Below are 228,757 nucleotides of genomic sequence, written 5' to 3' on the forward strand. Positions count from 1 at the left end.
CCACTTGAATTTACACATCAGTTAATGTTGACCAATTATCCAAATTGATATTGACCAGAGAAAAAAAAAGATAAACTGAATGAAATTGTAATTACCTGGAACCATATTGGATAAGATATTTAGAGAAATATATCAGATGAAAAGTATCCCTCAGGCTCAGTGAAATGAACATCAAATCCTGCGTATTGAACGAGACCTTGTGCATTTTTGTATTACTTTATCGACATAAATCAGATTTATGCTTGAATCAACTCGCTACCTGAAACCAGCTATGTGGAAAATTGTATGACATCAACAAACTGGAGGTCTTTCACTGTTTCTGACGTCTCTTGCTCAATCAGCAAAATGACAAGCAATGTCGTCGCCATGGCTACCAACAGCTTTACTATTTTGTTTTCGGTCGTCATGACAATCAGAGTTGTGCAAAAAATCGTTTGGCATAAAAGCAAGGGTTGCTGTTCTGCTTTTGTGTGTACTTTTCTAATAAAGCCCAAATCAGAGAAATATGGCGCAGTGGTGAGACTTTCGCCTCGCAGCAAGAAGGTTGCCGGTTTGATCCCCACATGGGGGCTTTTTTATGTGAAGTTTGCATGTTTTCCCTGTGACTGTATAGGTTTCCTCCCATAATCCAAAACATGCAGTAGGTTTATTCGAGACTCTCAATAAGAGGGCGCTGCCGCTTTTTGCTCATGCACTTCTTCAAACTTGTTGATTGGGAGGCTTGCTATTCGAGTGAACTCATAAATACATGAATGCGTTTCCAACCGTTGCCTAGCACCCGTCAAGATAGAGGCATATTCTTGTTAGAAATTAATCCAAATTAGAGGACACAAAGGAAAATATAATTTGGTATGCTGATATAAGTCAGTACTGAAAGTTATTGACACATCTGTCACTTAAAAAAAAAAAAAAAAGACATCACATTTAAGATCCCTAAAATGAATTCATTAATTTGTACTCAAATTGCGACTGTAAAATCTCTCGTATGGTTGCAATGTCCGTTTAAACAATAAAATCAGCATAGAGAGAGAAGTACGTTATAAACCATTCAAGATTGATATAATCAGTTTGTATTTAACTGATTTTGGTCAGTTATGGCTGCCCTTGATTGGAAAGTGATTTAATGTTTCTGGCATTATTGCAGAAAGAACCGACATCCCGTCATCTCAAACTCAAAAGTCCCAGAGCGAGTTGCACAACATGCGATTTAGCAGCACCGTGTGGTCGAATAGTCCTTTTTGAGCTGATATCTGCAGTGACTGTTTAATGAATAAACAGCTTGTTGGCATTTCCTTTTTTCAAGTCATGTTTTGCAGTAAGAGGCTCATTCTGAGATGAAGCCAGGATTGTTCCAGCCCTGGTTTTCAGCATTTATTATCTTGAATGACGGGGTTGTTTCTGTCCAGGGGTTGTTGGGGGCATCTTTAGTTTGTCTGGGTTCCGTGCTGCTCAGACTCTGCCATACGTATTGGTATCTGAGAAATATTAGTCCGCTGATAAGCATCAAGATGGAGGCCATGAAGCCTACAACGATGGCGGAGCCTACCTGCTGCCTGGCCGGCGCTGCGGGGAGGTGGAACTTGGGAGGAAAGTCTATGGTGCGGTTGTGGAGCACAGAATTCATGTTCCACACGAGCGGCACCAAGGTACACGTCCCCGTGAGTATGTACAGGGCCCCTGCCAGCGAGAACACGAGTCGGATGTTCCTACGATCCAGCACGGAAAAGTAGGCCATCCTCATAGCGATGGAGCCACTGATATTTCCCACCAGGCCGCCGATGACCGCCAGCACCATCAGCACCTGAGCTGAAGCAATGTCCATCGGAACAAAATCATCCCATATGTTGATGCTCTGACAGTTTTCCATTTTGGGAAGGACATGGCTGTAGAAACACGCCCTCCAGATGCCCACCCAGGCCACGCCTGAATTAACAACGGAAACGTCGGCCACATGCCACAGCCTCCACTCGTTGATGCCCGCTGTGGTCATGGTGAGAATCCATGCCAGGCATCCAGCGAGCAGGCCCAGAAACTGCCAGTGAGCGGTGTGAGCCAGGAACATCATTGCGCCTCTGTGAGAACTAATCCCCTGAGACAGACGGCTGAGACCATGCAGCTTTCCTGACACCCGTCTCCTCTGGTGAAAAACCAAAATATCCATAAGAGTTAAAAGGGCTCAGAAACTCTTACTCACAATTGTAATTCTAAATACACACTTCACTATTTACACACAACTGTGATAGTGATACGAACCTGAAAGGAAAGAGGTCACTGCTTTACATCATGTAAAAAGAATTTTTCATTATGTAAAATGATGACATTCGATAACAGTTGTTAAAAAACCCCTATGAAATAAGGCACTTTTGTCTCTTAGGTAAAGATATACTCTGTTTCATTTGACTGCTAAGCAAGAACAAATAACTTAAAAAAAAAAAAATTGTTCCAGGAAAATATATCTAGAATATTAAATGAAGCTCTGGAATAAAATCAATTCATAATATCAGAAACTTACATTATAACTCACTTATGAACTAAACTATTGCGCAAATTGAAACATCAAATGGGAAGAATTGAACATTAGAAAGAGTTGCATTAAAATATAATTAGCTAATTTTTCATTATATGCCAATTTGAGTCTTTTTGATATAGTAACATTTCCAATAACTCCTCATCTAAGCCACATGAATAATCGAAGTAAAATTAGTTTTACTTTAGTCAGGTTATTGTTGTCTTTGAAATCAAGACCAGTGGCATACTGTATCTTTTTATGTTCCAACTAGCCACAATTTATGTTGCAATGTTTTCTTTTTTTTTCAAACCTTTGCTATGCATATTACTTTATTTCAAAGTGCATTGTTACACCCTTAGAAAAGACACTGGGCAAGCTGACATAGCAAATTATACATATATATGTACATATATATGAATAATATCTAATTCATGGAGGGTTAGACTCCTTTTCACACTATTGCACTGCTTCATTCTCAGGGGCTTGGTTTTGCTCCTCTGGCATTCGCCTTGTACTTTACATGAACGTTATAAAAACACAAGTTAAAAACCTACTATAAAAGGGCAAGAACATGATTTCAACCATGGTTGCATGTCAAGAGAAAAAAAATGGAAGCTATGATTATGCTCATGGTCTCATCTTCACTAGAAACAAGTTAAATATATTTTTATTTGTGTTACTGCACCAAAAATCAAACAGTCAATTGCCAGCAGTTTATGGCAAATGAAGAGGCTATAGATGCTATTATTTATTAACACGCAATACATTTACTGTAGTAATGTCAGTTACAGTAAAATTGTTATGTAGATACAAGCGCTTTATCTTCATTTATTCCCGTCGTCTTTTGTTCCGAGTTTAGAATGATATGTAATTTCAACAAGCGTTTGTAAAAGTTAACACCGTGAATCATTAACATATCTCTATGTGGGGATAATGTAATGCACTCTGAAAATGGAAAACACCGACTCCATCCAGGACAAATGTTGTGACATAAAGAATGTTGGAAAATAGACTATAAAAATCCTTTTCACTCACCTTGAGGACTCATATTGAGTATTTTCACAGATGCGGCGCCATCAGGCAGTTCATTGTGCGACGGGATTGTTGAGCTGAGATGAACTTAGTTCTAGTCACGTTTAAGTCTTCAGGCATGTACATTATCAGCAAAGAGGAGGAACCGGTTATGTTAATCAATGACACTGCAGAATGAGTTTAGAACAGGTTAAGACACCAATCAGAAGTTGGCTTCAGCAGTCTCTTTTATTTGTTATAAAGCAGCGTCGCTGATGAAGTGTTAAGAGTAGAACTGTTGCAGTGCGTGAACCGTGTGAAACGGTCGAAAGGAGTGAAGCGAACAAAATTACAACAGCATGAAGTTACAGACTTAATGTCCAAGCTGATATAAGTTGAATGATGTATCTCCTTTTCTTGACGAAAAGAATGATTCATCTGAACAGTTATTAGTTTTGAAATTAAACTAGACATCAAGTAATAACTGTGGTAACTTTAAAGCAAAATATTTGCTGTGGGGGAACTATACACAGCAAATTAACAAGACCCTCTAAAAAAACAAATAACAAACAAAAAAAAAAACAAAACAACAATGGTCCACTTATTCGTGGCTGTATGAAAAACTAAACAAAAATTTCCTGACTCCAACTGAGGCAAAACCGCACTCATAGGCAAAACATGTAGTGGCATGTAGTAGCATGGTAAAGCCCGCACAGTGACAGCAGTGACATGGTGAGTTTCAGGCACATCAAATGCAGATGGGATCGAGCGACAGTCTGAATGTGAAGTGCATCTTCTCTTTAGTGACGGTGAACAAGTGCTTTTTAAAATGATCTGCCAGTTTCACTGTCCCCCCAAACTAATTGCAGCCGTTGTGGACTTAATGCTTTGTCAGCATAGAAAATGGGGGCACAAAAGGCTTTGTAAAAGGACTATAGTTTATATCGTTCAGGAAAATCCTTACATTTACACAAATATGTGCCAAATTAAATTACGTGAAATATGACAAAAGTTTCAGGATTTGAAACTGCTCCAAACATGATAAATACTAGTTTCTATGCCTGTTAAAATATCATGTGAGATGGCAGCTCAGATCTGGATACAATGTAATCCTCTCCTGCACAGATTTAAAAAGCTACAATAAATTACTAAAAAAAAAAAACAAACATCAAAATGAAAAACAAACGGTGTTAAGGACACAATTGAAAAAGTGTCTATTTAATGCCATGAAAAGCAGCATCTACTGAAAAGTTATTTGTCGATGCTGTCAGTCCAAATGGTGTCGTGGATATTCTGAGACCCTGAGGAGAAAGAAAAAAAAAAAAAAAAAAAAAAAAGAAAAGAAAAAAAAACAGTCCTCAAAAGTCAAAACAGGCTGCAGGTCTCTGTCACCCCCTGCTGGACATGATCTTCAACTGCACTTGGCAGCGACATTTCCAGTCTTTTTGTTAAGAGGTTCCAGTTACTTCCAACAGTATTCCATTTTTTTTTTCAAAAAGACAGCCTCTGCTCAAGGGGCAAGCTGTCCATCAGACACTTGAGTTGCTCCTCACCTAGTTTGATTTTGTCCTCCAGCTTTCGCTGCTCGATGATGAGCGCCGACTTCATCTTGACAAAGTGCTCGTAGTCTGTAAGGCTATCCTCTGGAAGGTAGCTGGCCAGGATGTCATAAACCACGCGTTTTCGGCGATCCAGATTCTCCTTCAGCTCCTTTGCATCCTCGTGCTGTCGGATTAACAGTTTCCTCTTCTCTATCAATGTGCGCTGAACAAGGGAAAAGAAAATCGGGATTTGACAGCGGTGGAGGGTTCAACAACATTTTTCTGGTATCTGCAAATTACTTGACTATCTAATTTCCCCCCCTTTTTTGTAACCTCTCACTATAGGATATCCATATAACTGAAACACAATCTGTTTTACAGTGATGAGAATAAATGGGACTTTTGGAATATTCAATTTCATTTACCGCTTGGACTGCATATTCAGAACTTTAATCCTTTTCGGAACATTCAATCATTATTTATATCAAGAGTAACACAGGCAGACTACTATACTATCATCAGTCAGCTCAACAAATCACTGTTGAGACCATATCAATAATTTGTAGTGCCTATGTGTGAGTGTTTTTTACCAACATGGATTTGTGCGTCTGTGATTTATTTCCCTTATTGAGGAAATTACAGTGTACTCACTTTCTCCTCTGGAGTGACATCCTCCTCAAGACTGTTGAGAGCGTTCTCTACTCGGGCCAGGCGGCCAGACAGTGACAGCAGCAGGCTCACCACCTTGTCCAGGTCGCCGACAAACATTCTGAACTTGTCCAGCTCGTTGGGTTTGCAGACCTGCTGGACCCTGGCCTCCACCTCTTCTCCTAGAGCGTTGTTGTCAAGAACATCCTCCTGCAGACTCTCCCTGGCGTCTCGCAATACCTGGAGCTTCTTGCTGAGGCTGTCGATCAGCTCTTGCTGCAGAAGAGAAAAACAAAGGGCATTTTTTTTTCCATTTCTAGCAGAACCAAATCAAAGCAAAATGTACTTCTTGTGTATTTTAAGTGTGAACTACCTTCTTGTTGGCTAGATCAATGTCCAGTTCATCCTCAGAGTCTTCCTCATCCTGCTGCATGTCCTTCATCTTGATAAGGAGCTCAGCTTTGGGTGCAGACGTGCTGTAATATGTAGAGCTGGTCATCATGGTGACAGCAGCGGCCATGTCATCTTCCTTTTCTCTGTGTAATAAATAACAGTGTTTTTAATGATACAAGGTTACGTAACCTGAGGACTTTGTTTGCAATTCACTCATGTGAAAAGACGTCCTCTCACGTGTTCGTAACAGCCGATCACATAGTTGAAGTTTAATACAGGAGAATTATAATAGCCTCGTCTGAATTACTGTAATTCCGACTTTCAATAACCTACCGAAGTCACTGTATGTTTGGCTGAATAAGGAAAAAAAGTAACCTGCAACACGAGTCGCTGTAAATCCTTTCATTAATTCATTCATTTGTTCATTCTCCACACTGCTTATCCAGCACTCAGGATAACAGGGGGCTGGAGTTAATCCCTGCTCTCATTGGAGGAGAGGCAGGGCTCACCTTGGACTGCTTGCCAGTCGATCACATAGCCACATACAGAGACATACAGCCAATCACTTCCTCATTTACATGTCTGGGGGAAGAACTCGAAGAACCCGGAGGGAACCCAGGCAAACACAGAAAGAACATGGAAATGCTTCTCAGAAAGGCCCCCGTCGGGATTCCAACTGGGAACCCACTTGCTGTGAGACAGAAGCTCTAACCACTGCACCACCGTGCTGATTTATGCTGCATATCCAGTGTAAATCCACTGTAAATTATTATCTTTAAAGGTTTCACATTGAGACCTGACTGATTTTCTTTTGTATGTTTTTGTTAAAAAGCATCTTTAATAAATAGTAAATTAAAACAATAAATTTTGTCTCAACCAAATAGTTAAAACTTAGAACAATGCTGATGTCCAGCTGTGCGTCATTTGTGTGTGTAGAAAGTTATTCCATGTATATTGATCGTGGATCTTTCAATCAGCCAACAATATACCGTATTTTCCTGACTATTGAGCACACATGAATGTAAGCTGCACTGGCTAAAAATAAACAAATAAATATATGTGTACATATATAGGCTGGACTTGTTTGTAAGCCGCACGTTGTAAAATGAGGTATTTACACAGAAACATTTTAGTTTTAATTAAATACATACTGGTGACATCCACAAATCATACTAGAAATGCTTGTTTTCTGAACAGTCCCTAAAACATGGCTGATGAAAAAGACTAATGATAAATAACACAAGGAAAAGTCCATCCATTTTCTATCCCTGCTTTGTCCTACTTCAGCTCATCGCTATCTTCATCTTCCTCCCGCAGACTAAAACCATTAAAGTCATCTTCTTTAGTGTTGGAATTGAACAGCCTCAGAATTTCACGGTAATTTTATTGGTCCAATGTGAGGCTAAATGTTTTGGTGGCATTAAGCTCTTTAACACGCAAAAACACCCCATAAATTAGCCATATCATTGTTTAAGCCGCTGCGTTCAAAGGGTGTGAAAAAAGTATCAGTTTATAGTCCGGAAATTACGGTACACAATACAAAGGCCAATGTTGCCCAATAAAATCGTCTGCCCAGTTCAGTTGTCGGGCTTTTCCTCTTCCTCCCTCACAACCATCATGTCACACTGACCGCCTCCCCCTGACTTCATGGACAACTTCCTTTAGCGTTCTACTTTTTCAGTCTCTAGTAAAACGGTAGTCTGCGAGTGTTACTCCTGAGCAGTGCTCCAATAAACCACTGCCAGCCGATTTAAATATTTACTATCAGTTTCTGATATATCCTGATACCACCATTGACATTGCTGAGCTTGCTTTAAATGCTGTCTCCAGAAAAGAGGAGATGAAGCTCTACTGCATCAAGGTCTTCTTTACACATTCAAGTGACACCACACGCATACACGCATACACACACACACACACACACACACACGAGTGACAATGTAGTCTAAGAAAATGATTTATGTGTCAAAAACTTTAACAAGAATGACAAACATTGAATCATGAGAGAGTAAATCTACACCTTGGCTTCTCTTATGATAATCCAAGTGCATCATATTTTTAGGAAAAGCAGGTAAACTGAAAAGTTAGTCTATAAGCACAAGCTAGAGTGCTGAAAGCTTTTCTTAAGATTATCAAACAGACTCAGATAAAATAATTTGTGTTAATTTTGTTTGTGCATTTCTGAACTCAACAAATTTGGCTACAAATTTACATGGCACATTTTGAGAGATTATAAAGGACTAGCCTGCGGTTAGTTGTGACACATATGGATGAAAACTACTTCCAAATAGAGGAAATAGCATTTTGATTTGGTGAAAATAAATCCTGCTCCAAATGCAGTGACTTGCTGCAGAGAACGCAGAGGTAATGATATTAGCTGAAGTTGACCTGGCAGCAGTACACAGGAAAGCCTGGCAGGAAAATAGAAAAAAACAAACAAAAAACTCAATAAACCGGTAATGTGTAAAAAAGGGCTGACCCAGAAGACACAAACGATTAGAATATAAAACAGCCTCTGTGTTGTCACACACTTATAATCGCAACCGGATTCTCTCTGCAAAACAGGCACTTCGATTAGAGACTTGGAAAAACTGCCACCAAAAATCATGTGCCCTGATAACCCTTTATATCAAGGGAGATGAGATATGGGATTTGAAAAGCACTGGTATGATCATTTGAGAACTAATAAGCACTTACAATTACTGAGCAACTTAAAAAGAAGCAGCTGACCTGTCCTCAGGAGGCCGGGGGACGCTCTGTTTCAAAGACATTTTCTTTCGCTGATGTGCCTCGTCCAGCAGCTGCTCCCCCTGAGGGAAGATGCCCTCCATCAAATCCATAGTGGTCTTCATCTTGCTCTGGTCAAGAATATCAGCTAGCGACTTGTCCTTTCCCATGATATCTCGAGCCAGTAGTTCCTCCCTCTTCTGGTCTTCAGACAGTCTTGCGGTGAAAGTCAGGTCGCCACCGTTTGACTCGTCCGTTGGCTGCTGTGGTTGCTGGCTGCTGCATTTGACTTGATCTACAGCAGTGGGTTTGTGGGACAGCGGGTCCACCTGAGTAGCTGGCATACTGTCGGGCTCTCTCAGACGAGTAAAAGTGCAGAAGACAGAGTCGTGCCCTGCGGCTCCCAGGCTGCCAATCTTGGTTATATCAGGGCCCTCAGCTTCTGCAAGGGGCATTTCATTATGCTGCAAAACTAGGCGGCTGTCCTTTTCTGCGATTCCCTCTGTGTGCACGATCCTGATAGGTACTTTCTTCACTGCTGTATTTTTGTTTTCTATCACCCGTTCCATCCTGAAATATGAGAGAACGAGAGAAATTAGCTTATTTTAGAACTCTCCCTGTATATTTCTGGGAAAGGAGGAGGAGGAGAAAAAAAAACTTGCTGCAACCATATGCTGATTTTAAGTTTCATTGCATGATGGCAACAGAGATTTTTTCCATGCCCAGTGAGCTGGAATATCCAAGACATCTAGACTCCTCCTACTGCTCTGCTTTCTTCTAACTGTAATAATCAAACTGTGCAGGCATACTACAGATAATACCAATTAGCATTGAATAAAGAAGATGAATAAACAACCTCATAATAGCAGCCTCTGTCAACATTTCACGTCTTCTGAATTTGGCTGAATTAAGTCTGAAGCTCTGGTGGCTTTTATAGAAATGCAGAGAATCCCTCTCATATACTGCTGCTTGATAACACTCACATGTTAACTCTCAATAAGCTTCTTTGTATATGCAGAGCAAAGGCACAATGAGTACGACTAAGCTGTGCAAAGACTTCGCTGTTGCAACATTGGCACTTGTGTGGCTACTGGTTAGAATTCTCGCTTACCTCTTTGAGTCTTCATCTTGAACAGAGACAGGAGGCTTATCACTGAGTTGCTGCGGGGAAAACTGCGGCGATGGAGAGCGCTGCCCCTCCATAGTAGCCGTGCCTGAAGGTCTGCAGGAGGAAGTCAGGGGAGAGGAGTCAAACTGAGGATTGGAGGTGGATAGCTGATGCAGTGGCTCTTGTCCTTTGTCCAAAAGTCCTTTGGCCTGCTCAGAATCTCCCTTTGGAGAGTGGGTGGGGACAAAGGCGGAGTTAGGCGCACTGTTAGAGGAGCAGTTGGTAAAGACTTCACTCTGGGAACCAGTGAAGCACTTCTCAGAGTCAGTCTCTGAACATCGGAGTGGGGGAAGCTTCTGCTGAACACTGGGATTCCTCCTGGCTTCAGACGGCAGCTCGTTGTGGTCCTCAGACTGCAGGAGGATAGGCTCTGTAGGACTGGGAGAGATGGATTTGTGGTTCACAGTTGTATTAGTAGCTCTGATTCTTGAGTCAGGGTTGGCTGCAGTCAATGGTAGAGGGGGAGGCGCTGAGTAAAATTCAAACTCCACAGGCTGTTCTCTCACTTTGCAGTCATCAAACCCTCTGTCTGAGAACCTGACAATCAGAGAAAAAAATCTTTTAATTACACAGACAAGCATGGACTATCATCTGCAGCTCAATCAAATAACATACTGTGGCATTTCTCCAGCAGCCACTATGATTAGACAGTGCCAGCATGACAAGACACAATTCTCCCTCTTTTTCTGCTTGTCTCCTTCCTGGTAGCTATTCTGCTGGCAGCCTGACGATGAATATTTCAGCTCCCGCAAGTCTGCTTAGAGGAATAAATAATCCTCCAGCCCAAAGAAGCAAGACTAGATCACTTTTTCCTGCCTGAATCCCATTTGGAGTTCGGAGATTTAACTCTTTATAGGTAAAGAGGGGCACTGACAGGGAACTAAAGGAATGATTGTAAACAGATTTGTGTGGGATATCAGTTGCAGTGGAATGCATTAACTAAGCTATCCTGACTAAAAACATACAAACCGTCCCCTGCCCGATTTCATGCATGCAGATGACATTTCCATACACGGGAACACTCCAATACAAACTTAGTCAGACCTCAGAGAAGAAGAAAAGTTACATTGATCTTTCAGTCAGAAGATACATTGCGAAGACTGTGGGACCAAAGATCGCAATCATTCAAAACTCCCTGAGGGAATTCTTCTAAGCATTTAAAAGTCACTTATTGCAGCTGACACCATCACACATGGTTTGGCCCCTTCCCTGATGATGTGTGGTAAAGTTACCTTGCACCAACATTATACATGACACTGGTGATATTAGTACGAAAATGTGATCAGATAATCAATGATTCTTGCATTCTGATAATATTAAAAGTAGGTTTAAGGTCAGGGAAAAACATTATTTTTTTACTGTGAGGGTTGCATTAATTAGGTTGAAGTAAGATTAACCAAATAAAACACTCACCTGAGTAACTTTTTAACCCTGAGCAGCAAATGTGAAAAGAAGATGCATTGGGCATCCATAGGGTCTCTGAACCATCGGTTAGTTTCCCTTTATGCTTGACTCAATAACACTCTTTGGGTGGAGTCTGACTCAATGACTGGTTGGTCATCTTCCAGAATGCCAGCGACAATTACTTCCCCCATACTGTTATTGTAAGGGAAATCCTGAGTGTCATTGGCCAATACAATGAGGTTGCCAAAGACAAGATACTCTACACCACTCAATGAGTTTCACTTGAGTTTAGAAAAAGACGCCTGAACTACTGGTTACAAGCCTATGACGTCATCTTCACAACGTGATCAGACAGCAAAGAAATGCACTGCTCACTACACAATTTTTTAAATAACCACACAGAAGATAATTCAGGTTGATGTCAATCATTGTTTTTCTAGTGGACAAGTCAACCTGTTTCAAACGTCAAACAGACCTAAGACATACTGTATACCAACCAAAATAATGGATCTAATGTTTCTAGTCATGCAGCTTTGACAACACAAATTGGGGCATGCAAGTGTTTGAACAGAGTGGTGTTCTTAATGTTGTGTAAATTTATCTTCTTCTAAAACATGTCACTGTAATAAAAGTAAGTAAATAAAGTATGACAGAATGCCACTCATTTTGTCAGTCATTTCTACATAATTTAAGAGCATTTAAGGATGGCTTTGAATCAATCCACATATAATGTAAACATTAAAAAGGGGGGAAAACTGGTCCAACAGGTGGATCCAGGTTAACATAAAACAATAACTTTTTACTGTTACTGTACGGTGCTAATACAGGATTCAACAAATGAATCACCCTTCCTACAAAACAAACAGCAACTAAAAACACATTATTTACAGATTGTGACAAAACCTAACCTCTGCGAACCTCCTTTAATAACTTCCACTGGTGTCCTCCTCATCTGTAGTTACACTTGCACATATACAAGCATATTCTCATACTGTTATTGTAAATTGTTTCATAGCGACTCCACTTGTTTGCAAATATCAGTTCTGCATCAAAAACAGTTGCTTTTAGAGAATCAAAACATTGAGGAAAGTGATTAAGTTCTGAGAGAAATTAGTGTAGTTCATTACTTACAAATATACATAATTTAAGGATTTAAGGGAAAGAAACATACACTGAAAGACAACTCTAAATAATGTATTTTGGTTGTTTACACACAAAGCTATTAATTCTGTTAATTAGGTATTTTTTTAATATCATGCTTGAAATCTTTTAAATAAGAATCTTGTGTGAATGACACCTTAAACCTATTTTACCATCAACAGAAAAAATATGTAGAATTGTAGAAAACAATAAGTGTTCTTGGAGCTCTGTAGAGGTTTATCTGCACACAATATAGCATTAAGAAATCAATATGATTTTGTATGCCAGCATGCTAAAACTGATGAAACAGATGGATACAACCTCCACCATAATATAGTTGCAAAAAGAGACAAAATTATTATAACTCATTATTTACATTGCAATTAGTATAGTATATGTAGATAAATTTTAGTATAGTGTTTGGATATCAAAAGGATTCATCCTTCATGACCCTTGACTATTAAATTCAAGGAAATACATCTGAGTGCTGATTAGGCTTTTAATCAATTGTAACAAATATCATTTGGTGATAATTTCATTGAGCAAGCCCCTCTAATTGTATAGTCTTCTTGAAGAATATAATAAAACAAAACAAAACAAAAACACTACCTCACAGTCACATATATGCTCAGACTCCTTGCCTACAGAAAACACCTCCACTTTCGCAAAGCTCACCCAGTGAGAGGCCTTATGTTGTCGCAGCTGTGCCAAAGGCATTGCTATTTGTACGCCTTGACCGATTACAGAATTTACTTTTATCATTGAAAACTAATTCCCTCAGAAACACACAGATATCCAATAAAAATGCTGACAGCTCAACGCAGTCAAGTAGAATCCTGCATTTAAGAGTATTTTGTTTTCATATTACCCCATAGACTGTTGAAAGATAATCAATACCAACCTTGATAATATATGACAAAAACAACTGATGGCAGTGACAAAGAGTGTTCTCATTCGAAAAACATGTAAGTAGTATCCAAGTGGATTTACTCACCCTGTATTAACGGTGAGAAGTTCAGCAGGTTTTCGCTTTGTTTGGCTGTATTCTGTCTCAGACATTACAGGCATGGGAATTTTCTGCCGAAAAAAGTGAGCATGCGCACAAACATACACACACACACACACACACACACACACACACACACACACACACACACACACATCTGAGATTGTGCAAAATGATCAAAAAATCTACATCTCTCATTCAAAAAGCCACATGCTTGTCTTTGTTTCTTGTATCTAACCAACTCACGTTAAACACTTCCGTGCTTCCCTCTGTACCTTGTGCTGAGGGTGTGCCATTGTGAACAAACATGAAAGTACTATTTGACTAAGCTTTTTCCTTGTTTTCCCTATATCCTAGGGTTTGTCTTGATGAAATGTAAAATAAACCTTCAAACTAGAATCAAGTTAAAATAAGAACTTTCGCTGAAATATATTGTTCAATAGAAGCTTTTATCTATGCAAGAACGATTTGATAATCCATGAATCAGTCTGTGTACTCACCTGCCCATACATGTCAGCTGAAGGAGATGATCGAGATCTCTCATGGAGACAGGAAGGTTTGCTACTTTCATCTGGTCCTGTATCCAGGATATTGTCAGCTGACCAGTATCGTCCAGATGTTCTTGTCTCTAGAGGTTTCTTCTGAATATTCCACCTTGCTTCATACTCAGCGAAGGTACCTAGTCTTTGCTGTTCTAATACAGACTGCTTGTGTGCTGAAAATGAACCACCCTCAAGCTCTTCAGTGTCGTCTCTGGTCCTGCTCCCTTTTGGTATGTGTTTTGTTTCCCCAGAGGATCCAAGTTCTTGGGCCTTGTTCTCAGTGGGGTTCTCTGGATAGGTAGGACATGGTAAGTGATCGGGGAATACTGTTTTTCCACTTTCTTTTTTCTGCTGTTCTATTGAGGAGTTTGTATTTTCATTGCCAGAGCAATCTTCTTGCACACCAACTTCATGGATTTTGTCAGGTTCAGAGAAGGACTTTATCTTCTTTTCCGTTGGAAAGCGTTTTCTCCCACCAATGCGAGTTACTTGACCACCTAAAGGTCCTGATTTCCTCATTGTGGATTCTGACACAGTTGGTAGAGGAGTGATATCTCGCCTTGTTATAGCAGAAGCCTCGGCTTGTTCTAATAGAACTGGCTCCAAATCTTTCCTTCTGAAAGAGGTAGCCTTAAGCACCCGTGCCTGCGCTTCCTTCAGATTATCCTTGTAGGTGATGGTAAAGGGACTATCGGCAAAGGATGGGGCTGTGCAATCAGAGGACTTCCAGACATCCTGATCTTCAGTTTCACCCTCTGTACCAGGGAGGGTAGCAGCACTTTTACTTTTTTGCAGCTTGGCCCTACTCATCTGGATTTCACTTCGCAATGTTGTGGCAAAACGGTCACTCCGTCTCATCTGCTTGTTCTCAAGGGTCTCATTGGAGTTTGTGTCTCTCGATTTATCATCTTGACTTGTGGCATCCTTGGATAGAGAATGAAGCATGGGGGTAACCTGAGGGCAGATCTTGTTACTCACAGGCCAGTGCTTTTTTGTGTCTTGGGTTAGTTCTCTGTGCTGCAGAGGAAGAGACCTCCGTTGTTCAGTCTGTTTGCTGGAAGGACAACCAGAGTACTGAGCCTCTGCATTGTGTGAGTTGAATCCTCTCTGGTTTCCTCTGTCATCGTAATTCAAATTTGGTACAGAGAATTCTTTAAAGGATGGAACTTGCTGTTTGCTGTATCCATTACTGTCTCTGCAGTGTGAAGAGTATTGTTGTTGTGGGGGTACATGATACTTCACTTTCGTGACTGTTTGGGGGCTGAGAGTTCTTTGCTCATTTCCAGACTGTGTCAACTCTATGTCTGTGGGGCTTTTTTTGTCCTCAGCTTTTCCTGACATGGGCAGTGGGTTAGGCTGTGTGGGATGGGCTGAGGTGACACAGTAACTGCGGCCATGTCCACTCCCATTTATGTTTTGGTCAGCTACTCCAGTTGCCTGGGAGGTGCTTGAGTTTCTCCTTGAGTTCTGGGTTAAGTGCTGTGCAGAACTATTTGTAGGTTGTTCCTGCATACCACAAAAGTAGCCACTTAAACTCTGTGGTTTTGGACTAGGTGTCGTCCGGGGCTGTGAATAAAAAGTGCTTTTATCACTATGATGCCTGTGATGATAAGGGTGATTTACATTGGATGGCGGGCCTTGCCGAACATCCGTGCTGGACAAGGAGTAATGCTTACTGCATTGGGTTTGGTTTGATTTATCAGATGAAGAGTAAAAACTGCCCCTTTCACTTTTTGGAGATATATTGTGACTACTGGGATTTTCAGGGGATGCCTTACAAGGACCATGTGAATTAGCTCCTTCAGGATGAGATATGATGAGCCCTCTTTCATGTACCTTTGTAGCAGCAAAACTGTCACTGCGTGCTGGTGGGGGTGGTGGGGGAGGAGACGGGGAAGTGGTCTTCTTTTTTTCAGGAACATGCCAAACAGGCCCAAAACTAGTTCTACTTGAAGTGGAATGGCGAGAGCCTGCCTGATCTTCGGTTTGTGGACCATCGCAGCCTCCTGGTATTTGGGGGTATGTGAGTCTATCATCCGGTTTGACTCCTTCGGTCAGGATTTGGCTGTTTCTGCCACTGCTGCTTTTTCCTCCGACATCCCACTGATTGATTTTATACAGCATATTCTCTGTTGAGGCAGCATTGCTTTTTGAGAGTGTATAGTCTGGGGTGCCTGAACTGGTGGAGAAGGAGCTGTAGGCAGAATCTCGTTTTCCTCCTCCTCCTAGGTGCTCCATACTGTTGTTTGACTTTGCAGGTGACAGTTGACCACCAGGATAAGGATGTGAGACATGTTCTAGACTATCCATACTGCCATGAGAGCTGAACTGGTCGGACACTCTGCAAAGGTTTGTTTGCTCCCATCCATAAGTGAGATCAGTTGAGGAAGAGCTGCATCTCAAAACAAAGAAAAAATATGTAAAACTCAAGCTAAATCATATTTGTCTTCAGCTAGACATTTTTTTTTCGTGATTGTTGTTTATGACATGGTTAAAGGTAAAATTATGCCCGCTTTCAAATGTCATACCCATTAGTCAAAAAAAAAAATCATCATATGAACCAATTCAATCAGATGGAACATAAAATGAGGATACATTATGCTTGGTGTTGTCATCTCAATGTTTTTAGCTTTCAAAATATAAAAACCATGGGACTTGTTATGACAATTTAAATTCAAACTTCCTTACAAAATCCCTTTAACCATAATCAGATACTAAAAATTATGAGGTCAAACGTCATAGTTACCTTGCATCATATGTGGTGTGCCAGGCTGGTGTGGGTGGAGACTGTGTTTTAGCGGTCTCTGATTGGCTTTCGTTGAACTTGGTAGAATGCCAGGAGTGAGGCCTGCTTATGGGTTCATTCCGCCTGTAGAGAGAACAAAAGTACTGAGTGGATTAGCTACCAAACCTTTATGGAAAACAATACACGCCTCCAAATTCACCCACCAGCCAATTTAATAGGTACACCTGTCCATTTCAAATATCTTATTAACCGATTATACGATGATAACGTCGATTAAATTTTAAAACCAGCTCAGGGTGTAGAAGCCTGTGGATTGAACAAGTCATGATTCTTGTGCAAAGGTGTTGTGTTGTTGTACATGGTTTGCTATACATGGTTTGCAAAAGACCTGTGCTATACTGCAACAGAATCTTCAGATACTGGAGTCTATCCCAGATGCCATCAGACAGAGGCGGGGTACGCCCAGGACTGGTTTCCAGTCAATCGAAGGGCAACATATACAGCCAGCCAGCCATTCACTGTGTCAGTCGCACATCTGGGTAATTTTCCCAATTAACCTGCTGCATGTTTTTGGACTGGGGGAGGAAACTGGAGAAACCTTTCGCAGACACGAGGGCAACTTGCAAACTAGACACAGAAAAGTTTGCTGTTGGAATTGAACCAGGGGCCGAAGTGCTTACCACTGCGCCAGTTAAAGTTACGATGAAACTTTGAGGAATTAGATACAGGGTTATTTTGGCTGAAAACACACTGCTATCATTAAAACGGGAAAACATTTTTGATTTAACCCAAAAAAAAAAAAAAACTAGAATAAAAGTATCAAATTTGAAGAATAGGAAAGACCTTCTACAGGCTTGGTTTCCATCTTTATTCTTTTTCCTGTAGAGGAATAGTTGAGCAAATGTACCCATATCATAGCCATCAATGTTCAAAATATTGTGTAAACTTGTCAAATAGCAATTCGCTACAACCCTGGTATGCACAACGTTGTCACGTTGATACTTGACATAGGCAAGTTGGAGCAAAAAGAAGAAAAAAAAAGGGCCTTTTTTTAATCAATTTGAACATTTTGGGACTAACTGACCATGTTCATCCCCTTAAGAGCACAGCTGAACAATTCTGATCATTGTTTATTTCATGCATTAAAAAAGTATAACTTCACATGTGACACATGGCCTTGACATACACAAGTTTTGAGTCAAAGTAGGCTAAATATAGGCTGTAGTGGAATGAGAAATTCATATTAAGAAGTTGCTGCTTTGGTACTATAGCAACTGATATGGATATTGAACATATATTAGAAGCAAATAAATAGCTATGGATGCAGTTGGGGGTTTAGACGGATTCAGCACGGTGTACCTGGTAAAGTGGCTTGTGAGTATAAATCTTTGTATATGCAAGTTCATAATAGTGATTGCTCTACAACGTACTGTGTCTGTCAAAGCAACTGACTTCTTTTTCAACATTCAATTCATCCCATACATATGAAAAATTGTACATGAAACATACCCTTTAAAGCAGTTCTTTCTGTTATGCATGTCAGGAGAGAGTAGAATGCTTCAACATATCAGTATAGAAAGAAATCAACTTTAAAATTACATGAGTATAGACAGAAAGTATATGTAGATATCACAGGAAGACACTGTGTTGCATGCAACACACATGGAATGAATATTATTGGATGAATAACACACACAAGACAAATGGGCATGCCACTGGGGTAGGAAATAAACAAAAGCAGGGGGCTATTTTCATGAGAATATGGATGTATATCTTTACAAAACAAATGATTTATTAAATCATGGGCACATACTGCAACAATGAGGAGGAGATGTAAAACCAGGTTAGGTAATTCTAACTATGATGAATTCACAGAACTGTACCTCATGGAACTTCGCAAAATCTTCGTAAGAAAGCTTCTGGCCACATGCACGTCATTCTCTGAGGGCATTTTTTGAGCAACAATATCCACCATTTTCACATTCCTGGGCAGCAGGGGGAGGAACACACACACTAAGAGCTCAGCAACACGTGAGTGGTCACATAGTTGATAACGAAAAGACGTTTGCCGACTGCGGTATTTACATAAACAAAGTTGGTAGTCCTTGCCGGCTTATGGAAAGTTGCTCTCACCATAGCACAGAATTTATTGACCTAGAAAGCCAAACTAAGTTTCACGAAAGTATCATCAAACACACTGCTTTTAATTTAGCAGACAGTGTCCATGGCCTTGGATATCTGGTGTTAGGGTACCCTCTACTGGTCTAACTGAAGCCCATGTCAAACAGAAGAGATGTTCATGCAGGAATGTGATAGCCATGGATGTGATGTACATATATCATAGAAGACAATTCTGCTGACACATAGTTTGATTCATTTGTCATAAGCTCATTATCCGAACATGATTTAGGTGAAGAGAGGTAGTTGGGCTCAGACTCTGCCATATGGTCTCAAGGGGAACACACGTCCAGCATGGGGTAGGGGGGGCTTAGAGAATTGAGAATCTGTTATACAATCAGATCAGCAACCTCAACCCGTAATCCAAGCTGTCGTCTGCCTCCCAGACAGCATTTCTGTTCTCCATGAGTGTAAAACTCTTTTCATTTGACAAAAGTAAGGGGCTGCGGTATTCCATTGTAGTTCTCCCTATGATGATATTGTGATATTTGTGGTCTTGGAAGCACAATTTGGAAAATAAAAGTATTTTGGGAGCCCAATTTGGAAGAACAAAAGTCATATGGGGACATTTATACAGCAAAACTATGTACAATTCCATGAATACTTGAAGTTAACAAGCAAATTAGGCAAACACATTATACATATAATGTTGCCATTCAGACAGACTTAGTAGCTATGTGACTGTATGATTGGTAATATAGAAGTATGATGAGATTAACTATTGTATTCTATATTGTAGAATACAATATGGAATATTTCATACCTCAAATATGCTAAATAATGTTAAAGAATATTTTGAGTTAATTTTATGAGCAAAAAAATGCCTGATAACACATGAAAGGTAAGTCTGATGTAATCCAAATGAAAGGAACTTTCTCTTCTCTGTTGTTGATACTGAGTGATCTAAAATGTTGCTGTTTAACAGTTTTGCAACATTTTCATATATTGCTACATTGAAATTTTTCTGAGATTTTTAGTAAGCATGAAAGCACCACATAAATTCAACATCCTTGAAAAACTCCTTTTCCCAGGGTCATAAAGTACTTGTACTTATTCCTCTGATGTAGTAATGTTATTTTTTTCCTAAAGAGGTGACAGCGAGTCTTGAGGGATTAGCTCAATGCCACTTTTTCTCTAAGTTTAGTCATCCATTACTTGGGAAAAATGGCAGTTTCTGAAAGCTGCACTTAAATTTCTTTCAGATAATCATTTCAGACAATGGTGCTAGCAGCATTGGCAGCGTTTGTCTCTTGCTCATAAAAAAAAAGATCTAATGACAATCTCTTATTTTTTAGTTACTGGTGAAACTGGTAAACTGATAATTTCATTGTCTTCTTGTGCTGGAGCACATGGGATTTCCTTGTACTTTAAAAGGTTAAGCAGGTGTCTATACTTTCTGGTATATTATACCCCAGTTTTTGATTTGGGATGTAAAAATCTAGCTTGGTAAGACTGGCCAAAAATTTGTACATATGCAACCTATTCAATTCAAGAGTTTATTTTCATCCGATGTTTTATGCTGGGTGTTAATCTTTTAACTGTTCTCCCAAGTGGTTGCTAGGAAACACTGATGTTATTATGGTCAAGAATTTTAGACAAAGCCTTCGTTTGTTTTTGCTGTCATTGGACCCTGGACGGCTGTACAAAGCCATGGGGTCAAGAGGTCCAAACCCCTCAGTCACCTTGTCTTTAGTGATCTGATGACAAGGTCTAAACAACAGTGTCCTTCAGATAGCGACTTTTTTCCGACTAAATAAATTGCTGGGAAAAATTAACAAACATGTTTTTTTCAGTTGAATTGTAGACTGTATTTCCATTAACAAATTGAGACACAAAATGTAATTATTGTAAAAATTTGGGACAATCCCTCAAAATAAATAGTGGATTAGAGTTAAAACCTATTTAAAGGACAAAAAAAAATCCAACATGGATCTTAGTCTTCCTTGTCTGCTTAGAGCCTGTGTTTCTGGGGCACTTGGAGGTAGCCACACATGGCGCCAGCTATTGGTATGCAAATGAGCCGTGTTTTATTAGGCCTATCGTCAGGGCTACAGCTGGGCCACCACAGATATGTTAGGAAAGAGATTCAGTTGGCTGGAATGGGGGCAGGGGCTTTATCTCACTTCAAATGTGTCTAACAACTCCCTATTTAGTGAACAGCTCAAATATCCATACAACATCAGATTTAACACATGTTCATATTCTAAACAAACTAAGGACCCACTGATTGTGTAAACCTCACAATCTAGAAGTGGTAAAAATCACAGACAAATGTATTGACAGAATAAGCTCAAAGATTAATTTGCATTTAGGTTTCAATGTTAAGTCTAGTTGATCATGGCTTAACCCAAATGATATATGACATCTAGAGTGATAAGGTAAAAACAATGAGAAGAAGAGGGTATTAGGGTCAGAAACCAATGCAAAAGTACCCCAATGTGTTCAACCCCCCCCCCTTTTATATATCTAAACATAACAGGGCAATAGCTGTAGGTGAATTGGACTTTTAATAAAAAAGGATTAAAAGCAAATGTGGACTCACCCTGCATCTGCGTTGAGAAATGCAAATTGACCCCGAGCAGAAAATACCTACACAATCGCAATAAGAGTGAAGTTGAAGTTGGACAACAAAGTGAAACTGGCTGAACCCGTGGGCTGGTCAGGCACCACATGCTATAAACTCTTCAAGGTCCTTTTGCATCATTCCTAAACTCTACCTTTGACCAACAACAGGCAACCACATACATCAATCGCCTACTCTTAATCGCAACATTAAACAAAAAAAATGTCCATTTCTAAAAATGGGTTTCTCCTAACAGAATTAGGTTAAACAGAGTACAGATTTCCTCCAGGATTACAGGAGGTTTTACCCTAGAAAGGGACTGGAGAGTGTATGGAGAACGAGGGCTATTGTTACAGCCTGTCCCCTCCCAGAATTCCCAAACTTTGCCTTGTTTCATTGGCTCTAAGCAGCTAATATGCTAATGATGGGATGGAATACTGGACTCTTCTCTTACCATCTCCCCTGTTGTGAGACTGACATGCATTTCTCCTATAACCATGGCAACAGGTTGATCTCTAGGCGGCAAGGGCACCTTATATCCCCAAAGCATAGTAATGAGCTTTGCAACTCCTTATTCCACTTTTATCAGGCTAATTTAAGCTGTTTTTTCCTCTTGACTTTCAGCTGTGATTTGTGTTTATAAGAAAAAGGCAACATGAACATTTTTGTTAGTTTTCCATATTGTAAAATGTTATATGTTCTTTCTGAATTTAATTAAACAGAGCTGGAAACATCAAAACTAAGTACAATTGAAAATGAATTGTAGCCGGTCACCACATATTTTGAGAGCAAAATTTGAGTTTGTTGTTCACCACATTTTGATGAGAGCTGCTTGTGAGGCATTCTGGAAAAATGGACAACACTGAGATGTCCTTTTGTCACAGAACAGAATTGTAGTTTTGATAACAGGACAGAGTTTGTGCATGTCTCTGCTGTACTACCATCTGTGCGGATGACGAGAGGAAAAAGCACTTTGCTCTCTTTGCACACAAATAAAACGATGACAGACTTGATCATATTGTGAATGACCTGCAGTTCTTTGGTCATGCTATTACAATGTTTTGATTACATTAGTTTTATACCTAAACAAAGTAGCATCAGACTAATTCTATAGTGCACTTAAAAAAACCTTATAACTGATAGTATGTATGCAGGCACTCTCCCTGCAAAAAGGAATCAGGTGATAGAATTGTCATCTTTTAGCGATACTCTGGTATAACTAAAAGCTGGACAAAAGATACATGACATTAGTGACATTATGAATAAGACTGAGTGGGTTGTCCACTTTGTTCCTTTGCTGTCAGTAATGATCAAACGGATGATTAAATTAAAATATTCTCTTAAGTAATTTGTTGTTGGAACTAGCCACCCTGTCCTTGAAACAAAAGCAACCAAGGGACCTACACAAGTAGTTAAGTTTTAAGATTATGGCCAACTGCCATCCAAGTAGGTGTACTCAGAAGGCATTCAAAATTACAATTAGTATGGTGTCATGCGCAAAAGTACCAAGATATAATGAGGATGCACATGCCCAAACTGCACTTGCAGGTGAGTGGTTGAATTCCATTGTTGCTTTGGATCCCACAAAGGCTTTCTTCAGCAGACCCCCACAATCAAACCAGTCAGATTTCAGGCCGGATAATCGGACCATGATCACTATGTAATGACCAGCACATTCCTGGGCTGAGTAGCATACCAGCTGTCAAATCAGTGGGTACCTGCTTAACATCCATAGCCCACAAACACCTTATTAATGTTTGCCTGAATTTGAGGGTACTGACAGCATCAAGTTCATCATGTGTACTGTCCTTTAATACAAAATAAACCAAATAACCGCAGATGCACACTCAGTAACTCCAGCAAATGATTCATAGCAAGCATCCGTGGCATTCAAAGAAAACTCAGCATTTCATAAGTATGCAAGAATAAACTCCACCCATTTGAACTTTTATAAATGTGCTTAATGAGCAACAGTTTTCATTTTTCTCTATCAAAATTTAAACAAAAACTGAATTACTTTCTGATCAGGGCATCATAAGATTTTATTGGAACTGAAAAACTGAATAATAGGCAAAGTGCCTCAAAGACTTATTTAAACTCACCTTGCCATGGGAAAAAAAAAAAAAAACAAAGGTAAAGAAATGTGCAAACTCAGGACTATGCTACATTGCAATGTCTTAACTCTGATTTCCTCAGCTGGGACCAGCAATTTTAAGAAATCTGCTTACAACAACAATTCGGCTCACAGCATTCCAAACATACTATATGGGTTTATTTAGCAAAACAATAACCAGTTAATGTAACCCACTCCACTGTGAACCCTCATGAATGTGTACACTGTAAATTAGCTCAATAAGCTTTTGGGATTATAAGATTTAACATCAAATTGTGATAGCCAAACTCACCTAAAATAGGCAAAAACCATAGAGAAATATTGGAACTTTAACACAAATTATTAGAATTGACTGGTGCTGCAGATGTCATGTCCCCCAGAGCAATGAAACAGACTAGTCCTGTGATTTTAGCTTGGCTGTGAAAAGGACCACAATGCTATCACCAACTTCACGCTTCAGTTGTTAAGTTAATGATTGGATATAGTGTAAGCACCTCAAGGGAAGGGGGAGAGGGAGGCTAGTCCAGACTGGAGGAGTCCTCATTGAGTTCACAGTCTTCTCCAATCTACCTCAAAGTACAGTGCAACGAAAACCTTAGTCAACATTGAACTGATACACTGATGCTTTCAAGGAAACACCAGACAGTTAAAGCGACCCAAATAATCTGATTTGAGTCTTCTAAAGTCAAGTGTGAAAATAAATCACATGACATTTTTGACTACTCAACTGCAGATAAAGCAGTTGTGAGCACGAGGCAAAACATTGACATATCACCTTTAAAGCTGATTGTGGCAGAACTTGTTAGCAAATGGCTGCATATTTACACTGTCAGCAGTTATGGATTAACATCGTTTGGACTTGTGTCTGTCCACCTGGTGAATGCAAGTGTAATATTCAATCTCCTTTAGCCTTTGCCAACAGCCGAAGAAACGATCTTGCTCTTTAGCTGCTAAATGCTCCCATTGTTCACCAGCCACTGTAGTTGCTAGCCCTCTCCCATTTGGTGCTGAGCAGGTAGCAAATATTTAATGGTTGCTCAGAGACTATTCCCTCCTTTGCAATGAATGGATCCAGTGAAGATCTCAGACCATTAAGGCAGTTTACATACTGTGTGGAAATCAATAGAATAATCTGACTTACTGTAGAGTTAGAAGTAGAGGGCTTATAGCAGTGACTGACGATTAAAAATGTAAAAATGAAATTATAACAGTGTATATAGTTTCCAACAAATAAATCAAAATTAGCTCTAGCATTACACAATAAAAATGTGTCTATCCTCTGCTTTTGTCTGAATTTTTTTTAATCCATATACCCTCATCTGCTTCAAAAAGCAGAGGTTTTTAACACAAAATAAGTACATGCCATACAAGTGCCATGAGCAATGTCTATCGATGTGATTTATTAAAAAATTTGCAAAAGATACATACACTCCACCTAACACGAATAAATGAATAAATAAAATGAGATTGACAGTAATATTCAGTGGTTATTATGAAACTATACTTTTCTCATCTGATCCACTGAAGCTGATGCACAGTTATGTATGCTCAGTAGTTTTACCTGTGTGTTCAATCTGATGTGAGACAAGCCTTTTTCAGTCACTCCCCTCCCCCAAACGGCAAAGGCAACCTGATAATAGTCACTGCATGCAAAATAAGTGGCTGAATAGAGCTCCTCCCTTATGCAGTTTGCTGGGAGAGCGCACCTGTAGACTGGAGCAGGTTCTGACAGCTTCCGGGTCCTCTAAACTTTCCAGCATGTTCCCAAAGATAAAAAGAAGGTGCTTCCAAGCTGATACTTACATATGCTGGCCGATTAGGACACACTCAAACACAAATTTAGAGTAAAAGTAATGACATGGAATTCTATAAATTAAAATAAATAAATAAATAAATGGCGACGTGTATATACTATGTATTATGCTAAATGCAGATGCAGAATACATGTTTGTTCTTGAGGCCTTATAAAGCATCAAAGTCAGTTCTGTATCAAAGATGAGAAGTAGGAAGGAACATGGGAATCCCAAGGGACTTCAAGTCTGTCCCTAATACAATGTGAACAATAGGACCTGTCCATAACGGAAACATCTTTTGCCATTTCCAGCAAACAAAAATGGCAAAAGTCAGAGTCTATAGCAATCCTGTTCTTCAGTTTGAGCTCCTTTTTCAAACAATACCCTCACTTTTCACAACAGAAAATGTTACTTGTAACTGTATCATGCACAGACATGCTAGCTGGATCGCATGCCACGACAACCTTAACCCTTTTTCAATCTGATAGTGCTTAGTGTCATAAATATCAAATGAGCACAACTGAATGTGTACAAATCTGATTGAATTTCAGGAAAATATTATCTTTGATTGCCTTTTATTAAGTTTGAAGTGTGCTGAATCAGATCAGAGTGGATGTCAGTTCCACTCTGGTCACATAGAGAGCACATTCATTCAATTTCAAATGTTGACTGAATAGAAATTTGCTGTATGTAAGAGCACATCCTGGAAACAAAACACGGACATGTCTCACAGAATTAAATTGACAAAGAGCATTACAATTTCTTTTGAACCAAGCTTAAGATACAAAACAAGCTCATTAAGACCATGTATTGTAAAAGTATGCATTTTTCTAAGTTCTCTATTTCAACAGCTTCATTATCAAAATAATCACAGATTGTTTGATGCAGTAATGCACTGTTGTTTTCAGACCCCGAATTAGACATTTTCTTTTAAAAACACTATGAGACTGGATGCCATGCCCTTGTGAAGAGCTAAATGGTGAGTGGACTTCCTTCTACCATAGCATTTGTTTGAGGATTACATTATGATGTGACAAAATACAAGAAGAAACACAGAAGGTAAATAGCGACAATGAGACCAGTGTTCCACGTAAGGTCATTTCTAAGGCAGGCCTCCCGGACTGACTTGACAAATGATTAAGCAGTTCAGCACGACATGCATACTAAACATTGCAACACAGTCAATACTTCACAAGACGTGATCTATCACAAAAAGATGACAATCATGAGGTCACATTAAAATTGTGACCTTATTATTCATCAACAGCAGACTCTTCCATTATTACAACATATGCCTTGAGAGGGGAAACAAAATGGAAATGCCTTGCACAAACACATAAAGCAGCATTGTGAAATGATTTTAAAAAAAACAAATAAAAATCCAAAACGCACCATTTGCCCAATTTCCACGAGCTTAATGATTCCAAACCTGACGGCTAGTGACCTCACGCCTCGCAATGTCATCTATAACCCATTTTCCATCTTTCAACTTGATTGTCATGTGAAACTTTCACAGACAATGAACTCTAGTTAACTGCAACTCAGTGCAACCTAGCAAAACAGGATTCACCAGCTGCTTAGAAATAAATGTGACAAGTAGAAATCCCAGATACTGTGGGCTTTTGAGCAGATTATATAAAGAGTGCCGAGAACAAGGACAGCTCTTCCCCTCTGTCACCTCAGTTTGTTGGGAATGTTACCATGGTCACTTGCAACGCTAAGGGGGGCAGGCACTTGTGACAGCAGCAGATGCAAGAAGGGAGGGCCTGTGAGGAAACCCGGGAATTGGTTACCTACCTTTTCACCACCAGAGTGAGAGTCTTATGAGAGCCTTTAACAAGGCAGATTGCTTCTTGTCTGTAGCCACTCAAGGGAATGTCATTGATGATAACAAGCTCATCTCCCACCTGGAGACCTACAACTGCTGCCTTGCTGGCATCTTCAACCTGTAAGAGAAACAGAAAATGGGTAACTCATAAATGAATATGCAATATCACAAAGATTTCATAGGCATTCTAGCTGGCCAGCAAGTCCATAGCCACAATTCAGGACACTTGTATTCATAACATATCAGTCCTCTGAGATATAGCTCAACATAGGAGTCCAAACCAATAATAAGCATAAACATTCCAGAACAAGAATTACTCAAACATTAAGCTGACTGAGCGGCTTAAGCTACTGTTGGCAGGGTACTCTCAGTTTTTTATACGAAATATATTATTTCATATATATAGTGCTTTTTCACAATTTTCGTGCAAAAAAACAATTATTCTGTCAGAGCTACATTCAACAAACCAACTATATTTTACCAATGAAATGATAAAAATTACAGGTTTGGTGTGATCAACAAATACTTAATGTCTTAGAAGTTCCCAGTAAAGTGTTACAAGAGATAAAATAATCTAATAACCTTGGTGGTACATAGTATCTCACAGTAGTTTACTCAAGATAGACAAAACCTAATTTCTTTTGTTTGCTCTTTTTTCAAACCTAGTGCAGGTTCTGTTAATGCAATGATTCACAGTCATGTGATCCATTTCACCAAGAATTTCAGATATTTAAAATCAAAAAAATTTCACTATCACAAAGTACAATGATGTTACTTTTATTTTACAACAGCAACAGATGTTTGAAGCAATGTAAAATGCTAAGAAAGCATCCAATTCAAGTCTCCTAAGTGCTTGTTTTGGATAAGCTGAATCTTGAGAATGTTTGGCATCTCTGCTTGAGAAATTACTGAAACGACAAAGTGATTACACAAAATAGCAGAAAATTAACAATTAAATGCACTAATCATTTCAGCTTTAAAATCAACAGTTGAGCTACTTCTGAACACTGATTAGGAATTACATTCTTATGTTTAGCCAGTTTTTTTGTGCACGTGACAAAAAAACAAAAATAATAAAACTATATTCAGTCCACTACAAGGTCGGGAAAAATAACCATTTGCACATATTTATTTATGGTCAACCAAAAGCACAGTGCATAAAAATACATCTAAAAATAATTATGTTTCTGAAGACTAACACTTTGATTTGCCGATTAAAGCTGTAGTAAAAATGTACTAAAGAATGGATAACTTAGCTATCAATTTCAAGAGAAGTGAAAGTAGATGTACAAATATTCCACCATAACACAGAAATAAAGCCTTGACCAACAAAAACATTATTTATGAAAGATAACTGCAGGCAGATCGATTTTAGATTTGAAGGCTATAGAAATACTTCAAAAGGCTCATATCCACACCAGACAAACCCTGTACTGTTTGTCTGACAGCAGACACCTGTAATAACACATCCGTCAAAGGGAGGTTACCATGAACTCAGTACAGCAGATTTAAGTTGGAACAGCTAACATTGGGAGTAAGTCTAAGGCCACTGACAAGAGGGTTTACAGAGGGGTTTAAATTGACAGAGCCCTGGCAAACAAGTGAGTGGAATCTTTCAAGTGTTAAATATATTAACGCAGTCCTCACATTGCACTAGATAATCAGACATGAGTAGTGCAAGGTAACAGGGGTCCCCGTGGAAAAAAGTGCAGCAAGAACTTGCTTGCCAATTGTCACATTAACATAGAAAGGGCAAGTAATGTAGCTGATAATCAGTAGTCCAGTCAGCCTGTGAGAGGCTGATATATGACTCAACTACTGAAGTATGTGTTCATTTGTGGAAGGTTTATGTCTTATGTGGCCTTTACCCTCATAGCCCAGATAACATTGATAACATTCACAGCGCCTGCCAATTCTTTAATAATGCTAGCTTTAAGAAGGGTTTAGGTAGGGGAGGCAGAGGGTTTTTATGATGGCTGGCTCCGATCCTGACATGGTCCTGATATGGTAATGACTTTTGTTAAGAAACTGATTCACTGGCTGACATATTCCTTGGATGTTAAGAAAACAAACTTCTATAAGGGACTTTAAAATCCCCGACTTGTACGGGACAACAAAACCATTTTAACTCTATATTGGATACATTTTCTGTGGCGCAGAAGCACTACATTTACATGACACAAAGCTGTTTTTTACAAAGGTTTCACTTGGTGGTTGCAAGTTATGTTGGCCCAGGGAAGGATTTTGAAAATGTTTACAACCATTGAAAGCAGCCTTGACACATGCTGACACACACAGATGGAAATTTAAACAGTGCATCAGCCTGCAAAAGGCATTCTCTAAAGGCTAGACACGTATTTTCTGCAGCAGAAGATTCAGTTCGAATGACTATTCCTTGGCCAGTACAACTTCTTACCCTTTTACCAAACAGGTCAAACAGTGTTTTGGATGGATATTAGCCTTTTGCCAACAGACATTTTCTAAATATCTCTTAAAAGCACAAATGTGCCAAAGTTCTGGGAGATTGATCTGGTGTTTTTCTATACAATAATAATCTTTTCATACCGGCCTTAATAGTTGTGATCTTGGCCTTGTTTATGTAGCTACACACACCCTGTGTATAACAAGTCAGTTTATGTTGATTCTACAGCATTCCTTGTCTGGTGCATCTTTCTGGGTGAATTATACTATTAAAAAGCTGGGCCACCATGGGCCACTCAGGTATTTGTTTGTTATTTGAAGCACTTTGTGAATCTAATCACACTTCGCTTGAAGACTGGACATTGAGCTCCAAAATTCAATGTTCCGAGAGAAGGCATATATTTTAAAAACATCTTGCAAATGTTTCCATTTGTTTAGAAGGCTAGGTTTTGTTCAAAAACAATTTGGACTTTAGGTTTTTAGTAAAAGTAACTCAAATATGAGGAAAAATTGTCTATTATCAATTGTGCTTTGAACACAAAGTTGATGACTCCTTTGCCTCAGTCTATAGTCAGAGGAGACTGAATTCTTGATTTAACATAAAGTTCTGTTTTGAACAACGAATTCAGCTACATTGCATGAAATATTTGCATGAACCTCGCAGGCCACTTTTGGCCGTCTCGGGCTACTTTCTCTCCTCCCTTGTTAGATCTTACATCCCACCTGCTATTAAATCCCAGACGTTGTTTTCAGAATTAATAGCAGGTGAGAAGTGATCCAATGTTAAGAGATGGTTTTGGTGTAGTTCAAATTGAACCTTGGTGCTGGTCATTTACAGCGGTTAAGTATGATGTGAGATCATAACAAACAAAATCAGTGCAAGGTGAAAAAATATGAGTTGTGCGTTAATGATGAAAATGCCCTTCAAAGTAGATGACATTTTCTTTGTGCGTCAGAATACACCCAAAGATGTAAGCAGGATTGCAAGTAAGAGTACATTAATTTGCTTTTCCTTTTTTTGTCCAGCATCCCAACTATTTACTTCTTTTGCACTGTTAAAAAAAATCTACCTGTTCTGTAATGGGTGTCACAAGTTGACGTACATGGTGATATGCGGATTATGTGATCAACTACAGATCTAGTGCATTGAATATAAAATATATACTCCAATGTTTTAATTACCTGATGTTTAAAGACCTGATGAGACTGATGCATATTTCTTTTGTTAAAAATGACTTTGTAAAAAAAGATAAAAAGTGGCCTCTTTAAAAATTACAATTTCTTTCAACATCTGTTGGACTGACAAGGGCTACACAGTAATCTGGTTTATATTCACAACGTAACAATTCCTTGTTATGTTGAAATAATAGAGATTGTAACGAATAATATCCAAGAGACTCAGGCACCTGCATCAAGTTAAAGAAAAAATGTCAAATAAAGGCAGATACACAACCTTAGTGAAGTACATTTGCACTGCTTCTCTAAACATTTTCAGCAAACAAGCACAATCAGCATGAACCATACCATGTCCTTTGTTTACCATCTTCCTGCAGGCTATAATCAGTCAAACTCCAGCCATCCTGGATGGCCAAGACTTCTCAAAAATAGCCTTGTGGCTCTCTGCAGGACGTAAAGGGAAGGATGTGGTGGAGATGAGGGCACAGACTATGTCATTACTTTTGACAGATGTCCTGACCATGTGCTGACAGGGCACTGAACTCCCTACTTGTAGGGTTAGATACTACTTAACACATCATTGAGTGTGTTCACTCCAATTTTGACAAGCCAACAGCAACCAATAAAACAAAGTCACCCACATCTGACCTCTGCACCTGGCTTGAACTTTTTAGTTAGTTTGGTTTACTAATATCAGTCTCTGAAAGACAGACAGGCGTTTTAAGCATTTGTCTCATGCAAAATTCTTGCATAAATAGAATACATCTCTGTAGGCACTTTTTACTGGTATAATTCGTTAGTGGCATCCGTTTAGACCCAGCAAAATTCTAAAGAGGCAGGAATAAATGATTTTCATTCTTAGCCAGGAGCTCACGACTCATGGTATTATGGAAGCCAAAGTCATTGTTAAATTTTTGTTAATGAACTTTGACAATTGAACATTTAAAAAGGTGATTATAAACCTGATTTGTGTCTGTACTGATATTTGAGAAAATTTTCTGAGCCAAGATGAGGAACACAGGAACACAAGAATCATGCTGGATAAACCTCGTCACTGTCACTGCATTCTTTATTATGCCAGCAAAGCATTTACCTAGAAGCGCTACTACTAGCATAACACTGGCTTCTTATTATTAGCCACACAAGAACGACAAAGTGGTTGAAAAAGATATTCAAAAGAACCATTAAATCTTATGAGTTAGTGTAACAAACCTTAAAATGTGTTTATGGAACTAGTTTCATTTTATTGAGTCTGTGTCTCCAATTTCATAGAGGACCATATGGAAGCATGCTCCTTAGTGGGAGCGTTGCGCAGACGGTATCCACTTAAAGTTTAATCTGACAGATTATGGTAAAGATAGTCATACTGTCATATCACCACATTTAACAAGTCCATCATAGAAAACATTCACCAAATAATTTCTTAAGAGGCCAAAAGTTTTTCCAGGTTTCCATATCCTAACTTATAAAACTAGAGACTCGATCTTTTAAGCAATGAACCATTATCATATCCGTTGCAAATTATTTTTTGTGCAATCCTGAGGCAGTTAAATCTAGTCTCCAAAGCTATATTTCAAAGGATTTTGTTAGAACTAAGATATGTTTACTTTACATTGCCTTATCACAGCATGTAAGAACAGACATATTTGTGTGTCTGGTAACGGTTCTTTGGGAGGCAGCAATATTTTCCTCCTATAAAATGTCATCTTGGCAAACAAAACATACGTATGAGGTTTATGCCCAGCTGTGTTGTGTAAAACAGGATTATTTAAGTTTATTGCGAGTAAGGACTTTTAAGTCCATGAAGACCTTGAGCATAACTTGAGCTATGAGAGGAATGTTGAGAATTTTAATTAGATCCAGGATATTTTTTTTACCAATACTCTAACCTCTTCAAACTGCAGACCCCTTTCTTTCTAATCACTCTCTATTGCATCAACCCAATTAAACAACCATGAAAAAGTCCTTTTGGCCAGTAAACTTGTGTTCTTTTCTCAACTCTAGCATAAACATATTTGTTTATGTTAGAGTGTAACACAAATACACCTTATATACAAAAAAGTGTTAACCAAAGAAAGGTTCACAAATTAAAAGTCAGTCACGAACTCTGATTGGTATAAATACTCTAAATAATAGGGTTTGCTGGTTGTGGAATTTATAATCAAATCTTGAGATAGAGGTTTGAAACCTCTAATATACATGTGAGAATTTCAATGTATAATTTCAGAAAATAAACGTATGACAAATAGTATTTTTCTTTCTTTTGATCATGCAGAAACAATGTTCTCCTTTGCAAGTTGGTGTCTTCAAACTGCTCGCTATGCTAAAACATGTTAGTACATATGATGAAGTATCATAAACAGTGTTATCCAATTATGTCAATACTGACAAATGTGATAATGTGTAGGGAAAAATAGTTGTTCTTTCACAAAATAGTTTGCACCATGATTTCTAAAATGTATGAAATATATTTATGAAAATTATAGTTTTATGGCAAATCAATCAATCAATGTATTTGAATAAATTGACAGTGACACAATTAATTATTTGATAACTTTAGTAAATAATACAAATGTAATGTTATTTTTGAGGTGATCAGTAGTAAATACTAGGCAACATGATGACAAATAACTGTGCAGCTGTAGCAAAGCTAGGCATATCTTGGCACATCTTACAAATAATAAATTGAACTTTTTATCATTTATGACTCATTTATTGTGTAATACTTGTGAAGAATAAATTTTCATATAAGGATCACTGCTGTCATGATTTTGAAAATGACTTGTAGATGTTTGATAATGGACTGGTGTAATATCAAAGCATTTTATGGTCAGACCTTCAGATTGGAATGTATCATTGTAATACAGCTAACACAGTAATGATGAAAATGCTGTCCAAGAACAAATATCTTGCATAGCAGACAAAGGTGTGTTATGTTACCAATGGAAAATTGATGTCCTCTTTTGTTTGACACCATGATCACAGAGACAAATGAAGGCCTTTTTTGCGCTCATATTCTTTGAACATCTGGCCAAGATGCAAAGATTAACCTTTATCAATTGTTACACAAATTATCTAGAAATAACTCTCCTTATCTCGTAAATATAAATATCTCAGACACATACCCTCTGAAATCAGTGGATTTGGTCTGAACGCTGCTCCAAAAGAGAATAATCACTAATCCTGACTTAATTCATCCCATCATGCCATTCCAACGAGCTCCAGCCTGTCACGCATAATTCACGAAATTCAGAAAATCAAACAACGCTCCAACATTCCTTCCTTGCTCCTGGTACCACGCACTTCCCTCTGAAGTCAAGCTTAACCTAGGAGAAAATAGGACAGAAAAAATGTCCAGGTGGGATCTACTAGCACACACCATAGCCCGAGCGACAGCAAAATAAACACAGTGGCATTTCAAGTCTGTTTTACAAGCATGCCGAATCTAGTTTGCAACTAATTTTACATCCTGGGTTTATTGAAAAGAAGGCAACATTCAGGAGGAATCTCGTAAAAGCAATTTAATACACTTTAAGTGTTCCGATTAAACAGATGAAAACTCGAGAGGAATTAACATCTCACCATCCAAAGGAAACAAGTCCACCTTTGCTGGTCCTTGGAGAAGATGTGGTTTAGAACAATAATATACTGTCAATATAAAACCAGAAAGCAGCAGCACAGCCAGACAACAGTTCAGCCCACAGCCCACACAATTCAGCAGCATGAGATCACTGTATAATCATGTAGCTTAAAACTTGAACTGGTCTGAATTCTGTTCTCTAAAATCACATGCTACTCTGACTTAAGAAGCTGGTATGAATGTGGTCATGAACGTATCGCTCCCTGAGTTTCAGCCCCCCTGACATGAACTTTGGACCCAACTGGGTCAATACAGAGTTAACAACTTAAAAAAAGGACAAAGCTTAAGGCAAACAGGTGCTGTTATTCTACCATGCCAAATTAACTTGCAAGGTCCTTTGTGGTAAATCATTACACAGCCAACAGAGTGTAGTGTCAGTCCTGATTGGGCTGCATTGTGACTAGCTATTCCTCTCTAGGGCTTTGGAGTCCCTCCAATCATCCATTTTGCAAGATCGTGGCACTTGGGAATTAAACTAAGCAAAGAGAACAATTTAGAGCAAACTCAGTGAGCCACACGTTTATCCAAAAAGACCACGCCTTTAAAGAGACACTGTTCAGTACAGTGATGTGTACTCACCTTTTATTTTCTATTGTAAATCTGACTGAACAAGTTTAATGACAGTGCCATTGAAATCCAACATTAGAGTTACATTTAGTTTTGTTGTGATGCACTTGTCTTAACATCAAATGCCAGAAGGTGAGCCTGTGGCTAACAATAAAGACAATACCAGTTCAGCTTTTTGATAAAACTTGAGTGGGTTGGATGAGGGACAGAAAACCTGTAACGTTGTTTCCAAATCACCCAGTTATCATTTTAACATGTTAGATACATGGTAGAAATACTGAATCAAGAGAATCACAATCCTTATTATTGCAATCAAGCTCCACAAATAAGTGTTGCATTGCTGCAATTACATTAAGTTTCTTCTGCTAAGAATTTCACAACATTTTAGTCATATAAAATGCAGTGAAATAAAGCTGCCCAGAGCAAAGAAAGGCAAAATGTTAGTGCTAGAATCAGAGGAAGTTGGAAAAATGCAGCTTTGGGTTGTCCATTCAAGACATGGAACAATGGACTGAAGGAGATATAATGTGATTAATGAGAGGCTTTTAAAAGATCCATCAAAGTATTATAGTCTTGCAGCGGAATCCCTGTGTTTAAACTAGGCAACATAAACAGATCATCTCATCTGTGAGGTCCTTATAGACAATAACTGTTCAAACTATTTACCTTGGTTATGAGCAGCGGTTCTCGATGCTCCACTCCCCCTCTGAGAGTAAATCCCCAGGGTGCTCCTCCTGAAAGAAATATGTCCACCAGCTTCCAGCCTTCCCCGTCTCGGGTCCTCGGTTCCAGATCCCCTGTTGTTTGCATTACATGCCAAAGACTCTCTCCCCTTATAGTGTGTGGATCATTTTTATATTTCTCAGCATCCATGGCACTAAGAGAAAGGTAAAAGCATAAAAATACAGCATTAACATACTCTTGTAGCACATAATAACAACAACAAATTTTTGGAGCCAATCAGTATCAACAATTCACAGATAGATCACTGCAGTGAGTAGTAGTAGAAGAAGTAGAATAAATGTGACAACTATGTATGTTGGCCAATATATCAAAAACATTTGTCACTACAACTCTTCATGCCCCGAGTCACAGGGGTGCCAGAGCATATTGGGGTAGAGGCAGAGTACAACTGGACTGGTTGCTACATATAGAAACATAAAATCTCACACTCATTCACACCTATAGACATTTTAGAATTTTAATTAACACTCGTCTTCTTTTTCCTTCAGCCATTTCCTTCGGGGGTCGCTCCGGCAAATGATCTGCCTTTATCTTACCCTATCCTCGCCATCATCTTCACTCACACTAATCAACCTTCAAAGTTCTCATTGACTTAACACACGGTATATTTTTGGAATGTGGAATAAAACAATGTTTTTTTGATGTTGCCATTTGATTAAATGTTAGTTGCACTGTATCAGGACATCTAATTTCAAGATAATGATGACAGCTGATTTGTATTGCAAATGCAAAATACTATCATTCACACAATGTGATATTTAAATATCACATGTCATGTGTTTTTTAAATGTTACATGGGTTTGGATGTTCAATTTTCTATTGCTAAAAGGTATTTTTTCTGAATTAAAAATTGATCTTTTCGGCACCAGAGTGATGTTTTTCTGAGTAAAATTTGCATTGAACTATTCATTGAACATCAGGATACATTGAAATCAGCACTGCAATGATATATAAAGTCAGAAGAAATGATAAAACACTAACCCTGTCATTCAGCATAATATTTACTTTTTCTTTTGATATCTTAATGCATGTAACTGACACTTTTTTTTTAGATAGTATTCATTTTTCCCACGTGAAATCTCCAAAAATACAGCAACAGAAGAAGACTGCTGCTATTTGTTAACCATCGATTGTGATGCCAACTGAATGGAACACTGTTTGTGAATGGTCAACTACAGTCATATTCATATTGTCTGCTGATTCAGCTGTATGGCAGGTGGCCACTGCTTGGAATTTTTTTCATGGGCAATGAAGAATAAGATAATATGATTTCTATTTCAGCCAGTATTAGAAATGACACATATTACTGATCACTTTCACAGCACCGTCTGCCCTTACGCTTGAACAGCTGATCTTTTAAGCCTTTCTGAACCTGGGCATGACCTGAAAAGAAGACCAACTGTTCTACTAAACAGACTCAGGAATAAAGAAACTGGCCATTTCCCTGTGGCTGGAGAACACAAAAATATATACAGTTATATTGGATATAAATTCCATTTTATAAGTTCAGTTGACTTTTCTTGACGTGTTACTTTCATCTAGAACAGACGTGGCAATTTTACAGCCAGCAGGCCACATCCGGCTCACAAAACTATTTTCTTTGAATATTTTCAAAGAACTATTTTCAATGAATATTGAATTTAGGAACTCCTAATTTTTTCCTTTTTTTTAAATTATGTATGGATGATTACATACAAAAAAATGTTGGTACATTTATATGATCATTAACAATTTTAAAGTTGAAATGAAATGCCACCACAATTTAAATATTAAAATGGCAATTTTCATTTCATTCAATTTATATAATACCTTGTTGTCCCACGCATAAAAATTAAATAAGAAATATGGCCCACCACCCAAAATAATTGCCCACTCCTGAGAACAATAAAAACGAAGTGAAAAATATATCCCTTTGGAGGCAAAACAAGGTTGTAATTAAACTTTTGCAGAATATTCTGTCATAAATGTATGTTTGAAAATCTATAAACAATAATGATTGTGTTTCTGGGGTAAAATGTGAAGAAAAGCACTCACAGCAAGCCAGAACAGGGAAGGAAGCTGTAAAAACGCTGAACGAGAATGCATACCTTAATTTCGGCAAGCATGGACATACCCGTGAAGTTGTCGTCTCCTAAGAATACTAGCAATATTTAAGTCGGTTTACTCACGGTGAATTCATGCATTATTTGTGTTTTCTCTATCAGGACGAATATTAATGCTCTCGGGAAAAATGTATACTTCCATTCAAAATGATTAGTTATTTTCCTGAGATACGGATGCCTCGTCTCAAGGGACCACTTTAAAAGGTTTTGATGTGTACCTGCAGTTCTTTTTGTGCCAAACGTGGCCTGATTTGCACTCAAACATGGTATTGAGCTCAAAATATAATCACTAAAGTTTGAAACGTGTAGTTTGTGAAAAGGAAAAAAAAATAATAATCGTTTTACACGTGCTCTTAATTTGAAAGGAACTACGCTTCGAAGCACAAAATCAATGCTCGAACTCACATTCTTGAATAACTTTAGCCGTCAAAATGGAAACAAAAAAAGCTGTTTTACGACGTATGGAGTAAGTGAAAGTTGTCTTCGTTATCAATGAATCTGTAACACCGCGTAAACACCTGTTGTCACACTTCTGACGGACTAATTTGAAATTAATGCTCTTATGTTTGAGATTTGGACACAACATTGTCGAGAAACACAATGGAAACCATCTTCCCGGCAGATAAAAAGCCAGCAAGACCTTTTTAAACAAAATAAAAAATAAAAAAAAATCTAAGTTTGTGTGGGGGAAAAAGCCTTATGCTGTTACATGAAATAGTAGACCGGGTGATATAATCAAAATTATTATTTAAAAATACACTTTAAGGGATGATCTTACCTGCGAATTCAACTTCAGGATCGCAGTCGTTTTGTCCCGTCGGGGCGGCACACAGTTCTTTCCAAGGTTTCTCTTACAGACACATCATCTTTCCAATTCTCACAAACATCTCCTTTTTATGAATCCAACAACGTCGGGTAGGTTTTTTTAGACTCGAAATTAGTTTTTGGAGCGGACTTGAACGCAGCAGTTCCTCTCCGTATCCTACTTCATCATATAAACCGACGACACACTGACACACACCGGAGAGTGGAATTAGCTAAGCTAACACCTAGCACCGTTCTCGGACAACGGGACATCAGCAATGCATTGCAATGGTGCCATCTGCTGTCATTCAACAAACAGTTACACCGAGTTTTAAGACGACAGAACTTAAAACACAAATGTTACATTTACACAGAATGTTCAAGACAGTGTAAACACCACTTTGTGCGCATTAAATTGGTATTCTGCGGACATTTCTTATTAACGGCTAAACTCATTGGCGTGTGTTTCTATGACAACGCGTAACGGATACACGTCACGACCAAACCGAACGAATTCGCGGAAGTGTTCGAGCTAAAACGTCAGCAGTTGGGGTTGATACTTTGAAATTACCGTCAAGTCGACTTTTCACTTTATTTTTTAAAAGAGCATGTCGACCGACTTGAAGTAAAACCAAAAAAAAAATCTACTCTTTGAATATGCTTGGAAATTGGGGTGCCTGGCTCGGAATAGGAAACAAAGATGAGCAAGTAAGTGAGTGTGAAGTTGAGTGCGATAAAGACACAAATCATGAAGAAGTAAACAAACCGAATGATGTTGCTAAAGACGATGATGGTGCTCAGACACACCAACTGCTTCAGAAAGCCAAGGGTTTCAGTGGTAAGTTTGATCAAATTGACCAAATTCAGATATGACACTGGTCGGAGAGGTAATATTTCTTCAAACTTCCCCCATAGGACTGGTTTATAATATAGCCAGTAACGCCTCAAAGAAGCTCTCAGAGTCGGTCGTTGGAACAGCACAAACAATAAAGCAGGGTGTGGAGGAGGGGAGGATCAATGGCATTATTGATCAGGTCAGTTGGTCTTCCTTTCTGACTCCATTTAAGTTAAACTTGCCTTCTTTGTATCACCAAAAAAGCCTTTTATTCCTGTTTTATCCCCACAGACCATCTTTGGTGATTTCCAGAAGGAGCAGGAAAAGTTTGTTCAGGAAAAAAAAGCAAAAGAGTTTGGTAAGTACCTTGTATGCCTACATCTAATTCCAAGCATTAATAATGTGATTATATCTCGATTCATTTAGGATTTGGAAAATGAAATGTCCGATTTATGTCTGTGAAGATTCTCGGTCATCAAGGTCATGATATAGGTCATGATATACCGGTATTTGGTTTGTGATCGGGGGTAACTCAGTGCATCTAGTGGCTCCAAAAGCATAAAGTACTAGTAACTATCAGATACACAAAACAAACACATTGATAAAGTGTTAATCTCCTTAAAACTTAAATTTTACCCGATTTTTTTTACATTTATTTTTGTTAATTCGTCATGATATATTTGGTTTGTGATAGGGGGTTACTCAGTGCGTTTAGTGGCTCCAAAAGCATAAAGTAGTCGTAACTATCAGATATACGAAACAAATACATTGATTAAGTGTTAATCCCCTTAAAACTAAAATTTTACTCAACTTTTTAAAATTTATTTTTGTTAATTCGATAACTTTTTATTTTTTAAAATGTTGAACAAAGCGCAAAAAAGATTGTCAACAGAAGTAATGCAACCTCGGGAGTTTTATTAAATTTTGATTTATGGCTGGATTGGTGACAGTAAAACTATGTGATGTAATGTTTTAAATAAAAAAGAAAACCATTGTAAAGTATCATTGATTGAATTTGACTGAATTGATTAAAAAAATGTTTCACTCATATCAATAGATTACCCAGCCTTAGGTTGAAAATCTATGGTTCTGTGTATTTAGAGTTAATCTTTATTTCAGATCAGATCCGATAATTTTTTATTGTCCCTGTTCAGAACCTGTTCTTGGATCATTAATTTTTTTCAGACACCCAACTTAGATACGTAAAATAAGTATTTGCTGAGCACGTCTGCAAATCTTTTAAATTTTTATTGGAGGCTTATAAATGTCTTTGTTTGCAGGCGTTGCTGAAGCTGCTGAGCCCCCATGGGTTGGTTTCAATGAGGAGGATGCCATACAGCAACAGATCTTAGCGCTCTCTGTTGTAATTACCATGATTTTCATTCCCTAACATTTCTAGTTTTAAAAGTTACATGACTCATTTTCAACCAAAGCACTTTAAATATTGGTTTGATCTGTTAACAGGACAAAAGAAACTTTTTGCGAGCCCCCCCCGCTGGGGTGCAGTTTCACTTTGACTTTCAGCAAATGTATCCAGTCGCCATGGTAATGTTAGAAGAAGATGAGTTTCTTCAGAGGATGCGCTTCCACTTGGTCCCCAAACAGTGAGAATTCTATAATACTGTGTGTCCTGCAAAGAGAAGACACGTGTATACACAAATGATTTTTAAGGTTGCCTGTGTCTAAGTGCTGTGATATGAACATCTGCTTTCCCCTTGACATTCTTGCCAGGGTGAAGGAAGAAGTGTTCTGGAAGAATTACTTCTACCGCGTGTCCTTGATAAAGCAGTCGGCCAGGCTCACAGCTCTTGTAGCACAACAGTCTGAGGAGCAGACAGATGTCAGGGACTTTGGGTCCAGCCCTGAGGATGTTCATGACACGGGTAAATGTTGCAAACTTTTAGAATTTTTCAACCACATTGTTTATGTCAGGGTTTAAAATGGCACAAAATCATTCATAATCAAATTCTGTTTACTAAACATTGAACCAGAAAACAACAAAAAGCATACCTTTTTTATTAAGTCTGTGGTTTGATATAATTTTAAGATGATTTAATTTATAGCGGTAGATACACCACCACAAAATTTATACTAGCATGCAGTATGCATTATCTTAGTTTTAGTGTTTTTTATGTTGGCGTATTGCTTTACTTTTTTGGGGCATATTAAACTGAATGCTTATTGCTTCAGACTGACCGAATACTGATATGATCTTGAAATATATTTTTACAAATCATTTCAAAATGAGCATGTGTTACCTGTTCATTTTCTTAACCCTCGTGCGATCTTAAGATTGTGTTTACTCCCCTTGTCCTACGGGTCAAAAATGACCCATAACACAATCTTTGTACCCTAGTGGTGTACAGCCCACATGGAAACATAAACAAAAAAGAAATATCACTTTTTCTAATTATGGGGTCTCTTTCGGAAAAGTCATAAAATTTCAAGTTGAAAAAAAAAAAGGTTAAGGTGTTTTTTCTACAGCTAAACATGGTAGTGGGTCACTTTTGACCCGCAAGACAACACAAGGGTTAAAACAGCTTTTATGTTTCTTGATTTTCTTTGATGTTAACTGTTTAACTATTAATTAGTGTGTCTTCTTCTTCTTCTTCTTCTTTTGGCTTTAATTAGTGTGTAAATAGGTGAAATTGAAATTGAATTTTCCAAAAATCCAAGATATTGATCTAAGTCTTGAGCCTCTAAAATTCTGTATCACAATGTGTAATCATTTAAGAACACATTTCAAAGTTAGACTAGGATTGATGTCTAGACCACATATTTTTTTCTTTTCTAAAGAGATAATGTCAAAATATTTCGCAGAGGGAATGAAACTGAGCACTCCATCTAACATCAGCAGACCAAATACAACTGAGGTAAGAGACCTGCTTCCTAATTTCATTTGATGATGCATGAAAGAAAATATTGAACAAATTATTTACATTTATGTTTTGTTCACAAAAAAAGGAAGAGATCTCTACCAGTCTGGAAGGGTCTGAATTTGTGAGTGATGCTTTTGACTCTTGCAAGATACACGCAGATGATCTTCGTAAAGAAATGGAACAACTGGTTCTGGACAAAAGGGAACGTCCATACACACATGAAGGTAGGCCTCCATCTTTTTGTTTAATCTGGATAATGATGAAATAAGTGCAGGAGGTTATCGCAGTATCTGTGCCTGATGGGCCGTTTCAGAGGTCACTGCCGACTGGGAGCGGGAGCTGCAGGAGGAACTGCAGGAGTACGATGTGCTAGCTGATAATGACGACAACGGCGAGAACTGGGACAAAGAGATTGAGGAGATGCTTAAGAAGGACGGTTAATGCACAAATGTCCTCTGTACTTAACTTCTGGAAGGACACATTAAAAGTCAGAAACATGCTTTTAGTGTTAAGCTGTATCTCCAAATTGCCGTAATGCTTCAGGACCCTTTGAGATCAAGAAATGCCAGTGAACACGATCATCAACATATAAGTGTTATTCAATAACCAGAAATGAAATGTTCCTTAGGAGGATGGAAACTATCAAACATATTCTCTGCAGATAAATCTACATAAACCTTGAAAACTGAGAACAAGAGAAAGAAGCAGGACATTATACTGTAAAGGACAAATGCTGTTTGAACAATTGTTGATGATAAATTGTATTTTCCTTCTTTGTGTGACCTACAAAACATGGTCAACTTATTTCTTTATTTTCTTCAGTCTGAGCCAACTTAAAAAAACATTTATATATTTATATGGCTTTTTAGGTCAATTACTGTCAATACTTGATTACATAGAACAAATATTAATGGATCAAGGTGTCTTTAGCTGTCTATTTTAGCAAAATGATCAAATGCATAATTTTGCCTTATTTACTTGTAGACACTCATGATATGTGAGAATTAATACTTTTTTTGTTTCAAAGCAAATATTGTTTTTTGTTTATGGAAGCTAAAATGTCAAATTATATTCATAAACTGGTTCAAAAATCCATTAACTTTTGTTTATTATGTGGCAATAGACAGGGGTGTATTGCGATATTGTATTAAATATTTATGGTGTTACATAAAATGTATTGGTTTGTGAAATCATTGAAAAACAATTCCAAAATCCATTTGAAAATATCATTAAAATGTACAGATACGTACAAACATGTATAGATGTTTTTTAAATTAGATAAGCAATATGCAAGAAATTACTAACTAAAATTTACAGTAAAATGCAAGAAAAGTGGTTTAAAAAATTACCTGGAAATTTGTAACCCTCAATATAGTACTTGAGAGTATACATTTTATATCTGGTAACAGCTACAAACACCACCTGTTAGTGAAAATAACCTTAATAACTCAGATCAAATCAGAATATACCTTGTATATACATTGCATAACCGCTAATAATTACTCGGGAAGTTTTAGACGTTATTCCAGGCGTATCAGTGATGTACTAAAGCAAACAATGTATTATTACAGTACAGACTATTTGCCTTGGGATAATCTTTATTGCTCAACATCACATTAAAACACATTTCTTGCTCTATATTTCACTACATCATCAGCCCTCCGAGAAAACTCAAGCCAGTTATTTGATAAATAGTTTCATTCCATTCATGCTGAAGTTACTGTGTATTCATGAGTGTAGAAGAGCATACAGTAAAACACATTCAGTATGAACCAAGAAAGTTATTCAAAGGAGGATAAAAATATATATTCAAAAATAATGCCACTTTTTTAAGAGTACATGTGCAAAGGAGCAATAGAATATAAATTTCATAAAGTAATGTAACCAGAGGATTTTACATGTTGTCATGCCGACATTAAGTGTTATCTCAAGAGGCTTAATTATCTGTGTTATTATTTTTCAACTTTAATAGCAGTACCATGCTGTACAGAGTAATGTATGGCCACCAGTAGCAAAATCAGTTGTTTTTTTGTGCCAAATTTAAGCACATCCTAATTACAGAAATTGTTAATTCAACAGTCCAAGCACTCGCGGTTCTGGTCAGATATGTGTTTATGGAAAAGGGAAATACTGTTCAACTAAAACTTCATGGGTATTATACTAATATTACCTATTACTACATAATACTGACTTGGACCAGAGCAGTGATATGTCTCCTTTTTATCCATATACAAAAAATAAAGAAAAAGTAATCTTTCTCTCAAGTGGTCACAGTTAAAGCTGCTGTAATTAAAAAAAAAAAAGAATAAATCAATTGAAATTCTTTGACAGTGGAGGATCTGGAAAATAAGATTGAAAAGATGGGTGGGATGTGATAAGCAGCACTGGTATGCATAAACCAGTGCAACTCTGTTGAGTTATCTGTATTTCTTCAGCTGCCATGCAAATATAGTTGTATTCAATATAATAATTATGGGCTACATTTTTTTAGTGTCAGTCACTCAAAGGCTCCTTTGTCACACCAATGGAGGAAAGTTTGAATCAATTTAATTTATTGTACCATAGGCCGTCATGTCTGTCTGATAGCGAGGAAATTGGGCCTCTTCCCAAAGTCATTGATCACAGTAAAAGGTAAATACCACTGCAGATAAATTATATAAATAGCAAGGAAATTGGGCCTTTTCCCTGAATCATTTATCACAATAAAGGTACATATCACTGCAGATAAATTATATAAATAGCAAGGAAATTGGGCCTTTTCCCAAAATTATTGATCACAATAAAGGTAAATATCACTGCCGATAAATTATATAAATAGCTATTCAATTCAGTTCTTGCCTGTAATACATTAAAAAAACAAATGTATTATCCAACTACATTAGAGCTGCACACATCTGTATAATGGTGCAGTAACAGTCATATTTTACTAAATGAACTATACATCAGGGATTAGGGTTCCACAGCAATCAAGACTATGAAAAACCTGATTTGTCTTTTCATATTGAGAGCTCTTATAATAAAAAAATATGTTTTCAGTTTTCAGTTCATTGACAGTGTTTGGTGGTAGAGGTAATACAGCAGATTCAGATTTTTGACAATCACAATACAATAACCACAGGCAAAATGGAACTTACAGTAACTCTTTGGTTCCCTTAATGTAATACTTCCCTCTTTTTTTATACATGTTACAGTAGTCCAGTTGAATTCAACAGTTATCGCATTAGCTTTGGTGAAACTGAATCAAGGGCAGCACCTTCATGTGGACTGTAGCGCTTAGGGCATCAACTTGAACACAACAATAGAAATAAATATGCTGTATATTCAGTTTGAAACAGGTAGTCTTCACACTAAGTGCATAAATAACACAGTGCGACATCTTCCCATTATAATAAAGGCATGTTGTGGAAAGTTGTGTGTGTTTGTGTGTGTGTGTGAATCAGCTACAAACAGCAAGGAAATTGGCAAATTAAAGTGTGTATGTGGTGTGTGGACCACGACGAGGAACATTTTATGTCAGTCCAATCTCCTCCAGGATACTGCACGAGGTCTCTGTGTCCTGTGAAGGAGATGAACCACAGGACGTGTCAAATACTCAAACGCCGTGACAAAACTACTCACATCATCAATAAGCCAAACACATTAAATCCTCCTGTCGGATGCAAATATTACAGTTAACATTCCAAATTTTAAAAATGAGCCATTGTTTGTTGTTAAAGCTCTCAACCCTGTAGCGAAACAGATAAAGACCAAAAATCCAAAAGCACAATACAATGTGAAACCATTAATCCAACTCAATCAACTCCACCAACTCCACGTAACCAGACTGGGTAATAGAGACTTAAACTTAACCCTGTAAACTTCTGTTTCTATTATTTAACTTGAAAAATGACTTAAATAGATAAACTCAATCTGTTATTTTAAAAATGCTTCTTATATTTACATAAAACTAAAAAAATACACTAAAGAGGGCGCGAAAGCATGTTGTAGCCTATATTAGTTATCGTTCATCAGGAGTTTTAAGCTGGTTTATTGATGCAGGTTTATTCAAAGGAAGAACATTTGGGCTGTCCACTTGTGGCAAAAAGGAGGATAACTTACTTTTGCATCCTAAAACATGGTTTTGCAGAGAGAAAGAACATTAAGACATAAATCATACATCATGCTGAAATAAAACATTCACTTTCACGGCAAACTCATCAGAACACGATAATACCGATGGTGTAGCACTCATGAAAACTTTTCAGTCCCAGAAAATATAATGCTGAATCCCTGATCTCACTTCCATAAAAGCAAGATGATACCTGAGTAAGCCAACCTTTTTGTTATGAAAGACAGACACTGGTGTCCTTAATAATCATAAACACTTTATTAACCTTTTGAACACATTGAAAAAATTACCTCAATTGAGCATTCAGTTCATCTTTTTTCTGATTGATTGGTGAAAGAAGGATTGTATAAATATTTTAGTTGCTTATTCAGTCAGTGCATATGGAAGATAAATAATTTAGAAATGATTAGAGGTCTATAAAAATATTAATTATGTTGATACAAAAGCCCTTATTTAATTGGAGCAAAGAGGAAACATTTCTTTAGCATAAATATTTAATGAAGATCATGAAAGAACATGTATAACATGACTGTGTCATTTAATAAGCTATTCACACAAGTTGGGATCATACTCTGGAACAGAAAACTGTTAGATATCCCATTGCTAGAAGTAACCTGATCATATTGCAGTATTTTTTTTTAACCGTCACTTAATGTAGGCCCAAAGGATGTGTGGTGCATTTGTATACAACCAAAGCGATAGGGGGTGCACTTTTCCCACATACTGAGAGTGACAGATGCGGAAAAGAGTGATGCAAAAGTGGTTTCAACATTATTTAGACTATTTTATCTTTACCTGTCTCATCATAGAAAAAACAGAAAAATGTGATGCCACGCAGCTTGTCTTACAACAGGAACATAAATTTCAGTGGGTTAAAGTAAATGAAGCAAATTACTTGGTGAAATTGTCACATTGTACCAATGGGCTCTAGTTTCATTCTTGAACAAATGAATTCAATGCCAAAATAACAAAATTATTTTGCATTATTTCTTCCATAATACCATCATAGTTTTGCTTCCCCTTTGCATTGTAGAATGTCTTCTAGAAATCAGAGAAGACAAAAAGATGACCAGGTGGCAATTTTGCTAGAGCATAAGTTTAAAAAGACAAGGAACTTCAATTGACATTTTTGCTAAATTGTTATATAACTGACAAGTTCAAGTCAGCACCATATTCTAAAATATATCTAAAATACGTCTGAAAACCTTAATCGTACAACAGTCAGGATGGCTACCTTTCCACAAGTAGTTTTTCATCAGTTTTAACAAGTTTCAAAATATTCAGTTTGGTTGTTTGGGGAAGCTGCAATGCTCCAGGGAGACTCCAACAGCATCTTGTGGAATATGCATATTTCACTTCACCTTCTATAAGTATGGAGGTAAGGTATATAGTGTCTATATTTTCATTAATGGGTGACCTGTTTCCCTAAGAACGGCATAAGTCATAAACTATATGGCCAAAAGTATCTTTACAAACATTTGTGAAAGAATGGGTCGCTCTCAGGATGTCAGTGAATTCCGGCATGGAACTGTGATAGGATGCACCTGTGCAACAAATACAGTTGTGAAATTTCCTCGCTCCTAAATATTCCACAGTAAACTGTCGGCTGTATCATAACAGCCGTGTTTGGAAATGACAGCCACTCAGCCACAAAGTGATAGGCCATGTAAACTGACGGAGTGGGGTCGGAGGATGCTGAGGCCCATAGTGCAAAGAGATCACCCACTTTCTGCAGACAATCACTACAGACCTCCAAACATCACGTGGCCTTCAGATTAGCTCAAGAACAGTGCGCAGAGAGCTTCATAGAATGGGTTTCCATGGCCGAGCAGCTGCATCAAAGCCACACATCACCAAGTGCAATGCAAAGCGTCGGATGCAGTATTGTAAAGCACGCCGCCACTGGACTCTAGAGCAGTGGAGACACGTTTTCGAGAGTGATGACTCGTGCTTCTCCATCTGGCAATCTGATGAACTAGTCTAGGTTTGGCAGTTGCAAGGAGAACGGTACTTGTCTGGCTTGCATTGTGCCAAGTGTGAAGTTTGATGGAGGGGGCATTATGAGTTATTTTTCAGGAGCTGGGATTGGCCCTTTAGTTCCAGTGAAAGGAACTCTGAAAGCTTCAGCGTACCAAGACATTTTGGAAAATTAGATGCTCCCAACTTTGTGGGAATAGTTTGGAGCTGGCCCCTTCCTTTTCCATCATGACTGTGCACAAGTGCACAAAGTAAGGTCCCATGATGACATGGATGATGGAGTCTGATGTGGATGAACTTGACTGGCCTGCACAGAGTCGTGACCTCAACCTGATAGAACACCTTTTGGATGAATTAGAGAGCCAGGCCTTCTCGTCCAACATCAGTGTGTTACCTCACAAAGGCGCTACAGGAAGAATGGTCAACAATTCCCATAAACACACTCCTGAGCCTTGTGGACAGCCTACCCAGAGGGTGGACCAACGTCATACTGCACCCTGTGTATTAGGAATGGGATGTCACTTAAGTTCATATGTGAGTCAAGGCAGGTGAGCGAATACTTTTGGCCATGTAGTGTATATTTGCCATGAGTCATTTTGATATTGATTAATGAACTCAGCCTACATTTGGCCAGTTAAATTGGTATCAAGCTGTGTCTTTGCTGGCAATTCAACAAACCAATGATGCATTTTATGTACAAAGTAGGAGTAGATACAATATGGCTATCAAGGACCTGTACCGGCCACTAAAATCACACCGGTATATCTTTTGGGCTCCAGTTAACATGCAACGCTTCATTTAATATTTTGACAATGTTCATTGATGGCTGTCATGTATGAATCAACCTGCCAGCTGAGAATAGTGCCATGAACTCCGAACAGTGGCAATGACAACCATGAGAGGATAGAGGAAAAAGTGGCAGACACGGGGGAGCTCAGCATGCATGGTGGATAGCAGCAGCAGTAGGAGCAGCAGCAGCAGCAGCAGCGGTGGCAGCCATTCAATACACAGGCACATTAAAGTACTCATGACGGGGCTGAGGGAGAGAAATGCACACAGCTTAGAAAATACACCTCTTATGCGACAACCACATTACTTGATCATCTCTAGAGGACATACAGGAGTGCAGGAGACAGAGGGGTGTGCTAAAGGCATTGCTCAATGAAAAAGACAATTAAAAAAGAACAAATTTTGATACAGTATTTAACTTTCAGGGTTAAAAAAAAAAGCTTTCATGACAAGCGTTCCCAAATACCATCAAATTCTTATGTCTGCTGTTAAAGACAATAAAACAAGTTATTAGTCTATCACTAAGACATGAGAGCTGGCTTGGCTCTAAAATTTGCTTGTTGTCCACTGTTTTGTGATTTAAATAATAAAACATAAACAAAATGTGATGTGTAGATTAGACACATTTGGTAAACACCTTTCAAAGGTATCCCATAATTATGAATACATCCCAAACTATTTTTTTCTCTCTGATTTTTTTTTGGTATTTATTTTCTATCCCATTATTGCTGCAAAGTAATATGTATTAACCAATCACTTTTTTAAAGATACTGTCCATCTGTGTACTTTCTCATTGAAGCAAATATCTAATATGTCAGTCAAATAGTAGCAATCTAATGCTACTGGCATCCTATTGGCATGAAAACAAGATCAAGATGGTCTGAAAAATAAAAATAAGTGAGTGAGATTTGGACAGTAAGGTAAGCCTCCTGTCTTCTTTCAGCCATTCAGTTGTGGTTATACAGCCAGTGCATCTGAAATAGCTGCATGATGCTTTCATGTCAATATGGACCAAAATCTTTAGGGAATATTGCCAATACCTTGTCAAATCTTTGTCAGTCCAGATGGAAGAATGCGTCAAAAACTAGCCCAAACAAGGAGTACCTTATAAAGGTTCTGGAGAAATATTTTGTCTCTCTTGAGGAATGTGTTATGCAGGACAATGGTTATTACAATTAATTAGGTTGCATCTACTTGCATGAGGATCAAAATAAAGCACTTTCAGTGATTTCTCCAGAAAGTGTGGTTTAAAGACACATTGTCACGTAAAGTTCAAATGTTGGGGTTTTAAGTGACTTACATTATTAATTCCTGATTAATTCTGTCTTTGCATATTGCTCTTCTACCAACGTTTGCAAAGTGCAAACTCATTTAAAATCTCATTTCACTCATCTCAGAATCATAGTATTTTCATCTGATATATGAGTTTCATTGTACTGTATATCATTATTACTTTCAATCCAATTTCATTTGTCCAAAATTATTTGAGAGATTCGGCTCTACTGATAGTGGCACGGTAATATTTTGAGAACCACTGTGCTGATCACCTGCTACTGTTGGCATCAGAATGGTCCTGATATTCTAATCTCAGGAGGACAAATCCTATATATTCAATTTTGAAGATAACTATTCTTGGAAAATTCAAGGTTTCCTATATTCAATCAAAACCACAGATTATAGATGTGTTCAGGTTAGCTCGACTCATACAACAATAAACGGCTTCTGTCACATGTCAGATAAGAACATAGTCACATACTTTCAATAAGACTAAAAGGGTGATTATGAAAATACAATTAGAAACCAACATTGAAGACTAAATCTACTTTTTCATAACTGTATCCAACTGTACACAAATAGCTACACTGTGGCCTTTCAAAAAAGTAGAAACTATATCATAACAGTTCGGATGAATGTTTGGAGTTGAGGAACGAAGACAGGGTGATGAAGACAGACACTGTTTTCAATAAAAATATGGCTAATGATGGTGGACATTATACTGGGAACTGTAATGTGCTGAGCTAGAACTGAGCGATAGACACACAGACAACAATGAAGACTGAGACAAGTTCTAATGAGAGGGCTCTAGTTGTACAGATAACTAAAATCCACAGACACACAGTATTCACCTCAGTGAGCCTAATTCTGGAAAAGACCAGAGGACTCTGAGGCCAAATTAGGGACCATCATACCTGTGAGTCAAACATTTTATAGACAAAAGTAAAAGGAGAGAAGCACTGCTCTTCAGCTCATATTTAGTCAACACCAATATTTTCTGCTCAGGGACAAGAAGACTGTCTACAATAACACTTCCTTATTCAGGGGAGCTTTGCTGTTTAATCCATCCTGGATGTCTCAATGCTGAGTTGAGCTGAGCTAGAAGCCTTCTGTGGCATCATTATTCCAAAAGCAGATCTGCTCACTGGCACCAAAGTAATGACCATCTCTTGAGACATGTTTCATTAAAGGCTTATCTCCAAAAAAAATACCAAATCTGCTGTGGTGTGTTTTCTATGTAATTACCACATTATGACATAATTGTTGCTTTGAAACTAAGGCATTGACTCAAGATCACCTCAGCTCAACTCTGCATTTATAAACCACCTTGGAGCGGTGCTTCTAATCAGTGAGATAAGAGGGTATGAATCATCTTACGTTGGGGTCATGAAATGAGTGTATCTAGACTTTCAGCTTAAAAGAATTATTGGACCTTAATAAGCAATGATGATACATTTTCATTAAAATAATAAGAAATAATTAAAAGGTGTAGGGTTAGAAAAAAGAGCAATCAATTAAACTTGATGATCTAGGAAAAAAAAATACCATCAGTAAAACTGAACAGTTCAGTTTAATATTTCAGCAGACCTATACTGCAGCAGCAGGCTGACACTGATGAGGTTGGATTTGAGATTTCATCATTCACTGCAGACAATTATGTTGAAATTATCTTGTCTATGGCACACGCACTTGATAAATCGGGACAATTTGTTGGATCTTCAGGTTAGTAAAACATTATTGTCTTTTCCACCCTCCAGAAAAATAGAAATTAGGGCCTGTAAAGTATTCATGTTTTCATCTATCAGATGAAAATCTTATACACCACTTGTTGAAGATGATGTACCTTAACATTGAACCCCCATTATTCTTAATTCATTCAACAACATTGATATGCCATCAGCTAATCGCATCTTTTATAAAAAGTAGTTTTTATGAATTATGCATGACTCTAGAAATTACTACTTTGCTGGTCCTGACATGAAAAAATAAATTTAACCATGTAACAATGTGAGAGCATATCAAATCAAATGGCAGAATTTACAAGGACAATTAATCTTATCAGGTATTTGGCCCGCTGTATTTTAATGGCCTCAATATTTACTTTTTCAATTATCTATCATTAACTTTTTGCAAAGATCCTGGGAACAAATAATAACAGGAAGAATCTGGTAAAAACATAGATGTTTGTCAAGAAATTTATCAATTAGGAGCCTATAACCAAATTCACTCTAAGAGATAACGTAGCTTTCACTATGGTTCTAGGTTTCATTTCTTTTGAGGTGTCACAAGGTATTGAGTGTCATGTTCCTCACATTTAAGTACATTAACATAGAATCAAAATTCATTATAGTGTGTTACAATTGGATTTTTATATTAAGATAAAATGAGATAAGCAGTGAGATCATTTACATATCTCTGAGTGAAAAACAATATCTTCAAATACACACACCTCTTTCTCAAAACCAATCCATACCATGCTACCATGTTTTGAATTTTGAAATAATTTAAATCTTCTCATTCATTGAGTCAGTCATTTACAAAAAAGTTATGTATGATATTCAATATAATTCTATAGAATACCCAGGCTGTCTTTCAATGCAGAATACACAACTGTGCTATCTGATATTTTTGGAAATCACTTGGCTTTAGTAAAAGGAAGAAACATGCACATGTGACCCTTTAAAATTTCATGACCTGAGCAACAACAAACATAGTCGAGGCAGACACATTCAGGAGGGTAACAGAATACTGAAACAGCAAATATTTTGTAATATGTGCTTCCATGAGATGTGTAAAGAATATAACAAAATATTTTTTTACATTATGGTATAATATAGAACATAACTTGTGGAAAATTCCTACTATAGCATCCAAAATTATGTCCAACGTGAAATAAGTTGTACAAGTTAATAAATGTGTTACTGTTCCACTTTCTGTCAATAAAAAGCTTAATCATTAATCTAAGCATTTCGGTTTAATGTTGTTAGTAAAAAAAAAATTCGGGCAGCAAAGCTCATTCACTTCAAGTTCCAATTCCAACTTGATTACTCTAAACAGTCCACAAATTTCTTTCATGGAATATATACCTTATCATTGATTTAGATTCGTGTCAAAACGATCCAGGATCATCAGCCCCAATCAAATAATAATAAGTTGGATAATGCCACCTGTAAGTGAAACTGAGTGTATTCAGACATGGCTTAAACATTCACGTTTGAGTTCATGTCTGTTATGACTTGCACAAAGTCAGTTGTTTTTTTTTTTCCACTCAGCAGTATAAGACAGTCAGAAGTACATGCAAGTTCACAGCACACAGTACTGGAAATCCATGCAGACTGGCTGACTATACCAGTCTAGTAGTTACCAAAAGGGATGGAGGCCCTTTACAAGATCTCCTCATTGGGCAAACTTCCCCAGTCTTCACTCTGGCTCTATAAATATAAAATTGAGCCAGTCAGAGACCCAGTTTTTCTCACTGCATTGGGATTCAATTGACAAATGTAAGGTTTGGATCCAATTTCTTCCAAAGAACACAACAATTACTCACTTCATTAACATCAAAGTGAAAGGCCTATATTTGTTTGCAAAAAGGTAACTGCTGAAAAGATTTTTAGGATTTTGCTTCGATCCCTGGCTCGTCAAAGTGTTGTTGAGCAAGACACTGAATCCCTGGCGCTGGTCGACGGCAGCCTACTGCTCATGGTTCATCCATGATGGGTTAATTGCAGAGAATGAATTTCCCCAAGGGGATTAATATATTATTATTTTGCGAATTAATTGACAAAGCTGTTTTATGTCGGTTGTTTAATTACAGTTCAGTAGATCATGTTACCTTCCCCCCCTGGCTACTAATGGATTTGCAGCAGTGGCCTGATTTTTCTTCCAAGAACTCATTAGCAGTAAACTTTTGGCTTGCCAATATTTTGCGAACAAATGCAGCAAACTCCCTTCCCTGCTGACACAGATAGGTAACTTCCAGAGTCTGTTCAGAATGAAGTTTACTTTTATTCTTTCCTTACATTCAGTTTAACACTTCATTCTGAATTCATCATTCTGAAATACAATTTCACAGGGTGTTTTTCATTGTTCATTTGCCCCCATTTCCTTCACAGTCTTACTTAAAGGATCCACCCTTTCATTTCTCTGTTGCTGCCAAGGAAGAAATTGTTATTCCTTTTTCATTTTGTGAGTTGTTTCATTGTTTGTGCTTCCTAAACACTAATGCTTTTGTAGCTATTCTTCCCATGCAAGGGGACCATAAGACTTTGAGGGGTCTTCACATTGTGGACAATAAGGCTTTGTTTTTGTGCTGCAACCTGATCTCTGAACAATTCAGTTGACAGATAACGCCAAAAAGACTGAGAAAAAGGTGCAAATTCTTAACCAGAAAGCAACACTCTTCTATGCAACCTTTTCAGTGAGCTTATAATGCATTATAGAATGCAACTTTTTATTTTTAGTACCAAATATTTCATGCCAAGACACTAGTTTATGTGTATAAAAACATCACAAAAATGCCCCTGTCTATGATTTGTTTTAACCACTTACAATATTGCTGTTGCTGTTGTTTTGAGGGGGTGAATCTTCTATCCGTCTACTTCTAAAGGCTACTGATCTAACGCTAAAGGATGGGTGTAGGATTTTACAAACAGTACCTGCAAACAGGCGTGTCTGAGAGTCTATATTCTGGAAATCACAGTAATAAAAAATAAACAGGCAAAGAGATAATCAATCAGCCACTTAAGATTAAGGTAAAGGTTTAAGGCAGAAGGTAGAAGGTAAAAGGATTAAGGTAAAACAATGATGCACATTGGAGACTGGAAAGCAATGTGAGGCCGATGACCGGACGATCAGAAATAAAAAAAAATGTTAGCAATTTAAAGCTGAAATCAAAAGGTACATACATGCAGCACAGAAAATTACCATTTTACAAAGAAATCGTCTGATATTTATTACTGATAATGTTAATCGATATTATCAGTCTATGAGGAATTATAATCCTCAACTGAATTCCCTTACATTTAGGAAGCGGGTGTGCAAATACCTACTTACTCACTGAAAATTACATATAGTTATATATAGACATTTTTTTAAGCATGTGCAAGCAAATTTTTCAATGACAAACTATTAGGTCCTTTGTTAACCTGATTATCTTTATAAGGAATAAATTGTAAATAGGTTCACCCTTCTGCTGTGACGTACTCTAAAAGACATAGAGTCTATTTCTGAGAGAATTTGGGGTTCCTTGAATAATTACAGGGTTCACATGACCAAATGATATTCGGGTTTCAGTAACAAATGGAATTTGCCTACTTGTGCCCAAACATTGACAATAGGTTTAAGATATCATGTAGATTAAAAAGAAATGTAATGATTATTTTTCACAGCTTATCTATTGTGGAGGTACAAAGCTATCTTATCTCTTTTGCTTTTCTTTTTTTCAAGGTAAATGAAATCAGTTACTTTCTTTCATAATAAAAGGCCAGTGCAATAAATGACCAAAACATTTTCAATATCAAAAAAAAGATCTTACATTTTAAATCAAATTAAATAAATCCACTAGACTGTTTTGGGGTGCATGATCTTAAATGTTTGAGAACCCCTAAATAAAATGACTGAGGAGAATTATTCCAAAGCACATGGCAAAAAGACAGAAATGTTTGGTCAAAGGTCATTTATATCATATTAGATTCTGTTTTGACCTAATATATTGCGATAACAAGCACAGAAATTCCTCAATAAACTAAACCAGTCACTTTGATTCAAGAGTCAGAGGTGCAGCGGAATATTGAAGCTATAAAGAAAATACTGTCATTGACTTGATGCCTTTGCTGGCTAACTCACCTCCTGCAGCAGATCAGCCTGCTCAATAGCCTTCAACACATTCTTTTTGGATGTTTCCTGGGCTTCCCCACCCAGCAAGAATTCATCCAGAATAAAGTAGGCCTTCTCAAAGTTGAATATAATGTCCAATTCGCAAACCTAGTGAGAAAAAACATAACAGGGCTTATCATGATTAGAACATTGTGTCAACAAGTAGCAAAGATCACAAATAACTCCAAACGCACACTGCCAAAATATTTATCCAGCAGCTCCACATATCTGTGGATTATTTCCAATGTGATGAGTTCATTGTCCTGGTCTTCGATGGCACAGCAGAAGTACAGACTGGCATATCTGTAACAGAACAGTAGGTTACATAACTGAAAATTGCAAGATCGATTTGTCAAATGAACAAATAGCTGACTTAACACAATGCTCATTCTAAGAGAAGATCTCCAAGTCATATAAAACCTCAGTGTAAAACGCAGAGATAACACTTCTTTGTTATTGGGGACAGTTGTTTCTTGTGGAAAGAGTATTCATTTAAAAAACAGAAGCCGGATGGAGAAGGCTGTATAAGTTAAGCCTCATTCTCCAAGGGTTTTTTTTTTTTTATCCTTGTTAATCCCCCAGGTGCTCTTTAAGCATGTGATGATTGGCTGGAAAAGAAGGCGGTCAGTTGATCCCACCAGTTGGGTAGGAAGGCACAATGTACTAAGCTACTAAGCTGCTGATTTTAAAACGCAATCCTGAAATACCAGAACAGGTCTTATACTTGATAGGATTCCAATGCAGTGGCAATTCGTTCTAAAATATATAGAATTGCCACTGCATTGGCATTGGCTTGTTTAATTCTGAAAATATTCTCTCCACCCTATCCAAGCCTGATGGTATTGCAAGTGAATTCCATGCTCAGGAAACAAAAGATTTCAATTTAGTTGATCAGCTCTCTGCAGAAAAAAGGACAGAAAGAGCAAACCTGTCTTCTTCAATATGATTCTTGATGTAATGCTTTTATAGTATACAACAACAACAACCTTTATGGACTACACAACCTGAGAAGGGTCCTGTATTTCAGGTTTGCAAGCCAACAAGCACTGACCACTAAGTGATTTATCAGGGTTTGCATGAACTCTTTGTTTTTAACTCAGTGCTAAATTACTTTAGTTTTTTTTGACATGATAAATGGACTAAACATGGGCTTTAGCACATACTTGCAAATCATTAAAACTGTGCAATTCTTTTTTCAAATTTCTCTATAGGCAATACCTATACCTATGCCTTCCTAAATTCTGGATGACTCAATAAATGAGTTCATAAAAACACAAAATAATTACTATTCCTGAAACATTTCACAGTCCTTGCTGGAGGTAGCCCTGCCCTTTGGCGCAAATTAATATGTCAGTTTGCGGTTGTTAAGAGAATTGTGAATAACGACAGGACCTGATACGGCAAATTTCTTTTTATTTGTCATCTGTGAGCTAAGACCTGATCTCTTGGCCCACTGATATTACTAAATCTTTCAAATCCCTTCTGTACCTATATCTATGGATGATGGGTAAATGATGTGTGAGGAGTCTGACTCTTAAAACCTGTGGATATTACAGAGTTTATTAGAGTGCAACTATATTATCAAAATTGAATGATTCATGGTAACCAAAAAATACAGATAAAAGAGGCGATCAAATTAATCAGAAAACAGTTAATTCTGTTAAGACAGTCAGTTAAGGCAATTTCTGAAGACATACTGTGAGGATCAAGATTCAATTTTGTTGAACAAAAAAAAAAAACAACGAGCAGCGTTGGTTGGTTGTCAGTGTAACCCATCCATATATGTTTCAGCCATCTGCGCTACATAACAGGATTACGCAGAAGCCCTCATATATGAAAATGGTGAATTTCAACTTGTCGCTGAACGGTGTGTGACAAAATGTTTTGCTGCTATTAGCCCAGGGAGGAATATTGGACTAATGGTCTTTCTTTTTCACGGTATAAAAATCCTATGATTAGGTCACACAAGCTAATGTGGAGGATGTGGCATCTTCTCCATTTGTTGCAATGAGTCATTATTACATTAGTTCATCATTCACTGTGCAAAAGAGCACCCAACACTTGTCTGAGACTTCTTTTATTTTTCTCAACCACACAACTCGAAATATACAACTGACGTAAGTCAGAACAAAAGTCCAACTTCCTTCACCTGTTGAATTAGCTCCATGTATCTTATGAATGGTTGAGCTGTGTATATTTAACAACATTTTTTTACACAGACATATAAAAACTACATGTGAGGCAGTTCTGCCAAGATTATACACACAGCGGCTCAGGGGGTGAACAAATGCATGCATTAGACAGCCAACTGGTCATAACTGAATGAAACATCGCCATTGTCTCTAGAAGATGTGGAAAAAGAGACAACATGAATGAGCGAAGACAGATGAGGGAACAACACAAAGGGTCTTGGGTTGAACTTGTATCGGAGCTTTCAATGGGTTTTTGTGATCTTTAAGTTGACATAGATGGTCAAATTCTTTTTCCTTAATGAATGCAACAGAGTTGCAACACTCTTGTCTGCTCACAAGATTAGGAAACTTGGATTACCATATTCTTTTGATGGAGAAATATTCACTAATGACAACATTGGAAAATTACTGGAGCTTAGATTTCCAATTCTAATACACACGGAAAAATCACCACATACCTTTTATACACAATCTTGAGATCTCTCCACTCAAGAAAGCTGCACATTTTTGGTTTTCGTGCCAGGACTGTCTGCACCAATTCTCTGGTGATTTTCTTTTTCTCTTTATCAGACAATGGCATATACCATTTTTGAAGCCTCAGCTTGCCTTGTCTACTGAACAGAAGCATAAACTGCATCTGAAATGAAGATACAGGTGACACAAACATTGTTATAAGAGCCAATACCACGTTTAGAGTATTACAGATACAATGATTAAGAGTCATAGCGACGGAAGTCAGAAAAACGGATTAATATTAAACAAGCACAAAACGAGACAAACTGCACAGTGTTTTAAGACAGCCCCCAGCAGGACTCAAATACAAATTACAACTAAGTTTCTTGCGTACGTCTACCATGTGTTTGGGAAAACAGCGCACCATTTCGTTTCAGAAGTAGATTCCAGCGGAATAATTCACGGGCAGCGGCTGTGTTCTTCTCGTTCGAAGAAATACAACGAAACGCCATTTATTAAAAGTCTATTCAAAAGCCGTATAACAATATTTATGGCAAGTGTTTGGACTGGAATCCTTAACAACACAGCTGAACGGAAGTAGCACAGGCACCGTTATTCAGCGGTTATTAAACGCCTATTTTGAACCTAATATTTGAGAGCCGACAGTTATCTAAACTTAACACAAAAATATAATTGAACCGTAAAATGTTAAAAACTGCATAATGTCTTTAAATACTTACCGTGAAATATTTACACTGTTCTCCCTTATCGAAGAAATAAGCCACTCAATTCCACAGTGAAACGCAGCAGTTGTCAGTAAATTTCTGATTGGCCAACGAACAGCTGATCTCACTACTCATTGGCTAATATTCATCCAAATAGTCCCCGCCTTTTCCACCCTTAGAATGTGTCCAGTTTGTGTGATTGGCTTTCGCATACGTCAATCAGGCTAGAAGGACCCAAAAGCTTCCGCCCATTTACTCTTTTGATAAGATGAAATGTTCAAAATCCAGAGCTCAAGAGTGCTTAATAATAGAGATGATAAAGTAATTTAAAATTGTACATTTATCATGGTCAGATTAAGATATTGACCTCTACTTTATGCAAATTCCCAGGGGGACTTGAAAAAAGTTATTATTTTGTCAAGGTATGACAGCATTGCATTATGTCAGAGATTGTATTTTGATTTATATTTTGATCCTCAGACTCCCACGTGAGGTCTATTAGGCGGTGCTGGCGAGGAGGATCCGCTTGGTTTTTGAACCTCGGATCCAGGAGGAGCAGTGTGGTTTTCGCCCTGGTCGTGGAACAGTGGATCAGCTCTATACCCTCAGCAGGGTCCTCGAGGGGGCATGGCAGTTTGCACAACCAGTCTACATGTGTTTTGTGGATCTGGAGAAGGCATTCGAACGTGTCCCGTGGGCAATCCTGTGTGGGCTTGTCCTAGATATGGGGTACCAAACCCTGTTAGACAGGCCTTCCGGTCCCTGTATGACCGGTATCGGAGCTTGGTCTGCGTTACCGGTTTTAAGTCGGATTCGGATTTGAGAGTTGGCCAGGGCTGCCCTTTGTCACCAATTCTGTGCATAACTTTTATGGACAGAATTTTTAGGCGCAACCAAGGCGTCGAGGGGATCCGGTTTGGTGATCGAGTCTCTGCTTTTTGCAGATGATGTGGTTCTGTTGGCTTCATCAGTCCATGATCTCCAGCTCTCAGTGGAACAGTTCGCAGCCGAATATGAAGCGGCCGAGATGAGGATCAGCTCCTCCTAATTTGAGATTTTGGTGCTCACCCGGAAACGGGTGGAATGCCCACTCCGGGTCGTGGAAGAGGTCCTAATTCGAGTATCTCAGGGTCTTGTTCATGAGTGACGGAAAGATAGAGCGGGAGATCGACAAGCGGATCAGTGCGGCGTCTGCAGCGATGCGGACTCCGAATAATCAGTCGGAATAACTCTCAGAATCTGAATTTGTGTCTCTCGTTATAAAAGATACATTATTTTATACGAGGAATATTACTGAATTTTTTTATCCATACAGAGTGGGCATACTTTAAACATATCCGAGTTTTCAGGCATCTTTGAATGAACTTGGAATATTTAAGGGGCAGAGTGTCCTCATTTGTAAAAATAATAACATGGTCAACCTACTGCACCCTCATTTCTCATGTAGCAGTTAGGGACTTTGCGATCATATTGTGCATATGGGTGATAAAACTGAATGGTCTATAAAGATTTACTTCTGTAATCTCATTTGCTAATACTGTTATTGAATAGATGATAAAATACAGTATTTGTTTAATCATCCCACATTGGGAAAATTTGAGTAAAATATCAGAAAAAAGTGGAAATAAAAAACAATAATAAACAAGAAATAAAAATAAAGACCCCTTGCACAAATATCAATTTGTGTTGTCAAGCAACAGTAAAATGAAGAGAAGAGAGAAGAACATGACACACTCTCCTTTTCGCTCTTCATTCAGGAAATTAAAGCATAAATGATTGTCAATACACATTTTAAGGGAAAATGCAATGCTATGAAATGATGCAAAAAAGTGCCACGAAAATAATTGAATTGAATAATGAATAATTAATTATCTTCATATGTCAGTATGATTTGATGCATAAATTCTTTCAGTATGACAGTGTATGTCCAGATCAAATTATGACTATAACATATATACAATGTACAAAGTGTCTGTCCTTGTAATGCTGGGAGCAGTGTGAGCCAACCTGAGACCTGGGTTCTCTCCAATGGTGAGAGGCCAAGGTCCAAAGGTCTCAGGTTTCACCCTGCAAAGTGGACCTATAGGTGGGTCAAGCGCTATTCGATGTACCCTACCAAGACACAGCAGAGCAGCTCAACAGGAACATACTCCTGGAACCACTGAGCTCCTGGTGGTCTGGCCTTGGTGCAAGAGGTCAGGCGCAACCCATACAAAAAATGCCTCCTAAACAAAGAGGCTTCACCACCGGCAAGGAAAATCTTTGGCTTTTGATGTAATGTATTTTGGGATGGAATTCATAGATGGAGACGTGAGCGTGCCAATGCCTTGCATAACAAATAAGTTCTTGGAATGTGAAATGTGACCCCTCTGTTCGGGAAGCTGGTGTGAGAAGTGAAGCAGTAACAACTAGATAATAGCTCGACTATCTTCCAGGCATAGCGGTGGTTCTGAAACCAAGCTTCTGGAAATGAGTTTGGACTTTGCTCTTTACTAAAATGGCTCAAGATGATGGTATCAGGAGGGTATTCAGATATTCACAAGTCCATGGCTGACCTCCGATGTGCTGATGTTTTTCCTGTTGAACAAGAGGGTGACCTCCTTGTGACTGTGCAGAGAGGGGAAAAGAACTCAGTTTTTGGTGTTTCTACACTAAACAGTTTGGCGTAGCTTTATAGAGTCATTGGATTGTGAACTTGACGGGTTCTCACCGGGTTACCCCAAACTGCTTGTAGACTTTAATACTTGTAATGATAGGGAAATCTCGAGGTGGCAGTGGTTTGGTGGAACACCCTACCCTAGTTAAGCCACACCTGTGTCCCTCTCTTGAATAGCTTTTTAAGGCATGGGTTTGCCTTGAGAAACACCTTATGTGAGCATACAGTTGTTCACAAGTGGAAAAGGGAAAAGAACACCTTGAGCCAAAGATCAATGACTGACTTTGCCAACGTCAACAACATGTCTAATGGCTTTTCGGCAACACAAAATCTCCGCGCAACTTGAGTGGACTTCTTGCTGCCTGTCCATTAGCGATAGCACCTGTTACCTGGTACTTCTTTTAGGAACAACTCCAAGCCAAGTCAATTTTAAAACACAACATCGACAGATTGCTGCTCTGCCACTGATCATGGCATTCGACACAAGAATCAAACACGCCATTTAAAAGAAAAAGAATACACAAGAGCACTAAATGTTAGCATGGCTGCTGCTACGTCTCCCCACTTGTAGCCCCTTTTAGCTTCTTTGACTCCTTTCTTTTCCCCGAATGCCCCTTGGGGACAAATTACTTTTTTTTCTGATTCTTGCTTTCTAGTCCGAGACTGAGAAGCAACTATACCATCGCCTAAATGTCCTCCGTTGTTTGCGCATTTAGTCTCAAATGAACTTGCCACTATTGTTCTTTGTGCCACTGCTCATGGAAAAATACTTTCTCTTGCCTTAAAAACACTTTGTACCCCTTACGTGTATTTTGTCACTTCTTTTTTGGGAATCAAACCTGAGTCTGGTTACTATAATGTCTGACATGGCATCATTAATATAATCCGTATTGCTTCCACCACGGATGACTCTGCTGTTGGGAGCAACTCCATTGACATTATTAATTCAGGATGTAGCACAGATGTCTTACAAAAGACGAGGCAAACTGAGGTGTCTGGTGCCAATAGAGAGAATTAGATAAAGCCATCATAGGCTTGTGGATTACAGTAATCCAGCAGCATTGGGTATCACTCACGCTGCATTTCAACACAGATGAAGAGGAAGATGGAGGTCACTGCTCGTTCTGCTGCTGTTCTAGTCCTCCTTCTTCTGTTTCAGGGTAAGGCGCCAGTGTGAGGGATCATTCATTATATTTTATGCCGCCTTTTTGATTAAAGCAGTATTCAGTCCTTCTCAAGATTAAATTGTAATAGTGATCATCCCATTTAATGTAGACAGATTCAATTAAGTAACTTGTATTTGTAGGGTAACAGTTATATATTTCATGTTTGCATGTATTTCACAAAAGGGGTTTCACCTTCACAGCCTGATTAATAATTTATTTGCAGGCAATTTGAATCTTTAATCTCTTTTTCTTTAATTCCCATATATTCGTGAATGTGGTACAGCCCTGATTGTTCACTCACAAGAGGTAATTTTCAATAAAAAGAACTACTTCAATTTTCTGAAATTTATCTGGAACGTAAAAGCAAAACCTGGATTAACTTCTTGTGTGTCGTTCAGGAGGAGGAGGAGGAGGAGGAGGTTGTGCAGGAGGAGGAGCTGCAGGAGGAAGAACAGCAGGTCATTGAAACATGGACACGAAACCTCCAAGCCTGTACCTGCGACTGTGAGTCTGCCAGTTCCACCGCTCCTACAGTCTTTCCACAATCGTCTCTGCCGCAACCGTCACCTCAGGATCACCCACTGAACTGTATGCCAGGTGAGGTGTTTGACTGTCCAACTCACCTGCGGTGATCTTTCCAGTAAGACAAAGTCAAGGACAAACTATCCTTCTCTGTGCGAAGCAGATCTGCCCTATGCTGGGTTGCTTTGCACAATAAAGCCTTTTCAAACGACAAAAAGCCCTGTCAAGTTTTGTTGATATGTGCACAAAGCACAGTAAGTGTCACCTCAGGCTAGCTTTTTTAAAATTAAATAGCAATAAATAATAATTGAATCTAATTTTTGCAGCTGAACTGCTCACAGATTGTTGGGAGAATGTATTCTAAAATACATTTCATATTATCATTTATTCCTACACAATGTTTTGAGTGCATGAGTAATATTATGTACTTAAGAGTAGTTCAGAGTTGTCAGGATGTTTATTTGATGACTTTAAACAGAGAGAGGTTAACTACCGTTCAATTTATCATGTTAAGTCATAAATAAAGCTGGGAATGTAGTCTCTACCTAAGTACAGCGCAGCACACACTCTGAAGAGAAGGGCATATATCTTTTGTTTTACTACAGGAATTGTGGCAGCAATTTCATTATGCTACCAGTTTAATGTTCTTACAAATATGGATGAAAATAGGTATTCTTCTCTGTTGGTTGAAGTTTTCTGGCCAAACTATAAATTGTTCTCCCCAGTCAAAATAGTAGGCCTCTAGATCTCTCAGTACCAATTAGTTTTTACTTAAAATCGATGATAGATGTTGGTGAGGCGTATACAAAACAGAGCAAATGTCAATGGAAACAACTTTTTTTTTTCCTGAAATGTAATTATATCTTTCATTAAAACCAAAGCACACATTAATTATACTGTAGAGCCGACAAATCATTAACCTTTCATAACTTACATTTTAATGATTGATTCAGATTTATGTTCATACCTATGGATGTGATTTAATGGACTGTCCAAAGTCTCGAACCGGAATCACCGAGTAACAAGATAGCAGTGATGACAGAGTGTTCAGGACAAGAGATATTCACAAAGAAATTCGGGAATAAGCGAGAAGGGGTGTATTCCTTTGTCTTGCAATTGCTTTGTGGCACATGGACAGATATAGTAAAAGCTTTTTTGAATAAATGCTGTAGATTTGGGTCAAATCTTTCAGCTTTGCAGGGATTTTAAAAAACATGCAAATTCATCAAATTGTGGAATTAAGGACTTGCTTTGAAAAACAAAAAGTCTTTAGTGTAACTCTCCAGAAGTTAGGTGTATGTGTATGTTCAGTTGGAAATCTTCTTTTTATACATGCATTACTTGTGAACTTCATTGCTGTGCACTATATCCATCAATTGAAACAGGATGCTGGTGCTTTGCAAACATTATTGGTTGTCGGATACAACATACGAAGAAGTACATTTGTAATTCAACACATAAAATAAAAATCAAAGGACAAATATTTTAGTGATTATTAGGCTGTTATCAAGGTCGTATCTAGTTTACTTAAATAATGAAAACTGAAAAAATTACTACTGTGTCATGGATTGATTTTGATTTTATTTCTTTGTCGATGTCTGACTCGGTCATTTGAAATAACCAAGTTAAATATTTTAAATGTTTTTTTTAATTCCTGTAAATGAAATAAAAAAAAAAAATCACTGTTTTTATTCTTTATAAAAAAAGGATGATAATATGCACTATTAGGGTACATATTTTGAGATTTGCAATTGCAAGCGAGCTATCTTTATTTTCTTTTTATGTTCCTGGAAAACTCACAGAAAGACCTCCAGATGAAATTAGAAAAGTGACTGTAAAAGGCTTTGTCCTTGAATTGCCCTCGCCCAGCTTTGGCTGTGCTCCACATGGTGCAGTGCTGCAACATCCCCGCCCACAGATATGTTAGGATGTTTTTATTAATGTCTAAACTTGAAAAATGGCAAGAGGTTGCACCATAGCTTGGGATCGACAAATTGGTCACTGCAGGAAGGATGCCTGAGATGGCATACAGCAAATGCTATTCAGGTAATCCCATTACCTGTGCAAGAATGTGTCGAGTAGATTACGGGGACCAAAATAAGGTTTGCCCTTCATCTGCCAGGTAAAGAAGCGCTCATCAGAAGATGCCCGTTTCATATTCCTCTTGCCGTGCAAACACTTGAAATGTATCAATGTGAAAAACCAAACTCGAGCAATGTTTTTAATTGTTTATATCAAGCCACATCCGCTCGGTCCGTCGGTGGGATCGTTCTTTTTGTTCTGCAGAGTAAAGTTCTGTTGTACCAGTAATCCATGTGTCCGTCCTCCCCAGAGTGCCCTTACCACAGAGCCCTGGGATTTGAATCTGGATCTGTTTCATCTGACCAGATCAGCTGCTCCAATCAGGAGCAATACACTGGCTGGTATATCTCCTGGATCCCCAACAAAGCTCGCCTCAACAACCAAGGGTTTGGGTAAGTTGTCTCTCCGCTATCTTCATTTTATAATCATTTGCACTTCCAAAAAATTGCATTATATTTTCCATTCTTGTTAGTTGCGCATGGCTCTCCAAATTTAACGACCAGTACCAGTGGATTCAGATCGACCTGAAGGAAGTTGGCGTGGTGTCTGGCATCTTGACCCAGGGCCGATGCGACGCGGATGAGTGGATTACGAAATACAGCATTCAATACCGAACAGTGGAAACCCTCAACTGGATCTATTACAAAGACCAGACGGGAAACAACAGGGTAAGTATTGAGTGTGAATCAATGGCCATACAAATTCAAACTTGCATTAGTTTTCATATTTACTCAAGAATTCAGACATCATCCAGAATGATTAACAGCTGTAGACAAAATACTAGGTTTGTATATACAATTATGTTTATGCACTGAAAACCAAATGTAATACATGCATAATGGACTTTAGCTTTAAATGAGCTCTGACTTGGTTTTAATATTCAGGTAGTTTGTCTGAAATTAGCTGGGCTTAAGTTAGTTATAAATTTGACCGAGAGTGAACAAAGAACATGAGACTTTATTTTTCTCACAGCGTGCAACAGGGTGCAGGAGGTAAACACTGAAAGCTCTCTGAAGTTGAAACTTGCAATGCTACTTCTGTTTGAAAGTACAGCCATGTTACTCGATTAAAATCTCAAGTTACACCGCAGATGTTCAAAATTAAATCCGCCTTCATTTTCCACTCTGAGGGAAATACAAGGACATGTTAAAGTTACTTTAAGTTATGGTTTGTTATTGATATGTGGCTTTGAGAAGCGCCAAAGTGAATAATTAATAAGCACATTTTCTTGTAATAACAAGACCCTGATACTTAAATCAAAACATCTTGAACCTATATACATGTGAAATTGTATTTTGTATATTTCCATTTTGATCATAATTTAATTTCAATTTTATGATTCTGTTATAATGGCATTATATATTGCATTATCACAAACTCATATTGGTCCGAGGGCCACATACGGCCTAATTTGATGTCGAGGGGGCCGGACCAAATCATTACCTAGAAATAACACTAAGTCCAAATTTGTATTTTTGTAAATTTGTAAAGGAGGTAAAGAGGTAAATTATAAAAATCTTTATATATAATGAACTGTTCCTCTAAAAAAAATACATGATGGATTAATATTAAAAATGATCATTAAAAAAGAATTGATGAAATTACACCCTAAAAATACTGTTGAGATAAAAGAAAATCTTGTTACTGTGGGAAAAATTTGCCTTTAGAATTTATCAGAAAATTTATTGGTAGCATGTTTAAGACATGGTATAATGCTTACAAGGCTAATGGTGGCTACTCTGGTTATTGAATCAATCCTGTTAATTTTGCCTGTTTTTTCACTATAGATTTTGTGTTTTTTTTTTTAATAGAAATAAGAAAAGATTGTTTTAACAATGTCATGAGATGGTTTTTCATCAAAAATCATCTTTCAAAAAATACATTTTTTTGAAACCCACTGTATATGTCACGGGACGGACTCGGGCAGGGAACCACACCACAAGGGCTGAAATCAGGTCGGAACTTTTTATTTAGGCAGGGCAAGACGAGGGGGACATGGTGGGCCGAGCAACAGGGTTAGGTCAAGGGTCACTCACCAGGCAGGGCCACAAGGCAGAGTCACAGGAAGGGTCCCACAATTCTCCGGCCCTGGAACCTCCTGTCACTTCTTCCTCCTCTCGACCTCCTCTCGAGCCCTCTCGAATTCCCCGGCCCCGGCCAGAGCGCTGCTCTTTATGGAGCTGGGTGATTAGCGGCAGCTGGCCGCTGCTTCAGCTGGCGCTGATTCTCAATTGGACCCAGCCGTGTCTCCTCTCGGCTGCCGAGAGGAGATCCTGACAGTATAAAACCCCCAGATGCATGTGAGAAAAAAAGCTGCCTTAACAGAAAGATTTGATTTTAGGCAGGGCGCCACAAAATATTGTTTCAAGGGCCGCAATTGGCCCGCGGGCCCCATAAAAGATGGATGAATTTCAATTACAGCGCACATCTTCGCTCCTGTGTTGCCTGTCTGAGGCCTCACTGAAGAGAATAAATGCACTAGGATTTCCCAGAGAATCACGAATGTTCAAATTGCGATTTGGGCAGAACTAAAAGTGGAAGACAGTGTTCCATTTGGGAAGTTGCGGGACGGACAAGTCCCATGCAGCATGAGAGAGCTGGGTCTTAACTCCTGACATATTGACCTTTCTTGGCACAAAGCAACACCTGCCCAAACAACAGAGATGAGACTCTAGTTGTAGTTTGAAAGCACAAGGAGGAAAGGCAATACATAAATACAAATAAAAAATAAATAATAAAAATACAAAAAAATTAAACAGGTTTGAAAAATAAATAAATAGATACAATCGCACACTGAAACCATAATGCTGAGGGCTTTCTTTGAGATATAATATGATATGGGCTATTTTACATGGGAACACAGGTTGGCTATCTTAGTAGGAATAAAAACTAATAAAACCATCCCAACCTGCAGAATAACTCCACATTATCATTACTATCCTTCTGTTAGGTACCCTGACCTGTTGGAAACAGATTCAGACTGAGAAAAGAGCTCTGAGGGCAGAAAACATCACCATTGAAAAAACATAAAATCAGAGGAATTGTGAAATTGTCAAGCCTCCAAAACGGTTCACTGTATTTAATGAAAACAAAAGGCAGCAACAATCCAGAAATGTATCAAACCATTATTTATTTTAGCTTATATGTCAAGTGTTTATATGAAATAATTAGTTATACAGTAAATGTTATAATAATAGTGTCATAAAAAGTAAATTCAAATGTAACCTACTATGATTATACTCAATATTAAGTTTATGTTTTTATAATACGTTTCTTTCAGTTTCTCAGGGTCACATTAGTCATTTGCGCGAGTGCACATTTATATTTTCATAATTCTCTCTAAAGTGCCTCATAAGAATTCATTGCGAACACGGAAAAAATTCGCTGCTTTGCATGCAACAAGAAGACAGGGAGACTTTTGTATGCGGATGCACACAGATGACTAACCTGATGGATTAAGAGAACATATTCATGGACAGTGCCTGAAGAGTTGCATCTGCTCAGGGGAGAGGAGTTGAATCTGTGATGTCTGGCTGTCCTGGCTGAGTGGCCTGAGAGTTAATACAAATTTATATTTCCTCTTGTATATTCTATCTATATCAAATGGTAAAAATAACAATTTCCTTATCACTACACGTCAATTAATGTTATAATTTTGCTGCAAAACTACTAAAACTGTTACCAAAACCCCCAATTACAATGCCTGTCGATGTAAATATAGAACTATATTTTTGTTAATAAACCATGCACTTAACATATACCAACAAGCTTTCATGATCGCTTTTCATAGTGTAATTGTAATGTTATTAATGTTATTGAATTATTAAAAGTGCCTGGGAAGAAGTAAGTTCTGAGCTGATTGACTGAACAGTTTGGAAAAGCGGTAAAATGTGAAAAATAAGTACAAAAATAAATTTCACTTATATCCCTGCCAATGTATGTGTGTGTGTGTGTGTGTGTGTTCATATTTAATGGCAGTTAGGTCGGATGATACGAACATCATTCTTGGAATTGAAAGTTCCGGGTCTGACACCTGAGCTCCTGTCAAAGCCCATCAATGTGTTCTTGAGCAAGACAGTGATATATACACTGTACTATATATATTGGGCATATATAGTTATATCTATAGATATATATACACAAACACACACATATATATGTACTGTAGACATCGATATGCACACACACATTTCTATCCATATATATATCATATATATGTGATAGACTTACATAATCAACAACAAATCAACAAATTATAAAATAAAGATTACATTTTGTTGTTAATCAATCATCAGTCATTTGTCTGGTACTTAATGGACTGTCTACAGTGATGTTACCCTATGAAATAGATTGCTAGAAGCGTATTATCATAAAAATGTCCTAATCGTCTCTAATGATCTCTACATATCATACCGCTTTTAGCCATGTTTCTCTTTCATACTTTTTTTTTAATAATGCTGCTTACTTTTCGTCACCTCAGGTCTTCTACGGGAACTCGGATCGCTCGTCCACAGTGCAGAACCTGCTGCGCCCGCCCATCGTGGCCCGTTACATCCGCCTGCTGCCTCTGGGATGGCACACCCGCATCGCCATGCGAATGGAGCTGCTGATGTGCATGAACAAGTGCACGTGAAGGAAAAACCGAGCCCGTTTAATCTGCCCTTACCCGCCTGGGGTGTGACAGAATTCTCTAGCAGGGTTCCAGGTCCTCAAGATCCATCGTGCTACTTTGTAATGACTTTACAGAAAACTAAGTGTGTGCATGATGATGTGTTTTGATGTATCTTTAAGAAGGTCCTTAAATTTCCCTTTTTTTTTTGAATATTTAAATTAGTTTGTCTGTCTGGGATATTAAGACCTGACATTTCCTCAGGGGTCCTCCGAGGGTTTTTCAGCAAAATTAGGACTTGTTTAATATCACGTTATCCTTCAAAAATGCGCTTTTGAAGGCTTTCGGACACAGTAAGTGTGACACGCCAATAACAATTTGATATAAGTCAGCAGGAATATACTGTAGCTGTCTTACGTTTTTAGGCACTTTGTTCCTGATAATCTCATTCAATTTTTGTTTTTGTTTATTTTTTCACTTACAGAATTTCCTAGTAATTTTCGTGTTGTGAAATCTTGCAGTCATTCAAGTGGTTTCTCTGTGATTTTAAATGAGATTTAGTTTATTGTTTTTCAGTTTCCTTTTTCCAATAATTTTTCATGTGATTCTAGCTCAGTTTTGCCTGACAGGCATTTCTAGATTCTAAATTCTTGGGAACTACTTGCCAATGTCCACAAACATTGTGTTTTCTGCCTAATTTGTTTGTTTTAAACATTATCAGGCTAACCACTGTTTTGTAGATGGTTTCTTGCAAATTCTAAAGACGTGTTGTTGTCAGTAACTGGGTCATTTACTCAAATCTATAAAAGAGAGTGAGTGCAATGCAAAATGCATTTCAATGTCCTTCAAAACAATTCTACAAGAAATGATTGAGTGTGCAAAAGAGGCTGTTTAAAAGTTAATTTGCAGACCGGCTGACAAATGCACAGAAGAACAAGATCAAAACTATTGCCAGAAAACTGTCTTTCCATCAAAATTGTGTTGTCTTTAATTAAAATCACAGGAGTCAGAAAATACAGAAAAAAAGATTTGGCAAGCTGATGGTCAAATCAGATGAATTGGTTTTATTTAATATTTACTGTTACATATGTAAACATGAATATTCTGAAAACTGTTGAGCATTCATTTGTTGGTTTATGTTCTTATGCTGGAAAAGCAGATAAACACTGACTATGCTACTAATTTGTGTCTGTAATAAAAGCACAAACTTAATACTCGATTTCATTTAAACTGGTGATAGATGTCTGTTATAAACTTTACCAAACAAGCAGTCACATATCAGTATTAATATAATACAAGGTGTTCCTTCAGCCCAACAATACTCAGAATGGAGAACCATTTTGTGTCGAGTACAAGTGCGCCCAGTCCTTACAGATACATGACACACAATACGATACAGTGGTGTTTGGACCCGGTGTTTTCTGCGATCCAAGTCAGTCTTCACACACTGCACACAATGAATGTGAGAGCAGGAGGAATTTACAGAGTCATAGCAATATTGCTGAGTCACACTTTCAAACCAAAGTGCAACATTAAAAATTTTCCGTCCTGTCGACTGGATCCCGGACAGAAAACAACTTCAGAGAGCAGCTCCTGCCTGTGCAGTGTTTCCATGTCCAGATTTCCTCAAAGTGGATCCAAAGTGGTTTGACATATAAGAGTATTTATGAAGTACACTATGTTCTTCTGAGAGTAAAAAAAAAACAACGGTTTTTTTAGCCTAATAGTCAACAAACTATTAGGAAAAAAAAAATCTAATTAAGTAGTGTACATTTACATACAAATATACTGAAACCACTTGGGTTCAGTATATTTGAGAGCGCTTAATAATACTTGTGGATATAGAAAGAGTGATTTTCATTATTACAAATAACAGCTTTGTAAAATGTATGCCTACATGATTCGTTATTAAGGTTCCCTTCTGGTGTATTATGACTGTATTGCTGCAATTTTGTTCATTTTATATATGTTTATAATATTCATAAAAATTATAGTTAGCATTAAAAGTCAGTGCCTTAATGTTGGAACGCTATAGTCTCTTTCAAAAATATTTGAATGCAGTGCTTCATTTGATTCTATAGAGGGCGACGTAGGTTAATTTTGTCTTTTTGTGACACTACGGAGACTAAAATGGCTGCATCTCAAAAAGACAAAAAATCCCAAGTACCTTTAAAACAATGACAACATTTAAATGTAAGCATTATAGATTGTCATTACCAACTCATATGATTTGCTCTGCAGTGAAATTTGGAAGAATAATTGTTCAGATATGAGTCACACAACGACAGGATTTCATGGAAGTGGAATGTCGATCCTATATGAGATGAAGACAATGTTACTTACATTACTTCACCGATCTATGATGACACCTGATAGAACTCGATCTGTCTAAAATCCTTGAAACCATCTAAAATGTTTGAGATGGTCTTAAGGAAAATGTACTGCTTAAAATTTACTATATTTCTACATTGAATAGAAACAAAAATACTTACACTTAAAATCTGCACATTATCGAAACATTATGTGTGTGTATCTATGTATATATATATATATATATGTGTATGTATATATATACACATACACACATAGATATAATTTGTAATATTTACCATATAATACAAATCATAGTCTGAATTACAGAAATAGTAATATAAATTCTATCAAACATGGATGATTAAAAAAAACATTAAGACACAGAAAGGCTTTTGGCCTGTTTGCAAGCAAAACTGAAGGTTTGGTTTAAGTGTGGTCGTTTCCGTGAGTACGTATGTTTGCAACGAGGGACAGGTGATGCAACAAGTGAGAGAGAGAGAGCTGAGTCTAAAGCGACAGACTTCAAATCACAGAGCAGTCTCTTTTAGGTCATTTAAGTTTGGCATCCGGGACCTGGAGGGACGTCCAAAACTGTGGCCGTTTTGGTTCCCTTTGATGCTCATTTGCTCGGGGTAGGGGTTGCCCTCGGGGCGCCCCAGGGCCGACGCGTGCCAACCGGAATCGAGTTGCCCCGGCAGCGGGTAGGCTGTTTGTCTGCTCTTCAGCTGGGGTGTACTGACCCCTGAGTGACTCCGACTTTCGGTGAAACCCCCCTGAGCCGCAGCTGGAGTCGGCAGCGGCTGGTAGCGCATATCGGAGGCCGGGGTCTGGTTGGAGGACGAGGATGACAGGTGCAGCAGCTTGCGCAGCGACTTGAGGGGCTGGCTCTGAAATATGTCAAGAGAGGAACATGTTTTATCGTTTCGAGGCCGATCTCCGAAAAGGACGTACACTTCGTCGGGACGTACGGGTGAGTGTGAATCGGGGAGTTTCTCGGGCGGCCACTCTTTCTCGCGGTCTCTCTCTTGGTCCCGATCTCTGCTTTTTTCACGGGTCCTGTGACGGCTGCTCTGGTGACCTGATGACCTGGACGACTTTTGTATCACTGTATCCACCCCTTCCGAGGGAACCTGCCACATAATGCATATGGGTCTGATGCCGCTTATAGGTACAGGGAATAAACATGACATTTTAGCTAAAGGTTTCACAAGCATTTTAGAGTAAAAATACAATATACAGTGTCAGTGTCTCACAATGGTGTTTCTTAAGCACATTTCGAGTGGACTTATTTGTCACTGGTCTGCTGATAAGCAAGAGTTGGTCGACAGTGTGAGGGAAGGTGCCAATTAAAACCCCCACACTCTATTCCAAAGTCATTTGTATTCCCAATCTGAGGAAGACAGGTAGAAACCCATCGAGTCTGTTGAAACAATAAAGCATTTCGGCTCATTTTTAATCCAGTTTATGAGGAATCCGAAGACAATCTTCAAGTACACAGTAATGTTTCCCGCATTGTGAATCTGATTGCCTGATCCCTCCCAGCCAGCCTGCTTTTATTTGTGCTCTGTCTTTAGCAGTAAACCTCATCTCAGAATCTCAACCAACTGCCACACATATATATATATATATATATATAAACAGGAAAGAAAGAGTCTCACATATCTGATTCAAACTCAACTGCCACCGCCATTTTGCAGTAATGAGACTTTCGCTTGTTAAAATGACTTTATATTTAGTAAATTTACAGTTCTGTCAGGTGTTTCCCCTTCTCTCCGGCCCCATCCAGTACAATAAAATCATGAGCTTGAATCAAATGTGCTTTTGAAACACTTTTAACAGAGCAGTCCGTGATGTTGGCAAGCATTAAAGCGCTATCCGAGTGTAAGCACACACACACACACAAACTCATGAAACTTAATGTGCTCCTGATCATCCTCAGCTCATCAATTCAGACATGCTGCTACGACTCTTAATAATGATTTTAAACCAGCCAGATCCATACTTGGCTGATTTCCCGATCATTTTAGCATTTCACTTCTAATGTCACTGACTCTTAAATCATTTTATCCATCAGACTCTGTGATAGGATCTTACTGGTTTATGTTGGATTATGTGTATGTATGTGAGTAAACCATTTTCCCCATACAGATCTAAATAAATCTCGACAGAGGAGCCATAAAAAAAAAAAAATTAAAAAAAAAAATAATACAGATGAGTTGATAGCGTTTGTTAGGACATGCAATGTCAGATGGTTGGTGAGGAGGGAGGAGGTTAGTGGGAGAGTGTAAAAGTATGTACCATGGTGGATGACACTACAGGGAGGACTCTCACAGTGGAACTATGCTTTATGTTATTCTTTGGGATAAAGAGTGGGAAAAGACATTTCTTGATGACAGGGGGTCTTCCATTTGGAACATCCATCTGTAATATAGAGGCGGATGGGTGGGTGGGTGGCACAAAGAGACATAATGCAAGAAAAAAACTATCCAGTTGAGGTGTTAATACGGGGAATCGCATTAAACATTTCATGTCAAGTTGTAAACGTGATACCTTGACAGACAGGGTATTTCATCAAAATTTCATTCAAAAATCTGTGAATTTGGCATTTCACTCACCATTTGAGTTTTTTTCTTTTTCTTCTTTATGGCTCTGAAGAAACCCTGCTTTTCTTTTTCCTTGGATGGCTCAGAGGAATTCAGCACGACAGTGTCTGGGCCAGTCCTCGTGGAAAAAACAGATCATATTTCCATCTCCAACAATGCATCGTAACCTTCAAGCGACAATTAGACTCAGAAGTTTGTATCAAAAAGCATCTATGATAGATTAGCGGTTATAATCTAATCAGAAAGTCAATTTTTGCCATGTTGCAATTATCGTCAATTTTAACAAAACACGTTTATGGTAACAAGAGAAATAATAGACCTCACAAAAAAAAGACCTCATAAAATATATATCCCTGTTAATAATGATGGCTTATCATGCAATTGGATGTATACTTTGCTACAGTACCAAATCAACTACACATTATAGGAATACTTTTCTTTATATTTGTGTTACTGAAACTGCAAGTTGGTTTCGCTCACTCAATATTTTACTGGGTGTAGTGTTGCTTTTGATCTTCTTCTGGAGGTAAGTTAGAATGTCAGGCGGCATTGTAGAATTTAAAGGGCAGGGAAATCCATATGGTACTGGGAATAATGTGCCATATTGCTGCATCAGAAATATTTGAACAAATTTAGGGAAAACTCTACAGTTAGGGCGAGATAAGGGAATTTTACCAGGGGTCAAAGCCTGGTTGGCGCTTTGAGTGGTTGGTCAAGTCCCCGGCCAGGCCAGGGCCTCTACTCTGACCCCTGCTGTCATGGAAGGAGTTGTCTGGTCGTGGAGAAGGTACTATCCAAAAACACAGTGCAGACATTTTATCACCTTTTCATACACAAGAATACAATCTCCGATTCTGGATAGCTTTGTTTTGTTTTTTTACATTGCAAAGGCAATTTTTTTGCCATTTCAACCAGGCGGAAGAGAAATACGCTAAATAACTATTAGACATGATAGTTTAAATGTAATAACTTAAATATTTCCTAGTGACAGACAAGAAATAAAGGCAGAGACCAGAGTGTGTGACTAAACCAACCTCTGTAGAAGCTGCCCACCCTCCTAGGCATGGATTCACTGTAGATGTTGCGATTCTCTTTGGATGAGCCCCCATCATCTACTTGCTGGTCGTGATATAAGCCAACCTGAGTCACAACATTAATCACAAAAAGAAATCTCTGACTGGGCTGACCTTCTTATTTCCCTGACAAGACATAAAGGTGAAGCTCACTGATTTGAACGTGTTCAATAAAAATATAAACCACAGAAACAACGACTGGTAATGTATTCCAGGATCAAACTGAAATCTGCTGCCGTGACAAGCTTTGCTATCCTAAGTAGGTACATTAAAGGGAAGCAAAGCACACAGAGAAAATGAGGAGGCATCTGATGCGCAGAGACAGAGAGAGAGCAGTTCATGACAGTAGTATCCACCCACATCCGCACTCTTGGAAGACTGGGTGTGGGTGGGGAATGGTAGGTGCAGGCAGAATGTCGGACCTCGCTTTTTTGCCTCTGTGTGTGAAAAGATGCGGTGTTGTCCCTTGTGGAATCCCTTATTGGGGCTCTGCTGTGGCTGACCTCATTGGGTGCCTGTTCGCTCTGTTAATGGAGACATGTTGAAGCATGGAGTGAGCCCAGCATTGCATCACACGTATACAAAACACAGCACAGCTCTGTTGTTTTTAACCCGGCCACTTCTACAAATCTGTTGAACTTACCCACTATGATCCATTTATAAAACTGAAAACAGAATACAGCCTCGCAACAACGCATTTGATTTGATTAGGATTGGGAATTCCTCAAGAACGGAGAGGTTAATGGCTTTCTAATAACTGACCCTGCTTAAGTCCTCCTCTCTCGACGAGCTGCCGGAATGGCGCGGCAGTGTGCGGTGCTGCAGCTGCGGGGACAGGAGCTGCAGGCTACTGGCTCTGGTGGGCATGCCTTGTCCCACTAACAGCCCTTCGTCCGCCCCGTGCGTCCTCTGGTGGTCCCTCCGTACGTACATGGAATGGCGATGGGGACGTTGCTGTGAGGAAAAAGGGCTGGTGTAACCCTGACTATAGGACAGGGGGTCATGCGGGTTGGACAAAGAGTGAGAATGACTCCGTTCAACACCGCTCTCCCCGGGGTCCAAGGTATCCTGCGACTTGGCCTCATCTGAAGCCTTGTGGCGGGTTGAGGAGCGTCTGTAGGATGAATCCAGGGTGTTACTCTCTCTATCAGAACGCATGCTTCCTCTGCCAGACATGCCTGGTCCGAGCCTGTCGACCCGCCGCACTGCCGGGCTGCTTGGGGCCGTGAGGTCGAGGCAACTGGAAGGGAAATACCGAGATGTGGGTTCATCGGCGTAGAGATGCATGTCGTTCAAGTTCCCCACTGACTTCGCATCGCTGAGCGTGCCATAACTCTTAGACAAGTTCAGGTAGGAGAACTTGGAAGAGGAATGGGCGGAGCCATGAGTATCCATGTAGCTATGTCGACTGTGTTTATCCCCTGACTGAAGTGTGTTGGTCTTTCCCTCCACAAACGAATGCCTGTTCTGCTGGGAGCGGAAGTTGGATTTGAGGTACTTGGCTCCGGGGCCGTCGGACACCATGGACCCCATGTTGATCTCAAAGTCGCCCTTGCTCTTGGCCTCATTGGGACTGAGCAGGTGAGGCAAGTTGCTGCTAGCCAGGTCCATGCTGCATGAGGTGGAGTGGTTGAAGATCTGTGGCTGGTAGCTCTTGGGATGCAGGGTTGGACTGAGGTTAATCGCTGCGGGCATGTTGCCGTTGAGAAAGCTGTCGTTATTTGGGTGGAGGTCTTCATGCCGCGGCAGGCTGGAGCACTCTCTGCTGCTGGAGCGGTGGCTTCCTGAGCTCTTTCCTCCATGACTTCTGAATGTGAGCGAAAATACATACATTAGACACATAAGAGAGAACTTCTAACCAAAAAGTCCAAAGTGTAAAAACGTTTTTGAGAAACATACAATGTGTGACGCTGACAAACACACTACATAGGAAAAAAAAAAAATCCACAAACATGTCATAAACTATAGAGTGTCCTGCTGACCTGCTGGGGGTGGTGTTGTCTCCATGGTGAGGTTTTCTCTTGGAGGAGCGTACAGGTGTAGGTGTGGGTGGGCCAGGCCGTTCTACCAGCCGCAAGGTCTGAAAGGCGTGGTGGTTTAAGCTCTGTTCGGTGAGAAATCGCTCTGTCGGATTCAGCAACAGCAGGCTCTAAAGTACAAAAGAGGGAGCCAGTGAGTCCTTGAGACATGCTGAACATCCACACCTCGCAAACAAACTGGACAGTCATGCTACTATGAGTCACTGCTATTATCATAGAAGTCAGGCTGCTGCATTTGAATGTCTTAGATTCACCAAAGAAGCCAAACAACACAGCAAAATAAGATTTTAGATATTTTTCTTACATATCAATCCATGGCTTAACCTATTGCGATGTTAATTAATGACAGCTGAAACCTATATGTGTGTACTCCTCATAAAACCACTAATCTGCAAATAACAACCGAAAAACGCAGCTCTGTCATTGCTGACTTTAATATTGGCAGAAACGTTTTGTACGGCCTTATGTCCGAAACAGACTTGCACGCTTTCCAAGGCATGCATCTTCACATCAGCAAACATTCTCTCTTAAGTGAGCTCAAGACAGCACACAGAATGATTTGGTTGTAAGAGATGAAGCCTATCCTTGTAGAAGTCAGTCCTGAGATGACATTATGTTTGCAGTGAGTCATTTTCTGCTGGGAGAAACACAAGTGCACAAGTGCAGCCCACATTCCTGACATAGAACTGTTTACATTGCAGACACAGCAATAATAGCAGTGCAAGGACCAGAATATGAGCCTGAGAGATGTTAAGCGAGCTAAGGCACTGCAAAGTGGTGATAAAAAACACAACGATTCTCAATTTCTTTGACACAGATAGATGGGGGTGACTAAAAGTGATTAAAAAACAGGATGGAGAAAAACTCATCAGTAGATTAGCTTGTTCAAACCTATTGTCCCTACCTTCAGCAGGTCCAGCAGTCCTCCGCTAATGATTCCCAGGTATCTTCGCTCCAAGGTTTGGGGATGGTTCACAGCAGGGAACTATGAAAGGCAACAGGAAGAGTTCAGTCAGTAGTGAATGAAAAAAAAATGTCAGGGAAAAATGATCTTGTAATCGATTTTTGTTTTATATTTGCGTCAATTTTATGCCAGTATGGGAGTTTTCCTTCAGACACTTCAAACTCTACAAACTCTAATTCTAATAGGAAATACAATTTTGTCTGGTTGTAGTTTGCATACAAAAACCTAAAGCTGCGTTGTATATCCCTATTCGGAAAGAGCTATTGAGAGTAGATGGCCAGTATGACAACCGTGAAACGTCCCTCAATCATAAATGTCGGGCTTATTTTCTCTATGATGCTGCACTTCCATTTGAAAGAAATTTGAATTTTCCTTTTAAATTTGGACACAGTTCACTCTGTTCTTACTCAGAGAATGTGACAGCTACTGGACGAGTGAGATGTCCACTATTTGGGGAGTTTAGTTGACAGAAATGCTCTCTAATCGTGTGAATGACAGCGGGGGGGAGAAATTCAGAATGATGACAGGTGTCTAATGTTTATTCATGAAAGTTCTGAAAAGGAATACTTTTTTTTGAATTTTAATAAATGTGTTTTTTGAGCTAAGCACATTCACATGAAGGGATTTACATTTTAAATTAATAATATCCCAAAGTGTGGGCAGCTAGGTTAAGGAGGTCCCGGGTCTGTTGCCGACACAGAGGAGATCAGAGCCTTGCTTCAGATTATATAGGATACATGATACACGATGAGTCATTGTGATCCCATCAGTCACGGTACAACAAACTCAGCCAGGAAAAAAAAAATCATGCAGTGAGTGAGGAGACATAGCAGGGAAGGAAAATATAACTAAGTGAAAAATAAATGAAGGAGAAGAGAGGATGAGACAAAGAGACATGACAAGGGGGACTGAATAAAGAGGAATGAAAGGGAGTTCATTGGAGGGGCATTAAGAGGAGCAAAATGGAGGGCTTAGCGGGGTGATCTGGAGTGACGATAGAGAGGCTTGGCGTTACCCGCAGCCCATGGAAGCGAGGGTTGTTATAGAAAAGCTTCATCTGCTCAGGTGGCAGGGGTCCCAAAACCTTCTGGATGGTAAAGAGCTGGTCAATCTCACTCTCCCCTGGGAACAGAGGCTGCCCATCACTCAGCTCACCTAAGATGCAGCCCACTGACCACATGTCCACTGCTTTACCATAAGGAGCACTGGGAACACAAGAGTTAAAAGTTTGCTGGTGGTGGAGGCCAGTCAGAAGCCACTGACACAGTGCTAGTGTACCAACTGAGTTTACCATCTGCAATGGGTAAAAAGGACAGAGGACATACCCCAGTAGGAGTTCTGGAGAGCGGTACCATCTAGTGGCCACATACTCGGTGTAATTGGCATCTGTCCCCTCAGAGAGATTACGTGCAAAGCCTTGCAAGAGAAAAAAGAGGAAGCATCATAGTATAATAAGGAGCTTCTTCTTATGACTTATGTGCTGGGGGGCCTAAAATATCTGATATCACGCTGTCTTTGCACTCACTATCATTTTTGGGCTTAAGTCATACATTGGTTAAGCAAGGTAAGCAGCACTCGCACAAGGGGAAGCCCCCTGAGAATATGCTGAAAAAGTCAAATAGGGACTACTAATCCCATGTTTATTTTCATTCAATTATGCACACATTCAAATTCCGATTATTTAAGTAAAACCAGAATTACTTTCTATACCCTGAAGCATGAATACAGATTTAGTACACCATCCTGATGTAACAGACTTTTCTTGCTTTGAGTTACTTGAGGAAATTTATAACACTTTCTTTTTGGCCTGGAGGCTTTCAACTCAGTTTAGCATAAAGCCCCAATTCAAAACCAAATAGCTGGCCAGGCTTTGGCTAAAATAACACCTTCCAGCAACTCTCAATTCACACACTTAAAAATGCAGTTGCTCATTGGTTCTGTATCTCCAAAAAATGATTTGCAGAAAATCCCATACATGATCCAGTAGATTAAACTGCAACAGCTTGTTTTAGAATATCCAACTTTGCATGGACTTCAGAGAAAGGACTTACTAGAAGCACAAGGACACACAGTAGCAACAGCAGATTATTGCAATTCTGAATACACTGCCAAATTTTGGTTTTATTTACAATTTTCAACTAAAAATGTTGTCTCTAAAAAAAGTTTCCAGTTCAATTTTATTGCTTCTACAGGTAGTTTTGAGGAAGATTTACGAACCAACACTTTTACAAAGATGATACATTTCATACATGACTGCTACTAACAATTATAATGTGTATTAACATTTAACACACTGGGGCCAACGGTTTCCCCTTTCATCAGGTCAAGGTAAGTCTGCCAGTTTCCGACTAAAGATACATGGTAAATTTAACAGCGCTTTCAGTTTTGTCATTTAATTTCTGGTTAGCAAGAAACCCTGAATTGTGTCTGACATGTGAATAAAAATCATTGACAGCTCCTTGAAGTGTATTCCAAAATCAAAAAAGAAAAATGTATGTATTGCTCCTGAACGTAAACCCTAACAGTGGAGCGTATTTGGCCTATGTCTCTCGAAGGCTTTTGGCTGGCACAGAGCAAACAGCAGGTCTTTCCGTTTCACACCAGATTGCATACATGATGCTTTCTGTTTCCCCCCTGTTTTGCTGTGACTCTACGAGATTGAATCAAAGAACGATTAGCTATTTTGTTCCAACATATTTCATTGATTCAGATGACGAAAGAATACCCAGCAGTAGCTTGAGAATCCGGAGAGTGGGTTGCATACAGAGCTTTAGATAACGGGATGGGGCTGCATCCAGTGCTCCTGGAGCACTGGTTAAATCCAAATATAGTCACTGTTGAAAATACTCCTTTTACATCACAGCTTAGACTGTTGACTGGCCACCTTTCTTATAGCTTTGCAGTGTGATGATTTGACAAAAGGTGCTCACCAAAGTCGCATAGCTTGAGGATGTCATTCGAGCTGATGAGAAGGTTTTCAGGCTTGATGTCTACGAAAGAGAGAGAGTACAGCTGAGGAATTTGGGAGCACATAATCTTGAGAGGTTTCTCATCATTATATCATAATTTATGCCAGTACTTCTTCATTAGCCTAAGTGAGATGACCGATATATCTTCATAAACACAAGTTCATAAAAAAAAAAAAAATCCCAAAATGAAAAAACTATAATTTATACATCTCAATTCAAAGTAATTCAGTCATTTTTTTTATTCAGCTCGAGGCTGTTTGATTGCCCGCTCTGCTGCTAAATGTGAGCCAAATGTTCACAGAGGCCATCTGGTTTCCTGCCCTGATGCTACCGAACCACCAAAAGCTCATGCCTTTCGAACCACAGCATGTTGGAGTAAATCATGTCCAAAAAACGCTTATTGCAATATAAGAAAAAAATACTGCAAATTGTTTTTTTTGACACTGCTTTACTCATTTAAAAAAGATGTGAGCAAGACATTTCTGTTTTTTTTTTTCGTCAATATCCACTGACGTGAAAAACACAAGAGCAATGATGCCAACTGAGGCGCATTTGGAAATCCTGATGGATTTGGACCTGCTTCTGCCTCTCTTCTGTTCTCTACTTCACCTTCTCTGTGTATTTTATTATGTCTCTGTTGGCAAGAGAAATGGCCAGATCCATTAGATTTTAGGGTTGTCCATCCATCCTTCTGTCTGATTCTCCATTAACTGATTATGACGACCCAAAAATATCTAATGGTATGATAAATTTGATATATTTGATATACAAAGTGTCAAAGATCAGGTTCAATGTGACATCTTACTGTGTGAAAACAATTTTCTAGTCTATACTGTGCCATCAAATCCTGAAAGCGGTCTGTTAAGACCTGGATGTAAACTGAATTTGATTATGACGCAACACACAATGCAGTATATTTTTTCTTTAAATAAAAAATGGGTTTCACCTCGGTGAACGATGTCATGCTTATGGCACCAGTGAATTGCTTTGATTAGCTGGTAGATGTAACTGCGTGCCTTCTCTGTTGGCACACCATTTGGCAACTCCTCAAGCAACTCAAGCATGTTCTAAAAAAAGAGAAAGAAAAAAAGATGCTTAAATAGACCTGTACAGCTCTCCAAAGGGACAAGTGTATTGAAGAAACTCACCTTCTCAACATATTCAAAGACAAGATATAGTTTCCCTCTCCTGCGAAAGGCCTCCTTCAACTCGACAATGTTCTCCTGCTTGAGGGTGCGGAGCATCTTAAGCTCTCGCAGTGTTGTTTCTTTAACCTCCTCATTTTCTGTAAAGGACAGAGTAAGGAAATGAGGACAGTGCAAATATAACTGAGAATGGTAATATCTTCGCACATATTACAATAAATGACATTTGGAGACTGTTTTAGAGTAAAAACTAGTTGCTTGCCCTTTTACCTTCACTGTCTTTGAATTTCTTAATGGCCACAATTTCATTGGTGTCCTGAAATGATGGGAAAAAGATAACACAGTGAGAAAATAATTCTGATTTTTATACAACTGCGTTTAGACATTGAGAAGCAGCAGAGAACGGATAAAAAATACATGGCAATATAAGGGGAAAAAAATTGAAATTCAAGACTTCAGATCTCTTTTTCTGTGTAAGAGTGAAAGTGGCCTCATCACTAGCCCCATTTCTTGACATGTCCTAGTTAGGCCTGCTGGTATTTATGCCGACGGCTTAGAGCTTTACTCTTGTCTCCCCCACCCTTTAAGAAAGCCACAGGCGAAGCATCGCAGCACTCTGACATGGATCAGAATGAACAGTGAGCCCACCACCCATCACGGAGTATACAGTATGTAAGATACTGTAATTCACAACACGGTCAACCTCACGGGCATGATGATGTGCAACAGATTGAAAGAACCACGTATGCTTATATTTTGTGGCTACGGAGCATTTAAACAGAACAAAATAAGAAATACAAGCTCAAATTAAATGACTGGATTCTGTTCACAACACTGATCAATGATATGAATGTGCTGAGATGAAAGTATGTGACAGTAAACATGAGTGATCAGAAAATCATAATATTTTGTTTGTTAAGTTTTCACACATTGATTGATTCACTTATTATTTATTCTCTACACAGGGTTGCCTGCCATTGGGCAAAAGGCAGGGTACACCCTGGACCAGTCCCCAGTCGGTCACAAGCACTCATATTAACACATACAACCATTCATAACTAAAGACTAGACCGGATATTTTTGGTTTATGGGAAAAAACAGAGAACCTTGGAAGTGACCCACGCAAGCACTCTATACAAGCTCCACTCAACAGCCAGAATCAAACCTAAAACCTTCTGTAACGTCAGAGTATTAACCATTGCCCCCCTCCTCCATGACAATGTACGGAACACTGCAGTATACATAAACATAACATAAAAAGTAAAGGAAAAAAATTTACCCCTCCTGAAAAACAAATGCAGAACACCACCTAAATCACTCAGTCTTTATCGACTCAAGAGAACCTGTTAGTAGTCTTTGCTCCATTTCCCAACACATTACACGAGTCAAATTACATCATCCATGAAGGCAGTCAGGCTATTAGTGTGGCAGATACAAGCTGTAAAATGCAGTGAAGTTAAAGCAGAGCATGAAAAGTCAGTTCAGGGCCAATACCTGTGTTCAGTGATGCCCTACTTGTAAACAGTCGTTTAAGGAAGTGGCTTTTAACACTAATAATTTTGTAATCTATTATTGTAGTATAAGTGTTCACATTGTTGGGATCAGTGTAGTGCACAAGCCGTTTTGAAGTTTTTTGATGTTACAATTTATTTTTAAGCCCTTGAAGAATTCCCATGTGGCATTTCAACTGCAAGGGCTCATTTGTGTGGGAGAGAAACCAAGCTGAGAAAATAATTATTTACTATGAGCAGGATGTCCCCCTCATAGCCTGAAAATTACGAATGTAAATTGCGGATTTGTGTCTAACCAGACAATGCACGCTATTCATTCAGCCCTTCGGTATAGTCACAATTACAGAGTGAGGTAGCTTGATCAAAAGGTTGTGCAAAAGCACTGCTGTTTGTAAAGCATTCAGATGTGAACGTAAAGTAGCTACACTAATTATCACTTTGGAGATCTAAAGTAACAAGGTTATTTTACACAAGCTGTGTTCTTCAAACTCTACATTTTCTGTATCTCAGTAAGAAGTTTTAAACTTACATACATTTGAATATTGTGTGGATTGAATTATCTAATTTGTTCTGTAATTTGTGTCAAAAACACAATGAAAATTGTTTGAAACAGCATGCAACATCAAGCTGTTGCATGGAGTTGTCAATAGTAAAAACAAAATATAAAGGTATGATACTATTTTTGATACATTAAAGATGTTTTGGTAGAAAAAAATGTACACTTCACATAAATAGTATTTTCAGCACAAGACAGATTAGATATGTATGCCTACTTGACCTACCACATCTTCACAGACTGCAGTGGCAGCAGGTGTTCTGGCAGCTGCTGGAAAACAGTGATCTATCTTTTCCACTGAGCTGTCATTATATTTACTGATCTATCTTATTTTCAATTTTGCATTCATTCGAAGCTTGGCATTACTTAGACATTGTGATGGAGTAAAGCATCTTTTTACACCAACACATCATTTCGTCATGAGGAAGAAATCAAAAGGAAGATTGTTCCAATAGTCTTACATGTTTTATTTAAAGTAAATACTAGTAAGTATGTGATTGTTTAGCTCATACATATATATTCGGTGTGTGTGTGTGTGTATATCTATACATACATATGTAAATATGTATGTAAATACATATATATTTACATACATAAATATAGATATATAGCATGATGTAGGATAAGGACGGAAAATTCTCAATAACACCCGCATCCTATTATCCTATTAATCTTTTATTTTAAGTCACTCACAGATAAGAGTTGTGTTGACTGAGCAACAGTCAACATATGATGTAATCATTATTTCCACTCAATAGTGCTTTCAGGGAAACACAAACTGATTTGCTCGGTAAAAATTCATGACAATATACTGAATCCCTGGCTATGCAAACAAATGTTCAGTTAGGTAGCCGAGACACTACTTCAGATAAACTAATACAAGCAATAAATGTATCTTTTTTTGTTATTCAAATTTTGACAAACATTAACAGAATCCAAGCAAGGGCTCAGTTTTTGTATTTGATGTATCTTCTAACATCAAGTGGTTGAAGCAGCACATTTGAAGGCTGTGGATATTCAGAATAATTACAACACAAAAGACATTGCAACATGGACTTTGCAGTTATTTAGCAGCCAGTGATCAAAACCTGTTTGGTCGCTGCTTTTGAAATCAAGTTTAATTGATTTCATATTGCTATGATGTTATGGCAATGTGTTTATAACAATCAGTAAAAACAGTAATGACAGGAAAAAAGGAGACCGGGAGAGAGAGTCTCATTAGCTGCCCTCCTCTATCTTGCATGTTACATATGATAATCTCCATCAGCAATAAATGTCCTGCAGCAGCTCGTCACTGCTCCATAACCCTGTGCACTTTAATAGCACTTTACACGCACTTCACCATGTTACACAGCAAATGCAGGTCTGTCAGCACAAACGATCTGCAGACACACTACATTTTCTTCAACGGCATCAGATAGCATTGTGTATTAGAATAGCTGGGTAATGTTCTGAGTTTTCAGAAGTCTGGTCAGTCAAAATGCAGATTATCGATGCAATTAAGTGCCATCTAATTTTTTAGATAGACAACTAATGCTGCTATCATGTTGTTTTCATGTTAAATTGATCACTAACTGAAATGTCCTCAAAACTATCAAATGTTAACATCAGCATAATATCAAATTATGTTTGATTTGACTCAAACTTTGGATTTCAACATCAGGGCTATGCCAATATGATATATAGTATCTATATCATATATTCAATTATAATATAATGTAGTAATTTCCAACAAAAAAGGAATAGCTTTTAGGGTGTTTTTTATGGCGCTTCCGAAGTTGATCTGATACGAGGAGCAGGTGTTTTGTATGGGGTATTCACCGTTATCATGTATTATTAGCACTGAAAATATTCTGCCTGTTTTTCAGCCAACTTGTCCTTACAAAGTACTTTTCTTATAAATGTAAATTTCAGATCTCCGAAATCCAGTGCTGATAAGTTCTATAGAATGTATTTTCCCCTGAAAATAGATAATTTAACACTCAGTGCTAGATATCACTACGTCCATGTGACTTTGCCGAGACTTTGCCCAGAATGTTGGACTCTATTCATAAAGTGTACAGAATCAACAGGTGGACTTGAATTGACAGCCTTGGTTATGCTTCAAAACTTTAAATGAGCCGTCAGGGAACAACAGACACGTGAACATTTGGGCAGGAAATGTTTGTCTCCTCCAAAATTTCCTGTCTCTCATAGGACGACACAAAAGTGCTCCAATCAAGGTGACCTATATAATGCTGGATATGAACGTCCTTTTTTCCTCCTGTGTCCCAGTTTCTACTTACTGGGTGCAAAAATAACTGTTCCCTTCAAAGAGGGCGGGTAGACTTATTTTTTCACAAAATAAATCTAGATGTTACTGAGAGTCACTCAGCCTTTTTGGAAAGAATCAAAATGCGAGCCTGCTCCATCAATTCTATTATCTTTGGACAAATGCTATCGCTTACGCAACCAAGAAAATGCTAAATTAAAACCTCACAAAAAGGGGGAATATAATAATCAAGATAGGACAAACAACAGCTGATGGCTCTGCACATGGTGACTCACTGGTGCTGTATGGCAGCTTCCAAAACTGTGATGGGTTTAATAGAATTGGTAAGTATGATGATAACTGATTACTTCATTGTGTGATATATTTTTGAATGCCACAAAGTCATTGGCAGAAGCAATTGTGGTTGAGTTGACAGGTAAGAAAAGAAAGGTTTAGAATGTATGTGGAGTTGACATCAAGCGAGGACAAAGACACAAGTGTGAGCCAGCTTTTGTACTTTGAATATGAGCTCAGTCCTCTGATGATCCTCCGTCGCACACACACGTTGGAAAAAGGCTGCTAACATCTGGCTTTTGCCCACAGTGTGAAAGAACACAATTCATTACAATCAGTCCAGTGGAGTGTTGCCAAAGTACCAGAGGCTTCAAATCATTGTATTTTTAGGAAAATTGCTCTGAATGAGTCACTCCACACACCTGTATGAATTGGCATGATGAAGGAAACTACAGGATGCATGGTTACTGCTGCTGTTATAAAGTCTAAAGAATATACAATAACAGGAACAGGATACACCCCTGGGGGGAGCCTGTACATGTGCTTCTGGGACAGAGGACTATTAGTCCAGACAGCCTGGAATCAATATGTTAAAAGTCCAGACCCAGTTTCACCATCCAAGCAAGGGAAAAGTTGACAGCGTTTCTTTAAATTTTATTGTGTCTGTTTTTTGGCACAACATGTGGGGCAACTTATGCATCAATGCATCTGACTCCTTTGTATTGAAAAATTGATTAAAAATGAATAATGGCAATTTCTACCTCTTAATTGACTCAATATGCAACTACATTAGCAACAAATCTGGATTGGGTTTATTTCTTAAGAAAAGGACTGTTACTGAATGAACATGTCAGATGACAGGAAAACAGTCCAACTGTTCGTCATGGCACTTTGAGTAGAACATATTAAAACGAATTTGGGACAAGTTAATGTGTATGTGAATGGTTATGTACATTCATTGTGAAAAACATTTCCTTGTCAAACAATACTACAGAAACTCCAACTGTAATTAACTTTGGTAAAAATATTTTCACCTCAGATATGTGTTCATCTTTCAAATTCAATGCATAACAATAATAGCCCAGTTTTCAACTGGCTTAAACTAAAGATAGTTTTGGTGACATCTCTCTTTATGTAATTATAAAACTATTTATAAAATTATCTTGTGTTTTCTCAGCAAATTGTTTGATTTCCTACGATTTCAGGTCGTGGAAGCTTTGCAACTTCATGACAAAAAAAATGACCAAAAATTAGAAACCAACCAGGAAAACCAAATAACACAGAAAACGTACAATAATGGTTTGTTAATTAATATCAATGGCTAAACATTTGCCCATTTTTCAATAGTTTTCATATTCTGTATACTGCTACATTACTTCCAAAGAGCTCTGGGTGTGCTTGTGAAATACGGTTTTGAGCAGTTTTAAGCATGCTATGGTACAACTGTTATCAACATTTTATATATGTGCAGTAAATTGTCCATGCGAAATATTACTTGAAATAGTTTTAATCCTGCTATATTGCAACCGTCATCAACATTTCATACATTTGCAGTAGTAAGTGCATAAACCTCGCCAGGTGCTCGAGCATGTGAGGAATATTTTCATGATTAAGAAAAATACCAATGACTGGATTGTATCACCTGCTTCCTGATTGGCCAGACAAGAATGCTGCCATCTATATTTGGATATGGGAGGGTCATGTGACCCAAAAAAACGAGGACAAAAATTTATAACTGAACACCATTGTGGAGCTGCTAGAAGCGTTCAGCATCAGAAGTACTGTGACTCCTCTTGGCATGTGCCACATGTGTTCCTGCTCACTTGCTAATAAGCGGATGAGTCACAGGATCAAGTGGTGCTTTCTGTTTCTCAGGAAAACACTTGCCATGTTCTTTGCAGTAACCTGCTAATTTGCTTGTTCACATTTAATGGAGGGATTTGAGATGGAGTGCAACGTGACCACGGTGCTTTAAAACCAAAGTGATGCTCCGTATTGCTATATGACAGGTGACTTTATTTAGTTGTCTTTTCACATGTCATCTAACGAATGGACATCTTTGTCAAGAGCTATTTATATCTACAGTTCATTAAAGCGTGTGCCTTTGACTTAAATATGACACTGATAGGAGATCAGCCTCTCTTCTCATCAAGTAATTGGTATGCTAAAGCAAAAAGTACAAAAATGAAAATCGGATCGTCACATGTCAGAGCGGGGGTCACTTCATTTCAAAATCCCAAACCATAGCAATTCACAGATGCTTGCAAATTGTAACAGTAAATACACAGTAACATGTGTGGGTATCATTAGAATATATTTGCAGCATTCATGAATTTACACCTGCTATTCCCATGCTCTCACATCAATCTGTTCACACCATAATGGGATTTTATTCTTTCCATTGCCAAGAAGGTAATTAGTTACAAGCCCGTATACATAAACAAACACAAACATGGCACAGGTTGCATTTTATTTCATATGTCAATGGAAAGAGTCATACTGTCAAAATTTTAAACACATGGAAATTATTTTGAAACTAGGGCAATATTCATGACACTGAAATAATATAAAGTATATGACTTTGCTCATGATTCAACACATATACACCTAAGAAGGGGTGTTCATCCTTTTTGTGTCCAAAAGCTGATGACAACTTGGTCTTCAGCCAATGTCTTGACACGGGTGCAACGATACAGTGAATTCAAGATGAAATTTAGTATACTATACAAAGCCTTTGGTCTTATATATGATAAATAACTTAACAGACAATAAATGCACATAAAATCAATCCGGCATTTTTATTTTAGTTTGTTGGTGTGTGTAACCGAGAACCCTCTGTTTCAGTAAATTCCAAACACATGTTTTTACAAATTTTAAAGTTGCATTAAACAAAAGGTCATGTGACTTTGAACAATAATTTGGTGACTGAGGTTAAATAAAATTACAGTACAGTATATACTTCCCCTCTTTCTATGCAGAGAATTGGTTGCAATTTTCAAAATGGCTGAGAGCAGATTTGTCAGCTGCACAACGAATATTGTCAGACCTCTGCTGTGCTACAACTGTAATTTTTCAATAACCCAAATTCATTCATGTGCACCAATTACACGTGTCTGTAAAAAAATGGCTAAGATTGAATCATGAAGTTTGCCAGAACATCTCTTTAGTCCAATCCACAAATGTCAAAAAGAAGCTTAGTTTCAATATCTTATAAAATTCCAGTTTAAACAACCATTATTAGTGTTTTTTCAAATTTTCTTGGGTTGATGATTTAAGAGATATTCTGAGGAGAAAGAACCCTGATGATGTCAATGATTTACCCCTCTGTAGACACCCTGGCGTGGGAAACCACACCACAGGATGATAAACACATGCACAGTTCTGTTGTGTTTTGCGTGCATTCCTGAGAGGTGTCCCAAGCTTAAATAAATACTCACCCCAGCTATGTTTACCCTCACATGTCTACATCTCACATATTGCTGGATGCTAGAAAGTCACCACTGGCAATGTAAAACCCTTATCTCGGATTTGGATAAGCTGGGTAACAAAGGAGAAGCCAGTGTGCTTGGTCACACACAAAGCTGACTTTGGCTAAGAGGTCAAACATAGCTTTCTTGAAATCTACACACACAGATATACTTGGAAATTGCAAGCCACAAAGTGGAGTGAGACCTCTTGTAACACAAGTCCACCCAAGAAATAAGAGATAAACTTAAAAGTGTGGAAGCGCTTCAGAAAGGGGAAACTTCCTGTAATGTCTTGCCATCTTTTTTCTGCTCTCTAAAATACAGCAAAGCAAGTCTGCCTAATAGAACAGAGCTCAATTACATACTCCTGTTTACTTTTGAAATATAAAGAAAACTTTCCAATTTAAATGAAAAGGACAAGAATACTTTGCAGATGAACTATGAAACACATCGAAAGATATTTGCTCTGAGCAAACATACCTTAAATCACTGAACTACAGGTCATGCTGCAAAAATAAGGGTTGGTCATATCCCCTGTTTCACTGTCACGGTGAACAAAGACATGAAAATCACCTGACAGGAGCAGGTTTGTGATTTAAATTATCATGGAGCACAGTGAAAAAGCAGAGAAAGTGTTGAGTATGAGTCAATCGTAGTGGGCCAGACATTTTATGATGGCACTATTCAGTTCATTGTGAATGACAATACATGTGCTTTAAAATGAAAAAAGGAACATTTAGAAAAACTGACTGTTAAGTCACAGGGAAAAGTAGAATGGGTAATCCAGTGGGAATTGATTGATAGAATCACAGTATGCAAAATTTGTTATTCTATCAATCAATATTTCAAAACATTTTAATTTAATTCTAATTCTAATTTTATTAATTTCTTGAATACAGATAGAACAGATATGTTGCTCCGCATTTAAAATTACAACTTTCAAAAAAGTCTATCGATTACCAAGCAAAAAATTATCATGTTTAATGTTGCAATCAGACAGGAAGATCTGCAGTAACTTTCTGGCTCAGCTGACAAATAGCTGATGCATCACCAGAGCTGGTCTTGCTTATTTCCTGTCATTATACCGCAATGCAATACTTGCAATACTACAATAATACACAGAATCAAATGATGATAGTGGTGGTGGGGCAGTGGCAAAAATATATACATGTGCTGTTGTTACCTATGCACGTTGATTGGCAATTAATAAAAGATGCAGCCTTCAAAACAAAGTTTCTCTCTCATACCTCATATCTAGGACTATTCTCTCTTTGAAAAAGCCAAATCATCTGAAATATAAACATTCTCCTTTTCCAATTTAGCTACTAGGTGCAATTAGCTTCATACTTGTGTTGATGCTGGCAGGAAGAAGCCTGAAAACTAATTTATGAATAATGAATCTGAAATTCAAAATTTTAAAACAGTCTTCTCCTTTCTGACTATAAAAGAAATGTAAAACAACACTACTGGTCTGATCATTTAAAGATAATTTCAATAAAATATTCTCCTCTTTTTTGGCCTTTATATAAAACTATATATTGGAGCACCTGCAGACAGTGCCAAGGAACGTGGATCCAGCCGTGGTGGTTGGAATGACCGTTCAGAGACGACGCTGGACTGGCCTCTGCTTTTTCCACCAGCAGATTGGCGGTACGCCGCAGCGCGGCTCCACGGGCCCGGCGTGCTCCTTCAAGGTGCAGAAGAGATCCAAGTCCAGCACTCGAGTTGCATCTTTGGATACCGGCAGACACACAGAGCTGCTCTTCTTCGGGTAAGGAAGACAGTTCCTGGTGGATTCTGGCTCGCAGAGGAGCCTGCTCCCTTTGACGCGAGTGGACATGCAAGCCAGCGGCAGCCGCCTGCTACTTAGTGCGGCTAGCGGTTCGTCCGTTGCAACATCGGGCTCAAGGTTGGTGTTGTTTTCTTTTTCTTTCACAGCCGCCACTTTGAGTGGGATTTTGTGATTGTCTCCATCACAGTTCGCATCTTCAGTACGGACTTCCTTTGCACAAATGGTCTGATCGTGGGCATGATGAACGACTGTTCAACTGACGCTGTGTCTTTTAATACTTTCCTTTGTGTGACAGGGGGAGCTGGGCCGCTAGCACATGCTAACTTTTTAGCATCAGGGGATGTGTACAATCATTTGTTGGCAGATTTTCTGTTGCTCACTACATCCGCTTTTTCAACCACACCTACTAAACACAGTGTGGAGAACTTCATCCCCACCGTGGGACCACCTGTTTTCATGTGAAAGTTGCACCTTGACGTGGTTAAACTGGCCACGGCTAAGGAGGAGTTCACCACCATGGAGTATCTGGGGTGAGATGGTCCAACAGCCCATTGGCTTCCCTGCTCCACATGGTGCCCAAGGCCGCTGGGTCATGGTGTCCCTGCGGCAACTTTCCCCGTTTGAACAACATCACCACAAGCGCTACTCCATTCCCCACATTCAGGACTTCTCTGTGAGTCTGTTGGGTTCCACTGTCTTCTCCAAGGTGGACCTGGTGGGTGGTTACCAAAAGCCAGAGACCACTGTGACCACCCCATTTGGGCTTTTCGAGTTCCTGTGCATGCCTTTTGGCTGGAAGAGTGACGCTTAAACCTTTCAGAGGCCCATGGACTCAGAACTGCGTGACCTTGCTTTCTGTTCGTCTATCTTGACAATATACTGATGACCAGCCTGTTGGCTGATTAGTACCTGAAGCACTTGACACAGGTTTTCCGTCAGTTGGACGAATGTGGCCTCATAGTCAACCCCCAAGGCTAAGTGTCAGTTTGGACTACCGGTGACTAACTGCTTGGGTCATCACATTTCGCAGCAAGGCGCAGTCCCATTGCCTTTGAAAGTGCAAGCAGTAGCGGAATTTTCCTGCCCGACCTCTGTCAAGCCATTGCCGGAGTTCTTGAGCATGTTAAATTTCTGCAACTGCTTCATCCCTCAGGCTGCCCACCTCCTACAGCCATTTGACAGGGTTTTGCTGCTCAAGAAGGTAGGTGACATGATTGACTGGAGTCCTGAATGGGTCCAGGCTTTTGACGGGGCTGAGCATGCCCTGGGTAACGCAGCCTTCCTCGCCCATCCCACACCCACAGCGTCCATAGCGTTGACAACTAATGCAACTGACATTGCCATTGGGGCTGTGACCGAACAACGTGTGGCGAATGCATGGCAGTGTCATGTGTTCTTTAGCCGCAAACTATTGGATAGCGAGTGGAAGTACCGGTAGTGTTTTTGACATGGAGTTGTTGGCTCTGCATCTGGAAACGTGTCATTTCCTGTTCCTGCGGGAAGGCCGATCCTTCACCGCTTATGAGGATCACAGGCCACTGAACTTTGCCAGTGACTTAGTGACTTAGTGTCTGCTCACCAGCAGCCCCATCTCGCTGAATGTACACAATGGACATTCAGCATGTAGCTGGGAAGTCCAATCCTGTCGCTGATTGCCAGTCATGGGTGCTCGTGTGCCTGTGCACATTGGGGTGGACTTCTCAACTACTGCCGCTGACCAGCCCAGCGACCCAGATGTCCTTGCCCTGCGATCAATGCGCAAGAGCCTCAAACTGAAGGATGCGATTGTACAAGAAGGTAGCCCTGCCCTCCTCTGTGACGTCTCCACGGGCTGTCCCTGCCCAGTGGTTCCAGTGACCTGGCGTTGTCGTGTGCCCGGCGAAGATGATATGTTCAAAGTTTGTCTGGCCCGGCATCTGTAACGACGTCAAAGAGTGGGCAGCCGGATGTGTGGTCATTGGGGCGGAGGTACACCGTACGACGGCATACCACACACAGGCTAACAGCATATACAAATGCTGTCACCAGTCCCTCATGGCAGCGCTGCGTGCTGTGCTCTCAGATGGCAACTGGGTAGACTTTTTACCATGGATTATGCTGGGGCAGCGTTTATCCCCTAAAGACGACCTAAATGCATCACCTGCCAAGCTGGTTCTCAGTCACCCGCTGCGAATTCCAGGGAAATTTTTGCTCGATCTCCTCTTCCACCCAGTTTTGGCTACAGAACCTTCTGTGCCCAACAGCTCTCAGGTTCCCCCCATGAGACACTAGTTTGTTTTCCGGAGTCCATTCTGGTTGTTCGGGGGAAGGCTGTGTGGCAGACGCTAAGGGGTGTCGCCTCTCATCCCCCGGGACTACAGGCTGGGGGTATGGTTTAGATCGGCGGCATTATGGTCCTGGGAAGTTGGGTGTCAATTTTGTCAATTTTCCTTTGGAGTTAAAGGAATAAATTTAGAACTCACCTTCGTCTCCGCAACTCTTCCTTCTCCCATCCCAATAAATTTCTTAATAGACAATTTTTCTGATTGTTTTTTGAACAATTTTTGGCTGGATTCTTGATGAATTAAGGGTAATTCCTAGGCTATTTTTAAGAGGTCTAAATATTGATTCAGCTGTGCCATAGTTTCAGTTTTGAAAAACAATCAAATTAATTTTCGGAGGATACAATTCATTATGGAATAATCAGAAAAAAGCAGACCATAAAGGTGGAAAAAACAAAACTTTGACTGAACAATTATTTGTGTCTGAAATGTAAAGAATAAAAATGTCATACCAAAACAACAATATACTGGCATACAATGTGTTTTATACTGTCATAAAAAATTCCAATTAGGTCTATTATGAAATCACAGAAGGAATTGTTTTAGGGTAACATAATGCTGATCAAAACTACTAAGATACTAAGGCAAAAGAAAAGACTTACTGCATCTATTCAACCACCACCTAATTTAACCAAAACATGTCTTTAGCGTCATCCTATAAAGTGTCTCTTTTCCCTCCCCCATTCAGCCCTGCCTACTGCTAAGCCTTTCCGATTATAGTGTGGAAATGACTAAATACATTTGTCTATTTTTATCGTATCTATATCTGGTCCAAGATCTTCGTTGGATCTAATTATTCCTGCAAATAGATGTACTGTACTGTAAATATGAGGGGTGGGATCTTTGAGCACCAGCAGCTGCAACTCAACAGCAGCTCTTACATACAAATGCTGCCATTTCCCAAAGCAGCAACAAACCTTTTGTGAGTTTATGTGGCCTTATTCTGCCTTTGGTAATATCAACACACAAAATTTTGTGCATCTGTGTAAACGAGTTTTGGGTTAGCCTGGTGCCTATGTTTACATACACAAAGTTATCCGGCTCAGGTCTGTGAGTTAGCACCAGAAAAAAATGTTCAGTTCATTCAATCTGACAATAAAATATTTTCCTGATGGCACAGCTCCATATTGATCTACAGCCACAGAATCCAATTGTCTGTGGTTGCACTTGTCAAACTATACAGTACAGTTACCAACACATACTGTATCAAAGTATTGAATTTCCACTATTCATTCCACTGCCACTGCCAAGAGAGCATGCTGAAAAATATCAGACTTCCAGTGAAACATTGCACTGCCCAGATGAATGAAGTGGTGCTGATCTAATTAAAATGACCTTCGAAAATAACATAATACACAAATGTGGAATCAGTAAATAAGGACTGAGGGGCTAATTTGTCTGTCGTAGACAGTTAGCCCCCAATAAGCAAATATGGATGGTCTAGAAAAAACACATAAAATCCATATGTTTTATTACATCATATCCATTCTACAAAGTACAAGTTCTTGAAGATTTGAAATTAAACATTAAAAACTGGAATAGAAATTCAACAGTTTTTCATATAATACACATTATATAGCAATGGTCATGCCAAGTGCAATAGTTTCTTAAGTTATGCTGCATTGAAACTAAAGTATGTAATTCACTCAGTTTGAAACATTGTAACATTATTGATCAGTGCAACTTAATGACCATGCATCAACACTTGTTGCACAACAGGACAAACTATAAATTATAAAAATTTTTGGTCATATATTTGCATCAATTGTGTTATGCTGAAATTTTAATATTGCTAGGGGGCTATCCATAGAATTATTTTAGCAAATGAATCCCATTATTCATATATAAATTTGTGAAACTATAAAGACCCCCGTCTACTTTTTACCAAGTTGGAAATTCAATTCTAATCTTTTTAGATTAAAATTCAAGCAATGAATAGAAACGTAAAAGTTACTGTGTCCTTAAGCATGTTGAAGATGACAGTGTCACAAACAAAGAAACAATCTCCACCTTTTATGTGAAACCAAAAACTGTCTACTGATGTACATTCTGTCATATAAAATGGAGACATTGGCTTTTATGGCTGCCTGATTCTGTGATCAGTCTCAATAATGAAGGCCAGTAAATACAGCCTGTGACCCTGGATTCTGGCAGACCACTTCTAATTTTCCTTGTTCCTCAATGCTTGGTCAACATCTGTTGCTGCTGTCTTTCTACAGTTAGTTCAAATTAATGAATGTACTGTGTAAAGTCCCTTCAGCATTGAACCATTCTTATAAAGGCAGTGTTGCAGTGCAACTGCAAAATAGGAGAAACATTAAGAATTTTGAAGGCTCAGAATGTGTTTTGTCTATTTTCCGCAGACCCTGAGTAAGTAGGAGGCAGTTAGTCCCTCTTATTCATTCTGGATTGCTGTCAATTCCGGGCACAGCCTATTCCTTAAATGGATGGAAATGACAAAGCTGCAGTGTGGGCTCAGCTTTTTTAAAGTTATGGCTTTTTGTTTTTTTTTTCTTTTAATTATCTTTCATGGGATCCTTACCACGGAGCAATAATTGTATACCAGAGCACTGCTGACAAAAAACGAGATAGCAGATAGCAACTGCACTAAGAACACAGCTTTCAGTAATACTTTTATAATAAAGCAGTCACATCTGCAAAGAGTTAATTTGTAAGACGATGAATGGGGAGATTTTATATTTTTGTCGATTGGAATAAATCCCATGAAAGGAAAAATGTTAATTAGGTGAATATGAGACTCATTCAATTTAAGTAATCATTTGCCATCAGATACGTTCCCAGGGATTCTAAGAAAGCCTGAGCAAATCTTGTACTCAATTTTGGGAGCTGAAGGTGATAAAAAAAATCTTAAAAGTCTTAGTTATATACTGTGTCCTTGAGTACTGAAGTAGAAATAGGCATTTTTTTAAGCTAATAGAGCTTCTGCCAAGTAAAACTTATGTAAAAGAGTAGTTGCTTGTAATGGAGGAGTTAATGGGCATATGACTAACACAAATAAAATGCTAATAATACCATTCCCAACTTTAATGTGGCTTTTTATGGCTGTGACAAACCATACAAATCCCACTTTTGTGCTCTTAACCTCATTATTGATTTACTGAAAATATTTTTTATGTAAATCCTGCTTACACACATTACATATATAATATAACAGAATTATTCAAACCATATTCCAAGAAGCTGAAGTGATTGAAATCTTACCTTGTGTCGGCACTTCAAAACAACACCATAGGCACCTATAAAAAAGAAAGATGAACTCCATTAACCATGGGCAGCCCTTACTTGTAAATATTCAACAACCCATATGAATTATGTATCACAAATTGAAAACTGCCAATAGCATATATACTCTATTATCCTATATAATTTTTGCCATCTGACTTTAATAAAAGTCTATCATCTTAGACATTGGCAAATAATGAAACAACATATTTGACCTTTTTATGATGAAATCCAAACTCATATTGAGTGTTATGTACAGTTTTATTTGATATTTATGTTTTGCACACTCATTATAATCCAAAAATCAGCCTTCGATAAAATAAAGTAACCTTTTATGCTAAAAACTATAAAAAATAAGGTCGTTGGCTTAGATGTTTTATGAATTACAGAGTTAAATAAAGAAATCAGACAATATCTTGTCTCTAAAAGCCCCACTTTACTTTAAAAGAGACCATCTTTAGCAAATTACAAGTTTGTACAGAATTGCTGTTTCCTATTTCTATTCTCAAGTTTAGTATTGGGTGATCCCATTTCATTTCAGCATATGAAATGATCCCATTTCATTTCAGCATATCCCTACAAAGTGCAAAAGGTGTTTAATTGTTCTTTCAATACTTTAATACTTGGTCATATGTTCACATAAATTAATGAAAAATATCCCTCTCTATAAAGGGGACAGGTGGTTCAGAAAGTGGGACACAAGTGTTGGCAGGCTACTGTAGTTCTGATGTTATGGACCCTGGCAGTCACTCAAACACACACACACGCACGCACGCACACATGCACACACGCACACAAACACACGCACACACACTCTTGGACTAAGCAGGCATATGACGAAGTGGTCCTTCCCAAGCACACCACAGCTACTAGACACAAAGACCATCTATCAAAACTCCTCAAGGAGCTTGTTACCCTTCAGAAAAGACTTCCAGTCTGAGGTGAACATTTGAACTCCAACAACACAATTCTAAGACCAGAATGCAATAACCCACAGCATGTTAGGAAAACTGCAGATTTAAAACACAAAAATTCTACACATTGATTCAATTTCTTTAATTATTGAACATTTTTGTAGATATTTGTCAAGATTTTTCATTTTGATTCTTCTAAGTCTCCATGGTGTGAAGTTAAATATGAATGTAAATTATTATTTCTGTCACGTCATTATTGCATTATTGCATTACCATTTCTTGCTTATTTGCCAAAGGTGACTCATGAATATATAAAAAATTGAAAATAGAATGCGGCCAATGAAAGACTTTGCATACAAGAGCCATGTAAAATACTGAGCAACTAAACACAAGAACTCGATGGAATTTAAGTTCTATTTTTCATAAAAAGATCTTTGTTTGGGTCTAGATAATTAATTACGACACATATCAAGAAACTTTCAAGGATAAAACACTAATAAAATAGAATATCATGACTGTGACAGAAAATATAAATCTGGAAATTATGTGCTCAATAATTCAGAGTCAGACATGTTGGTGTTTCTTTCCTCACATTATGACACCAAGAAACAAAAACATGAGATTCTCTGTATTTATAATTGCTGGAAAAACAGCCTATACACAGAATTCTGGCATAAATGATTAATAAAATTGACCGACCTCAAGATCAGCGAGGGAAAATCTATTACACTCGATCAAGTGAAGCACACTGTGCCATTTGACATATTAGAGTTGAACAGAAAACGTTGTGCTTTATAGTTTAATGGGGTCTTAAAAGGGTGGACTACTTTAGCAAAGCACTCATCATTGACCAGCTATTTTTCTAGTATTCCAAGTTTCTTTCTAGTTATGCATTATACACACTCATAAAACTTGCAGGATTTGGAAGCTGGAGAAAATCTGGGACAAGTGGGTGGCCTCACCTCAGGGCTTCAACCATTTTCTCCCAGGAAGTAAAACCTAAAAGTATTTGGGGGAATTTGAAAATATGAAAACTAACTACTTTCCAAACTTACACTGGATCAATATCTAGCAAGGAACAAAATCGGATTTCAATTAATGGGCAGACCCGCATTTTAAGAATTTTCAGAATATGCTTCCTTTTATATCATAATTTCTTATTCTTCCTCCTTTCCACTATTGTCTATTACTGTTATGTTTTTACTTGAAACTCTGGCACAACAATTTCCTTCGGGATTAATAAAGTTGTTCTCATCTCATCTCATCTCATAATGTGCAAGACGTTTAATATGTTCTAGTGTAAAATGTAAAATCATCAAAATATCAACACGAGAAAAAAAAAACAAAATGTTGCATAGTGTGGAAGTTAATATTTTGTAATTTTAAGAAAATACCGCATAATGCTTTGGCTTTTATTTCATATGCTATATACAGTGATAATCAATCAAAAAAATATGAATTGGGTCAAGTCCCGGTGAAATTTACTTGGGAAAAGATTCATTTCTGATATAAAAGTATGGATTCAGGTCATTGTTACATCGGCTTTTGTACATGAGGTAAGAAGATTTCTCAAATATAAATATTTCAAAAGTATTACTGGGTTGCGTGGAAACAAACAATCTGCTTTAAAATAGCATTATTCCATTGGCAAATGAGATAAAAATACAAAATGATTAATGTATGAGTGTACTACCTGACATAAAAAGTTGTTTGCCAGATATCAGGCCGCACTGATTGTGCATAAATATGTCTTAAATTTCACACACAGATATTTTAAATAAATTAACAAACTCACCTTCACCCACAATCCCAAGGACTTCAAATTTATTCATCACATCACCAATGTCAGGGATCTTCATGAAGTCAAAGGGTGCGTAGCATGAGGGACATGGAGCACAGACAGAATAGCTCAGCTAGAGGATGGAGCAAGGAGCCCAGCTGTTGGCTCGCATGAGATGTATGCCAGGTGTGAGCCATAACACTTGCCACAGGACTTCAGCAGCGGCTCACTTTGAGCTGCACAGAAATGTTGCATAAGACAAAAACTGGTATCATTGAACTGCAGCATGTGAACAAGCTTCATTTTTGAGAGCCACTGATACTAAAAATGGGGGATTTTAAGACAGAGCTGTCAATTTATTCTAAAATGGATTCATCACTGTTTTGCCCACACTGTCTACAGATAAATTAATGAATAGATGATGTGACAATCAGGCTTAAATCATTGTGATGAAAAATCAGGCAGAAATAAAACGTCATCGAGATAATCATTCTTCAAAAATGTACTTACAGGAATTATGCTCTATAATCATGATTTTTTTTTATACTTAATGATAATTCTTCACCAATAAACAGATGAAAAATACAGTCCCCCATCCAATACAACACAAGAAAGACCATGTTAATAAAATAACAAGTAAACCATCACCTTCTTCATTCATCTTACAAAGGAGTCGCTACAGTCCTTATAAAAAAAATAATTGTCACCAAATGCAATATCCAACAACACTGATATTTAAAATGGTAATCTTGTGTTCAGAGAAAAGAGTTTCCCTACAGAAAAAAAAATGCCCTCATATTTCAAACTCCATGGCCCAGTTTAAAATAGAATACCAGATTTGGGTTAAATATGGTGTTATTTTAAGCTTTTGGAATGATGATTCAGATAAAAGCATGCATGTCATTGTTTTCCATATACACTTATTTCTCCATGACAGATTTTAAAACTACTTTAAAAAATGATACAGCCTACTTAGAAAACAAATTTACATAGGTTTGATATTCCACAGCAAGTACATGAAGAGTTTACTGTATCTCATGAGACAAGTAGATCATTTCTAAATGTCTTGTTAAACTCGTAAAATTTTCAGACTGAATCAATCACTTAATTTGATCAATGTGCCTCCTCGGGTGTTCAAGCATTTTTTACTCTTATTGAACCAGAAGCGTCTCCAGATACCGCTTACTCCATTTCGTCTTCTCCTTGCTGGAAAGCTCAAGGACTCACAGAGCCTACTCACATTCCCAGTCTCCTACGATGCCGTGGGCACAGGATCTGCTCATCAGCATGCAATACTTGGACACCAAAATAAACTGTGTCCGAGAGCAATAAACATTGCTGTATGGTCTTTTTGTTGTGCTATCTTTTTCAGCCGCAGATCATCAACACAGGTAAAGTGATAACGCTTTAGGGAGGACCAGGCTGCAGTCACACGTTGACCTCTTTGGGAGGAAATCCTTGAGAGGCTTTGTGCCCCTCCCCACCCCCTTCTCCCACTCATCAAGTCCAAATCTACAGTACATGTGTTGGCTCACAGCCTTTTCCAAAACACATTTTAGCAAATTCCTCAAAGGCTAACATGATCAGGGATGTTCTGGGCATTGCTTTGGGTCATATATTCTGCTTCTATCAACAGAATGACTCATGCGTGGTAATAAGATGAGCCTGTGGAATTCAAAATACACTCATTTTAACCCACTCATTTCAAACAAGAAGAGCCACTATACTAATGCTAAATACAGTACATATTTGTGGAAACGTTTATACACATATTCGGATGTGTTTGGAAACAGCATCAGAATGATCTAAACTGGGAAGATATAAAAGAAGAGATAAGGTGTGATATTTCCCAACTGTCCTGTTGCTTCTTTCTAAATGAGACGCTGCCCCGAAATCACTGCGTGTGTGTGTGTCCGTCTGCGTATATGAGTGTGTGTGCGTACGTGCGTGAGTGTGTTTGCGCGCGTCTGTGCGAGCGGTTGTGAGTGAAACCATCAAATGAATTTTAACTTCCAATATTTTAAATTAAGGGCAGCAAAAATTCAGACAAGTCACAGACTGCCGCTAACTTGGAATGAATTGACCAACATTAGCAACTAGTTAATTATGCTAGCGTTTTATGTTTTCACCCGATTTACAAAACACACCAAACCAAGTATGAGCGAAAACTAGGTAAGGTTTCCTGCCGGGAGAGCATATTAAACATTTTAGTACTTTATCTAAATACTCACTCAGTCAGCATCTGCGAACAAATGATGGAGTTGGGCCCATATATCCACCCACCAAAAGAGATATTTTCTTTGCAGCAGGCAGCTACAGATCGTGCGTTTGACGGGCTGCAAGGGAATCACCAGGCAACAGTTTAAGTGACGTGGCGCTGACCAATGAAATCGCCAGATGCAGTTGTTTATCCCAACACCCCCTTCTTTTAAACCAATCACAGAAGAGAACGGCTGCAAGGGTGGGAAAACTGTGCTGCGGTCTGAGGGTGTTTTGTATGTGGTGGGATATTATCGTTCTAATTTCTCAATTACATAATTCAGATAATCAGACCCATGCATTCTGTATTTTTGCACAATATCGCTCCTTGCTTGTACAAAATACATATATCCTTTGTATTTATCCATAAATACGTTATAATCACGCCGGTAACAAAATGAAAAGCAATGGATCACAAAAGGTGTACTTCAATAACAAGTGTTTTTTTTTTCTTCATATGTGTATATATTTGTAGTCATTCTTCGTTATATATTTGGGACGTCTCATATAGACACATGTTAATTTGGATAAATTGTCTGGCTTAAAAAAACCTTTCACCTTAAACAAGGCTTGAGGTATAAAATACATAACCGTATGTACTGTATGTGAATGCATGTAAAACCACTGCGTATGTTTATTGTGTGTGTGTGTGTGTGTGTGTGTGTGTGTGTGTGTGTGTGTGTGTGTGTGTGTCACGAATGTTAACACCGTACGTATCTTTTCCAGATTAGTATGTACTGAAAACGAAATCAACCATAAAGCTCCCTCCTGAAGGCATTAAATATATTGGAAAGGCGGGAGGGGGAAACCAGCTCTGTCGGTAATGTAGATTTCCCACCACCACCACTACATTTGGTTCAAATTCGAGAAATTGATATTCAAAAACTGGAGAAAATATACAACTTTCTCCACATTTGAGTCCTTACATTCAGCAATGCTGCCATCTGCAGGAAAAATTGAAACCAAAAAGGACACGTTTCAGTACTTCCTATTTGGTAAAAAGGATTTGGGTAAACAAATCTTTTGATATGGGATAAAATCAATGTATTATAATCTTCAGATCAATATTATAAAAACTTTGACTCAGTTCAAGTGCTCATTTGGTTCAAATTACCTTATTTTAGCACTAAAACCACATTTTATTCAATCAAGAAAATATATACTGGATATCCATCCATCTCGCCCGATGACAGTTGGGAAAGGCTCCAGCACAACCCTGAGCGTAGGCTACGCAGAAGATGTTGGATGGATGAACAATAGTCAAAAATTAAACCATTTGTCAATCGTTGCATTGGAAAAAGTGCACTTCTTTAAGTGCAACACTCTAGCTATTATATAATTATGTAACATTTTTCAAACTAGTTGATCACTTTGGTTTTGATTTCTAGTACATATGCTAATGTTCAAGAACTTGGCATTATCACTTTTGAAGCGTTTTCTTTGTGTTCTTAAGTTACACAAGAATATAAAGTTTTTTTTTTTTCTTAACTAGTGAACATTTAACACTTTGAACAAATAACATCTGCCTCAATGATAACCAGCCAACAGTGATACCGTTTATCTGTAGCCCCTTTATGGGGACCACAAATTCAAGAAGGATAATCAAATGTGGAGCAAGAATGGCTTAACTCTTCAGAACACTTGAACACGTTTCAAAGTCTTTAAATGACAATCTAAACTTTGTTCATCTTTTTGACAATGAGGACTGATTGAACTGAACAAGAAGTCCATGACTGTCATGACCAATGCCATCAAGTCAATCATTATATCAAAATCAAAATATGCATCATCCCCAATATGTAGAACTAACATGTCTATAAAACTAACACGTGCTAATATAAATCATCCATTTGTTAGGCTTCCTATTCATTTGTCATCCACATGGGATCCACTATAATAGACAGTCTCTTCAGATGTTGGTTTTTAGACAAAGCACCGGCAGGCTTTACCGTGTGCAATTATACAGAGTTCCTCTCCACTCCTAATATCTGGAAGGGTGAGGAAGAACATATACGAATCCCATTATTTATTTTTTATGATACTGTAAAGGTCTAGTTATAACAAAAATATCTAATAAACTAGCAGCCCACTCTGAATGTCTCCTAAGATGTCTAACCATGAGCCACTGTGGGTGTTTTGTCATGGTACATATATGCAATGAACGGGTGAGATCATCCTAAATGAAGTATAAGTATCTATGAACAAGTGGTTTCAAAGAGTTTGAGAGTAAATTTCACAAACATATGTGAGATCAAATGCAAGTTTAATAACATACGAAAAAAGCCTCACGTTCATCGTAAAATTATCTTTTTTCAGTCTGTGTGATCTTTTTGATATTCTGCTCCCACCCTAATGTTGTAACAGCAAGTAAATTGTCTGGTTCCCTCAAAAATCAGCCTTGCCTCTAATGCAAAAACATGATGAATGGAGGGATGCTGTTATCTTTAATAAAGAGGAAACTCCAATGATGGGATGTGGAATGACCCATTTTAGAGGGATAATGTTTTTCCATTGGAAGCTGGATCACAATAGATCAAAATACCAAGGGTGAATGTCTACGGGATATTTTAGTCCTGTCACACAACTCAATGAAACTGTTAATTCCTATGTGCATACTACATTTACTACTACTCTTCTTTATTTTATTTTATTTTAGTTTAGTTTATTTTAGTTTAATTTATTGGCATGTATCAATCAGCCATTAGTATCGTGTAATTTGGGAAGAAATAGTCTTATGTTTGAAAATAATCCAAAAATGGCATAGAAAGAAACCCACCACTTCTTTAACTGAATGCTACTTCATAGTTAAATTTGGTAGTTAGTTGTGATACAGCTGAATCTTCATATTCTTGCTCTTCTATTAAACCTTAATTCATTTCAGATAAGTGAAATGAATTTGTAATGAAGTTACTGTTTGCCAGATAAATATAAAGTAATGAATACGGAGATGAAGAAAGAGGAGAAGGGGGAGGAGGAGACGAGGAAGAATTAAAAAAAAAGTGAAGTGTAGGATATTATGCTGCACAACATTCTGCTGAAAAAATAGTTTAGTGTGTTTTGGAAAGTTTTCCACATTGCCCCAATGTGACAATTAAAAGCCACCAATGGCAAATTTCAGTGATTTGCCAGAAAACAAAGAACAGCAGCGTTTTTCTTCATCAATGCCACACGCCGTTCCTCGGTGTTTATTGCTTTTGGCTCCTTGTGTAGTTTTCATTCGGGAACTGTAGATTTTATTTTGTTTCAGGAATCGTGACTTTTATCTTTTATGGGGTTTTCATTCGGGAACTTGTAGATTTGATTTTGTTTCAGGAATCGTGACTTACCTTTTAAGTCCAAATAGAATAATAACATTGTGCAGCGAAAATCGTTAGTCGTTCGGACACGGGACAGATTTTACTTGACAACGTTCTAAAAGCCATTTGACTATTTTCTTACCTTTTGAAATATTTCACATTTCTTTTTTCTTTTCATCGGGTGACATGATTCGATGGAGGCAATATTTCTTAGGGCTACCAGAGAGAGAGAGTTCCAGTAATTGTACTACAATTCAATTTCTATATTCCTGAGACATCACTGACTATTTTTATCTGAATTGAGTCACAACAGGAGATGAGAAGTACCTTGTAAAGATGAGACAAAACGAAGATGGGTAACGTGTTTTGTGGAGTACTAAATTATACGCGGAGTGGCCCTGAAGATGATTGGATACATTGAATAAGACGCTTTCTGATTGGCTAAAGGTGTCACTATGCCAAGAATTTATTGGCCTACTAAACTGCGCATCCAGTCTCGCTTCTTTGCTCTTCTTTGCTCGCAGTACTATACTATCTTTGGCATATATTACAAGCGTGTAAGCATACATTACATTGGTGAAAAAATGGCAGCTGACGAATAGAGAAAAGTGTTTGGATCTTCACTCGATTTATCCAGAAAAAGGGGAAAACTGTAAGTTTTTTGTTCGGACTAAATCATATTTAGTTCAGGAAGAATGTCAGTCGAAGCCACACTACACGGGTTATGTGTAATGTTAACGTTAACAGAAATTATTCCTGATTATGAGGAAGGCGCTGCTTTCGTAGGTCAACGTTAACGCTAGCCAACCCAGTTATTAGCCAGCATCAGTTACTAGCAAATCAAGCAGTCCCAGTTGTCAACATTGGGCCCAGGCTATTACCTGGAACACTATTACGTTAACGTTACACGTCATACAGAGTCCGGGAGCAAATAAGCAATAAGTACTCTTACAGATGAGATTTTAAGTATCTACTGGAAGTTAATTAAATGTATATTGACCACTAGCTAAGTCAATTTTAGCCGTAAAGCGGAATAGTATCAGCCAACGTTGAGTCAACATTAAGGCTAGATAGCTGATGTGAAGTGACATAACCAGCCAGCTAACAGTTAACACTGATATGCAGAGTTGTATGGAAATAAACTGGAAAGTGGGCAGCGAATTTGTTTGATGTTTGACGACACGGATTTCCAAGTAAGTCACAAGTAATTCTTTGTTGTAACGTTGAATTCAATTGAAAGATTGATTACGTATAAGCATCATTGTGGTGAATCTAAATAGCTATTAAGCCTTAACTTTAATGAGTGGGTTATTACCGTAATCGTCGTTGTTCGATGGAAAGACATAAATCGTGATTTTAGATATATTTTATTTCTAGTCTAATGTAATCGTTTTTAAAACACACACCAAATCGCAATTCTTGCTCTGTAATTTTGAATTATATCATGGGATCTGATATGTTTCAATCGTACTTCAGTCTTGATTCAATATCTGTCTCTCACAAATGACGTATAGCTGTTTCCCCCTGATAAAGAGGGAATGTACATAGGCTTGGGCATATTGTCAGATGAGTTGTTACTGTAAGACAAATCATGTCTGTAGTGGGGGGAAAAACAAACTGACTAATGCAAAGAAAACGTCCGCTTTGTGCTTCAGTATTCATTTGTGAAATACTCGTCGTATTTTGTTATTTTTATTTTTATTTTTATTTTTACTTTCTCTTTCTTTTTTTCTACCACTCAAATCCGATACTAAACGCCAGCAATGTATTTTTTAAATCAAATAGACAGTTGTCCAAAAAAATGTAAATATGTATACTTTATAGATATTTATGTGTTTGTGTGTGTTTGTGTGTGTTCGCGCATGTGTGTGCGTGCGTATGTGTGCGTGTGTCACAACAGTCTGGACACAAATTTACTAGACTGAGTTGAACTTAACTTTTACCTGATCCAGGAAGACGGAAATCCCAAAGAGGGGGTAAACACAATAGGAAATTTTCATTAATTACATACAATAAAATGGAAGAAGGGAAACCCATAATTCAGCACCAGTTTAAATAGTAAATATAAAATAGGTATTACTGAAAACAGCAAACAATAACAAAAAAAATCTAGTCAAGATGCATTAAACTGGGTCAAAAGTCACCCAAAGTGTGAAATGTGCAGGGAGGAATGGTGTTATGAGTCTCTAATGCAATAGTCTAAACTAAGGCCGGAGCATCTTGAAAAATTGCATCAAGGCAATGGCATCCGCCTGTTTTCAAAGTAGATCAAGAGAAAATTTGGATCGATTTGTAATTTAGCTGAAAGAAATGATGTAGCACTTTATCCTGAATTAGTTAGATGATTGCTCATTATGTACGTAAACGTATTAAGTACTGAAAAAATGGATGTGGGATGATTTGGTTAATTATATCAATTAAATGGGTACATTATGCTGTGAAAATTAATAGCATGATGTAAAAAATATTAATTATAATGATATTCCTTTCATTTTGACCCCCTCTTGCCCCCTTTCAGCTGGCCATGTTAACATTGAAGGTGTATTTTATTGAGCATTTGATGATAGTGATCACTTGTTTATACTATTACATGCTTTATTGTTCATAGCCAGTGCATGTTGTTGTTCCAGGGTTCTATCTGTGTATACTGACCACATGAGGAAATTTTCCTCTATATGTTTGTCATCATTTGGCATCTACAAGCACATACAACTAGCCAGCCAGTTTTACTATTTCCTTTACTTCCAACTACCAAGTTGTAGCAATAGTTATATAACAGAACAGGATTCAGATAAAGTATTGTTAAATTATCTGCTTGTTAACACATCAGAAAGAGTCTTCAGAGGAACGAGCAAAGCTAGGTGGCAAAAAACATTATTTCATATAATCTAATCAAAGCAAAATTTGCCTCCCTTGTTTAATTAAAGGCATAACTTGATAGGTTACTGAAGGAAAGTTGCTTTTCTTCTGGATTAGTTTTCAATTAAGAAAAATCACTCTATTACTTTACAGTGGCTTGCAGTAGAATATTTTTGATAGATTGGACCAACAGTATTTTTGGGATTGCAGCTCAGAAAGAAAAAGGGAAAGAGACATTGGAATGTTTCTGGTTTTTGAGTGATCTGGAAAGTGAATTAATAATGCCATATTTAGAAGCCCTTTCTTGGATACAGAATGTATCACAATATGGGAAACAGTTCAGAGATTCACTGACAAGTATTGTCAATGCCAAAATTATATCACAGTTGGATGATATTTCATGGATATATTTGCCCCAATCTACTATCTTGATGTATATGAATTTATATGAATTCTCATCTGCATTAGAATGTCAATTAGTACCAGTGCCTCTTATGGCTATACCATTGTAATGTCATTGTTAATCTAATGGTTATAATGGGGTCAGAGTTTGAGGACCCAACTTTGACCAAAGTTTGGTGTTCTTTGTTGCAAGACACCAGGTGGAAACTACATCAGTACTCATTAAGACAGTTTTCTCTGTTACATGTTATTTAGATTTTGAAGTAGGTGAGATATTTATATTGTACTTATGTAGGTGTAACCTGGTATTTTTTTCCGTCAGCCGCCAGGACTGATGACGAGGTGTATTTAACTGTTGACCTCTTAGACCACTGACTATTAAATGCATTGTACAGAAACTACCCGTATCCCATTTTTTGAAGGTGGGATACACCCTGCACTGGTTGCCAGTCAATCGCAGGTCATACACAAAGACACACAATATTCACTCACTTACTCATTCGTGGCAATTTTCCCAATTTTTTCCAATTAACCTGCTACATGTTTTTGGAATGTGGGTAGGAAACCAGAGAACCTGAAGGAAACTCACACAGACACGGGGAGAACATGCACACTCCACACAGAAAGTCTGTGAAGCCGAGCCACTAACCACTATGCCACTGTGCCGCCAGCTTTTGTTGCAAACTAAATATTTGTATACTTAATGAATGTGTTAACACTTGTTAGATGCAGATGTAGCAGAAATGACTGTTTTTAATGAGTTTCAGTCAGTTTTTCCCTTTTCTCTTTTTCATGTAGCACTAATAACCCTTGTCAAAATGACAAAAGGGAGAACTTTTATCTATTAATTGAATAGATGTCAAAAACCATAATTTCAGTGCTGACATAATTCAGTTTAGGAATATGTTGTATGGCAATATATAACTAATAGAGCTGCAAGGGGGTGTAGCGGTTTAGGCTTCTGGCTGACAGCAAAACAGACCCTGGTTTGATTCCTACAAGGGGGCCTTATGTGTGGAGTTTTCATATTTTCCCCATGTCTTTTTATCCCACAGTCCAAAAACACGCAATAGGTTAATGAAGAAACTAAATTGCCCCCATGTGAATGAGAGACAATAGTTGTATGACTTTAAATGGGGCTCCGTGATCGATAAGTGTCCAGGGAGAACCCTGCCTCAAGCCGAATAATAGCTGGGATAGACTCCAGCATCCTCACAACCTTGTGTGCTGGACAAGTGAAACAAATAATGAATGAATGATTAATATATAACAAATTATAGTAAGGTCATTATGCTGTCATTATGTTGATAGCTATCTTTTAATTCCCTCCCTTACAGTAATGGTTATTTGATATAAAGATAGTTTTTTTGAAAGACACTTCATTACAGTTGAGAGATAGATGAGTGAAACAAGGAGGAAACCTTGAAAACCTAGAAGAACCTTATCATTGATTTTTTTCCTCTTGATGCAGTCCCTCTCATATGTGGATGCATGCACGGACGCATGCATGGAGGCACGGAAGCGCGTGCGCGCACACACACACACACACACACACACACACACACACACTACCACTACTACCACTTTTACTCTCTTGAAATATTTCCACTTTTTAATTTCTTTAAGGACAAAACTACAAAAGGCATCCTGGGCAACATCCTGAACACTGACTGACATCCAAGTGCCACCATGGGAAAAACCCCACTCAAAGGCAAGGAGATTTCATTTAGCCCTGCTTTGGCTTGAAAATATAGCTTTCACTGATTGTATTTTAATTCATTGTTCATTGCTTGTTGGCTTAGTCTTAAAGAAACCAAAAGCAGGCTTATTCTTTGTTATAGATCCTTGGCAGTTCACTCTTTAGTATGGGAAGTCGCCATGCTTAGACCACCTGCCAGTTTAAACATTAGAGGCAGAATTGTAATGTTTATGATTTAAAATTTGTCATAGTAAAAGATGCAAATTCGATGTTACATTGAGAGATAAGATACATGTTTTTTTTTTGTTTATCTGCCTGCTGTTAATGTTCAGAACTGGAATATTGACGTATCTGCATAAAAAAATGTTGAGATGCAACATTGTGTGGATATTTACGTTCTAACATTTGGAAATTGGTCATTTTACAATGTAGCTTTGAAACAACACATCAACATCAGCTGTCATCAGTATTAAAATAAATCGACACTGAACTATGTTGGAGAACTATATTGCAAAGAACTTTCTAGTTGTGCAACAAAGGGATCAGAGACTTGATGTATAAACTATTGATCGTTAAAGCCAGCTGATATTGATCCTTCTGTGAACGGTTAATATCAGAAGACAGAATCATCTGAGTAAGGCATCAGGGAGGCTGTACTGACGTTAGAAGAAAAGACTTTCTGTACTTCTATTATAAGTGCTGGCTCCTTGGGCTATTTTAGTAGAAAAGCCCGTGTGGCCAATCATAGAGAACATCAATAGATATTCAGAGTCTGAGTAACATCTTAATTTTTTCTTTCAAGAAATTAGAGATGAATTTGTCTTAATAGTTAATGATTTAGAAGGATTAATGAATTTAAACATTTTTCATCTTCATATATAGAGCAAAAAGATGGCAGAAAAGAGAAACCAGGAAGAACAGTTCCTTCAGGTACATCTCCAGCAACATCTAAAGGTGAACTTTCTGATGATAATATTTTCTGCATTAAAATGAAAAACATCATCCACGCTTAACTCTGCTGCTTGTAGAGAGGCTGCTTTTAGAAACAGTTGAGTTGTTTGGATCAAGCAGAAGAGTTCTCTGGCATGAATAATGATATTATTATTGTATAAACTGCATTTGTTTATCTGTAACAAAAATGTTTTGCAACATCCTGTAATTAGAATATGTATTGATTGCTCTCTAGAATCGTTCTCCTGGGAAGAATATCTAAAAGAGACATCATCTATCCCGGCTCCACCTAGTTCTTTTCGTCAGGTATCTTCAAGATTCTTTCTGTCTTTACTGCTTTAGACTGAGAGTTGGACACAAGCCGTCCACAATTTCCAATACATGTTTGTTGATAAGTCTCTTTTTTGCAACACGTGTAATGGAATTGTGTGTTTAGTCATTAAACCTAATCAATCTAATGACAATTTGCCATAGAAAATAATTACGTTTGCATTGTCGAGCTTTCATTAAGCCTGAATGTAGGCTGAGATTTTGACAATGTCATTTATTATGTATCTATAAAAAAGGCTGTTGGTTTTTTTTTTTTTTTTTACATTTTCCTCCTTTATTTTATTTCTCTCCTCTGTTGTTTCATTTCTTTTTTTATTTTAGGGGCAGGCTAATCCTTTGGTATTTGTTTCTTGATGTTTCAAAAGTGAAATCCTTTAAACCACACCTAAATCAAAAACAAATGTAACTACAGTTCTGTAAAGAGCCGAAAGCAGTAATTTGTACCTTGAGTTAAAGGTCTGTTCGGAACTGCCAGCACATTAATTGTATAAAAACACACAAAACATGTATGCTGCTGTTTTTTCCCTTGCATACACAAACAGCAAACACACAAATGCCAAATATCACAACACATTTAGCCTTTATGTGCTGGTTTTTGAATTTGTCCTGAGGGTTTTTGAAAAATGATGTACCAGCGGCAGTCGGATTTACAACAACTTCTGTGTTTAGGCCAGAATCCCACCCTCCAATGACTTCAAAGTTGGGATGAAACTAGAAGCCCACGACCCACGCAACTCCACCTCAGTTTGTATCGCCACAGTGATGGGCTTGACCGGGGTTCGTCTGCGCCTCCGTCTGGATGGGAGTGATAACAGTAATGACTTCTGGAGACTGGTAGACTCCTCTGATATCCAGCCTATTGGCACTTGTGAGAAGAATGGGGACATGCTGCAGCCACCTCTGGGTGAGTAAGACTGGTATAGTGGGTCAGAGGTGTATTACGATCGTTGCAGTAAGATAAAGAATGGTCTTCCTGTCCACTAGAGTGTTGCTATTGCTTTGGTAGATTTTGACTGCAGCTTATGTCAAACATATGTCAAATCCATACTGATGTCAATTAGTTCAGGCTCATTTGTGGAAGTTAAGAGGGATATCTACGAAATGCGGATGTCTACATTTTTGTACTCACATTAGTCAAAGAATTTAAAACCCTGGATGCTATAGGATGAGGAACAATGCTTGAAAATTGGGCAAGAGTTGCCGTTGAGTCTCTATTCAATATCATCATCATCTGGTTTTTAGTTTTTGATCCATCAAGTCAATCAACAACTTTACCTGAGTGTGAAAAGAATGATTCAATTTCAACATAATGGTATTTAATAATTTACCAAACAGGGCATTAAAGTAAGCCAGAGGTAAACTAAAAATACTTAGTACGTACTAGGTACCACAGATTTGTAGTGCATATAGATACGTAAATTATTTGTATCTGACAAATGATTTTCTATCCCTAAGCAGAGCTCCAGATATCTAATGATACTGAAAAGGGGGGATCTTAATGTCTGTATGTTTTTTTTTCCACACAGCCTTGCTGTGACTTCAAGTATGAGGTAGTTTTTAATGTTTCAATGTTTTCCAGGTTTTCGGATGAATGCCTCGTCTTGGCCCATGTTTCTGCTACGAACATTGAATGGCGCAGAGATGGCCCCGTCATCTGCCTTTAAAAAGGTCCATTTACTATTTCAGTCTTTATTTTCCCCCACCAAAAGTCCATTGTTTTGTTTTGTTTCTTGGGTAAAGGCTGTACAAAATATTTTTTTTGCAATGAGGATACGCATCTACCCTCAGGAACCTCTGAGGCCATCCCAGAACAGCTTTAAGCCAGGCATGAAGCTGGAGGCTGTGGACAAAAAGAACCCGTACCTTATCTGCCCTGCCACCATCGGAGAAGTCAAGGGGGATGAAGTTTTCATTATGTTTGATGGATGGCGTGGTGCCTTTGATTACTGGTGCAAGTACGACTCCAGGGATATCTTTCCTGTAGGCTGGTGCTCCCTCACCAAGCACAGCCTGCAGCCACCAGGCAACAGTGGTAAGTGTCCCTTGCAGAAGGCAGCAAATATCAGTGAGCTTTGACATGGATGCCATTGTTTGTTATCTTTCCGAATCTCAAAGTGTTGGTTTTGCTATGGAAAGTGAGTGTTCTGTGGGAGCACATGTTTAAGGACTTGGTGTGGGTTTTCCCAATATCACCCCCTCATGTGTGAGAAGTGTGCTTTTTTTCACAGAATTTTCAACCCCCCCCCAATATACGGCAATGTAACTATTGAAACCCACTATGTAGAAAATTGATAATGATATCTTTTATGTAAATTCTGAAGTAACTGCTGAGACCTGAGAGCCACTTTGGTTTCTCAAGCACATTCGAGAGGAAGGTGTCCGGGCTCTTTAGTTGGCTGCAATCTGCAGCCTCACCACTAGATGCCACTTGGCCCTCAATACTCATTCTTTCTATAGTCAAAGAAGACATATGGTGCATTGAACGGGGAACTCTGCTGAGTGTTTCTTTGTTGGCTTGTGGGATAAAAGGGTTAGAATTACAGGAGGAGGGGTGAAGTGTGTGATTAATGTTCCTCAAGGTATACTTGTGTACGAGGGAAAATTGTCTACACAGAAACCGCTCAGGCTTGTCTGTCACCATGTCTCTGACTTCAGATATGGAGTATATTTACAATACATGGCAATGGATGGAGAAATAATACACATATATGTGGCTAAACCCTCTTACATTACGTACTAGTACTTGGCCAAGCGGGAGCATTAATATAACACTTCCAATGCTAGAGCACTGCTGGGGGGGTTAATTCCACTCCATCCTTGAAGCTTGTACCTCTGCTTATCTGTCAGTATCGGTTGCAGTTTGGAGAGTCTCCCTGATCTCATGAAGGACTTGTCTCTGTATTTGCAAGTTTTGTGAGGATGTGGTTAGAATTTAACACAACAGAGAAATAGTATATGTCTTTTGAAAGATCAATTGCGGATAATATAAGACAGATTTTGAGCTTTACTATCAGGATACATCATGTCTTGCGCCTTAAAGTTGCACTATGGCTGAAATATAGCCACATACTTGTTGAATGACAGAAATTGTAGCTTGACCTTTCAATGATGGGATTGTGTAAACCCAGACACCAGTTCTTTGCTTTGACTGTAATCTCAACCTGAGGCTGTGACACACTGCGCCGAGTGGCTTCGTTTCCCGAACAAAGCCCAGCAAGATGTTTTTTCACTATCCTCTACCTAATTGTTTTCTGTGAAACCAGGACTTGACTGGTCATTAGTGAAGTCTTATATAATTTTAATTACGTCTGTGTTTTTCTTTTTAACACAGAAGCCATAAAAGACTCATTTAAGTTTACTGCAGCCTATATCACCACCATATCCAGAGCACAGCTGACACTGGATTAATGAAATGGGAAATTCCCATATGGATAAATTAAGTAGTAATGTACTTATATATAAATGTTGCCATATTAAAGCAAATTGGATTTGGATGTTTAAACCAAAAAAAATCAGCGATCTGTTTGCTGCCTGCTGTGTGTAAATTTAAAACATTGAATTGGCAATTTTACATACTGTACATTTTTTTGCTAAAATATAGACTGATAGGACACCAATGTGGTGCAGTGGTTTTAGCTTCCAGCTCACAGCAAGATGGACCTTGGTTTGATTCCAGCAGGGGGCCTCTCTGTGTGGAGTTTGCATGTCATCCGCATGGCTGTGTGGCTTTCGTACGGGTTCTCTGGTTTCCTTCCACAGTCCAAAAACATTGATGTTGTCAAGCCTATCCCACTATTGACTGGGATAGGCTCTACTACCCCCTCTCCACCCAGCCCGTCGGTGACCCTGAGTGCAGGATAAGCAGTATGGATAGTGAATGAATGTATACTGATAATGATGTATTGTGAAATGCATGCACCAGGCTAATAAATCGTTCAACTGATCCGTGTGACTGGATCTACTTTCAACTTCTTGTTAGTAGGATTTTTTTCTGGATTTCTTGTTGCAGAACCCACTTTATCTAAACAACTTATTATTTAATGCATTACAGTCAACCTGCCAAAGAGCCTGCCAGTGATCTCTGCATCACCTTCCAAGCCCAGCAGGCGGTCCATACATGCCCCCTACAGGCTGCCCAACCCTCTGCCCCAGCTGCCTGTCAGGAAGGGTGTACGCGGTCGCAGGCCTAAAAGTGAGACCATTGCTCTACTCAAAGCTGTGGCAGAAGCTGCTGCTGCGCAAAATGGAGCTGAACCCGAAAATACTCCGCTTGCACTGCAGCCACACAAAAAGAGAGGCCCTAAACCAGGGAGCAGGGTGAGATGCCACAGGTCTCCCGTAAGATCCCATGTATTTCTTGAACTCCCACTGACATATATTGCCCTTTCAGAAGAAGCCCAAGATTCTCCAGACCGCATCACATCTGCCCAGCATCCAGGTGCCACAAGAAAGCCTCGCCAGCCTCAACTCAGTGGTATCTACAGGTAATGATTCTAGTCCTTTCCAAAGTAAAGCTGTCTTGATGATACCTAACGTGTTCACTTATTTCCTTCTTGTGTCCTTCTAGTTTGTGTTTATGTGAATAAACATGGAAACTGTGGACTGCATTTGGACAGGAAGCAGATGCAGCATCTGCCAGACCACTTTGGCCCAGGGCCAGTCAATGCTGTGCTCCAGCAGGTGGTCCAGTCCTGTATAGACTGTGCATACCAGCCAAAAGTCCTGCTCAGCGCTCTGCAGACTCATTCAGGAGGGGGCGAGGTTGTCAGAGGTAATGCAGAGAAAATGAATGGCTGTATTCTATACGCTAAAATCAGACTTTTGTTTGAAAGATTGGCCATTTTGAGGCTAATGTTTGAAACATGTTGTGTGTCATCCCAGTGAGAACAGATGGTGGGGTTCGTGTAGTCAAACTCCCATCAGCCTCCAGTGCTTCCTTCGTGCTGCGGTTCCTAGAAATGATGTGCCGTCACCTGCAATGTGACAACTTATTCAGCAGCCAACCATTCAGCCACCACACAGCATATGACCGGAGCAAGTCAGGTAAACTTCTAGCCATCAGCACAAAAGAGTAGTTTTTTGGCAAAGCCAACAAATAATCCTCGAAACTGCCTGATTTTGAATGGGAAAGATGTAAAATAAAACAATCAAATGTCAATAGATTATGGGTAAACAGGCTAATTCTTCTTGGTATATTGGGTAAATAGCACTATCATCAAAGGTATTGAAGGTGTCAAAGACGTAAGACTTTGTATGCTAAACATATACATACATACATACATACATACATACATACAGTACATACACACACACACACACACACACACACAAACAGTAACCTTGTTTCATGGAAGTAGTATTTATTATATAGATGCAATGGATAACAAGCTTTACATGAATATAGATTTGAAATCCATGTAACGCTTGTTATCCATCAGGTCACTTTGACAAGCTGCTTCTGCTGCTGCTGACTAAACTAGTCATAAACATGTCTTCCTTTCCTTCCAATCTTCCTTCCAGTCCAGTTCAATATAACCAGATAGGGTTTGTTTTTGTTTTTTTTGTCTTGGCTTAAAGCGCCAAAGGGCATCATTACATTCTTTGAACCACCACCCCCCAAAAAAAACAGATGAAAAAAATGGTAATATAAGGTAAAGCGCTGCCTTTATTAATAAAAATGTCATATTGACTTATTGGGGTCTACTTGAGTCGAGAGGAAATGATGCCTCATAAAGCAGCTTACAGTAAATTGTGTTACAAAGTTATGAACTTCTCCTCAATTGGTTGTCATGAGGGTTGCGTTTTCGGTGAAGCATATTTCCATAACAGTATATATGGCAATTTAATCTGTAAAATTATCTTTATTTTTTTTCTGTCCTGTGGAGGTAATTCCCTTAGCTTGATTTGAACTCATTGTTGCAGTGAAAGAAGAAGCACTGGATGCTCCCTCACTGGGTCGTGGCAGCAAACGAAGTCTCTCCAGCATCTCTCCCTCATATGCTGCCCCTCTGTCACCCAAACATTTACGCACTGAAGCCCACCCATCAGAAGGTACAGCTCACCTTTTCACTTTATTTGAACTTTAGATAAATAAGGACTAAAATTGCTTCCAAGATCCCGTCTCATGGATCAGTCAGGAGCATTCTTAATGCTATATGCTTTGTCTGATTGTTGGTATTTTACAGGGATGTTATAAAATTTCATTATTTGTGTCTTTCGCATTTATATTTACAACCCTGAAATGAATGCATTAATTTATCCTCCAGCTGTCAAGCAGCCTGTCTGTAGCCTATGTAAGATAGAAACTTTGTATTTTACCTACTTTGTTCTTTGAAAGGTAAATTGATGAAATGTGTTTGTATGCCTTTTCTTACCATATACGGTGTAGTTCTGCATTATATTTAGCAAAAAATATCACAACGGTGATCTCTCTCAAACACACCCACAAACGCAGACAGATGCGCACACACAATAAATGTACTGCCGTGCTCTTTGAACAGAACAGCACAAACCAAAACAAATGATTTCACTAACCAGAAGACTGTCTGCTCAATTGGGACCATGTTATGAATAGTATTTTTTAAACTCAGTTAATCATGTTGAAATATACCACATGGCTAATGTCTTCTTTTTTCAATTTAAATATTTACCGGCCAAATTTTAGCATCCGGCAACGACACCTGTGCATCAAAATTAAAGTCAACAGATTGTTCATGCCATTATTCATTGTATCTCCAGCAGAGACTCTGCCCCATGAGGAGAACAGCCTTATGAAGGAGCAACGCTATATGGACTCCGCCTCCAACTCCATGACCCCCCGATCCCAGACAGTGCGGAGTTCGTCAGAGTACCACTCCCAGGCCAGCAGCCTCTGCCATCCTGCCAGCGGCACACCCGTGCGCCGAATTTCCTCCAACCCTGCCGAGCTCAGCTCCGCGCAGCCGCTCCGACGAGCCGAAGGTATGGTGAGAATTAGCGGAAGTAGGTCAGGACCAGTTGGCACTGGATGTTAAGATACACACTTGTCTTCAAGTGAAAATTCTCTGAAAAGACCCTGCAAAGAAATACTGTTTGAACATCCTGCACTGTTTGGTGGTTTTAACATTGAGGTGAAGTGATGCAAAAGCCACAAGTCATTTCACAAAAAGGATTTAGGGACAAAACTTGTACCGCCAGTGAGATCTTTTATTGCAAGGAAAAATTATTTTGTGACCAAATATTTAGTCCAAATATTTCCGATCAGAATCACAGGGTTGAAAGAGGAGAGAGAGAGAGAGAGTGTATATTGATAGAACAATGTAGATCCAGGCAGGAGGACAAAAAAAAAAGACCAAAGTTGAGATTTTTGGATCTGGTGAAGGGGGAACATGCAGAGGACGAGGCAAGATGGAAAACAGTCTGCTGTGGCGACCCTAATTAGAGAGAAGCCGATAGAAGAAAAGGATTTCCTTTTCCTTATGGATGTAAAGGTTGGCAATTACAAAGAGAATACTTTGGGAATTGGGGCGCACAGTGGCTCGGCTCTTAGTGCTTCCGCCACAGAGAAAAGTCTGTGGTTCAGTTCCAACAGGGGGCCTTTCTGAGTGGAGTTCTCCCCTTCGTCTGTGTGGGTTTCCTCCTACGGTCCAAAAACAGCAATAGGATACCGGGAGACCCTAAATTGCCCAGATGTGTAAATGATAGAGTGAATGGTTATAAGTCTCTATATGTGGCCCTGTGATTAACACGAGTCCAGGATGGACCCGCCTCTCAACAAATGACAACTGGGATAGGCTTCAGCCCCCTGACGACCCTAAGTACAGGATAAGTTGTGTAAATGATAAATGAATGAATACTTTGCGAATACAAAAGCTTTTTCCTACTGTTGAAGTCTCATGGGAGCGAGGTTGCTGAATGATGTGAAACATTCATCGCAGTCTTGGTTTGGTGATTTCAATTTCATTTTTATGCGTGAAACTGGTAAAAACAAAAATTGATTTAAAGTTAGAATAAAACACATTTTAATTAAAAAATGATGCAGACTTACTACAGCTTAACTCCAAATGCAGTAAACAGTAAGTTGGTTTGGTGACTTTGCCTGCAGCCAGCTCCACCACTGGCCCAGAGGCTGCAGCATCAGATCGCCAGGGTCTTCCCAGTAAAACCCCTTCGTCCTGGTCCATTGAAGAGGTGATGCAGTTTGTGAGGGATGCGGACCCAACAGCACTGGCTCCACATGCTGATCTTTTCAGAAAACATGTAAGTTTACTACATTTATTAATCAGTAACTCTTAAGGTAACCAGGTAACTAGCTTGAGAATCTCTGGTCTAACCCTCCCTCCAACGCTCTGCTGGCCACTTGAAACAATCTTTTTTAAAGACCATCATCTTGTCTCAAGCCTCTTCTATGCATGCAAACGTTTAAACGTGTCCTTCATCATCCCATTTCGTTTTTTGTGAAGTCGTTCTTGATTTTCCGTTCGAGGGTCCGCCGAGGCGTCTCCAGACTAACTTGCCTGGAGGTGTGGGAGCCCTGGATTAACTCTGGCTCCTGTTTGTCTCCCTCAACATGTTTGCTTTACATAATGGATCCTATTTTGTGTTTCCACAGGAAATTGATGGAAAAGCCCTCATGCTGCTGCGGAGCGACATGATAATGAAGTACATGGGTCTAAAGCTGGGGCCGGCGCTGAAGCTCTGCCACCACATAGAGCGACTGAAACAGGTCAAACCGTGAGCAGAGCTTGAAGGTCCGCCTCTGCCGACCCACAGCAATAAGCACTGAGTGTTCCAGTGTTTGATGCCGCATGACTCACAAGGGTGCGGGCAGGGGCCCCCGGGATCCACCAGACTCCACCTGCTGGTAGATGTTACAACTGGCCCGTGACTTGTAGAGCGGAGATGTGTGCTGTGCAGTGCCGACACGTTACCTCATCCCGTCATCAGTGAACAAAACGCTGGTCAAGTCGAAACAGACTTAATGAAATCCCAAAGGAATAGAATCCCTGTAGTGTTTACATTGCATAGCACACGTGCACACGTGGACACATTTTTTACGGAGATGAAATCTTTTGATCCAGGTTTTGGATCCCCAAAGATGGAGAATGTTTCTTCTTATAATGTTTGTATGACTGTTGTATTTCCATTTAATAAGGAAGGGTCGGTAAGCTAAAAAGATGACCCCCCCTCTCTCCCCCCCATGCCCTGTAGGAGAGTACGGACACTCTCATCTGTAAAGCTGTCTTCACTTCTTGTTTATTCACGTTTGCCTCCAGTATGGCTCTTATCTGCCTGCCCGAAGAATGTCTACCAGTGCATTCCATCTTTGTCGCACCTCCCCACCCCCACCCACCATTGTCTCAGTTACAAATGCTTCATCAATAAGACATCATAGGGCTGGGTGATACAGAAAAAAAAAAATGATAATCAGAGGCCAGTGTTTATAATTTCATATCAGTATCTGCCACTATGACATGCCTGAAACACATAAAGTTATACTGAGCGAGTCCAGAGCCAAATCAGAAGTTGTTCGTATTTAAATGCTCGCAAAAAAACATAGTGTTAATTATCTGTCCTTATAAATATTTCATTTTGATACTTGTACATTTAAAAAAAAAATCTGCCTATATCACAGTCATTTCTTGCAGTTGTCTAATCATTTCTGAATTTTTATATTATTCTGTGTGGACATAATGTAAATGATTGGTAATTAATTTGTAGGCAATTATATCTAGATTTCCATGTTAATCTGTGCTCATTCTTCACATAATTTCTTTCCGATTTTTCAGTCATTTGAAACCTTTTTTAGACGCAGTCATTTTTGTCTAGTTTTTTAGTTAGACAGTCACACTGATGTTTAGTTCGATTTCAGTTATTATATCGGTCATTTCCCTTTTGCTGGTTTCTCAAAAAGATGGCTCAGTTCCAATGTTCCTGTGGCATTTTCCACCAACGATTTATAAAATGATCTGCATGTAGACAGTGACAGAAAGTACTTCTATCATTCGTTCAGTCGTTCATTATCTATCCTGTTTATCCTGCAGACAGGGTTGTTGGGAGCCTATCCCGGCTGTTTTTGGGTGAGAGGCGGGGTTCACCCCGCACTCCTGTCAATCACAGGGCCACATAAAGAGATTTAAAACCATTCCCCCTGTCATTCATATGTCTGGGCAATTTAGGGTCTCCAATTAACCCACTGCATGTTTTTGAACTGTGGGAGGAAACCCACATAGATGTGGGAAAACACCCAAATTTTTAAAAGAAAATCCGAGAATTTTAGATGATATTTCATTCATATCGATATATTGCCCAGCCCTAAGGAATCATTTTTGTTTTCTCGCAAGACATGCGGACACCACAGTGGCCTCCTGCTGCTCTCTCTAAGCACGGTGTGGAAACGTTTGCATCTCCATTTCAGATCAACGCACAGATCGTTCAGGAAGCACGAACGAGACATTTCTAAGGGCTTTCTTTGAGTTTCCATGTAATATTTGTATCAGTCAGTTTGGGTCTGCCTGCGACCTCGGTGTCAACACTTTTGACCGTTACAATCACTGTTAGCAATGAAAACAGATATGTACAGTTTTATGGGTTTAACCATGAATAGCGAGAGAATGTACATTTTGTATAAACTTAATATTTTAAGGAAACCATGTGTTAGAAATGTGAAGCGGAGATGTGGTTCTTTCATTCTGCTTTCGATACTTAATAATGCATCGCTTTTTAGTTCCGATACTCCCAGTAATAGACTGCCTTGCTTTTACCTATGACATTTCTCAGGTTTCTGTGGTCTTTGTTAGTACAAGCTTTTGTAGCAAACTCTTTATTATATACTTAACAGAATTTTCCTGTTATTCTCTTCCTGATTTTAAAAATGACTTGTGCCATAAGATAATTCAGCGCAGGATCGGAGTTTCTGTCGACTTCCCGCATCTTCTCGAGTACTTGAAACTTTTGTGTCACAAAAAGTCCCATGTCTTTTCTGTCACGCCAGATAAACAACGTGTGTTTATGTTGTGTATTTTCCTCGTCTTTTTTTTTTTTTTTTTTTTACATAAACATGCCACATCAAAAGGACATGTATGTGTTGTTAGTGTTCATTACACATTTCTACTTTCACATCAGATTTTTCAGTTCAGAAAGTTTCCTTTTAATTCTTGTATAATTACCTCTGCACTTATGAAATAACGTCAGAGTAAAACACATTTTAAGAAAACATGATTAAGAAGGAAAGCAATCTAAAATTGTCTTGCCAAATATCCTTGAAATTAGTTTGGGCCAAAAGAATTGCCAAGTAATGCTGGAATCGTGATTGGAGATCAAGTTACTAAAAGTTCTAAATCACCAATACCCTTTTAAATATGAAAGAAGTAATTGCTTGTAACCAACTCTCAATTTGCACTAAACACTATTTCACTTTGTGTTTGTGTGAATACCTGTGGTTGTCTGTGTCTGTGTGTGTGCGGATGCGTGTGTGCATGCGCACTCTGAGACTTTTTGTCAAGTAAGAGCAGACCTTGTTCTCATTGGACATAAAAGTGTCAGAGGCCTAAACAGGAATTCAAATGGTATTTTGTTGAACATTGTACTAACAGTTAATGTACTTGACATGGTGAAAATACTTGGGGAAACAAAAGGAAAACTTCTCTTTGATTGTATATAGGTTTTATCAGGATGAAAGAGACTATTGTCAAAGAAAAAATGCAAGAGAGACAACTGTTAATGGTGGGATTTTAGTTCACTTCCATAAAAAAAGCTCATTAACTGTACAGCTAAACAAACAGCAGTTTCTTCAATGATATCTTTATTTAAACAACAGATTTCAGAAGCAAAAAATGCTTTATATGACCGACAGTTACAAAGGAAGCATGTTCTTAATATCAAGCCACGTCATTAATTATATATACAAACTGTATAAATACCACTTGTACAAAGAATAAATTAGCCAATTTGTTTAGTTCAGACAACTTCACCGTGGGAACAAAGAGAAGAGCTCTCTGTTGATGGACTGCAGACAAACACCAATATAAATAAAGCAGCTTTCCTCCTCTGCACGTCCAGTCTGCATCTGGCTGTTAGTTCTTGGCCTGTAAATCAAGCATTTCATAACGGCAGTAATCACACAAGGGCAACATGTAGGTAGGTAGGAGACCCTGTTTTCAACTAAACTATGACAAAGTGCACTCCAGAAGATAAATACACACACACACACACACACACACACACACACCCACACACACACACATACGATACTCCCACATACTCACTGTGATCATGGGTGCAAAAAGGCTTCACAAGAAAAGAAACAAAACCAAAACACCAAAACCACTTGGGAGACAAACTGGTGAGGGGAGAGAGTGTGTGTCTGCCCATCTGCACACTGCAGTTTCAGGGACGCTGCAAATTTTGGTCATCACAATGCAACTTGTTGTACCAGAGTTTTATACCTAAATACTCAATCTAAGTAGTAATTGTTTGGAATAAATACTTCAAAATTAAGTGTAACGACAGAAAAACTGTATAGCAGAATAACTTTAGCAAAAGCAGTGGAGCTATTTCATTGGTCAATATCTTTTTCAGATATTTCTGATAAACTGACATCTACAGCTGGTTGTTACAAACTTTGGAGAACTGTTGTGTTGAAATTGGCTCTCATAAAGCAACATTTGAACGGAGCTCTAGTGTCATTGGAATCAGTTATTTATACTCAGTGACACAGTGAAAGGGATCTTTTGAATAATGTACACTCAAACCTTTTTTACCCTTAAGGAATTCTCTGCTGAGAGTACTTATATTCTTAATAAATCAAAGCTCCATGCAGTTAATCAATACTGTAATTTTTCTTGCACATATCTGTATCAGCCGTAAAATCAGTCAGGTTCTGGATGAAACCTTAACAGCTATAAACACTGGCTAGTGTTTGCGACAGAGAGTTTGGGTTTAATGAGACTTTTACATGATAAGTAGATGAGAATAAAGTAGCAATTAAAAATGAAACTTGTTTGTTTATATGTTGCATGCCTGAACTGCAGCCTGTGGGTCCACACACACATGGCACTAGAGGAGTGAGGGGTGGAGAACAAACACTACTAATACTGATTCTAATAACAGTATAATAACACACAAAACAAATATACCCACAGTATTTTCTCTCACCGAAGAAAGCGTTTCTTCTTTTAACGGGCTGCCAGCCTCTCCCCCCAGCCCTAAACACTCCCCACCCCTAGTACATTGATTTATCTGTGGAATTGCACATCCTCACTTTCCACTAGATTAACTGGTATTTTAATGGAAACAGCAAGGTGTCTCGCTCTTGCTGTTGGCTGTTTCCTCTCGTTTTGAATGTTGAAGCGGAGCTTGAATTAAAACAGCTCTTTCCTTTCCTGGTATTTGGACAAACGGATACAGTAGAAAGCCCTGTTTCAATATGAAGACAATTAAGACCGTCTCATTTTTCATTGTTGATAAAATAAATATGAGTATTTTGTTGCAGGCCTACCGCCGTTGCCAACAATCATTTCGATGAAATTGCATCTCTGGCCTTGCTAAATCATTATTAACCTGTCATGCTTCACGTCCACCAATCAAAAAGTGAGCTGCTGATGACTACAGTAATTTCCAGGGATGGGACACAGTCTAACAGTTACGTCCAGAGGTCATGTCCAGAGGAACCTCAACTATCAGGTCTTAAGTGCATTTAAATGATTTTTTAAAGCCTGAGGCCTTTTTATTTCATTTTTTCCAATCTGAATAGGGATGAAAATGATTGAAGTTGGTTCAATATTGAGTAAAAACACTAGAAATGACTGTACTGTGGCGAATGCCTGTCTAAGTAAAAGTGCTAATAGGCTCGGATTGTTATACAAACACGGTCTAGGCTACAGTCTCACAGCAGGGGAAAAATGGTCCAGATCGGATCTGATTTTTGTCTGAACAGCAGAAGCAACTGCCCATCAGCATGACAAGTGTCAATCACTGCATCGTCTGGTTATTCAGAGTGATGTCACAACCCGGTTCTGTTAAGAGTGTGAGGATGGTATGGGCGTGAATGCCAATAAAAAGTAAAGACTATCAACCTGAAAGATTCAAAAATCTCCACAAGGCCAAATGTTAAAACCGTAATCTCAGTTCAAGCTCTTGAGATCGTTCATGTACAAGGTGCGGCTGGCCAAACCCACCTTTGGTCAATCATTCATGATTTCCGTCAATTAATTCCTCTGTTGCCTTAAAAATTGGCTTTTGGCTTTGTGTTTATAATAACCAAAGTTTCATACTAAGACCTGCTTGAGGCACCTGGCTCTGGAATGGCATTTATTAACTCAGAAATAGAAGAGCAGCAGTTTAAGCGCTTCTGTTAACAGACAGAGAAGCAAAAAAAAAAAAAAAAAAGGGCTGTCACCAAAGTGTCAGTTAAATAGCCTTGGGCTAAAACTGTGTAGACATGAAAACATGAAATGAATAACGCATCGGTGGTGGGATCGCCTCGGTGATCATGCTATTGTTGCAACCTATTGCATTGGAATTGGATACTACTACACTATAGAGCTTTGAGTGTCACGTTGGGAAGGTAGTTCAATATTCAGGAGGATATCCATAAGTGAACCCACACCAGGGAAAGTGTTAACAAAAAAGAAGAGAGAAAAGCTGTTCCCGGACCAACCGTTGTTTGTTTTTCCATCTTGTAGGCAGACGATTACAGCTTTGGCATTATATCGATCCGTTCACTGTTAATAAATACTTGACTGGGGCCGAGTTTTCCAGAGGCGAATTGTCTACAAACTGTGGTGCTGCGTTACAGCACTGCTGCAAGTGGCTTGTCTGGAAAGTAGTTCAGGTTAAATGGTTTCTTAAATGACAATATCGGGTAATTTCACATTATCATGCCCAAACTGGTGGATAAGCGAGTAACGACATGCACATATGAAGTTGTTGGAAATGTACAGTTGATGATTTGATGGAGGCTGAAAATTGATAGACTCGCATTCAAGTACTTGCATTAAACTAAGCAGTGGAAAGATGCAGATCCCCACTGAACGCTAAGAGACGGACATCTATTTTATCATCTAGGAATAGGACTCATGGTTGAACAGTTACTTTCCAAAAAGAAGTCGATGCATTCCTTTAAGTGAAGTTGGCCTGGTATTGGGATACATAAAATGGAGGGATAAGGAAAATGCCAATCACTCTATAAGACAGTAGGGAGACCAAGAAAGTACATGTTCTGCAGAGACCCTCGCTAACAACAAACAAGCATTTTTAGTGGATACCTCGGAGGGTTTTGATGGTTGTCTGTTTTAACATTCTGGCTCAAAATTGGATTCCCCTCATTTTGTCTCCATTAATCATTGAGACCCCAAAAGATGGAACATGGGGCCCGGGTTTAAGACTACAGGAAATATCCGTTGAGTAAAAATTACGTGTGGAAACAAACCAAGAATCAACTTGGAAAAAATGGAACCCATGTGTCTCTGCTGTAATTATAAAGTCAAAAATCGTCTTCAGCATATCAGATTTATAAAAACAATCTCCAAAGCCACAGAAAGAGCCCATTGAGCTGCCGTACACAAAACATCTCTTCTGAAACGGACCGAGTGTAACACTGTTTCATAGTGTTTGTACTAAGAAACACCGCCATTCAGAAAAGTCACATGGATTCTGAAGTCTGTTACTACTGTGTCACACTGTCAAGACATTCACAAGCCTCACTTTATGCAACATTTGGAGCCAATCTCTGCACTTTGATTTGACACACCAGTGTATGATTTTGATTTCTGAGTGTCCCCACATATGTTTTATGTTACACTCTCCAGACGGATTACTAGACAGCGGTCCAGCAATTAATCCCCATCCGCAGAGCACTTTCACTTCCTGGGGAGCAGAGCTGCTAGTCTCTGCTTCTTAATGGGAAGGAAATGGATCTCCTGTGAGCTGACCTTCTTCAGTTTGATAGCTCTGTTTTTGGGGACCTTTTTAAGTGGGTCATTGGGGTCGTTCTGCTCCCCCTGGGACACAGACGGCACTCCATATAGCTGCTGCAGAGACGCCTCCTGGCTGCCGTCCCGTTTGATGGAAAAGTTCTTGGTTGACACTCCTGAAAGGCCTTTAATTTTTCCACAGAGGATGGCAGGGATGGCGTCCTTCACCGAGACAATGACCTTGGCTGTCTGGGAGGTGCTGACTATCTCTAGATTTCCTGTCCTGCTGAGAGTCCCGTCCTGACCCAGAGAAGTCGACCCTCCGGCACTGCTGTCAACCATCCATTTATGCTGGCGGCTGAACTCCAGTGAGGCCAGACTGCCCAGGAGCTTAGAATCTAAACTCTGAGTGCATTCGACAGACAGTTCTCTGTCTCGCTGTGGCGACCTGCTGGATGACTGGACACACTTTTTCCTCGCACCAGGCACTGACAGGTCCAGCACGCTGTCCTGTTGCGGGCTGGGGTATTCCTGTTTGGGTTTGATCGGACATGATCGCACGGACAGATCCAGAGCCTGTCCTTCGATGAGGGGGGGTGAGGACGAGTATGCGTTTTGTGGCACGCATCTGTTTGAAGATGAAGAAGGAGAGGTAGCGTCTTTTGAGTATGTCTGAGTGCTTTTACTCACAGTGCAAACAGGTTTTGGCATGTTCCCCTTTGAGTCCTCAGTCTGAGGAACCGGGATGGGGATCGGGAGTGGAATGGGCAGAGGCACCGGCAGGGGGATGACCACGGGGTATGGAACTAGGAGAGTGGCAGGGGGGACCAGTGGGGCCAAAGGAGACGTATAAGGGGGTGTGAGGGAAGGAAGGGAGAAGAAGGTGGAACCCGGTGACTGGCAGGCGGATGAGCCGCCCTGGGATGGGAACAGATCCTGCAGGATGGCGGCAAATGCTGGGTTCTGAAGGAGGGACAGCAGGTTCGCGTCCTGCACTTGTCCTACTGCCTTCTGGTCCAAACCGAACGTCAAGGGATTCTGGCATAGAGCGTTGTTTTGGAATGGCAACGAGGGACAGTTTGTGCTCTGAGGAAGTACAGACGGGTTCATATGTTGAATGACCTGTTGGTCCAAAACCAGGGGAAGTGACACTGGACTTTGGCTTGTTATCAGGTAAGGGGCTGTCCCCATTTGACCTAGCTGAGGCCCAGCGGCTCCAGGCATCTGGAGGTGAATGGGCAACATTAGAGGATTGTCACCCAGGCAGACAGGATGCAGTACAGTGGTGGCCACTTTGAGCGCCACGCCTCCTGGAGATTCCGATGACGGACTCACAACTGCCGCTGCAGGAGTCTCGGCCAGGTTTGATAGGGCCCCTTTGTTCAGTCCAGTGTCTCTTCCATCACACAGATCAGTAGACACAGTGGGACTGACTCCATCGCTAACTTTACCTGTGATTTCAATTCCACCAGCCTCAGTGGAGCATACATCAGTTTGAGGTGGTGCCATATTTGCATTGTCAGAAACCTCCATAATTCCGCTCGAAGAGTTTGTCTTCATTAAGGGCCACCTCTAGTTCTCATCCATCATTCTTCAAGACAACCCTGAAAACAAGCAAACACAGTGTGTGACATTTGAACTATTTTTATTAGGTAAAACAGCACAAATGATGACAGAATGCACAGCAAATCAAGGCGGCAAGATGGGAGTCGTGGTTAGCGCTCAAAGAAAAAAAGGCCCTGGTTTTTCCAGGCCAACTTTGTGCAGTTTGCATGTTCTCCATGAGCCTGCATGGGGTGTCTACTGGTTCACTGGATTTCAGCCAGAGACCATTTACTGTAAAATACTGTAGATTAGTCTCCTTTTCCTTTCAGCTGCTCTCTTCAGGGGTTGCAACATCTGCCTCCAAAATAGTATAGATTAGTAAAGGACCCTAAATAGTGCGTAGGTGTCAGTGTGAACGGTTACCTGGCAATACTTGCAGGGTAAACCCCGCCATTAGAGTACGAATTATGGCTCGATAGGTATAATTTGATTAAGAGAAATGGATGAAATCGATCCACCTACCTACCTACCTACCTACCTACCTACCTAAATCTATATTGAAAATGTGTAATACACTGTGACACTTGATTTTGAACAAAGAATAGCTTCACAATATCATCATTGGTTGTTTTCATTTTAATCAAACGCATGTGCCCCGACATTGATGTCACAACCATCAAATTATCCATCAAATGATCTTTCTCTTATTAGCTAGTTGTGTTTTTGCTGTGTCTCTCATTACATGACACCTCCACGATACGCATATCCTGATTGAACTGTCTGTCAGACCCCTTCATCCCCCACTTGTTAAAATAACCGTCAGGTGCTTGACGGCACAATGCATCCAATGTCATGGAAGTCAATTATTCATACTGATGGAAACACTAAAGGATAATTTACTGAAGTTGGGAGATGGGGGACTTTAAATAAGTGAAAATGAAGTTGATGGGCCTTTTAAGTGACAAGCTTTGTCAAATGCACACATCCATTTTCAATTTCCTGGCAGATGTGTGACAAGTTTTTTTTTTTTTCATTCTAAGCAGCCTTCATGTGGTGTTAGGTTGCCCAACCGAGCAGTAAGGAGGATCCCTCCATCCCCCCAGGCTGGTTTTATATTGTTCTGTAGCATAGATGAGACATTGTAACAGCGCTCTGATGGATTACACAGAGGATTCTCCAGCCAGACGATAACCTTGTCACCATTTCACACATGGGAAAGCACTGGGAAGTGTGTACCTTGGGAATACAAAACACGGTGAAAGCTTGAGTGTATTTATAGCTGGAGGCATCTGCCATTACAGTCTAGTGGTACTTAAAGCATTTTAAAAAGGAGATGTTTTCTTCTCTTTAAGGATGAGGCAGCGCCACATGGTTAACTATTGAGATGTAAAATATGTATGGAATACACATGTGACTGTGACAGGAAAGCTTCATCCAGTGGAAAAACAGTTTCTTGAGCCACCGCACCAGATATGATGTTCTAATAACTTTTCTGTCTGGGCCAAACATCTGAAATTTGAATGCTGTGAAACTGATATCTTACTGGGATTTTTAAAACTCCTATTTAAACTATGGTGTAAAAATGATCTTTGTGGATTATCATCAGATGAAAATCAAACATTTTTTGAAAAAAATTTCTTGCAAGTTTTAGCCTTAATTAAAAGTAAACCTACCCAAACACTTGAAGATACTTTAAAAAGATATCTTATACACAAAAAATGTGATGTGATTGCCACAGATCATTTAGAGATTGTTTTTAAAAAGCATACATTTAGCTAATTATTAGGAAGAATAGACCCAGATATGCGCTGATGCTTTCTTGAGTCTTTCAATGTATCAAAAGGGTTCAGAATCATGTCAATAAAATCAAGTCCTAAATATACTAGCAACTCTTCATGTATCTTTTATGTGCATCAGATGTGATTTTTAGCAGCTATTACAATGTCAATATCCCCTCTGACAGGAGGCATTGTCAGTTTTTTACACGGTAACCTATATTTCAAGGTCAGCCCCGCGCCCCAAAAACAAGTCAGATATTCTGCATATAGCTATAAATTCAATGTCTATGATTAGTCTCGGGCAGGAACAACCTAATTTAATGCTGTGCTCTTTCTTGCATTCCCGGAAGTTTGAGGCACGACATTTCCCATTTGATAATATGGTCATGAGATTTGTGACAGGGTAAAACCTCACTGACCAATATGAAAGAAGTCTTTCTTGGCCATGACTCCCTTCCTGTCACAGGCTGTAATGGTTTGACCCATCTGAGCACAAAATGAGCAAAATAAACCAGATTTTTCCTGAAGCCTAGATAATACACTGTGAACTTTCTACCTCCATTAGGCTTTAGTAAGCAAGAGCCCTCAGATCAGGTGACCTGATGGTCAGCAGTAATCACCACCAGGGTGACATATTGTCAGCAACCCCCACCTCCAGGGCTTAATGCTCCACCTCCTCTTTGCTGGGATCATGTGAGTAAAATATCAAACTGTCTGAAGTGAGCCGTATTTAACTTTTTTTTCCCTTCCATTTACAGGCACTGTATCTTTGCTTTGTCTCATTGTTATCACAGATGGGAAGGTCAAACCAAGATGTCACATAACGTGAGAAGAAATTTCTACAGATTCCTATTTATGTGCCACAAGTGAGCTGAGTGAATGTTCAAGGTTGGATGTCCTTAAACCCAAACACTGCGGAACTATACACAATAGTTGAAGTTTCATTCATTCACCATCTCTTATCCCAGCATGTTACTACAGTTTTAAATGTCCACATAACGACAGGATTCATGGATCAAATTGGCAGGAATGGCTCCAGTTTGATGTTGTTTCCATTAAAAATGAGCTCATATGAGAAACATGCAAACAAAACACTGTCATTGCTGTGTGAACATGCAGAATCTCCAGCACTGACACAAGCAGCAACACATATACTGGTGTTTGTGAGTCCCTCGTCATCTGTAAGAGGTTTGTGCTCAATAGCCAGTAACAGTTAATTGAGTAAATAGGCAAGAAGAGACCTAACAGAGAGCCAAACAAAATCCCTCCCCTGTCCCCGTTACTGTAATGATTTCCACATTTCCTTTTTTTTTTCCTTGCCTCATTGCAGGAATGTATGGCATACAAGCAGAGAGAAAAACAACAACGCCTTAACTTTAACTGCATTAAGCTGCACTGAAGTCTCAGCACTTTAAAGTGGCATCTCTCTCATTCGCTGCATTGTTTGTTATGATCCTTCTAACTTATGGATTGGATGTGGAGTTAAGAGACACAAAGGCGCAGGGCTGACGACCTAAAGGTCATCGCCCTTGACGCCCCTTCGCTCCAATAGGCAATTACGTCTCATTAGAGAGACACCCGGAACCTCATCATGCAGACTGCTCTCACGTCACTCTGGATTTGCCTTTATGTGGCCCGCAATCCCTCCAGCTGGTCACACGTTCATCAAATACCATTAACGGTGCAATCTGTCCTCGGATTTACTGATCGTTAAAGCTCAATCATTTTGGGTCATCAATAGTTTGTAAAAGTAATCCGCAAAAGTTATTTCTAGATGTTTTATATATACACGAGACAAATGACACACTTGACGATGCACATTTGTGATTAACTCGTCATTAGACTAGAACGATTAATACTACTGAAGACAAAGGGTTTGATATGTACATGGAAACATTTTGATTTTGGATACAATTTTGGCTCTGTGGATGATGCAAGAACCAGAACATTTAACTACTTGTTTCTTTCTTGAACACATTTAACTCAGAGGATGAGAAGTGTGTTGTTTTTATGGCCTATTTATTGCTAATAACGAATAACGGTTTCAGTAGCTCTGTCTGCTTTTTGACAGTTCGGTCTGCATCCCTCGGCTTGATTTTGGATTTACAACATGCCTCATCGCAATGGCTGATAACATGTTAAAATGCTTTAAGTGTTCAATCACAACAGGCCCTCGTCGTGTTACAGTGAGTTTGACCCAGGAAGTGGGAGTCAATGGGTGTTGTTCATGTGACATGTGATGTCAAATAACTAGGAATGAACCCATGCTGCATTCTGCTGGGCTAGTATTGGCATTTCATATAAAATTATTCCAACGGTCATTGCTCATACTGATCGTTGATCTTCTTTCATCATTTTGCAACAGGAACCTTAAGGAAATTGAACCAAAGAATGGCAAATGATGTTGTATTTGAAAAGGGTGACGCGATGCTTACGTGCACTGTGTTCAGTCATAGACATAAGTGTTCAATAAACCACTTTGATGTAGCATAGATTAATTTGTTTTTGGCTGAAGCAAAAATGTAATGCACTCCAATTTGAGGTAGTGCTTGTGTACACTATGCCTGCTTCGATGTGTTTTAGTTGTGAGCTATTCTCCTTTTCTCACAGTGGTGCCCAACCATTTTTGTACCAGGGACCAGTTTTACGCATGAAAATGTTTCCGCGGACTGGTTAGAGGCGCGGGAGTTCCAATAATGAAAACTTTTGTCAGTTCACAGTATTTAATCTGAATACAACGATTCCACTTCATATTAGGCAATTACAATATTAAGTGCAGCAGTAAGGTGAAGGCGTAAACTATAGTTTTTCAAATTAAGGTTGGGAAGGTCTAATGAAAAGACTGTCATTTGTACCAACAAAGATTGTCTTTGCAGACCAGTACCGTTCTGGGGACCATAGAATAAACACATCACTCTCAGAGAAAGAGACTGACTTCTTAGTCTTTTTAAAGTGCGAAAGATAAGTTGGGATTTATCTTTCATTCTCATCACTAGATGCAGCCTGTTTAAATGTTATTGTGGGCTATTATTGGCCCACAACAATGCAGAGTCGACCTATCCGTGCATAAACAGATGAGTACTAACTGTGTTTACATTCAATGCAATACGAAGATTTATTTATTGAGTCATTAGTGTATTTATATGAAATATAAGAGACGTACCTCTCAGCAGGCTAGCTGTGACAAGTCCATGGAGCATTACAAGCGGATACTATACATCATGTCACTCCAGGCCGCGAGTGTGACGCCGCTGGTTCGGTTCATCCGAGGTTTTGTTCCCCGGCTTCATATCGAACTGTCTCAAAAAACAAACGGTTCGGCGGACCGGTCCCAGGTTTTTCACGTCCGTTTTATCCCCCTCAGAGCCAGCCAGCCAGCCGGCCGACGGTTCTCGCCATGACACGCCAGGGTGGTGGGTAGCGGGGGAGGCTTTGCGCCTTGTCTGCGCTCGTATCCGCACACTGGCAGGAACAGCGCCGCGCGCGAGCCCCCCCGTTGCCATAAGAACAGCGCTATACGGCTGACACGAGTGTCCTCGTGCCAAATCATTAGCGCCAAAGTTCCGCATTGGGCGGCTGCGATTGGACAAAAAAAAAAAAAAAACAGCTCGAGCCTGACGGACGGTAAACGTTGCGCGTTTAACCGCTTAAGCTAGCGGCGCAAACACTCTGAAATTCAGGGCAAAAAAGGGGACGAAACCGTGACATTCGCTAAATAACTCAAATGCGACGTTGCTCAGGACGAATTACACCTTCTTGTATTAATATATGCAAGAAAAAAAAAAAAAGAGCCGAGCTTGACTCACGCCGTTTCATTTAATGTATTACATCAATACAATTCCCGTTTGCGTCAAACGGCAACATGTACTCACCTTTCGCGCAGAGGGGTGCGTTTACAGCTTCCGACGCCGAGGAGACTCGGAGATTCACCGAGGAAAGAGGTGAATTTTGAAATAAATAGATAAGCCTTAATATCTCCTCATTGCGGTCCCGTTGTAGCGACTGGAGACTGGAGCTGCGCACGCAGCCTCGTCACCGGGTCCTCCCTGACTCTCTCCCCCACCACCACCACTACCACCACCACCACCCCACCCCGCGCAGGAAAAATTTCCACCGTATCAACAGTAGGTGTAATTCTATTTACCAATATTTAACAACAGTGTTTATATAATGGCTCAAAATATCGGGGGTAAACTTGCATCTACACGGTAGAACAAGTGCTTTGGAAAAGTCACAATTAAGGTAATTGGTGACCAGAGCGTCGAGGCGGCCTAATTATCAATTCAAGTTATAATCCCTACTGTTAGCCCGAAGAAAGTTAAAAACTACATTCTGAGCGAACAACATATATCACGGAAGACACTATGAAAAGCAGTAAATGATTTCTGTTTGTCTTCATTTGAAGCAGCGATGCAGACAGTAGCAGTGTGATGAAAGGGGGTTTGAGGGTGAGGCAGCTGTGGGTGGGGGTCTGGTGCTGACAGGCCCGGGTGAGCAGGATCCCCCTTGGGTCTTCCTATCAGTCGGAGCCAGCCTGGGGCTCTGCTCCGGGGCCTCTCTTTGTTCCGCAGGGAGGTCGTTTAATGCACTATAATGAGCCTCACAACAAACCCCGGTGGCACGGTGGTGACTTCAGTGTGGTTACCTCTTCTGCATCCCTCCCCCCATCTCGTCGTCAGCCTCACATGTGGAAATTCAGATGTTCAATCAAATCAGGGGCATATGTGGGGGAAAAAAAACACAACAGCGGCAGGAAGTACCTGGCAGGTAATATATTCCTAACTGTGTTTTACAAAGGTTTACTATACATTTGGACACATATGTATACTTCCACTAGATTGTGGTGTGCACTTTGTACAACACATTCTTCTTTCAAGCGCTGATCATCAGTCTATTATGATCAAGCTCAATAGATTACAGTAGTATTTGTATATCAGTCAATCTACTGCAGAGTATTTAAATGCTCTTTCCACCAGGTGATGGTCCCTCTAGCACAGAGAGAGAGATTTTTATGTGCCTTTGAACATGGCTCAGTTATTTGAACATGAGATCTGACGCTTTGAACGTGTTGAAACATGTTATCAGTAATGCTTATCATTACGGTTTGTTTTATTTGTGCTGATTTCCTGACCCTTTTCCTGTGGTTGTTTACTAATTGCAGACATGTTTCTTATATGCAATTTAGCTTACGTTCTCCAATTGACATGGACATTTTACATTTTAGGATATTTCTGTTTTTTTTTTCGTGATAATTTTCAGGTTGTGTTTTGCTGGCAAGCTGACAAGCTTGTCTTCTTTGCTACTTTGATTTTCTGTTTTCAGATTTGTAGTTTTCATTGTAGTTCAATTTCCTATGGGTACTTTACACTTTACAACCACCTACACATCTATTAAAAAAAACAAGAAATAATTTGAAGATCCTTTTGTTTTTGTCCATCATGTGAGCGACGCTTTTAACTGCTCACCATATTTGCAGCAACTGTTTCTTGAGAGTCTTTGTGTATTGTTTTGTCATCGTTCAGAATAATATATCTAAAAAAAAAAACATATCAGACTGACATTTGCTCTTAAGTCTGAAATAATAAAGTACATTGTCTTCAGAGCCAGGGGTCTGATAATGATCTGTTAAACACTGAAGAAAATGAATGTGAATGAGATTAATATGACACACTTTTCCATCTGGGCCTCAATATACATCCCATTTGTCGTCTGGATGATTTTTACATGTCTGCACTCTAGACTGCTTTGAGTGTCTCATCGGGGCTCCAGTTTGAGTGGGGGTCAGGGTTCGTAGTGAGGATGCCCTTTGATGGGTGCCCACTGAGGATGCCAAACAGTCCATGGCTTTGTTTTTTTCTCCTTTTCTTCTGCCTTCACCCACGATCTCCACTCCATGACATCCACTGAGAACAAGGTGTTTTTGTCTGTTGCAGGACCCTTCTGACATGAGCCAGAGCAATGTGGAGAGTTCAGACTGTCTGTGCAGCTGGACCCTGACCATGAAACTGACACAGAGCTGAGTCTGGAGTCTGTTACGCAGAGAAATGCAATGGCTTTAAAAAACAGGTGTATTATGACTGCTTGCAGCACACAGAGAGGCCTCGTTTAAATTTACAGCCAATTCACAATGAATTATCCAGAAGAAATTTTCCTGTGGATTCTGATGAAGTACACCATCTAGTGTTTGTTTTAGATCACTGGAAGCAGCAGCCATTTTCTTGTAGACGTCCACACTCCCCCCTCCCTTTCCATAGGACCCCTGCAGACTCACACTGGTTTGAGATTGGGTCAGTCATCATAACCTGACAACATACAAAGATCAGTTGCTGTTATCCTGCAGGGAGATTTTATAAATGCTATTTTAGTTGAGAAAAAGCCATGAAATAAAAATAGAAAATAAAAAAAGACATAATAACAAACAAACCCTAAGCGTGGATGTTTGTTGTCAGGGCAGTGGAAGCTAATTATAGTTATGATCATAATATTTGAAATTCGCCTGTTTGCCAAAGTCCCTTCAAATTCATATCTAATGATCTATTACATAAGAGCAACACAAATGCACATTTATTTTTTTATTGTCTTGTGATTTTCTGCCAGACCGAAAAGCCCCGAGGCAAATTCTTACAGTAATTTTGTTTCTATGTCGTGGGAACTGTCGCCACCTACTGATGCCAAAATAAGACTGGATGATTCGTGTTTGCCGATCTGTGTTTGCCGAGCTCTAGCCCAGACATGAGCAGGGGCAAGTTGGTATTGAATCTGTGTTTATGTTTTTTTATAGCCATCGTCTCTTTCAGCACATCACCGTTTGATCATTTGTTACTAGTCCCTCACTTCTTTCTACTACGAGGTTTTATTTGCCGCTTGAATGTATTTTTTTCCCCCATGTATCTTGATCATTTTAATCTTGTCTCTGGCAATTCCTAAATCGTGGCAGCATTTGATTGTTTTGCGTTTCCAGTGGTGTGTGTCATTGGGTGTGCAAGTGTTTGTGTTGGGTTGAGACGGTCGGTGATGGATTGGAGGATGAGTATGAGTGTGAGGCAAGGTGCGTTTCAGTATTATTATATTACATAAAGACCTTTGTGTAACATCTTGTCTGGTTCAAACAAAGCTTGAAAGGGCTTCAGTCACCATTACCTGTATCCGCTTTAAGCCACTGTATCAATTGCAACATATCTTAAGAAATGCAGAGCTTACTAACACGATTGTTTGACCATTGTATGATATAGGAGAAGAAAAGGATGTCTATTCTATTATATACACATTCAAGAGTAAGCAGGGCCATGTTATTTCAAGACTTTCAAAGGTTATAGCATAGACTTTTTGATTAATATATTTGAATTGCGATGAGACTAGGATAAGGGACTTTAAGAGTAATGTTTGCAGCGAAAACGTCTTTGTTTAGCAGGAAAAAGGTTTTGGTGTCAGCTCTCCCTGGCAGCGAAGTGTTTGAAATACCTTTTGTCCCCCAATTTCACAACTAGGGAATCCCTATACATAGTGTGTAATTCATGTGAAGACATAAGGAAAGTCAGTGTACTTTTATGTTTGTCAGATTACACTTACATGTCACATGACTGGAAACCCAGAGGAACTAAGTGTTTCATTTCTGAACAACCACAATGGAGTCATTTCAAAGCAGTCACATTTATTTGTCTTTTTCATCACGTATGTTGAGCAGCCTGTTTTGCTACCATTGCACAGGCTTTGATAGGATTTACTATGGGTTTTTCCACAATGTTTACTAAAAAATAAATACAAGACAGTTTTCCACAGCTCAAAAAATATACAAAGGGCTGAAATTAATGTAAACTTTCTTTACATAGGAGACATTTCAACAACCTTTGAGACATTTCCAAAAGTTATTGTATTTACAGGTTTGTACAAAAACAAACAAAACAATCAAACATGTTACCTACAGTAAAGGTTGGTTTGAAGTGAAAATAAAATACTATCAAGTACCATGAATACACTAAATTTTCTTTAGTATTGGTTTTATGTTTTCAAAAACATTTCAGTCAAGTAAACAAGGAGGAAAACTGTTGATAGCCATTAACATGTCCATATTCTGCATATTCTGGCCTTTGGCAGAAGAATTTCCACTCTTGAAGTGTCCTTAGAGTGTGAATATTGTACACGTAAAGGTCTATAAATATCTCCAGATACAGCAAGAGACACATTAAACTTCACTAAAATTACATATCAGTGCAAAAAAAAAAAGAAAAAAGAAAACAAAAACTGGAATGAAGGCTCACAGGTATAATCCACTAGGTACCCTGTTATGTCTCTGCAGTAATATCATATTTGAGTCTCAAAATACATAATCTGTGTTATCTATCAAGGCCAATATCAAGCTGATATTTACAGTGCACCTACAAAAGGGACAACATGACTAAATAACTGCCATAAACACATTTTTCTTTTTACTATGTACTTTTTTCCATTGTTGCCTGTGTGGGATTTGAACTTGTAGCTTATGACTGTTTGTGCCATCATCTAATGACAACCATAAGTTCTTGTACCACTCATCTCTTTAACCAGTGTTTCAAATAATGTTTTAAAATGTGTCTCTTATAAACAAATCTGAATAAAATATATAATTTTTAAAAATACCAGCAATTAATTGTATAACTTTTGATAGGTTTTAGGCATACACCTATTCTGTATCAACTTTGCAAAAATAAATATATATGTCTTTAGATTGCTTGTGGCACAGACAATACCAGAGCCTGCTGAGTTGTATTTTAATAGAGCATTTGGTACAAAATAGCAGCAAATGCCGTGTCTCTAAAACTACAAGTTTGTTTTTGTTATTTTCTTTATTTTAGTACATCCCACTAAATCTGGAATATCACACAGAAACACTGAACTTGCAGAGGTTCGAGCTGTTTTGCCACTTATTTATTCCTGCTGAGTAAAATAAGGCATATTTGATCCTTCTGAACACATTCTGTCCACCTCTCTCAACAATTCGCAAACACACCAAGTCAGCAAACCTGAAATAACCATAATTTTTCAGATTTCTTTAAAAACGTATGACCTCCTTATTCTTCAACAGCTTTCACAACCTCCAACTGCATGATCACTCCTACTCCTGCATAAACACCTGCTAGTCTCCCGAGATTGTCAAGTTAGTGCTTGGCTTTGTTTTGTCTCGCTGCTAATTATTTGTTATTGCATGGCACTTTTCACAGGAGTTATATGCTGTTTTTGATAACGTTTAAAAAACACATTTTTTAAAAAGGACTGAATAGATTATATAAAGGCATATCATCAGCAACATGAATTGATGCAATGAAGCTTCACATTTTGTGTCTCTCATGCAGAACAGTCCTGATATCCACTCCGGGGGAATCAAAATTAGCTCTTTGAAAATACAGAAGTCTTGTCTAATTGCATAGGTATTCACAGAATACATACAGCTAATGCAATTCATTTCTTTCCATTTGAAAAAGATAACTCATAAAATGTGTTGTCGGATCATTAAGACTTTTGGGAACAAATTTGACAGTAGAAAGATCAAACATCAATGTGCCTACCGTGACTTGAGTGAAATTAAATCATAGATATTTGAACCAAATTATGCATACTCACAAACACATTAAAAGGACAATAGCGTGAAAGAAAATGTATTACGACAAACCTAAATTGATTTCCGTATCTTCTGGAAGCCAAATGAATGCCCTGATTACATATCATATCGAATTTTATCGTGGCTCCTTTATATTGAACAGTAAACTTGTGACATCTTTTCATACCTTTAGATTTTTCTCCAGCTGGACTGGACCGGTGGCTCTGATTTCTATTCTGATCCCTGCGAGGAGCGGTCATCATGGGGGCTTCCATCGGAGTTCTCTGTCTCTCCCTCTGAGATGGCCTGCATGGGAGCAGAGTACAGTCTGCCGCGCACACCATAGCGGCTGCTGTTGGCAGGTGGGGGGATTCTGGAGCGTCCCTGCCTGGAGGAAGCGGAGGAGAAAGATTTTGGAGAGAAGCCTTCGACATTGGCTTTTGGGTAAGGGCTTGAGGTCACATCTGGTCCCGACTGATTCTGCTTCTGCAGGGGTGATGCAAGCTCCTCTTGGTTTGGCTCTGAGAGGGAGTCTCCAGAGGATTTTGGAGTGATGGGGCTCTTGAGGATTTCTATAGCGGACATGCGATAACTTGAGTCTGAGCGACTCCCCTTTTTAAGCAGCAGCAATTTGAACTCCTCGTTGGAGGTGCTGGACTTCTTTGCGTTCCTATAGATGGGCCCAGGGACTTTCTGCAGGCCTGGTGGAGTCCCAGCAGAGACCACCGATACGTTGGGGCTTGCGGGACTGCTGGGCGGTGTGTTCACCGAGGAAGCACCAAGGCAGTTCCTCAAAGCCAACTCTGTGGAGTCCTTCCTTCCCAATACTTTCCTTTTGGACCTGAGAAAGAGGAAATGGACTAAAAAAAAATTGTGGAAAACGGGCAGAGACCATAAAGTATTTTCCATTTGGGCTGCTCACCTGTGTATCATCGCAAACAGGTCTTCGGTGGTCCGAGTTTTTGTGGGAGACAGAAACACGTCATCGTCTGGCTTTATTTCATCACTCAGTGGCAATGATGAATTCTCACTGGGTGTTGAGTCTGTTGACAAACATGAATATTCTCAACAAAATGTTCAAAAATAGTCACCGACACTTTGGCAGCCAAGAACCATTTCAAAATATTGCCAGGCTCCTTGTACTTTAGGAAGAGCATGCATCAAATTTCTTCACATCCATGTTATGGAGTTAAAAATTCTGAAAAGGCTGATGATGGAGCTAATATCAATATGATGCTTTGATAACAACCACTCATTGATTGTCTATACCGATAACCCTGCATGCGTGGCCATGTGGGGTGAAGGTAAGGTCAATCTCAGCCGTCAGTGGGCGAGATATGCTGTAAATCACAAGGCCACATAGAGAGACTTACAACTATAAATCTTCACGTTCTAAAGATTCACAAAGGCCAAAGAGAGAGCAACTCAGGCACATGGAGAATACATGAACTCTAGAGGAAACCCTTTTTAGAAAAATGCTGTTAGATGAGATCCCTTCAGTTGCAACTTAATTTAAAATAGATATTGGGACACCTAACATGAATATTTTATCCTAGCTGGGACATTGACATCAAGATGGCATTAAAGTCCAGCTGTAAACTTAGAATCAACATCTATCAAAGCTGCATAATCATTGCCTGTCTTGTGGAAATAGGGATAATGCTGGATTTTGCAAACTTAATATTTCAATCTAAAACCTACTAAAATGTCAAGGTAAGAAGCCATCTTATCGATTTTTTTTTTTAACTTGTGATACAAATCTTGACAAACTTAGTGTCCAGCTACCTGCATGCTAGATGTAACAAGCTGGTCGATATTTTTGAATAAGAAATTGAGAAAAATGATTGATCAGTTGAACTTTTCATTGATTTATTGGAGAGATTCTAATTTTTGCCTAACTTCCATGAATAGCTTTATAAAAAAAGAATTTTGTTGAAATACCAAAGTAAAATCCCAGTAGCAGGATGAAATGCAAAGACATTCAATTGGTCTTAAAAAAAAAAAAAAGGGCAAAAAATAACTACTAGATCATCAGCATAGTTTTGATAGGAGATGGAGAAAGTCTACTCTGTGTGAAATACAATAGAACTAAACTGAACATGAAGTGGAAAAGACAAAATAAGCAACTGGGTTGTCTTTTTTGGTACCTTGAGCAACAGAGGAGTGTATACTTCTCACTGTTAGAGAGCTCCAAGGCCAACACAAAATAATGTAGACATAGGAATGAAATCAGTCAATTACCAAATAAATCAATTGATTGATTTAGCACCGTTTCTACCACTGCCATCTCATAACAACAGGATTCGATTTGAACTGAAGCCTTTTGGTGTGGAATTCAAATATCCTCATTGTGCCTGAATGTGTTTCCGGCAATCTCTGGTGTCCTCCCACAATTCCAAAACACGCAGAAGGTAAACTGAAGACTCTAAATCGTTCAAAAATATAAATGAGTTGAGATGAATGGTTGATTATCTCTATATGTGGCCCTGGGATCAACTTGTGACTGGTCTATCAAGGTGTACCCTGCTTTTTGCCCATCATCACTCGGAATTAGCTTCATCACCCCATAACCGAGGGCAGCACAAGTGGTAAACACATTGAATGAATTTGTCCATTTTAAAGTAATGGTTCAAATCAAACCTGGACTTAAATTCTCTAACTTATTTACCAACAGCATAAAATTAGCGACACGTGGGTAAGGTAGCTCAAAGCATTGAACATTGAATAATCCAGGTTTCCACAACATTTTGTTACTAATACTTAATGGAACAGCTGCAGAAGACATTATTTATTGCGTATTAACCAGCTATTTCCCTCTCTTCCCCCATAAACATTATCATGAAAAACTTATTAAAAAAAAAGGATTAAACAGGGATTAGCTACCTTTGCTTAAGATTTCATCAGTTTTGGACTCCTTTTTGCCATCCTGATAGGCACTTTCTGCTGAAACACTTGACTTGGATAACACAAATTCTTGGGTATCTTCATTACTTTCTTGCAAAATATGGAAATGACTGTCAGCAGTAACTCTATAATCTTCATTGACTTTCTCAGCGGAACTGTGCTCAGCAGTGAGTAGACTTGTCGTTTCTGGAAAAATTTCTTCTATACATGGTTGTAAAGACTCTGACTCCGTGCAAGCTGGTGTTTGTCCAGGCTCAATGCCTTCCTCTGCCTCATGAGCCTCGGTGGTCACAGTGCTTGATGGGATATCACACTCTAGCTTTGCCACGGTGATGTTCTCTGACAGAGCTTTAGCCTCACGGATCTGGCTTTTCCACATTTCACTCTGACTTTGGGCATCTCCATGTGGAAGCTCTTCATGTGTAGTAAACAATTGTTCAAAGGACTCATTTGGGGGGGTGTGGTTTTGCTGAGAGTTGTACAAGTATGGACTGGCAAGCTCAAGTGGTTTGCTACTGGAAAGTGGGCCATCTAAGATGAGCCTTGAAGGTGTTTCATTATCACAAATTCCTTCATGCTCCTTGAAGATAGGTCGGAGCTGAACGGCATGCAGCACTGTTGGTGTGATGGACATTTGAGGGGGGTTAAACCCTTCTGAGTTGGAAGGTGTCACAGGTTTCGGTGAACCTTGATTATTGTGGTGAAGGAATTGTATTGAAGTCCTGAGAGCTGAAGCTTTGTTATTTACACCGTTAAGGGAGCTCAAGTCGAGGTGAGAGGGAGGAATTATCGGCAACTCCAGGTCTCTTTTTGATGTGGCTCCATCCCTGCAAGACACGGACGAAAGAGAGGACTTCCTCTCTGGGACTTTCGGTTTCCTCTTGCCACCAGATGGCGACAGCGGCCCAGGAAAGAAAGCTGAGGGGAACGAGGAGGTGGGAGTTTCTGACTGACTGGAGTAGCCACTAGATGGGCTAGCCAGACCAGCTAGCTTCTCTGGGGATGTTAGTTTGAAGTCCCCCTCCACTGATGGAAGAGAGGGGGTGGTTGCCCTGGAGCCAGACTGGGACGTCTGCGACTCTGAGCTTTCCTGTGACTTGATGCATTCAATAACAGTTGTCCCCGTGGCTGTGCTCGAGTTTGACAAAGATCTGTAAGGGTCACTGGATTTCAAATCATTCATGAGCCAAAGATCGGCGTAGTCTGACTGTACAACCCCCTCATCTTTGAAGGAATGTCCATCGGTTGAGCTAAAAACACCCAAGTCTGGGAGATCGACTGACCCCTCAACCCCCCACACCCTGTCGGGCTCTCTGTCCAGTGAAGAGTTTTCTGTATGACCAGGAGAGCCAGACAGAACAAGCTGCAGGTTCCTCTCCTTGGAAGATAGTGGAAGTTGTTGACCGCAGGTTATCTTTGGTTCTTTCTTTAAAGGGATGTTTCCCTCACTGCATATTTTCCTTAAGGACGAACTCCTTTTAGGGGGAGATGGCTTTGCCTTTGGTTTCCTTAGAGAGAGGCAGCGTCTCCCAAGACTCATGTGATGACTTGAGTCTAATAGGCCACAATCTGAGCCAGAGGCCGTATAGTTATAGGTGAAGCTTTTGCTACCTTTCAGACCACAGTCAAAGTGCATGGAGGTGTAGTAACCTTCAGTGTCCACGGAGTAGTGAGAAACTGTGTCTGCCTTCTCCGATATTGGCTTGTCAGAGTAACTGCTCTCACAGGTGGCCATGCTTGTGAAGCTGGGGCAACCCAAGCTGCTCTCTGCCTCTCTGATGGGCTCGGGGCTGAAATCCTGGGCGCGTGGCGTGTCGGAATTCGGGTAGCTCCACTCCCCCTCAATGGGAGTGCCGATTCCGACTTCCTCTAATATGTCCATAGCCGTGGAGGAGAAGGAGCCAGTTCGCTGACTCCTGATGCCCGGGTAGTGGTCCAGCATGAAGCCTGTCGGCTCATCGCTCGGGTGAGTAGCGGCATTGAGGGAGAGCTCCGAGTCACAGTGTGAGGAGCCGGTGAGCGGGGGAGAGGCTGCGGGTGGAATGGTTTCTGAGGTCTGGGAGGGACAAGTGGAACTGCTCCCACTCCAGTTCCCACTTGAGGACTGGTGGTCTTCTTTATGGTCCATCTGGCTTCCCAGTACTCCTGCAGCTGTGACAGAGTGTACGGGGCTGCTGAACGTGTCTGAACTGGATGACATGTCACAGCTGCCCATGTCAGCTTTCCTGGGCAGTTGAGATCTGGTCCTCTGCATCCATCTGTGCTCCGGAGTCTCTGCCAGCTGCTTGTACTTCAGGCTCCCCAGCTGTCCCCCTGACATGGTCTGGTCATCTGCACTCTCTTCCTCATCCTTCATAATTAGCTCCACAGGGGCAGGTAGGAAATCCTCAGTGTCCTCCTCATCGTCGCTGTGGTTGTGGCCTTCCATAACGCTACCATCTCGGGGGAGACTGCGGGATCGCAGACGGGCCACTGAAGCGGTGAACATGGCGTCAGAGCTGTCCTGCAGGGAGGAGATGTTGCCTGCAGACTGAGAAAGGCAAAATGGGGTACCCTGGCTGTGTTGGGCCCTGATCCTCCGGCGAGATGGCGCTCCTGAGATTAAAAAGTCTTCTGTCTGGCAACCTGAGTCTCTGGTATTGAGATGACCTGTTAGTTCCTCGCTTGAAGGAGTGATATCTAAACTGGCATGAACGATCACGGTCCGTTCTCGGGAGCTGGGAGAGTCATCAGAATCTATGTGAATGTGAGAGAAAGAGCCAGAATATTTAGAACATACAGCAAACCCCTCTGAGGAACGGTGCCATTTAACCACTTTCACTGTTTACCTAGTCAAAATCACACATAAAAACCTAAAGCCTTAAAATGTTGATAATGCTTCTCGACATCCCTGGCTCAGTCCCTCGACTCTTGTCCGTCTTTAAATACCTTATAGTGTGCTTAAAATACGCCCGCAATCCCTTCTCAGCTACGTACAATGGAGTCTTCACGTATTAAAAGCACAACGGACCTGTCGCTACGATGACAGGATGAGATTCCATCTCTAGTCATTTCGGTTTTGTTCAAATGACAACATGTATTGGTCAATATCCACTCATTTTGCTACAGTTAAACAATTTAATCAAAATTTCTTTCACACAGAAGACAAACAAGTGGGAAAAGCTACGATAACGGACATACCTAAGTCTTGTTGCACCTGTCTAGGAACACCAGCCACAGTCCTCCGTCTCCTCAACTTCCTCCTCCTCTGAAGCAGGGACTGCGAGTGAACGAGTGAGCAGCGCACACTAGCATCTCTGTCAAAGCCAACCCCTGCAATAAAGACGGGACATGTGAGGAATCTTTGTTTTCCTGTCGGCAGCAGTGATTCTCATGCCGTCTTGTAAAAAGAAAAGAACCCACAACACGCTGAACTAAATTAGATATTTGACAAAAATATCTGTTGCAAGTGGGTGACTTGTGATGAAGCCACAGTTGCTGGAGTTAGATTATAGTAATATACTTCTACCGGAATTTGTACACTGTAACCTAATGAAGTGGTACGCTACAAAAATATTACTTGAAGCCAAAACATGCAGAAAATGTCAATGAGACAAACCATAAAGTCAGCGTCTTGATGGATTTAAAACAAAACGACAAAACCTTGCAGTGAAGTGTTCTGCTTCAGCTGAGCCGCGTATCCTCCCGGTTTCCTACCCAACATACGTTATGACTATCATGTGATCGCAGGCTTTTCAGCACCATAGCAATCACTGGACTTTGCTTACAATGTGGATTTTTTCTCCTCTTAACTGTATTTCAGTCAGCAGGAGTTGTCCTATTGCTCACCCTCTGAGTCAATGCGAGGGGGGAAAAAAACATGGGAGCCTTTCAAACAATTTGGACAAAACTAATTGACATTCATGTCACAGCATCACATCTCTTTATTTAAATGCAGGAGCAATGTGTTGAAGCTCGCCATACAAAGTTAACATGCACACAAAGCATGACTTGCACATTAAGAAAGACTCCCTGCTGTAATGTTGTAGTTTTTCAATTAACTCTGCAATTTTCAAATATTTTTGCAAACAAGTCATTGCCGTCTCTTATGCAGGGAGAGTCAACTCTGAGTGACCTCGATCATGTGAGTGTTAGCTTCCCCACACTGACACAGGCTAATGTTGAGGGTCTGGGGAATGTTTAATGCAGCCAGATAAAAAAAAAACCACAGCAACATACAGCGCTTTATCAGTTTCATCTGTCTGCTTTATGGGAGGCCACAACTTGCAGACGGGGATGTTAACAAAGAAAAAAGTTTTTAAGAACAAGATAGGTCTTGAGGATTTTTGCTTAGGCAGAGTGAAATGTCTACCAGCTATAGCCTCACATTCAGTAGATGTCAACAAATCTAACCCTTTGTTCGCAAGAAGAGGAATAAACTTTTGAAGTGAAAGAAAGGACATTGTTCAAGAGCAAAAACTGATAAGAAAAAAAAAAAGAGATGTAGAAATTTACCAGTCACATTAATTGGGATGACACATGAGGTGACCACTTGGGAATTGCTTTTCATTCTTTCCTCTGGGGTGGGCAATGGCAGGGCTTTAGACCAGTTAGTCTGCTTGTCCAGGGTGGAGGGGATGTTAGGAATGGGAAACTTAGATCTGTGACCTAGAGCCACCCCATCAGTGTCAGGGTCAGAGGGTGAGGCCTGCAACAGATGGATATTTGCATGTTTAGATTGTTAAAGTTAGGTGACATTACATGAGATTCTAAAATGTGCTTGTGGAATTGCAATGAGGTGTGCGTGGAAAGCAGACGCTTATCTTTGAATTGATACATACAGTTAAGTGTTATAGTAAGCTGCTTTTTGTCCAAGAAAATATAGATGATTACACAAATGTATAAGCCTTTTCCCAGGATGAAGTTGAAATGAAAATGATCTATGAAATAATGGAAAAGTGCATGCCTGAGAGAAAATAGAAGGAGGAACAAACAATCCAGATCACTTAGTCAGCCAATTCCGTGCAAAAAAAAAAAAAAAAAGGTGGTAAAATCAAGAATTATGAGTTTGAAAAATGTTTTTGAATACTAGCTACTACAAGAGCTATTTGACCACATTGGTAACAATATCAGACCAAGTGCTGTAAGATGTAAATGAGAGAAATCATCTGTGTTAACAACACCGGTATAAGACAGACGTGACAAACTACAAAGAAAAATTTCACAACATGCCACTTTGGAAACTCTTGGTCATGCTCAGACAATCACTGGCACCAATCGGAATCATATAAGAGTCTCCGCAAATATTTGGAAGGAAATGCAACCTCAGCATCAGCTACCACACAGTCCCACCCTCTGAACAAAACACAAGTCCAGAGCAATTCTTTGTGAAGCTCCTCACACACCCAAAATGTTAATATTATGGCTTTTAGATCATCTGTAAAGGAATTTAGTCCACCAAGTTCTTACCTTGAAATCCCTGCAGAAAGGCACATGTGGAACTGGGAGTTATTCTCCGGCCTAACTGGTTCCCACCTCCCACCCCCCATTTAAAGGCAGCTTTCTAGCCTTTGTGCGCTCAGTTCCCAGCAGACCAATGAAACCCTTACAAAACATCGGCCACAAAAGACACTGGTTTCCTTGGAAACTTCTCTGAAGGAGTAGGAGATCAAATCAAAGAGAGAGTGTTTACAGCTGGTGTGCTTTGAGTACAGGAGGGTGTTTGATGGGTGTCTGATGGGTCGGTGAGTGAAGCAGAGGAAGAGATGATGAAGGACAGGGAAGTGGAGACGAAGTTCTTTTCTCCACTGTGCCCATCAGAGTGTGATATATTTGATGAATAAAGTGCAGCTTTTCGAGTAACAGGAGGCTTTTAGCTCTTTCAAGAGTAGGTGCAGCTAAGAAAATCGTAGCACAGAGGAATTATGGGTAATCACAGGCACAAGCTCAGGGAAGCCAACCCTATTATTAAAGAAACCCTGGCTGGTGGGCGGCTTTGACCATCTTTCTCAAACAAACATTCCTCACATTCTGCAAACTCAAAGTCTGGACTCTAACCCGAGTTACGGCAGGACTGGGTGATATTTAAAAAAATTGAGTTTCACAAGTACTTTTCTTATCAAAAGACGTGAAATATTAGATAGGGCGGTCAATTCAGGTAATAAACATTAATAAATGGACTGTTTCTTCATTCCTATGAGGAAAACTTTGACGATCGCTCTGAAACAACTTCAAGGATTTTAACTTTTACTTGTAAAACTTAAAAGATGGCTAATATGTTCCAATTTTTGATAATGTCTTGCTGGTTTTACATCATGTCCCCATTTGCTTTGTAAGCCATGGCATTTTCCCATGACTTGACTGAAGAATTAGCAAATTAGCAAAAAAAAAAAAAAATTGTTAATCTAGATGAAAAATCTATTATCTATGACCTACGACCAATATTTGTTTATTTGGATAATCCGTCTGTGTTACCAGTATATGAAAAAAAAAACAATTCAATATATTGCAGACAAATGATGACATATATTTGACCGGCCCTCAGCTCAAGTTACAAATAGTTTTTTTCTGTACTGGTATTTATTTATGTGTTTTCGCACCAAACAGAACTGCGCTACATGTCCTTAACTGGTGGAGCAGGACTTTTCTACTCCAGCAGAAGACCTACAAATGTTGGCATGCATTTAAAAAGAAACCTTCATGTAAATGTGAGGAAGACAGGCAAGACGGTGCAAAAGGAGATGTTACAAGAACACTGCAGTGGAAGGGAGGGACAGAGGGAGGGGACCAGTACCTTTCTGCTCCAGGGAGAGAAGTGGCAACATTCGGTAGGGGAGGAGGAGCGTGTGGTTTCAAACTGAATTACAGGGCAAAAACAAAAAAATAATAACGAATGACAAAAATGAACACAGAGATATCTGACACAAAAGAATAAGACAAAAAAAAAAAAGGGACAACACATACGTGACCTTTGAGAAGAGCAAACACTGGAATGTAAAACATATTTCAGGTGGCGTGTAATGGTGAACTTAGAACAAAAACATGATTTTTCCTGCTTTTGATCAATGAAGTATGACTTCATAGAATGGTGTAAAATACATACTCTACAAAGAGACCATGAATCACATTATTAATATTGTCCGGTTTTACATATATATCTGTGTGCTTTCACCTCTATTATGTCTTTGCGGCTGTTTGAAGCAAAGAAAATTTGAAAAAAAAAAATCACAATATACATCAAATTCACAGCAATTGTAAAGACATGTAAAGCTGCATTATAAAATGAAATCAACATCTGGAAAAACAAAACATGCCATTTTCAATGAACAAGCATCGTAGATAATCAATATGTGCATTTAAATGCATACTTAAAGAAAGAATCTGACTAAAATATTGACATATATTCCGATATAATTATTAGATAATTCAAAAGTTTACTATTGATTTTCACTATCGTTGAGAGGAAGAAAGTGACGACCCCCTGCAAAGACATTTTAAAATGTGTTACCCTTCGAAAAAATAGAGCAAGTTAATGATGATAGGTGCTCTCACCGTTAACAGATGAGTCCCTTTTTTTCTGTTTCTTGGGGTATGGGGGGAGGGGTACATGCGCATTGGGGGCAATGTGGTGATCGCGATGGTAACTCGCCGCTGTCTGTTGCAGGACCGTCTCTGCTGGTGATCTGTAATAAAAGTCACAGAAAAAAATGGGAAAAAATGTTTCTGGTTTGAATTAAGGATAAGAGGCAAAAGAGATGGACATAATCAAATATAAAACTACTAATACAAATACCCTGCATCATGCAATGTGGTGTAATTTACAAATGATAAGCACATATGCGCTTGGAAATGAATTTCATCTAAAATGGAATGGATCAAACATCTGTCTTGTGCCAGTGGAACTCCAAGTTAAATTAAAACTAAGGCTCGACTCACCAGCATCCTCTTAATGCAAATCTGACGACCTACCCAGAATCCCTTTAAGTAAAGTTAAGCAGTTAAAAAACAAAAATACTATTACAATCAGAGGAAAGCCTATCATAAATATTTTTTTTCTATAGAAGTTCTTGTATCCTTACAATGTGAATTTTGAAAAGACTGGAAATTGGATGCGTTTCATCAAAAGCATAGCGAAAACCGTTTGATGGAAATAACAAATGAAAGGAAGCCTTATTTAGTTCTGCTGATGATATTTTGCTCCGCCATTCTCCACTATAATGTCACTGTAATTTTCAAACTAAATGCAGCTCCTGCAGCCACAAATGCAGTAAACACATTTATCTTTGACTCGCTCGTTCGAATCTAAACTTCTTGACCCTTTCATCGTGCGGTTATAGACCTTTTCCACGAGGGGGCAGACTCACACAAGCGTGACGGGTTTTCAGAAACCTTGCAAGTCTTCAACACATTTGTCTTAAGACAACTTGTTGAAGGACATGTAAAGTATAAAAGTGGGAGAAGGTGTGAGCCTCACCTTGGTGCAGGGACCACAGACTGACGTTGGCTTGCCTGTGGAGATCTTCTATGCATGCTGGTCGCGTTGAGGGCCGGAAGACGTTCCTCTGCTGGTGCCAGGGAGCTTGGAAATGTGCTGTCAGTTTACTCTCCACATCCAGGTTTGACACGGCTGTTAAAAGGAATACTCCGGTCAGGCATGTCTTGGACATTTACACAAAACTAGAAGAAACAATAGCTTGTGATGATAATATGAAAGGGCAACGAGAAAACGAATTAACCATGACTTGGATGACTGAGAACCTCCACAGACATAGTTACCCCATAAAGTTTATGACATCATTTGGAATAAATAAGGTGCCGCCATTGTTCTTTGCGGTGGTACAGATGCCAGCAATGACACAGTCAATGAACTGCATGGAAATGAGAGCAGTTGAGGATTGACAAATATTTTGAGATCTGATCTGGAGATTAAATACCAGCCTCACATTAAGAGGCAAAGTCTCTGAAAAGAAAGTGGGATAATCCGTTCTAATGTTAACAACAGAACAATGACCTGTTTACCAATGCAATGCTATTACCTGCAGATACACAATAGGCATCAACGCAACCTGACACTGTGACTCTCATCCTCTAAACACTGACCAGAAGCTGGGTTCATTTTGTCTCCTCAAGTTACATAGGAGAAGCCGTTGAGCTCTCAGACAGCACATGGATCCCGCTGCATAAAATTAAACAACAACAATCGATGGCCTGAACATCACTGTGAGAGAATCCAGGGAGAATTTCCATCCATCAGTCTACTACCTGGCTTGCATTTCTGCACTCATCCCTGACTTGGCAGTTTTACTGAAACACACTCGGCCTGACCTCCATGTCTGTTGGAAGCAGTTTTGGCGGAGGGAGGTCGAGGTTTATTTTGCGGGCCAGCCAGGAGCCAATTTTACTGTTTCAGGCAAAAAAGAAAAGCAAAAAAAAAAAAAAAAACGTGATTCATCTGCTGCTCAGGGCCACCGGAGGTCGGGGGCTCTGGACCTTAGCTTCAACTTCGACAGATCCTTGTGGAAGGAACATATTTGTCTGTGTTTACGAAGAAAAAAAACAAAACAAACACAAATGATTTTCATAGAAAGCCAAGGTCCATTAACACTCGAGACATGTGAAATCCTTCTGACGTGACGTAGCTGACTTTACAGCAACTCTCTGTGTCCACCGTTCAGCTGCCGTCGCTTTAAGTCCAAGCAAAGAGTAGATTTAGAATCACAAATGTGATTCCGTATGTAAATATTAAGAAAAAGCCAGATATTCCTCACAATCTGCTGTGTCTCAATGAGTTTCATGAGAATATCAGCATAAAACTTCGATTGTACAATTCACTAACCTTTCCTGCAATTGAACTGCAATGATGATGATGATGATGATGTAATCAAACTTTTGTAATTGAAGCCTATATTTCCTCCAAATGACTTAATTCCAGCCCAAATAAACAAACAAAGACACTATTGCTGTGCAGCTAGAGAAGGCAAAATTAACAGAAGACTGAAAATCAGCCCTACAGCATAAATAAATGGATTTTTGTGTTTCTTTGTGAACCACAGCTCCTCAAAAGAAGCACTAATCATTCCAACAATTTTTTATTTTTTTTTAAATTTCAGCAAGATGATTAACGCTGGGCATCCGGTAGATATTTTCCGATTTTAACTTTTGATGGAGGTGGATGATGGGATGCCAAAAATGTTTAATTTGTTCCCACTGTGTCTTTGTGGAAGAGAGCAACATTCCTTAGTGGAAAAGACAACATGTTACTGAATGAAACATTACTTTCAGAGCTCCGTTAATCAAACTGTATCAAATAAATGCATAAGTATAATTACGTATTTTTCCCAATTCCCATATCAACCCAAACAATTGTATATGTCGCATGCTTATGAAGTATGGTAAATAATCCAGACAAGATTCCCATTGGAAGATTGATAGAGATTCAAACCAATTGATCCGGCGTAACCCCATCGGAGAAAGCAGCCATAGATTTTGCTCCCGATATTTGGACATTTGTTTGGCTCAGACCTGTTAATATTAAGTCCATTATCCATTTCATGTGTAGCTGTGCTCCCCGTAATCTACCGAACATCTTTTTCTAATTGAAAATGAAGTGCCAAATGACAGCGCCGCAAGAAAAAAAGTGAAATTTTTGCCCTGAGATGTAAGCGAACAAACAAGATGTGTTGTCAGCCTTCCCTTTCCATGCCTCCCTGCTGAGCTATGAACTCTTAGCCCGCCTGTCGGCGCCCTCAACGGCTCCTGCAAAGCAAAGCCCCATTTGAAAACAACAACAACGACAACAACAGTAGCGGCAACTAGGACACAGATCGACTCCATTCAACTTTCCCTGTTTTCACCTCCCCTTGTTATTCGCTTTGCTTACCAAAAATGTCGGCGCCTGACAACATACAACGAAGTATTGGTGCGTGAAAAGGTTTCAGAGAAAAGAAGCCAGTTCCATATGGGGAACCCCTTTAATGAGTGGTGGTCAGCTGGTGCTGCTGATGAGGAACACACATCTCATGGTGGATTTCCCTTTCTCTCACAGTCTTTGCTGTATAATCACTCTAAGATGTGTCTTTGCCAAATAAGCCACGTGGTCCTGGGTGAGAGAAAAACAAAAACTTTAAAGAAAAAAAAAAAAAATCAAAGACAACCAATTCTGAAATGTCTTTCCTCACTTTTCTTTAAGAAAAAGTTATTTCCACTGTGAAATCTAATCCTCTTCCTCATCACCCTGCAACCACTCTCTTGCAGCCCTGCAGGCCAGGAGGAGGAGGAAGAGAATCCTGCATCCTCAGACAGTCCCTGCCTTATAATTTAGTCCTCGTCGGCCCAGACAGGAGCCAAGACAAACCTCCTCGCGACTTCTCTCACACCTTCACACACCTACAATTTGTCTGCAGCCTGGGAAAACACGGGGCACAAATGTCATTCATTAGGTCACGCTTAGGTAAGAACTCTACGGTGACTTTTTAACTTATCCAGACAGATGAAGACATGTGGGATTCCTTTACTTGCGTTGAGCTCATACTTACATAAGACAGATTGCGCTAAGGAGGCAAAACATGCAAGCGAACACAATCTGGGTAGACGGGCGATTTCGCTTCGTGTTCTCTTGCATCTTGTGACAACGCTCGGACAAAGGGAAGGCGCATCACCGTTTGAGTTGGAGGCAATTCACACAAGCAAATAAAAAAGAAGGTACATGCAGCTCAATTTAAGCCCCGGTAAATGATACAGTACCTTGGGATTTGAGCGCAAGACAGCATCTGAGAGCCATGATAAAGCCGTTCGCTTAAAATCAGTGAGCCGAATCGCTCTGGATCTCAATAGCGTCAACTGGATCTCCTTCCTGGTGTATTTGCATCCTGCGTGTCTCTGCAGTGACGTCCCCCAGGCTCTGCTCACACACTGACCTAAAGCTACATTGGAACATCTGGTCACACTCCTCCCCCCATGTCCCCGTTCCCCACCCCAGCCTCACCCGGCATGCCTCGTACAGATGATGAAGCCAGGCCCTGACTTGGGCCACTAATCTGTTTATGGTCTGCTACAAGGGGAGTAGGAGAATTAATCCAGACCGCGAGGACAACAATCACTGCTTCACTTACAAGGGAGAGTACAAGTAAGGTGCGTTGGAATGGGCGTGACAGTAGATCGGGTGCATATTTGGGCGAAGATCTAATTTGTACATAAGTTATTGTGCCTGATTCAAAATTTAAATAGAAAAAAAAACAACAAACACGAAACAGCAATGCCAAAGAGCCAATGCATGAATGAGTACGACTCACCTGCACTGACAAAGAAATAATAGAGAAAAAGAAGACTGTGGTCAATTTCTTAGACGTCTGTGCGCGTTTCAAAAATCATGCCAATGAAAAGTTCCATCTATCAATATGCTGCCGCCTTTCTTGCAATCAGCTGCCGGGGAAAGACCCCTCCAAGGTCTGATTAGCGAAACACAAAGAGAGGAGTCCTGATACCAGCAGACACAGAATAATAGCAATAGCCACGCTAATCCGCTCAGAACCCACATCCTCCCAGCTGATGCTGTTGACCCACTAGAGCAGGTGGGGCAAGGAATTGCTTAAATTCCATATGGAGATGCAGTTGAAGTCCACCCCCTGCTGGAAAGCTACTTAGGAAAGCCTGTATACAAAGACGACGGCTACTTTTTGAAATGTTAGTGGTTGTCAATCGATTGCGCATGAAATAACATTCATTCATTGTCTTTTCTGCCTGTCTAACACACAGGCTCTCTGTTCTGGTGGAGCCAATCCCAGGTAACTCTAGGCAATCACAGGGTTGATCACAGGGCCTCAGATAGCAACATATAGACAAACAAACAGCCATTGGTTGTGCTTTTTGTTGTAACTGTGAGGGGAAATCAAAGAAGTTGGGAAAAACCTTAAGCAACCACAGGTAGAACATGCAAGGCCCCAAACAGAAAGGCCTTGGTTGAAATGAAACCAAGAGCCTTCTTTCAATAGTCACTTCCTGGTTGTGTTCTGTTTATGCACAGGACACACATGCGGGCATTTAGCGCCGCCAATTATTTCACACTCTGGTGGTTGACTGCTCGCTGTAATAGTCCATTAAATAGACGACAGCGAGGCTGTCAACAAGAATGTAAACAAGGTAAGATTTAAAAGGCAAAAAAATTGACGAATCAATTGTGAAGGCACAGACGCGGTCCATATAATTACTCCCACACCTTCTTTTAACATTCACAGAGAGCAGGTGGCTAGTTTCAGTTTCTATTCATCCAAACAGCTTCTTTAAAAGTAAAATGAAGTGAAAACCTGAATTCCCTTTTTTTTCTTTTTTTTTTAATAACAATAGATTCGGCTCGGATAACTGTTTCTCCCTCTGCAATTCTTCCCCAGATAAATGTTATTTTCCTAAACAGAATTGAAATGTCCCTATTGTAAATTTGCAAATGAATGGATGCATTAAACCATCAAAATGATATGGATATTGTATATCAGCTCGTACAAACGCAAACAGTTGCCTTCTAACACAATGCTTAAAGATATAGTTACCTTTTGCAAATGGAGATAATTTTGTTGTTTTAGTTGTTTATTTGCATAAAAAGAGAAACGGAAATCAGGTCACAAGCGGTCACTGATACATGTGATGATTTGTAAAAAAAGTCACAGAAAATCACTGCTTTGTCACAGAAAAAAAAACACTGGCATCAACTATTTCATGCATTCGGTTTAATTGAGTCTTTTTTTCGGCCGATTGACAACAAAATAGTTCTAAAGCTTTTGCTTGATGTCTTTTTCCATATTTAAAAACTGAGACCACCCTGGGAATGTGGAATAAAAATAAACACGGAATAGTTTTAAACCATTTTGAAGCCCAAACCACGTACTAAATAATAACACATGTCTAATCTTATTCACAACTTTTAATTATGTTGTTTCTGAAAGGCTTTAGGAGCTAAATCTGACAGGGGACAACCTCTACAGTGTCCTTGATATTTCTCACCTTCTGGTTGGATTGCCAGAGAAAGAAAAAAACAGGTTCACACAAATTAAACTTAGCAACGCAGAAACACATTGCTCCCAGAAACAGTTACACGTATTTTACAAGCATCTCTTGGTGACAGGAACACAAGGCAATGCATACAGAGATGGGACACAATGTCATATAGTTTGTTTGTATTTTTTTTACTGAGAAACCCCTCTTGGTATTGGATTTTTTTTTTTTTTTTTACTGAGAGACCCCTCTCGGCACTGGATGTCCTGCATTGCTGAGTCTTGAGGATGCCTGAGATTTTACTGAAGGGACGAACTCCCAAACTTGCATGTCAGCACAAGTAGAGTCCATTCCCTGCTGAGATTCAAAGAAACTCCAACTCCCTTTCCTGTCTTCCCTGTGTTTTTTTTTCCACCACGCCTAGTGAAAGGGCCTCATCCTCACCTTCCCAGAAACTTTGATGTCGGATAGCAGGTGGACCCTCATGACCTCTGCTTGCAATATGATGCTGGGAAACAGGAAGCTTTCAGGGGTGCTAAATGAGCCATTGTTGCCAGCAGGTGCTGCTCTCAGGTGCACGTACACGTTGTAGCAAAAAGCAGCCAAGGTGCAATTAAGGTACTGCTTCGTTTCCTGAAGCGCTTTACTGTCCTTCAGCATTTAATTAGCAGGCCGAGACAAGAAACTGACGATGATGGATTCGGTCGACACGTCATTTAAATTTAAGTGTTAGGTGAGGATATAACATCACCCCTGCGAGACGAATATGCAGGTGTGTACGATTGTTCTTTTTGACTTTTGGAGGACATGACATCAGTGCATCCTGGCAGTGCCACAAGCCCACACATGAAAACATGAGATTTAATACATGCACTTCTTGAGAAGTAAAAATTTTGGCCAACTGACCATCTGATTGTGTAGTAAAATTGAAAGGGGGAATTCCATCATCTGTCAGCACCGAAATGATAACATTGGTATAATAAAATGATAACAGATCGGGATTTCGGCTTTGAATTTTTTGGCCGACCACCAGTATTCAGGGGTAAAATTGAATTTTATGTGTTTTATGGAATATACAGTCTTACAGAGCAACATTTGAAGAAAACAATACCCCAACATGTGATACTGGTTGACAGTCTACAACAACCAGCGGGACCTGGTCTTCATTTGGTTTATTATATGAGTCACTTTAACTTTTGAAGATATTGGACATTAGCCTAATAAAATCAAGCTGTAGCCAACATGGGACTTAAAAGCAGAAATAATGTATTTCATTGTTGCAGCGTATGGATACTTTGGCTGGCTTTTCGTTCATCGTTTAAACTCAACTTGACAAACTAGAATATCAGTGATAGAAGCTCTCTGCATTGAACTCAATTGGTTGTGATTGAACAAACCAATTATTTACATCACACCTACCAAACATAAATATCTGACCAACCTTGGTGTAGAGCTGATAATGTAGATATAGGATATTCAATTAGGAATGTAACATCCTTCGACACCTCGACCTCCATACAAACGTCACAATAGTAACAATACACAACTGTATTGAAAAACCGACTCTTCTCATTTCTTGAAACTTGAAGCTTCCGTCTATAATACGCCCCCTCGAAGGTCTGTTACAGCCTCTAACGTTTCCCTTTGCTGATCTGTTTCAAACGGTACATAAACCACTGTGGCTAATACTTATTTTGTACAGTATGTCAGTCCATGCCCGTGCACAGGGGACATTTCCTGACAGATCAAGAGACTAGAGATGGCGTACGACTGTTTTCTCAGCTGCACCACGTAACCACCTAAGTCCGATGGCGAGGCCGCGGTGCATTTCCATTTCGAAACGTCAGGAGTGGCACAAATTGCATTTTCGGCAAGTTGCCAGGAGACGATTTCTCTTTACGATTTTGGAGTTTAAGGGGAAAAAAAGATAACAAATGATGTGCAATTTTTTTTTTTTCACAGACAGATTTGAATTTTAAAAACTTACAGCTTGTCCTGTTTATGAGTGTGTGTGTGTGTTGTGGTGCAGCACACCATGTGGCATCCACTTTCATACACAATATGATTCTGACTTAAGGACGATATATTTACGTGGATAGAATAAGACTGAAGAAAGAATGAGCAAAGGTTTGGCTCATCGGATTGCGTAATATAGAAATAGAATAGATAGAAATCAGATAAAATTTCAAAAAATTATTAAATGCAGACTGTTTTAGCCAGAATTTGTACAAATGCTTTAATGTCAAGACATTGTTTTTTCAACTGTTCATTCATTTTATGGATTTTCTTTTACTAGTTTGTTATTCACTGAAAAGAGAAATCGTGAAAAGAATTTATTGACATGTAACAAAAAATCAGCACAATATCACCTATTAAATTCTAAGAAATCAATCTTTATTTGATGGTCTTGTGCTATAAAATTTGAGACTCATACCTGGCATTCAACTCCACCTGGTTTACATAGTACACAAAATAAACATGAACAGTATGCCTAAGTTTTGGGGTCATGAGCAAAAACAGACAAGATTGTCAAATTATGCTACATTTCAAGTTTTAATCACAGCCGAAGCAAGAATAACGGCGCTTTTTTTCCCTCTGAATTTCCTTGTTTCAAGCCATCAAAACACGATTTGAACTTTGACTCATAAAGAAGATGACAAAACGGACCGTAAGCACATCTATCCCGATTAAATTCTGAGAAACATGACAAGCATTCAAATCCTCTTTGTTCTGATTCTGCTTGTGTCTTGGCTGCGCTGTCCAAAATACACACCTTGTTGACCAGGATCAACTGCTTTTCAACTAACACACGCTGAGCAGCGAAAAGAAAAGCCCTGTCCTGACAATGACAGCCACCTGATGGAGGCAGTTTGAGGATTTTTTTCAGTGTCTTTAAATGCATACTCAGCTAGGTCAGGACCTGCATTCAGCCACCTTTTGCCTCTTGACCTCCAGACACCTCATTTTGAGGTCTGCCCACAGCCGGGGAGGTCAACTCGCATCAGTAAACACTAGCCGATTGGTCACTTGCACTCCTCGTGCCCTCTGTTCTGCCTTCAGAAATCCTGAGTTTTCCTAATGGCTCCTTTCATTTTATCGTAAATTACAAATGGATTCTCCAGTTACGTGCGGAGAATAGTTCTACCCAATTCCAAAAAATGGGGGTGGGGGCGGTGGGAGGGGATGAAAGTTGTCAAGTATTTTGCGAGGGTGAAATATTTCTACATAAACAAACCAGAACATAAATGCTATAAAACATTTCTTTAAACACATTAATTTCCTTTGCCTCTTAAATCAGCATGGAGTTCATTTTACAGCTCTGTCCTCCTGATTGGCTACAGAGGCTCCTGGGAGGTGGCAGCACACCCTCTCATATCACATCATTTAATGGTCTTTGAGGTCACAGCTGACTCCTATTGGGCCGTAATGGCTCTCCCACCGAGCTTGGCTTGATTCCTTGCTCTTGCCGGATCTTTGAAGTGTTTCCACACAGTCGTGCTCAGCCTCAGAACATGAGGAAAGGGTGTGTCTGGGTCAGCCCCTCGTGAAAAAGCTCTTTAGGAGTCCAACTCCTACGGCTACACCTGGAACCATGATCTCACCGATGAAAACGCGTGCCCTCTGACCTGCTAAGTTTGTTCAGTCTGTGTCCTATCTTACAGGGGTATAAAGAAAGGCAAAACATTTTGGACTGAGAATTAAAAAAACAACTTTTCCTTACTTTAACAGGAATAAGAGCAGAGTTAATCACAGGGATGATAAAGAACCTGGAATTTGCAACAGGAAGAGGGTAATGTGAGCAGCCTCCGCATGGTTCACTCTGTCAACACAAGTCCAAAGTGCTTAGAGAAATATAGCTATATTTACGAAGGCGAAACAAAAGTGTTTTCTCTACAACGGAGCGGGATCAGCGGTGCAGCAGTGAACTTGGGTCTCCACAAGCGCCAAGACAAACAATAAAAGAAACTGAAAAATCTAATCATTCACCTCCTTTTTTTTAATAATCAAAACCACATGTTTCACTACCTTGTGTTTCTCTCTATTGTACATGAGTTTATGTAATGTTGAAACTTTTTGCATTTCTATCAGACATACATATCTAAACGTATGTAAATGCACAGGATAAAAAGAGTAAATGAAAAAGAAAAAAACATAGTGACCAAGAACTGTGAATATTTTGTCACATGAAGCAGGAATAAATTTCAAATAAGCTTCATCAGTGTTTCCCAATAACTTAATTATGTTGTTCATTTGTCTAATCAGTTCTCCCATGATTTCATAATAACCGCAACCATCTCGGTAATAACAACGCTAAGTTTCGCTTCAACTTACGATTTACAGCTGTACATGAAAGTGCTCGCATGCTCTCAACCGCATACATATTCAAGCACATGCACGCACACACACACACACACACACACACATACTGTAAACAAATGAACAAATGACGCAAAAAAAAAGACAAGCAACTCAACTCACGCAAGAGAACCAGACAGAGTCATCAGTTAACAGCCACGCTGACAGAACTCGACAACACTCGGGGCTGCACATATTGTGACGGGGGACAGAAAGGCTAAAGGGTATTTTCCGTCACAGCCTTCAAATAAAAACAATCTTTCAACAAAAGAGGAAGGCAAAGTGTTGCGAGCATTCATCAAGTTGTAAATCAGTGTGCGACAGGCCGAGGGGTCAGAGGGTACAGGTCTACATGGCACTCTCACAGGTCACAGACAAAGCTGCTGGGGTTATGGAAACATTGTACCTATTGATGTACTAGTGAACATGTGTACAAATGTGTCTGTCATGGTGAAGAGAGGAAAAACCCCTCACAGTGAGTTAATGGCTGAGTAACCTGGTAAAAGGTATGAATATGTAGACTGTTATATAAGTGTCTGAGCAGCTTAATCACACACAGCTTCCTGTGTAAACACCAAGAGCCTCAGACTCCGGTTTCACCAGTTTACTGGCATGAGCCTCTGCTAACAATAAGCAGAGCAGACGGACTGTGACCGGAGAAAAACGCAACGGGCGAAAGAAAGTCGAGCCAGGATTCAGGCGTGGAGACTGGTGTGGTTTTGGAGAGAGAGAACAAGGGTAAAATTAAGCTTGGATGATTGTAATGGAAACATCTCTATCACTTACATGTCCGAGGTCAGATTTGTAGGCGAGGGACCTGCTTGTGTGTGTGGGAAAGTCATCATGTGGGAGTGGCATTTACACTCTGGCCATCCCTCACATATCTTCGCCTGATGGGAAAAATCTGGAGGCCTGACTAGTTCAAACTAATAGCTGGCAGGAGGGTTGGATGTGCAGGGAACAAACCCGGCAGTGGGAACCAGATCGGGCCAGACTAATCCTCATGGCTTCCACCACCACATCCACGCTGCCTCATGTACACCACAAGAATCTTGGGAGGTGTTTTGCGTTGGCCTTATTTGTCTTAAATGAAATCATTTTGCAATAAGTATCCTACGGCAGGAAAGAAGGAAATGATGCTATTCTTTAAAATGTGTTCATTTTTACATAAACTCTCATGACTAGCATTTGCTTCGCTGTGGGGTACGTCTGACGTCAGCCTCCTGTCTGGGATTTGACGAGAACCCGACGCACTGGATGTTCGGAGTTAAAATGTCAAAAAGAGAACGAGATTTAAAAAAAAACAGTACGAACGCAAGATGGTGCAGTTAGTAATGTCTTTCTCACTTTTTGCTATAAATTATCTCACTGTGAAAATGTGATCATCTGACATTATTAACTCCAAAAGACAACAAGGTTGATGATAAACCGCTACCTTTTCTTGTGAAATATTGACCTGTTACGGTTGTATATATAGATCCATTAGCCAATATCCAATATATAGGCTGCTATACTATAGGGTCAGAATATTTATTGCAAATAAAATATACAGCCTAAGATATCAGTTGGGCTCGTGTATACATTCCTGTTGTTGGCCTCTCTGTGACCCCACAATGCAGAAATACAGAGCTAAAACATTTTACTGCGCTGACTGTGCAGTGGATGTCGGTGAATATCCCAGTGTGCATTGGGATCACTAGGAGCGCCAGGGATGTGATGCCTCATGTTGACTGGCGGCAGCAAAATAAGGAGTCCGCTATTGTCAGTATATTGCATTAACACCATAGAAAAAGCTATATAAGCGTGGAGAAATGTGCATTCACTCCCCATTATTCCTAAGCTGTGGAAAGAAAGGCATGAGTAGCCCTGCAGTGAACCATGTATTCTCTGCAGATGTGTGTTTGAGCAGGAAACTTAATAACCAGAAGTGAAAAAAAACATTGAAGAAAAAAAAAAATCAGCATTTTACAAATTTGCAGATATGACTGAGTGTGGTAACTGATACTTACCTACAGGTCATCAGCAGAGATCATCAGGAAGTCGATGAAGCCATGAAAAAGAAAGAAAGGAAACACATTATTTGGTTATTATTGCGGAAGATTACATTAAAAAAAAAAAAAAAAAAAACAGCTCGACTAATTGAGCACAGTGCTGTATTTTTTCAGCTTGCATGGGTCTCTGGACGAAGGGTCGTTCTCCAGCACATTTAGATGTGCATTTCTCTTTGACGGGAGGCAGCTCACGTGCTGGCCATCTCGAGCTGACTGCCGCTCCCTCCCGCAGGAGCTCTTTCAGGAAGATAAAGACACGGTTCTCAGGAAAGGCAAGGGAGAAAGGAGGCTTGGTTCTTGAATAGCGAGCTGTCGCTGTAGGGCTTTAAGCTGTAAGTGCTCCACGAATGGCAGCCCTTAAGACTAGCTGCCAATGAGCATTGGAATCACGGTACTTGCTGGTTAGTTTGGTTCAAAGTTACACTCGCTGTCGAGCTGTAAGAGCAAATATTACCGCCTGCATCCAATCTGTAACCGAAGAGCCTCTATGTTTCTAGATTTGGTGTATTGATCGCATATTTGAATTAAAATATTGCCATTTTCCTCACAGCCTATTTTGGTGGGGACAGTGGTGGGAGGCGAGGGGGTGAGGGTGTCTCAGTTTATTTTGTGTCTTTTGCCTCAACAGTATGGGTGCTTTTGGAAAACTGGTAATTGTAGCCAGAGGCGCGCCACCAATGACACACTCTGTTGAGTATGTGGTTTCAGTTTTACCCAAGTCAAGAATTTAGGTCATTCTTTTGTCCTCTGCCACAAGAAGGAATCTGTAGCTAAGTGGATCATAAAGCAGGGACAATGAAGGGACATAACACAAAGTTTAAAAATCATACATTTTGGCTCTAGAAAAAGGAAACAAACAAACAGAAATGCCCCAAAATGACACTAACACTTTTGCTTACTGCTTTTCTTTGACTGGAACGAAGTACATGCAGAAAGCAAACAAGAAAGACAGAAACAATTTTCAATCTCAAGAAACTGATGAAACAACAGCTACAAAAATAATAGCAGCATTGCATTCCTGCTTTCGTACTGTGGTTCAAACTGAGTGAAAATGACTAATATGAAATAAGTAAATCATATTTCACCAGTCCTTGCACAACAGCCTCATCTATGCACAAATCCAGAACTCAACATGGTTTTATCCTGGCCTCCGGCTACATGCCACAACACAAATGCCAGAGTTGGTGGTAAAAATGATTAACACGAGGACAAGCAGGTGGAAATGAAATGCAGTGTTTGCATGCTGGTCTTTAAGAGTCAATAAAAGAAAAACACAAAGGATTGGTGTGGACGAGAACAACCCAAGATCGATCCTTATGTCAAACTGACACATGAAAACAAATCACTTGCCAAAGCCAGCATTCACAAACAGGCAACAAGACTTTAACTTAGCAACTTTTGCCTAACAAACACACACAATATTTAACCTCTAAGAAGCTCACCTGATACACACACACACACACACACACACACACACACATCAATCATCCAACTCAGAGGCAGATTGTTTGAGGATGCCTATAGCACACTCATTTATTGAATAGTACTCAGAAGATACAATCATCCGTCTTGAAAAAAAAGCCCACGTCTCTATTTGTAAGACGTCTCTCGTGATTTTTACGCAAATGGACGCAAGACAAAATGCCACTTCCAGAACAGTTTTAGGTGTGTGTTCTCCTCTGAGGGCGGTTACATCTACTAGACCACCAGCGCACAGCAGAGGTGGTAAAAGGAAAAACCTATCTTCATCCAGTAAAGCTGTTTCTAATGTCCAAATTCCACCAGATGGCTTTTCTCAACAGACTGTGGTCAGAAACACATCAGAGTGGGAGTCACACAGAGGCTAACATTGCCTTTACAAATCCTGCAATCATCAGTTCGAGAACAAGTGTTAAACTTCGTTTCAACGCAGGTCGTATCTACTTGCAGCTCTGCAAACTCAGCGCAAATACTGAGCGCTATACAATTACATTTTCCAGCAGCCAGGCTGTACTACGACCAAAATTTAGGCTGTGAAGCAGAATGTGCGTAAAGATAGTAAGACTGAGTGTGGATGGGCTCTTATCACTAATCCTGGAGTCTCACAGTTGAAACACTTCAATATTTGCTGTTTCACAAAACACAAAGAAAGGTAATTTTCCGAGAGGTATGGCCTTGATCATAATAAGCAAGTTAGACTCTTTCCCCTTAAGCACCTGTGGGAGTTGCAGCCAAGTCATAAAAACACTCGAGCCCTTAAATCTACTCTGTGTAGCTCCTAAGGTTCTAACCCCAATGTGAAAATGAGGCCTGAAAGTACAACATCTGTGCGCTGCATGCTGTTGCCATCGGTGCCCAAACCCCAAAGACGTTTCTGTAAAACTTTGGAATTTAACTTCCCCACTCCTTCACAAAGAGATGAGGAGGATCCCCTCAGCAGCTGAACAAACAATTGGTGTAACATATAGCGGCTAGTGAGGGTGTGTCCAGCTTTGTGTGTATGTGTGTGTGTCGGCGTGTGTATATGTGTTAGTGAGCTTTCACATAATCCCCTGTACTTCAACATCCCACTGTTGATTAAACACAGATATGATCCAGAAGCAGGCGAATGATTGGACTTAACATACAGACATTAAAATAAAAGTTTTATCTTATACAACGTGCCTGTGGAGGTTCTCGGTCATCCGGGTCATGGTGAATTCTTGTCAAAATCTTCTTGTTGTGGCAACTGGACTTGAATTTCTTCACTCTCAAGTGAAGAAATTCAAGTGAACAATGTCCACCTTTGTGTCCATAATCGGAGTACAATAGCACAATAATACCTACTAGATGGATCAGTCTGGATTTGATGATCACCAGACTTCTCTTTCCAATATTAATAACCCATATTTGAGGGTGATTTAACTGATGTTTATATGCAAACATTTCAGTGATGAGACTTGTTTGAACTGAAAATTACTCTCAGCATAATTTGTTTGCCTCTGACTCTTCAGCCAGATATATTTGGCCAGATATAATCACACAAAACAATGAAACTACTGTATGTCTTTAAAAACATAAATACTATTTGAGTGCCCCTGATTGATGGCTGTTGGAACAGTACACATGGAAATTAAAAGCTGATTGAAATATAAATGGCTGCCATTGAGGAGTTATATGAATGACTGCTGTGGTTAATACTGCTCATGCATATCAGAAGAGGGTGCACAGCCATATATGTCACATACTTGACTGTCATCAAATCTAAAAAGTCATATCAGGCAGGAAGCCAGCATACAACCGCAGCTCGACTTCAATTACAAATGTCTAAAAACTGCTAAGGAAGCATCTTTGGTTCCTCTCGACCTCTTGAAACTGATTGTGACATTGACAGTCTGCTCTGTCACACAGTAACTGAATCCCTCCAGAAACAACTGGCTCTTCTTAACATGGCCCCTGGCATTATCGCTACACAACCAGCATAAATATCACGAGTCCATAAGAAGCCTAAGATTCAAATACATCCAAAGCAGTGAACCCTATCTGAGCAGCTGCATTGTACTTTAAGCAAGAACATATACTGTTTCCCAAGGCGGTTAATTCCCATCAGGGTAGTGTTTCATTCATCTGTGTTTCCTGCTCCTAGTTCAGAACTGACCGGGTTTTGCTCCATTAAATCTTGCAATGCCAGCTCATTGATTGACCACCGTCCCTGATAGTCCTTTCTGGTCCATTTATTTTAGTACAGTTTCCTTGAGAGGTGTTTAAATTAAAGTCACAATGTGGAAAAACAATTCTGATGGGGGGAATTTTCCGAAAAGGGATTGTGATTCGATCCAAATCGTTCAAACCAATACTCCTGCGTTTCACTGAGAAACAAATTATGCGCTCAGACTTCGCATAATGTTTTATATCAAATCTGTTTATCAATTTTGACAAATAAATTCACAAAACAATATTTTCAAGAAACCAAATACAAATGGATGGATGATGGAATTCTCATCATTTCCATTATTATCTCTATTTTCTCACTATGAGGTGTTAACATTATGTAACAATATGTAATCCATTTAATGTAGATTTTTTTTTAAATCAATAAATGACTAAAACAAAAATCAATCTAGATTTGGTTGATGCCTAGTTTCATATACTTCTGCCGATGTTGTTTTCAGTCCATGGAATATGCAGAGGAGAATGGAAAATCCAAGGATCTTGGTGATAAGTTCCCTCATTCCTAAGAGAATACTTTAAAAAATCTTGTATTTCAGAATGTGAAAACTGTGATGCCAAATCAACCTCAAAGATTAAAACTAAACATGTCAGATTATTGCACATTGTTGAGTCATCTTGCATTTAATATAAAACATGACACAACTGCATGCATGTTTGTGTGTGTCTGTGTGAGTGTGTGTGTGTGTGTGTGTGTGTGTGTGTGTGTGTGTGTCTGGAAAGTCTGTCTGTCTGTGCTGTCTGTGTGGAAAGTTTATGTGCTGTGGTGGGTCCAGAGCTGCACCATTTCTTTTTTGATTTCACCCGTGATATGTAACCATTCTATTCATTGATATGAATTTCTCATAGCGTCAAAATATAAATCTTATTAAGACCTTATAAACATCATTGTATTTTTGCAGAACAAACTTTTTGTGGGAACAATATGTAAATGTGTTTATTTGAAGTTTAAATTAGATGTTTAATGATCCTTATTTAAACATTTTAGTTAACTACATTGATTTTTTTGGACTGTTGGTTTAATATCTTTGGATGATCAGAACAGTGGTTCTGTGGTCATTTCCCCTCATCTTTCCTGAGGTCTCCCTATCATCTGTCTACTTGCTAGTCTGCATGCATGTATGCATATGCATGTGTGTGAAGTCCAGTGCGTGTGTGTGTGTGTGTGTGTGTGAGTGTGTGTGTGTGTTTTGTGCCTCCTCATGGGGTTGACTTTCTGGGCTCATTTTCGCTGCTGTCCCACCTGGTTCTCATCAAGGCATCACACCTGTGGTTTATCAAGCCAGGCTCCCCTCCAGTGCTGTCTGATTCCCTCTTCACATTAAGTGGAAGCTGGACGTCACGCTTGTGTGTGGTATTTGCTTTTGCTTTCTCTTCGTGCCTTTCCATGTAACTTGGATGTTTTGTCTTTGCCAGCAGCTTGGAATCTGTACACATCTCCACTATGAGATAACCTCTGCTCTGATCTGCAACAGTAAAAATTGTCCATCTACTTGGTGTGCTTTGAGATTCTCACTCTTTTGAGAGTTGGCATTGCATTTCAGTTAACATAAATGTGAATGTGAACTATGGCTAAAAGCAGCATGTCTCGCCCCAAAGCTTGCATTAATAGAGCTTTATTGCATTGCTTGGATGCAGGCAGATCCAGCGTTGCCTTGTTTTCACCGAAGCTGACGAAGTAATTATTTTCTGAGATCATACCATGAATAAAAATACAAGCCTGATCATTTGATTGCTGGTTCCACTTGATTGGACAAGCAAAGAAATGCATGAAGTCAAAGGGAATATGGTGGATGTATTATATTAAAGTGTTGAGGCTGGTAAATGATTCCCATCTGTGACATTCATATCACATTATAGCACGGTCACACTTCCAGTTTTAAATCAGTAATGGGTGCGGCGTGGAAGAATTCGAATGATCCATCAGAGGAACAGCACATGTTCGATGTTTTGGAGAGAAGGTCAGAGAAGCCAAACTGTGATGGTTGGGTCATGTACAGAGGAAGGATAGTGAAAATATTGGTAGACGGATGTTCGGAATTGGAGTTGCCAGGCAGGAGGTCTAAAGGAAGACCAAAGAGAAGATTTATGGATGTAGTGAGAGAGGCTATTAAGTTAGCTGGTGTAAGAGTGGAGGATACAGAAAATAGGGTTAGATGGAAAAGGTTGATTCGCTGAAGCGATCCCTGAAGGGAAGAGGCGAAAGGAAAACAAGAAGGAGTGTTACAGAGGAGCAAGACCTGCCTCCTGCACTTCATACTACGTGTTTACAGACAGACTTCAGCTTTGGTGTTGGTTTCTGGCCTTTTGTGTCGTTAGCTTTTCTCCATTCTATCCTCTACCTTTTTGTCACTAGGCAGCTGCTTTTTGCAGAATAGTACCATTTACTCAAGACACGGTAAAGTAGACTAAATCATTACAGCACTGATCTTGTTCTGAGTAGAAAAAGAACCAGCTGACCATAAAGTATCAGCAAATGTGTTTGATACCATGCTGGTGTGTACCCATAAAGCGAAAAGGAAAATAGGACCTTAGGGTACTGGAAAGTTTAACAGCCATTCTGGAGGCTGGCCAGTCTTTGGTAGCAAGCGGTAGAGGATCTGCGAGGGAGAGCATCAAAGGTAGGTTCAGTTTGGTGTTTATGTTTCATTTTTCTTTTATCTGCTGATCAGCCGCTCTCTCTCGATCTGAGGGTTTTACCATATATAGGTATTACTCCGGGCCCTCGCTCCTAGAGCATGCCTTCACATGAACTGAGACCCGGAGGACGCTCCCAGGAGCATTGCCTGTCCCTCAAGGGCATGAGGATAACCAAGGCATAGAGGGGCCAGAGAGGGGGGAATGAGGGCATCTTCAAAAGAACTGGTGAGATCGGCAAGGAGAGTGGAATTTCTTCATTACTTTCTTCAACTTCTTAAGCCCTTCTCTTTATCATCTTTCTATTCCAATAAAGCAGCCACACGCAGTTAACCTGACTGAATTTTCCCGACTGAACGCGTGGTGGCTTTTTGTACTGTTAACACATTAACACAAACGTGTGAACCAGCACTTAGGGCTACTGTAAATTTGCATCACACTAACATGCACCGTTTTGTTGACAAACAGCTGACTTCTCATAAAATGTGCTATAATAGGTTCCTTGGCTTGGGATTTAATGCAGACTAGGCAGCGCCTGAACCACTCAGCAGCAGTCCAACCACAGCTTTGTGCTGCACAAGCCCAGCCAAACAGCAAACATTTGACGAAAAAGAGTCGACTAGTCAGTTCGGGCCCCGTCACCACACCGGCTAGTTCTAAGTTTCAACATTTTTCAAGATGTTCTGTTCTTATAAACAACGTGGAGCTGCAAATGGTCAACAAATGGAAGAAGGGATGAGCTAAGTTTCAGGTTGGACTGTGTAAGTGTAAGCTTTTTCACAGATGGTTTCTGTTTAATGCACACGGGTCGACATCCGGCCGGGAGACAAAGATCTGACCTCTCCCCATTGATCTCTTTGATCACAAACTATTCCAGTTGTTACTGGAAAGGAGTAAGCACTATGACAGCGTTATGGCCCGAAATTAACACAGCCCTGATGCATTTGCCCCTTTAAACAGACCCACATGTCAATCCTGTATGCCATCCTTCAAGTTACACAACTTTGACTGTGTGTGTGGCTGGTAAGACTTTAGTCTGTCCTGGATCACAATGTCAAAAATAAAAAGCATTTATTGGAAATGACTTGAATGTGCAGTGAGCTAAGGTACTGGTTAATCTATATCAAATGACCTCCGGATAAGTGTGGCAAAAGGGCAAAGGCAGGTAGCAACATTGAAGCGTATACTACACAACACAGTAAAAGCAACAACTTAACTGTTAGACATTACGTTGAAAAAATGATGTTAAGATGGTTGACGTCTGACAATGGGCAGTGGAAATAGTTCTCTTGGATCTCTCTTTTTAATGTATGGCATAGGAGACTCGTTTAAGATGTTCCACTCATTCCACATCCTCTGCCATCTTTCCATGTTGTAATCTCTGCCATGCATGTCTGTTTCCCCCTGCAGCACTCAATATGTAGGCATTGGTCTAAGGCTTGGTTGGATAGAGGAATCAAGCAGTGGTGCCTCTATAGACAGTGATGGTCTCAGTAAATTTTTTTTTTATTTTATTTCCGACCAGGTAGGGGATGTTGCACTGGTGCTACAGATATGTGTAGAAAATCTGCTAACCAATTCATCCAGGTTACAATTACTACATAAGGAAATGTATTTAGAAAACAACACCACAAATTTGTGGCACCTCCACTCATCATGCTGAACAACAACAATCATGGTAAAAAAATGTACATCTTTAGTTTAAAAGCACTATGCGAACAAGGCATACATTTACAACATGCTGTCATTCCAGCACATGACTAGTGCAATAAACCTTTTTTATCTTACAGAGCTGTAAAATATTTGGAATTGTATCTGAAAACCTCCTCTATCTCAGTTCCTACTGCAGATTTCCAGGAGAGATATAAGCACAATCTCAAAGTGGCTACATGGAAAAATGGTTGCATTTACTATGCAGGCTCTGATAGTGCTTCAATTTTTTGAGGTTTGGTTATTGAGAGGTGTGTCAAAAGGGACTCATGGAGTGGCTTTGTATTGGCAGCAGTAGAAATCTAAGGTCAAGCAGAGCCTCCGATTCTTAAGGACTGGCCAAGCATTTTTCACATGTAATGTCAGCATTGGTTTCAGCACCCAGTATCTCTCAGCCCTCTTCTCTCTCTCTCTCTCTCTCTCTCTCTCTCTCTCTCTCTCTGATTAAACTGCAGCATAATCGAATCATCCCTGTAACTGACATTTTTCCTTGTACTCGACTATAAATGTTTCTCAACGGTTCTGAACATTCTGTGATTGAACTTACTTTAAAATGTAGGTATTAATTCACGTTTGGATAGTTTCGTAAGTAAGCTGAATCAAATGCAGATTAAAATGGTCCCGATCTAACTAAGACATGTCAACAACACATGCTGTCTCGGAAAATTGATGATAGTTATATTGATCTATGAGAGGTTCTTTTCTCTACAAGTGTCTGCTTGCTGCTCAGTGGGTCTCATGTAAAAGAAACTCCCACAACTTCCAAGAAAATACCTCATGAGTGGACAAGCTCTGCCAAGAGTCTATGAAGTCAATGCAGGCCCAGCCCAGCATGACACGCTATTATGTAACCAAACGCTGGAGTAGAACTTGCATTACACCAGCCAAGATGGAGTTTAAGCATGTAAACAACACTAAAATGTCAGCAGATCACCCAAAACATGCTGACAATTCTTTAACGCTTAACTGATTACCTGCTTCTGATTGTTGCACACTGTATTAAGAGGGGAATTAATACCTAAGCTTGATATGTTACTTTAACAACACATGTTAACTACAATAGCAAAGGTAAGATAGGACTGAAGTTTTCACTGTATCTAGTTTTAACCGGTTTGTATTTCCCTCTCCTTCACACACATTCAAATAAAACACACCCTGAGTAGGTGATCACTTTCTGTTTCAAACGGAGCATCGCGGCCTCATGCTGTTATTGGCCAGAAGTGCGTGGTCTGGCAGCCAACGGCATCGCCTGGCATTGTTATTGTCATGTGTATGTGAGGAGGGAGGGTGTGAGGGTGTGTGTGTGTAAGTGTTTGTATGGGTAGGAGGGCTGTTTAAAAAGGGGCAGCCTCAATATTGGAGCCAGCCTTGTGGGGCTCGTTTCATTGTTGTCTCCTTTCATTGCCTTTCCCCGTTTAGGGACATAATTTCGCTATATAAACAGCAAGATCGTAGCAGATCACAAGACTACTTTCACTACCAATTTTCCCCCTTCCTCCATCTGTCTGTACGTATTGAAGGGACACACATGCTGCTGAAGGAGCACTTAACCACACACACACACACACACACACAGACGCCCACGTACAAAAATGAGCTATGAGAAAGAGAGCCGATTCCCATGTTTCTCGTACTTCTTCATTGAATAACATTCTGCTGAGCATTCAGGCAAACCATTCTGGAGAATCAATGTCTGGAGGCAATGGTGTTCATATCATGTTTATCTATTGTTAAGTTCTCAGCAAATAAACAAGCCAGTATAAACACAAGCAGATATGGCCAATTTACTTTCCTTTTAATTTTCTAGCCCCATTCCATATTTCTTTTGGTTCCTGCCCGGGGTTTCCAATTGTCTTCAGCCCAACAAAATCTCTGGTAAACTGACTGGAAGAGCAGAAAGGACTTAACTCTAGGTCGGTTCTCTGAAAAGTAGCCGCGATGACCATCCAGGTACAATTATACCCACCTTAAATTTAAAACGAGTGTTTTAAAAGACGGCTGTAATTTGAACTGACCCTGCAGCATGCTGTTACTGTTGCTGTCAGCTTGGATCTATTTGAGCGTTAACTCTGCTGTGAAGGTTTTAAATTGTCAGATATCACATTTTTGAATTAAAATGCGATATACCCACAACTAGAAATTCTTAATCAATTGGTATAAATCACTGGACAGTACTGGAAATTCCAACAATAGCCATCTGTTAATCTTGTATCCTTGTGAATATATAGTGTTTTTTTGTGTTATAAAGAGAGAGTAAGAAGCAAAAAAAAAAAAAAAAGAGCAAAAAGTGGATGTTGTTGTGCCCCTTCTAAATTAGGGATTCAATTTGCAAAAGGACATCAAACTGAACAAACCAAAATGTTTGAACCTCCAAATGAAAGAATTATATGTGGATTCTAAAGAACCGAGGAAGCCTCTCGGATGAGCAGTGACATGTCTTCAAGTGAAGAAATTGAAGTGAACAAACGCAAGATTTCGATAAGAATATATGTGGATTCATGAACCTGTTCATGTTCTTGATTCACTTGACCAATAATGTGACTTCTTGACATTTCTCCAGTGAGTTCCTTAATGTACTTAACCTCTATTTTTTAACACTACATCTACAATGTATTTGATAGTACATCTGACTTGACCTGGTTCCCTTTGAAATATAAATTCTCAACTCAAATGGGTCTTTCCTGAGTTGAAACAAAATAAAAAGGTTAAAACTACATGGAGATAGACAGACTCTCATGTTTCATGTGCCATACGCAGAAACACTTAAGAAAATCCTTGTGAGGTAAAATGAGGCCAAATGAGTTACAATTTTCAACTCAGACTAGAACTCCAGTCTGGTTTGAAAGATGTGGTATTTTCACTCCGTACTCCAGGGGACACGTGATTTAAGACAGGCTACACCAAATCCAACGATTGAGCTGCTTTGGTTGAAGTGTGGAGAAAAATGTGTGGTGTGACTATGAGGAAGGGGGGCCGGGTCCTTTCCCCACTTTTGAAGGATCAAGGATTCATCTGCAGCTATCACTCAGTTATGCATAACCACCGACCCCTTAGAATAACCAAGCTTCAATTTGTAAAAGGGCTCACCGCTTTGTGTATATTAAGTTCATCTCCTTCGAAACCCAGACTAATAATAATCATCGACTAAACTAAGTACTTAGTATTGCTCAACCAACATTAAAATGCAAAAGTAACTGTTCAAACATGATATATTTGATAACTGGATATCTCCCCTGTCTGCTTTCAGCGTCAAATGTTCTGTGTTAGCTTTCTTGTGCGGTTGGGAGGGGGGATATTCAAAAGAGCTACAGGAATGCAAGTGGAGAGGAAAGCCAACCATGCTCTTAGAGCCACCAAAATCTTGTACACAATCCATTAGTGTAGTTACTGTGGTTCCCTGTGTGCAGACTAAGCTCCCTTTGAAGAGGAGGCACAATGAGACACCAGATTTTAATTGGCACAAGTTCCGGAGTCGCTTTAGTGGGTAAAGTTGATCTCTTGAAAAAAAAAGAAAATGCCACAAACAAGAGCAAAAGACTTTTCTATCAAATGCATGTTTACTTCTTTTCTGACTAAGCAAGGAATACAATCTTACATCTAGAAAATAAAAAAAGGTACATAGTGTGGGAAAGATCCTGGGAAGCGCCTGTGATTAGTGTGGCTCCACTGGGCACAGTATCACAGCAGTCTGACTCTGGCTCAGCAGAAACAGAAAGGCGGGGAAGGCACGCCGAAACAGAGAGAGGAAACATGAACGTTAATTTGCTCCACATAGCCTGACAGTGATTTTAAAATGGTGATCACATCAACTTTGTAGTGGATGGAGGCAGTGACATCACAGAGAGCCGATTTGGCCCCGGCAGGGCCCTGGCGGATGGAAACACAATAGCAGCGAACAAGTCTGTGGGTCCGAAGCAACAAGGACCATCTGCTTATGAAGTGAACAATTGTTAGATACATACAAGGTAATTAGCTTCTGGCCAGGTGAATGCTGAGAGGTTAGAACACTGCCAAAGACAACGTCAATGTCCTGGTTATTGGGTACCAAAGCCATTACCAGCAAGTACAGGATACCATTTGTCATTTTTTACCAATAATTCTTCAGGAAAGAGTCTACTGGGTACAATAGATTATAAAGCTAGTTAGCTTTGCATTACTGATCAAAGTGTACGGCTAACTCTGCTGGGGTCAGAGGCAGTCGTTTCACATTCTCGTCAGGCCTCCATAAAGACATATCATTTATTTCAACAGTTTTCCAAAAAAATCTGTAAAGGAGGTAAGGAGGAAAACTGCTATAGGGCAAACACAGGTTTTCATATTAAAATTATCTAAAGGGGTGGAGTAGGGAGTAGGTTCCGCCTCAATTGAACTCAAAGTTAAGTAATTTCGGGGTTCTGTTCAGGAGAGAGGGAAAGATGGAATAGGAGATTGACAGGCGGATCGGTGAGGCTTCAGCAGCGATGGAGACTTTGCACCTGTCTGTCCTGGTGTTGAACGAGTTGAACCAAAAGGCGAAGCTCTCAATTTACTGGTAGATTTACATTCCTACCCTCACCTATGGTCACAAGCTGTGGGCCATGACCGACTGAAATGACCTCTCTTCGCGGGGTGTCCAGGCTCTCCCTTAAAGATAGAGCAAGGAGCTTGGCCATCTGGGAGCGGCCCAGAGTAGAGTTGCTGCTCCTCCACGTGGAGAGGAGTCGGATGAGGTAGCTCAGTCATTAGGTTAGAATGCCTCCTGGATGCTTCCCTGGTGAGGGGTTCCAGGTATGTCCAACCGGGAGAAGGTCCCGGGGAAGACCCAGGACATGCTGGAGGGACTATGTCTCTAGGCTGGCCTGGGAATGCTGAGGGATACCCCTGGAAGAGCTGGACCAAGGGGCCAGAGAGAGGAAAGTCTGGCTAGATGTCAACGGGACTTGAACTTTTTCACTTGAAGACTTTTCACCCATCATCCGAGAGGCATCTTCAGAAGAACTGAAGACTGAGATCCTTCACACACATGATGGATAGGTGGATTATCAAAAAGGTGTTCTCCAGTTTGGAGATGGCGAGATACTGCAACTTGCCTCAACTGGAGTCTTGAGTTACAGCTGTATCTGACTATAATTCTTCTCAAGCTAGTGAAGAAATTCCATGTTTTTTGTCAAATTATTTAATTTGTCAATGACTTGACTTAAACCTCGCCGGAACGTTGCATTATTTCTGGTTGGTTTATACAAATAACACCAACTCTTGGCTACATTTATAATGCAGCAGCATAAAATCAATCCTAAGTTGCAGTCTCCTGGGGGAATCAATAAAAGTTAGGGCACCCCCTCTGTTGGTTGTATCAAGCTGTTTCTTTGCCTTTCTGACCCACTCACTACATGACTGTCTGTATCCAGATATTTGAGACATTCAAGATTTTCTGTTGAACAGGGCCCTAGTTAAAAGGTGAGATATAGCAGGAGAAGGCAGAATTTTGTCTAGTTAGGATGTGTGATCCAGCTCATATGACTCTAGACCACTGACTATCTTGAACTTCTCAAAATATTGCCCCATTTCCTCCTTTGCAGGTTCTTCTCCGATGATTTTAACAGTTTGCAGCTTTCCTGAAAATTTTTAGGTTAGTCACTTTGAAATACGTCTTGTTATCACAAATGTAGCTGTGAGCTGGCTATTTAACCAAGCGGTGACACTGGTCAACACTCACTCATGATGATTGACAAGAATAAACACTGAGTTATTGGGTAATTAGCCGCGCTTATCCCTCAGAATTCTAAATTAGGTATTACATTGTTACTCAAAGGTTAACCAAATATACCCCGTCAATGCATGTCAGCTGTTTCTCCAAACAGGGGATTAAGGCCATATTGCTGAAACGAATTAGAGCATTTTTATCATTTAAATGGTCATAATGTCTGGGCTCCCCTTCCGTCTCTAAAAAAGGCAATCCCCTTTTTTCCCAAGTGCAAAGAGTGTCTTCTGAATATTAAAGCCTTTTTGCAACTTCACAATAGTGTTTCAACCCAGAAAGTTAAGAAACTTTTGGATGGAACATGGCTCTTTTGAATTTTCCGTTCAATGAGCAAATACCTTAAACTAAGCATTTCTGAATATTCCTGTTTGTCAGCTTTTTTACTTGGTTAAAACAGCGTGAATTAAAGAAATTGTATTTGCCCAACTGTGAAAACTTTTGAAAGCATTAAAATTTTATAAAATAACTTGGGGTACGTGACACAAGCAGACCTAGGTTTGAATGCCAGTTGGCACATTTTGAATGAAAACACATGTGATTATAAGGCAGCCTGGGTCAGCAACATTAGCCCTCAACATACCAGATGTCACCAGTGTCTGTGTGGGCGGTGCTTGTAATGATAATTGAATATTAATGAGAAGAAAGGCTGCTTTTCCAAATGCTTCATCTCTGTCACCAGCAGTGACACTGAACTTCACAAGCACAGAAGTGTGTCACCTAACACCACATCCCCTTTCACCCGCAGATTAGGGGCGACCAGTGCCCCAGATATGAGAGGTCAGGTACATATCTCACAGATCTTTCCTCAAAAGAATAGCGAGCAATATGTGCCTTATAAATAAATTCTTTTTATTGAGATGTTCAAACAAAATAAACACTGACTGTCACATCTGTAATACCCAAGGGCATTCTTACACAGTTTATATTAAATACAATTACTATATTACATGTATTGTGTACCTGTAATACATGTTTAATGAAAAATAATCATACAATACAGAATGAAAGAATGTACTGCAATAGTCTAAAATTAACATGCGCGAAGCATCTAATTCAATATGATGTTCTGTTTTCTGAGTAAATGCGGTGGATGAATCCATTATGATTGGCACCGGGAGACAAGCATTTCTTTCTAAACCCATCTACACAATCATGTGACCATAACTGTAGGGAAGGGACTTTGCTGTTTTACAGCAAGCCAACATCAAGCTTGCTAAAAGTAAGGTAGCTATACAATAGAAAGGAAATGCCAAGATGCAGTTGCGTGAGAAGATAATGCTCCACTTGGTGAGTTGATTTCTGACAGGATTATTTCGGGAATACAGAAACAGAAACTACAACGGGGATTGTTTGAGAGCTAACCACACAGGTGACACAAACCACTTCCATGGATATGCTACTATGCCTTTCGGGTTTATAAATCTTAATCAAAACAAGTATGCAACGGAAAATTAATCGAATTTCATCTATCTTCCACATGGATGAATTAATCAAAATCCTTGAGTTATTTTTGAAAATTTGACACTAAATTAATTAATATCTTGCCTTTGTCCCTCCATACACATTGTAGCTATGCTGTAAAATAGATGAAAAAATAGTAGTAAAAAAGTCGGTTTTGTATAAACAAAAATTTAGAAATGCAACACATCGCAAATGAATTGTACACGGTTGCTGAAGTTTATTATTGTATACTTTAACTACATTGCACAATTGCAAATGTTCAAAGCAAACAAGTCAGAACTGATCATGTAACACACACATACACACACACTCACAAAAAAAACACAAGCCTTACACACACATACATGTGTATGTATTTATATGAAGACATGACTGACTTCAGCGTTGCAGAATATATGCTACTTTCCCTGCTCTCTCAATCTTTTCAGACCACGCAATTAACAAAGGGTCAGATAGATTTTATCTCCAGTGTCCTGTGTTGGAACTTTAACATGTCACCATCTAATGTTTGTTTTAACATACATTTACGAACAATGAATAATGGTGGCCTGGAAGTGTCTCTGTGTAAGCCCTCCACAGTTTGTTTATTGAAGGAAATGAGGTCTCATTGGCTTGGATTAGGCTTGTCACTATCTTTGGTGTGAAAACAGTATATTAGTGGCGTGATATCTGACAAGTAACATGAACAAAATGATAGCAAAACACCTCTAGTTTCCTGCTTCAGCTCCTGGGTCAACAATTTGAGTAAAGTAAAAGTCCAGATGGACAGGTCACATCTGTGCTCAGAGGAATGCACACTGCTGTTCTCTGTCACCCCTTTATTCACTTACCCTGGGGAGAAAATCAGAACTAGGAGGCTACTCTCTCTTTTTACACTCCTTTACCCCTTTACTTATCCACCATACTCACACTGATGACCATGACAAACAGGACCCATGTGGTGTTACAGGAGTAATGTGCCTGAGCACGACAACAAAAACAACATTTGAGAGATTAGACAGGAGAAAAATAATAAACAGGCCAGAAGCTACTCAGATGGATGAACTCAATAGCAGCATTAGAACAGATTAAATTAACATCATAATCCATAGGGATCAGGTGAATATGTAAATTTCGTGGCTGTGACTCAACTATTTGCAGTCTCAAAGTCTTACATCCCTGAGGAAACATAATTTTTACCGAGTATTCACACTGTACAAGAGTTGGACCATCCTCGCATTTTCCTATGTTATATACGAAATTCCACTGGTTTAGACCTGACCTCCCTTTTCACATTGTATCATAAACCTTCTGCCTGCGCTCATGAAAAGGCTCTTTGTGTTCATGACAAGCGTCCCTCCCTCAGGCATCTCGCCATGCTAACATGCACAACATGGCTACAGACATCAACATCCCATGCTGTCACCACTTGCAAATTCAATCTGTTCCAACATCACATCTAATGCAACATTAATAACTGCATTAGTCATCTTCAGTTTGCTCCACTTATGCGTTCATTGACAGACACCAGAACAACTTAGAAATAACAGAAAGAGTTATCAGGGACTGAGTGAATGAATCAGCTCAAAGTTGCCAAACAGAAGAGCACAACAAACAGTCAAAAAGCTTTTTTTTCTTAGATTTTTGTGTTTCAGCTTATTGTGATATATTTATACAGACTGTAAACCCATTACCATCACACATTAAGTGCGTCATGGCTTTATCCTCAATGCATCAATGAATTTAGCCTCATCAGATTGGGTGTTTTCTGAATAATCAATAGATCCACATTCTCCAATTATCCAACTCTTCTCTGCTGCCATCCCAATGGTCCAAACATTGAGATCATGTACACCATGAAATTTGGCAGCAGAGAACGAAAAACACTGCTTGTACATACATTTTCAGGCCAACAATTGACTCAGACATTAAATCCAATTTCAAATCCTGTAAACAAGAGCCTATCGTTGTTTTCCTTTTTGGCCGAAAATCAGTTGTAAATGTTGTGTACTGATAAGACAAGGATTGAACAAGACATCACTCGATGAGCCCAAAGCTCAGTGGTGAACGCAACCACACAAACTTGAATAAAAGAGAGCCAGAAACCACATATCCCTCCTCTATAACTCAAGAAAAAAGACGCCTTATTGATTCCACTGCTCTTCCTCTGAACGCATATCATTTTTCTACTTCCAGACATTCTTTCAATTTTGCAGCTTTTTTTTTCTTTTTGTTAATATAGCTGTGTGGATGGCACCTGGTCCAAATTGCAATGCATTTAAATACCCTGAATATGTATATTTTCACAGCATGTTGTCACAGTGGGATTTAAACCCCTGACCTTGGGTCAATGCTATTGCCACTGAGCAACAAAAGCCTGCCGTGAGCATATACAATTTCACAAATGGAGAACGAGAAAGCAGCTGTCCATTGCCTTTCACATACTCTCAGCATGCCATAAGAAGTGTTCTGATGGCATGACTAGTTGCTCATGACATCACTAGGAAGGCATGTATCCCCCTGTTTGAGGATTAGAAATGCATCATTTTCTGTTTAACAGAGGAGTGACGCCTAGAATCTGATTCTTCTAGATGTATTAAGAAGAGTAGAGCAGGAATGGAAGAATAAATGACAGACTGAACCCTGACAAAACGGAAATGTGCATGGCTCTCAGAGGCTGAATTATGGTACAACTGCCTATCATAGCAATTTGATTTGGCTTTGTACAGAGTGTAATTTGATATCATTAAAAGGGCATTAAAAGCTTCAGTCAAACATTAAAGCAACCTCTCAACATCTTGAAGAAATTATATATGACCAAATTTCCAGTTAATCCCTGCTTTCACGTACCTATTTGTACATATCTTTGTCAAAGAAAAGAAAGTAGCCCAGGAATGGTAATGGCAGCAGTCATTTATGGTTGCATCAGGTCCTTGTACATTTGTGACAAGCAGCAAGCTTCATGACACTTAAGTATCATTAATAATTCATTTTCTCACACACAAGTCTAACAATTTGAACCTCAGCTATGAGTGAATAAACTGCTAATTTTTACTGTATTTGTAAAGTTTCTGGGCAGTAATTAATGGTGCGGCAATTTCTTTGGCATAACCTGCTTGTGATCATCATCCTCTATAAAGGGTGGACTCAGCTGTTTGGAGAAAATTCTGCAGATTATCAGAATCAGAATTAGAATCAACATTTTAATGATCCCCCAGGGGGAAAATGCTTTTTTGTTAAGTAAGAATCAAAATAGCACTCTATATGAAAATAAAGAATAAAATAACCAACAATAAAAGTAAAATAAAAAACAGTAAAGATTGAAATAAATAAATAAATAAAACATAAGTGAAAATATATGTAATGTATATACATGTGTATTTACAAGTAAATGTATATGATTACATGTAGTAATTATGTGTATAAGCCAGTGTTGTTGTACAGTAAAACATTCTATTGCACATACGGAGGATTATTGCACCTGATGACTCCACCGACAGCCAAGTGACGCAGAGTGTCTGACACTCAGAGTGAGGAGTTATACAGTCCGATGGCTGCCGGCAGGAATGATTTCCTATGGCGCTCGGTGGTGCATTGTGGTGAGATCTGTCTGGAGCTGAAAGACCTCCTGCACCTGACCAGCACGTCGTAGAGTGGGTTGGTCACACTGTCCAGGGTGACCTTCACCTTGTGAAGCATTCTCTGATCTGACACCACCGTCAGAGGGTCCAGTTTCACTCCCGCTACATCACTGGCCTTGTGGATCAGCCTGTTCGGTCGGTCTCTTGCCATCCGCTATCCTCAGCCTGGTGCCCCATCACACCACAGCATAGGAGATAGCACTGGCTACCACAAACTCGTAGAACAACTGCTCCTATCAACAGCTCCTTCAAAATTATGTTTTAAAATTTTAATAAATCTAGTGGACAGACCTGTTAGCATGATTTAGGAGTGCTCTGTTCAGTAGACTAATGCCTACTGAATGTAGCCCGAGACTGGGAAATGCCAGCGGACTTAAGTAAGAGGCTCAACTTCCCACCTAAAATTGCAGTGACCAACCAGCACTCAGATCTGGTCCTCTGCTCCACATGCCTTCATCTTGGAGCTGACAGTCCCTTGGGAAGAAGCCATCAATGATGCATTAGAGAGGAAAAGGCTGCAATATGCTAACTTGGCTGCCAAAGCCGAGGACTGGGGATGGACAGTTTATATGCAGCGGAAGAAGGTATGAGCTGCCAAGTGACCACTTGGCGCCTCCAGGCACCACACACTCAGGTCAGATCAGCTTGCGTCGGGCCAGCCTTGAGTGAAGGTGTATTGTGATAAAAGGCCGAAATGCCTAATGAAGCCGGGGCAAGCAACTGATGATGTGTCGGATCGGAGGCGCCGGGTGGTCATCCCCAGATCCGACTCCCCCCTGGAAGACATCTCGGACACCAGATCTGTGTTCTGTCCATGTCACCCTTGGGTTCTCTCTCTATTCTCCTTGTTCTCCTGCCTGGGTTCTTTCCATGTTCTCCCACCCGGGTTCTCTCTGTTCTCTGGAGACCTGCCTATTGTGATAAAAGGCTGAAACCTCACCCAAAATGACATCTAAAACCCCATCCAAGAGGAAATCTCCAACACCATTTTTGACTTATCTAGGGATCCTAACATCTCGTCCTAGCAAGCATTCAGACTACCTTTTAAATCCCATCCACTGGCCTGCCAGTGGACTGATTGGTGTCTGTGCACTTACCTGTTATTTGAAAGATTTAGAAGTACACCTGAGATTTAAATGAAAGTCATGAGGATCAACATGGGTCTGACATCAAACTCCAAGGCTGGCCTTTACAAATCCATCCATCTTCTGCTGCTTATCCTGCACTCAGGGTCGCAGGGAACACTGGAGCAAGGTGTCACTCGACCAGTCGCGGCGTCACATACAAATGCAGACAACATGCACTCACTCATTCGGGGAAATTTTCCCAATTTTATTTCCAATTAACCTGCTAATGTGGAAACCAGAGAGCCCAGAGAGGGTCCTTCGTGCTGTGAGGCCGAAGCAGTAACCACTGCGCCGCGTGCTTTTACAAGTACCTGAACAAATTCACAACTCATAATAACCCTTCAAGCAGGGTTTCAGACTACAACTTGCTCAGAACATATTATACGTATAGAACATAAAATGACCTATAAAGTTTTTACATTGCTGCACTGCCAAAAGTTATTCAGATATTGGTGTATCTGAGAAAGTCTAACATGAGCCAATAATGATGACTTGCCAACATAATCTTAATATTTTTCTGCTAACAGCGATATTAAAAATGTTATGTTCACCATTAATATAGTGTTCATGAACAGAATTGGTAGGAAATTTGGGTAGTTTGGCAAAGATTATTGGAAACATTTCTGTCCAAGTTTCCATTGCGAATATGTCTTTGGAGCTTAAAAACTGAAAAAAGAAAGACAAGAAAACCAAGAGCAGGGGTTTGTTATCCAATTTAAAGTTATTGGAGTGATACCTAAGTAGCTTTAAATCCCGTTCAAATACTGCACAAGATTGTTCCACTCTCTGAAAAGAGTGTTTCAATTACACCGTGTTTCACGGTTATTAGTATGAACACCTCAGCCTAAGACTGTTCCCAACGTCTCATGTTACTTTTGTTTTTTTCACTGCAGAGGTCATCAAAACACAAGCTGTGGGAAGACAGTCCTGTCACTGCTGAGGAGCAACTTCATCTTAATGCCAAAAAACATACATTCAGTACTGTATTTGTACAACTTAATTGTAAATGGTCCATCTAGATTGATAGTATATTAGTATTAGGCGCCAACACAATTGATATAAAATGAAGCCCTGCGGTTTAGCTGTACACATTAAATAAGCCAGCAAACAGTCTGATACTTTTAGCGTGTTCCTGTATAATGCCATTACATCCCCCTAGGATCAGCAGTTAAGTATCTGAGCTTTTTATTCCTACCTAGAAATAAGAACAGGAGATGCAACAGATAGACATGCTGTGCACATGCACACACAGCATGTCCTGAACAAATTTTTGAAAAAAAAAAAAAAATCCAGAAAATGAATTGAGGTATGTGTGCAATGAATACCTATAGTCACGGTGAAAACAGCCAATGCAGAAAGGAATAGGTTATATTTCTTTGGTGGGAATATGTGACTGAGAACCTTTATGCCTGGTTGGTCAAGGTTCCCAATCTTTTCCAGAGATAATTTTCCAGGACTTTTTCAGAGTATTTGCATCAACAATCTGCCTGGAGGTCATGAAAAAACATACATTCCTTGTATGGAAGTGCTGAAAATGGATTAGCTTTTGTTAAAGCTGGAGCAAAACAGTTGCTTTTGTTTTTAATGATTGCATTGATTGATCTGTTTTTCTTTATGACAGAGGTAAAATGAATATAGAAAAGAAAAACATTACTCTTAAAAATGGAGCTTCAATTTGTTTTTGTTCAGCATTTGCAAAGTGATACATAACTTAGCCTATTCAGATAGCAATGTTAGGGATCTTCACTGGGAAAATAGAGTATTTACACTTAGTTCCTTGACATTTATGTCCTAGGCTTTTTACCATGTTTTTTCATGTCTGGTTCTAACATTCTTCAGACTTTCCAGGACATGTGGAAACATTTTTTAGTAAATTAACATATCGTAACACTGAATACATTGTATTTTCTTCCTTCCTTCTCCAGTAGCACAGTGCTTAATTCACTATCTTATCTGAATCTAACCTTTAATTTGGGCAAACCAACAGACAGAGTCCACAGGTTCTCCTCTTGAAGTCAACCAACATCCGCCACAATCCAGATTACCATGTGGAGTATCAAATTAGTGAGAGCCTGTGCACTATTCTGAAAAGAATTGTGCTTCATATAAAATCAAAAGTAAGAATATAAAGGCCAGAACATTCTCAGCCCATTTCGGGATATTTGTGTCAAAGATAGAAAAGGAGTCAGCAGAAACTGCACTTGAGAGACAACTCTTCAACATCGCATTATAGATAACTTTGCATTCAATAACTGATGCATTGTGCTTTTTTTTCAATCACAATTAACAAGGGAAATGACTTAGCGACAATCCTGGCAGGGCATGTGCCTTAAGATTGAGTAACACGGATAAAACAACAATGTGGATTCAAAGATCAGATCAGAATGCCCCTCCCTGTGTCCTGCCATCCTCAGACTGTGTTTAAACCAAGAGATCAGACATCCATAATCTGCAATTGTCCTGTCCTGGGTAAGAGACAGGGTCCTCCAATGGCCCACTTTAACCAGCAGGGCCATCTGCGGAGTCACAGATGGCTGTACCAGTGTCTATTAGGATCCCACATTTAGATAGTTATCATGATATGATCTGACTGAACAAAATGAAAAATCCTTACACCCCGATATCTTTGGAGCAACACTAGAGACATGCTGAGAAATTGTAATTTCTTTTGATAAGTCAGCATAATCTATCTTAGTACGCAGCTGGACCGCGGCAGCTTTTTTTCACACCGTATCTTCACATTCACTTCAACTATGACTGTGACATGGACCTCCAAAAACATAACTACATATGCTTTTGATTACTGTGTGTTATTCTCATCTGTCAGGAACAAGTCTTCTTTGATACAACTTTATGGATTCCCTGGAGAAACACACACACACACACACACACACACACACACACACACACACACACACACACACACACACACACACACACACACTTTTTACAGCTACCCTTTCTTAGGCCACTGTGTTCAAATGAACATAAAGGCTGATAGGCTAAACAATAGAAGCTATGCTTTTATGACAGCAATCAGTGGAGGTCATCAGGGTGATAAATGAGGCATTTCTGTGACAAGCTGGTGCCACCATGGCATTTTATTCTGGGAGTGAACAAGCAGTGGGGCAATAAAACAGAAAGCAAGACATGGACACGCTTTTGGGACACATGTAGAGAAAGAATTCAAATTAACGACCATCGGTGTGTTGTGCCAAATGGACCCCACTGAGACATTTTTTTATCAAGACTAACTGCTACCAAGGTAACTATCCAGAGAAGAAATGACAAGAGTGAGGACTTCCAACTGGAGGCCTTTTCAAACAGGTCCCATGACTGAAATCTCTATAACTGATTGACCACAGGATGATGAATTTGCTGTGTGATGTCTCAGCGTGGTATCCCTGACCTTGACCTGATGTTAGAGTGAAGACCAAAAGAAAGGAGGCTGCTACATCTGATGGGTGAGTGAGTCTAGGCTTTGTGTCCCTAAAAGGAGAGGTAATGACTCACACAAAACTTCCCAGCGGCCGGCCAGCTGGCACGCAGCTCGCCTCCACAAAGAAATCTGCAAGGGTAGGCCATCGCGCCAGAGCATAGCAGTCATTCAGGCTGAGCTTTCCATTTCATTTGCACAAATACTTTCATGTCTGGTCTCAGTCAAATGTGTTTCTCAGTTTGTTTCTCTTTTCTGCATCCCATTTCATTTTGGACCCATTAAACAGTTGCTTGGAAATCTGGGGTGTGGTGTCTGATCTCGTCGCGCTTTGACCTCAAAGCAGACGACAAGACTAAACTTATACTGGCGACTACACAAAATACTGGTCAATCAACACCTGAAGGTTGAAATGCTTTTGACAAAATATGTTACATTTTACGATGTATTTGCTGAATGCTTACATAGAAAAGGTTTGTACGCTACCGATTAACCATAGATAAGAATAATAACAATAATGTCCTTTTTTCTCGGCCTCTGCATCCTAGCGTTAATATTAGACCCCACCCTTCTTAGAAACGTAGAATTATGTTTGTCAAAATTGAAGCTATGTCTTTGGTGAGCACACAGTATATGCCTCTCATACTTCTTACTACAAAATATATAAAATTGTAGCTCGTCTAAAAAGACAAGCCTTATGCTGGATGGAATTATTTAAGGATGTCTCGCCTTGCACTACCATTAGAGCAAAGAGGAAAGAAAACTCATGTCATGAAATGTCTCAGCTTCCCACAATCTACTTGGGAAAGGTTACACACAAACCAACGCTATGAAGTCTGGCTACAGTTTAGCAGTATTCTTGTGAGCCTTTAGGAGAACTGAGAGTGGGTGTATTTAATGACAGACACCTCCTGCTGAATTATGGCCACCAGGCTGGCAGCCAGCAGTTGGTAACACAACAGCAGCACCTTAGGTAGTTTAACCAGTACACCAAGTCCAGCCGGAGGGCGGGTCTTCACTCTTCAGATGAAACGATGCGAACGGGTCCAAAGAAGGCTGACCTTCCATTAGTTCTGTGATGTAACACTGGTCTATGGCCCTCTATTTCCCATAAATTACTTACAAGATAAGCTATTTGAAGAAACCAAATTCTCCAGGGCCAAACAATGAAAACCAGGCAGACTGCAACTGAAGAAACGAATACTGTAGCTCTTAACAATGCCAAATCCAGCTTTGGGAAAATAACAATCATCACTGCTTTGTGCTTGATACTTAGGCATGACGAAAAATGAAATGAGCAAAGGAATCTACTGTCAAATCTTTCCTCTGGTTTGAAATGAAAACAAAAGTGAAAAAAATTGCACACCTTTGATGGTAATAGACCTTAAGAGGTTTATTAACTCACTGACTCTTATTTGAACTCAACTGTGTTGTCTTTGGAAGGGCTGGAGCCTTTTGTTTTTACTGATGATCCCTTATTCTTGGAGTTTTGCACAGAAATTATATATTTTCAAAATAACTGAGGGACAAAGCTTCCCAGGCATTTCCCCCACATTTCTTAGCACCTGTCAGTAATTCGGTCATTGCCGGGTGATCAAGTTTGTCGTTCAAGAGGCAAAAATTAAGCACTTTTTGCCAGCAGGTTAGTAAGTTATCCGATACATTTTAAAATCTTAACCAACATCACCTGCATCGCCAACATTCCCTTTGACTTTGGCACTCCGACTTTGTTTTATAATGCGCTTTTATTACAGGGGAATGCTTTTGTCTCTCTTGCGCTGTCTCCATTTATATTGACATTATAGCATTATAAGCTTGCATGTTTGAACAATTTAAGATGGCCACACAGAAAGACACTACTACATTGTACAGGTGGAGCCATCTACACCCTTTGACAGTGATTTTAAAAGGAAAGGCTGGCACCAGGGAACAATACAACATTTCATTCACAGCGTCTTTTCAGTGCTCAGATATCAGTGGAAGTTCCCTTCCAGTCAAAACTCACAGATAAGCTCTGGGAGTGCAACCTTTCGATCCGTAACTTGATCTTCCCTTCCTTGGAAACGTGGGTCGGAAGTTCTCTCACTCTCATAATCACATACCTAATCGTCAGTGGAGATAGGATGCGTCATGAGATCAGTGCAAGTGGTCACAAAAAATTCTAAGGAATTTATTTGAAAAGCAATTGAATCAGAACAAAATGGAGAATGGGCCATCCATTTTTTTTGGCTGCAATTGCAGCATGATTTCTGCCCATTGGGTCTGCTGGGAGCAGGCCTGGCTGAATCCCAAAATAAGAAACTGGGATCAAGAGATGAGTGAGAGCGACCCAGAAGCTTAGAGAAAGCATGCAGTCAGAAAAGAACAAAGTATACAAAATGCTTGAGGGGGCAAGCAGGCACAGAAATTAGTGGTACGAATAAAAGATGAATCTGAATGGCAAGGAAATGTCCCAAAGGAGGAGGGTGAAAGGAGGGTGGAACAAAAGTGGACTCGCTTCAGAGCACAATGAGAGAAATCGTTCTCTCGAACTGACCTGTCTAGTGAAGGTTGTGTGAGGGCCTCAGGTAAATCCATCTTCTGCAATTAATGCATTCTTCAGCGTTAAAACCAAGAACATCTGGCATGACATATCTTCTTTTTTATAAGCAAAGACAGAACCTCAAAGCACAGATAATGAACTGAGTAGACTTATCTAACTTCCAACGGATGACTGATTTAAAGGGGTTGATACTGCACAAATGTAAAAGTTATCCTTTGGTAGATAAAAGACAAAAAAGACAGACACAGTTGATGTAAAAAGCGATGTTTTTCACTTAAGGAATGATTACTGAGGAGAATATTTGCATCCTTGTCAGTTCCAATGTTTCTGAAATACTTTCTGGCCTCCCAGCACTTGCACTTAAGTGCTAATCAGTGAGACAAGTGAGGGCCCACACAGCAGGGAGCAGCTGATAAGATCGTAAAGAGGAGGTATGACTTGAAATGAAAGGAGAGCAGAGAACACCCAATGAGAGAAGCCATTTCATTTCATATTCCATTAATAAAAAGAATGCTTAAAATCCCATGATGCTTTAGTTGTCATAAACTTACTGGCTATTGTTGAGAGTGTTTGAAATATTGAAAAATTGTTTCATTTCTTGTTGAAATCTTCTTGACGTGGCAACTGGACCTGAATTTCTTCACTTGAAGACGTTTCAAGGGGCTTCTTCAGTTGATGATTTTAGGTTAAAGTCTCAAAAGTAAGCCTTGAACATTCATTGTGGGTATCATGAACCTAGTTTGTTGCTTTGAGTACAAACTCACTTTTATTTTCAAACATCGAGTATTGGGGGGAAAAGGCTTTGGAAATTAAGATACAAAGAGATTTGTTTGTAAGAGACAAGGTGTGATAGGTGGGATTAATGGAGCATAAACATTATAGAATTGCTGATAACATTCAAGACCGCTTTCCACATACTATCCATTTCTCAACATAGGTAACCCCTGTAAGAATCTAAGAAAAGAGGTTATAACATTATGCAGGCTTAGTTTCCACAAATTTTTGAAAAAAAAAAAGTGTCAATATACTTTTCTCATCAAAGTAGTTCACGAAAAAAAATATGACAAAGTTCAGCAACAAACTCAATGCTTTATCTACCAGATCGCCTCCTTTTGCAGAAAGGTTGGCAATCTAGAAAAAAAAAAAAAAAGCCTGCTGTGCAGACATCCCTGCTCAGTAAGCGCTGTGACAAACTTAATCTGGCAACTTAATGGCAGAAATTCTGTCACCTCATTTTATCCCAGTATATTGCGCAGGGGGCAGGAGGTATTAAAGCATCCTTCCCTGATGTCTTATTTGGAACCGCTGGTCATTTTCATTCTAACAAACGATTTGCAAACGTTTCAACCAAAAAACAAATTCAATCACGATCCCAGCTCATGACAAAATCACCCTTAAATGGCTTACTCAAAAATAATCTCTTCTTTTGGCTTGGTAAGGCTCAAAAAAAATACACATCACTCGAGAATTTTATGATATTCACCTCTTTTAAAAATGACATCCAAAGCTTGACAGGCATGTTTGGCCCTGATACAGTATTACTTGGACAGTGGCTGTTCTATGAAGGCCATGTAAAGAAAAACTAAAGTGAATGAAGTCATCTCAGCTTGCTGATGTGCGAACCATTTATCTACCCTCATCACCATTGTGATGGTGGGATGATTGATGAGAAAGCTTTTTAAATTTACTTGGCCTGGCTGGTTTGCTAGCAAGGTGAAGGCAGTTCACATTCTTGTTAAATCAAAGTCTGAACACCTGCATGGAAAAGGCTATAACTTCCCATGTTTCCTTCCTGTTAAAACGTCAGTTCGGTCATAAATCAGTCTGTGCATTGATAAAGTATTTTGGCACATGTCACAAAATTTCTTGTTCATTTCAACATCACTTTCAAATAGCATGGGATTTAATGAATAATACACATCCACTGACTCACTATCACAGTCTGAATTCCTTTATCTCCCACTTCCTATCTCTCTATGCTGATAAAATGCTGCCATTTATGTGAAGAAAGAAACAAGGGTGCAACGAGTTATGAGTTCAAAACATTTTAACATAACAACTTATCTTCACTTCCTGGAGTAGGAAATAAAATAATCTTAAGATATACCAAATGTTTTTGGAGAGAATAACCCAGTTGTGTAATATTTAAGTTGTTTTTTTGTGATGCTGGTGGCCTGGGGGGAGGAACTGTGAAGGAGCACAAAAGCTGGGTGGGAGATCATATCTTTTAAAGATGGTCTCTGTGAGAAGAACAAACCCATGCAGGTGGCCTGAAATGCTTCTGGCTAGCGGCTGCAAGACAAAGACCAGTCCACAATAGTTTTATTGCCTCTGAGCTGTCAATATTTCTCCAGGTTGCTACGGAAAAGAATGTGGGGAGATGTTATAAAGTGCATGCTACTGTAACTTTAGTTTAACTTGAAGCGGACCATGTATTTATTTGATCTTTAGGGTACGCTGACGTTTTAACAATGCCAACTCCAGACCGATTAAGGCGCCAGGACTGAAGCTGAATAAATAAGGGTTAGGCCACATCAATTGTTAGTTTTCATGTAATTATAAACATTGAAGTTAGAGATGTTAACAATTAGACTAGGCATGGTGTGTCAAATAATCAATGCAGCATCAACCTGAGAATACATAAAAAGGACCAATAGAAATGGCTCAGTGTAATTCAACATTTTTAAAGCGGTCTGAGATATAAGAATGGCGGGAAATCTAGGCCAAACATCAAAAGTAACCATGCAAGTGTCCGGTTCTTTGTCAGTCAGCGATAGGGAGCCTTGTTTAAGTCATCAAGTTGAATCTGACAGTTTAATTGTGTATTCTTGAACTGGGTTTTGTCGGTCTGCTGACCTGTGGCTATTCAATATCATGTCAAACCCTAAATCTACTCTAATTGGATGGTCAAGTCTTAAGACTCTGAAGTGATATTGCAAGATGGAGGTGGCTGTGTTTGTTCTTTTGTGTTTTAAAGGGGTGTGTTGAAGGGGTGGGGAGGTCAGCAGGCTTTTGAGGTCAGGGATAGATGACTCCCCACCCTCCCTCCCGACCACCACCGCCACTACTTCAGGAAAAACAGGATAAAGCTTGTCATTACCCTGAATTTCAGAAGAAGCTAGAGTGCCCCTCTGGCCAATAACAAACTAGGGCTTAAAATGATGTCTGAAAAAACAGGGGTTTCTCATGTTAATACTTTCTTCTGGCCAGGTTTTAAACACAAACGTAAGCTTCCCCACCTGAAAACATACAGCGGAGCCGAAGGATTTTAGGGTGCGAGTGCAAATGCCCGGACTGAGAAGCACTTGCTCCTCTGGAGGGTCCCACCGCAGGAATGTAAATTGTAATCACTCACACATTTCACTCCAGCATAGCAATGAAAAAGGCCAACCTTGATTTTTAACTAAACGCCTCCTATCATAAACAAACAACACAAACCCTACACCCGCTTGTGCTCCATCATCTCTAATCACACAACCTTCCAGACCAATTTAGGGAGAATGTGTAGGGGGCCAGCTCCCCTAAGTGCAAGCAACAACTGTGGTTTCCTGGTCACTGGCTTTTCGGAATGCTTGACTTGACAGAACAGTTAAGCAAAAAACACTTGAAGCACAGGTCAGACAATGTGCAGAGGGCCAAGGTAATGAGGCGCACACACATAACTTAATGCAGTAAAGGGGAAACCTTCACTTCAACAAGGTGTTAAGACCACGCATCTTCACTCAACACCAAATGCCTCCGGTTTGAAAACAAAAAAATCTGCTAACAATCACTGACTAGGCAATGATACTACAACAATAATATTAAACAAAGTAGAAAGTGTCCTCAATCTTTGGTCCCGAAACTGCACAGTCATAGCACTGGAGATCATTCCAGACCAAGTAAAAATAAACCTGCACAGATGGAATACATGGTATCAGCTATACAACAGTAGAATAAAAACAAGCTGCTGCATCAAGGCTGTCTAGGCCTTTTCCATGTCTGTCTGAGAAAAGAGGGGGTTGGTGCAGGAATGAGTGAGCAGCAAGTCTTTGAAATCTTCTCTATAATTAGCAGGGCTACTATATCAATGGCAAGTTGTCTGGACCTGCAGAAATATGCCTACGGTTCTGATAATGAAAGACAAAAAAGAAGCAAGCGTTGTTAAATGTAATAAACTGTGATCTCGGGTGGGATTTGGTAACCTTTCTTTGTGTTATTTTGGCCCTATATTTATCCCTGTATAGTAAAGTGCACTCAACAGACCAAACATTTGCCTTTCTCCATTATCAGAGATCCTATACTGTATTGTAAGAATGACTGATATTGATTTGAAAAGGAGTGTGCACTGACTCGTGCTGCTGCCTCACTTAGCAAATCAAAATCTCAGTAATAGCCTGACTGGGTCAATGAAATGCAGAGGGAAAGGGCTGTCAGCTGACTAATGTAGTTTCCTAGTCAAATCCACTCTGGTAGAGTTTATAGCTGCTCAGATGAAGAGCAAGCACGGTCCACAGAAACTTTAATTTCAGGCCACAGAGGCTCGGAGAGCTGCACGAACAACATTGGCTATGTTTGAGGATTGGCTCTGGTGTGAAGTGAAGTGAAGATGAATGCAGAGCACTCACGCCAGGAGATGCAAGTGGAAGACAGTCCCTTTAAGATGAAGTGTAACTTCAGGTGTTTTGTGAAATATGACGTAACGTACAATTTGAGGCAAAGTGCTTTTTCTGAATTTGGTCACGAAGGATGATGCTGATCTTTGCAACATCCTCCACATATGATGCACATCGTGATTCTAGGATTTAATTGGACACAATTATTTTTTAATATAGTGTGGTACAATACATATTTCATACCAATGCAAATTCTGTTTCCAGATTTTAGCACAGCAGAACGGAGAAGCTTACAAAGTGTTTGTGCTTTATCGAAATTATCAAGCCTGGATTTTTTTTTTTTTTTTAGCGCAAGGGTAACCAACCATCAACTCTGAAACTGAACTTTTTAAGCTGTTAATCCAAAATCAGCCAGGTCTGCATAAAATACAACAAACTACAATACAGGAAGAAGGAATATATCAAAAGCTGTATTAATGCAGAAATATTACATTATTATTACATCATGCACCTCACAAGTGTAACTCATAATGAAACGCAAATTATTTCGATGTTTTTGTTTCATTTTATTAGCAACAAATTATTATGTGTGCTGGTGTTAACATCAATCTACCAGTATTTACCATGTGCAACAAATTTCATTTTAGAACAACTGTTAGGATATTAGGTAATACTCTCACAGTGTGGATACTCTGTGGATTATCTTGTACTCGTGGCGATCAAGATAAGTGTGCCACTGTGCCAGGAATGTAATCCAGTATTCCTGCACCGTGATCAAATGTGTTCATATGCCTGTTTAGTTTTAATCTATCCTCTGTTTGGTATCTGTGACAGACAGTTTGTGCAAGGAACGTGCCACACGCACTTGGATCTGGAAAGTCAAAAGGTGACTTGCAGACGCAAGTATTACATCTCCCCTTCCACATCCAGACAGTGTAACCTAAAACCAAGCGGAGTTCTATATCATGCGGCTGAACTGTAGCCCAGACTGGCTTCAAGCTCTGATGGTAGTCCAACACTGACATTGATGGGGTGTCTCGAGAGAGCTGTCCAAACAGTTGGTTGAGGGATGCAAGACAGGCAGCTTGTTTGGGTGTACATGGAAAAGTGTGTGCGTAAGTCTGAGGGCATGTGGTACAATGAGTGTGTTTTAGTATAGATGTGTGTTAATACATCAGCAAAAAGACACAAACACTGTAAAGCATGGCTGGTGTTGTTTACATGTCCTCTGTAAAAATAGCCATATCAATAATACATATACAGCTGAGGGTTCCCTTAAGTCTCTATATAAGAATCTGAGAAAGCTACTAAATGCTGCCCTTTCTTGATAAAGGCTTGATGTGAGACCAAAGGAAGTGGTATTACGCATTAAATATATAGTAAAACAACTTACAGCATCACCTTTACAACCAAATTTTCAAAAATACCAGTGTACAAACACAAAGGCAGAAAAACAAAAAGAGCCAGACATGCCACAATGGTGGTTGTCTGACAGCATCGAAGACCCCCCCCCCCCCCCCCCCCCACACACACACACACACATCAGAAAAGGGTGGTGAACTATGGGACCGCATTGGTGACTTGGACCAAAGAGTAGATATCTTATCCCTCATAATACAATGTCGTCAAAAATATCTAGAACACTAAGCAGTGGTCCTATGTACAAGTCACGGTTACATCATAAAAGGCCACCCCTGTCCAAATGGCCCGGAGCTGCTCCATTTACACTAATTGTCATTCAGATGAGAGATCGCCCTGTTGTTTGAGGATGTCCCTGACACCATTAATATAAAAGGAACAATTAAGAGTAATTAGGCTTTTGCAGGCAAAAGAGGTTATCTGGTTACTCAACACTCAAGGCTTTCCATACAAGAACACATTGCACAAAAGAATTTCACCATTTCATCCAAACATACGCATGGAAACCAGAGCAGTGAGATGACCAGGACAATTAAAACGCTTGACATGGTTGTATTCCCTTGGGAGCTCTAAAAGAAATACAAAATGAGTCAACTGTAGGTATAGATTTTTTTTATTTAATGAAAGACTTGATGATTTGGAATGAAGCACCTTCCCAGATAGATTTATTAGAAAAAAATAGGTTTCACAAGATGGCAGAAGACAAAAAGGAAAAAAAAGGTTTTCTCAAAACCTTCTTGCAAAAAGGATGTGACAGGTCATCTAGATCAGACTTAATCTATTTGAAGGATAAACCCGCCAATCTGTTTGGGTTTGACTTGTGCAGTCTCTATGTAAAATATTTATGATCACCCAAAACGAACATATCAAAACAAGTTACACATGTCAAGGTCTTTAGGTGGTTGCAACCACAAGAAGAAATCTTCAGTGTTTGAAAGGGTTAAAAGATGGGGAGATTGTGTTTTGAATATGGCGGCCGTTCCATGAAAAAAAGATCAGTACCTTAAGGCAAACTAACCCATTCGATGGCCACAAGAAGCAGGGTCTGAGGTGCATGTGAGGACTTGCTCAACCTAAACTAAAGTGGGGAAAATCCAGCAGGAGTATGTCCAACGTGGGGGAACAGTTCCGGGCAGGACAATTAGGGGGCTCAAGGGTGCAGAAGTTGCTAAAGTGCTTCCTGGAGAGTGGCCTTATACATAAACATACATTCTAAACTCAAATACAAACCTGCCCCCCACTCTCTCCACACACACACACACACACACACAAACACACACACACAACACCAGATCCCTACTCCCCCCCCATCACTCAGGGGGTTAAAAGACCCAGGCGATGGCCACATGCTGTGTTATCAGGGTAGTGAATTCTTACTAGCAGCCAGGCAAAGGTCAACACATGAAGCAGAACAACCTCTGAGGACAGCAGAGCATCATGTTCAGCTGCCCCGACACACACACAAACACACACACACACACACACACACACAAACACACAGTTTAACTCCCATCATTAGTATCTATAGCATTGTTGAATAAAGTCCAAGAAAGTGGGGTGGGCGGTTTACCGTACGGGGGTGGGAGGGCCTGTTTCCCGCCAGGATATTAATGAAATTCCCTTTAGCATCCAGGCATGGGGTTACTAGAGAGGAGGCAGGGCTGTCACACACCTTTCGGCGTGGTAAGAGTTGTGATAAGAGTTGTAAAAATGTCATAAGCCTTCTATTCTCGAAAGTGAAGTATGAAGAGAACCCGTTTTTGGGGTTTGGATAACAGTGCGTCAGCGGGGACTTTCGGGAGTTTTCAAACTAGTTGGTTTTTTTTTTTTGGTTTTTTTTTGCTACGTCACAAAGCTAACTTTCCAACGTCTCCTCGTGGAGCAACACCGGACCGAGAAGCGGGGAGGAGAGGCGGGGAAGGCGGCGTACTTACGCACTGCCTCCTGCTTGGGGTCCAGCTCGGAGCAGGTCTCCTCCAGCCGGCTGACCTTTCCCTGGAGCCCCCTGATCCGCAGTCCCGTGGATGTCAGGTCGCTCTCCAGCTCCTGGAACACGGAGCAGGCGTGTCTGGCCAGGTCCGACAGCTGGCGCAAGGTCCGGGATAGAGCCACATTGCTGATGGACACCAGATCCCCGAAAAGTAGCCCCTCGTCATTTGGGATTTGATATCTGCACAGTAACTGGGGTTCCACGATTCTTTTAGCAAATGGCATGTTGCTGCGGACCAGCGTGTAAATCCAGCAAAAGTGAGCCAAGAGTGAGTAGAAAGTATATTTCCTCCCCCAACTCCGGAGAGTGTGACTTCAGCTCCTGATGCCCCCCATCCTCCCGTTCTTCCCAGAGGACTGCTGTGCTCCGCGCAGTGGCGCCCGCTCATCTGCAGCCTCGATGCCGCGGCTGAGCTTCAGCGCTCCACAGTAAGAGGGGATTTTTTTAAAAGGCGGGGCGGACGGAAAGACCGGAGCGGATCGGGCACTAAATGGGAAACCGGAGTCTCAAGGCAACCTAACGGGATCTATCTATCTATCTATCTATCTATCTATCTATCTATCTATCTATCTATCTATCTATCTATCTATCTATCTATCTATCCATCCATCCATCCATCCATCCATCCATCCATCCATCCATCTATCTATCTATCTATCTATCTATCTATCTATCTATCTATCTATCTATCTATCTATCTATCTATCTATCTATCTATCTATCTATCTATCTATCTATCCCGATGCTTGTTCATCTTGACAATTATTTCAAATTTAGACAACACCAAGATGATATCCAACCTTTCACCTTTTTCACTTAATCAATTCTTGCAAATTTTCTTGCAAATGTTGGGGAAAAAGGAAAGGAGAACACACAAGACGGTAAAGAAGATACATTTAAAAAAAGCCGGATATCAAACAGGTGAAGTGGTAACAGGTATTGTGTTGTGCTGCAGCAGAAAAGAAGCAATATTCATTCACAAGCAAGGAGGAAGTTTTAAGTGTTTGAACAAATTGAATCAACATACACCTGGTAGAATTTTATATATTATCCTCTCTAGTGCATAATTATAGAAAAGGATTCATACAGTCAAAAAGAATCTCATTGTGTTGGGGGTTACAAATGACCTCATCAATTTTGCCTTTTGACTCATGAGGTGGAGCCTCAATATAAATGGCACATTCTGCATGTCATAACAGTGTAGTCCAATAATGGTAGTACCGGACTGGCCTGCCTGCAATCTAGACCCTTTCCAACTTTTTAAATGTGTCATGCATTCTGAATATACTGGGAAATACTGTACATTGCCCTATTTTCAATTGCAAAAAAAAAAAACTTAGTCAAAGACAATTTCCAATTGCAAACAATGACTGATAGATTTGATAGTGGCAGGGAACTGTATATATACACACACAAAACATATATATATATATACACACATATATCTGTGTGTGTGTTAGTGTGTGTGTGTGTTTGTGTTTGTGTTTGTTTGTGTTAGTGTGTGTGTGTATACATGCATATAAATATGAACGACAGGGTTATGGTTAACAGTGTTAACAGTGTTACTTCTCTACTATATACATACATATATATATATATATATATATATGTGTGTCTATGTGTGTGTGTGTGTGTGTGTGTGTGTGTGTGTGTATATGCATACACATACACACACACACACACACACACACACACACACACACATATATTTATAAATGTGTGTGTGTGTGTGTGTATGTTGTCTGTACTTTGGTCAATACAGCTTGAATCTCAACACTTTAGCCTAAGCTTAAAGTATCCCTGTTTAAGAATTCAATGTGAGCTATACAGACATGATGCATGTTTATTAAATTTAAAATAGGATTCAAGGATTCAAAGTGTTTATTGTCATATGCAGTAAGGAAAGTTTTCCTTTGTGTAGAAATTCCTTCGTGTGAGTGCCAGGTGGTAGCCTAAATAGGAAAAACATAAATGAAAATTCAGACAGTTGGGAATTAATACTTAAATAGAAAATTCCATAATTTGATGTCATCCCAGTGACAGATTAAGCACCACAGACAGGAGAGATTTACAATGATGCTCATAAAAGCAAGGTTAGGATTTTGGATGGAAATGGATGGCTAAAGAAAGGGCTGTAAAAAAAGACCACCTTCAAGTCTCCCTCTGGCTCCAAGCATGAAAAGAAAACAATCATTAGGTTTCAACTCAATTTCCAGTAATAATGTAGTTTCTAAAGTTTGCACAGAACAAAAAAAATTAATGACCAAATGTTGAAACATAATGAATGGATTATTAGAACAATATGGTGCTTGGCTACCATCCATCAAGCACACAGTCAGTGCTTAGAGCTTCATCCTGATCAGGCATCACGAACATATGCATAACTGTTGCTGCTTCATTCTGTGTCCTTCACACTGAAAACACATTTTAGCCTTTTGAGCCCATCAACTGCACAATGGAATTTCCCGCTGAAGTAGTTTGTACGGGACCCTTAATCTGGAAGTGAGAATCTAGTGGTGTGACAAATGTTAAAATGATATTACAGAGGTCACAACATGACTTCTGTCTGTTATATAACAGATTTGTATGAGGGCCTTACAAAGGAAGCATTTTGATAGTACAAGAGTAACAATAAATCAAGTCAAGTCAGTCATTTTATTTACATCCCACCAAATCACAACACAGTTGTCTCATGTTACTTTTCCCGTCGAGCAGTTCAGGACCAAACTCTTTCAAATGATTCACAGAAACCCAACATTCCCCTATGAGCAAGCACTTGGCGACAGAGGTGAGGAAAACCTGCATTTTACTGAGCTCATTGTGGACAGCCTTCTGTCTTGACCTGATGGGGTAGAAAGAGTTGAAGCGAGAGAGAAGGACAGAGATAGAGAGCAAGAGCGTGATCTGGATAGAAAAAGGGGATGAGGGTGGGTGGGCAGGCACAAATGTTCTTTTACTAATAATAACAGTAGCACTGACAGCTACATGGTAGTAACTGAATGATACATTAATAGCTTTAGTATTCATAACAGAAAGAATGATAGTGAATGCCAGGCAAGGCTGCTGCAGTACGTCAAGCCATGCCCCTGGGAACCTGTGAGATGAGAGAGCCCCAGCACTCAAGAGGAGATCTGAGATTACCACCATACACTGATGAAGGGACACGACTGCACACAGGATAGGGAGAATGGACCCAATGCGAGGAATGCAGCATATCCATATAGCATACGATTATAATTGGGGGCTGGCCTAGCCCCCAATTATAATCTTTCTCAAAAAGAAAGTTAATACTTTTACACAAAAAGAGGGTGCCCGACCCCCGTGTCGAAACTGGAAGATAGTACCAAAGAAGAGGAGTTTGGTAACTGAATGCTCCCATTTTGCTTTTAGAGACCCTAGAGACCAATAGAATACGTTGTTAAATGTAACCAAACCCTAAAGTTAAGAAGGCATTGCCACATGTCCATTTTGATCGCCTGCCTGTATTTTACACGTGTAACCACAAAAAAACTGAAATATTTGATTTGTTCATTATTAAAGATTAAGATTCCCCTTTTGCTTTGCAGTATCCGTGTCTAGGTTAACCGTTGCTTTCACCTCTGAACACACAGACCTGACAACTTAGGCAGAGCTTCATTCACATTTGCTGAATGAGTGTTTAGCTAAATCCCAGCGGACGGGACCAGATTCAGCAGAGGTGACAGGCTAAAGCCCTTCCTGTGGCTGAATTAATGTCCACACCAAAGTGCAACCTTTGCAAAGCCTGGTGTGGGACAAAGGGGAGACGAGAGACGCAGGGTATGTCGTCATCTTTGAGTAATGGTGTTGCAACAAAGGGATAACTTGAACACACAAAAGCTGGTAATCTTTGTTGTGAGAAGAGTCAGCTTTAAACTCTGGTCCACGGGGGTGATGTAAATTATCGAGAAGCCCTTCCATGTTTACAGATTATCCGTGTCGAAAGCTGTTCTGCTTGTCCTTGCATAAAAATATTCAAGTGATCACTTGCTGCTTTACCCAAACAAGCAGTTGTCCATTTTGTTTGTTTAGTCAAACAGAGCAGCAGAGTCTGTCCCCAACTAGCCTCTTCATAAAAAACGTTATACTCCGGGTAAAAATAGGCAAGTTGCTGACTTTGCATATGCAAGATGACTATTATATTGAATGGTCTTATACTTAGATAACAAGTGGTTGGCAGGTAAAGTTTCCCTAGCTCGTGCAGCTGTCATCTTGAACTGCAAACCCAACACTTTTAACCGGTATTTATAGTTCCGCATGAGAGGCTCCCTGTTAAGCTTGATGGTCCATTGATGTATGCCTACAACACAAATATAACCTGCAACACAGAAGGAGGCATCGTGAGTTGAGGTGGTAGCAGGTAGTGACATGTTGGACTGTGACAAATAGTGTTATGGATGAGAATTAAGGAGTTCCTTGTTGTTGTCTGACACCTCGTTTCTGTCTTTGTGAGTCTGAAGCGCACTCATTTTCAGTTATTTTGGGAGTGGCTTAACTTCGTTTTACATCCACAAACAGTTGGATATTTTTCTTCTTGTGAAATACGCATTTTCAAGGATGTAAAAAAAATCGTATTTTACAGGTCATGCCGGCACTTGAATTGTCTGTGAACAAGAGAAGCCAGCAGATTAGTGAGCAAGGTGCCTAAATGGGAGCCAAGTGTGTCAGTCAGTTGATATTTTTGGAGGGCAGCGGCAAGCAGAAGGCTTGGAAATACAGCCACGGGTGCACTGTGTGACCTTTGCTTGTTGTGTCTGTGTCAGAAAAACAGCTGCTTTTTCAAAGCCAGAGGGTTATGCCTGCAGCAGTCAGTTTCATCGTCCTACATTCACACACGCAGGCTGTGATGTGGATTTATTAATATCTGCTAATACCACAGCTGACAATAATTTCTCTTTTTCCTTTTTCAAAATGGTCTGCTGGAATAATTAAAGTTTATTAAATGTTTCTCTTTTAATTTGATGCCACTTTATGATTCCTTATCACAACAGTTATCAGGATTCAACGTAGTTTTTCGAACCAATAATGTTTCGTAAAATTATTTATCTTTGAATGTTGTGAACATTCGTGATTTGCAAAATGTTAATAACTTGACCGACACTTTTTAGGGGATTAACATTTAAAAATCCACATTGATGAACCGGAAAATGTAGAATACAGCTTAAAATAGATTTTTCACTGAAATCATTTGTGCAAAAGCAGAGAAATATGTTGCAAACAGGCTGTGATAATATAAAATAATTAAAATGACACCGGCAGAAAAAATGACAAAGAAGCATCAGATGAGGTCATATGGATTAAAAAAAACCTATATAACTAATATTACTGCACAGTAACTACTTTTACTTTTGATATTTTAAGTACATTTTACTGAAAATACTGGCAGACAGTACTTGAACTTAATTGTACTTTTTCTTGCAGTGAGGCGCTGGTCCTTTGTCAAATGTGAATTATTTGGATCCTTTGTCCATCACTAGTTTCAACAAAGTCACAAAGCTTATCAAAGAGGTAAACAATAATATTTAAACTAGTTAACAAACATAGTGACCTTCTCAAGTGTTACTGTAACAAACACAATGATCACAAACAATAAAAATAGACAACTTTATTGATCAGTTTCATTATTGTCTTCAGTAAAGAGCTCAGTAGTGCACATTTCAAGATATTCATAGTCAAATGCTCACATCATTTCAAGAAAACATGCAAATTCAAGCAATCTATCTTTCTCACCATTAATCTTCGATTACAATCAGGATGAGGAAATAATATTCAAAAATAAGCTAAAGCAACACTGAGTTGCTAGGTAAAGTTTAGGGATGTATGATATTCCTGTCATGCTATCAGAATCGACTTATATTAGCTTTAGAATTGAGCATCATGTCAAAGTTTTACTGTTTCTGACGCATCAGTGGAAATAATCTGCAGAAACAAAGTGTGTTTTATATATGACCAAGCAGATGTAGCATTACATATGTATACAGTATTTCCACAAACTACCAGATGAATAAATCATAAAATATTGGCACCTTTGATTTTAGAAAGAGGAAAGCCAAAAAGAAACTCTTCCATGAAAATATTGTGCTGGCCTAAATGCTGGTTTATTTTTGAATTGATATTTAGATAGGACTAAACTATTCACAGTATTGATCCAGTATGGAAATAGTTTTTTGCATGATCTTTAAAAAAATAAAATAAGAAATGTTTCAATAAAGATGGAACTAGTCTTCAAGTTGAAAGGCACAAATACTGAACTAATGCAGCTAAAAGTGTCTATATTTCTGCTGACAGTGACAGTCTGTCCAAAAACCAAAACAATGAAAGTCTGCATACTTGATGGAATGGTAACTCATCGAATTAGAGAAACATTTCACTTTTTTTCAAGTACTTCTGTGCATTTTCTTTTCTTTCAGTGCAATAAATCATCAAAATCAAATACTTATCCATAGCAACACCACATCCTTTAGACCAAAAGTTGATGTAGATGATCAAGTTAATAAAAGCAAAATACCAAGTGTGATACAGTTAAGAGTTTGAGCGCAGAAAATAAACTTATATCTAAATGTATGATCTCATTGATGTCGTGCCTGTATGTGAGAGTCATGAGGCGGAGGGTGACTTAAATTGTTAGAAGGTAGTGTTTTTCATATTCAGTGATTTAAAAAAGCATCGTCAAAAATGAAACTGAATAAAATTTAAATGTGGAACCGCGTCCGAACACTCAAGAATCAATTGGCTGCACGTTCAATCTTTGCATCTCTCTTTCTTCTTCAGCCCTTTTACAATAGTTCTGAGATAGTGACACGCACACACACACATGCAAGCACGTGCTAGCGTGCCCACACACACACACACACACACACACACACAGTCACACACTGGCTCAAACATTCAGTGACACTAATTAACAGTAAAGATGTGACCTTCTGTGAACTGAAGCCCCAGTCACGTAGAGGCCAGAGGCCTCAGGAGATCCAGCTGAGACTCCAAGGTGACCCTCTCCTGGTGGACAACCTGCAGGGAACAATAACACATGACCTCTGATCACTGCATTCTCAACAGGGAACACACCACAGGGACTAACACTACTGTTTTATTTTAATTTTCCTTTATTTCTTTTAATCTAGAACAATTTTAATCCTTGCTAGCAGATGTGCAATGCTTGTCTGTGGAGGTTCTCAGTCATCCAGGTCATGGTGAATTCATAAGGGGTGAAACGTCTTCAAGTGAAGAAATTCAAGTCCAATTGCCACAACAAAAATATATCAACAATATACATCATATCCAGTACAAAACGTGAAAATATCTTCTGGTTGTGCAGAATAAATAACAACTGAATTCTTATAATTTAACTAGTTGAAAATGCTTGTTTTTCAAGGCTCGAGCAAACCAAAGATCATCAATACCAACTTCCCAAGATAGTTAGAGACCATACATAGATCACCTCCTAAAATTGGAAATTGTGATGTGATAACTCAAGAAATTTTTGCAAATGGACCAGATGGCAGAGCCAGGCTCTTGACAGGTGAATGCTCTTGCATCTCCTGGCTTGCTATATTTGACTTAAAGCTTTTTTGCATTTGATTAAAAAGACTTGAATAAGATGAACTCCCAATATTCTTCATCCAAGCTGAGGATGACTCAGGTCAGTTTACATTGTGCTCTTTGTTGTTTGCGGGCGATTCATAAACTCAGGGGATAAAATCGTTTGCAGCGCCTCTCTCCATATCAGGTCTTAAGTGACTCTGATTTGCTCATGTGTTTCACATGAAATGAATGATTTCTTTTCAAATTTGTAACCCAAGAATCACCTATGATTCTGCTAGAAATCCTCAATAATCACAAATAAACAACTCATTAATCAAAATGAAGCAGGAATCTCAAGAAAATCAGAGAGTAACAAGGAGCCATGCTGACATCTTATCCCGCTCTTTAAAATGTGTCTGGTTTAACACTGTGATATTTCCTTTATCATGCGGTAATGCAAATCTTCTAAAATCATCCATTAACAACAAGGATAAAGAACAATATAGATGTGACTGCAAATATAAGTTTTCACATGAAAAAATGTCAGCTTAAAAAAGTGATATTCCCTCCTTTCAAGCTCTGTCCCTCCTTGCACGCCTTCCCGGTGCTGCATGCCGAGCCAGCCCAGGCTCTATTTTAAAGAAGACAGTTGGGAATGCCATTGACTGATTGGTATTTCAACAAGGCCCGTGTCTATATAAAGACACATGTGCCTTTCTCTGCAGAATTCCAAGGATGCTTTGAGGAACTAGTGTGGCAGAATTAGATCCTAGATTACCTCAAACCAATGAAAAGAATGCCATTGTAAAAGGCTGGAACCGGCCTATTGCAGCTATGTACTGTACTCGAGAGAGAGACCTGAAATAAGCCTTTTTTGTTAGAGCCAGACTCCTTTTGAGCCATAGTCTGAGTTATATTAAAGCTATTGGAGGTATCACTCCTGGAGAATGACAAGCATGTAGCATGTGTTCCAAATTGGAGTTCTTGTGCCAGCGGCAGACCTCCAACACAAACAGCCACATATGTGCCATTAATTCAACCGAGAGGTTGATGGAGGGGGAACAGACAGATCTCTGCTTTAGCACAGTTTGGCTGGCTACTTTAGCACTGCACTACAATAATAATGGGCAGGGTTCTGCTTTCTACTTCTGTTAAAAAAAAATCCCCCCCCCCTCTCTATACACACACACACACACACACACACACACATATATATATATATAGATGTATATATAAAACTAAATATATAATGTATAATGTATATATATATATCATATTTTATATATATATACTACACTGCTATTATATATATAGTAGTGTAAAAGTAATATAATAGTAATAGATAATTATTGAAATACATATAAAATCAAAACTGTAACAAATTGCAACCAAGTTACGATTAATTTGGTTAATTGTAACTATTGCGATAGCATGAGTTCTATCAAAACCATGCCTGTGTTTAAAAAGCTGAGGCATGAAAAAATACAAAGTAAATGAATGCACATGCAGTGTTTTGATTTTGACATATGTGGCCCCAAGTTTCTGCCATTTATGAAGATATCTGGGTCATTTTTTGTAATATATTTGGGTATTAAGGGGATTTCTGGAGGTGTAGATGTGCCCTGCAGAGGAGAGGGATGAAGGTTTGCTGCAGCAATCCGGAATACATGGAATGCTGGGGCCACAGGGAGTTGAGAAAAAGGAGGTGGAGGATTTTAAGTGCTTGGGGTGAACCGTCGGCAACGGCGAGTGTGAAAAGGACAGGAAGAAACGCATTCAAGTTGGTTGGAACGGGCGGAGAAAAGTGTCAGGAGTAATGCGTGATATAAGAGTATCAGCCAGATGTACAAGACGGTGGTGAGACCAGTGATGCTGTATGATCCGGAAACAGCGGCGATGAGCATTGAGCAAAAGACAGGAAGCAGACATGAAGCTGTTTTCTTTGGATGAGGATGGATAGGATCAGGATTGAGTCGATCGGAAGGACAGCGCATCAGACGTTTTGGAGATAAAGTCAGTAAGGCCAGACTGAGATGGTTCGGTTATATACAGAGGAGGGAGAGTGAATATTTGGCTGGACAGATGTTGAGCTTGAAACTGCCAGACTGGAGGCCCAGAAGACTGAAATTGAGATTCACGGGTGAAGTGAAAGAGGATGTGAATTAATTGGTGTTAAAAAAGAAGTTGCAGAGAATAGGGTTAGATAGGGGGCAGATGATTTGCTGTGGTGACCCCTGAAGGGAGCAGCTTCAAGGTATTTTCTTATAGTTTTTGGTTGGTGTTTTTTTTTTTTTACTGATTTTTGGCAGTACAAGCAAACTTCTGCTGATCCTTTTTAATGTAATAGTTGCAGCAGGGCAGCGTGGCGGCCCAGTGGTTAGCGCTTTCACCTCACAGCTCCAAGGACTCTAGTTTGATTTCCAAAGAAGATCTTTCTCATAAACATTACTGCTATCAATGAGTTTACTTGTGTGACTTGATAAGAACCTCTTAATCAAGTGCAGGTTTTATGCAATTCTGGACTGTCTGTCGGGTCACACCGCGCCAACCTCTGCCCACATCTGCCGCTTTTCTAGCATTTTAATCTTTAAAAGTCACAGCCATGCAGTTGAAACATATAGCAATACAAATTCTCTACAGCATTTTTCAGTGAAACCACAGAAGGACTCTTGGTCATCCACCACTGCGTACACTGTTGTTGGGCTTAACCACATTATTAGTTCTCTTAATCTATTCATTGTGAAACCCATATTTCATGCCAAGTGACTGCCAGAAACTTTGGAGAAGAAAACCTCCTGTATGGTTTGATAAAAACTGATGAAGGCAGGAAACTTTTGATTATTCATTGTCACTTGAAATGAAAGGCACATTGAGAAAACTTATCTGCAGGAACCAGCATTTCTGCAGTGTTTTTGTTCATAAATATGCTGGCTTTTCTCATTTCAACGGCGATGGTTTGGTGTGACGGTGCAGGGAGAGGGCAGGGAATGTCACAAAATCATTGCAGGCTATCACTGATGTTATCCACACCCTTCCACAAATACAGGCATGAGCTACATGGGCAAAAATGATGCACCCGTTTTGCATCTTTGAGTTGCTGTGGCTGGAAATTGAAGTGGCGCTGACCTTGAATTGCTGCTGAAGCTCGCTATTCAGACGAGTTAACACCGCGTTGGTTTCCTTGTTTTTACGGATCGCCATCTGGATCTCTCTCTTCTGCCTGGACAATAATCTGAAAGAGTGTTAAATATATTTTACATTTTTTTTGGACTGAGTACAAAATAATTCTTCATGTGCAGAGAATGTACTTCTGGGATGTATTCATTTATACCTCTGTATATTGCTATTGCTTTATTTTCTTGGTTGAGCCTTGGTTATTTATCACTTTTGACTTTTGGTGAATTCTTTCAGGTGATGAGATTTACATACAGTGCAGTATATATGCATGTGAATGTGTGTCTGTTGCTCTATTTGTATTTCAATACGATTAACAAAAAGGAAAAAAAAAACCTCACATGTCATTACTTGTTAACTTTTAAGATTTTTCAATTAAGTTAAGGAATTCACATTACATTTGGACATTTCAGATTATCCAATTTTATTTGAAGTCTTAAATTATAATTTAAACACTTGGGTGTCTGGAAACCAGCACCAGGGGGCCCTGAGATTTCTGAGAAATAACTCAAATAACTTTTAAGAAGTTCTTAAACTCGCATTAAGTGATGCCTTATGGCAAACGCGTTTCTTGTTTTTGCTTTAAACAAAAAATACTGCTTTTGACATGACAGCTGGATTACATTTGATGTTAATGTGTTACAAATGTCCCTCTTGCTCCTCAGCCAATCACAGGGTTTTCCAAGTTGCATTTTTACATTCAGTGTTTGTAAGAATTCTCAAGATGTAAATGTGATTTAAGCATCACAAAAACAACTTTTTTTAAAAATCAAGCCCTTGTTTAAAGCACTACACAAGTGCGAGGGGCATCTGTGGTTCTGTTGGTAGAGTTCCAATTTGAGGCTGATGGTTCACTTGTAGGCTCCCCCTGCCTGCATGCTGGAGTGTCTTTGAGCAAAACATTGAACGACCAAGTTGCCAATGATGGTCTGATTATGCCTTGCATGGTAGCTCTGCCATGTGTATGTGTGTGTGTGTGTGTGTGTGTGTGTGTGTGATTGTAATCCAGTGTAAAGCGCTTTGAAGCCCCAATGTGTGAGAGCACTTTTTAAGTTGAGCCCATTAACTTTGACAGAATCCCACTGTGTTTTTCATTGGAAGCCCTTCTAATGAATAAATTATATCTATATATTTGTATTTTTTTCACCGGGAGAAGAAAACTGGCAAGAAGAACTTCCGCTCTAAAAGTCATTTAATTTCCTGTCGCTTTAAAATTTTTTTTTGCAAAAGTTAAAAAGACCACGTTCTCCTTAAAGGCTCACGTGTTGATAGAAACATCGTTTTATGCCACAGGGTGCAAATTACAACATTCAGCAAGATTTAATTGTAGCACGGTATGTTCTGAGTTTATTGAAGGAAGAAGATCAAAAAGGTAAATGTCAGACTAACTTTTGTGTGGGTTTGCTGGAGGGAGGAAACGGCATCGCAGCTGGGGGTCCGGACTCCATGTTCTGGCTGTCTGGGTGATATTTCCTGCGGATGGGTTTCTGTGGAGCCTGGCTATGAGATCCTCCAATCATATCCTGAAAAAAAAAAACATAAACGGCATAAAAAATGATTCATTTCTCATATTTATCAGGCTCCCACAAGATCATATTTGACTTTTCCTGACCGGTTTGGAAGCATTTGGCAAGTCTTCAGTACTGTGACCAAATCTGGAGCGTGGACTCTGCTCCCTCATCTTCACACTGCTCTCCTCCTGCAAAAAAAAAAAAAAAGAAGCAATCACATTTCTGTTTTGCATCAAAGGGGACAGGATAACCAGCAGAAGAACCCTGATGTCACAGGAAAGTGGAATGATTTAAAGATAAGGCTTAAGAGGCCAGGAGAAAATGTGTCCGCCCTGACAGAGGGAAAATCACTGCTTTTCCTGCAGGAACAGCAACTAGTGCTCTCCAGCTGCAGCTTACTACCTGCTCAGGGGCAGCCATGAAAGATTAACTTGCCTCTATTGCGTCTCTTTTCTGCTTCACGGTCGTTACTCTTTCCTGGACATCCTAACAAATCACCACCTGCTTCCTTTGGACCTCGGTTAATAGTGCATGAATCTGAAAAATGGGTTGAATTTTGTTCATTTCTTTACCCCACATATAAAAGCTAGGGCATTTCCTGTAGGGAGCACCTTTGGCAGGTTCACCACCCCAATCTAACAATCACCAGCTGTTAATTTTGAATTCAGTGAATTCAATCCAGTCTTTGGCTGTCTCAAGCATGGCGGAGGTTGAAACGCCTCAGCCTCACTTGATGATTTATACAGGCCAGTGCTAGAGCTGTAAATTGCTTTTTGTCTTGCGATTCTCTACGCCGCTGAATATGAAATCCGATGGCTGCACGGAAATGTCTGAAAGCAGCGCTGCTACAGAGTGGCGGCTTCAATGAACGTATGTGCGGTCACAGTAGCCAGGGGTTTCCGTCGATTAAGGCTAAGGCCGAAGAAGTGCCATTACTTTTGCGCAGACCTTTACAGCTGGTCATATTCAACTCACATTATCCACTAAATGAGACAAAAGTCAATACAGTGTGCGATAATTGTGCTTAAATGTACACATTCAATGTGTTTACATTTGCATTGGATCAATAGATTAGTGCACCGCTCTCCAGAGAGGACTGTAAGTAGAAATATGTATTTACATTTACTGTGCTTGGAAAAAATACACAACCGTGGCATTTAGGTCACAACTGAAGAAACTCCTGGCTACAAGACAGTTTTTTGTCAACTGGTCAGTAGTTCCTTCTAATGAAGTCTTCACTGTGAAAGTTTCTTGCAACAAAGACAAATGTATCCCTCCTCGAAATTAGCTGAAATTAATTGCAATAAATCAAATTGTCATGAGTGATCAATTGTAGAATAGAGTTAGATGACATTGTTACGGCATTTTAGGAGGATGCCTCCTGGGTACCACCCAGTGTTCTGGGGACATCCAGCCACTTGAAGGCTCCTTAGTTGACCGATTATTACATATCATTACTTATCCTATCTGGCTGAGGAACACCTTGAAGTACCCCAGGAAGAGCCAAAGACCATTAAATGGCACAACTTGGATTGACCTGCTTAGTCTGTTTTCATAGTAACTGAAAAATAAGACTGTCATAGAATGTAGATGAGACAAATGTTTGGAAGCCAAACTCATGCTTTATGTATTAGCCGTGGCCCCTAGCCATAGAGTTTTAACTTTATTCCTCAAATCAATCAATTAATTCATTATCTGCACGACTTATCCTGCTCTTACGGTCACAGGGAGGGATGGAGTTTATTCCAGAGGTCCTTGGGCGAGGGGTCATTGGGGTTCACGTCAAGAGCAAAGGATAGAGCCGCAATGACATACAACCATTCACTCTTTCATTCACACGTCAGGGAAATTTGGTGTCGCAGATGAACCTAATGCATGTTTTTGGAGTGTAGGAGGAAACTCGAGAACCCATGCAGAAGGGGAGGACAGGAAAACACCACACAGAAAGGCCCCCTTTTTGGGACCTTATCGTCATGGGGTAAAAGTGCCAACCACTGCGCCACCCTGTGCACCTTAACCATATGTAGTCCTCTTTGTACACAGACCACCAACCACGCTTAGTGCAAAAATGCGTGTGTCCCCAAATTACTGTATAATAGTCATTCATTGTAATATCGCTGTACCTCTCCACTAAGTTATATATATGTCATTTTTGCACAAACCTGCATGTAAAGGCAATTCAGAAAGTAGGGGGAGGTGAAATTATGGCCTCCTTTGCAGAGCAAACAAACAGTAAATGGATTCAGATGGGAGACTCGTAGAGGTAATACCAAAGGATCCAGTTTCAATTCTACCTGTAGTTTATTTGTCTCCCTCCGACAACCTTGAGGTGGTTTAAGTTTCTGTTTGTCTTACAAAGGAAAACCATAATATACACCACCTTTAGGCGGGTCCACACACCGCTTGGTTTTAATGAAGTGTGAGAAGAAACAAAAAAATGGCAACGCCTCGCAGGAGAATGGAGGGTAAGAGATGCAAGAGCATTTGTAATAGAGAATCTCAGGCAGGATTCAAAGTGCTCTTTGACTTCAACAACAAACAAAAGGGTATGGCAGACTCATAACTCTATTCCCATTAGATATGTTGTACTTTAACGTGCATCAATCATGGCCTGATTTGTTTCGATTTGATTCAGCTGAAACTATAAAAAGTGTCTTTGTCCGACAACAAAAGACAACAGGGCCTGTAAAGCACTTGGGCTGAATGTCACTTCAGCCAAAAATAAATCCTTGACATGTTCACTTGCATGTATTCAAGGGGGCTGCGATATTTGATGGTCTTTAGCTTCCTTTATTTCTTTGTCTTGAAAAACACTTGTATATTTACACCTTAGTGAGCACTTTAAGGAGAACCATCTGTGGTATGCGGGCAAATACTGACACATTTGCAAACAACATTGAACTCTAAACATAAGAGAGAGGAAAAGCAGACTTTGCACTCACCTCTTCTTTAAAACGGCTGAAGTCTGCAAAATTTGGCTGCAGCACCTTATTCTGAGAAGATTTGTCGGAGCCTTTGACGAAATGAGGAACCTGAAATGACCGAATATTAATATAGAATTAGAAAACCCTCCCTTGTTCCACCCGTTCAGATGTCTTTTTTTGTGTAGCTGATCTGTAAAGAGTGCAGTTGAACCCGGCCTACCTGTGATGTCGATGGTCTTGGAGGGAGAGCTGGAGGAGGCAGCAACCATCCACTTTTAACCCCTGAAATTCAAAGAAAATACATGAAAACCAAAAGTAGTATTCTCATTTTTTTGCCATCTATAGATCCAAATTCACCGTCCATTGGTGTGTATTTTTCTGTTTGAAAGGTGAGAAGTAGAAACATCAAGACCAGTTCCCCTTTTATTTTTTACCAAAAAGGAGAACTACAAGGAGTATTTCCCCTTTAGTTCCCATAGAGGGGAACTACTTTGAAGACAAAAACCTGGCCACGAGCTTGAGGTAGCGCAGACATGACGACCGGACGTTGTACAGATAGCTGATTTTTTTGAGAATGAGATGTACCGGGCGTGGCCTGCTGGAAGAGCTTGTTGAGGTCCAGAGAAGAGGCTCTGGAATGGGTCTTTTGTGGTCGAGGTGGAGGCGTTGGAGGCTCTTCCGCCTTCTTCATCGCGTCGTCGATTGATGTGCTGGAATATGATCTGGAAAAGAGGTCACGATGGAAGAAAAAGGGGAATAATGAGATCGTGGTTGAGGGGTACGGAATAGTTCACCCATCTGGACTGATTTTCACCTTGGTCTGTTTTTTGTCCTTGTGTGAGGGTCAAGCTCCTGAGTTGACCCTGCGAGGGCAAAGACAATGTTTTAATTTTTGTTTGTGTCGGTAAGCGAGAAACAACTACATCGTTGAGGAGCCAAGCTGAAATTACATTTGTGAACTCTATTCAGTCAGTACTATACAGATTTGTTATTGTGGCAGCCATGATTGTTATAATATTATAGTGAATCATTAAAAAAAGTCCTGCCATTGTCATGTCCTGACTTCAATGTAACCAAAATTACCAAGGTATTTTTACAACAAATGTTAAAATGGTCTCCTATTTAACAGTTCATTCCTGCTCAAACCAAATGAAAAACGGGTTGAGGCAACTATGTAATGGAGGGGAGGAGAAACAAATATATGATAAAATTCAGTGGCTCCCACCATGTCGATTGTAAACAAATAATAGGGAGGGGAAGCAAGAAATTTACTATCATCTGGCCCGGCGGGAAAAGCACCAATGTGAAGTCGTTGTTTCTCTTGAGATGCCATCCTCTTCAGACCCGTATCTGTGGGTGAGGAGAAATACAGGGACAAATCTACGATTTAAATTTGTTACTTAAGTGATATCAATTCACATTTTCATGCAGATGTATTTTTTTTACCTAGTTTACAAGATTCTTCCATCAACTCTTGTTTTGTCATAACCATATTTGACTGCCTCTCTATGATGTGCTGATCCTGAAAAAAGTGAAATAAGAACATATTATCATTCTGCAGAAATGAATATATCAATTTTTCACATATTTCATTTTTCAAAAATGATGATTGCATACCAGGAAGTAATAACCTCTAGTCGAAAAATCAGCATAGTGTTGAGGATGAACTTAAATCGGCATGTCTAGCTTGTTAGTGCCCTCTACAGGTCATATTGAACCACTTAAACCCTGAATACTGAGAATTTTATTTACCGTATTACTTTGCCTTGATTCATCTTCCTCAAAGACAATAAGAGGTTCTGCACTCTGAAAACAAAAGCATCACAAGACCATTTGTAACATGAATACTGCAGATGGGAAATCTAATCGCCGCGTCTCTTACAGCTGAAGTGTGTGGTAGTTCCCCCTCCTGCTGCAGAAAGCCCGGCTGTAGGGTTGGGGGAAGGCTCTCGGGGAGCGGGTAGCCATTCTTGCGTGCTACGATCAAGTGAAATGCTGTGCAAAACTCAGCGAAGGTGAGAGCTCCATCTCTATCCACGTCACTCAACTCCCTGAAATTAGTAGGGAAGGTAAAATAACAAGCTACCGCTCAGTTTATGATCTACCGTGGACAGTTATTCTCAAGTCCAGAAATATTTAATGGAAATTTGCATTTCTCTAGTGATACCTTGTAGTAAAAACGCACAAGTCAGTTTTTGAATGCAGCAGTTGTAGTAATACAAACTATAAAAACATTTAACATTTCATTGGAGGAACAGCTGAAAGCTATAACTCAAGGTTACAAAATGAGAAGAAACCATTTCACAGTCTGAACCCAACTGGGCAGAAAGTTAACACCTGCTTTGTTTACACAAGGAATTACATTTAGAGACGGGGTGGAAACATGTACCTTTGGTCAGCCCAAATAGTGTACTAATGACATATTTAGTGTCAGGTGGACTGTTTTGATGTCCACATAGGGCAAACCAACCATATGCTCTGTTTAATATTAAACTATATCAGGCCTCTAGTCATTGCCTTATATCCAAATTTGAGTAGTTTCACAAACTTAACTATTGTTAGTCAGGATGCATTTGTGTATAAAATGGTAAATAGCCTCCTGGTCAAACTTTTTTTCTGCACTGTTAACTGAGCGCTTCATTGGAGACGGTGTTAAATGTTATTACTCACCAAATGTGGGAGAGTTCTGGAATAGAGAGTTTGGATTTTGTGAAGAAGTTCTTTGCAACGGCACCTGGGAAAAGTAAGGGATCAACATAACATGTATTTAATTTAGATATGTATTGGTCTGATAATTGTGTGAATAGGTGGGATGGTGTGTGTGCGTGTGTGTGTGTGTCAGGGGTTTGGGAGGTCCTACCCAGGATCAGGGCCCCCAGGTCAGGTTGCAGGGTTTTAAACTGATTAGTGTAATACACCAGCTGTTCCTCTGTGATCCTCCAGGGGTCATCGTCACTGTGGTCCACTATATTTTGCTGGTCCAGGGGCTCAACCGAGGAAGCCTGAGAAGTTGGGCAAAATAAAAAAATCAGGACGGTTGATAAACAGAACAATCTGCGTGAATGCAAATGTTGTGGCGGTACCCAAGGCACAGCAGGATGCTCCACAGTGGGGTTGGTCCCGTATTTACTGGGTGAGGCGTGAGGCTCCATCTGTACCACCGGCCGCAAGGGATGTTTGCTTTCATAGGCTGGAGGATGAGAGAAAAACAAACGCCGCTATCGTATGGCAAGAGATTAACAAGCAGCAGCTTCCTACTGATAACATGTGCAAAAATGATGATCAGAATAAATGAGAGATTCATTTATCAAAGGCTCTAATTTATCATTCATGACTCGACTACTTTCAGCACACATAAATTGTGTTTAATTCACTTTACAGAGTGTAAAAAATATAGATGTAGCCTCAGAGAATTAGCTCTTTGGTGTTTTGAGCCTGAATGGTAGCTGTATTGACACCAAGAAAACAGAGCTGGAGTGTAATCCTGTGCAAACGGCAAGTTTACTGTCCCGTGGGGGCAAAACAATCAAAAGCAATATTTTTCAAAACAATATATTTTGAAAGTCTACACTGAACGAGTTGATATGTATTTCTTATTTCCTATGAAGGTGAAAATATGAAATATAAATGCAGAATTAATAGAATAAAAAAAAAATTGACAACATATCTTTTTAGATATCAATATCAAGAGAAAAGATGGAAAGGTTAAGTAAGAAACCTATACCAGAGAATCATTTGAATGTTGATACTGTTGCTTTTCCTCCATTATCGGGGCTATTTTTATCATTCATTGATTTCCATGCGATTATATTTTTGATGCTATGCAGCTCTGAGTGGGGGGGTTGAAACTGGTGATTTTAACTTATTCTTGACTTCACTGTGGATGTGTGACCCAAAGTCACAAAACCGATACCCTGAATGCATTGCATTCCTCTTTTCACAAATTAACTTCAAGCTATAACCTGAGAGAATAGAAAAACTTCTGTTTCTAAACCCACTGCTATGTTTCCTGTGGAAAGTTTTAAGGGAATTACAAAAAAAAAAACAACTGTGCAGTTAGTAATAAAGAAAAAAAGAAAGGAAGTCCTGTGACTTCAGCTTCCCCAGTACGCAAAAAACATCATATACTATATACAGTACATTTGCATTTATTTGCTGTATTATAAGAATATATGTGTATAAATATACCTATTTGTGATTCAGCCCCGTTCCTATTTTTGTTGTAGTGGTATCCCTGGTAGGCCGACGGAGAACGAGGTGGTGAACTGCATGTTGACCCCGGTGGGGACATCTGCTCCTTCCAAAACAGAAACAAATGTATAATTACACCATACTTTTAATACAATACGGAGCATTTACGCTGCATTTTATTCACTTCTGGTATTTTGAAGGACCCCTTCTCTCTCCTCGCTCGCAATGATAGATATAAGCTTTTGGCTCTCTTCAAAGTTGTTGGGCCAAAAGCACAGATACACAGCGACCATGCAGCAGAGGTCAGTTTACCTTCTTCTCTACACTGGCGTCCACGTGCCTGAAGGTGCTCCTCTCGGCAGGACTCCATCTCGTAGCCGGACACTGAGCGTCTGCGCTGGAAGAGAGGGCTGCGTATCTCGTCTCAGGTTCATTCTTTATTCCGACAAATCTGGGTAGAGGTAGAGCTACGTAGGAGACATCAAGCTATGTGTTATTAATTCTTCAAGTTTCAGGATTTTTATCTTTGCACCAACAGAGATCTCATGTTAGATAGTTCTTCATATAACTACATTTTAATTTGATCGGGATTTGGGATCAGCTCTTCACGAGCGTGAGATTTGCTATGGATACAGTTAAACAAATGAATGACAGTGGCATTGAATTCATACAGAGAAAAAAAAAAAGTTGAATGGTCTTTGAGATGATCAAGTCAAAAATTCAAGACATTATATTGTTAAAGCTATGACAAATATGACATACATTTCAAATATTAAATGTATTAAAAATGAAAGGAAAAAGATTGAAATGTACTTTTCAATGGGACTAACCAAAGAGAAAATACTCCATGGACTAGAATACGCATAGAATTCATAATGCAACTTGAGAAATATTAAAAAAAATGGCAACATGAGTGAGCAAATCATACAACCATTATCTTTTGGTCAAATACATTTTATACATTATGTTGTAAATGAGTGATTCTTTTTAGTCAGTTTTAGAGAGTTGATTTCTTGCAAGACAATTAAATGTGGAGCTTTTTTTTTTACACTCTTTTTACTACACTGGCACTACTGTGTCCTTATCAGTCCAAACTCATAAATCTAGAGAATACATCTTTTTTTTTTTTTTCCTCAAATAATCCGTCAAGATATCACATGCAGTGTATAGAACAGGTTTTTGTTTCTCCAGCCAGTGTGTGAGTGATAATCTGCTCTTATAATAAGGCCACTTAGCTGTATCCACGCGACTCCCCTTGTATCCAGATTAGACAGAATTCTGGCATGTTAAAGATAATCTCCTGATCCCCTTTAGCTACTGTAAGACGCCTCCTCATAGCAACAGACTTACTGGCCGTTACACTCTCCAGGCGGATGGGCAAACTAGACTGGGCAGCAGCAATCAACTTCAGGGCCACATAGAACTGAGCTGTACCAAAATAACCCAGGCGCTTTGCCCCGCACACCTCTGTCACCTGGAAAAAGAGTTCATTACTTTAGCAGGACGCTCACTTGATACCGTCAAGCAGGTTTGATAAGCAGACTAGTCTCCTTTTGAATATTTATTCTTATATATTGCTGTGGAAATCGGACATCTTTACAGTTAGGAAAACTGAGTAAATTAAATAACGTCCTTTAAAGCAGACCACTGCAGATAATTTCAGTGACTCGTGGTCTTATTTTCTCCTTCACAATGTATACTGATATGTCTAAATTATAATACATTGTACCACTATTGTTATCTTGCTTGTATTTCTTATTTATGATACACATTTCCAATGTCACAACCACATTTTATGGTTGGAGGCATAATATTTTACATGGGTAATCTCTGTTACTCCTGAAAGATCCACATTCTGTAAGCGTCATCTGATTATCTCATATCTAAATTGACTCTGCTTCTTAACATGTTTACTGGAAAAGAAAAGTCATCCCATGAATCCGTTAAGAAGAATATTTAGAATTTTTAAATAGAGATTTCATTTTACTTTTGCATTAACCTATTTTAAAATCTCGCTTTTTTATAACAGCATATCCAAATTTATGTGTATTTATGCAACAGCAGATAATCAGCTGAATTTGATCATACTGAACATAACATGAATACGCCTTTCGCCACAGGAGCTACTTGTACAATGAAAATAAAAGATTTTAGACTTAAGTGAATTTGATTTTTTTTTTAATTACCATTTTGTTTACTTTTTTAAAGTAGCCTTCTAGTATGTTTGCAGATCCACTTAGAAAAGGTTTATTAAATCCATTTGATCTTTGTATTAGTTGAGCCCATTATGACGCAGAAGAACTTTGGCATTTTTCTAATATGCTGGAGAGGAACTCAGCAGTAGCATGTGATTAGTTTACAACAAGCTAAAGGTAGCATGTAATTCATAAATATGGACTCTAGTAAAAGAAGGATCTTGAACAAAGTTGATGTATAACAGACAAGCAAAGATGTCGATTGTGTTTGTCCAATAGCAGCTCTATTTAAAGTAGTATGGCTGCTTTGCTGGGGTTGAAGATTAGGATTATGTTAGGAGAGTACAGCACAGTTACCCAATACAGACTTGTTTTTAACCAAAAACGAGAGCTGAAAAGAAAAGAATATTATTTTCATGCATGTTATAATACAGATACGAGCATAAGCTTTTCTGTAAGTAAAAGCACATGATTCTGAAATGCTGAAACAAAAGAACCCGGGACGGTGTTCGTTCAGTCTGAAATCACCCTGAACTCCCAAAAAGAAGAGAAAAATCAAACAAAAAACAGTAAAATAAACGATATATAGATTGTTTGAAAAAGTTTTTGTTCCAACAAATAGATCAGAATAACATGTGGCCTCCTCTTTTGGTGGTTGTCAAAAGAACTGAAGCTATTACGACAAATTATTTAAAGGAATATTTTTTCAACACTGAGGATGATCTTTTGCCTCAAGTCCGCTCTGCTAGTCTTGCAGGACTTTTCACAGTAATAATACACTGACTAAGCACTTTATTTCTGTATTTTCTGTATTGAAATTGATGTTGGTGGCAGTTATTCTGAGGCATAACATAAAGTATGACAAACTAACACTGTCACCCAAAGACTGACAGATGACAAAACCATTTTCCTCTGGCAACAACAGTTACACACTTATTATGCAACACCAACAAGCTCTTCAAAACATCCAAATTGTTTTTTTCAGGTCAGGGATCCCATCCATACATATTGTATGGAATTGTGTTTTGTATTAAATTGGCTCTGGTGCCAAGTATAGATGTATTTTGTTATTGTGCATTTACTAATAAGATATTCAAAAAATACACAGGTTCATTTGTACAAGATTTTATATTAACATGCGCAGAGTTCAGGAGTATGGTGCCCGTGCCACTACTATTCATATTTATATTCATATTTATCCGTTGGCTACAATGTGTTGGATTTATGTCAATATGTATTTTAAGACATTTAATCATATCTTGAGGAAGGTGGGGGATATTGCGTAATCAACAAAAAAGTCTCCTCAGTTGCGGTACCTGTGGTTTCTGTGATTTATAACAACAAATATATGAACACATATGAATTCCTAAAACAGCACAGGACTTGGAAAATGTGGAATGCAAGATATGAATGGTAGTCATGCTGGTAATACATTTTTTTTTTGTTTTTCTTTTTTTCATGCAGCGGAGGGCGTGCTCAGAGTGTGTGTGTGTGTGTGTGTGTGTGTGGCTCATTTTATCCGGCGACAGACGCGGCAAAAAGTGAAGGTCAGGTCTGGTGAGTGTGTGTGATCAGATTATCTAAGGAACAACAGTGCAGCCCTTGGTGAACATGCTGCCAGCTAAGATCCCTTGAATAGAATTGTTATTTTAAGGATGGGGAAAACCACAGCATTTTCAATATGCTGTGAAAACTTAAATCACACTGTTTTTACAAATTATACTTTATATTTATATCATAGTATCTTAAACTATGGCAAAAGCTGTGAAGCTAAATATTTACATTTACAGATAAAAACATTTTGCCAAACGAATGAAAGTGAACACAGGTGTTGGTATCAATTCTGTCTTCATTTTCATTTTGAAACAAAAACATACTTCTATTTATGTCATCAACAACAATTATGTTTAGCTAGAAATCCATGTCAAAATGGTAGCCGTGTCCATCTGCACATTAAGAGAAACAATACTGAGAAAGTTAGCGCACTGACTTCCTGAATGTTTTGCTATTATATTTGTTTGGACGATATATGATACTGTTTTCTTGATTATTGCACAATTTAAAACTACAACCTGGTGTTGGCTTACAGGGAAATTAAGATGCATGGAATAGCCAGCATACTGCAACCTAAGTTAATTTCTCCTGTATTGCAGGCAGTGACCAGGGAGTTGTCAGAACTGCTATTTTATTTTTCTATTCATTTTGATTTTGGGTACTTTTGCTTTCTTTTTTTTTCTAAATAACTGTGAGGATTAAAGTTAAAGGCTGGAGAGTGAGACAATGACGTGAACGATGCTATAAATCAGCATCAAGCTTGAAGGTGAAATGACGACATGGGTTTATACATAAACACACAAACACACACACACACACACACACACACACACACACATGCACATGTATACCGTAAATATTACAAAGTCCAACTTTATAGTTTTCTTTAGGGAACATCATTTATAATAAATCCTAATATAGCAATACATCTGGTGGAGTAATAGCATTGTATTGTTAATTTTGTATTTTTCTGTTGGAATTATTCAATACCTACTGCCTTGGACTGACTCAAAAACTCATCTATCTCAGCATAAGGAGACACGACTCTCCAAAATATTACTGGGTGAAGGGATTTATGTCAACAATGAATGATAGTCCAACTTCTTTCGATTATGCTGCAAAAAATAATCCAAAATCTAAGATAATGAACTGCTTGTGACACAATAAGATGATGAAATGAAGCCATGGTCCTTGCTGAGGAACCTGCACGTTTGTTTATGTAAAATGTCTGCAATAATTACATCATTATTTAGGAACACATACTGCCGTAACAGACGAAATAGGAAATGAATGTAACCACTATGTCGGTTACATCGAGAGCAATGTGCTTGTCTTAAATCCGAGCTATCCATGCGAACAACACAAGAGGGGATATGACAACTACTATTTGAGTTCCAAGGCCACACCCTGTGTGTACACGTCCCATAACAATATCTGTCAACACATCAACTTCAGCATATAAAATAACAGCCACACAAAACTGAATTGCGCTTTTTGTAAGTCGCTTTTGATTGCCACATGACTGCAATGTAATGTAATGTAATGTAAAAGGAATACAATTGGCAGAAATAGCATTTGCAGATCAGTATTGGAACATTTGGACAACTGTATGGCATGCCTGGACTTTAAAAATAGTTGGTGCATAGACAGTGACGCATTAAAATACAGAACACCAACAAGTTTTATTTATGTGGTCATTCAACATGATAACTTGTGATAAAGAGGCATGTTTGCAGTGGGAATAATGTGATTAGCAAACATAACCGGCTAATGTCTGTATCCTAAGTCCCTGAAATCAGCAGGAACATTGATTTCCTTGCGGGCTAAAGTGCAAGGAGCTGAGCTTTTCTCGGAGTGACACAAGCTTCCGAGACAGCAGTGACAGCTCAGCAGATCCTGCTTATCTGCTGTAAGACATGCAGCACAAAGCCTGACTCTCTTTATCTGGTCAATCTAGGCCCACCGTGAATCAGCGAAGCAGTATTTTCCATCGGCACATAATGGAAAGTTAATTTGCTATACGGTGAGAGGGAAGCATTTCCAGAAAAAATATGAAGTGGGTCAATCGGACACACAACTTTATACTCATGCAGGAGATTAAAACACTCAATCGGATTCTGGGAGACGTCAACAGGGAGCCCAGAAGGGACCCTGCAGGCATCCTGCAGTGGGGCCAAATAAAACTCTGAAGACTGTATGTCAATCACCCGGGCTACATCACGGCAATCAAAGCTGGCCAGGAAGGAAGCAGAGCTCAGTGGCAAACTTCCTGACACCACACAGAGACACAATGGGCTGGAATCGCAGGCAGCTGACCTCTGAGGGCTGCGGGCTGTGTGAACAGAGGCCGCAACCTGCTGTGTCCGTCAGAGCTTGAGAAATTATATTTAGAGTTTTGATTGGTATGCACAATAAGTTATCGGTTACGAGACAGAGCTAATAAAGGCATTTTTGAAACTGTGTATTTATTCTCTGATCGGGTATTACTCTTAAAAAAAAAACAATATATAAGACAGGGCGACTAAACAGTTGATCATTCCATTGGCTCGTTTCACGCTCTGGCTTTCCATACTTGAGAGTGTTGACTGCAAACTGTTATATATTTCTCAAACAAGGAAATGTTTTTTCATGGCTGTTTTCATTTGCAATATAATTATTATTTTTTATCTCTTTTCAAAGACTTTCTCTGATATTTATTTGAATAAAATAATTTTCTGCACAAAAATAAACATAAAGTATTGGCCCATTCATAGAATGGTTATTTGTATTTGTTTTTCAGATGAATTCAAATTCAACAGTGTTTTGTTTGAGTGTTGCAAAACACCCAAAACATCCTCAGAAGTTAATAGAAGGTGATAGAAGTACACGTGGTGTGAAGCAACAAAGTTAAAAAAGGAAAAATCAAAAGACTTAAAATCAATCATGATGTTGACATTAGCATTTAAGGGTAAAAAATACAAATTAAATCAATAAATTGTCTGGTATTTGAAGAACTCTTCAATTGTGTCATATAAGCCCTTATTACAACATGCCTTTCAGTTTAAAGTTACTAATAAATTATATCTAAGTGCAAAATGAGAAATCAAGCTAAAGATCAAATCCATTTCAGAAACATAAAATAAAATAAAATAAAATAAAATAAAATAAAATAAAACAAACAAAATAAAATAAAACAAACAAAATAAAATAAAATAAAATAAAATAAAATAAAATAAAATAATATAAAATAAAATAAAATAAAATAAAACAAAATTAGATAAAATTAAATAAAATATATAGTAACACACCAACCCCTAAATTATTAATCTATAAAATTGCATAATAGCATCTACATACTGGAAGAATTCAGAGCTTCCCGACAGTCCTATCCTCAGCTATTATCTCAAAATTCAGTGGCTCAAAATAAGAATACTTGGGATTAATGTCACAAACTACATTTGACAAAATATAAACTTTCATACAATGCTGCTGTCTAGCCTGGTGTTAAGTAAACTATCAGATATTTGACAGATGAAATGCTGACAAATAATATACCTATACACCAATATGGATGTCCTTATTAACCCATGCATTTGTAAAGCTCTACTTCATGCCTTGTAACTTTACATGCAAAGATCGCACATTAAATATCTATGTATGTATAATTTTTTGTTTTTATGATGAAAAACTGGTACTACTGCATATAGAGAGAACATTAGGTTGTTGAAAGAACAGCATGAATACAGTCATTCAAAAAAGGAGAGGGCTAGAGAGAGAGAGAGAGAGAAGGGGGGGGGATTGTGGGGTGATGCAGCGAGCAGAGGCCCTGCCTTTTCGTGTCAGGAGGTGAAAAAAGAAACATCACACAGAATAATTCAGGAGCTTAATCTGATTTTGGATCTTCAGCCGCAGCACCGACGCGTCACTCACTTTTTGCAGGGATTCTGGAGGTAGCTGAGACGCAGTGAACAGCTCGGCCACCTTCCCAGACGACAGTTTCCCTGAGGTGTCAGCCTGGCAGCGGCCGTGCAGCCCTGAGTAAAACCTCTGCTCGTGTTCATGCAGGAAGATGAAACTCCCCGCAGACGACACGCCGGATTCCTGATCCATTCTGGGAGCCGAAGCATGGAGGGAAACGCCGGTGTGTGTGTGTGTGTGTGTGCGTGTGTGTGAGGAGGGGAGGGAAGGTGGGGGAGGCAGAGCCTTTAACCCAGTAGATGATCAATACATCCCGATCTTCTTTCAGCTCCGTGGTGTTTGTTTGGCGTGCGTGGGGCGATCACGGCTCCCACAGTGGTGCTCCGTGGAAAGACACTCGGGCGCATCCACTCCTCTTGCCCATTGTGGCGAGTTGTAAAAATACCGCCCTTCGCCAGAGGGGGCGATAAAGCAAAGGAAATGCGTCTATTGTCCTTTTTTATTTTTTTATTTTTTTAATTTTCTTTTTTTTCTTTTTTTTTTTTTACAATGTATCAACCTAATTTTGATATAGAACTTTTTTTATAGACTATTATTATTGTTTGGACCATCTTATTTAATGTAATATTTATTTCAAGTATATCAAACCGCCATGTTGCATTCTTTATTTTTATTTTTATTAACAACTATCAACCCAACTTAAAACAACATATTTTAAGATCATCTGTCGTCATTACATTAATCTAATCCACTCTGTATTTTAGTACATCTCTGTAAACTGTCTCCCACACTGTTTGTTTTGGTATTGTCTATTGCAAGGGTGGGCAATTATTTTGGCTGGCGGGCCATATTTCTCATTTAATTTATATGCGCGGGCCAACAAGGTAACATGTAAATTGAACAAAATGAAAATTGCAATTTAAATATTTACAATTTTTGGCATTTTATTTCAACTTTAAAATCATTCATGATCTTATAAATGTACCAACATTATTTTGTATGTAATCATCCATACAAATTAAACAGGAGGAAAAAATTCTAAATTCAATATTGATTGAAAATACTTAACGTATTCAAAGAAAATAGTTTGGGGGGCAAGATAAAATAGTAAAAATGGGCTGGATGCGTAAAATGCCCAGATCTGTTATAGACTATAAACGCATCACACAAATTAAGATATGAATACGCTTGTTTTAAAGAGCCCTGCCATATGTACAGTTTACAACCGTAAACCTAAGGCTGAACATACATTCCTCAAATAAAAAAAAAAAAATGTAACCCTTTTCTCACAAAAAAATATTCACCCAAAGCAATCCAGAAACTGTCCAATACAGAAATTGTATATAACAAAAAGCTTTTAATTCTTTTGAAGTTAATTCAGGAAACAAGAGAGATCAGAATGTGTTGTGTCAATTTTTCCCATTTATCTTCTTGAATGCTCTTCAATAAAAACATCTTGTTGAACTTTATTACATTTCTATTTGGCAGATGTGCCATCAAGCATCAAGAAACAAAGTGACATAACATGACACAGCTAATTTTTAATGTCTCACAAATGTTTGAACATTAACACGCATTGAGTTTTATGGATTATTTCCCCTTTGAAATGGGTAGTGACTCAAAAGAGGAACTTGGGTCCTAAATTAAACCAAAAACATCTCCAGATTGCAAAAAGAAGTAAAAATTTAAGATAGTAACATAAACTAAAATACGAGCCCAGCTCGAGTGGTTCAAATAACCTTGTCTCTCTGTCAGCAATTCAGGGATATTGGATAATTCATCATTTGTAATGTTGCTTGACCTGT

At 39.4% G+C, this 228,757-nt stretch overlaps 10 protein-coding genes across 28 annotated transcripts; 3 read left to right on the forward strand and 7 right to left on the reverse strand.

Annotated features, from left to right (window-relative positions):
- Positions 1-408: 408 nt before the first annotated feature.
- On the reverse strand, positions 409-4,881 carry cldn34a (claudin 34a). Its single transcript, XM_086161769.1, has 2 exons — positions 3,545-4,881; positions 409-2,137 (listed from the first exon to the last, which is right to left on the reverse strand). The coding sequence occupies exon 2, from the start codon at positions 2,063-2,065 to the stop codon at positions 1,325-1,327; it is 741 nt and encodes a 246-aa protein (XP_086017895.1). The 5' UTR covers positions 2,066-2,137; positions 3,545-4,881; the 3' UTR covers positions 409-1,324.
- Positions 3,751-38,969, reverse strand: shroom2a (shroom family member 2a). 3 transcript variants are annotated; one of them, XM_086161766.1, is made up of 13 exons: positions 38,739-38,969; positions 35,781-35,991; positions 27,280-27,428; positions 18,719-18,820; positions 18,345-18,392; positions 16,836-16,958; positions 14,048-16,481; positions 13,536-13,618; positions 9,941-10,534; positions 8,833-9,399; positions 6,083-6,245; positions 5,713-5,985; positions 3,751-5,284 (listed from the first exon to the last, which is right to left on the reverse strand). In XM_086161766.1, the coding sequence occupies exons 2-13, from the start codon at positions 35,985-35,987 to the stop codon at positions 5,012-5,014; spliced, it is 5,016 nt and encodes a 1,671-aa protein (XP_086017892.1). In that variant the 5' UTR covers positions 35,988-35,991; positions 38,739-38,969; the 3' UTR covers positions 3,751-5,011. The 3 variants fall into 3 exon arrangements, with proteins under 3 accessions (XP_086017892.1, XP_086017893.1, XP_086017894.1); XM_086161767.1 differs by lacking the exon at positions 18,345-18,392; XM_086161768.1 differs by lacking the exons at positions 18,345-18,392; positions 18,719-18,820.
- A 324-nt stretch (positions 38,970-39,293) lies between these two features.
- LOC147225591 (synapse-associated protein 1-like) lies at positions 39,294-43,651 on the forward strand. Of its 2 annotated transcripts, none has more exons than XM_086161661.1 (9): positions 39,294-39,602; positions 39,680-39,798; positions 39,891-39,957; positions 40,880-40,962; positions 41,064-41,203; positions 41,331-41,482; positions 42,420-42,472; positions 42,564-42,702; positions 42,792-43,651. In XM_086161661.1, the coding sequence occupies exons 1-9, from the start codon at positions 39,422-39,424 to the stop codon at positions 42,917-42,919; spliced, it is 1,062 nt and encodes a 353-aa protein (XP_086017787.1). In that variant the 5' UTR covers positions 39,294-39,421; the 3' UTR covers positions 42,920-43,651. The 2 variants fall into 2 exon arrangements, with proteins under 2 accessions (XP_086017787.1, XP_086017788.1); XM_086161662.1 differs by having other exon boundaries at positions 42,627-42,702.
- A 410-nt stretch (positions 43,652-44,061) lies between these two features.
- Positions 44,062-59,973, reverse strand: LOC147225592 (AP-1 complex subunit sigma-2). 7 transcript variants are annotated; one of them, XM_086161663.1, is made up of 7 exons: positions 59,887-59,973; positions 59,152-59,330; positions 56,696-56,804; positions 56,472-56,609; positions 55,283-55,313; positions 51,479-51,541; positions 46,825-49,599 (listed from the first exon to the last, which is right to left on the reverse strand). In XM_086161663.1, exons 2-6 carry the CDS (start codon positions 59,328-59,330, stop codon positions 51,489-51,491), a joined length of 510 nt encoding a protein of 169 aa, XP_086017789.1. In that variant the 5' UTR covers positions 59,887-59,973; the 3' UTR covers positions 46,825-49,599; positions 51,479-51,488. The 7 variants fall into 7 exon arrangements, with proteins under 7 accessions (XP_086017790.1, XP_086017793.1, XP_086017789.1 ...); XM_086161664.1 differs by lacking the exons at positions 46,825-49,599; positions 51,479-51,541; positions 55,283-55,313 and adding exons at positions 44,062-46,034; positions 53,992-54,058; XM_086161666.1 differs by lacking the exons at positions 51,479-51,541; positions 55,283-55,313 and adding an exon at positions 53,992-54,058 and having other exon boundaries at positions 46,825-48,130.
- A 3,639-nt stretch (positions 59,974-63,612) lies between these two features.
- On the forward strand, positions 63,613-74,081 carry LOC147225593 (retinoschisin-like). Its single transcript, XM_086161448.1, has 6 exons — positions 63,613-63,687; positions 63,977-63,999; positions 64,092-64,290; positions 66,548-66,689; positions 66,770-66,965; positions 70,778-74,081. The coding sequence occupies exons 1-6, from the start codon at positions 63,621-63,623 to the stop codon at positions 70,928-70,930; spliced, it is 780 nt and encodes a 259-aa protein (XP_086017574.1). The 5' UTR covers positions 63,613-63,620; the 3' UTR covers positions 70,931-74,081.
- LOC147225594 (cyclin-dependent kinase-like 5) lies at positions 71,951-107,854 on the reverse strand. Of its 4 annotated transcripts, XM_086161444.1 has the most exons (20): positions 107,839-107,854; positions 104,373-104,477; positions 102,157-102,377; positions 99,427-99,461; positions 84,283-84,328; positions 84,016-84,152; positions 83,814-83,934; positions 82,829-82,888; positions 81,224-81,314; positions 80,914-81,103; positions 79,839-79,919; positions 78,878-79,044; positions 77,658-78,702; positions 77,318-77,419; positions 76,857-76,962; positions 76,498-76,612; positions 75,835-75,940; positions 75,518-75,640; positions 74,188-74,349; positions 71,951-74,106 (listed from the first exon to the last, which is right to left on the reverse strand). In XM_086161444.1, exons 3-20 carry the CDS (start codon positions 102,218-102,220, stop codon positions 73,747-73,749), a joined length of 3,111 nt encoding a protein of 1,036 aa, XP_086017570.1. In that variant the 5' UTR covers positions 102,221-102,377; positions 104,373-104,477; positions 107,839-107,854; the 3' UTR covers positions 71,951-73,746. The 4 variants fall into 4 exon arrangements, with proteins under 4 accessions (XP_086017570.1, XP_086017571.1, XP_086017572.1 ...); XM_086161445.1 differs by lacking the exon at positions 77,318-77,419; XM_086161446.1 differs by lacking the exon at positions 75,518-75,640.
- Positions 107,855-108,208: 354 nt separating this feature from the next.
- Positions 108,209-124,936, forward strand: LOC147225595 (sex comb on midleg-like protein 2). Of its 2 annotated transcripts, none has more exons than XM_086161672.1 (15): positions 108,209-108,348; positions 112,584-112,668; positions 113,539-113,610; positions 113,843-113,913; positions 114,607-114,841; positions 115,517-115,605; positions 115,726-115,969; positions 117,989-118,254; positions 118,328-118,421; positions 118,505-118,708; positions 118,819-118,980; positions 119,860-119,988; positions 120,676-120,897; positions 122,021-122,175; positions 122,528-124,936. In XM_086161672.1, exons 2-15 carry the CDS (start codon positions 112,647-112,649, stop codon positions 122,651-122,653), a joined length of 2,091 nt encoding a protein of 696 aa, XP_086017798.1. In that variant the 5' UTR covers positions 108,209-108,348; positions 112,584-112,646; the 3' UTR covers positions 122,654-124,936. The 2 variants fall into 2 exon arrangements, with proteins under 2 accessions (XP_086017798.1, XP_086017799.1); XM_086161673.1 differs by having other exon boundaries at positions 120,679-120,897.
- A 4,136-nt stretch (positions 124,937-129,072) lies between these two features.
- On the reverse strand, positions 129,073-137,184 carry rai2 (retinoic acid induced 2). Of its 2 annotated transcripts, none has more exons than XM_086161675.1 (2): positions 137,026-137,184; positions 129,073-131,434 (listed from the first exon to the last, which is right to left on the reverse strand). In XM_086161675.1, the coding sequence occupies exon 2, from the start codon at positions 131,388-131,390 to the stop codon at positions 129,777-129,779; it is 1,614 nt and encodes a 537-aa protein (XP_086017801.1). In that variant the 5' UTR covers positions 131,391-131,434; positions 137,026-137,184; the 3' UTR covers positions 129,073-129,776. The 2 variants fall into 2 exon arrangements, with proteins under 2 accessions (XP_086017801.1, XP_086017800.1); XM_086161674.1 differs by lacking the exon at positions 137,026-137,184 and adding an exon at positions 136,317-136,450 and having other exon boundaries at positions 129,645-131,434.
- A 3,616-nt stretch (positions 137,185-140,800) lies between these two features.
- Positions 140,801-200,291, reverse strand: nhsa (Nance-Horan syndrome a (congenital cataracts and dental anomalies)). Of its 3 annotated transcripts, none has more exons than XM_086161209.1 (9): positions 199,909-200,291; positions 154,084-154,236; positions 153,162-153,292; positions 152,404-152,466; positions 150,126-150,318; positions 148,812-148,943; positions 145,611-148,367; positions 143,650-143,770; positions 140,801-143,568 (listed from the first exon to the last, which is right to left on the reverse strand). In XM_086161209.1, exons 1-9 carry the CDS (start codon positions 200,186-200,188, stop codon positions 142,959-142,961), a joined length of 4,440 nt encoding a protein of 1,479 aa, XP_086017335.1. In that variant the 5' UTR covers positions 200,189-200,291; the 3' UTR covers positions 140,801-142,958. The 3 variants fall into 3 exon arrangements, with proteins under 3 accessions (XP_086017335.1, XP_086017337.1, XP_086017336.1); XM_086161211.1 differs by lacking the exon at positions 199,909-200,291 and adding an exon at positions 157,145-157,452; XM_086161210.1 differs by lacking the exon at positions 152,404-152,466.
- Positions 200,292-205,599: 5,308 nt separating this feature from the next.
- On the reverse strand, positions 205,600-227,411 carry reps2 (RALBP1 associated Eps domain containing 2). 3 transcript variants are annotated; one of them, XM_086161214.1, is made up of 19 exons: positions 226,965-227,411; positions 220,657-220,780; positions 219,619-219,773; positions 219,304-219,412; positions 218,199-218,305; positions 217,976-218,117; positions 217,786-217,849; positions 216,998-217,166; positions 216,868-216,921; positions 216,562-216,637; positions 216,415-216,465; positions 215,930-215,978; positions 215,701-215,837; positions 215,336-215,397; positions 215,134-215,223; positions 212,293-212,379; positions 212,070-212,203; positions 210,633-210,738; positions 205,600-206,993 (listed from the first exon to the last, which is right to left on the reverse strand). In XM_086161214.1, exons 1-19 carry the CDS (start codon positions 227,142-227,144, stop codon positions 206,925-206,927), a joined length of 1,965 nt encoding a protein of 654 aa, XP_086017340.1. In that variant the 5' UTR covers positions 227,145-227,411; the 3' UTR covers positions 205,600-206,924. The 3 variants fall into 3 exon arrangements, with proteins under 3 accessions (XP_086017340.1, XP_086017338.1, XP_086017339.1); XM_086161212.1 differs by having other exon boundaries at positions 216,388-216,465; XM_086161213.1 differs by having other exon boundaries at positions 216,388-216,465; positions 219,304-219,406; positions 226,965-227,410.
- Positions 227,412-228,757: the final 1,346 nt, after the last annotated feature.

The sequence above is a fragment of the Fistularia commersonii genome, chromosome 16 (genome assembly GCF_037954325.1).
Source record: "Fistularia commersonii isolate RoL2024-O1a breed Wild chromosome 16, RoL_Fcom_v1.0, whole genome shotgun sequence".
Taxonomy (NCBI): Eukaryota; Metazoa; Chordata; class Actinopteri; order Syngnathiformes; family Fistulariidae; genus Fistularia; species Fistularia commersonii.

Bases quoted from the DNA above. Each gene is read 5' to 3' on its own strand.
- cldn34a (XM_086161769.1), bottom strand. From the start codon at position 2,065: ATGATGTTCCTGGCTCACACCGCTCACTGGCAGTTTCTGGGCCTGCTC.
- shroom2a (XM_086161766.1), bottom strand. From the start codon at position 35,987: ATGGATGCTGAGAAATATAAAAATGATCCACACACTATAAGGGGAGAG. The intron at 27,429-35,780 runs GTAAATAGTTTG...TTTCTCTTACAG, and splicing joins AACCGCTGCTCATAACCAAG to GTTGAAGATGCCAGCAAGGC. The intron at 16,482-16,835 runs GTAACTATGACG...TTTGAGATGCAG, and splicing joins CACACCACATATGATGCAAG to CTCTTCCTCAACTGATCTCA.
- LOC147225591 (XM_086161661.1), top strand. From the start codon at position 39,422: ATGCTTGGAAATTGGGGTGCCTGGCTCGGAATAGGAAACAAAGATGAG. The intron at 39,958-40,879 runs GTAAGTACCTTG...CTTTGTTTGCAG, and splicing joins AAAAAAAGCAAAAGAGTTTG to GCGTTGCTGAAGCTGCTGAG. The intron at 42,703-42,791 runs GTAGGCCTCCAT...GGGCCGTTTCAG, and splicing joins ACGTCCATACACACATGAAG to AGGTCACTGCCGACTGGGAG.
- LOC147225592 (XM_086161663.1), bottom strand. From the start codon at position 59,330: ATGCAGTTTATGCTTCTGTTCAGTAGACAAGGCAAGCTGAGGCTTCAA. The intron at 56,805-59,151 runs GTATGTGGTGAT...GTTCTGTTACAG, and splicing joins CTCAAGATTGTGTATAAAAG to ATATGCCAGTCTGTACTTCT. The intron at 55,314-56,471 runs GTGAGTTAGCCA...TGTGATTTCCAG, and splicing joins AGGCTGATCTGCTGCAGGAG to AATATAGACTCTCAGACACG.
- LOC147225593 (XM_086161448.1), top strand. From the start codon at position 63,621: ATGAAGAGGAAGATGGAGGTCACTGCTCGTTCTGCTGCTGTTCTAGTC. The intron at 64,000-64,091 runs GTAATTTTCAAT...TGTGTCGTTCAG, and splicing joins TGATTGTTCACTCACAAGAG to GAGGAGGAGGAGGAGGAGGA. The intron at 64,291-66,547 runs GTGAGGTGTTTG...CGTCCTCCCCAG, and splicing joins CCCACTGAACTGTATGCCAG to AGTGCCCTTACCACAGAGCC.
- LOC147225594 (XM_086161444.1), bottom strand. From the start codon at position 102,220: ATGAAGATCCCTGACATTGGTGATGTGATGAATAAATTTGAAGTCCTT. The intron at 83,935-84,015 runs GTGAGTTTCTTC...CTCTTTTTTTAG, and splicing joins TCTTTGAATATGTTGAGAAG to AACATGCTTGAGTTGCTTGA. The intron at 79,920-80,913 runs GTAACGCCAAGC...TGCCTTTCATAG, and splicing joins CTCGCTTCCATGGGCTGCGG to TTCCCTGCTGTGAACCATCC.
- LOC147225595 (XM_086161672.1), top strand. From the start codon at position 112,647: ATGGGAAAAACCCCACTCAAAG. The intron at 118,422-118,504 runs GTAATGATTCTA...GTGTCCTTCTAG, and splicing joins CAACTCAGTGGTATCTACAG to TTTGTGTTTATGTGAATAAA. The intron at 118,709-118,818 runs GTAATGCAGAGA...GTGTCATCCCAG, and splicing joins AGGGGGCGAGGTTGTCAGAG to TGAGAACAGATGGTGGGGTT.
- rai2 (XM_086161675.1), bottom strand. From the start codon at position 131,390: ATGAAGACAAACTCTTCGAGCGGAATTATGGAGGTTTCTGACAATGCA.
- nhsa (XM_086161209.1), bottom strand. From the start codon at position 200,188: ATGCCATTTGCTAAAAGAATCGTGGAACCCCAGTTACTGTGCAGATAT. The intron at 150,319-152,403 runs GTACTGGTCCCC...CATCTGTTGCAG, and splicing joins TCTCTCCCTGGAGCAGAAAG to GCCTCACCCTCTGACCCTGA. The intron at 148,368-148,811 runs GTATGTCCGTTA...ACATTCACATAG, and splicing joins ACAGGTGCAACAAGACTTAG to ATTCTGATGACTCTCCCAGC.
- reps2 (XM_086161212.1), bottom strand. From the start codon at position 227,144: ATGGATCAGGAATCCGGCGTGTCGTCTGCGGGGAGTTTCATCTTCCTG. The intron at 220,781-226,964 runs GTGAGTGACGCG...CTCTTTTTCCAG, and splicing joins CTCCAGAATCCCTGCAAAAA to GTGACAGAGGTGTGCGGGGC. The intron at 217,850-217,975 runs GTAGGACCTCCC...TACTTTTCCCAG, and splicing joins CCTGGGGGCCCTGATCCTGG to GTGCCGTTGCAAAGAACTTC.